The 278,587-nt window shown below is 43.4% G+C and overlaps 4 protein-coding genes and 1 pseudogene across 9 annotated transcripts in view; 4 read left to right on the forward strand and 1 right to left on the reverse strand.

The window, feature by feature from the left end:
• Positions 1–890: 890 nt before the first annotated feature.
• AK4 (adenylate kinase 4) lies at positions 891–90,061 on the forward strand. 2 transcript variants are annotated; one of them, XM_060231957.1, is made up of 6 exons: positions 891–924; positions 2,115–2,269; positions 59,238–59,357; positions 75,395–75,567; positions 77,602–77,720; positions 85,582–90,061. In XM_060231957.1, the coding sequence occupies exons 1-6, from the start codon at positions 917–919 to the stop codon at positions 85,694–85,696; spliced, it is 690 nt and encodes a 229-aa protein (XP_060087940.1). In that variant the 5' UTR covers positions 891–916; the 3' UTR covers positions 85,697–90,061. The 2 variants fall into 2 exon arrangements, with proteins under 2 accessions (XP_060087940.1, XP_060087941.1); XM_060231958.1 differs by lacking the exon at positions 891–924 and adding an exon at positions 1,136–1,282.
• LOC132567800 (cobalamin trafficking protein CblD-like) lies at positions 80,271–82,535 on the reverse strand (annotated as a pseudogene).
• An 11,508-nt stretch (positions 90,062–101,569) lies between the features above and the next one.
• Positions 101,570–197,940, forward strand: DNAJC6 (DnaJ heat shock protein family (Hsp40) member C6). 5 transcript variants are annotated; one of them, XM_060231963.1, is made up of 20 exons: positions 101,570–101,753; positions 133,033–133,204; positions 146,270–146,420; positions 149,456–149,505; positions 149,633–149,781; positions 164,610–164,732; positions 167,424–167,557; positions 168,026–168,220; positions 168,754–168,871; positions 170,240–170,319; positions 171,607–171,800; positions 171,915–171,995; positions 174,252–174,698; positions 176,481–176,633; positions 181,864–181,935; positions 182,680–182,814; positions 188,560–188,826; positions 191,142–191,287; positions 193,096–193,272; positions 195,556–197,940. In XM_060231963.1, exons 2-20 carry the CDS (start codon positions 133,192–133,194, stop codon positions 195,655–195,657), a joined length of 2,787 nt encoding a protein of 928 aa, XP_060087946.1. In that variant the 5' UTR covers positions 101,570–101,753; positions 133,033–133,191; the 3' UTR covers positions 195,658–197,940. The 5 variants fall into 5 exon arrangements, with proteins under 5 accessions (XP_060087946.1, XP_060087943.1, XP_060087944.1 ...); XM_060231960.1 differs by lacking the exon at positions 101,570–101,753 and having other exon boundaries at positions 132,794–133,204; positions 176,484–176,633; XM_060231959.1 differs by lacking the exon at positions 101,570–101,753 and having other exon boundaries at positions 132,795–133,204.
• Positions 197,941–199,441: 1,501 nt separating this feature from the next.
• LEPROT (leptin receptor overlapping transcript) lies at positions 199,442–207,572 on the forward strand. The gene is made up of 4 exons (XM_060231964.1): positions 199,442–199,745; positions 201,047–201,122; positions 201,739–201,925; positions 206,951–207,572. The coding sequence occupies exons 1-4, from the start codon at positions 199,574–199,576 to the stop codon at positions 207,065–207,067; spliced, it is 552 nt and encodes a 183-aa protein (XP_060087947.1). The 5' UTR covers positions 199,442–199,573; the 3' UTR covers positions 207,068–207,572.
• A 58,668-nt stretch (positions 207,573–266,240) lies between these two features.
• LEPR (leptin receptor) overlaps positions 266,241–278,587 on the forward strand; it is a 136,782-nt gene continuing 124,435 nt past the window's right edge. The window contains exon 1 of the mRNA XM_060231965.1: positions 266,241–266,350. The gene's annotated coding sequence lies outside the window, so the exon portion shown is untranslated. The remainder of the gene's footprint in view (positions 266,351–278,587) is intronic.

Consider the following 278,587-nt stretch of genomic DNA (forward strand, 5'->3'; position numbering starts at 1 on the left):
GTAGAGGCACCAAATTTTCAGGTATAGCTTCTAGTGCCTCTCCCCAAAATACCCTCCAAGTTTCAAAAGGATTGGACCAGGGGCTCCAATTCTATGAGTCCCCAAAGAAGGTGCTCCCATCCTTCATTGTTTCCAATGGAGGGAAGGCATTTTAAAGGTATGTAGTCCCTTTAAATGTGATGACCAGAACTTTATTTGGAGTTCAGTTATGCTTGTCACAACCTTGCTCCTGGCTCCACCCCCAAAGTCCCCAGATATTTCTTGAGTTGGAGTTAGTAGTCCCATACGTTATGGATTTCCTGGGAGCTTCCCTAAGTGGGGGGTGGCCAGTTTACTTGGAGGTGGGGGGGGGAATACCTTTTCCTTTTAATCGAAGCTTAATTGACCACTATTTATCAGGTGATAATAACTTCTTACCATGAAAAGATTCAATTGCCTATTCCTATACATTAAGCCTCTATTAAATAGGAGCAGGATATTTTTCGTCACGCCAGCGGGTAGCACTATTTCTTATAGATTCATACCTGGTATAAACTACTTGGTATTTTAGAAGCCAGTTATTTAACTCTACGGGACTAGCTTCTGATTAGCAATGGCTGCAAATCTTTGCCCTTTACTTTACTTTGACTCTCCTTAATTGCCAGTAGGTGGACCCACTTCCCACATGCTGTGATTTAGAACTGAGAGAAGCCCATGTTTATTACAAAAAAACAGTAAAGTTTAGATTAGTTAAAGAAGTCTGTCCGTCTATCTATCACCGTCAAAATAAATACATCCACCTCTATGCCGCCTGTTTGCTTGCTTTTGATTAAACATTCCCTTCCGCCTATGGAATAGCGCCTGCGTCTTAACATTCCGTTTAAAAAATCACCCGTTGCCCAGTTACACCTATATTCCACTCCATTCATCCCGTCCTATGGGAAGGTAGGTGGTGAAGGGCGGGCTAGCGTCTAACGTTTAATGGGCTGATGGGAAATGTAGTGTATTTATCTAACGGTGCAGGCAAAAAGGCTCTCGGAAAAGTAAATTTCAGGACTACAACTCCTAACGTCCCTTGCTTCATAGGGGGCGAGGTTCGCTTGGCTGTTCTCTGCCACTGGTATTTCTTTTCCCTGATGATGGACTGGGGCTATTACTGCGTGCGAACGGCTGAGTAATTGAGAACAGCAATTTGCGTTTGCAAAGCGACTAGGTCTTTTCTCTTAAAGGCGCAGGCGGAGCCGTGGGCTGGCGAAAGAGCAGCCGTATTATCTGTTATTTTTGACTGGGAGAGGATCGATAGGTACCATGTGAAAAATATTTTAAAACGCCATTTTGCAGACTTATTTTCCTTGGATTCCCCCTACCCTTTGTACCGCTCGAAAAAAGTGGTGAGTTGACTGCCCTACCCTCTTCAGCAGGGTAGTCGTTTAAAGCAGGGCGTATGCACTTGTGAACAGTTTTGAGTACGGAAAAGGAATGGGAAGTATTTCTCTACCCATCCACCCTCCCTTTAACAGTCGAAAAGTCTCGTAGGAGATTTCTAGACAACTCTTAAACCCAGTTAATGTTCTGGACTGCTTAGTATTTCGGTGTTTTTCGGCCGGTAGGTTTAGCGTTCTCATTGCGCCAAGTCCAGAAGAGGTTTTTTGTGTGCCGGATTTCTGTCAAATTGTATTCCATCATGCATGTTGAGAGGCATTTGGGAAGGCTTGCCCACGTGCAAAAAGTCGCAGGATGGTGGTGGTTTAAACTTCGCCAGTTTATTTTACTCAGTCTGACAGGAAGGCTCAGAGCATGCTAACCGGCCGCTCATGTTCCTTCTTCTCCCCCCCCCCCGGGGGTTGTGAGGAAGATTTGTTCTTGCCGTCCCCAGGTAAGGGGGTGGAAGAGAATAAACTTTTGATGAGTATGGTTGGGAGTAAGAAGCACAGCGGAATTTACTCTGTGGGTTTGGGACAGATTGAAAAACAAGGTATTTTTATGCTCTGTGGAGCTCTGATCCGGCATAAGAACAGCGGGAGAATTTCTTTTACGTACGGTTAGGACGGCCTTGAAAGACCGAGCGCGATGGATCTCCTGTGCTATTCGGTGGCCGCTATGGGTTTGATTGCTGTTTCTTTTTTTTCTGCCAGAGAGATCTCAATGGCTGCCAGGCTTTTGCGAGCGGTTGTCTTGGGACCTCCGGGCTCTGGTAAAGGGACAGTGTGCGAGAGGATCGCCAAGAGCTTTGGCCTCCAGCATCTTTCCAGCGGGCAGTTCTTAAGGGAGAACATCAAGGCAAACACTGGTAAGTGGATGAGGAAAACAGTGGTCCCCCCCTCCCATATCTGGTACGTGCTGTCTGGCATGCAAAGATATATCTGGGACATGACTTTTCCTGGTTTTGTTTGTTTGTTTTTAAGATTGTGCTTTGCATGGATTTATGGATGTTGATCATGGACCCTTACTGCAAAAGCTTGGATTGTTCTGGTCTTAGTGTGCACTGCAGAGGGGTTGATAAGTGTGGCATCTGTTGTGCATATTTTGGGTCTGGAGTCTGTAGACAGCATTGACTTAGTAGGAGTACTCTGGGGTTCAGTGTCCTTGTAGCTTGAGTTCCCAACTGTCTGTGAGCATGGTTCCAGTGCTACAGTAGCAGAGTTAAGGCAAAGATACCAATTGTTTGTAACATATCACACTCTGTGCGTTTGGGACAGATTGAAAAACAGTCCCTACTTATGCAAGGGACTGTGAGGCCACCCCCAATGCTTACTCTAATTAAACTTTCAAAAGATAAATGATAATTATATGCTTTTCATTTCCTTCTTTGGTACTGAGAAAATAATTCAGTAGATTATCCTATAACATTAGTCATAAAGCAAACTATGTGCAAAGCATACCAACTAAATTCATTTTGGGGCATGGTGAATTATTGTTCCCTGAAGCACTTTGCAGCTTGAAAGAAAGCTGGTTTTTTTTTTTTTTTTAAGAGAAAAATAGCTACAATTTGCATCCACACCTTTAGCAGCAGGGTGGTTAGGGTGTATTTCTGAAAATGTGCTTTATAATGAATTTTGTTAGACTATACTGAACTCTAATTTTTCTGGGTCCTGGGCTCTTGTAACTTTACAGGGTGGTTTGCATGAGCCAAGAGGAAAGGCATGGTGTAAATATTTAAATTAATTAATAAATAAATACAGTGAAGTCATGCTGCACTGATCAAATGAATGCTTAATTATTCTGTGATGGTCTGTTGATGCCATATGATAAGTTAGGAGCCAGTATAAAACTTAAGAGGACTTGGATTCAAACCCCAGTTTGGCATGAAACTTTCCTAACCTACTTCACAAGATTGCTGTGAGGATAAACCAGTGGTGGTGGGGAATATGCTCTGTGTTTTTTGGAGGGTGGGTGGGATAGAAATATCAAATAAGATAAAGTGGGTAAGATTAATTCATTTATGGGACATAGTGAAGGTGATGATTGTAATTATGACTTGCAGTTAAGTGTTTACAAAAAGGGATGTGTTTTTTCAAGGTCAAGTTTTCATTACAAATGAAGTATTGAAGCAGTATGTGTCTCTTATTCCTTGCTGATTTTGAAATAGAAATAGGCTGTACTGTGATGCACAGAACATAGACTAGGCACTGGCAATTGGCTCAACCCATATACTAAAATAGCAAAAGTCCTCATTGTTGCTGCTGTAGGAGAGAAGCCATAGGTGCACTCCTAATGGCATTTTTCTGGGAGTAAGACCCAGTGAATAATATGAGGCTTACTTTGGAGTAGTCCTACATAGGATTGCTGCATAATCTACTACAAGAGCCTCCTCAACATCAATTCGCTTTGACAGAGGGGGAATTGTTGGCTTCCAGTACTGTTGGAGCAGACCCATTTCCACCTAAAACTTCTGGCGGTATGAATTGCATCTGGGAACAAATCGGAATCTACTGAAGTTTCAAAATAGGCATAATGTACTCACAGCAACCTGAACTAGTTAACATATGGGCTACCGTGTGTAGAATGTAAAACAGTAGCCCGGCCTGGAGGTTGCAGAAGTGTGGATCTGAGTGGCTAGGTAATTAGATTTGAGAAAGGACGATGCTGTTCTATTCAGATGTAGTGGAGAGAATGCCTTCATTTTCTCCATTGCATTGTGCAACTGTTGACAATATGACATTAACTGGCTTATAAAAGACGTCCTCCTTGATCAGGAAGGGGTTTTCAGTGCAAGGCAAAGTACTGGCAGTCCAAATAGTTCTCGGAAACTGCTCATGTGTGCTACTTCTTGCCTCTGTTTTACATAGTATTCCTGCTGATTGGAGGTGACATGACTGTTCCTTCCAACTGATAATTTGTTGGTGGTTCAGTAAAATTGGTTTAAAGGATGTATGAGAATGTTACTGCATTTCATTTCTCTGTTATACATGCTTTGTCTTGGATGGGTTAATCTTTTTTCTTTTATAGAAGATACTGTATTGTATAATGTAGTAGAGGTTCAGTGACTGCATATTGTTAAGCTGAACTACAGAGAAATTGAATCCTGTAGATCAGGAGCCACATGTGGTTCTTTCACACATATTCTGTGGCTCTCAAAGCCCCCACTGCCCCATTGGCATGCTTGGAGAAAGCATTTCTCTCTTTAAATCACTTTGCCAAGTCAGCTGGTGGCTTGGAGAATGCATTTAAAGTTAAAGTTGCTTTCTTTCCACTTCTCTTTCACCATCTATTTGCCTCCCTCCCTCAAACATCTGATGTTCATGTCTGGTTGCTCTCAGACATCTGATGTTTATTCTATTTGGCCCTTACATTAAGCAAGGTTGGCTACCCCCTGCAAGAGAGCCAAGGGAAAGTAAAGACTTATTGGTTGATAGATGTGCTGTTGGCTTAAAGCTCTACAAAGATGTGCTTATTTGCTTTTTATTGGAGAGAAAATGGCACATAAGTTGAACTCTTCTAACTACTATTTTTCTCTTAAAGCAGGACAGATGTGTTTATTTTTAATGTTTAGGAAATGTGATGTACATATTAAAGTACTTTGAAATAGGAAAGGATTTCGGCAAATATGTCTGTGGCACAACAGGGTCAAAATTAGGCATTTTCATACCTACCGAATTTAATGGGAGAGTTGCTTGCTTTTAGAGACTTGAATGAAATCCTGCATGCAGTGTGTTATGAAATCTTGAAACTGTTTTATCGAGTTGTGATCCTTTTTAAAAATAATTTATTAAGTGTACATATATCAACATATTTAAACATCTAATATATATATATACTTCGGTTTTTGCTTGTTGTCTTCTACAAATCAAACTGAATACTAACAACATTTAAACTCCTTCCTCTTTATCTTATTTTCTTTCTTTACCGGATCTCACCCAGTCCCCGTACCACTTTTCCTAATTCTGTGACGCTCTTGATATATTTGCCTGTCTTTTTGTACTGCTTTTTTAAAAAATCTAGATGACATGATGGTAATTGAAAAATAAAGTATTATGGTAATTGTTTCATGGTCAAGTTTGAAATATTATAAAAACAAGACTTTGGTTGACTGTCATCTTTTATATTCTTACATAATGTAATGCTTATCTAATTACAAGTTAAATCAAACACATGTAGCACTAAACTGTAGCACCAAGTGAAAAGGTAGTCAATATAGTGTAGAGTTTAGATTGTGAGATTACGCCCGAGGAGACCCAGGTTCCAGTCCCCTCTCTGCCATGGAAGCTTGCTGGGTGACTTTGGGCTGCTCAGCCTAACATACTCAGGGGTTGTTTTGTAGAAAAATAGGTGGCAGAGCTCATTAGCATAACTCATTAGCATATGCTGCCCCCCCCCCCACCAAAAGCAGCCTGATGCAAGAAAGGAGAGGCCCAGGTGAGCGAGGCCTGCTTGGACTGGCTAGTGATCCAGCCAGCCCAAGCAGGTCTTGCTCGTCTGGGCTGCCCCCTCCCCGCCCCCCCCCCCCCGGTTCAAGAAGCCAGCAAGCTGCCCGCCGCCCAAAATCACATAAGAAGTGGAGGGCTGCTGGGGGCTTGGCAAAGCCCCTGGTGGCTGGTTGGCTACCTGCTCTCCTAATCCAGGGATTGTTATGCAGCTACACCTACTATTCAATGCACAAAGTAGGTGGGGAGGAAGAGGGGCAACCGTCCAAAAGGTTCAGGAGCTAGGTTCTACTGAATCTGAGGCCTGAACATACCTCATAGTTTTGTTTTAAGGGTAAAATGGATGAAAGGAGAATATTATGTGACTTTCTGTTCCCATTCTGGGAGAAATATACAGTATGAATATCTCAAAACAAAGTAGTGAACTCTGGTTACGTCTAGGTGGTCTGTTGTGAGCACAGTTGACTTCCAGACTGGTTTATTCCCTTGTCTCCCATCCTTTGAGCACTTAACTGAAGGGAAGATTTCCCAGTGTGATTCAAACACAAAAGACTTTGCAAGCTGGGTTTGTTTACTCTCTGCAGCCTAGGTTTGAACTAGATTTGAACAAGGGCTAAGAATCCCAGCTTGTCTGGAGGAAAGCAAATTCTTTTTTACCTAGGCGCTTGCATTTGGGTGTCATAGCAAATTGATGCTTGATCAAAATGGCAAGTTCAAGTTGAACCCCATGAATGCAATGAGAAGGGAGGTGGTGGGAGGGAAGAGTGAGCATGGCTACAAACTGCGTTTATTCCTGATAACTTGTAGCTTGTCCTGATACCCGTATATAGTTGATATGTAAATAGATTTTATGGGCCAACCTTGGCTTTGGGGATTGGCTGTGGCTCAGTGCATGTTTTTACATGCAGAAGGTAACCCTTGGCATTTCGAGTTTTAAATGGTTCAAAAGAAGCAGGTGCTGAAGAAATTCTCTTTCTGCTTGAGTCTACTCCACAGACATCTTCTGCCCGTTAGAGTGAACAGCACTAAGCCATGTGGATTCTGCATGAAGCAGCTTTGTAAGTTTATATGCTGCAGATGAGGCAATGGCTACTTGTTGGTATTAGCAAGTAAGGAAAGCGCTGCAGTCTTTGAAAAAGTAGCCAGGCATTTCTTTTCCTGCAAATTTTTAATAAAAATCTATTGGGTTGTGCAAGATATGGTGGTAGACTTGTGCCCCTTGTGAATGTTAATGTTTTGATACAGTCACGAAGGCATGGTGTGAAGGCAAGTGGCATTGATTTCAGTAGAACATATTTGTTAAGTAATACATTTAGAATTACATTATCATAAAACTGACCCCAATTATTATGTTCAGATAAGCTGCTGTTGTTAACAGTCATTCTGTTACCTGTTAAATCTCACTGATTAAAATGGAGCTCCATGGTGTGATTATCCATGGAATTTCAGCAAGCAAAACTTCTGTGGGTTAGAACTAATTGCAATGAAGAAATGTTAACTATGTCTTACTGCCTTTTTGAAGTCTTGCAGTCATATATGAGTATGGTCTGTTTTATGAGGGGGTTTTTTGGTAGAAAAAGCCCACTCATTTGCATATTAGTCCACACCCCTGACACCAAGCCAGCTGGTGTTCCTGTGTGTTCCTGCTAAAAAAACAAACAAACACTGTTCTTATGTTGGGTAGATTTGATATCAGTCAATGTAAAGTCACTGATCTTTAAATTCCCAAGCAAAAAGTCAGTTTTAAATTGTGCTTTTTATAAATAGCACTTCACACAAACAGCATGTAAATCTGATAATTAAAACATGTTGATTTACAACTAAATAGAGTATTTATACTATATGTTTCTACATGGCTGATTTTGCCCTGCATTTGGTCATAATGGTTTTCCTCCTGCTGCTTCCTTCCCGGTTTTCCTTGTCTTTTCTGCAGTCTTTTTCAAACCTATTTTACTATGGTGCTTTAGGAAGATTGCAGAAAAGCTGGGCTGGTTACTCTATAGGCAGGAAATTCTGGGTTTTTCTGCTCCTGCCCACCCAGCAACCAGTATCCCCATAGCAGCCATCTCTCCAGTCCTGCATAACACCAGAAGGCTTTTTGGAGTTATGTTTTAAAACCAAAAACCCTGCAGTTATCATATTAATATAATGGTACGTCCATTACCGTTTTTTTAAAAAAACGAATCTTGGACAAAGTTCCCTCATAGTACCAGGGGGCTGGGGCGGGGAAGGCTCCTATCTGGAACCAAATTGCTGCTGCATTGTAAGTGCAATGACAACTAGTTGGGCTTCCATAAGAAAGCACTGCCATGGAGAAAAGGCTGAAGACTATTTCATGTAATACTTAGATCAGGGGTGTCAAACTCATTTGTTACGAGGGCCGGATCTGACATAAATGGGACCTTGTTGGGCCTGGATGGGCCATGTCAGACCAGGCCATGTATATGCCTATTTAAGATTAGGTAGCAGAGATATAAACTTTTTAAAGAACACAGACAAACACAACGAAAGATATTTTTAAAAAACCTTTAAAAAACATACTTAAAACATTAGCACTTGTTGGTCTTAAAGGTGCTTTATTTGTATCTTCTCCCATGGGATCCAGGGAACTGGGCAAAGGAAGCTCAGGCTCTTTCCTTCCTTCCCCAGGGGACCAGGAGGGGGAGGGGGGAGTCTCAACCAATGAAGAAAATCGTTGTTTTGCTTTGTAGCTCCTGTGCGATTGAGCAAGCCTTGCCAAAGCAAGTTGAGATGCAGAAGGAAGCAAGAGGGAGAGAGAAGTTTACCTTGACTTCCAGAAAGCTTTTGATAAAGTTCCTCATCAAAGGCTCCTTAGAAAGCTTGAGAGTCATGGAGTAAAAGGACAGGTCCTCTTGTGGATCAAAAACTGGCTGAGTAATAGGAAGCAGAGAGTGAGTACAAATGGGCAGTCTTCGCAGTGGAGGACGGTAAGCAGTGGGGTGCCTCAGGGCTCGGTACTGGGTCCCATGCTCTTTAACTTGTTCATAAATGATTTAGAATTGAGAGTGAGCAGTGAAGTGGCCAAGTTTGCGGATGACACAAAATTGTTCAGGGTGGTGAGAACCAGAGAGGATTGTGAGGAACTCCAAAGGGATCTGTTGAGGCTGGGTGAGTGGGCGTCAACGTGGCAGATGCGGTTCAATGTGGCCAAGTGCAAAGTAATGCACATTGGGGCCAAGAATCCCAGCTACAAATACAAGTTGATGGGGTGTGAACTGGCAGAGACAGACCATGAGAAACATCTTGGAGTCGTGGTAGATAATTCACTGAAAATGTCAAGACAGTGTGCGTTTGCAATAAAAAAGGCCAACGCCATGCTGGGAATGATTAGGAAGGGAATTGAAAACAAATCAGCCAGTATCATAATGCCCCTGTATAAATCGATGGTGCGGTCTCATTTGGAGTACTGTGTGCAGTTCTGGTCGCCGCACCTCAAAAAGGATATTATAGCATTGGAGAAAGTCCAGAAAAGGGCAACTAGAATGATTAAAGGGCTGGAACACTTTCCCTATGAAGAAAGGTTGAAACGCTTAGGGCTCTTTAGCTTGGAGAAACGTCGACTGCGGGGTGAAATGATAGAGGTTTACAAGATAATGCATGGGATGGAGAAAGTAGAGAAAGAAATACTTTTCTCCCTTTCTCACAATACAAGAACTTGTGGGCATTCGATGAAATTGCTGAGCAGAAAGGTTAAAACGGATAAAAGGAAGTACTTCTTCACCCAAAGGGTGATTAACATGTGGAATTCACTGCCACAGGAGGTGGCAGCGGCCACAAGCATAGCCACCTTCAAGAGGAGGTTAGATAAAAATATGGAGCAGAGGTCCATCAGTGGCTATTAGCCACAGTGTGTGTGTGTGTATATATATATATTTGGCCACTGTGTGACACAGAATGTTGGACTGGATGGGCCATTGGCCTGATCTAACATGGCTTCTCTTATGTTCTTATGTTCTTATGAAGCAGACAAGAGCCAGATGCTTGGGGGCCTGATAGGAACCCTCTGGGGGCCTGATTTGGCCCCCAGGCCACATGTTTGACACCCTTGGTTTAAACAGTTAAAACAAATTTAAAATACACACAAAACCATTTAAGTGCATGGCATAACAACATACTCCCAGTTTAAGACTCTGCCACAATAGCCAATCCAATCCCCAGACTGGGGAAGTGGGAGGGAGAAGCCAAATGAAGACAGCCATCACCTCCTCAACCAAAGGCCCAGCGGAAGAACTCCGTTTTGCAGGCCCTACAGAACTGTAATAGATCACTACTGAGCCATGGCTCCTTTCCATAAACAGAGGCAAGAGGGAAAGAAATGACCTTATAACATGGCAAACCGAAGGAATTGGGTTTGCCAACTCTGGCTTGGAAAATTCTTGGAAATCTGGGGGTGGTCCCTGGGGAGGGACTTCAGCTTTTCCTAGATTCTATGGTATACCATAGAGTCCACCCTCTGAAGCTGCCATTTCCTCCAGGGGAAGTGATCTGTGCAGTCTGGGAATCAGGTGTAATTTCTGAACTCCAGACCACCTGGAGGTTGGTAACTCTAGTTGGACTGAACCACCAAGGAAACTGGGGAGTATGGAGAGATGAAAAATGGGTCAAAGGGGAGCCAAGCTGAACTTGTCTTAAGCAAATTTCCTAAAGGAGAAATGGAAGGGCCCTCTACTCTGTGGTTAGAGCAGGGGTGTTGAACTCATTATGAGGGACGGATCTGGCATAAATGAAACATTGTCGGGTCAGGCCATATGTGTCATAAAATAGAATGCCAGGTAGCAGAGATATAAACTTTATAAAGGACACAGACAAACATTTTTTAAAAGCTGAAAATAAAACATGCTTAAAACATTAGCACTCATTGGTCTTAAATGTGTTTTCTTTGTATCTTTTTAAATTTAATTTTATCATATTTATATCATATGTATATCCCACCGTGCCCTAATGGGCTCAGGGCATGATCCAGGGAACTGGGCGAAGGAAGCTCTGGCTCTTTCCTGCTTTCCCCAGGGGACCAGAAGGGGGTGGAGCCTCAGCCACGAGAAGGAAGAGAGGCTTGACTCAGTAGCTCTGCTGTGCGATTGAGAGAGCCTGACAAAGCAAGCTCTGCCTCCCCCAGGGAGGAGCCTCAGCCAATGGAGAAAATAGAAGCTTTGCTCTGTAGCTCCTGTGCGACTGAGCAATCCTGGCAGAGCAAGCTGTGATGCAGAAGGAAGCAAGAGAGAGGGAGAAGGAAGCAGATGACAGCCAGTTGCTTAGGGGCCTGATAAGAGCCCTCTGAGGGTTTGACATTCCTGGCTTAGATATTTTTGTTTTCCCTACTTTTAGAAAATAGTATGTAACTTGTTAAAAGGATAAATTTGATTATTGCCTGTGTCAGCCTGCAGTGGTTTAGGAATGTTAACTAGAAATTCAGTTATAAAGAAAATAGCCCATAATTTTATTAAAATGAGCCCTAGTTAAACATTACATATGTAATTGGTTCAAATATGCAGCAGTCTTCTGAGTTCCCAAGGTCAGTTTTCAGACACTATTAACTCTTACCCATGAAGTTATCCAAATAGTAAAGACTGCCAGTTTCATCCTCCATTTGTATTGCACAGAAATACAGTGTTACTGGTTTCTTACTCCCAGTTGATTTCTGAGCTTGAAATTAATGATACCAAGTGATGGGAAAATTCTCTCTGTGCCTGAAAAGCCATTTTTGCTGCAGAATATAAATAGTGACAACAGATTCCCCCCCCCCTCAGTTTTGAATCCTACTGGTATGAAAAGTAGACCAAGCTTTCAAATGGAATGTAACTTTCTTTTAATATACTAACCGTTTTAAAAAGTTTTTTGAAATGTTCAGTAATAAATTTTTCCTCATATTTAAACAGCTAATTTCTCATTGACTTCAGGAAGCCAGCACTCTCATGCCTTTATAATTAAAATAGGAGGTTGCAGAAGAATGAAGTACCACCTAGATCAGGGGCGTCAAACATGCGACCTGGGGGCCAAATCAGGCCCCCAGAGGGTTCCTATCAGGCCCCCAAGCAACTGGCTCTTGTCTGTTTCCTTCTCCCTCTCTTGCTTCCTTCTGCATCTCAACTTGCTTTGCAAGGCTTGCTCAATCGCACAGGAGCTACAGAGCAAAGCCTTGATTTTCTCCATTGGTTGAGGCTCCTCTCCCTCCTGGTTCCCTAGGGAAGAAGGGAAAGATCCAGAGCTTCCTTTGCCCAGTTCTCTGGATCCCACGGGAGAAATACAAAGAAAGCACCTCTAAGACCAACAAGTGCTAATGTTTTAAGTATGTTTTTTTAAAAATCTTTAGTTGTGTTTGTCTGTGTCCTTTAAAAAGTTTATATCTCTGCTACCTAACCTTAATTAGGTAGGCACATGGCCCAGCCCAACATGGCCTGACCGGACAAGGTCTCATTTATGTCAGATCTGGTCCTCATAACAAATGAGTTCAACACCCCTGACCTAGATGATGCCAGCTTGGAGAAACAAGAAGGAAATGTTGCAGCATAGTAATAAATTGAGAGTGTTTTTAAATTCTGAATACTCATGGTGAGTGGTATATAGAAATAAAAGTGAAGGCAGCTGATTGTCAGCCAGATCTTTTTGTTCAGGCCTGTACACTTATATCTTGCTATAGAAAAATGCAGTGTTGCTGCTTAAATGCTGAGATTGCAGTAAATGTTTGAACTGTGATCCTGTAGTTGTTCTCTCTTCCCTCCGCTCTGTGATGGGTAACAGGATATTTGACGTTTACTAGACAAGTTCGCATGCGTTGGATAAAAGCATTATCAGTCTTTGCCTTTCTGCCTACCAAGAAAAAATGATTGCCGTATGCCATCTTGCAATCATTAGCTTTCTTTTACACCTGAATATCAAGACACGCCAAGCAAAAATTGTGCCAAAATAAAATTGTCTTAACCAGTTTCATGGAAACTAAAGGATAGTTCAAAAAGTGGCTTGTAGAAAAGGGAATTCCATAATCTTGCCACTGCCTTTAAGAAAATCATGATTCCTTCCATGGGGAGACCATGGCTTACTGGTAGAGCATCTGCTTGGCATACAAAAGATCCCAAATTCAATCCCTGCCATTACCAGTAAAGCTAGTAGTAGGAGATAAGACAGAGACTCAGGAGAGCCACTTGTAGTCTGAGTAGACAATTTGATGGACCGATGATCTGATTCAGTATAAGGTAGCTTCATGTGTCCTTTTAACATCATATCATACTTCCTTATGGTGAGAGACCATAAAGTGTGGCCTCTTTCAGTAACCTAAGTGGACAGCTAGGTTTATCTGGTAGTGTTGCCTTTAGGGGCTATACATAATGTATTGTAGTTCAGGGGTCCCCAACCCCTGGGCCGTGGACCAGTACCAGTCTATAGCCTGTTAGCAACTGGGCTGCAGAGCGAGGCAGCGACCTTTGCCTACTTCTCATTTAAAGACCCCATGGGGAGGCAGGGACAGGGTGTGGGCATGGGGGCAGCAAAACCCCCAGCACCACCACCGGTCCATGGAAAAATTATCTTCCACAAAACCCGTCTCTGGTGCCAAAAAGGTTGGGGGCCACTGGTCTAGAGAGTCTGAGAAGCAGTCTCCTGTTTAGAATCCCATACTAGTGCTGTGAAAAGCATTAAGATTCTATAGAAGTACAATAAACTTTTTTTTAAAAAAAAGATTCTATAGAAGTAGAAATATTCAGATGGCATATTAGAGGATGGAGAGAGCCAAAACGTAATATTGTCAGAGTATTACATGAGTGTGAAAGACAGAAGCTGGCAGGTATTTGAGTTAGGAAAGAGAGGATTTGAGAGTGGGGAGCATGTGAAGTGAATGAATGTGACACCTCAGTTAGTAGTTATTAATTTCCACTGTTTTATCCACTGAAATTTTAAGTAGTTATACATCCTGAAACCAATACATTTCATGTACAAATAAAGTTTTATTTTGTTTTATTAACACCTGGATTCATCTATTGGAATAACATCAGAGTCTCCTCCTCAGGACTGCATAGTCCAACGAAGAAGCTTTAGAGCTTCGGTACAATTCTGTGGGGAATGTTAAATAAAGAGTTTGGAAGTAAATTCCTGGTGGCAACATTACATACATTAAGAGGGAACCTGTGACAGTGGGATATAAATAGAATAAAATAAATAAATGTGTGCTTTAGAAAGAATTAAGGCTAGCCTTGTAGCTGATTTTTTAGTTGTTTAAATATGGCTTACAGTTTGATTTGTTCCATACAGGCAATATCAAGGCACTCTAGAATTGACATTTTCTGAGAAGGGGCCTCTCTTTAGCTAGGAAGGACAACCACTGAAGTAAATTTTCATTTTCATAATTTAGTGTTTCGGATAAAAGGAGTGTTAGGCAATGTGCTGTGAGTTAGAATAATTTGATTATTCAGAGGCACATATATAAAGTTTGGTTCCCTGTTTACAAATCTTTTACAATGGGGAGCAATAGATGTATTTGCAGAGCATTATTCTGAACGCTAAAACTCTTAGAACTGGGCCAGGAAATAAATGATAATGTGTTTGAAGTTGCTGGCTGAATGTGTTATAGCACAAGGATAATCCTTCTTGGCTAAAGGGATATAATGACTCAGAAAAAGATTCCTCCCCCCCCCTTAAGTTAAACGACCTGATTATTCTATTGCATCGGACTTTATGGCGTGTTTTGATATGCGCTTTCTGCAGGGCACAAGTACTGACTGCAAAGTCAAATTCCAAATTAATTATTTAGAATATAGCATGTTATTTAAACTTTTTCCCCATAGGTAGGATAATATTGTGAAACAAGGTAGGCATCTTTCCAAATGGGTGATGCTGCTGCGCATAAACCACTCCCATGTTCTTTGATAGCATCTCATTCCCAACCTGATAAGCAAAGCAGGAAGTTCTCAGCCTGGCTGGAGCATGATCCTATGGGCACTCCACCAGTGAGACTTCCTGCCCACAGCCTCCATCTTCCTGACACTAGTTAAATACTTTAGTAACTTGAATTAGAATTTTAAATCTATAGCTTTCATTGATTTCCTATAACTCACTGTTTTGTATTGCAGTCAAATTGCTAATATCAAATTATAGGCAATAGAGATAGATTTAAGTTCATGCTGTGTATCTTCGATGTTAAATTTAAGAATGACCACATGCCAACTACTGAATCAACAAAAAGAACTAAGATAATGAGCTGAAATAACTGCTGTGTATCATGCCATAGAGATATTCACTCTTCTACAGACCAGTGGCCATACAGCACTTATGTAGCCTCTTAGGTATATCTTTATATTCCAAAAGACAACTGCTTGCAGTCTTGCAGAGATTACATGTTACTTTTTGCCAGCTCGTATAAATTAATCATAATATGCAATGCTTTCAAAGCATCTTTGATATATACAAACGGTGAATTAAAGAAATATATTCTGAACATAAATTAATCAATAATTAGGTTTGTTATCAATGCAAAATAATTCAGTTTTCTATGTTAAAAAGGTAAAGGTAAATGACCTGTGCAAGCACCAGTCATTTCCGACTCTGGGGTGACGTTGAATCATGTTGTTTTCATGGCAGACTTTATGGGGTGGTTTGCCATTGCCTTCCCCAGTCGTCTACACTTTACTCCCAGCAAACTGGGTACTCATTTTACTGACCTTGGAAGGATGGAAGGCTGAGTCAACCTTGAGCTGGCTACCTGAACCCAGCTTCCACTGGGATTGAACTCAGGTTGTGAGCAGAGCTTGGACTGCACTACTGCAGTTTACCACTCTGTGCAATGGGTCTCCTTTTTTCTATGTTATTATCCTTTAATAGATCATAATTGACTTGGTGCTTGACACTCTATGGGTCTTGACCAAACGAATTCAAAAATATTGCACTAGTCTACTGTTCTAGGTTTTTAAAATACATATTATACTTTTGTTTGCTGTCTTGATCCCTAAAGTTAGATGAACTTCCTGTTAACTTCTCCTTGTTCTTGATGTTTAATCTGTTATATTCTCAAATAGTCATAGTGTTTTTATTTATTCAATGGGATTTCTATCCTGCCCATCTCTTCAAGGATTAGAGATTGCGTCTGAAGCTGGAATCATATCTGCATGTACCCATGCCTCTTTTATCTTTCTCCTTTGTCAGAAGCACTTGAATTTTATGTTGTATCATCATAATCTCTGATATCATTTTAAGAGCCTCTGTCAGAAACAAATTACCTTTGAGAGTTTGATAATCCTTTTAAAAAAGGATCCTTCAGTGCCTTTTAACCACACATTCTGGACTTTTCAATAGGGTAATTGTATTGCTGTTAGTATTGACCTTCTTTCAAAATGGTGGAGAACAGGGGTAGAATTCTAGCAGAAGCTCCTTTGCGTATTAGGCCACACACCCCTGATGAAGCCAGTCCTCCCAAGAGCGTACAAAAAAGAGCCTTGTAAGCTCTTGGAGGATTGGCTACATCAAGGGTGTGTGGCCTAATATGCAAAGGAGCTCCTGCTAGAGAGTATCGGAAGATGGCTTAACAGCTGGTTGTGTGAACATACTTTGGGAGCAGCCTTTCCATTGTCACCGTTATCCATCCAGAAACTATTCTGATGCTATGTTTTTTTCCTGTGGAAAAATTTCTGTCCTGCATATGCCAATGTAGTATGTTTATGTACAGTTGTTAGAGCTGTTATTATGCATATTAATCATGTTAAATCATAGCTAAATATAGGATATGAAGCAGGGACAAACTGCTTGTACAGTGCCCAGCCTTGTACATGGTATATTTGCCTTTTTTTCCAACATGATTTAAATTATTTAAATTTGAATCAGAAAGTTTCTGTTTCAAATTTTCCCAAGGGGGAAAAAAACCACCATTGCTATATAAATTGATGCCCACCAAATGAGAAAGTTGATTTTGAAATTGCCTTTTCCGTGTAGTGGGGCAGTTTTCGAAGACTATAGATCAGGAAGGAAATAACAGCACAGAGATCAAGATGGGTAGATTTGTTAGTCTGTCCGTAGCAATAGAAAAGAAGAATCCAATAGCACCCTAAAGACTAACAAAAATGTGTGGTATGGTATGAGCTTTTGTGAATCACTGCTCACAAATTTTGCTAATATTTAAGGGGCTACTAGATTCCTTCTCTTAGGTGTTGCATTTATTGGGTAGGTAGGACATGTATCATGTCAGATCATGAAAGAATAGTTGTGTGATAGTCCATTATGCCTGACTGCTTCTTGAAAGTCATAGTGACTGGAGTATCAAAATGCCTGTAAGAAGAATTTGCTCCCTTTTGCCAGATCCAGGCAGCAAGGGCACGCAGAGACATGTACTCTGTGGCTGACTCTTCCTGTTCCCCTCAATGTATAACCTGTTTTTGGTGACATTTTATTTTGAGTAATGATTTGTTTAACTCCTCTTTAAAGCCTTTTGGCTGAAGTGTGCTGTAAATCTTAAAAATTATTTCATATGCTTAGTCTGAGCACTTAAAATGTCATTTTTGACACATTCTCTTAGTTCACAGGAGTCTGAAGACCTTCAGGGGAAAAAAAGGAAGTTGCTTGAGCTAATATGAAACATGAATGGCAGATTCTTTAAACAAGACATAGAAAAAAATATTGAAAGATAAAGAAAACCCCTGACTTTTTAACTTGCACATGTACACACGTATAGCCTTCAAGAAGATAGGTTTTTTGGTTTCTATCAATGGGCATCATCCCCTTTACGAGTCACTAAATGGCAATTTTGGCTCTTTATTTTGAAAATTTGATAGTAGTAGTGTTTGGTGCTTCATGTTCATGGCAGCAATTAAAGCGTTATGAATGGCACAGAAGTGCCCTTCAATATTAGGTTAATCATAAGTTTGTGATCCATCTAGGCAGTTTGTTAATGGCAGCTGCTGCACTGTGAAAGCTCGAAAACATTACAGTTTTATCTCCGTGAACTAATTCATTAAAAGTAAGAACTATTTCTGTCTGTCCGCCCCTTGTAAATCTGGGTGTAGATGTATTAAAAGCCCTTTGCTGTATCCCTGCAGGGATCTATGCAAATGTTCTTGATAGTTGTCAGCTTGCGCTGACTGGCTTTGCTTCTGTCGCCACTCCCCTTTCTTTGATGGTTTTGGATAAGTGCTTAGGCCTCTCAGTTAACCATGGTCGTAATATGCTTTACATCAATATGGTACGATAGCACAGATCTTGAGCAAGGTCACACTTGTATGGAGTGATATGTCTAGCTGGTCCCTGCTCTGTGCTTGCTGTTTTTTTCTTGGTTTTCAAAAAAGGAATTCAGACTTGTTGGGAATTATTTTGTAAGGAAGACATGTCATCAGGCCCGTAGCCAGAAATTTTGGGTGGAGGGGTCCAGGTGAAAAAAAAATTGGTGGGGGGGGGGCTGCAGAGCTTGGTTGCTTCTTCCCGGTTCTACTTTCAACCTCCACTTGCCCCCAGGTGAGGATCACTTCCCCCTACTACTCAAGAGAATGCCCATACCTGCCTAAGCAGCCTGCAACAGGCCAGAGTCCAACCGTGGGGGGGGGGATGCTAACAGGGAAGAAGCCCCCCCCCAACCTTGTCACACCTAGTATGCTCATTTGCAGCACTCCTACAAAACCAGTTACATTGAAGGATCATGTGACTAATTTTCATTCTGCTACGGCAGGCAGCTAAAATCCTTGTACTGAAAAATGATGCTTTCCCTCATGAATCACTTGGCAGTCAGCGGAACAGTCAGCCACTTACAGAAGTGGGATGGACCATTCATGGGCGGGGTTTAGGCTCCTAGCGACCCTCTTGGTCTCCGCCTCTGCTAAGGCAGTAACATTTGTTACCACTCTCAGCCCTCTAAGAAGGTCGGGTAGGAACATGCTATTATAGCAGAGAGGAGCAAGATATCGCGGTGTGTTTCAGTCCTTGGCAAAGTCGCTGTCATTTTAACTAAGCCGCCAGTGCTGAGTGACAGCCGCCATACAGTCATGCCATGCTGAGCAGACTTCATTTGTTGCTGAGGGCTTTGGGAAGGACATAACTCTTCCCTGCCTCTTTAGGATGCAAGTTGTTTGGCCCAACAGGCAACCACTTCCTCCTTCAGCTCACTTGCCTTTCCAGATCTTTGCTGCCGCTGCCTCAGAAGCAGAGGACAGTTTGAGAAAGGGCCTGTGGTAGCACGGAGCCCCTGTTCACGTGGGCCCCAAGATGTCTGTGGCGTTCGCAGCCCCCAGGTGTTGTTGCTCCCTCTCTCACTCTCCCCCTTGCTCTCTCTTGCTGTCCGCCTTTCTCTCGCTCCCCCCCCCCCCCCGTGCGCTGTTGCTCTCTCTCTCTTTCTTGCTCACTTGCTGTTTCCCACCCCCTTTTAACTTTCACCACCTCTGCTCAGCAGACCCTGCTCGGAAAGAAAGTGCGTCGGGTTCCTAGAGGGCGGCTCCAATGGAGGGGCCCTATAGAGGGAAGGGGGGTTTAAACAGAGGGGCTGTACCCCCCTGTGCCCCTAATGTAGCTACGGGCCTGCTTGTCACACTCTCATAAATCCCTCTTTTTGGGAATTGTAAAGTATATAAACTTTACTAAAACAACACAGCCAGGTTACCATCAAGTGTTTCAGTTATGAGGACCAGAATACCTAGGAAGTAAATTCCATTGAGATCAGTGGAGCTTAATCTCAGGTCAATGTGTGTTAGGAACTTAGCAACAACTGCATTCTAAAAGAAAAAAAAACATGTTCTTGGAATCATTTAACAAGAGGCTGCAAAACAGTGTTAGGCACTGTGTGTTGCAAGCTTGCAATCCTTCTCCTGTCATTCAATTTCTCTCAATTTATTGTCCTAGAGAGATTTCCTTTGATGCAGTAAAGTGTAAAATATTACAACAGAGCAATATGTGTTGCTTTTGCTGTACTGAAGTTCATATTATTTCAGAAAAGCACTGGGGTCCCTTGTCATGGATTTAGCTATCATGAAAGCTGTTCATGATGATTGAACTGTGTTGAATTCTTAACATATTGGTGCATAATTTACTGTGGTTGATGTTGGATTAACTACAGTAAATGTGTTTTTCCTTATTAAAGAAAGAGCCTGTGGTTAAATTGGCATTAAATTTTCTTATTAAAGTAAGAGTCTATGGTTAAATATATATTTGCTTCTCAAAAAAAAATCTATCCATCTATCCATCCATCTTCCAGCTATCACACAGGCCATGGCTGCAACTAGGCAAAGCCCTGCTGTTCTATAGCCAGCCATGCCCAGTATTTATTTCACTTTTGGAAAGCTACCAAAGGATTCCTTCAATGCAACAGCCCCCTTTCCAGCCCCCTTCTCAAATTGGGGCTGTTGCACTAAATCCTTTAATGGCTTTCCAAAATAGAAAGTAAGGGCAGGGCTGGCTATAGAACAGCAGGACCTTGCCTATTTGCAGCAGTTTTTACTCTGTACTATCCTCATCCAGGGCCGGGGCTTTTTCAGTCCTAGCCCCTAACTGTCTGCCAAATAACATCCTTGCCCTGCATGACCTGATGCAGTTCAGCAGGGCTTGGAAAGCAGAGATATTCCACCAGGCTTTTGGTTGAGGACAGAAGTATCATCTTGGCTTACATTCCCTCCTCTCCCTTCCCTCTCCTTCCCCCTTCCAGCTATGTTTTCGCTATTTATAGGAAGCGGGGAAGCAGTGACTCAGTTGAGAATCTGATAACACCATCTGTAAATCGTTTTTATTTAGATTATCTAATTGTTGGAATTGGTTTTATTTAAATTGTTTGATTATTTTAACTTGATGTATTGATGACTGTTGTGTATCATTCAGAGCTCTGGATATTGAAAGTAAGGGCAGGGCTGGCTATAGAACAGCAGGAGTGATCCACAGATTGAAATAATAAATAAATAGACAGGCCTTGGGCAAGCTTGGTTTAGAGCAGGGGGGTCGAACTCATTTGTTATGAGGGCTGGCTCTGACATAACTGAACCTTGTTGGGCCAGGCTGTGGCAGTCCGGGCCATGTGTGTACCTATTTAAGATTAGGTAGCAGAGATAGAAACTTTATAAAGGACACAGACAAACACTATTAAAGATTTTTTTTAAAAAACTCTTTAAATAAAAAACACGCTTATAACATTAGCACTTGTTGGACTTCAAGGTGCTTTCTTTGTATTTCTCCCATGGGATCCAGGGAACTGGACAAAGGAAGATCTGACACTTTCCCTCCTTCCCCAGGGGACCAGGAGCAGGAGGAGCCTCAACCAATGAAGAAAATAGAAGTTTTGCTCTGTAGCTCTGCTGTGTGATTGAGCAAGTCAAGCAAACTGCGATGCACAGAAGGAAGCAAGAGAGAGGGAGAAGGAAGCAGACAAAAGCCAGTTGCTTGGGGGCCTGATCTGGCCCCCAGGCTGCATCCTGGTTTAGAGGATGAGTAAATGTCAAAACCTGCTTATATTACTGACTGTGTTGGGAATGGCATTTCCTAGCAATGGGAACATTCAAGATGAGAGACAGTTTTGTGTTGTGGTTAAGTGCACAGACTCTTATCTGGGAGAACTGAGTTTGATTCCCCACTCCTCCACGTGCACCTGCTGATGTGAGTTAGCCACAAGTTCTCTGAGCTGTTCTACTCAAGAACAGTTCTGGGATAGCTCTCTCAGCTCCACCCTTACACACAGGGTGTCTGTTGTGGGAAGGGGAAGGAAATTGCAAGCTGCTCTGAGACTGCTACGGGTAGTAAAGGGCAGCGTATAAATCCAGTCTCCTCCTTGTAAGCTTTTGACTTGGCTGTTAAATTACATAAAGAAGGATGTTATTACAGGTCATCCCCAAAAGTCATAGGAACATTTTTGTTGCATAACACTTTCAGTTGTTATCTTTAGAGGCACTAGCCAAGGTCAGTGAGAAGGCTGCAATGAAGAGTAAGCATTCACTTCAGGAGACTAATATTGTACACTGTACACAGTAACTTTTAAAAGAAAGTCACTTTTATTATTATTTGTGTGCCCAAATCCATGTGTAATTAAACTGATTTCAAATGAAATAGTCCATGTTTTTTTAACCAGTGACTCATCTTTGCAGTTCACTGAGTTGAGCTGTCGCTTGCCTCCCAGCTTTCCTTGCTGTGTCATTTTCAACAGAAGTAAGATGGTTGGGAACGTGATGTGCATGACTGTGTAGCTTTCCTCCAGCTCTCTGGCAGGAAACCACCCCATTCCATGAAACAAAATATCCTTTAACAATTAAAAATGGAATTCCTAGCAATGAAGATATGGGTTGAGTGTGCTTCTGTCATTATGAAGTTAAATCATTTGTGTAGGTTCCCCCCCACCGCCTCATTGCTTGGCATAGTTAAGAACATAAGAAGAGCCCTGCTAGATCAGACCAGTGGTCCATCTAGTCCAGCATCCTGTCTCACACAGTAGCCAGTCAGTTACTATGGAAGTCCAAACAGGGCATAGAAGCCAAAGTCATCCTCTGATGTTTCTTCCTGGCATTCCTGGTATGCAGAGTTTATTGCCTCTGAATGTGGAGGTTCCCTTTAGTCACTATGACTTGTAGCCTCTGGTAGACCTGTCCTCCGTAAATCTCCAATCCTCCTTTAAAGCCATCTATGCCTGTGTCCATCACTACATCCTCTGGTGGCGAGTTTCAGATTTTAATCTCTTTTGTATAGAAAATATTTCTTCTGAAACACCTTGCTTTTAAGATTGGCTGTATTGTACTTTTAAAACTGTTCCAAGTGAACCCTTTATGTGTCAATAACAGGATATTAGCATTTATGTTGCATTAAAACAATTTACTTATCACTTATAAAATATAGTAGACAACTATAGGGACTCCTTTGTATGTCACAAATCCACCTGAAAGATCTGTTTATAATTTCTCTGGGAGTCTGGTAAGGAGAAAACAACTTTCAGAGCAAGTCTTTGTGTCTTGCATGGATCAGTTACTTAGCCCTGTATGTATACCTTACCACTTTCATTTGTTTTCATTTGTAGTCCGCCTTTCTTACTGGGACTAAAAGCACACCATTAAAGCACTACTGGTTATTTACAGGGCTTTTTTGTTGGAAAAGCCCAGCAAGAACTCATTTGCATATTAGGCCACACCCCTTGATACCAAGCCAGCCATGTTTTAGCCTACTTGACTGGAGATGGTGCTAAGAATGGCACAGTGCTGTAGTGGCTATGTGCGTGCTTTATTGTATCTTTCCTCATAATGGTAGAGTACTTTTTAGCCATAATGACTCCCAAGATTGTCTTCATTAAAAAATACATTAAAACAAAACATTATGAAAACAATTGAGCTCTACAAATTTAACCAAATAACAGAAGGGCAAACAAACTAGTCACATATTAAGAAAACCCCCAAAATAATTTTATCTGATCTCTGAAGACAACATGAAAAGAGTAAGCTTTCATTCCACTTGAAAAAAGGGGAGACTGTATGTGCCCAGCAGGAAAGGAGCTCCAAAGAATGAGTCATCTTCTCTCCCCTACCACCCAAGTTCTTTTCCTTGATTAAGGCAGCCTAGTGCATCCACAGATGATGAGATCTAGAGCAAAGCCTTGTTGTAAGGGTTCATATGGCAGAAGTTACTTACTATTTAATACCATTCCATGACCATTTGGGATTTTAAAGGTGAAAGGTAGCACCTTGATTTTCATATAGGAGCAACCTGTCAGTCAGGTTTAATTTAATTTAATTTTTTTAGATCTATATCCCGCTCCTGTTTTGTAATGGGCTCAGGGCAGCTTACAACAATAAAACAACAGAGTTAAAATAATATAATAAAAAACAGACATTACAAAACAGGAGCAGCACAGTAAACAATCTTACAGATATAGGCAGTTAAGATGATTTCCAAGCTGGATTTATGTTCATGATAGCATGCAGCTATATTCTCGTGTAACTGAACTTTCTGAATATTGAAGGCAGCCCCCACGTAATGCTTATGGATACTGATCTAGAATCTCCCAAAGCAGGAATGTCAGTTGCAAATGTATAATGCCAATTTTTCAACTAAGGTTGATAAAAAAGACTCTGGCACACAAATACTACCAAACATCCAGTAGGAAGCAGATTCTTAGAGTACTGGTGGTGATTAATGCTGTCAAGTTGCTTCCAACTTGTGGTGACCCATGGATTTTCAAGGCAAGAGATGTTCAGAGGTGGTTTTCCATGGACTTCCTTGCTTGTCTTCCATCCAAATACTAACCAGGGCTCACCCTGAGAGCTGATGAGATTGGGCTCGCCTGAGCCATCCAGGTAAGGTTTTCAGAGTACTACCAGACAGCAAACCTTACTCCTAAATAGCTGTGATCTAATCCAGAGCAGACATATTTCCATGTATCTGGGCAACTTAATTTTCCATTTGTTTTCTGATTATTCCCCTTCATTCATTCCTCTAATGACTTCAGGCACTGTCCAAGGGATGTCACAACCCCGTTCAGATTTGCTGAAAAGAAGAAATGCAGTGGACTATCATATGTGTGCTAATAGCATTAAACTTCAGAATGCTCCACCTGGTGTCTTCATTTGGCAGCTAAATGTTAAAAGACACAGAAGTAGTGTTGGACCCTGAGGAACACCATAGGATAATTCCATCAATGTTCCCTCTAAATTGTGGACTCTTGTGAACAGGAATTCTTTGTGAGCTACTAGCATTGAAGTTGTGAGTTACTAGCATTAAAGTTGTGAACTACTGCATAAATTAGTTTGCTCTGGGGCCATTTTTCATGAGCTAAGACAAAAATGTGTGAGCCAGAGGCTAAATGTAATGTAAAATTTTATTTATATCCCGCCCTCCCCCGCCGAAGCAGGCTCAGGGCGGCTAACAACACTTCAAGTAAACAATACAGTAATAAAAACATTAAATTCACATTAAAATCAGTCAATAATCAATAATTAATTAAAACATTCCTAAATCAACACTGGCGGTAAACGAACTGTGAGCTAGCTCACACAAACTCAGCTTAGAGGGAATTCTGATTCCCATATGGAGAAACAGTAGTCTCCCAATGTCTTTTGAATATCTTTATTAAATATATTTAACAGACTTTTTGCAACTATCGAAGCAATGTACAACAAGCAAATTATTGTGTAGACTTTAAAGTTAACAGCACTGAACAACGATACAAGTAATTAGTGACTGTTGCCAAGAGACATTGAAACTGAGTATTTTTAGATGTTTGTTGTATGTCCAAATAGGTATCTGGTCCTTGCTGCCTGATATCCAGTGGGCACAAATTAGACATCTGACATTTCAGCAATAACTATCAACACTTAAATTTAGACTGAAAACCTCTGAACATTAGATGTGCAACACTTGTAAAGAAATTGAACAGAAACAGTAGAATATTACATAATCATTCCTAGGGTTATTATAAAAGCGTCAGTCTTTCTGAACAGATTTTTCTTGCCTGCTGACTGGGTTCTTTGCTTTCTGAGGATTCTGGTGCGGTAAGTTACGGGACATTCCTATCATGTTAACTAAAACCAAAATCTTGCATACATAGATTCTTCTGCCACAGACATTTGGTGTGAAGATTTGAAGCTGCTCACTGTCATAGAGCAAGGAGACAGTACCAAAACAGAAGCAAGCAATTTTTGTAGGCAGTTTTCAACCCACGCAGAATATCAAGAATGATACCATGGTGCTGAAAGCTGTGGAGAGATCAACGAGAATTAGCAGAGAGTATAACCATATCTTTTCACACAATCCACCAGGATCCAAAATCTGTTTACAATCCAAAAACTGTTTACCTTTTATTAGCCAGGCTTGTATGTATCTAAATCAACTTATAGTTCATGAGAGCCTGGGTGTCATGGTGCAGATGGGGGTGCCACTGACACTGCCACCAATCTGGAATCAGCGTCCCTTGGGAAGGCCCAGAGTCCCCTCCCAAGGCCTTCCAATCCCTTGCTTTGATCAAGAAAATAGGCATGTAGACCAGGCAGAGTAACAAAGAATAACAAAAGTTTATTTTACATAGGAAAATCTATAAAGGGGAAGTGAACAGATAAGGTGCTTTAAAGCTATAGTATAGGGTTGCCAAATCCAATTTAAGAAATATCTGGGGACTTTGGGGGTGGATCCAGGAGACTTTGGGGGTGGAGCCAGGAGACATTGGGGGCGGAGCCAAGAGCAAGGGTGTGACAAGCATAATTGAACTTCAAAGGAGTTCTGGCCATCACATTTAAAGGGACCACACACCTTTTAAATGCCTTCCCTCCATTGGAAATAATGAAGGATAGGGGCACCTTCTTTGGGGGCTCATAGAATTGGACCCCCTGGTCCAATCTTTTTGGTAGGTATTTTGGGGAGAGGCACTAGATGCTATACTGAAAATTTGGCACCTCTATCTCAAAAAACAGCCCCCCCCCCAGAGCCCCCGATACCTGCGGTTCAATTCCCCATCATTCCCTATGGGAATCGTTCATGGAGGTGCATGATGGCTCTGGGGGTGGGGCTTCCACCACTGGCCAGCTGGCTGGAGGAGGGGGGAAGCCTGTAAAACCGGGGGATCCCCCTCTGGGACCTGGGGATTGGGAAGCCTACTATAGTAACATGTGTGAAGGAAAATAAACAAAGTCCCTAACACGAGTAAATTTACAGTTCCTAGTCTGTTAGGCTTCAGGCCTCGGCCTGCTCACACTCTCCCTCAGAATTCCTCCAAACAGCAGTTGTCCTGCTTGCTTGACTTCTCAGGAGGAAAGAACAGCATCTGTCTCCTGAAAGAGCTTTTAAACAGTTCTCCTCAGAGCCTACTTGGACGCTGATTGGCTTTATAAGCCATGTTCCAATTTGATTTGTCAAGAATATTATTCTTTACCAACTCATCAGAAAATCAAAGCAGTTCTTTTCTCCTTTTAGTCAGCCAGGAGGGTGGCTAGGAGTGATCACATCAGGGTCAATTAATCTCAAATGGTCCCACATTCCTGCAGATGTTACGAATACTAGTAGCTTCATATGATAATAATGATCAATCCATGTCTAAAACAGTAATCTGTGACTCCATTGGGTAGATGACCTCTTTAGTGTATTGAACCTGATTAACCAATGGGAGAACTGCATAATTACCATGGCAGCCTTGATGTCTTTAGTAATGCCATTCATCCCAAGACTAATATTCTTAGGGATCTTCAAACCTGTGCTTGAGTTCACCTCTGAGCTCAGCCAGAGGGTCCATTAAGCAGAAGATATAATTCATTGTAATACAACCTATAGTTTATTCCTACTGGCCAAAAGCAGGTATATATATATTTGCTGTCAAATGGGACTCCTTGTAAAAGTGATGAATCAGTGAGACCCTTCCTGTAATGCACTGCATTATAGAGATACTCTACCATTATTGCCATGGTTAATAATAATGGGACTAATAGCTGACTGTTGTACAGGTCCAGCCAATGAACTAGTGGCAAAGACATTCTATCATTGACCCTATGGGACTATTTGCCTTTAGCCTTATATTAATTTTATATTTGTTGTCAAAAGATGTCTGTTTCTTTGCTTGACTCCCATCAGTGTGGCCTAACACCAGAAATCTGCAGTTTACTTCTGGGATGCTGAATTTGGAGTTTCATCGAGCATACAAAGTCTGTTGTTTCTGATGGCCTTTAGCTAGGGATCCTGTTTACTGAAAGGAAGATTACTCTTACTGGAACTATTATGAAGAAACAAAAAGCTTTTCTTAGGTCTTAAGCTGGTCAAAGTTCTGTTTGGGGATATAGAGCATGAAACAGGACCATTCCCTTAAAACAAGTTTTTGAAGAAGCTAAATAGTTTACTGTTCACTGTGCTTTTTTGAGTTAATATGTAAAAAAAAACTCTGGGCATCTGAAAGCACTTCTTAGCCTTCTTGCTCAAGGACATGAAGGCATTCCAAGGGAAGGGTCTGCTGGGTGATATTTTAAATTGGGTTAAAGGGTAGTTCACCTTTAGACTTCTGGGCAGTGGTGGAGTATGCTGTGTACATTAGCTAGAAATAGTGTCTTGTCATGTGTTTAGTTTTAATATAACTTTTGTTATATTGGGGACTGGATCTATCCATAAGAAAAGGCTAATCTTTTACTTTATCTTTCTCTTCTCCAGAACAAAGTCCTCTGAATAAACTGGAAAAGTTTCAGTGCTGTGTAAAGTCTCTTATTGCTGTATATTTGTCTTCTATAAGGAGGGAATACTGTTTGTGTGAACTAGACAACTTGATCATAATAACAATTACCTGTAGTGGCCAATGAGCTTGATCTGCCTGGTTCTAGTCCCAGCAATTAGACATTTTAATGTAATGGAACATGAGGGTGTGGGGATAACGCTCCATTTGTTGTTGCATATTTTTTCTCACTCAGGGCTCCAGCCATGTTTTACTAGCAGGGCCAGTGCATGGGAGTCGGCAAACTAAGTGACGGCCTAGGGCGCCAACTCCCACAGGGGCGCCTCCCCCCTGCACGATCACCCCCCCCCCGCCGCCGCCCTCCTCCCCTTCTTGGCGCTGGAAGCCAGCGTTGGGCTCTGGTCTGCCCAACCATCCCCCGCCGCCACCCTCCTTCCAGCGCTGCGTTCCACCCCCCCCCAGCCTAGGCTGGTCCTTACCAGCTTCCATGAGGCTGCGTGCAGCTTCTAAGCCTTTGAAGGGCTTGGGATAGGAGAGTTCGCTCCCCCTCACTTCCAATTTCAGGAAGGAGGGGGAGCGAACTCTCCGATTGTGGGCCCTTCAAAGGCTTAGAATCCATGTGCAGCCTCATGGAAGCTGGTAAGGACCAGCCTAGGCTCGGGGTGGGGAGTGGAGTGCGGCGCTGGAAGCCAGTGCCGTGAAGAAAAAAGGGAGGAGGGCAGGGGGGGAGGCAAACATGCCGGGAGGGAGAAAGGCAACGGCGGTGGCAGCGGGGGGGGGGGAGTGCGGCGCTGGCTTGCAGGCTGCAACAGAGGGAGGGCGATGGGGGGGTAAGGATAAGGCGGGGGGATGAACAACGGAGTATGGCGCTGCTTTGCAGTGAAGGGAAGGGAGGGTGTGAAAGTTAGTTTTTTAAAAAAGGAGGGGTGGTGGGCAAATTTCAGCCTGAGGCGCTGAAAACCTCAGCATGGGGCCTGTTTACTAGCATCTACAGGTACTGTTATGATGAGCAAGCAGTAAGCAAGTAATAATGAAAAGCGCAATTAAAAAGATCAATAATGTTGGAATTAGGTCTGTTGGCTAAGGAATGAAGGCTCATTGCTTTTTTTCTGAAGGCTACATGATGAGCAAAATTCAGCAGAGGGTGTAGCAGGAAAACCTTAACCAAAAGAAACTCCTTTCACCTGGCAGAACAACTCCATCTTTAATAGCTCTATAGAGAAAGAAGTCATCAGGTAGAAGAGGGAAAGGAGAAATGAAACTGAAATATTCCATGAATAGATAAGGCAAGAGGGAAAGAGAATGTTTTCATTTTGTATGAAAATTTTGAGTGGTTTTTATGTTTGTTTGTTTTTAAATTCCCATCTTCAAGGACTTAGATAAAATGAAAGCTGGTAGGAATTGTGGTTGAAAATCTGCTGATTTTGATTCTCTCCCCATCCCTGCCCCGTGGGTACAGTTCCGTTTATTGAAGATCTTACTTTGGGGAGGGGGTAATCTGCAATTATTCTGCAAGGGGTGGGAGCTTCTTAATAGCGAAATACTGAAAGTGCAATCACAGACTATTCCTATGATAAGAAAAAATGGAAAAAACCTAAAGAAGCTGAGTTGGCTCCATAAACAGCTCTCTAAGGACTTGAGAAATAAAAAAGATTCCTTTAGGAGTTGGAAGGAGGGCCTTATAACCAAGGATGAATATAAACAGATCACCAGTGCTTGAGGAGAAAAAGTTAGGAAAGCTAAAGCTCAGTATGAGCTTAGGCTGGCCAAAGATGCTAAAAACAACAAAAAAGGCTTCTTTTCTTATGTTCAGAGTAAGAAAAAGAGCAAGGACATGGTAGGCCCATTGCGAGGGCAGGAAAGTGAAATTGTAACAGGTAATAAAGAGAGGGGGGAACTGCTCAATTCCTACTTTTCCTCAGTCTTCTCTTCTGAAGGAAATGGTGCTTAACATGGCAAAAACAGAACATATAATGAGGGTATGAAGTTCCAATCTAGGATCAGGGTAGGGGTAGTACATAAAAGCTAGTTTCTTTAAATGAAACTAAGTTCTCAGGGCCAGATGAACTGTATCCAGGGGTTCTAAAAGAGCCTGTGTATGTAATTTCTGAGCCCCTGGCTATTATTTTTGAGAATTTTTGGAGAACAGGAGAGGTGCTGGAAGATTGGAGGTGGGCGAATGTTGTCCCCATCTTCAAGAAGGGGAAAAAGGAGGATCCGGGTAAGTACCAACCCGTCAGCTTGACGTCTATACCTGGAAAAGTTTTAGAACAAATCATCAGTCAATCCTGGAACATCTAGAATGGATCATTGGACTTACCGTGAGGGGTCCTTCTCAGAGATCAAGAGGACATCTCTCTCTATGGGTTATTCCCTTCACTTCTTTCAGGGAGGCAGGAAACACTTTTTTGACCTTCCTATTGGCGCCTTCAGAATAACCCTTCACTTTCAGTTTGGGACTACAAAAGCTAGTCTCAACTATAACTGTAACGATATTGCTCTGAAAGAAGAGAACGAACTCAGAAAGATATAACAGATAACCAACTTTAAGGTAACATATATACATGTTAAGATAGAGTAGAGGAAAGCATATGCATCAGAGGACGATGATCAGGGAGTGGCGAGATATCCTCTTGATCTCTGAGGAGAAGAACCCCTCACAATAAGTCCAATGGTCTGTTCTCCCTCAGAGTCAGAGGACATCTCTATGGGACCTTCCAAAGATGGGACTTCATCGTCTGCAGATGTCACTATATGTTGTAGCACTTTCCTGCTGAATGTGGCATCGGCCGACACCATCGTGTGTAACTTACAATGGCGGATGAAGGTTAGAACTGAAGGCCAGGTGGCTGCCCAACACACTTCCTCCACTGAAGCTTAATTGAAGAATGCTGCGTTGGTAGAGGGGCTTCTTAAGGAATGTGCTGTCACTCCAGCAGTACACTGCAAACCGGATGCCTTGTAGGCTTCTGCGATGCATGATTTAAGAACCAAACTGATTGCACTCTTTGACATCTTATTCCCCATACGAGGGGGAGAGATGTTAACAAACATGCCGTCTGTTTTACGGATGGAGGCTGTTCTCAAGACGTAGATCTTCAAAGCCCTTCTGACGTCAAGGGTGTTCCAGGTGAACTCTTTGGAATGCCTGGGTTCGGGGCAGAACGTTGGTAAATAAATTCCCTGTGCTCTATGAAACCTAGACACTGACTTTGGAATGAAGGTGGGATCCACTCAAAGCACGACCTTGTCTCGGTGGAAAATGCATAGGTTTGACTTGATGGAAAGAGCACCTTGCCGATGTGATGGCCACCAGAAACAAAGTCTTCATTCTCACCCATTTGATGCCCACTTCACGGAGTGGTTCGAAGCAAGCCTTGGTGAGGGCTGATAGAACCGTCTGCAATTTCCACGTCAGGTATCGATGTACTTGTGGAGGAGATTTCAGTGATGCTCCCTGAAGAAACAGGTGACAGATCGCACTGAAAGAGTGCTTGTGAATGGTTTCTCATCCTCTTGGAGAGGAGTGACAAGTGAAGTGCCTCAAGGATCTGTCCTGGGGCCAGTATTGTTCAACAACTTTATAAATTATTTGGATGAAGGAATAGAGGGAATGCTTATTAAATTTGTAGATGAAACTGAATTGGGAGGGGTTGCAAATACAGTTGAAGACAGAAACAGGATACAGGATGACCTTGACAGACTGGAAAACCAATGAAGTGAATTTTAGCGGGGAGAAATGTAAAGTTCTGCATTTAGGTAGGAAAAATCTAATGCATGGTTATAGGATGGGGGAGACTTGTCTTAGCAGTAGTATGTGCAAAAAGGATTTAGGGGTCTTAGTGGATCATACACTGAACATGAGTCAACAGTGTGATGTGGTGGCTAAAAAGGCAAATGCAATTTTGGGCTGTATCAACAGAAGTTTAGTGTCCAGATCACATGAAGTGACGGTATCGCTTTGCTCACCTGGAGTATTGTGTTCAGTTTTGGGCACCACATTTTAAGAAGGATATAGGCAAGCTGGAACGGGACCAGAGGAGAGCGATGAAGATGGTGAGGGGTCTGGAGACCATCCTATGAAAAAAGGCTCAAGGAGCTGGGCATGTTTAGCCTAGAAGGGAGGCAGCTGAGAGGTGATATGATCACCATCTTCAAATACTTGAAGGGCTGTCATATAGAAGATGGTGCAGAATTGTTTTCTGTGGCCCCAGAAGGTTGGACCAGAAGTAATGTGTTGAAATTAAATCAAAAGAGTTTCCAGCTCAACATTAGAAAGTACTTCCTGACAGAACGGTTTCTCAGCAGAACAGGCTTCCTCGGGAGGTGGTGAGCGCTCTTTCTTTGGAGGTTTTTAAACAGAGGCTGGATGGCCATCTGACAGCAATGAAGATCCTGTGAATTTAGGGGGAGGTATTTGTGAGTTTCCTGCATTGTGCAGGGGGTTGGACTAGATGACACTGGAGGTTCCTTCCAACTCTATGATTTTATTCTTTACTTTATTAAAGAATTCTAAAAAAAGCTTGTTCTGTTAACTTCATGTGCCACCCCCAGGAAGCTGCCTTATACTGAGTCAAACCATAGGTCCATCTAGTTCAGTATTGTCTATTCAGACTGGCAGTAGCTGTCCAGTGTCTCAGTTAAAGATTTTTCACATAACCTACAGCCTTGTCTTTTACATTTAAAAAATCTTTTTGTTTTTTAAATGAACGTGGCAAAGTGACCGAAATTCAAAAACATCAGTAATGCAATGCTTCATAGGCTGGATGTAAAACAAAACAGTCAGGAAAAAAGATACTGCAGATAGGAAGGAAGAGATTATCAGGCAGCATGGAAAGTTCTTGTTTCAACAGGTGGAGACATGTTATGGAGATTTAATGTGAAGCTATTACAGATGCAAAATAAGATTACTGGTTGCACCAAGGGCTACTAGGAAAAAGAAGAAATAGCTGCTGTACATGTTGAAAATATAAACTACTGCTGTAGTTCAGATCTCTATATCTTACATTTTTGCTCAACATGCAACCTAATCAAGAGTCTAGGTAACTCAAAAGTTTGCTCAATAATTTGACATTGTGGATCAGACCTAATAAAAGATACTGCACTACTAGCATTTTCTAGAATAATTCTAATAAACCAATGTGGCTTTCTATGATCTTGCCTGTATTGGGATGGGAAATAACAAATTTAGTCATTTAAGGGAAGAGCATGACTGAATTATCTAACAAAGAGACTGAAACTACTGAGAAATGCTACTCAATTTAGTTTGTATTTGTGCTGCAACATCGCATTAAGATCCTGACTAGTGTGTTTTTATTGATTTAAATATAGATCATTTTCCTTGAAAGCACAGAATCTTTTTCATAGTATATCTGATTTTCCACATTTCTTGGTTCAGTGGAAAATGCTGTTCCAAACTCATTACAAAGATGATGTGGTTCCAAGAGAAAGAAATTTTACTACAAAAATAGAAGCACAATTTGCATGAGTCATGTAGGTACATTTAACTTTATTTATAATTTAGATTTGTGAATTGCTCAATTCCTGAGCACTCAGTGTGGATGGATTAACTTCAAAAAGGTTAATTTGCTACAGTTCCAAGCCCATGTAAGAGAGAGAGAGGTCCTATGAAAACAAGGCAAGCAATGGCCATAGGGGGTCAACATTTAACCAATGAGAAGGTGGAGCCGACTGCCAAGTGTATGGCCCTTTTCACACTTACCAGTGGAAACCGGAAGGGAGTCGGTATTGTGCCGCTTGCAGTAATCCGAGACAGGGATGGGAGTTTTCAGACACATTTTTTTTTTCCGGTAGGGTTCCGTGATTGAAACGAGCCATTTCACACTGTTCCGCTCTTATCTCGCTTCCACCAGCGCCAGCCGTTTTTGCCTGCCGGCTTGCGATCTCCAGCTTATTATTTTTTTTTGGAACGTCGGGCTAAGATCGCTATAGCGCTATAGCGACGTATCACAACAGCAACACCATAGAGATGGCTAGGCTCTATTGAGATGAGTTACCAGGTTTCAGCGGTGGCGATATCTGGCATCTTAATGGAGTCCAGGCATCCCTATGGTGATGTTGTTGTGATACATCGCTATAGCGCTATAGCGATCTTAGCCCGACGTTTCAAAAAAAAAAAAAGCCGAAGATCGCGCGCGCCGGCGGGCGAAAAAGGGCGCGAAAACTGCTCCCGGGTTAGATACTGGACATTTCACACAGCACCCCATAGCGATTTCAACCCGGAAGGAGAGGTTGAAAAGTGGAAGAAGCTGCTCTTTGTAACGACTCAGGCACGCCTCACTACCGGGACAGCCGCGGGAGTGTGTGAAAAGGTGAGAGTATTCCGGTAGCAGCCAGTTACTGAATCGGGTCTGTCTGAAATGCCAGCAGAAACCCGTTACTGTTCAGTAACTGACCAGCTTCCATACCAGAATACATAGACTGTGTGAAAAAGCCCTATGTGAGTGGGAGAATTCTCTTAACCCTTTCCCTCCCAGATCCTTCTGCATGCAGAGTTGCGATAGCCAACAGTTCTTTCTTCCTAACTTTTGGTTTCTGCCTTACAAGGAACCTGTGTATTACCTGGCTTTTATATTTTCAGAGGTGGAGATGGTAGTAACTCAACAAGCACACCTTGCCAGAACAATCTCAAGTTTTATTAGAACAAAGCAGGGCCGTTCCAGGTCTTTACCGGAATAACTATACAGATCAATAAGGGAATTTCAGCGAATTCACAACTTCCCACAATATAACATCCCTCTCCTTTTAAGACTCAATCTAGAGTGTTAATCTGTTTGGTTTTCTTCCGTAATCTCCCAGACCTCTGGGGACCAGTCATTTCAGAGTTGTTCTGCGGCAGCTCTTGATGCATATTACTGAGGGTGGGGGCTATTCCTCTGGTATTCCTGATATGTCAGGCTCCTCTGAGATTGCTGGTGATTGGTGACAATCCCCTGTGGTGAGATTATCCCCTTGATCCACTGCCTCTGAGGCATCCCCACCTGCCTCCAGTGGTAGCAAATTCTGCAATCCCTGAGCACTCGAAACGTTGACTGTGGGGTGACATGATAAAAGTTTACAAGATTATGCATGGGATAGAGAACATAGAGAAAGAAGTACTTTTCTCCCTTTCTCACAATACGAGAACTCGTGGACATTCAATGAAATTGCTGAGCAGTTGGGTTAGAACTGATAAAAGGAAGTACTTCACCCAAAGGGTGATTAACATGTGGAATTCACTGTCATAGGAGGTGGTGGCGGTTACAAGCATAGACAGCTTCAAGAGGGGATTGGATAAGCATATGGAGCAGAGGTCCATCAGCGTATTGTTGGCAATCTCTGTCTGGAGCAGTGATGCTTGGGGGGAGGGGGACAGTGTGAGGGCTTCTAGCTCCACTGGTGGACCTCCTGATGGGACTTGGGTTTTTTGCCAATGTGTGACACAGAGTGTTGGACTGGATGGGCTATTGGACTGATCCAACATGGCGTTTCTTGTATTCTTATACAATGCTACTGCCACCCCCTGGTGTTTCTGGTGCCCTGATGACATCCTGTGGATGTGATCGAGATGTCTTCTAAGTATCCATCCTGAAACCAGGTCTGCCTGGAAAGTCACTGTCCCCTTATCACCCTGGCTCCCATTAGTTCCCTCCCTGAAAAGCAGAAATCCAGACACGCTCTCCCAGTTGAAAGGCATGTGGTACTGGATGATGTGACTGATCTTCTTCGTGGTCTCTGTGCTTCACACTCATGGGATATAGCGCCTGTGCCAATCCCCGAATCGGTACCTAAAAAGCCCGGAATTTTTTCGCACTCCGCACCAGTGAGCACGCGCAGGCGTCCCAGTACGCATGCTCACCAGAGCCAGCGTGAGGATCCCGCCAGTTCCTTTTTGACCGCCGTGCTGAGAGGATCTCCTTTCTATTGCTCCGGTCGGTACTGTAATCCTTTGGCTTTTTCTTCTTGTTGTATAGCCCATTTGTTGTTTTCTTAGTAATAGTTGGATAGTTAAATAGTTATAGTTAGTTATTGTTTTAAAAAAAGACTGTTGTTGGACTTTGCCCCTCAGGGCTTTATTCCCCCCCCCCATTCCCTCAGATATAATTCTGTGTGGTTCCGGTGCCTATGGAAAGGTGTTGATTTTTTTTTTAAAGGTGCCGCAAGTGTGATAGCAAGATTGCACCTCCTGACGGTCACTCCCTCTGCTTACTGTGTCTGGGCGAGGGACACAGAGTCGATTCATGCCTGCATTGCTTAAGCTTCTCTAAGCAAACCCGCAAAAACTGGGTGGCAAGGCTACCGGCAGCACTTGTGGAATCGGCTCTTCATCCGCTGAAAATGGCAACGGGCCCGTCAGTATTGATGGGGGAAGCTACCCCGGCCCCAACAGTTACATCGGTCGATCCATCATCGCTGGTGCAGACCGATTTGCCGACCAAGCGAGGCCAACACATGAAATGACCCTTGGAAGGGTTAGTGGCGACTCCGGCCAAGAAACGTCGGGACGATTTGGGGACCCGATCGTCCCTCCTGAAGAAGTCTAAGGAAAGTGAAAGAATAGACTTTCCCACACTCCTTCTCCTTTTTGGGATACTTTGGCATCGACGCAAGCTGCTCCACCCCGGAAGATCCTGGCGTCTCCATGTCCAAGGAGTCCTTCGGTGTCGAGAAGCAGAGGTTCACAGCTGATCCGCCTGCCGGGATAGGATCAGGAGATAGACCTGACCCAACGAACCCACTCATCCAGATTGGGATCGCGTCATCGGAGTGACAGTAGTTCAGTATCGGAGATCGAGGCTTTGGTACCGAACGAACCCCTGGCACCTCTTGCACTGACTGTGGGACGGAGAGAGCTGGAACCAGCAGCCTTGGTTCGACGTTTCCCGCCACTTCTACCGTGGGATCAACGTCAGTGGCCTTGCTCTTACAGTTACCCGTACCCACCATACCAGTGGTACCCTCCACGAGACTTCCCTGAATGGGATCAGCAGTCGGAAGCTTCTCATCTCTCGAGAGTTTCGCATCACTCTAGGCAGCGAGCATCGGCATTGGTGTCGATCCCTCCCGAGAGACGCAAAGAGAGGGTGGAAGAAGTGCAGCTGCAATCATTGGTATCTCTGCGGTCACCAGTGTGAGCTTCGACTCCGATACTCTCCAAGCACTCTGTGAGAAGAGACTCCTCGTTATTGGACTCTGAGGTCGGTACTGATGACCCAGACAGAGCGGTGGAACCTTCGCCAGAGTCGCATATTGCTGAGGACCTTCCCATATCTCCATCGGAAGATCTGAAGTCTTATGGGGACCTGGTGAAGTGGATGGCACACGCCCTCTCCCTCACAGTGGCTCAACCGCAGCCAGTGGTCGATGACTACCGGTCCCAATAGAGGCCAGAACGGGGGGGGGGGGGTTCTACTCTTGTTATTTCCTGGTTCCCAAACGGGATGGGGGATTGAGACCAATTATGGACCTTCGGAATCTGAACAAGTTTATCGTGTACCAGAAATTCAGAATGTCCACTCTGCAAACAATCCTTCCCCTGATCAACCAAGGGGACTGGATGGCAACGTTGGATTTCAAGGATGCCTACTTCCACGTCAGCATCCACCCTGCGTACAGGCATTTCCTTCATTTTGCAATAGGTTCCAACCACTTCCAGTACACAGCCCTCCCATTCTGCCTTTGCACTGCACCACGGGTGTTCATCAAGATGATGAGTGTTGTAGCCGCACATCTCCGGCTTCAAGGTAGAGTCGTCTTTCCATATATTGACAACTGGCTCCTTGTGGCGGAGTCAGAAGAATGTCTATCCGGCCATATTGCAACTACTCTTCATCTTCTTCACACTTTAGGTCTGCAGGTCAAAATGACAAAGTCTCAGCTTTCACCATCACGGACAGTTCAGTTTATAGGGGCTTTGCTGGACATAAATCTTCACCGTGCTTTTCTACCTCAGCAGAGAGCGATGGACGTTATCAATCTTGTCAATCTTTTCTAGAGTCAGAAATGGGGCACAGCGCAGCAGCTGCAGTGGATGCTGGGGCTGATGGCGGCGACTACAAGCGTGCTGCTGTTTGCAAAATTGAGAATGAGAGGTCTTCAACTGTGGTTTCTCAGACAGTTTCGGCCTCTACGGGACTCACCTCGGAAGAGGTTTACAATTCCACCTTTGACCCTCCGGACCCTGCAGTGGTGGAAATCCAGAGGCAACATCTGTCAGGGAGCTCCCTTCCACCTACCTGTGACAACAGTGATCATCACCACAGATGCATCTTTGTGGGGCTGGGGTGCTCACATGGACTCTGTGTGGGGGGAGGGGCTTTGGCCTCAGCAATTGACTCGTTGCCACATAAACTATCTGGAACTGTTGGCAATTCATTTCGCCCTTTGCTCTTTCCATCCCATAGTGGCGGGGAAGGCAGTGGCCCTGTTGATGGACAATACTACAGCCCTCTGTTATGTCAACAGGCAAGGTGGGACAGTTTCTCGACGGCTCTGTGCGCTAGTGATAGAACTATGGATGGAGTGCCTGGAGCACAACATCTACGTAAAGGCTGCACACCTTCCAGGGGTGCTCAATCTGCAGGCAGACTCATTGAGCAGAGGAGCAGCATCTCTGCACGAGTGGGAGATACAGTGGCGCTTCCTTCAACCTGTGTTTCATCTCTGGGGTTACCCTCAGGTGGATGTATTTGCCACAGCCAGGAATCGGAAGTGTCCCCTGTTCTGCACCAGGGGGGGCACAAATCCAGAGTAATGGGGAGACGGCCTGATGGTCCAGTGGAACGATTGATTCCTATACCTGTTTCCGCCTCTGCCGCTGCTGGCGAAAGTTGTCAACAAAATAGCGAGAGAAAGGCCACACTGCATTCTAGTGACACCATGGTGGCCTCAGCAAAACTGGTTCCCGATCTTTCTTCATCTAGCGAGGGGGTGGGGGTTATCAGTTTCCGGCAGAACTGGACCTTCTGTTGACCCAGGATGGTCACATGTTCCATCACAACGTGCCTCACCTGAAGCTGACGGCGTGGTTCATAGACCCCATGAGTTCTCCAGCAGAGTCCAACATGTCTTTCTAAATAGTAGAAAGTTTTCTACCTGTGCTTCCAATGACAGGAAGTGGGGGAAGTTTCTTCAGTTTTTGACTGACCCTATAGTCTCACCTTAACGAGTGGGTCTTTCGGTGATTTTTGACTTTTTGTTATCTCTAGTGGATGCTGGACTTTCCTTTTCTTCTGTTAGTTTATTTATCAGCGATATCAGCTTACCACGAGCCTGCTGAGGGGCATTCAGTTTTTGCTCACCCTCATTCAAAGAGGTTTCTAAAGGGCCTGCTCAGGTTACATCCCACGTCAAGGTCACCCCCACAGCTGTGGGACTTGACTTTAGTGTTGGACAGGTTGACTTGGCATCCCTTCGAGCCAATGGCAACATGTTCTCTGCAGCTCCTGTCCTGGAAGACTGCTTTTTTGGTAGCAATCACATCGGCACGCCGTGTAGGGGAGCTCATGGCTATGCATTGACTACCCATACTTAGTTTTTCAGGAGTCCGGAGTGTCGTAAGCTCCTGATGTTTCTTTTCTTCCAAAGGTGGTTTCTCAGTTTCACCTTAAGTTAGATGTTTGGTTACCCACATTTTATCCCATGCATTCCTCGGATGAGCAACGTCGGTGGCACACTTTGGACATTAAGCGTGCGTTATTGTTTTATTTGGATCGTTCTAAGAGTTTTCGCCAGGACCAGCATCTTTTTGTTTCATATGCTGCTCCTAAGTTGGGCTCTAGAATCTCATCTCAGCAGCTAAGTGGCTCACTGAGACTATTAAACTGTGTTACTTGTTGGCAAAGAAGCCGTTGCCTGGGCCCATTCGTGGACATTCTACTAGAGCGATGGCGATGTCAGTGGCGTTCCTGAAAGGCGTTTTCCTGACGGACATGTGCAAGGCTGCCACCTGGTCCTCTCCGCATGCCTTCATGAAGCACTACGTTCTGGATGTGCGTGCTCAGCAGAAGACTCGTTTGGGAACTGCGGTGCTGCAAGCGGTCTCTTCTGGTTGACTGTCTTCCTGCCTCCAGGTATGTTTTGCTTGCTAATCTCCTATGAATGTGAAGCACAGAGACCATGAAGAAGATAGGTTGCTTACCTGTAACTGTAGATCTTCGAGTGGTCATCTGTGCATTCACACTACCCACCCTCCTTCCCCACTGCTGACGGTCTCCCTATGTTAGGGGCTTCCAGCAGTCAAGAAGAAACTGGCGGGATCCTCGCGCAGGCTCCAGTGAGCATGCATACTGGGACGCCTTGGCATGCTCACTGGTGCGGAGCGCAAAAAAATCCCGGGCTTTTTAGGTACCGATTCGGGGATTGGCTCAGGTGCTATATCCCATGAGTGTGAATGCACAGATGACCACTTGAAGATCTACAGTTACAGGTAAGCAACCTGTCTTTCATGTTGCATAGCCACTTGGCTCTGAGATGGTTTAGTGCTTACTGCTGGTTGCAGAAAATCTAAATGTGAGTAAACAACTAAACATAAATTGAGCAGGAGAGACCCCAGTGGTTGTGTGGAGAGTTACTAGGTATCCCAGCAGAAATCTGTTTACATGAGTTTCTAGGAGTACTGGCATGTGTTGTAACCCCAGTTTCACCTACTGCACTGCCTGTTCTGCCAGGCCACTAGAGGAGGGATGATAGGGTGTTACAGAAAGTGCTTTGGGTTTCCTATTTTTAAATGGGGAAATTAGCTCACCCAAGCGTGAGCTTTGAGGAGCTGAGATCTTTCACCAATGATATGGAGGTCAGATAGCTCAGAAAATAACTCCACACGAGAATGAAATTTGAAATGGTTTTAGTAAAAATAATGTAGGTGTTGCAATACAATCACTCTTTACACATAAATTTAAGCATACACACAAGACCTAAGAAATAAAAGGGTGCAAGATAGCGCAGAACAAGGGAAGACAGACAGGGTATACTACCTTTCTAGAAGATGGTATGGAGGTCCATGGAAAAATGGAGGTGGGAGCAGGCACAGCCAGCTTGACCTGCCCCAAAGGAACCCGATAACAGGGCATATCTGTGGGTACAAACTGTCACGGTACCTAACAGAATGCACACCCTATGACTCTGAACCTGGGTAGTTATAGGGTTGGGAGGAGAAGTCTCTCTGCAGGGGCTAGGTGGCTGGGCAAGGAATGTTGATGGCTTTATCGAGGGATTACAATAGAGGTCCGGAGATAGAACAAAAGGTGAAAATTAATTCTGTATGACCACTGAGGAAGGCCAGCTAGGTGACAATTTGGTTTCAACATTCCCAAGAAAGACTGAAATGATACTACAATGGGATAATGAAATAGTATATTGACAGAGATGGGGTAAAGATGGGTCACGGGAGGAGGAGAGACAGTGATGGGATTATCCATTCACACTGGCACATCCCAGTATTTTTCCATCTAGAGAAGATGTGTGTGTTGGGGGGGGGGGAGGAGGTTACTCAGAGGCATGCCTTGCCTATGCAGCCCAGCCTTCCAATATGGAGTTTTCCTGGTCTTCATCTTGGGGCCTTCTAGGGACACACAGGCTAGCTTGAGGGGGCCCCCATGTCTTTTAGGGCTACCCTCTTTATTCAGCAGTGCTCTGGTATCAAGGGGGCAGCATGGATGTGCCATACCATTATATTCCATAAACTCTTGAGATGTAGTCCTTGTGAAGGTTGGGGCATAGTCAGTGACTAAGATTTTTGGCGAACCAAAAGAAGCAACATTTGTTTGAATTGTCCCACCATGTCATTCATTGTGGTGGAAGACATGACCTGTATCTCCAACCATTTGGTATGGGTGCTTACTATAACTACTGTCAGCATTTTGCCCTTAATTGTGCCTACAAAGTTGACATGCAGCTGAGTCCAGGTTTGGGCTGGCCACTCGCAGGGTGGACTGCTGCAGCCAGTAGCTCTGGATGACTTTCCTGACAACAGGAGCAGCACCCACCAACTGCTAGATGTCATGGAGGAGGCCCAGCCATCAAACCAACCTAAGGGCCACCCGTTTTATCCTGGCAATCTGGATACATGTCATGAAGTTGTATCAAGACCAACACTGCTCCCCCACATGAGGCATCCTGCATGAAAACTGAGTTCCAATCATCTTTGAAAAAATGGCTGAAATATCTTCTCTTGGATGTGAGCAGGCCACCCATTCTAAGTTCACAATAGGTGCCAACTGCATATTTTATGGTTTTCATGGCTGATGCTCTCTGCTGTCACAGGTGTCCCACTGAGCAAATCTACAATAGGATCATGTCCCTGGGGTCTGGTACTTGAGTTCAGAAATCAGGTAATGGGAGCTGACTGTAGGCATCTGCATTGGAACGTCATCCACCTTGCTGGAAACAAATCTCATAGTGGTAGGCCAATAATGTTAGGGCCTACTGCTGCATCCTGCTAGAAGCCATTGGAGGGACTGGTTTCTCCCTCCCAAGAGTGTGAGCAATAGTTTATGGTTAGTAAGGACGGTGAATGGCTGGCCATACAAATAGTGATGGAACTTCTGGACTCCAAAAATAACTTCTAAAGCAGGAGTGTCAAACTCATTTATTAGAAGGGCCGGATCTGACACAAATGAGACTTTGTGGGGCTGGGCCATGTGTCTCATAAAATGTAATGTGAGGTAGCAGAGAGATATAAACTTTTAAAGGACGCAAACACAATAAAAGATATTGTTTTTTAACTTAAAATACAAATATGCTTTAAAATCTTACTGTTTTGTTTAAAATACCCTGGAGCTGTGATCAATGAAACGGCGATTAAGACAACTAGAGAGACAGTGGCGACATACTTGTGACGAAGCTACAAGAACATCCTATAGGTCATTTATGCGGACCTATGAGATGGCAGTCCAGGCCACAAAGAAGAATTACTTTGCATCCCGGATTTCATTTGCGACCTTGTGCCCAGCACAATTGTTTAGTATAATTCGGTCACTAACAATTTTACTGCATGGTAAACAAAATATTAGAGAACTGGAAATAGGCTGTGAGGCTTTTGCGAGTTTTTTCACAGATAAAGTCTCGTCACTCCGACACAACCTTCCTACCATACTTGATACAGTGAAAGAACTTGGGGCACCAAGCACGTCTTCTGGTCCAGTTCTGGATTCCTTCAGTCCACTCAGCCTGGAGGAAGTCGACAGGATCCTTTTAGCTGTATGCCCTATGACTTGTAGGTTGGATCCGTGCCCGTCCTGGTTTATAAAAGCTAGCCAGGCGATGCTACGTGAACCACTGCCAAGGTATCATCAATAGATCCCTGATAGAAGGGATCTTTCCCAAGCCCCTTAAAGAGACTGTGGTCCATCCCCTCTTGAAAAAACCATCTGCAGATCCGGCCGTATTGGCAAACTGTCAGCCGGTATCAAACTTTCCCTTTTTGGGTAAGGTTATAGAGCGGTGGCAATGCAGCTACAGGGATTCCTGGAGGACACTTCCGCACTGGATCCATTCCAGTCCAGCTTTTGACCAGGTCATGGGATGGAGACAGTTCTGGTCACTCTCATGGATGACCTCCTGAGACATCTGGATCGGGGCGGCTCAGCAGTGCTGCTATTATTGGACCTGTCAGCCGCTTTTGATATGGTTGATCATCAGCTACTGACTGGCCACCTTGCCGACCTGGGGATTCGGGGGTCCACCTTACAGTAGTTGACCTCCTTTCTCCAAGATCGGGGACAAAGGGTGGTGATGCAGAAGGAGTCATCCCAGAGGCACTCACTCACATGTGGTGTGCCTCAGGGTGCAGTTCTGTCCCCGATGTTATTTAACATCTTTATGTGCCCCCTTGCCCAGATTGTCAGGAGGTATGGACTGGGTTGTCACCAATACGCAGACGACACCCAGCTCTATCTATTGATGGGTGGCCAGTCCGACTGTACCCCGGAAAGTCTGGACCTGGCTCTTCAAGCCCTAGCATCCTGGCTCAGGCTGAGTCGGCTGAAATTGAATCCGACGAAGATGGAGGTTCTCTACCTGAGCCGGGGTGGTCCAAGGAGAGGGGTCCAGCTGCTGGCTCTAGACGGGGTGCCATTGATACTGGCTCCTAAGGTCAAGAGCTTGGGTGTGCTCCTTGTCCTCCCTTACAATGGAGGCCCAGGTAGCAGCCACTATTAGATCCGCCTTTTTTCATCTTCGGCGGGTGCGGCATCTGGCTCCTTTTCTGGAGCACAATGACTTAGCAATGGTGATCCTTACTACGGTCACCTCAAGAATAGATCACTGTAATGCTGTCTACATGGGGCTACCCTTGACCCTGACTCGGAAACTACAGTTAGTGCAGAACGCTGCGGCATGGCTGTTAATGAGGCTCCCTGGATGGGAGCACATTCAGCCAGTGCTGAAAGAGCTGCACTGGCTACCTATTGTGTTCTGAATCCGTTTCAAGGTGTTGGTATTGACCTTTAAAGCCCTTTATGGTCAGGGACCTGTTTATCTGTGGGACCACCGTACCCAAATATCCCCCAGAGAGCACTGCGTTCAGGGACAAAAAATCTGCTGTCCACCCCTGGACCAAAGAAGGCCAGGTTGCGTTTGACACGAGCCAGGGCCTTCTCGGTGGTAGCACCAGAGTTATGAAATGCTCTCCCGGAGGCCATAAGGGCCCTGCGGGACCTTCCTACATTCCGCAGGGCCTGTAAGATCGAATTGTTTCAACAGGCCTTCGATGCTTAAACTGAGAGAGAGCTGCCACCTGACATCAGCTAGAGTTCCCAGTGACCAACCGTCTGAAAAGCAGAACCACCAACATAGTAATGGTACTGCACCGTGGAATAGTTTTTAAATTTTAATTGTATTAATGTTTTATAGATTTTATTGACTTATTGTTTTTAATCGTGTAAACGACTGTTGTAAGCCGCCCTGAGTCCGCTTGCGGAGAGGGCAGGATAAAAGTCTAATGTAAATAAATAAATAAAATTGAAAGGGGGAATCGTGGGATTTGGCAATACAATTTCTAAAATAAAACAAGAAAAAGCACAAGGATCATAGCAGAAACTAAAAATACGAAATGCTCTGAGCCTGGGAAAACAATGAAATCGCCTTTCAAGCTACTCTTCTCCCCCCCCCCCCCGCCCCGTGTCTATTTAGATTGGCAGTGGTTCCCCAGTATAATATTCCCCTTTGACTGTGGGTTCCCAAATTAGAGTACTCACTAGGTCAGGTCCATTGAGCAGAGACAAGGTTGCTCAAAGCATCAACCTTTTATTTGAAAGGGCACAACTCCAGAAAGCCTGAACTTCAGCTGTCTGTTCAGGAATGCTGAAACTGATCTCCATTCCATTAAAGAACATTGTAGCACAGACAAAACTGCAAGGAAAACGTGGAATGGACCTTCCATCAAGGTCCCTGGGCCTTACCTGTCTGGGCACAGACACCTTAATGGAAAATCCACTCCACTTTCTCCCCACAGCTTTGATGAAGAGTCCATTCCACGTTTTCATTGCAGCTTTGTGCTGCAGCCTGCAAAGACAAGGCAGAAAAGGCAGGGAAGTGAAAGAGAAGGGAACTTCTGTCAGCCTTAGAGCTTCAAACCTTCAAACGGTGAGGGGGGGAGAGGGAAGAAAAGAGCCTTGGGGGCCTGATTAAAGCCTTGGGCAGGCTGGACATTTGACACACCTGTTCTACAGTCTCTTTGTCAAGCTGAGGTCAGTTCTTTTCTGCTGAAAACATGATGTGCCATCTGGCATACGTGTGACAAAACTGCCCCCACCCCATACAGGGAGGTGTTGCAAGCCAACACCATAGGTAATCTGGGGTCAAAATTTGTTAGCACCTTGGAGAATTGAAGCAAAGTCTTTGATGTTTAAAATGCTATTTCTTGAACCTGCTGCCGCATCCATGGAACATTCTTCTTCAGCAGCTCATACAAAGGGGTCAATACTGTTGATAAGTTGGGTGAAAATCTTTTATAATAATTTATGCCCCAAAGACTGTATGGAAGGGACCATAAAAACACTTAATTCTATGTAGTTTAAGTTCCACTTTTTGGAGCCTTTGAATTATCACTTGTAGTGTATATAAATGGGTTTCCTGATCTACCCCTGAGATCAGAATATCAGCCAAATAAACTTAAGACATTGGGGTGTTGGTGTTTGTGCAGATATGCTCTGGAGTTGTGAGACTTAATAAAAGAAAGCAGCTTTGGCACACTGACTTGTGCTTAACTATTTACATTTATTTACAAGTATGCAGTTATGCTAGTATACACTGACGAAGTGCTTCGCCAGACAACACGATTGAGAGCAGAGATGAACTGTACAGTCTATTCAGTTATATACATACAGCAATATAGAAGCACCAATCAACACTCAGTGCTGAGTCATTTTGCATAGGCACAAAACTCTGGATAGAACCAGTATAAACCAGATAAGGGAAGCTGCCAGGAGCTGTCACAGGTCACTGGCATCTGACTCCAGCCTGATGTCTTACCAAGCAGTAAGCATATGCTGACATGGGGATCCCCAGTAACACCCCATCCATTGCCCTTTGAAAAATCCCAGGAGCAGAGGATATACCAAACAGGAGGTGGGTGTACTAAAATAATCCCCGATGAGTGGTGATCATTAGTAAGTTCTTGTACTCCTAATTGAAAATCAGCTGCTGATAAGCATAACTAAGATCAAATTTGGAAACCCAGACCACCACCCCCAGCCAAAGATGCAAATAAATCTTCAATTTGAAGAAGTGGATATGGATCCCTTTTAGCAACCCTGTTTACAGTGACTTTATAATCCCCACAAATTCTCACAGACCCATCTGCCTTAACTACTAGTATGACTGGAGTGGCCAATAAGAAAACTGAACTGGTTCTAGGATACCTTCCTCCTGCAGATGTTGGAGTTCAGCTTCCACTTTACTGCACAAAGTATATGTCACTGAGCAGGGTCTGAAAAAAATGAGGCTGTGTATCTGGGTTCACATGAGTCTTTGTTGTCGTCCCTGTCAGCATTCCCAATGCTGGAACAAAAATCTCTCCAGGTTGCCTGGGAAGAGGGATATTAGGTCACTGGCAGACACAACTTGCCAGTCAGTGGAATGGCCTCTGCTCTATAGATTTGAAGCTTCACTGGCTGTACAAGCTGGCAAAAGTGTCCTTCCCTTTTATAGCTAATGCTGCCCCAGTGTCCACTTCCATGTCTAGAGGGCAACCTGCAATGGTTATTTGGGCATGTATTGGTGGTGACGGACAATCCCCCAAGATATACAGAGCATAACTGGCGTCGCCATCTTCCTCACCTTCTTCCGTGCATAGCTCCACAAAATTGGCATCCCATCACTAAAACTCCAGCTTCCCTGGTTGGTTATGGGATGGTGCACAGGTGCGCTAAATGCCCTCACAATAGCAGCACCAGCAAATTGTGTCTCGAAACCTACAATTGTCAGTGTGATGTAGGGCCTCACAACAGAAACAGTGCTCTGTAGTGTGTGTGTGTTCCATAAACATCCGAAGAAATGAACTCTGACAATCGAAAGCTCATACTGGAGAACCTTTTTTTGGTCTTCAAGTGCCACTGGACTTTGGTTTTATTTAACTTAATGGAGTCTGCCCATGTTCTCTCTGGAAACTAATGATCTGCAGACACAGGAACTTTTCTATCCTGTAGGCATCTATAGCAGCGCCCGCCTCACGGCCTCACTGGATCTCTATATTTTAGTCTCTTTGGGGTATTTTTACTTGTTCTGTTGATGGGACCACAGCAGCTTTGTTTATTCTTCCCACAAAATATATAGGCTCACGAGAACTTTAACTTAAACCACAGATTTATTGTAACAAAAAGTCTTAAACTGGGGATATGGGAGATATTTACATAGGCTAGTACGGTTGTTCTGTTGTTTCAGGCTTTACATTCACTTTTACTTTCTTGAGTCTTTCACAGTTCACAGTTTCCCTTTAACTCACTCTCCACCTCTAGCCAAGGTCTGGCCTCTTGGGATTGATGTGTCTAGTCACACCCCTCGACTGGAGTCTCTCGTCTCAGCCCTTCTTGGTGTCTCAGACCCACGTCCACTCCCTCAACCTCCTCACTAGATCTTCAGAGTGGTTCCTAGGTGTTTGTGACCGTTCCGGTCTTAACTGACTCACACACACACAGCCCTCTTGGCTGGTTTTGTCCAGCTGGCAGTCTCTGGAAGACTTCCCCGTCTCCAGCTTCTTCACAGGATCAGCTGCCCTCTCAGCCCTTCTGGCCGGCACTAACTGACCCTCTCAGTCTCTGTCAGGTCCCCACTGACAGACTTCTCTGACAGGCCTCCACTCTGTCAGACTCCAACTGACTGAACTCCTGCCTCAGCAGTTTCTCTCCCTCCACTACTTTCCCTCCCTGAGAGCTCTGAGCACTCTGCCCCCACCCTCAGGTCACCTGACGCAGCCCTGTGCGTCTTCAGTTTATGGTTAACCCATTGCTTTCCGTCACAGCATCATATCCCTGTCCCACAACATACATTTGCTTGCTTGCTTAACATCTAGCTCCATTTCTGGGGAAATTCCAAAAACTTGCTCACTAAGGTGTGACACCTGTGTTTGCGCTAATGAAGAGTATTGCTGTTCTGATATTGCAAAACTAGTTATAATCACTATTTTTAATTTAAAAAAAGGTGGTCACAGGCCTCTTATATACAGATGTGCTGATTTTCACCAATTCCACTCCAACCCCAGACTTGGCGGACTCTTCAAGAGGTGCCAGTACTTAGTATCTCTCTCTCTCTCTCTCTCTCTCTCTCTCTCTCTCGGCTTGACTTCGCGAACGAAGATTTAAGAAGGGTGCAGTAGTCCACATCTGCTGCAGGCTCGCTGGTGGCTGACAAGATAGTATCAGTACTGTCAAAAAGCCCTGCTTTTTTTTTTAAATCCTTTCAGGCATAACACTTGTTTTTGTTAAGAACAAAAATATAACAAAAATACATGTCGTTACAGGCTCAGACTGTTGAATGCTTGGGGAAAAAATTCTTTGTTACTACTACTCTCCCAGCTTATCTGGTGAGGCAGCTTACTGCCACTCATTGTTTCCTTTGACCTATCCCCCCCCCCCCCCCCGTTATTGTTATCTGGTCTAGAAGCATCTAATTTGAATCTTCCTTTGTCAGAACCATTGTGGTGGGGGAGACTGAATAAGCTAGTATCTGGCCTCCTGATCATGAAATAAACTAAGCTGTGCTAATAAGAAAAGAAAAAATAACACAGGAGGTATAGCTGAGGTATGCTTTGCAGTGGAAGGTGTGATCAAGGAAATGGAGCACTTAACAAGGTGTGTAAGAACATGTAGTTAAATATCTGTTCAGACTTACCTTCCTTGTTCCTAGCTATCTGTGTTTCACTTAATTCTTTTTTCCCTGTCATCTGCTCTCGATCTATTGCTGTCTCTAATTACCCTGGCCACAGAACAAAGTTTGAGTCTAGTGGCACCTTTAAGACCAACGAAGTTTTATTTAAGGTATGAGCTTTTGTGTGCATGCACTCTTCTTCAGACATAATAAAGAAGTGTGTGTGCTCAGAAAAGCTCATACCTTGAATAAAACTTCGTTGGTTGTAAAGGTGCCACTGGATTCAGACTTTATTCTATTGCTTCCAGGGCTGGCCCGAAAGCACGCGGCGGCCCAGGCAGACTTACTGCCCGCACGCCTCCAGGCCGACCCCCTCCCATTTTTTCGGCAGGGAGAGGTTTAAACATTCTGTCGGTTGAAGGGCTGGTGGATACCAGTAAGGGATGATTGGCCTGGGGATTCCGGTACTCCTGGGGAGGGGAAGGTATGACGGTGGGAACAGGCAGAAATGTAAGGGAAGGAGGCTGAGATGAGATAGTGCTCGACCACCCTCCAGCCTGTGTCCCATCCCGATGGTGACAGGTAGTGAGGCCAGGCGAAATTACTCGCCTCCGTCACTGGTGTTATGCAATGCCAGGTCCATTAATAATAAGACCTCCATCCTTCGGGAATTCCTGCTTGAGCAGGACATGGACCTGGCATGCGTGACCGAGACCTGGGTGCGCGATGGGGAGACGGTAGCTCTCTCCCAGGTGGCTCCCCCAGGATACTCAGTCTTTCACCAGTCACGGACTAGCGGGCGGGGGGGAGGGGTGGCATTGTTCATGTCAGATAGTGCGTGGAAGTTCCGCGGTTGAGTGTGCTGATAAGAGCAGCCTCGAGGAAAAAAGTCTACAAAGACACAGTCTTAGTAAGCCAGTTGAAACAGTTGTATTGGGTTGAGCATAAAGAGTGGTTAAAGGCAGTTCCAAAGTAGTCAGTTCACAGTTAGTCAGTCCAGCCAGTAGAGAAGTACAGAGTCACAAGTCCAAAAGATTAGTCTACACATACCAGGGTCATAGCCATCATCAATCAAACGGACAGAGTTTCAGTCTGTTACCAAATAGCTCTCCACGTCTCCAACACTCCTTCCTCTCCATTCACCCAAGGGTGGCCGAGGCAAAGTCTAAGGGCTAGGCTGCTGGTTCTTATGGCAGAGCTGGCCTATCAAGTTACACCCCACTTAACTAGCTTCACATGTCTCTCATTAGCTAGTATAGTTGGAGTTACATAATGTTGCATCAGCAGTTTTTCCTCTTAAAGTGCCTGATGCTGTCATTCTCCCCTTATGTAACGACATGTACTATACAGGTTAGCTCATCATAAAACATTTAGTTTCCTTAGTTACATTCATTTATACATACATGACTTCACTGTATCATTTTCTAAGCCCCAAAGATACACAACTTTCTTTGTGCTTTACATGGGTTTGCAGCTTGGTAAATACATCAGCGATGTTGGCATTTGTTTCACAGTATTCCAGTGCTATCAGTTTGTCATCTAAACATTGCTTAACATTATGAAAGCGCACATCTGTATGTTTAGACCTGTTCTTAACTCCATGAGAGGTTGCTAACTGGATAGCTGCCTGATTGTCTTCCCTTACAACAATGGGATTCATGTGACATATGCCAAAATCCAACAATAGTTGTTTAAACCAAATGATTTCTGTACACACTGCGCTCAACGCGGCGTATTCTGCCTCGCAGGTGGACAGGGACACATGTTTTTGTTTCAGTGATCTCCACCCAATTAGGGCGCCACCCAGAAAGATAGCCATTCCTGTTGTGGACTGTCTAGTTTTAGGATCATTAGCGAAACTAGCATCCGCATAGGCGTACATATTAAGATCACCAGTAGGTGTTAGGAATAAACTCCAGTCTATGGTCTGTTTCAAGTATCTCAATATGTGTTTGGCTGCTAGCCAATGCATTTGCCTAGGATCTTTAACAGCTCTAGCCAAAACATTAGTGGCCATGGCTATATCTGGTCTGGACCAGTTTGCGAGATATGTCAGACTTCCAATCAGGGATTGATATATACCTTGATCAAACAGTGGACTCTGTTCACATTCAGATTCATTACATGGTAGCATAGGATTTTGTACCCCTTTACACTGTTCCATTTTGAACTGTTTTAGTAATTGGGATATCTTAGCCCTCTGTGATACCTTGTACCCATCATTTACTTTGGCAATTTCCAATCCCACATACTGCCTGATCTCTCCTAGATCTCTTACAGTGAATTTTGCTTTCAGAGCATCAATTGTGTCATTCATTATTTTGGCAGTTTTGCATATCAGTGCCAGATCATCAACAAAGATTAAGATGATGGAACGTTGCTCCCCTGTTCCCTTCATGAACACACAGGGATCTGCAACTCCTTGTTTATAACCCATCATTTTAAGGTTATCCACCAAATGTTGGTTCCATTCGAACCCGGATTGCTTTAAGCCATACAGGGATTTCTTAAGCATCCAGCAAGTGTTAGCATTATCACCATCATCTGAGACACCTAGGGGTTTTCTCATATATATATTGTGCCTCAGTGGTGCATGTAAGTATGCTGTTTTCACATCAAGGTGCCTAACTAAACATTTCTGTTTGGCAGCAATAGTGAGTGCACAAAACAGTGATGTGGCCTTCAAAGTAGGCGCAAAAGTTTCGTCATAGTCTTGCCCCCCCTGTAAAAAACCTTGGGCTACAAGCCTGGCCTTGTACTGAGTAGTACCATCTATGCCAGCCTTCAGCTTATACACCCATTTACACCCTATGAGTCTCTGACCGCTAGGTAGAGTCGTTTCCTCATAGACGTGCTGGTTTTGCAGGGATTCTAGTTCAGACTTCATTGCAGCGCGCCATCCAGCCTGCTCTGCTGCTGATAGGTGCTGTATGCTGTCGTAACTCGAAGGTTCAGCAATCACAGCGCATGTCTGTCCTGGACTATAGCGATCAGGTGGCCTCGTTTCTCGAGCGGACCGCCGAAGAATGGGCTCCTCAGCTGCATCAGACTCAGTCTGTTGTGCTGCCGTCTCAGGTTGCAGAGAAACGCTGGCTCCTGGCGATGTAGGAGTTAACGGTTCTTCCTTGATGTCTCCGTTGCTAAGCGACGGGCTCCTCCTCCCCCTCTCAGGAACAGGTAGCAGGTCTTGTTTCACTCCGGCCGGAATGATTAGAGTTGAGGACGTTCGCTGCCAGCCAACTGTTTTTTCAAGGAAGCTAGCCGATGCGCTAGTCGTTATTTTCTTCTCCCCATCGTGGCAGAACCTGAAAGCTCGGTGATTGTTAGTGTAGCCAACAAACAATAATCTTACAGCTTTATTTTTCCCTTTCCTTCTGAGCTCCTTTGGGATGTGGACGTATGCTGGAATCCCAAAGATCCTTACATGCTCTAAGGAAGGTTTCTTGCCGTACCACGCCTCTGCAGGGATCATACCTGTGGCTGATGACCAAGACAAGTTTAGTATGTGAGAAGCACACATCATGCCTTCTCCCCAGTAACTCATAGGTAAATTACTGTCTTGTAACATGCAAAAGCACATATTGGTCAGGGTTTGATTTCTGCGTTCGCAGAAAGCATTATGCTGAGGTCGGTAGGGGGCGGTGCATTTCCTTTCAATGCCGTGCCTCCTGCACAGAGCAATCATCCGCTCATTACAGAATTCAGTACCGTTGTCACTAAAGATAGTCTTAGGGTACTTCCCTGTCTTGCGGTGCACAAACCGAAGCCAATTATGAAATGCTTGGAATGTTTCTGCCTTGGACCTAAGTAGGTAGCAGAATCCATACCTTGAAAAGTGGTCTTCGATGCATAATGCAAATTTGGCTCCGCCCAGACTCCTTGTAGGGAATGGACCTATCAGGTCGACAAACACCAGGTCGAGTATGGCATCGGACTGAAATTTGCTTGGTGATTTTGCAGCTGCTGCCTTGGATTTCACAGCTTTGCACACCTCACATTCAATATAACACCCACACGGCTTGGTCTTAATTCCAGCTGCCTGAAGCGTCTTCTTCACTGCCTGGAAATTAAGGTGCCCCAGCCTGCGGTGCCAAAGATGAATGCAGTTATCATGCAGGGGTTCATTAGTACTCACATGCTGTACTATTTGCTCCTTCTCGAGGAAGTAGAGGTCGCCTTTTCTCTTAGCTTTTGCAGTTATTGCACCTTTACATATATTGCAGTCAGTGGCTGTAAAACAAACTTTATAATTGTATTCAGTCAATGCAGAAACTGATAACAGATTATAATTTAAGCTTGGAACATTGAGCATTGGGAATTTCCTCCCCAGGCTCGGGATGTTTACAAGACCATTCCCAGCTACATTGGCAGTCAGCCCATTTGCAAGCTTCACACTCTGACCTTGCGTAGGAGTAAAAGTCTCGAAGAGCTTTCTGTCCTTGGCTATGTGCTCCGTAGCACCACTGTCAATCATGAATTGCTGGCTGCTGCTGGAGGAATTATTAGTGATTACATTGCACCCACCTCCTTTGGTAACAGCTGGAGAATGTTTCTTCTTGTTCAAAGAACACTGGCGTTGCAGGTGTTGCTTGCTCCCACATAAGTAGCACTTACGCACAGCTTTTGTTTTCGCTACTACTGCCTTGCACTCTGCCCCTTTAAGAGCCTCCCGGGCAGGAACATTCATTGTTGAATGAAAGTGAGCGGCGTCCTTCCGTCTCATAGCCTCATTCAACAGGCGTTGGGTGATACTGGACACGTTAATATCAGTTTGTGGAATAATATCAAGATTAGCCACAAATTGGTCATACGTACAGTCCAGAGAACATAGGATTATATAGGCCTGCTGCAGGGGAGTAAAAATTACCTGCTTGTCCTGCAGCTGGTGCAACATACGAGTCATGTGCTCCAAATGAGTCATCATATCACCACCGACCTCCAGACGTGTGGAGAAGAGCTTTTTCATTAAGAAAATGTGTGACCCAACACTTTCTCTCTCATATATCGCCTTTAGTGCATCCCAGCACGACTTGGCTGTGTCAGACCCTTTGATATGGATGAGTTGTGAATCTTCCAAGGTCAAGCCTAGCAATGCAAGCGCCTTCTCGTCATTGCTCTTATGCTTTGCAAGTACCTCGGCATCATCCTCCGCATGTAGTGTAGCTATATCTGGGGGGTGTGCCACGTACTCCCACAGCCCCTGGAACTTCAACAATAGGGTGACCTTCTCTGACCATGTCCCATAATTATCTCCATTAAGCCTCTGTATCAAGAAGCCAGAGATATGAACGCTGGACTCCATGGTTGCCTGTAACACAACAAAGTGCCACGCCCCAAACTGTTCGCTTACTCACGAGTAGACCTTCTGGCGAGTGCTGCAGCCGACAGTGCTTACTCTCATGCAGACCACGCTGGGCCCACAACCGATGTCAGATAGTGCGTGGAAGTTCCGCGGTTGAGTGTGCTGATAAGAGCAGCCTCGAGGAAAAAAGTCTACAAAGACACAGTCTTAGTAAGCCAGTTGAAACAGTTGTATTGGGTTGAGCATAAAGAGTGGTTAAAGGCAGTTCCAAAGTAGTCAGTTCACAGTTAGTCAGTCCAGCCAGTAGAGAAGTACAGAGTCACAAGTCCAAAAGATTAGTCTACACATACCAGGGTCATAGCCATCATCAATCAAACGGACAGAGTTTCAGTCTGTTACCAAATAGCTCTCCACGTCTCCAACACTCCTTCCTCTCCATTCACCCAAGGGTGGCCGAGGCAAAGTCTAAGGGCTAGGCTGCTGGTTCTTATGGCAGAGCTGGCCTATCAAGTTACACCCCACTTAACTAGCTTCACATGTCTCTCATTAGCTAGTATAGTTGGAGTTACATAATGTTGCATCAGCAGTTTTTCCTCTTAAAGTGCCTGATGCTGTCAGTTCATACGAGAGGCTTACTCCTTCCGGGCTCTCCCGGCCCTGGAGATCAAGGGCATTGAATGTGCCGATCTGGCGTGGGACGTTGGGGAGGGGTTGGCGATCTGGCTGGTGTACCGACTGCCTAACGCACCGGCTAGCACCCTACCATCCCTGATGGAGGCCGCAGCAGGATGGGCATTGGAGCACCCGAGGCTCTTGATCCTGGGTGACTTCAATGTCCATGCCGATGATGCGACCTCCAATCAGGCGATGGGCCTAGTGTCTTCCATGGCGACACTAGGACTCTCCCAAATAGTTACAATGCCCACCCACCAGGCGAGGCACATGTTAGACTTGGTCTTCGCGGCGGGAGTTTTAGTGAACGATCTTGCTTCTATAGCAGTGCCATGGTCGGATCACTATGCCCTCAAGGCTCATGTGGATGTCCCACCTCAAGCCCGTTTAGGCGGCGAGAGTATTTTAGCTCGCCCGCGGAGCCTGATGGACCCGGAACGGTTCCTGATGGCCCTGCGGGATCCCTGGCCCCCTGGCGATTCCTTGGATGACGTGGTGGAGTCCTGGAATGACAGGCTCTCCAGAGCCATCGATGAGATCGCACCTAGGCGTCCTCTGCGTCCTTGTTTAAAGCCGACACCTTGGTATAACCAGGAGTTGCGGCAATTAAAACGGGGACTCAGACGACTAGAGAGGCAATGGCGGCATACTCGAGACGAAGCGACTAGAACATCTTATAGAGTTTATGAAGTCCTATGAGATGGCAGTCAAGGCCGCAAAGAAAACATACTTTGCGGCTGAGATTGCGCCTGCAACTTCGTGCCCGGCACAATTGTTTAATATAATTCGGACTCTTACAACGTTGCCACAAGGCAGACTAAATTCTAATGAATTGGAGATAGGCTGTGAGGCATTTGCGAATTTCTTTGCGGATAAAATCGCGTCGCTTCGTTGCTACCTTCCCGCCATATTAGATACAGTTAGCGAACCCGAGGCTCCGCACCTGTCTTCGGATCACGTTCTGGACGGTTTCGGCACTCTCAGCCTGGAGGAAGTTGACAGGATCCTCTCATCTGCATGCCCAACAACTTGCAATCTGGACCCGTGCCCCTCCTGGCTTATTAAGACCTGCCAGAGGGAGCTTAGATATCCTGTACGGGATATCATAAATAGATCCCTGATGGAGGGGCTCTTTCCATCAGCGCTTAAAGAGGCGGTGGTCCGTCCCCTCTTGAAAAAAACAACGCTAGACCCGTTTGAATTGGTACATTACCGGCCGGTCTCGAATTTGCCCTTTTTGGGCAAACTTATCGAGAGGGCAGTGGCGTTGCAGTTACAGGGTTTCCTGGAGGACGCTTCTATCCTGGACCCCCACCAGTCTGGTTTTCGCCCGGGCCATGGGACGGAGACGGTGCTGGTTGCCCTGGTGGATGACCTTCAACGGCATCTGGATCAAGGCGGCTCGGCGGTGCTGATGTTGTTGGACCTATCGGCAGCGTTCGATACGGTCGACCATCAGTTACTAGCCTGCCGCCTTGCCGACGTGGGGATTCAGGGGTTGGCCTTACAATGGCTTTCCTCTTTCATTAACGGTCGGGGACAAAGGGTGGCGATCGGGGATGAACTGTCCCGGAGGCACACGCTTGATTGCGGAGTGCCTCAAGGGGCGGTGCTTTCCCCGATGTTGTTTAACATCTATATGCGCCCCCTTGCACAGATTGCCCGAAGGTATGGGTTGGGCTGTCATCAGTATGCTGATGACACCCAGCTCTATCTACTTATGGACGGCCAGCCTGCCTGCGCCCCAGATAATTTGGACTGGGCGTTACGGGCGGTGGCTGGGTGGCTTAGGCTGAGTGGGCTGAAACTGAATCTGGCAAAGACAGAGGTCCTTTGCTTGGGTTGCCATGGTCCGGGAAGGGAAATCCCCCTGCCAGCCTTTGACGGTGCGCCATTGATAGCGGCGCGCAGGGTCAAGAGCTTGGGGGTACTATTGGAGCCTTCACTGTCAATGGAGGCTCAGATAGCAGCCACTGCCAAGTTTGCATTTTTTCATCTTAGGCGGGCGAGGCAGTTGGCTCCTTTTCTGGAGCACGGCGATCTAGCAACGGTGATTCATGCTACGGTCACCTCGAGGCTGGACTACTGTAATGCCCTCTACATGGGGCTGCCCTTGTGCCGAATCCGGAAGTTGCAGTTAGTGCAGAATGCCGCTGCCCGGCTGTTATTGGGGCTTCCAAGATGGGAGCACATTCAGCCGGGGCTTCGGGGTCTGCACTGGCTGCCGATAATATACCGAGTCCGGTACAAGGTGCTGGTTATTACCTTTAAAGCCCTATATGGCCTAGGACCTGCCTACCTTAGGGACCGCCAAAGGAGGCCCGGTTGAAATCTACCAGGGATCGGGCCTTCTCAGTAATGGCACCTTACTGGTGGAACCAGCTGCCGGAGGAGGTGAGGGCCCTGCAGGACCTTGGGCAGTTCCGCAGGGCCTGCAAGACGGCCCTCTTCCGGCTGGCTTACAACTAACCGACACTGGGAATTTCGGATGGTGGTAGGGGCATTCTGATAGACCGCTGGGTTTATGTTTATGTTTTATTAACTTATTGTTTTAAAATGATGTTAATTGATGTTTTAAATGCTAAACCCTATGTTAAATTTTTACGTGTTGTGAGCCACCCTGAGCCACTTCGGTGGGAAGGGCGGGATATAAATCGAAATATAAATAAATAAATAAATAAACAAACAAACTCCTACCCCGGCATGCTCAGATACCAGCCTTGTGCTTACCGGCTTCAGGGCCGGGGGTGGGTGGGTGGGTGGGATCAGAATAGTGCACTCTCTCTTAATACAGAGCAGAACGAGGTTTTGCTCCTCCCTCCCTTTCTGTTCCGGAAGGGAGGGGTGAGAGTTAAGCCTCTTTCTGCTATATATTAAGAGACGGGTCTATTGCGATGCTGGCCAAAGTGGGTAAGCACGAGGCTGGCGTCGCTACTCTGAGCGTGCGGGGGGGTGGGTGGCCTACCCGATTCCCCCCCCCCCCCGCACACTCATAGTAGCAACGCCAGCCTCATGCTTACCCATTTCGGCCGGCATCACAATAGACCCTTAATTTAAAGCAGGAAGAGGCTTCGCTCTCATCCCCACCCCCCTGGAACAGGAAGGGGGGGGGGAGCGAAGCCTCATTCTACTCTGTATTAAGATAGCGTGCACTATTCTGATACTCCCCCTCTCCAAACCGGTAGCACAAGGCTGGCATCTGAGCACACCGGGGGCAGAGGTGGCCTGCCCGTGCCAGGGAGGAGGGAAGTGGCCTGCCCACTGCCACTGCTACCGCTGCTACCACCTAACTGCCCTGGGGCAATTAGGCATTTGTCTTGGGTGCCAGGAGGGGGGGGGAAGCCCAATTTGGCACCCCCTCTACCCGGCACCCTAGGAAAATGCCTAATTTGCCTAGTGGGCGAGCCGACCCTGACTACTTCAGATCAACACAGTTTATCCACCTAAATCTACTTTGACCATAGTTTCTGTTTCCTTATCTGTTCTCCAAGCTGTGCCAACTCCATCCTCCCCTTCCATATTTTATTCTCCTTTGGTAGATACTTTCTTCTTGTGTTTAGTGTTTTTTGTCCAATTTGGGCTACTTGTGTGTGTGTGTTTGTTTTCCTGTTTTTCTTTCTGAACATAGTATTGCTGTAGAACTGGCCTTGTGCTTTGCAGATGGTTAAGCTGAGGTACATGCCATTTGGTTGCTTAGCAACATTGATCTTCAACTGTAGTGTTGAAAGCTGGCATTATGATGGGATGATGGTTGTGAACTACAGATATCAACATAATGCTTGGGAGGAAAGGGGATAAAAGGCTGAGTTTACAATATTTATCCATCTCCAAGAAGTCTTCAAAAATGCCTATTGCTTTCACGGTACAGAAAAAGGAGAAAACCCACAAGAAGACTGACTGATTAGTCTTCAGTGCCTTATGACATCACCATCAAATACACCATTCCTGAGCATTTCTGGAGAAGAATCTGGGCAGATAGGGCTACTTGTTAGTCATATACTTGAAAAGCTTTTAACTAAAAGGTTTTGTTTTTTCCTAACAGATGTTGGTATATTGGCAAAGCAATATCTAGAGAGTGGCCTTTTGGTGCCAGACCATGTATTTGCACGTGTCATGATGACAGAACTGGACAAAATGCAGACCCAGCCTTGGTTACTGGATGGTAAGACTATTATTATTTAATGATATGTAAATTACAGCTAAATGCTAGGAGGAGTGAATAGGTCTCCTGTAACTTCAATAAATTTGTTCATCATTACTTTTCCACAAATAGCTTGTTTGTTTAACCTAAAACTGTGAAGATTATGTTGAGTCTTTCCAATATTTTTAGCAACTGGTGGTAGAGCTGGGAGACAAGGGAAAACATTGTGAGAGCTGTTAAGGAAAGGGCCATTCATAATTTAAACTTCTTTGACTACTTTTGTTAAATGCAGATGGAAAAATCTCTATACTCAAGATGCATTTATTTAGAGGCTGAAGAAAAGTGACGACAGTCTAGGTTCTCTGAGATTTCTCTTGGCTCAGCTCAGTTCAGTGATTTGCCTGAGTTACCTTGGCATACTCCTAACCTGCAAATATATCTGCTTCCACTTTCTATTCTGCTTTCATTTTCCATTCTACTTTGTAAACAACTGGTATTAAAGTTGTGCGCTACTGCATAAATTATTGTGCTCTGCAGCCATTTTTCCTGAGCTAAGACAAAAAGGTGTGAGCTGAAGGCTAAATATTTGTGAGCTAGCTCATGCTAACTCAGTTTAGAGGGAACACAGCTCCCATCATACTTTTAAAATTACTTTCTCCTATGTGGCCACAGTGGCATGAGGAAGATTTCCATCTGTTTGTTTTATAGGTTTGGGTTGTTTCCCCCATTTTTTTTTTTTGGTGGGGAAAAATATTAGAAAGTTTGTCAAATTGTAGAGTTCAGCAAAATTCTCACAGGGGGGTTTAACAATGGAGCCCAGAAGCAAGTATTTTTTGGATGGGAGGGGTAAGAAAGAAAAAGAGCACAATAAAATTTATGTGCTCCATTCCTGTGAGCTCCGGCCCCAAACAAGGCCTAGTAATACCTGTTAATTCTCATAAATGGAGGTGAATGGTTATCCACAATTATAAATATATCTGGTGCTTAAAATAGTATTTTTCCATGTGGGCTTTTTTAACCTGTGAGCATTTATGACTGTGGGTTTTTTCCAGTTACCATTTTAACTTGCAAGTATTGGAAGCATACCGTTAGCAGGAAAGGCCTGTGGCAAATCTTGGAACGTTTAGGATGTCCCCCAAGGTTCCTCAGCATGATCATCCAGCTACACGAAGACCAATGAGGCCAAGTCAGACACTGCAACGACCTCTCGGAGATCGACAACAGGCTGGCAAAGGCAAACCGTGCCTTTGGCCGACTGCACAAAAGAGTGTGGAGCAACAAGCATCTGAAAAAAGGCACAAAGATCAATGTTTACAAAGCGGTTGTGATGACAACCCTCATCTACGGCTCCGAATCGTGGGTTTTATACCGTCATCACCTGCGACTCTTTGAGCGCTTTCATCAGCGCTGCCTTCGCACCATCCTCAACATCCACTGGAGTGACTTTGTGACCAACACTGAAGTTCTCAAGCGGGCAGAGGTTACCAGCATCGAGGCACTGCTGTTGAAGACGCAGCTGCGCTGGGCAGGGCATATTTCTAGGATGGAAAACCACCGCCTTCCCAAGATTGCCCTGTATGGCGAACTCTCCACCGGCCATCGAAATAGAGGGGCACCAAAGAAGAGGTACACGGACTCCTTGAAGAAATCCCTTGGCACCTGTCGCATCAACCATCACCAGTGGTCTGACCTAGCCTCAGATCGCAAAGCATGGAGGCACACCATCCACCAGGCTGTCTCTTCTTTTGAGAACGCATGCATAGCTGGTCTTGAGGACAAAAGGAGATTGAGGAAGAATCGCACTGCTACAGCACCAACCCTAAATCAGATTTTCCCTGCAGCCACTGTGGCCGGACCTGCCTGTCCCGCATTGGTCTTGTCAGCCACCAGCGAGCCTGCAGCAGACGTGGACTATTGCACCCTTCTTAAATCTTCGTTCGCGAAGCCAAGCCGAGAAGAAGATTGGAAGCACTGAATCTCTAACCTGTATTGATGTTAAAGGGATTGTTTGTCCAATATTTTGCCCTTATTTATAAGATGTTCAACTCTTGTTATACTAACATCCTGCCAAGACTGAAAGGCCCCAGGGTCTTTTGCTGGAGGAAGCCAGAGATTAAGTTTATAGGTAGACATTGGGGAAGGATTAGCTGTTATATGTGTTATATGTGAATGTTTGAAATAGAAACAAAATTTTTGAAAGCATAAAACTTCTTAAGATCTGGGTCCTGTTCAACCATGAAAATGTGTTCTCTTTCCATATCGAGAACTGAGTAGTCATGAACTACTGCAAAGGTAAGTCGTTTACCTCATACAATTTTGAAAAATCTAAGGGAATGTGGACTCCTAGATAGCGCCAGTGAGAATTTATCCACTTGTATCATAAAATTAACTCAAATTTCTGCCTACATGTGTGTACAATATTAATTGGATAGATTTCAGAGTTAGATTTATTGACTTTGAGACCCAATACCAAACTAAAGCCTCAAGTATGCATTGAATTTCAGGAAGAGCATGGGCCATGCCTGTGATGAAGAGAGCAATGTTATCCGCATAAAGAGCAAAATCTCTTTAAATGCCTTTCCCTTGCCGAGTCATGATGTGGCAACACAGGTTGGAGAAGGCATTTAAAGATGGTCTTGAACCTCCAAAATACTCTTTTTTTCAGTTCCTTTCCTAACATTGACACTATCCAATGTTCCCTCTGGCCCCTTCCCCCCCCCAATGGAGCAGTTCACATCCTGAGCAGACTATAGCTGTAAGACCCTGCACAGCTCCATATTGTTGCTAAGCAGGGCTTCCTGTGTTAAGGAATGGTCAATCAAGTGCACAGTTTAGAGGGAGCACTGATTATGACCCCAAGATCTTTTCTCTCTTAGTTTCAGCAAGTTCAGTGCTCATTAGCCTATATTTGAAGTTGGGATTTTTTGTCACATTCATCATCTTACACTTACCAACACTGAACTTTATTTTCCACATTGTCACCTACTTACCCAGTTTATGGAGATTCCTGACAGTTAGAGTGGTTCCTCAGGGGAACAGGCTCCCTTGGGAGGTGGTGGCCTCTCCTTCTTTGGAGGTTTTTAAACAGAGGCTAGATGGCCATCTGACAGCAATGCTGATTCTGTGAATTAGGCTGATCATGAGAAGGAGGCAGAAAGTGTTGCATCAGTGCTTAGTGCTTGTGGCCTTTTCTTACACACCCAGGGAAATTCTGATCACCACTTTGGGGTTAGGCAGTAATCTTTTTGCAGTTTGGCCAGTGATCCTGGAGTTTTTGCCATCTTCTGGGCATGGAATATGAGTCACTGGGTATGTGTGTGGGGAGGTGGTTGTGAATTTCCTGCATATGGAAGGTGTTGGACTTAGATGACCTTGGAGGTCCCTTCCAACTCTTTGATTCTTGGAGCTCTTCATAGTCAGCCTTGATTTCCACTATCCTGAATAATTTTGTGTCATCTGCAAACCTGGCCACTACACTACTCACCCCTAGTTCTAGATCATTTATAGATTAAATAATACCAGCCCCAATACTGATCTTTGTGGGACCTCAGTACTTACTTTCCTCCATTGAGAGAACTGGCCATTTATTCTTACTATTTGTTTCCTGTTATTTAACCAATTTTTAATCCATAAGGGACTCTTATCCTATGACTGCTAAGTTTACTCAAGAGTCTTGGTGACGTACCTTGTTAAAAGCTTTTCAAGTGTGTAAGTCTACCAAGTTACTGTTGTCTACATGGTTGTTCTCTTTCTCAAAGAACTCCAAAAGGCTGGTGAGACAGGACTTTCCTTTACAGAAACTATGCTGATTTTCCCTTAGCAGGCTTTGATCCTTTATCAGCATAATAACTCTATCTTTGATAACAGTTTCTACTAATTCACCTGGGAGTGGGACAAACATTAGGCTGACTGGTGTGTAATTTCATGACTGTGTGTGGTCAATTATCTCAAAATCAAATAGTATTCCAGGGGTTGTTGCATACAAGTGCAGGGGAAATATGCCACTTTGCAATGCATGGTGGTAAAAGATGTGCATTGGAGGGGAAGGGCATGCCCTTAGTGTAGTGAGTTCAGTATAGAGGCCTATACATGTGGAGTTCAGAATGGAGGGCTGAATATATGGAGACACAATCTGTATGATCTCCTCTCAGAAAAATATGGGAAGGCAAGGACATGTCTCAAATTAGGACTGATGTGCACACAATGAGCAGGACTTGTGGGTCCCCAGGGATTTCCCTTTTGATCCGAATCAAAGGAAAATCTCCTTTGATCTGACTCAAGGGAGAAATTGCAGGCTAGCTGTGGACAGAGTGTTTGGACTTGCTGCCTGCAATGGATACAGAGAGTGGGATAAGGCTATGATCTTCTTCGTGGTCTCTGTGCTTCACACTCATGGGATAGACCGCCTGCGCTGATCCCCGAATCGGTATCTAAAAAGCCCGGTATTTTCCCGCGCTCGGCACCAATGGGCATGCGCAGGCATCCCAGTACGCATGCTCACCAGCGCGGGGATCCCGCCAGTTCCTTTCTGACTGCTGCGCGGAGAGGTTTTCCTTTCATGTCCCCGGTCGGTGAGATATTGGTCTTTTTGCCTTTATCGTTGTAAATAGCCCGTTTGTTGTTTTTTTCTTAGTATAGATAGTTAGTTTAGATAGGTAAAAAAAAAAAAAGAGTAGAGTTTGTGTGTGTGTCTGTCGGACTGCCCTCCGGGGCCTTTCCCCCCGTTTATTTTCCCCCAAAAAGTTTTTTCCCCTCAGAGGACTCTGAGTAGGTTTTTTGGTGACTGGAGTCTATGGAAAGTCTTTGGGGGTTTTTCAAACGCTGCCGCTCCTGTGGGAAGAAGATTGCCCCCCCAGACAGCCACTCTCTGTGTCTTCTCTGCTTGGGTGAAGCTCACCGTGTGGAGTCCTGCCCACATTGCCTCCGCTTCTCCAAGCAAACGAGGAAGAACTTGGCGGCGCGGCTTTCGGCTGCTCTAACCGAATCGGCACTCCACCCTCAGAAATCGGCATCGGGCTTGTCGGCATCGACCATGGCAGACACTCCGGCCCCGACGATCACATCAGCCGATGTGACCCCGATCGTGACCTAAATGCCGATCGAGCGAGGCTCCTTCACAAAACGATCCCATGACGGATCAGTGGACACGCCCGCCAAGAAGCATTGGGATGACTCGAGGACCCAAGCATCTGCCCCGAAGAAGGCCAAAGCCAAGGAGAAGCAAAAGAGGTCCTGCACTCCATCGCCCTTGCGCGACGTTTCGGCACCGACTGCTCCGCCGAGGAAGATCTTGGCATCCCCGTGCCACAGCCCATCGGCATCGAGAGGCAGTACTCAGCAGCTCCGTCTCTCAATGTCTGAGCAGGAGATCGACCTCACCCAGCGATCCTCATCATCCGGGTCGCGGCGTCGCAGTGGGAGCGGTTCGATCTCAGAAGTGGAGGCTTCGGCGCCGATGGACCCGTCTACCACGATGGAACCCAGAGGCAGACGAGAGCTAGAGCCCTCCATGGCACCATGCCATTTCCCACCGCTACCATCGAGGGAGCAGCGTCAGTGGCCGCCCACCTATCCGTATCCCTACCCTCCTTACCAGTGGTATCCACCGAGAGAGTTTGCGGAGTGGGATCAACAGTCAGGCATCCTGCATGTCGAGGCTGTCGCACCATTCCCGAAGGCCATCGGCATCGATCCCTCCGAAAAGGTGCACCACCCCAGCGGCTGAGACTCGTCGGCGACCATCGACGTCGATCTGCTCGCCGATCCGGGAATCAACGCCGATCCTCTCTGAGCACTCCGTCCACCGGGAGTCTTCTTCATCGGACTCAGAGAGCGGGACCGACGCCCAGGAAGGTGCTTTGGAGCCTTCGCCAGGTTCCCAAACGGCCGAAGATCTTCCTATTTCGCCATCGGATCTGAAGTCCTATGGCGACCTGGTGAAGAGGATGGCAACCTCCCCCTCCCTGCCTGTGACGCAACCACAACCTGTCGTGGATGATAATGTCTTTGGCATTATGCAAAGGGACACATGCACAGCAATCGCTTTGCCAATCACCAAATCACCAAAGTGATTCTGCAGGCAGTCAAGGAGCCCTGGAAGAAACCATCTTCGACTCCGGTGTCATCCAGAAGGCTGGACCACATGTACAGGGTCCAGGAGATGGGGGCTGAGTTCCTTTTCACCCATCCAAAACCGAACTCAGTGGTCGTCTCTTCTTCCTCCAAGGCACGAAAGGTCCACTCATCCCCACCCGACAAGGAGGGAAAAAAGCTGGACAATATGGGAAGAAAGGTCTACTCCGCAGGGGCCCTAGGAGTAAAGGTATCTAACTATGCGGCTTGCATGGCTAGATACCAGTACTCCGTATGGGAACAACTCACCCCTCTCCTTTCTTCCCTGAGCGAGGACAAAAAGGCTGCTGCTAGGAAGCTGCAGAAAGAAGGCTTTGCTGTGGCCAAGCAACAATTGGCTGCAGCATAGCACATGGTGGACGTGTCGGCAAAGGCCATCACGTCCGCTGTGTGCATTCGTCGGCACTCCTGGCTATGGTCAACAGCCCTGCAGCAGGACACTAGAGCTTTTGTTGAGGACTTGCCCTTTGAAGGGGATGGCTTTTTTAGCACTACCACAGACAGTGCACTGCAGGAAATAGACAAGAGCCTGAAGACCTCCAGGAACCTGGGCATGCAGGCCACCTCCAGGGCTCCCAAGGCGAAGCAGTGGCACAAACTATGGGCCAAGAAGCCTTACCAAAAGTTCTCACCCGAACAGCAATGGCGACCTCGCTCCACCCAGCCTGACAGACCATCGTACTCAGGCAACAACAGGAACTGCTATGGCTCTCAGGCCACTGGCAAATCCAAGGGTGCTCGCCCTCAGAAGCAGGGCCTTTGACTTTCTTGTGGTACGTGTCATCGCCCCTACTGGCTCAACAGCTATCCGCCTCCGCCCTTTCCTGCCTGCCTGGGAGTTGATCTCTACAGACAGGTGGGCTTTGTCCATCATACAAGAGGGTTACAAAATAGAGTTTGCTCAGATTACGAACCAATCCGTGGTGATCACCACTCCCCCTTCCCCACCTCTGCTGGCGGAGGTGAACAACCTCCTACAGAAACAAGCCATAGAGAGAGTTCCAATGGAGGCCAGGACGGGAGGTTTTTACTCTTGCTACTTCCTGGTCCCCAAGAGGGACGGGGGCTTAAGACCAATTATGGATCTTCGGAATCTGAACAAATTTATTCTGTACCAGAAGTTCAGAATGTCCACGCTGCAAACAGTCCTGCCCATCAAGGGGACTGGATGGCAACCCTGGACCTCAAGGATGCCTACTTCTATGTCAGCATCCATCCGGCGTTCAGGCGTTTCCTCCGGTTTGCAGTGGGTTCCCAACACTTCCAGTTCAAAGCCATTCCGTTTGGCCTGTCCACTGCACCTCGGGTGTTTACGAAGATGCTGAGCATTGTGGCTGCCCATCTCCGTCTCCAGGGAGTTGTCATTTTTCCATACATTGACTGGCTCCTTGTGGCGAAGTCGAGGGAAAGTTTGTCAACGCACATTGCCATCACTCTACGTCTTCTCGACACCTTGGGGTTGCAGGTCAATTTGGAGAAATCTCACCTTACTCCGTCAAGGACAGTGCAGTTCATAGGGGCTTTGCTGGATACGAACCAGCATCCTGCATACCTGCCTCCACAGAGAGCAAAGGACATTGTCGGTCTGGTACGACTGCTACAGAGGCGAAAGTGGGGCACAGCACAGCAGGTTCAACGGATGCTGGGGCTGATGGCAGCGACGACAAGTGTGCTACTTTTCGCGAAACTGAGGATGAGAGGCCTACAGTTGTGGTTTCTTCGCCAGTTTCGCCCACTCAGAGACTCACCTCAAAAGAGGTTCATCATCCCATCTGGGACTCTTCAGACGCTACAGTGGTGGGGGTCAGAGAACAACATCTGCCAGAGAGCTCCCTTCCATCTCCCACCTTCTACTGTGACTATCACCACAGATGCTTCCTTGTGGGGTTGGGGGGGGGCACATGGAAGGCCTGTGTGTGAGGGGCCAGTGGCTGCCAAAAGTGACTCAGTTCCATATAAACTACCTAGAACTGCTGGCAGTTCACTTTGTCCTACGCTCTTTTCGCCCCTTAGTGGCGGGGAAGACTGTAGCGCTACTTACGGACAATACCACTGTCCTATGCTACATCAACAGGCAGGGTGGGACAGTGTCTCGTCGGCTCTGCGCATTGGCGATGGATCTCTGGTTGGAGTGCCTCCAATACGACACCTTCCGGGGGTCCTCAACATTCAGGCAGACTCCCTCAGCAGGGGTGGGGCTTCCCCGCACGAGTGGGAACTGCAGTGGTGTTTTCTAAAGCCTGTATTCCAGCTTTGGGGGTACCCGCAGCTGGATGTCTTCGCCACAGCCGAGAACAAGAAATGCCCCATGTTCTGTTTCAGAGGGGGAGCGGATCCAGCCTCTCTGGGAGATGGGCTCCTGCTTCCTTGGGAGGGCCGGTTCCTCTACATGTTCCCGCCTCTACCGTTGTTGACGAAGGTGGTCAACAAAATAGCAAGGGAGAGACCATGCTGCATCCTGGTGACTCCCTGGTGGCCTCGCCAGAACTGGTTCTCGATCCTGCTCCAACTGTCGAGGGGGGTCTTCTACCAGTTCCCGGCAGAACCGGACCTTCTATCAGCTCAGGGCGGGCATGTATTCCATCACAACGTGCCCCATCTGAAGCTGACAGCGTGGTTCATCGACCAGTAGGGTTCTCTGACAGGGTCCAGCACGTCCTTATGAACAGCAGAAAACTGTCCACCCGCGCTTCCTATGACAGGAAGTGGCGGAGATTCACTAAGTTCTTAGTTGACCCTTCAGTCTCACCTAGCCGGGTGGGGTTGTCGGCAGTTTTTGATTTTTTGTTATCCCTAGTGGATGTGGGCCTGGTTTTCTCCTCCATCAAGGTGTTATTTGGCAGCAATATCTGCCTTCCATGATCAGGTGGAGGGGTACTCTGTTTTCGTACACCTTCAGTCCAAGAAGTTTTTGAAGGGGTTGTTTAGGCTGCATCCACCATCAAGATCGCCCCCACAGTTGTGGGACTTGATGTTAGTGCTGGACAAACTAACTCGTCGCCCTTTTGAACCGATGGCCACGTGCTCTTTGCAGCTCCTGTCATGGAAGACTGCAGTTTTGGTTGCCATCAGATCAGCGTGTCGTATTGGGGAGCTCACGGTGATGCGTTGTGATTATCCTTATCTTGTTTTTCGAGAGGCTGGGGTTTCCCTGGCTCCGGACATTAGTTTTCTTCCAAAGGTGGTCTCTCAGTTCCACCTCAATTTAGAAGTTTGGTTGCCCACTTTTTACCCTAGCCCTTCCTCGGACGAGGAACGTAGGTTGCATGCTTTGGACGTTAAGCGTGCTTTGCTGTTTTATTTGAACCGTTCAAAGAATTTTCCCAAGGACAAGCAGCTTTTTGTTTCGTATGCTGCTCCCAAGCTAGGTTCCAGGATTTCGTCTCAGAGGCTCTCAAAATGGCTCACTGAGATGATTAAACTCTGTTATTTGTTGGCAAAGAAGCCATTACCTGGACCTGTTCGTGGACACTCCACAAGAGCGATGGCCATGTCGGTGGCGTTCCTGAGAGGCGTGTTCCTTACTGATGTCTGCAAGGCTGCCACCTGGTCTTCTCCGCATGCCTTCATGAAGCACTACGCGCTGGACGTGCATGCTCAGCAGAGGACTCGGTTGGGAACTGCGGTGTTGCAAGCTGTTTCTTCCGGTTGACTGTCTTCCCGCCTCCAGGTATGCCTTGCTTGCTAGTCTCCCATGAGTGTGAAGCACAGAGACCACGAAGAAGATAGACAGGTTGCTTACCTGTAACTGTAGATCTTCGAGTGGTCATCTGTGCATTCACACTACCCACCCTCCTTCCCCACTGCTGATGGTCTCCCTTTAGTAGGAGCTTCCAGCGGTCAGGAAGGAACTGGCGGGATCCCCGCGCTGGCACCGGTGAGCATGCGTACTGGGACGCCTGCGCATGCCCATTGGCGCCGAGCGTGGAAAAATCCCGGGCTTTTCAGATACTGATTCGGGGATCGGTACAGGCGCTCTATCCCATGAGTGTGAATGCACAGATGACCACTCGAAGATCTACAGTTGCAGGTAAGCAACCTGTCTTTCTGTCTTCAGAACTGAACAATTAATAAGCAAGAGAATATATTTGTGATATATATCACTCTACATAGAACTAAAAAGAGAACATACCTGACAAAGTGTCTCAGAAGTCGGGGGGGTCCAAGAAGGTGGGAATTCAGTACATGATGGCCTGCTTCATAGCCTTCAGTTGCATGTTACACCAGACTGTCCCCCAGATATCGCACTGTTAATTCACTGCTCTCTTGCTGCAGCCTTGACTTTGCAAGCATATGTAGTGCTAAGCCTTGCATTTCCATTCCCTCCCATATTTTGGACTATTAAAAGGATTTGTTTATTGTTGCAGCTGCACTGCACAGCTCAGGTTGGAGGAGGGATTGCTGGGTCATTGGGTGTGTGTGTGTGTGTGTTATCTATAGCATTTGTGCACAGATGTTCTGGAGGGAAAGAGGGAGAGGATATAACTTGTATATATCTCAGAACATGCTAAACAAGATCGGTCACTATTTGCTTACGTGTACATGAATTCAGCTTTTCAGTTGCAGAGTTGTAGCTCATTAATATTGAGGAGGCTGTGAGGGAGGAAGGGAACAGGCACTCACTCAGATAAATATATCATTCTTGAAATACTGCAGTTTGTGGACTGGGAAATAAATTGTTGCCAAGATTCTAAAGTGTTCCTGCCCTGCTATATAAAGATGCCAGCCTTGGCTTGAGGCCCAGAGAGCAGATGGCACGTGGCTTGCAGTACGTCTGTAGATGATCATGTTGTTTTCTTATGAATGACAGACTACAGCTTTCTGTCTGATTTTCATTGTTGCAAGTGAAATGTATAGCTCTAATCAAGGATGAAGAGAAAGTATCTCCCCTACAATATACTTCTCCAGACAGACTGGTCACGGTTCACCTAATCTTCCATCGGCTAAGCTGCCTGTTGCTCAGTCACAATGGAGAGCCACCTCCACCCTCCAGCTTCAAAGAGAAGAGAAAGAAATTCTTCCCTCAATTGGCTGAGGGAGGGAGGAGGAGGGAAAAAGTCAGAGAAAGCCTTCCCTCGATTGACTGAGGGTCCTCCATCGTTTTTTCGGAAAGGAAAACAGACAGAAACGGGGGGAGGGAGGATTGATGTCTCAAGGCAGCATACCAGACACAGAGAGGGAGGGAGGGAAAGTGAGAGAGAGAGTGCTGGTCTGATAGTTATCACTAAAGGCCTTTGAGGGAGAACTCATTGGGGCCAGTCCTGACTAGGGCTGCCATTTCCAGGTTGATGGGAAATTCCTGGATTTTTTGTGGTAGAGTTTGAGGAAGGCAGGGTTTGGGGAGGGGAGAGACCTCAGCTGAATATGATTCCACACAGTCCACCCTCCAAAGCAGTTATGTTTTCCAGGGGGAAAGAGATATGTTATTTGGAGCTTACTTGTGATAGAGATCTTCAGGTTCTACCTGGAAGCTATACAAAACAACAAAATAGACCATGCAAATCCCTAGTATAAATAACATGTAGGTGTCTTATATCAACTATAAGACTATATCACAATATGGTCACTCACAGTCCATGAATGATGAAATGCAATTCTAGTACAGTGTAAAGTTCTAAAGATCCAGTCCCAAGGCCATAAAAAGTCCTATACAATTCCTATGAAGAACAATGAGCCCAATGATATTAATGAAGCACATTGCATATAGTCTTTGTTATTGCTGGAGACGATGATGTTCCACTGGAAGAAGTCTTCTGAGACACTAAGAGAAAGGATAGAGCTCTTAAAGAAGACACAAAACTGCTGATATTTGAATATCAAGTCGGGCTCAGGGGTAGTTTCCTTATGCAACATCTCTGCCTTACAGGCCCTGTGGAACTGTAAAAGATCCCACAGGGCCCTGATGTCTTCTGGCAGAGCATTCAGCCCTCGCTGAGGACAGCCAGACCTCTTTTGGTCTGGGGATCACCAGCAGATTTTGACTAGTGGAGCGTAATGCCCTTCCAGGGACATTGTGGAGGAGGTGGTCCTGTAGATACATTGGTTCCAGACCACTCGAGGCCTTAAAGGTCATAATCAAAACCTAGAATCTCATCCAATATTCAACCAGCAGCCAGTGTAGCTGCCGCAGCACAGGTAGAATATGTGCTATCCATGGTGTTCTCATCAGGACTCACACCGCCACATTCTGGACCTGTTGGAGCTTCCAGATCAGACTCAAGGATAGGCCAGCATAGAGTGAGTTACAGTAGTCTAATCTGGAGGTGACCATCGCATGGATTATTGTGACCAGGTCCAAGTGAGATAGGAGGGGAGCTAGCTGCCGAGCTTGATGGAGATGAAAAAATGCCGCCTTGGCAATATGCATGACCTGGGCCTCCATTGAAAGTGAGGTATGCAGTGCCACTCCTAAGCTCTTGACAGTAGGCGCTGGTGTTAGTAATGCCCCATCAAGAGTCGGCATTTGCACTCCAACCCTGCCCCCCCAACCACAGAACCGCCATCTTTGATGGGTTCAGCTTTTCCTTAGCCAGCCCACCACGGCCTCCAAACCCTCAGCCAAAGATGATAAAACTGTAGCCAACAGGTTGTCCAACAGCAAATATAGCCATTGTGGCATAGGAGTTAGGGCTTCAGAGTGGTGTCCACCAGACCCAGGTTCTTGATTTCGGACCAGTCACAGACTTTCAGCCTAACCTATCTCACAGGGTTGTTGTGCAGATCAAAGGGGAAGAGAAAAATAACATAAGCTGTTTTGGTCCTCCCCCCACTGTGGAGAAAGACTGTGTTTTTCCTGGGTAGAGGCTGCAGGGAAGAGGGAGGCAATGGAAAGCTGAAGTCAGAGGGAAAGAGATAGGGTTGCCAACTCCAGATTAGGAAATTCCTGGAGATTTAAGGGATGGAGCCTGGAGAGGGTGGGGTTTGAGGAGGGTGGAACCTCAGACAGGTACAATGCCATACGCTCCACTCTCCAAACCACCCATTTCCTCCTGGGTAACAATTGCTGCCAATCTCTAGGTGAGTGACAAGAGACAATCCTAAGGTTCCATGACAACCAGCCTCAGTAAAGGAAACAATGAAAAATAAAGTGAAAAAATTATATTGTTATTCTAAACACTCTCACAAAAAATTACTATATAAGTATACCCTAATGTACAGAACACCCATCGAAGATGCAAAGGAAGGACATAAATGAACCCATTTAAAGATACAGTCTTAAGTTTTATCTAGTAGTCCTTCAGCTTCAAAGGAATCCTTGGTTCTGCAGCTCCTGAGGAAATCACATAGTAGTTCAACTTTCAAAATAGTCCAATATGTTTTGTACACAGCAGTCTTGAACACAGTGACCAGATAGTACTTTAAATTCTTCGTAAATTCACACAGGCGCTACAGAGCAAAACCTCTTATTTTCTCCATTGGCTGAGGCTCCTCCTCCTCTTAGTCCCCTGGGGAAGGAAGGAGCCAGAGCTTCCTTTGCCCAGTTCCCTGGATTTCATGGGAGAGATACAAAGAAATCACTTTTAAGACCAATGAGTGCTAATGTTTTAAGCATGTTTTATTTTTATTTTTTTTTAAATATTTAATTCTGTTTGTGTTCTTTATAAAGTTTATATCTCTGCTACCTAATCTTAATTAGGAACACATTGACAAGGTCTCATTTATGTCAGATCCAGTCCTCATAACAAATGGGTTTGACACCCCTGATTTAGATGCTTGGCATTTATTACAACTTATTACTGAAGCTGTTGTACAATATCACAAGGATGGGACTATTCTAAATTTGTGGTACAGGATCACATTATTAGTTGTGATATATTCCTGTCAGCAAAATTTGTGATACAGGATCGCATTATTAGATGTGATATTTTTCTGTCATCTATGTAATATGTAAGAACCAGATGTATTTTTATTAACTAGAAAACATAGTAGCCATAAATCACAGTGATTGTTTTGGAGTAATCAAAAATGTGATCCTTGTTAGTTTTTCTTTACATTTTTAATTAAGCATGCACCTAATATTGTAATGTATAAAATAGCCAGGGGAAAATATCTGTATGGTGTGGGCCTTTGCTTTCCCTGTGAGCTTCACTTGGTGTGACTTGTCTCATGATGAAACAGACAAAAAAAAGAAAAGCCCCCAGATCCACTTGGTCCTTGACCTATTTGAACTATAGGTAACAGTTGTGAGCAACCAAACCCTACAAACAGACATCTTTTAAGGTATCAAACACTGCTCTGTTCCATTAATAAATAATTTCGTTGATGCAAGTGTAACTTAAGATTCTTGCATTGCATTAAAACAAACCACAGTGTCACGTTTGAGGGTGCAATATAGTAATAATTTCTTTTTGATATGTGACAGTTTTTTACTGAGGGGGCAAGTGGCCAAGTGCAGTAACTACACATTTGTATAATGCTGATCTTACTAATCTGTGTGCAGTGTTTCATTTATAAAGTATACATATTTCCCCACTTCAGATGTGAAAGAGCATTTTTGAATACTGCCTACATTTTTAAAAAAAATCCTTTGAAGGAGAAAGTTAGCACAGCCATTAGTGAAACTGGGCTGGAACTATATCTTCGTGCAAATTGTTTTATGTTTTAACAGCTTGCTAAAGGAATCTCATTTTCCCCAGATCTTTTCTTCCACTGCTCACCCCTTCCTTTCCCTGGCAGCCCACATAGTCTTTCCCCTTTTTTGCTTTCTTTTCTCCTTACTCAGCAGCCAGCCTTCCTGCCCCCACCTTCAGCTTTCCCTCCTTTCTGCTCCTTGGTGGCGTCTCCCCTGGAAAACTCTGGCTGAGCAGCGCTGTGGCCAGGCCAGGCCCAGTGACATGGTTGTAGCCAGTGGCACCAGAGCAAGCCTGCTTCACTCTTTTCTTCCCACCACCCAACCTAATTTTACTTGTCCCAGGTGTTCAGCTTTCTGTTCTTTCCTACTGGGCACCTTCTCCCAGCAGAAGTCTGGCCATGTTGCATGTTGGCCAGCTGCAGGCTGGGCTGCACAGTTCCTGGGCTCAGATGCATAGTGGCTGATGATGGGTTGGGTTGCACAGTGGCTGCTGCTGGGCCAGGCCAAGTTTTGGGGGTAGTCAGTTTCCAGTAGCCACTGTTGAGCCTTCTCCATCAGGGAACATGACAGTGAGGGGGAAGGGCCTTTTTCAGATAGGGCTGTTTGAGCCTCCTAGTCCACTTCTTCCCCACCATTCCGTTACCAAAATCAAGGCTTGGCAATGTTGTTGTGGTTGCCTAGCAACCTCCAACAGCATTATTTTCTTAAAGCTGTAGTTACTGGGGGAGGGGTTAATCCCCCAATACATTTTTTTTAGGTTTCAGAGGTTTTTGCAAGTTTGGAACATCATTCAGGTTTGTAGAGAAATCCCCCTCCATCTGTCCCTACTTCTGTTTTGTGGTTCTGTCTATTATATCTGCTATGGTGGTGTTCAGAAAGCATTTGACATTATATAGAAAGTCATTTATTTTCCTTCCTGTCTAGGAACTGAGTGCAGTAGCTGAGAGGCCATGTGGAAGTGATTATCCCTTGCCTGTGGTGTGAGGGTATGACAGATTCATATTGCAATCCATGTATTCCTTTCAACTGCATAGTAGATTGCTTCTCAGATGATTGTTTATCTGATTATAGATTGCAGAATTCCTGTAATAATGCAGATCCTAGTAGTGCTTGTATATTATCACATGTTTGCCTTCCTTCATAGAGGGCCATTCAGAGGTTGTATAGTAAAGTCCTTTCTGCAACCATTCAGAGGTAGTGCATTAGAGTTATTTTTTGCAAACTGCTGCACAGGGGTGCTAAGACAATTTAAAATCAGAAGTTGTAAAAATAGTTTCATAGGAGTTTAAAAAGTGGTCTTTTTTGTAAAAAAACCCTGCATATTTTAATGGGATATTTTCTCTCTCACATGTAGGTTTTCCTAGGACCCTGGGTCAAGCTGAAGCACTTGACAAAATATGTGAACTAGATCTGGTGATAAGCTTGAACATCCCCTTTGAGACACTAAAAGACCGCCTAAGTGCTCGTTGGATTCACCCAGCTAGTGGACGAGTATATAATATGGAATTTAACCCCCCTCGTGTGCACGTAAGTTAATTTATCTTGCTAGGGCTGTATAACTTGATGAATGATCTGTTAGTTGATACAGATGGTTTCAGAGGGTAGCTGTGTTCTGCAGTAGAATAACTAGAATTGAGTCCAATAGAACCTTAGAAACCAAGAAAGGTGGGTTTTTTTCATGCAGATGTACAATGCATATTGTAATCAGCTTGATTAGAGCAGAGGGGAAATGCTTGGAGGCAGAAAATTAGCATTTGTAGTGAGATAAGAATCCTACATCCCTATTCTTCTAGGAGAGATTACAGTGAGATTACTGAATTTGAGTTAATTCAGAACAATGGATTCGTTTACAAGTTCAGAAAAATGGATCCCCCCCCCATGCTGAATCTCACTAGAGATTCTAATTTTCTGCCCCCAGGCATTTCTCCTCTGCTCTGATTAGGGATGGGCACAGACCTTTAAAAGGTGGCTTGGTTTGGAGTTTGGAGTGGCTCATGACCCAAACCCCAAACTGAGCCAAGAGGGCCCCACATGAACCAAACCAATCTGGCAAGTTCGGTTTCTCCTTGCTGCAGTTCACTGTGGCCAAGAGAAAGGGGGAACCAAACTTTCTCCCTGCCACTTTGTGATGGGGGAAACAAAATAGAGTTTAGATTGCTGCCAGCCATTTAACCCTTCAGTTTTGCTCCCTGCCACTTTGGTTGCGGTGGGAGCAAAACTGAAGGGCTAAATGGCAAGTCCCAAACTGCTGAACTGAACCAGCCCAAACGTCTGGTAAACATACAGTGAATGCATTTTTCCTTAGCATTGCTTCTGGAGCTCTGAACCAGCCCAAGTTTGGCCTGAATTTTGGCTTGTAAGCTGGTTTGTGCCCATCCCAAGCTCTATCAAGCTGATTGCTATGTGTGTAAATTCAAAGGATCCGCATTCCTGTCAGATGGCCATCCAGCCTCTGTTTAAAAACCTCCGAGGAAAGAGAGCCCACTACCTCCCAAGGAAGCCTGTTCCACTGAGGAACCATTCTATCTGTCAAGAAGTGCTTCCTAATGTTGAGTTGGAAACTCTTTTGATTTAATTTTAACCTGTTGGTTCTGGTCCTACTTTCTGGGGCCACAGAAAACAATTCTGTACCATCCTCTATATGACAGCCCTTCAAGTACTTGAAGATGGTGATCATATCACCTCTCAGCCGCCTCCTCTCCAGGCTAAACATGCCCAACTCCTTCAACCTTTCCTCATAGGACTTGGTCTCCAGATCCCTCACCATCTTTGTCACCCTCCTCTGGACCCACTCCAGCTTGTCTATATCCTTCTTAAAATGTGGTGCCCAAAACTGAACACAATACTCCAGGTGAGGTCTTACCAGAGCAGAGTAAAGTGATACCATCATTTCACATGATCTGGACACTATACTTCTGTTAATACAGCCCAATATTGCATTTGCCTTCTTAGCCACTGTATCATGCTGTTGACTCATGTTCAAACTAAGCCAGTTTGGTGTAGAAGTTAAGTGTGCAGACTCTTATCTGGGAGAACTGGGTTTGATTCCCCACTCCTCCACTTATAGCTGCTGGAATGGCCTTGGGTTAGCCATAGCTTTCGCAGGAGTTGTCCTTGAAAGGGCAGCTGCTGTGAGAGCCCCACCCAACTCACAGGGTGTCTGTTGTGGGGGGAGAAGATATAGGAGATTGTAAGCCACTCTGAGTCTCTGATTCAGAGAGAAAGGCAGGGTATAAATCTGCAGTCTTCTTCTTCACTGTATGGTCCACTAAGACCCCTAGATCCTTTTCGCACATACTACTGCCCAGACAGGTCTCCTCTGTCCTGTAACCATGCATGGGATTTTTCTTACCTAAATGCAGAACTTTACATTTATCCCTGTTAAAATTCATTTTATTGGTTTGAGCCCAGTTTTCCAGCCTGTCAAGATAATCCTGGATCCTATTTCTGTCTTCTACTGTATTTGCAACCCCTTCCAATTTGGTATCATCTGCAGATTTAATAAGCATTCCCTCTATTCCTTTATGCTTTTGTTTTTTCTTATTACTTTCATCTAAACAGGGGATAGATGACATAACAGGTGAGCCTTTAATCCAGAGAGAAGATGATAAACCAGAGGCTGTTGCTGTCAGGCTAAGGAAATACAAAGATGCTGCAAAACCTGTAATGGAACTGTACAAGTGAGTTAGAAATTTGAAATTCTTATAAGCAGTTTGTGGAATTTTGTAAGCATTTTCACATGTTTCAGAAATTAGTGTTTTCATTCCATTGTGGTCATTTGAACTTTGAGTTACGGAGCTTTTTGATTTGTGACATTGGCTTGGATTCTCTGGAATGTTTCCACAAGTGGAAGAATTTACACCAGCAGAGTGGGCTTTCTCACCTGCCTCCTCCAAATGTCCCCTCAGTGTTATTCCTCAATGGACATTTTGGACTGCAGCAGACAGAGCAATGTGAGAAAGCTATGTTCCATAGGTGGAAATCCTTCTACCTGTGGAAACCCTCCAGTGAATCTAGATTACTATGTATTAATTGAAAGAAATAGTAGTTTGAGTGTGCAACAAGAAACCTGTCTGGCATTAGGAAGAGATTTCCTTTATAGCCCTTTGGTTTGGAAAGATTCAACAAAATTATTACCTTTTAAATTCATATATTGTTAGCAAGAGTGTGGAAGTTCTTAAACTTAAAGAGTGGAAGACTGGTGTTATATATTAAAACACACAGGTAAACCCCACACATCTCTCTCTAAGCTGTCACCAGTATGCTGATGACACCCAGCTCTATCTGTTGATGGATGGCAGACCGACTTCCGCTCCTGAACAGCTGTCCCAGGCATTAGGAGCCGTGGCTGGATGGTTACAGCAGAGTTGACTGAAGTTAAATCCAACTAAGACGGAGGTCCTGTACCTGAGTCGAGTCGTGCATCCAGCTCCCAGCCCTGGGCAGTGCTGTTCTGGTACCGGCCCAACAGATGAAGAGTCTGGGGGTAATTCTGGACGCCTCCCTCTCCATGGAGGCCCAGATCACAGCAGCTGCTGGGTCTGCCTTTTTCCGTCTATGGCAGATCAGGTAGCTAACACCATACCTGTCCCCCCAAAATGGAGCTGTTCTGCCAGGTCTTTGGATGAGGCAGCGGGCATCTATTTATTGATCGGTTGGCCTCTCCCCTACTCTGCTGCTCTACTGCACTACTGTACTGTGATGTTGTATTGCAGTATTATTTTGTGCTATACCACCTTGCTGTCATGTCATCTTGCTGAATCATCTTGCTGCACTTTGATGAATGTTGTAATTGGTTTTATTATGATTTTATTGTGATTTTATTTCTATTTGCTGTACTCCACTCTGAGCCCCTAATGGGGGAATGGGCGGAATATAAATAAACAAATAATAATAATAAGTTCCATTTTCAGATGTGACAGCCTGTGACAAAGAAGGTGTAAATGTATCCACACACCTACTTTGGTACCTAAACTTTCACAGAAAGACATTACATGTTTTTCCAACTCCCAAAAACACCAGTACTAGGGATTTTCATGCAGATTGTGGCAGTCACACACATTGATGGCCCTCTTCTTCTTTTGGCTGTGTGTTTGTTCATTTCCCTTTGTTTCGCCATACATCTTTCACTGCAGTACACTACAAAGTGCAACAATCACACATGGCCCTGTACACAGTGGATCACAAAGGGTTTTATGTCATAATTTTGTAATATACAAATGCCCTTTATGTATATTGCTAAAGAATAGTTGGATTATAGTACATCATCACAACTTGAAGTGTGAATATGACTGTGGTTAACTTTTTCCCTTGGTGGTATTGTGCTGCACATGTAGACACTTAAGGTGTATGCAAACATACTCTATTTCCAAGTGGGGAAAACAGTCCTCTTTGAAAGTCTTCTGGCAGATCTGTTTCCTTGGTAAACATAAATTCATTCTCTTCTGGATTCATTTGCACTGAGGCATGCTTTATCTTGCAGGGTGTGAGAAAGATCCAGAAGTGTCAGTAATACATATACAGTGATTGTGTGATTCTAATATTTGCTGACAGTTCTGTTAATACACTGGAAGCATTCTAAGAACTGGAAACACAAGGTACTCTTTTTTGAACTGAATTCATTCTCTGTCAGTTCAAAAGAGGTCTTACTGAAACATTTGATAATTCAGGTATTTCTACTGAAACATTCATAGGTAGTTCTATTCAAATAACTTTTTGAATAATATCTCTAAACTTGCAACCTGTGCAAGCTTTTTTTAGCAATAGAAAAGAGTAAGAGTTTAGTAGCACCTTTTTAAAAAAAAGGTTGTGATTATTTTTCTTTAATTCTAGCCAGTTGTACAACTGTGAATGTTCTTCTCTCAAAGCTGGTTTTGTTCAAACTTAGAAAGGAAAGGAAAGGTCCCCTGTGCAAGCAGCAGTCGTTTCCAACTCTGGGGTGATGTTGCTTTCACAACGTTTTCATGGCAGACTTTTTATGGGGTGGTTTGCCATTGCCTTCCCCAGTCATCTACACTTTCGCCCCAGCAAGCTGGGTACTCATTTTACTGACCTCGGAAGGATGGAAGGCTGAGTCAACTTTGAGCCGGCTACCTGAAAACCCAGCTTCTGCCAGGGATCGAACTCAGGTCGTGAGCAGAGCTTAGGACTGCAGTACTGCAGCTTTAACACTCTGCACCACGGGGCTCTTCATTAAACTTAAAAAACCTCTCAGTTAATTGTAATTATTAAAACTACTGTATCTGCAATTTATAAAATATTTTGCAACTTTACATAAATTACAGATTTGGTCAGGGGCATACAGATGGAAATGGCATTAGAAATCAAGGATTCGTGTTCCAAAGTATTAATTTCATTTATAACAGGAGAATACTACCTTAACCTTACATATAAACACTTCTTAAATAAAAAGGTAAACTACCGTTACGGATTGTGTAGAGAATACACACAACCCACTGCCTAAAATAAGTATATATTTTTTAAAAACTTCAAATCTGTGTAATTTAGCGCTTGATTTTTCCCAGCAGTGTTTATTGAACAGTGCTTAAGAAAGACAAGTGCATAGTGCCATGCAATTAATTCTCAGTTTTTTCATGATGGGGCTATCAGATGCAGTGTTGGTGAAAGTGCTTCCTACCACCACACGTGTTCCCCAGAGATTATGATGAATAACTTTGCAGCAGCCAAGGTCCTCAATGGAAAATCCTAAATGGGGATAACCAGGGCTTTTTTTTTTGTAGCAGGAACTCCTTTGCATTATTGGGCCACACACCCTGATGTAACCAATCCTCCAGGAGTTTACAGCAGGCCCTGCAATAAGAGCCCTGTAAGCTCTTGCAGGATTGGCTACATCAGGGGTGTGTGGTCCAATATGCAAAGGAGTTCCCGCTACAAAAAAAGCCCTAGAATGTTCATCTGTTTCAAAAAGGGTGGTGTTTGTATAAGGGCCAAAAAATGCCAATCCTGAAGTTGGGTCAATGAAATCTGCTGAATAGCCTTTGGCAGACAAAGCATAGCAAATTTCCTTGGCACCAATGATAAAATTTTCTATGAGAGTCTCTCACTGACTTTCAACTTCTTCACTCAGGAAGTTATATCATGTGCAGTTTTCTGAATTACTGTTAGTATGGTTAGATTATTGGAAGTCACTTCTGGAAACATGGACTTACAATCTTTGTGGAATAGTTCTGGACATTTTTGTGTCACACATTTTGCCTTGGCAGCTTCAAAGTATACTTTTGCAGTATTAACTTCTTGTTTATGAGAAACATCAGTACTCTGAAACTCACTGTTGTATTGAGCCATCACAGACTAATGCCTTTCACTTGCCAAAGGCTCTACTAAAATGTCAGGCAGTCTTTTGTGGACTTGCATTGTCTTCTGAGATGCCATAACATTTAGATCAGGGGTGTCGAATTCATTTGTTATGAGGGATGAATCTGACATAAATGAGACCTTGTTGGGCTGAGCCATGTTGGGCCGGGCCATATGTGTACCTATTTAAGATTAGGTAGCAGAGATATAAACTTTATAAAGGACACAAACAAACACAACTAAAGATTTTTTTTTGTTAAAACTTAAAATAAAACATGCTTAAAACATTAGCACTCATTGGTCTTAAAAGTGCTTTCTTTGTATCTCTCCCATGGGATCCAGGGAACTGGGCAAAGGAAGCTCTGGCTCTTCCCTTCCTTCCCCAGGAAGCCAGGAGTGGAAGGAGCCTCAGCCAACAGAAGGAAGAGTGACTTGGCTCAGTAGTTCTCTGCAAATGAGAGAGCCTGGCAAAGCAGGCTCTCCCTCCCCCCTTCCTCTCCAAGGGAGGAGCCTTAGCCAATGGAGAAAATATAGACTTTGCTCTGTAGCTCCTGTGTGATTGAGCAAGCCTTGCAAAGCAAGCTGTTATGCAGAAGGAAACAAGAGAGAGGGAGAAGGAAGCAGATGACATCCAATTGCTCTGGGGCCTGATAGGCGCCCTCTGAGGGTCTGATTCGCCCCCTAGGCTGAACATTTGACACCCCTGATTTAGATAGAGACTTTGCTCTGTAGCTCCTGTGTAATGGAGCAAGCCTTGTAAAGCAAGCTGTTATGCAGAAGAAAGCAAGAGAGAGGGAGAAGGAAGCAGATGACAAGCAATTGCTTGAGGGCCTGATAGGAACCCTCTGAGGGCCTGATTCAGCTCCTGGGCTGCATGTTTGACACCCCTGATTTAGATGATGGTCAAAGCCTATGTTATGCAGTAGCTGGATTATCTGGTCCTTCAGACCAAAAGGTCCCATTGCTTCATTTGGCCACACAGTTCTTAGACATGTATCAGGAGGTGCAGCAGCAACAGAAGGCTCATCTGAGCCAGATGATCTTGCTGTGGAAAAAGTATTTGGATTTACAACCCTTCTAACCAAATAATAAAATCCTGGCAGGTACGTCACCAGTCTATCTCTGTTACAAAGTACACTGGCCATTTCCATGGGCCTTTTTGTTTCAAGGACAATTCTCTCTGTTTTAAAGGGTTTTATAGCACATTTCTTATTGGCTGACCATAAATAACATTGAAAAGTTTCAGGGTCAAGTCTTTCTGGGTCCTGAGCTTCCATCCTTTTTGCAATAACCGAAATTTGAAAGTAGCAGTAGAGAACAGCAAAAGTCCAGTAGCACGTTAGAGACTAACAAAATTTGTGGCAGGGGTATGAACTTTCTTCAGGTATCTGAAGAGGTGAGCAGTGACACCTTGCCACAAATTTTGTTAGTCTTTAAGGTGCTACTGGACTTTTGCTCTTTTCTACTGCTACTGACAGGCTAACATGGTTACCAATTTTGGTCTTTTTTTAAATTTGCAAGTTATTGGTGAGGGTTTAAATTGTATGGGGGAGTTGACATAGTGAAGACACCACACATCTTTGTATGTTGGTGATTTAGTGCAGAAGTTTTTTTGTTGTCAAGTATGTGTTAACACTTTAATTTATCATAGCACATGCCAGTTGCTTGGCTCCACCATTTCTCCTACCATCCTTGAAATCATCATCTATAATGTCACCCCCATATCAGCTAGCACCTTGAAATTTTTGCTTAAGTTTACTATCTCATTATAATATGCAAGTAATAACTCATTGTCCAAGTCAACAGAAACAGTGGCTGTGTTTATGTTTTGTTAAATATTGGGCTTCCTTTACCCAGCAAGTGAATTTATGTGGACAGAATATATGTAAGCGGTTGACTTTAGGACTTTCAGAAATCAGAGCCATGTGTAAGGGATTGTTAACCATTCTAGAAAAAGTCAGCAAGACTCCATAAGCAAAATTTGGATACTGCATTTATGGGTTAAATAAAAAGAAGAAAGTTATGTATTTAATGTCTATAGTCTGCCTGTGATGATGGATATTATTTTGCTCACTTGTTCACTGCATTGTTGCATAGAAGAAAAGGTCCCAGTTCCAGTTAAAACCTCATTGTATCCAGGCCTTTGGCTTCCCTAAGGCGTTCTAAAACTCTAAGCCTGAATTAACATCTGTTGTTTATAAGGCATCATACTAACTTACCTACATTGTACTTCATTTGTTAGATGGTTACTCACTCACCCAATTTGTGGAGATTCTCCTGGAGCTCTTTACAGTCAACCTTGGTTTGCACCATCCTGAATACTTTGGTATCATCTGCAGATTTGGCCACTACATTGTTTACTCCAGTTTCAGATAATTTATGAATAAATTATAAAGCATCACCCCCAATACTGATCCTTCTAGGACCTCACTATTACTTCCTTCCATTGAGAGAGCTGTCTGTTGATTCCTACTCTCTGCTTCCTGGCGTTTTAACCAATTTTTAATTCATAACAGGACCTGTCCTCTTATCCCATTACTGCTAAGCTTACTCTGGAGTGTTTGGTGCAGTACCTTGTCAAAAGCCTTTTGAAAGTACAAGCATATGATGTCTGTCAGGTCATCATTATCTGCATTCTAGGCCATCTTCTATAAAGGATCTCTTTAAAAGCTGTTTCATTCCCATATAAATCATTGCCTGCCATTCCCTTCACATCCTGCTTATTTGAGCACCCCTCTTACAACTGTGATACAAAGACAAAATAGGAGTCAATTGCACCTTTAAGACCACTTATTTTTATTCAGAACGTAAGCTTTCGTGTGCATGCACACTTCTTCAGACGAGGAATGAGGTACAATAAGCAGAGCCACATATATCTGGTGGGGTTTGGAATGCAAAGTAGTACAAAGTTAAAAACCAATAGCAGAATAGTAAAATGAACAAATTCAGAAAACCTTTGATCTGGGTTGCATTAGCGTGGGAAACCATAAAACAGTAACATGTCAGAATGTGAGAATGCCTGTTAATTATTCTATTGCTAATAAACCTGGATCAAAAAGAAGGCATTTCTTTCCCATAAGTTTTTCCTGACCAACTAATTTACCTTTTAACATGTAACATAAATATATACATCATTCTCGTTTGCCATTAGGAAAAAATACATTACAGTATAGTAGAAGATGGGTTTAATATATGTAATGAGATAAACAGCCAATATCCCTTGTTTGAGTATGTCAATACAAAAGCATTATTCTGATACACTATCCTAAAAGAGAAATGCATTGAAATATTGTGGATATATCGCCGTACTTGGTGAAAGTGGGTTTAGCATATGTAATGAGATAAAAAAACAAAACAACATCTCTGTTCAGTCCTGGGGAGGCGTTTGTTCCAAGTTTAATAATAGTTTGTAATTCAGCAATTCCCCTTTCCATTCTGTTCTTGAAGTTCTGAGAATGAGTTTAGCATCTGTAATGAGATAAAAAACCAATATCCCTGTTCAATCCTGGGGAGGTGTTTGTTCCAAGTTTCATAATTTGTAATTCAGCAATTTCTCCATTCTGTTCTTGAAATTCCTTTGCAGTAAAACAGCTACTTTGAGGTCACCCATTGAATGCTTTGGAAGGTTAAAGTGTTCCCCCACAGGTTTCTCAGTTCTGTAATTTCTGATGTCAGATTTGTGTCCATTTATCCTTTGGCAGAGGGTTTATCCTGTTTGCCCTATGTAGAGAACAGGAAAAATAGCCCCAGAGCACACTAATTTATGCAGTAGCTCACAACTTGAATGCCAGTAGCTCACAAAGTAGGATTTTTGCTCACAAGACTCCATGGCTTAGAGGGAACACTGCCCCATTTTTAAAGTGTATTTGTTAAATTTGTATGGTTATAATGTTGGAAGACATGTTTATGAGCTTGCAGCATTATCTTTAGTAGTTTTCAAGGTTAGGTTTTAAATGTTTTGGTTCAGTAAACCAATCTAGCACAGTCAGTTTAATAAATTTCCATTTATGGTTTTGGGGCAGCTTCTCGTATTTTCTTTTTCTCTAAAGAAAACAGCATTTTTCTAAATACTGTTACTGGAGAAAGGTATACGGAGTAAATGTAATTGAACCAGCCTAGTTCTGTTATCTGTTTCTTTACCTTTTAATTGGACTGGTTTTGTGGAGTTGTATCACAAAATTTAAGAGAATTACATTCACTTACACAGACTTCTGTTCTGTATTTCAGGAACAGGGGGGTCCTACACTCATTCTCTGGGACAGAGACCAACAAAATTTGGCCTTATGTATATTCTCTGGTGTCCAGCAAGATTCCTCCAATCCAGGCAGAAGAAGTAAATTAACCATCTCTTGACCAGGAACAAGAGGGAACAACCGTTACATTTACAGAAATGTGTGCTGTGTCTGTGCTCTTCCCCCTCCCATTTTTTTCTTTAGGAAAATGGCTGTTCTTCCTGGAGAAATGGCTATGGGAGTACAGCTATAACATTTTCCTTGAAAGATGATGTATATGGATTGAGTTCTAAAGTATTTGTGCATTCCTCCATATTACCTTAGTTTGTTGTGCAGAGACAGATTTATCTTAAGCCAGTATATAGAACCTGTTGTTTCATTCCAGCCACTTAACAGTGGCTCTACATATTAAATGTGCCATTCCTTAAATTTTGAAAAATGGTTTTCTTTGATCTAAACACTCTGTGGCAATTTAAAATAACCAACCCTAGTACTTTAAGTATAGCTATAATGTGTTGAGCACTAAGGAAAATATATGCATTATACAGGTCAAATAAGTGTGCTTGAATATTAGTAAATGAGGAGTTTAAAATCATGATAGGTTTAAATGTGTTAGTTCTCAAAGAGAACCACCACTGAAGAATATCTGTTATAAAATGCTGCTGTAGAAAAGAAAGAACTAGTTTTAAATTTGATTATGTGACTTCAGGCTATCTTGTAGACTGGGGGGGGTGTTTGTGGCCTATTTTGGATTGAAGAAAAGTTGCACTACTTGAGATTTTGGTTCCTTATTGATACCTTTAATATTCTACAGTAGAGTCTGACTGGATAAAATCTGTCACTAAAGGCCAATTTGGTCTCTACTTTTTGGACATACAAGTTGTCCCAACTGTCTCCATGCAAGTGTTCTTATGAACAAATGAAACATATGGTTGAGGATGTAGTTAGCAATACATTCCCATAACTGCAAAAGGTATGATAAATGTGATTGTGAATACTGAGGCAGATTATATCCATGTTCTTCCTGTATGCATGTTTGTCCATGACATGGTCAGTCAGTATTGCTCATATATATGTACACACTAAAGTATTGCATGCATTGGACCAAAGCCTTGATTCAGTTGATAAATTGGTGTTACCACCTTGTAGAATATAGCTTATTTTATTGCCTTATTATTAGGCCCTTTCTGTTCTCTTTGACTAGGGCTTATTGTATGGCACTGTTCACCCCAGGATTAAAGAGACTACTTTATAAGTCTTCCTCCAAATAGTAATTGGTAAGGAAAGAGTAGACACCATTCAGATCTGATCCTGCAGTTCCAATGTCCACTCCATTTCCTTCTCTTCTTTCATTTATCCAGATCTTGTTGAAACAAAGGATAAGCGAGGACTTGCCATAGCATAGTAGTGAAACAAAACCATCTATTGTGCATGTATTTCTTGAAAGTTGATCAGTTCTTGAAGTGTTATTCTTGAGGCTTAATTATTTTAAGCAAGCACTTACCGTAATGAGCATATTGGCCAGATTCTTTTTGATCGATTTAGCTCAAATGCAAAAACAAAACCATTCCATCCTCTAGAGTATCAGATCTAGTTTTTATGCTGGTCTGTTGAACACCTTCAGGGTATGTGCTGCAGGTATCCTTGCATATTTCATAGGATTGGTGGTTGGTTGTTGTTTTGGCAGAATGTGCCAGTCTGAACCCATGTCTATTGGCTTTGGTGCAAACACAATTGAAGTTCAACCCAAAATATGCTCAGTTTTGCTCTGGGAGACGGCATTACAGGGGAGGATCAGTAGTTATGGAGTAATGTAAAATAGTAATGACTTCCAAGGAAACTCATTTTGGGACTGGTCTAGATGATATAATTTCTTGTATTCCAAGTGGTGATGCAATGTCTGGAATAAATACCTGTCATGAAGGACAATTGCTGCAAACATTAATCTCTTCTGTATTAAGGATTTCTTAAAAGCCTTTTATCCCAGAGCTCCAGAGGTTCCATGGCCTAGTCTGTGTAGCCTTCTTAAAGGGAACTGTGGTAGCTTGTACTTTCAAATGAGAGCTATAGAACATAGATGGCTGCACAGTCTCTGTTTTGTCAGATAGCTTGGAATCAGAATTCTGTGGTAAGAGATAATGCAAATGTTCAGAATGCCATGAACTAAAAATAGCACTTGAAACCATCATGGAATTGTTGAGATAAGTTCTTCAAGTGGTAAGGTAACAACTGAGTATGCTGAATGCAAGTGGTAACGCTTATATAAAACTCAAAAATATCACATGAAAATGGGAGCCTCCCCATGATGTCTATATCATCTAGATCACCTCCCAATCTGGAATCCATGGTAAGCTTCCAAGGAAATCCAGGATTTCCTAGAGCACAGTTTGAATGCCCTGGTTCCAAGGTAACAAATCCAAGTCAAGTGACTTTGAACCATAAGAAGGATAAATGTTTTCCCCTCCTACTGGTTCCTTCCACACTATTTCCTGTCTGTAATAAATCAAATGAATGTTTGCAATTTGTTAGGAATGAAAAAGTAATTTTATTTTTAAATGGTGAAGCTTAAATATTTGGGAGTAGCTTATACTTTTTAAAAAGGTTATGAAATCTATTTTAATGGTCTCTAATTTTTTATAGGCAGAGATAGTATAGTACCTTCCTGAACTGGAAATTAATATTACAACTGTGATTTTAGATTTGTAATATTTGGGTGGAGCAGTGACTCATCTGTCTCATTCTAAGCTGCCTTGTGTTGCCTTATTTTATACATTGTAGAAGGGGAGGGAAATATTTTGGAGAAAAATATCAATTTTATGGAATAAATTTTTCTCTGAAACCGTGCTGCTTTGATGACAAAATTATTTTGATTACGCTTTCTAAAATAACCAGTGTCATTGTTTGAAAGAGTGATACTACCCTTGGCAATGGGTAGGTTACATTAACTATCTTGCATAATAAAATAAAAGTCCTATTGCTGCAGAAACAAAGTTACAGGGAGACTTAGTCTGGCTAAGTCATTTATAGGCCACAGCACCTAGCAGAGCTATATAATGTGTATATAAAATGGGGACTTGGGGGTCCACACATTACTTCATTGTGTGCCTGTACTGCCTCCTTTTTTTCTTTTCCACACAACAGAGAAACAGCAGTGAAAGATTGAAGTGACCACTAGAGAGAGCAATACGTGCAGAAAAGGGAAAAAACCCTGATGCAGTAGGGGGTGCACAACTGACAGAAATAACACATATGACATAACTTTATGTTATGCTGGCCTAAAAAAAAAGCAAGGCTGAGAGGTGAGCCTTTCTTTTACATGCTTTTTGTCTTCAGTGGTTTGGACGTGCTTGGGTTTCATTTCATACTGTGGTCCACCATCCTATTTTGGATTGTGCGTTTTGATGCCATATAACCTAGCTATTGCTGTGCCCCAGGTTCCTACAGGTTAATAACTATCGGTCCATATGAATGGGAGACTTGAAGTTTGAGGATAACTGTATTATGCCATTCTGTGCCACAAGCTGAATGTGAATGTATTGAAGATGCTAAAGGTCCATTAATTCAGGGAGGGCAAGAGACAGAATTCTGCTCTGCATGGACTTTTCCTTGACCTTTGCTGTCTGGTTTGGTAATGCCATGAGACCATTTAGGCAGTTCAAAAATCCTTCTACATTTATTATGAATCTATATCAAAAAGAATGTTGTGTTTGTAGCTGTTTCCTTACTTTTCCTGTTTATTCCTTCTGCCTGTTTCTAATTTGTAATCTGTTTGGGCAGGGATATTTTTTGGTTTTTTAATCTTTCCAGAATATAGTAGTTTAGGTGCTATATAAACAAGTTGGGGAACCTTCCATCAAGATAACATGACAACCTGCAGTTCCAAGAATGGAAATGGAAAGCCCTCTTGCATACATCAAAGAACTTGGGAATATGTATAGATAACGTTCCTTCAACCAATCTACAACAGGTCTGAGAGAACTGATTTGTAAAAACTATACGGGGTTTTAGCTTGGAATTTATACTGCTAACAAGATGGAAAACCTCATCTAGAAAAGTACAACATTGCTTTGCGAATTTTTAGCAAGTCATACACATAGTTAAATATGTTAAAACTATTTTGGGGTTGAAATACCTTCTCTTTGCCACTCTGAGCAAAGGTGCTGTTTCTGAAGCTCCTCAGCTACTGCTGTTTGTTTTAGGTTAGCTTTTTTCTGGAATCACAATCTTCTGTAATGTATAACTTTCGTCTTGTAATTTTGGCACTTTACTATGAATCTGATGCATTTTCTAATGTTCTGATCCTGCTTTTATATTAATTTTACGTAGGATATAGGGGATTTCTCTAGTTGGTTGTTCTAGGAAATAGTTTGTATCTGTATGCAATGTAATTGATATAAGTTTTTTGTTTTGTCTACTACCCCTAATTCCTACAGCTGTTTGCCATTTGATACATTAATAAAGTTATTTTCAATTTACTGGCTTCTTGTATATGTGGTACACAGTCAGCCTTATTTGTGGGTGAACCCCATTTTGAAATGAATAACTTACATATTGTAAATAATAATCTTGATTTTAATTTTCTAAACTTTTCTTACAGACAGTACTGTGTGAAAAAATATAGTATTAACATGGGTCTGGTGCCAAAAATGGCAGTCTTGGGTTGGTGTGCCCTTCTGTACATGGTAAAGGGTGTGTTTGATCTAGTAATGAGCATTTCTACATCTTATGCTTCTCCCTTACCCCTCCACATAAATTAGAGATGCTTAATTAGTTCTGTACTAGAGTTTTGAAGGGCAGACCAAAGGAATACACTGGGGTTGTAATGCATGCCAGAGGCCTGAGAGAAAGCAGCTGAGATATTTTCTATCAATTTTCTCTGGAGATATGAAAAGTTTGTGTGCCCTGAGAGAGAGGCTTGAATCCCAAACCTGGCAACATGGAATCAGCTCCTGAGAAGACAACCAATAGCTTGAAAAAGTCTAAAGGTGATATCTCTTCATACATCTGCTACTGCTAGCAGGGGCGTAGACTTTCCTATTTCATGGGGGGGGGGCTGGACCAGAGGCATTGCTACGCTAGGCCCTTAAAAGAACCGGGGCCTAGTGATGTCATGGGGAGAGGCCTCCATTGTCACTATTAATTGAGGGGGCCATGGGGACGTAGGAAGGGGCTCCTCAGAAATTTAGGAGGGCCTGGGAACCCCTGGGCTACCACCCTAACAATGCCCCTGGACTGGGCCAAGCCTAGGAAAAGGTGGGAGTTGACCAGTGGTTATGGTGGTTATCTCAGTGGTCTCCTGTTGTGTCCTGTTTTTGAAATTCACTTTTAGAATAGTCATCTTAAGATCTGCAAATATACCGTGTGCATAGGACAAACTAATTGTCACAAATTTGATAGTAAAAAAGGCAACACAGAAAAGCCTGAAGGGGAACATTTTAAAAGTTTTCCTGGACATTTATTTACAGGAGTTTTGTTTCTGCCTTATTCATAAAGGTGACTTTGTACTGAAATTTACTAAATTATGGCATCACAGATGCCTTTGGTAAGTGCGTGGCTGAAGTCTCTGAGCTGAGGCAGAATACAAAACAGTTGCTATGCACTCAATTGCTGAGCAATATACGAAGTTCAGAGTAGTAGCAATCTCACTTCAAATAAATAAACTTCATCCTGTGAGTACAAGATGATTTTGATAGAATTCATAACAGTGCCCATAGCCATGACCTCAAAGAAAACTCAGTTATGCCACCTAGGATTTTATATACCTTGCCTGCACACTGCTTAGAAACTGCACCTTTAAAACACAGACATTCGGAACAAATTATTAATAAAAATCACGTAATTAAGTTTATTGGAAATGACTGCATTCCTGTGCATGGTTAATTTCTGCTGTTTAGGTTCAACTTACAAAACACATTTGACTTCAACAAATGATATTCAGACAGCTGAAATACAACTTTAACTTTTTAACAATGCATTTATATTTTTTAAAAAATGTAAATATTCTCCCAATCCCCTATGACCCCTTTTTCTGCTCCCACAAGCATCCTCTCCTGCTGCCATATTCCACCTATTCTTACCAGTTTCTCTTTACCTGCTGTGAGGAATCAGGGTCAGCTTGGGAGGGTGACCACTAAGAATTTTTCCCTGTCACCTTCCCTCAGTACCTCAGACACCCACACAGAAATCCTGTCAGAAGTATAAACAATAGGCACCAAACGTTTTTAAATTTCAAAAACCACAAAGAATATTTATTGGATCACAAAAGGCAAGGAAGGTGTTAGGGAAACTGCTCTCAAAATGAGATTGGGGAATTAGATTGAGAGACAGCTGGCCCAATAGGAATCTTTATCTGTGTATACCAGGCTCAACCATTCAGATAGTCAATGCTCAATAAACTGGACTCTAATTTAGTAAAATCAATTGTAATTTATTTGAAACAATAGTTCTCTCACACAAGGTACAAAAACAATCACACATTCACACAGGTCTAAAGAAATATAGAGAGATCGATAGGGGAACATAAAAGGATGGACATACAGGGTAATACTACCTCTCACAGACTCCAAGGAAGACTCCGATGGCGACGAATGAGGGAATGGGGGAATGGACCCGAAACTGATCAGGAATCGGGGATGGATCTATACAGCGAGATAAGGGGGTTGCTGAATAGAGAGCACACCTGTGGGTAGCTAGTCCACAGGTTATATAGAGTCACCTTAGTCCTGAGGGGATGGGAGGTGACTGGGAGTGGTAATGGGAGGTTCCGCTGATGACCAAGAAGGCTGGACATCGGCTGGACCAATGGTGAGTCCATGGCGACACCTGATTGGATGTATGCTTCAACCAATGAACATCACCTTTATCCTGGGCACCCTGGAAACTTCCAAGTTGCGACAGGGCCTGGGGCGGCTCCGGTGATATCAGTATGGGAATGGTCGGGTGATTGGGATGAGATGGGATTATCTGGGAAGGTGACAATAGGGAATCAGATATGGACCTAGGTATTCCGGTGTAGACAAAAGGGCTTGGAGGTATCAGGAGAGATCCTTCCTCTTTCTCATCATCTCCTGGGTGAAGACTGTTGTTCAGGATATTACTTAGCAATCATGATCAATAGTGGAGCCATCAATCCATTCATAAACTAGATAGGTTGCTTGTGGGCTAGAAATGACTCAAGGTGCGTACGTGAGGTTCCCACTAAGAAGGAATGAAGCCCAGCCAGGCAGGAAGATGGCTACATGTGGTGTTAGTGAAACACAGTGGCTTCCATGCTTAGCGCTCCAACACCGTTCGCCTGGACAGCTCCGTGGCGGCGTAGCCTCCTCCTCGCCATGGCAGACTCTACGCGGTAGCGGGGAAACGTCTGTGTGCGTCTGCAGACACTCCGTGCCTGTCTCAAGCACTTGTATAATTAGCAGTTGGTACACATGAGTCCTATGTAGTTCCTGGATAGTTTTACTCGCATTCACTGGCCAGGCGGATGCAAGCTCACTTCTCCAGGCGCCCTGGCAACCTTGTTTGTGAAAGAGGGGTCATTTTCTCACAAAGCGGAGGGGGGGTAAAATAATATTGCAGGCAGGCAATCCAAAATAAACAATCTCTAAACAGATTTATCAGGCTGAGATATCAAAACTATAAACAGGCAGGCTTAAGTGTGTGTGTCTTTTATATATTTATAAAACCTTTATAGAACAGGCAGGCAGTGCCTACTTGGCACTAGGAACACTAGCAGAGATGGAATAGCCCTAAGCTTGAGCTTCATAAATAAAAATAAAAATAAAAATCCACACACTCTTTGCCAAACACACTAAGGAAGTCTGACTTGTGCCAGATAAGTGTTCCCTCAGACTCACACACTAGCATTCAGGATTCACACCTTTTGAATGCTCTTCTAGGGATGTGCAAAGAAAAAAAAACTCGGTAGTACACGGATTCGGAAATATACGGGGGGAAAAATATGGAATCCCGTATATTTTTGAATTCCGTAGTCGGACTAGCCGCGTATATGGTAGATGCGCAGCTATTTCTGAATATACGGTCCCATTATACCCATTGAAATCAATGGCAAATAGGGTATATTTGAAGCCGCCTGGAGGGGAGGGGGTTTGAGGGAGAGCCCCCAAATTTGCAGGGGACCTGCAGGGGCCTCTCCCCTACAAACCCCCCAAGTCCCAAAAAGATTGGGCCAGGGGGTCCCATTCCAGGGGCACCCAAAGAGGGTGCCCCTATTCCACCATTATACCCTATGGGCCATTGAAATCAATGGCAACATAGGGCATAATTAGAGGCTACTGGAGGGCAGGGGGTTTGAGGGAGAGCCCCATAAACTGCAGGGAACCCACAGGGGACTCTCCCCTACAAAACCCCCAAGTTCCAAAAAGATTGGGCCAGGGGGTCTTTGTCTTTGGGCTCCCCAAAAGGCCCATTGCCAACAATGATGGGGAAAGCCCAATTAGCCACTTCCTCCACTATAATTGCTGTGGGGAAAGTGGCTCTGGCCAGAGGGGAGTATGAGGGAGAGGCCCCAAAACTGCAGGGCAGCTTCAGGGGACTCCCCAGCATGAAACCCCCCAGGCCCAAAAAGACTGCACCCATCTGTGGGCACCCCAAAAGGAACACTGCTCCCAATGGTGAGAAAAAACCAACTAGAGCCACTTCCTCACTGTAATTGTCGTGGGAAAAGTGGCTCTGGGGAGCAGGAGGTTTTGAGGAGAGCCCCCCAAACTGCTGTGCAGCTTCAGGGCACTGTCCCACAAAAAACCCACAAGGCCAAAAAAAAAAACATGGACCAGGGGGTCCAATTTCTGGGGCACCCAAAGCCAAACCTAACTTCACACCAGAGAATCTCTATAGGACCCAAATGCACTACATCCCTCTATCTACTCTATTAACCCTGCAGGCCTGGAACCAATATAAACCCAGTTGCCAACGTCACTGCCACACAAAACACAATCTGCCAGCTCTCCAGCCCTACCCCAAACAACACGGGGAGAGCTGGCCAAGCACAACAAGCATGCTGGCTCTGGGTCTCTCACCCAGGTGCCAGCTTCCCTGCCACAGAACACACAATCTGCAGATGCCAGCTCTCCAGCCCTGCCCCAAACAACACGGGGAGAGCTGGCCAAGCACAACAAGCATGCTGGCTCTGGGTCTCTCATCCAGGTGCCAGCTTCCCTGCCACAGAACACACAATCTACAGATGCCAGCTCTCCAGCCCTGCCCCAAATAACTCTCAAACAAGAGAAGTAGTGGACCACCACACCTAGCTCCACATCATTCTGTATCTGACACAAAGCAAGAAGCATTTTGACTTACCTTGAGTGATGGATGGTTGGCTGGTCCAGGCTCTTTTGCGTTACCCAGGGTGCACCACGAGGAGGCGAGCCAGAATTGCACCCCAAATGAGGAAGATCACTGGGAGGGCCTCAGATTGTGTGAGAGGAAGGCAACCATTCCTTCTCTTTCAGCTCAGCAACACACCAGCATCACTGTCCCATTAGAGGGACCTCAGCATTGGTATGGCTGCTGGCTGCCTGTCGTCATCACTGGCACCTCCCTCTTTCTTCCTTCTTCCCCTGAAAAAAAACCTGGGTTATCCGGGCTGGGCCTGTGGGTGCTGTTGGTTACAGTTGGGGGCTGCAATGGCCGTTTCAGTATTATTAGGCATGTGGGGATGGGGGACTGGGGAAATTTGGATCGCTTTGCAGATCTTCGTGGTCTCTGTGCTTCACACCCATGTGCGCCTGCGCCGATCCCCGAATCGGTACCTGAAAAGCCCGGGATTTTTCCACGCTCTGCGCCAATGGGCATGCACAGGCGTCCCAGTACGCATGCTCACCGGCGCCGGCATCCCGCCAGTTCCTTTCTGACTGCTGCGCTGAGAAGTTTACCTTTCGTGTTCCCCGGTCGGTGAGAATCTTTGACTTTGCCTTTCTCTTGTTATACTTAGCCCATTTATTATTTTCTTAGTGTAGATAGATAGATAAGTTAGTTAGTTAGTTAGTAAAAAAAAAAAGTTTTTCCGTGTGTGTTTGTCGGATTGCCCTTCGGGGTTCTCCTTCCCTTGTTTTCCCCCAGTTTTTTCCCCTCAGAGGTCTCTGAGTGGGTTTTTTGGTGACTACTGTCTATGGACAGTCGCTGGGGGTTTTTCAAGCGCTGTCGTGCTTGTGGAAAAAAGATCGCCCCCCCAGACGGCCGTTCCTTGTGTTTACTGTGTTTGGGAGAAGCGCATCGCATGGAGGCCTGCCCGCACTGTCTTTGCTTCTCCAAACAAACGAGAAAAAACCGAGCGGCCCGACTGTCGGCAGCGTTGACCGAATCGGCGCTTCGCCCGCAGGGATCGACGGCGACCTCGTCGGCACCGAAGACGGCGGACACCCCGGCACAGGAGCGCGCATCGGCCGATGCGGCTCTGACTCTGACTGAGTTGCCGGAAGAGCGCGGCTCCACAAAGCGTTCCCGTGAGGGTTCGGTGGACATGCCCCCTAAAAAGCGCCGAGACGACTCGGGGACCTGAGTTCCTAAGAAGGCAAAATCGAAGGAAAAGCGGAAGCGACCCCGCACTCCTTCGCCTTCGGTCGACGCTTCGGCCCCGGTGACCTCAGCACCACCGAGGAAGATCCTGGCTTCCCCGCGCCACAGCCCGCTGACTCAGCCACGTCAGTCGACCTTGGAGCATGAGCGTGAGATCGATTTGACTCAGCGATCTTCCTCTTCTGGATCGCGTCGACTCAGCGCGAGCGGGTCGGAGGTGGAGGTTTCGACACCAATAGTCCAGCCTATACCGATGAGGTCCTGAGAGAGACGAGAGGTGGAACCCCTCCCGGTACCTCGCTGCTTCCCGATACCACCGTGGGAACAGCGTAGGTGGCAACCTCCGTACGCTTATTACCCGCCATACCAGTGGTACCCAGAAGAATTCCCGGAGTGGGAACGGGAGTCAGAGTTTTCCTGCATGTCTCGGGTCTCGCACCGATCCCAGAAGGCGTCTGCATCGGTATCGATCCCCCCGGAAAGACGTATGGTCCCGCTCGAATCTCATCAAAGACCATCGCCGCCGATCCGGTCTCCCCCGAGGGAATCAACGCCGATGTTATCGGAGCACTCTGCCCACCAGGAATCCTCGTCATCGGCCTCAGACAGCGAAGCCCAGGACGTGGAGCCCTCACCGGTCTCCCAGACAGCTGAGGATCTTCCGATTTCGCCGTCGGAGGATCTGAAGTCATATGGGGACCTTGTGAGGAGAACTGCAGCCACTCTCAACCTGCCTGTGACTCAGCCAGAACCAATTGTGGACGATAATGTGTTCGATATAATGCAAAGGAACACATCCACAGCTATTGCATTGCCAGTCACCAAGGTGATCCTCCAGGCAGTCAAGGAGCCCTGGAAGAGACCATCATCCACGCCGGTCTCCTCCAAACGGTTGGACCACATGTATAGGGTCCAGGAGGCAGGAGCTGAGTTCCTCTTTACCCACCCGAGGCCAAACTCAGTGGTCGTCTCCTCCTCCTCTAAGGCATGTAAAGTCCATTCCTCTCCACCAGATAAGGAAGGGAAGAAGATCGACGGCATGGGCCGCAAAGTCTATCCAGCAGGGGCACTCGGAGTGAAGGTATCTAATTATGCAACTTGCATGGCTAGATACCAGTACTCCATGTGGGAACAACTCTCCCCTCTTCTCTCTTCCTTGAGTGAGGATAAAAAGGCTGCCACCAAGAAGTTACAGAAAGAGGGCCTTGCTGTAGCCAGGCAACAACTGGCTGCAGCAAAGTGCATGGTGGAGGCTTCGGCTAAGGCCATCACTTCCGCTGTCTGCATCTGGCGCCACTCCTGGCTTAGATCGACTGCTTTGCACCAGGATACTAAGACCTTTGTGGAGGACTTGCCGTTTGAGGGTGATGGTCTCTTCAGCACCACAACAGACACGGCGCTGCAGGAGTTTGACAAGAGTGTCAAAACCTCGAGGAACCTGGGCGTGCAGGCCACCAGGTCGAAACAATGGCATAAGCCTTGGGCCAAGAAGCCCTACCAGAAATTTTCCCCTGAGCAGCAATGGCGTCCTCGCCCCTCGCAAGCTGAGAGACCCTCCTATTCAGGCAACAACAGGAGCTGTTACGGGTCCCAACCAACGGGCAAGTCCATAGGTGCTCGCCCCCAGAAGCAGGGGCTTTGACTTTCCTCCAGCACGTGTTATCGCCCCCACTGGTGTAATATCCATCCGTCTATGCCCTTTCCTGCCTGCCTGGGAGTTGATCTCCACAGACAGGTGGGCTCTGTCCATCGTAAAAGAGGGCTACAAAATAGAGTTTGTTCAGACCCCGAATTAGTCCGTGGTAGTTACCACTCCCCCTTCCCCACCTCTGCTGGTGGAGGTGAGCAACCTCCTACAGAAACAAGCCATAGAGGAAGTTCCGTTGGAAGCCAGGATGGGAGGTTTTTACTCTCGCTACTTCCTGGTCCCCAAAAGGGACGGGGGCTTGAGGCCTATCATGGATCTTCGGAATCTGAACAAATTTATTCTGTACCAGAAGTTCAGAATGGCCACGCTGCAAACAGTCCTGCCCCTCATCAATCAAGGGGACTGGATGGTGACTCTGGACCTCAAGGATGCCTACTTCCACGTCAGCATCCATCCGGCGTTCAGGCGTTTCTTAAGGTTTGCAGTGGGTGCTCGGCACTTCCAGTTCAGAGCCCTTCCATTCGGCCTGTCTACTGCTCCTCGGGTGTTTACGAAACTGATGAGCGTTGTGGCTGCCCATCTTCGTCTTCAGGGAGTCTTCCCGTACATCGACGACTGGCTTCTTGTGGCGAAGTCGAGGGAGAGTTTATCGACGCACATTGTTATTACTCTGCGTCTTCTCGACACCCTGGGGTTACAGGTCAATCTGGAGAAATCCCATCTTACTCCATCAAGGACAGTGCAGTTCATAGGGGGTCTGCTGGATACAGACCAACACCGGGCATTTTTTCCTTCGCAGAGGACAAAAGACATTATCAGTCTGGTGCAGCTTCTCCAAAGGCAGCAGTGGGGCACAGCCCAACAGCTTCAGCGGATGCTGGGGTTGATGGCGGCGACGACAAGCGTGCTACGTTTTGCAAGACTGCGAATGAGAGGTCTTCAACTATGGTTCCTGCGCCATTTTCGTCCTCTTAGAGACTCACCTCGAAAGAGGTTCACCATCCCGCCTGCAGCCCTTCAATCACTGCAATGGTGGGAGTCGGAGAGCAACATCTGTCAGGGAGCTCCCTTCCATCTTCCGACCCCTACTGTGACTATCACTACCGATGCTTCCCTGTGGGGGGCCCACCTGGAAGATCTCTGTGTGGGAGGTCAGTGGCCACCAAGACTGGCTCGGTGTCATATAAATTATTTAGAACTGCTGGCGGTTCACTTTGCCCTTCGCTCCTTCCGCCCGCTGGTAGCGGGAAAGACGGTGGCGTTGCTTACGGACAATACCACTGCCCTGTGCTATATCAACAGGCAGGGGGGGACATTGTCTCGTCGTCTCTGTGCGTTGGCGATGGATCTCTGGATGGAGTGTCTCCAGTTCGGCATTTTTGTAAAGGCAACACATCTGCCGGGGGTCCTCAACATACAGGCGGACTCTCTCAGCAGGGGTGGGGCCTCTCCACATGAATGGGAGCTGCAGTGGCGTTTCCTGGAGCCTGTGTTCCAGCTTTGGGGGTACCCGCAGCTGGATGTCTTCGCCACAGCCGAAAACAAGAAGTGCCCTCTGTTCTGTACCAGAGGGGGAGCGGATCCAGCCTCTCTGAGAGACGGGCTCCTACTTCCTTGGGGGGGGTTGGTTCCTTTACATGGTCCCACCTCTGCCACTGCTGACGAGGGTGGTCAACAAGCTAGCACAGGAAAGGCCACGCTGCATTCTGGTGACTCCTTGGTGGCCCCGCCAGAACTGGTTCTCGATCCTGCTCCAGCTGTCAAGGGGGGGGGGTCTTCTACCGGTTCCCGGCAGAGCCGGACCTGCTGTTGGCTCAGGGCGGGCACGTGTTCCATCACAATGTACCGCATCTGAAGCTGACAGCGTGGTTCATCGACCAGTAGGTTTTTCTAACAGGGTCCAGCAAGTCCTCTTGAGCAGTGGGAAGCCATCCACACGTGCTTCTTATGGAAGGAAGTGGAGGAAGTTTAGTAAGTTTTTGGCTGACTCTCCTGTGCCGCCTGGCAGTGTGGGGCTCTCGGCAATTTTTGAATTTTTATTGGCCTTAGTGGATGAGGGTCTGGTTTTCTCCTCCATCAAGGTCTATCTGGCAGCTATTTCTGCTTTTCATGATTCGGTGGAGGGGTACTCTGTTTTTGCTCACCCTCAGCCTAAAAGGTTCCTGAAAGGGTTGTTCAGGCTACATCCACCCTCGAGGTCCCCCCCACAATTGTGGGACTTGACTCTAGTTTTGGACAAGCTGACTCGTCGTCCATTTGAACCTATGGCAACGTGTTCCCTACAACTTCTGTCATGGAAGACTGCATTTCTAGTTGCCATCACATCAGCACGTCGTGTGGGGGAGCTCACGGCGATGCGTTGTGACTATCCTTACCTCGCTTTTCGAGAAGCTGGGGTTTCCCTAGCTCCGGACATTACTTTTCTTCCCAAGGTGGTCTCTCAGTTCCACCTTAATTTAGAAGTTTGGTTACCTACGTTTCACCCTAGCCCTTCCTCGGACGTGGAACGTAGATTTCTAGGCCAACATACTGTTTAATTTCTCCTAGATTTCTTACAGTAAATTTGGACCTTAGAGTATCAATGGTAGCATTCATTACCTTGGCAGATTTGCATATCACCGCCAAATCATCCACAAAAATTAGGATGGTGCATTGTTGCTCCCCCTTCCCCTTGGTAAACACACAGGGGTCTGCAACTGAGACTCTGAGATGGAAAGCCAAAAGCTTGAAAACATTTATCCCTTTCATGCTTTAGTGAACAAAGATTTTTTGGGGGGGGGGGGGGCATTTTGTAAGTCTCCAGAAGCCTAACATTAAAATTATGCCCCATTTATGGTACAAGAACAAGAGTTAGTTTTCATATTAGTGCACATGGTTTTAACACAGAGGGATAATTGTGCTGCTGTTTGCTTTTTAACATTTTTTGTGGTCAGTCTTGTATATACCTCCCAATATAGATACTGGAACAAATCTGGCATTGGTGCAGTCATCCACACATTATGGAGTCCATGTATGTTCTTAAGGCTTAATAAGAATGAACAAAGGAAGGGTCCAGACCAAATGTACCTCCCACAAGCACACAAGTGAGTTCTAAAGGCTCTCCTGTTTATCCCTCAGCAGCTGGTATTCAGGGGCATACTGCTTCTGAACATGGAGGCTCTATTTAGTCATCTCAGCTAATAACTTTTGATAAGCATAGTATCCTCCACAGGTGTGCCTCAAAGTCAACACTGCAAGATCTGGGCAAATAACCTAAGTAATAAATGGAAGTTTCTTCTGGAAAGGCATGACCATCCCCTCCCCCCCACTGACATCTGCAGGAATACTCTAGACCACTTTCTAATAAAGCCACACTGATTTTATATTGCAAATGCTGGCAGAATAGTCTAAGATAAAATATGCTTTTTATATTGTTTTTCTTATGTTAGTGAATCTATTTCAAATACACTGGAGGGGCGGTGGCATTTTTTTATACTCCGGAAGGAGTAGTGTCATTCCTAAAAATGGAAATGAAATAGTTCTACACCACAGATTCTGGATTGCATGCTAGAAGCCAGCAAGATAGTCTTTCTGCAAATAATTTCTTCTAGCTTCCTTCCTTTATCCTATTTTCTTGAAATTAGCATATGTGTCTGGATTTGTTTTTTAAATACCCAGTAAATAAGTATGGTATTAATAGAAATGAACTGAGAGAAATCCTTTTGACTCCAGATCCTACTCCATGCCAGATTTTATTAAATATATTATGTCTACTTACATCTTCAGCCTTCCTCTGATTTTCTGTAATCTAAACTATAACGGAGTGCAGTGCCTTTCCTAAACATTATCACATACTAGTGTCCCGGTCTGAGGAAGGTGGCTTTGGTGACCTATGACAGGCTATGAATGACAAATCAAAAGTCAGCGTTTCAGAAATCAGCTGGTTTTTTTCCTGCTGAGCTGCAGCAAGGGGAGGAAGGGGAGAATGAAAGAATCTGAAAATAAAGGTAAGGAATTGATTCCTGGAAACATGTACAATGCTTACAAAGAGATGATGTCTAATAAATATCTGGGGCACTGTTTACAGTCTGTTTTGCTGAGTAACCATTTTAAAATTGTATCTTAGCATCCTGCATCTTGAAGGCAAAGAAGGCTTGTTTAAAAATAAATGCAGTTATATAATATGCTGAGGGATAGCTCTTGCACTAAAATCTTTTCTTGGCATCAAAATGTTTTGTGTTTGCTATTCAGTGCACAAATTAGAATGTTGAATTAACAAGTTCTTAGCTGTGAATTAAATATATGTTGCTATGTGACTGGTAAAACAGGGCTTTGCTGTGTGCCTATTAGCACAGCAAGACTTACTTCAAATGTGAAAATATATATTTAATGTTGTGTTATCTGGTGATATTAATGTCAACAAGAAATAATGAAATGAATCCAAGTTAAAATATTAACACTTGTGTGTGATCAGCAGTCACACACCTTCCTTTTGAAAGGGGAAGAAACATATTAAACCATCTGATCATTCAGGATATATGCATCAAGCTGACCTTCATTACTGTATCAAGATGATCAAATACCTTTTCATCTTTGGAGGGGAAACCCACTTCTAAATTCCAATGATGTGTCATTTCATATTTATGTTAAACTATTTGTGTTTTAATAACTAAACTAGCAAAGCCAATACTGTCCAAAGGAGTGAAGTAACAACACTTAAACTGTGTGCTTATCTCAATGTTGCTGATGTGGAGATGAGTTTTTACCTCCTTATTAGTCTCCATTGTAGATAGGATATTTTAAAGGAGTTTTTAAAAATGAAATATTTCCCTCCCCCACGTGCCTCTTGATTTCTACAAATTTTGTACACCTGGCAAAGGGGATGATTTGACCAGGGGGAAGCTGATGCTGAACTTGGGTTGAGGAAGGCCTCCATCTTCAGATGTATTTTAGAGGGAGGGAGCTGTATGTCTCTCAGGTATAGCTTCATTTGTGAGGAAAACCTTTTTCTATCAGTTTGTGTAATATAGATGCTACCGATAGGAGCTTCAAGACAATGCAGGGATACTCTATATTTAGATAGCTGTGACAGCATCTGTTTCTTTCTGAACCAGGAAATGCTAACAGTTGATATGTGCACCAGTTTCCAATCTCTTTAACCTTTAAGGAGGAATCATGTTTTGCCCTTGAAACTCTTTTTTGTTTTTTAACTGCATGCCAGTGGTAGTATAAGCACTCTCATTTAATTGCAGGCTGAACTAATCTGTAGCACATACAGCTTTACTTTGCTCCTGATTAATCCTCAAGAGTAGGAAAAAGGCCTAGGCCTGAAGCTTGTATGTGTGTGGCTTCATTCACTCTGATTTTTGGTCTTTTTTGAGCAGAGTTATTGTGGAGTTGGGCATTTTAAAATAAATGCATATATCCTAACAAAATCTATTATTAGACTCCAATCTAGTATTCCTTGAAAATTAAATAGCTGTATTTTATAGATGAGTGAATTGTGTGAAGAACTACTGTAGAAATGACTGGGGGTTAAAATACTCAGTATCTGAGCCTGTGCAGCTGGCATAACGTAACAGTAACCTGGCCAGTCTGTACATTCAGCAGAATCAAATGGTAAATTTTTTTCTAGACTGTACCGTCTCAGGTTGTGGCCAGAAGTTGCATGTTTGAATGGTGCTCTGCAAAACAAACTATCCTTGCAATGCTAGATTTTTGACCCTTTAGCCATGGCACATTAATTTTGTATACGCCATGACTTTTATCAGCTAGGGGAAGCACTCGTGTAATTTCCTGCCTGTAGTTCTAAGTGATAATCCAGGAATTATTTACAACTGCTTCTGCTGAATATATATTCTGGCCTTAATACTCTGATCGGAGTATTAGCAATTGTTCCTGACTAAGTCACACTAGATCACCCTGCTCCATTGCATATCACTCACTCACCTGTAGTGTTACCAACCTTGTCTTGGGAAATTCCTGATGGTTTCAGAGCAATGAGCAATAAGAGGGAGATCCACAGAACAGGCAACTACAAGAGCAACCATGAATAATTAACTAAACCTAAATGAATTAACCCTCAATCTTATACAATTTCAACCTGTGATGCCGAAAAAAGTTAAATGTCAAAGTTATAGAAGATTACCTCTAAGTATCATAGATTATAATTCCTCTATTGTGGTGGCCAAATGGAGTGCTCCCAACAAACCATTGACCCATCATGCGTCAGGCACCACCTCTGGGTTCCCATTTGTTGACTGCCGGCTTGGGAACACTGAACAAACTGACAAAACAGTTTTTTCTAAAAAGTCTCTTTCCTTTTGAACTGAATTCAACCTAAATCTCTGTTTCTTAAATGTAAAGATCACACTCTCTCATTGAAAGGCAATCTTTTTCTGTCTTAATTTTTCTGTCAGGAAGGTACAGTCTTTTATGTAACAATAGGAATAAGGCCCATTGTGAAGAAAAATACAATGGGCTCTAGAAAGAGGCTCTGGATGAGTGCCCCTGTGAGGAACCAATCAGGGTAACCACTATAAATTTTTCCTGCCACCTTCCCCCAGTACCTCAGGCACACACACATGAAGTCCTGTCAGAAATTAAACTAGGCACCAGACGTTTTAAAATGTAACACCAAAAAGTATATTTATTGATTTACAAAGCCAAGGAAGGGAGAAATAATGTTAATTAATTTGATTATAAACAAATCAATTGGTAGGCAGACTGTTTACTGAAAATACAATCTTTGCTCACCAGAATCTAGTCTCACACTTCCTGGGCTCTAGAAAGAGGCTCTGGGTGAGTGCCCCCCACCCTTGCTGTCTTCCCACCCACTCAAGTTAAGGCATTCACTCCTCCCCCCTGCAGGGGAGCTAGTGTCTGTCATCAGGAGAGCAGTTGTAATTCTGAGTGATCTCCAGCCCTCACCTGGAGATTGTCAACAGGGCTTCCTGGGAGGAAATGGCTGGTTTGGATGGTGGAGTCTATCACATTGTACATGTCTGCGGTCCCATCCCTCCTTAAACCCATCCTCTCCAGGCTCCACCCCTCAGGGATTTCCCAGCCTGGAGTTGGTAACTGCTAAGTCATAATGGCTGTCATAGGGGTATTGCTGCTGAACAGGAGCAAGAATCCAGGCTTAGTCAAGTCATGGCAGTCGGAAGAATAATTTGGGGAGGTGCAGGGGAGCATGATGACAGTCACATAGACACTGAAGCTCAGCATTCCTTTTGTTTGCAGTGCATTGCTGCCACTTTTTCCTGTCATATTCACCCTTGGGGCATTTAGCATTAACATGAGCTTGTGGCATGATCTGGTGGAGAGGTAGTTTGGTGTAGTGGTTAAGTGCGGACTCTTATCTGGGAGAACTGGGTTTGATTCCCCACTCCTCCACTTGCACCTGCTAGCATGGCCTTGGGTCAGCCATAGCTCTGGCAGAGGTTGTCCTTGAAAGGGCAGCTGCTGTGAGAGCCCTCTCCAGCCCCACCCACCTCACAGGGTGTCTGTTGTGGGGGAGGAAGGTAAAGGAGATTGTGAGCCACTCTGAGACTCTTCGGAGTGAAGGGCGGGATATAAATCCAATATCATCTTCTTCTTTTTTTTTGGCTTGGCATGGTTGTGTTATGGTATACCATAGAGTAGGGGAATTGCTCTGACTTCAACTTTTCATCTCTCTGCAGCCTCTACTTAGGAAAAGTACAGTCTGTCTCCATAGTGGGAGGAAGCAAGCAACCTCAGCAGGGTATAATGATACAGAATCCACCCTGCAAAGCAGCCATTTTCTCCAAGGGAGCCTACCATTGCCATCTGTAGAGGAGTTGTAATTCCAATGCCACTGGGTGGCATCAAATCACCCAGAAGGTGCTGCCAGGCATATGGTAGCCAACCTCCAGGTGGAGCCTGAAGATCTCCTGGGATTAAAACTAAACTCCAGATAATAGATCTCTCTCCCCATCCTGGAGACAATGACTGCTTTGGAGGGTGGACTGTATGCCATTCTATTTATCTGAAGCCTCTCCCTTTACTGACAAAAACAGCTTGGGTTGCCTAGCAACAGTCTCTGGCTAGCACTTCCCAGGCGGCATACATGGCCTCTTAGGAAACACTCCCAATGGGGCCTGGCCTCCCTAGCTATTTCTATGGCCTTTGGAGGCTGTGTGTGCTGGGAGGGTTTTTGTGAGGCCGCAGTAGCTTTGCAGCCCTTTCTGAGACCTCTTGACAGAGAGGACACAGAGAAGAGTTGAAGATGTGGCTGTTTCTGAGGTAAGACTGCTTTTGGCAGTTTGTTCAACATTCCTGGGCCTGCAGTAGGTGGGGACAGGGGAGTCAGCCATTGAGAGGCTAGAGATAGTGACCGATGTGTGATGGGCCAATAGTTTGTTCCTGCACATATTAGCCAATGGCTACACTTGATTTGGTCACAACCACAATAGAATTATTATTATAGATTTTCTTGACCTATTCAGACCTATAAATCTTTCTAATTTTTTAACTTTCTTTTTCATTTCCTCTTTAATCTTATGAAGTCTTTCATCCAGTCTTTTCTCAAAAGGTTCTGTTTACTTTCCAAGATTTTTCATTTTAGTTCTCATTTGTTCAAATAAATTTTGAATCATATCTGATGTAACCATTTTCTCCACAGGTAAATCTATAGAAGCAGCCCCATGGCACAGAGTGGTAAAGCTGCAGTACTGCAGTCTGAACTCTCTGTGCATGACCTGAGTTCTATCCCAGAGGAAGTTGGGTACAGGTAGCTGGCTCAAGGTTGACTCAGGCTTCCATCCTTCCGAGGTCGGTAAAATGAGTACCCAGCTTGCTGGGAGGGAAGTATAGATGACTGGGGAAGGCAATGGCAAAGCACCCCGTAAAAAGTCTGCCATGAAAACGTCATGATGCGACATCACCCCAGAGTCAGAAATGACTGGTGCTTGAACAAGGGACTGCCTTTACCATTTTTAAAAAAATCTATAGAACCTTCCCTGTCTGGATTTTTTCTGGTTCTCATGGAATACAATCCAAAAGTAAATAAATCTTACAAAGTCTTTACAGAACAGGAACTTTCACTTGTAACTTTCAACAGGTTTGTATCACATCCCATAGCAACTTGAATTGTAAGCTTGTCCTCTGTTATGTAAAAGCACTCCAACTCCACACAGTCTTTTAGAATGAACAAGAGAAATCAAGCACTTTAGCTTCTAGCTCAGCAGCTTTATATCACATCTCCATAGCAATGGAGGCTACAGTCTGAGTCATATGTTTATGTTCTGTTATGTAAAACTTTCCAATTGCACACAATTTTTTAATGTAAACAAAAAGCAACCCCACAGCAGTCTGATATTCTTAATTTAATTGCATATACAGGAGTATGTGCAGTTTATCTCCAGATCTCCCTTTGCCAGTTGGTCTCCCCTTCCTGGCTACTATGTATCTCCATATCTTTGGAGACATCAGCCCACCATGACACCTCATCAGAAACCCTCTAGCTTGGGTTATTTTGGAGTCCATAGGCAGCAAGTTAAGTACGAAGCATATGTGCCTCACTCAGGAGGAGGATGGAGCACAAATATTTAATACCTGAGACACTTCGGTGAGAAGGGCGGGATATAAGTCCACTAAATAAATAAATAAATACCTGAAGTAAGGCCCATTTCGAAGAAAAATACAATGGGCTCTAGAAGGAGGCTCTGGGCGAGTGCCCCCTCACCCTTTCTGTCTTCCCACCCACTCAAATGAAGGCATTCACTCCCCCCCACACACACCTCAAGGGAAGCTGATCTGTGCCATCTGGGGAGCAGTTGTAATTCTGAGTGATCGCCAGCCCTCACCTGGAGATTGGCAACAGTGGTCCCTTAGAAGGAAATGGTGTACCTGTCTGAGGTCCCATCCCTCCTCAAACCTCACCCTCTCCAGGCCCCACACCTTAAATCTCCCAAGAATTTCCCAAGCTGGCAACCTTATCTCCTTCCCTTTATCTGCCCCCTCTGACTTCAGGTTTCCATTGCCTTCCCCCTCCCTGCAGCCTCTACATAGGAAAAGGACGGTCTTTCTCCACAATGTGTGTGTGGGGGGATCTAAAACAGCTTACATCATTCCCCTCTCTCCCCTTTGATCTGCACAACAACCCTGTGAGGTAGGTTAGGCTAAATATCCGAAATCATCAAGTAAGCTTCCACAGCCAGAACATGCGTCTGGCAACCTGCCCTGAAGCCCCAACTTTTATGCCACACCTGCTGCCATGGGAGCAGTGCCAGCCCGTGGGTCCATGGTGCCCTAGGCAGGCGCCTCCCTCGCCACCCCCATGCTGCGCCATGCTCCATCCCACCCCTCCCCCGTGCTGCGCCAAGCTGAAGTGCCCACCCGCTACCTCCTCCCCTCTTCCCTTCCATTGCTGCCCGTTTAATCGCTGTGCTAGGGCCCTGCAAGCCCTGATGCAGCGTGTATCTTATCTTTAGAAGCTCGCAGGGCCCTGGCGCAGCACTGTGATTGCACACGTGGCAAAGGAAGGTGACGGGAAGGGAAGGGACAGGAAGGGGGGAGGGGACAGGTGCCGTGCCTCAGTGTGACATGGGGTGGGTGGGATGGAGTGCTGTGAGGCCCCTGTGCAGCATGATGTGATTGCACAGGCCGGCGAGCAGCAACGGGAAGGGAAGGGAGAAGGGGGGCGGGTGGGGTCACGCCTTGGCATGGCACAGAGGGGACAGGTTGGATGTAGCGTGGTGGAGAAGGGAAAGGAGAGACGGGGGCAGAGGAGGCAAACAAACTAGGTGCTTGCCTGGGGCACTGGGAGGGGGGAGCCCAATTTGGTGCCCCCACCCTCCCGGTGCCCTAGGCAGCTGTCTAGTTTGCCTAGTGGGTGAGCCGGCCCTGCATGAGGGGCTGCTGCTAAACAGTAGCAAGCAGCCAGGCTTAGGGTAGCCAACCCCCAAGTGAAGCCTAAAGATCTCCTGGGATCACAACTGAATTCCAGATAACAGATCTCTCTCCCCATCCTGGAGAAAATAACTGCTCTGGCTAGGACTTCCTGGGGGCAGCCATCAGCTCTAAAGAAATACTCCCAGCAGGGCCTGGCCTCCCTGGCTATTTCTGTGACCTTTGGAGGCTGTGTGTGCTGGGATGGCTTTTGTGAGACCGCAGTAGCTCTGCAGCCCTTTCTGAGGCTAGTTCACAGAGAGGGCACAGAGAAGAGTTGGAAATGTGGCTGTTTCTGAGTTAAGACAACTTTTGACAGTTTGTTCAACATTCCTGGGCCTGCAGTAGGTGGGGGCAGGGGAGTCAACCAATGGGAGAGGCCAAAGACGGTGACCGGCGTGTGATGGGCCAATAGTGTGCTTCCACAGTAACTGCCAGAACTAATGTTGGTTGTGTTTTACTGACAGAATCAGCTTCACTGGCTAGCAACAGTCACTCGGGCAGGAGAGAGGCGCTGACTCAACCAATAGCATGCAAGTACTCCTGATTGATAGTTTGACAGGCCAAAGGCTGATACCCCACAGTTCTACCGTGCCTCAACCAATCAGGATGGTCAGATTTGCCACTAGGACAGGAGAATTATTACTAAAAGATGCTATATGGTGAAATGCACAGCAACAATGATTAGGAAAAGAACAGGCCCATACTGCATTATCTTTTGCCCTCCCCAAAAGTGGCAGTGCATCATCCTGCATCTCAGTGCTCATGCAGTTTGTATTGAAGTGCAAAACATAAAAGTGAGATGGGGCCTCAGAAAAAAAGCATGACACAGTTTCACTTCAAAGCAAGGACGATGTTGCAACAGCTAGAGGGATAGGACCATGTCTGACACAGGGATGCTGCTGTGGTTTTACAGCCTAAAATGGGTGATTTAAAAATGCTTTGAGGGTCTGATCAGTCCACTGTTGTTTTCCCCCTGCACCTTTTCAAGCAGTAAAACAACTACAGGGAAATGTAGATGCTTCTTCACTTGAAAAGGTGCAGTTGGGACGGGGGGCGGGGGGGGAGTCCCACTATGGTGATTAGGCCCTCTTGGCATTTTTAAATCACCTGTTTTAGGCTTTGAAATGGTGGCAGTATCTTCATTCTTTTTAATAAACATATAATCTTTTTGTACATTACAATATTACAAGAAAGGTCCATCCAATGAGCACCCAGGTATAGGTTCATTTTGACAAACAACTGAAATAGAAGTATTCCTATTTCCTTCAGGGTTATCAGCCTCTTGTTATAATTAAATGTTAATGCTCTCTGCAAAATCTATTTTCTTCAAGATCTCCCATCCTAGAATGAACCATGGTAATTACAATGAGATACAACACAAAGCTGAATGGAAGTGGATAATTCTTAAATTTTTTAAATGACTGGCTTAAGCTCCTAATATAAATATAAACAAGTGGTACTGAGTGGTAATTTCTTAATAACAATTAACAATATCTTAAAAATTAGTCATTTAGAAATTTAAGAATTACCCACTTCCATTCAGCTTTGTGCTGTATCTTCTTGTAATTACCATGGTTCATTCCAGAATGAGAGATCTTGAAGGAAATACAGATGTTGCAGAGAGCATTAAGACTAAAATCATATGCACACTTACCAAGGAGAAAGCCTCTTTTTTTTGCCATCAAGTCACAGCTGACTAATGGCAACCCTGTGGGGTTTTCAAGGCCAAAGACTGAGCTGGTTTGCCATTGCCTGTCTCTGCATCACAGGCCTGGACTTCCTTGGAGTCATTCTATCCAAATACCAACCAGGGCTGACCCTGCTTACCTTCTGGGATCTGATTAAATCAGGCTAGTCTGGGCTATCCAGGTCAGGGATTTATTTACCAATAAATACATCCATGATCCATCCATGTGTCTGCAATTGTTCACATTTATTTGGGAGAAACACAATTGAATTTGAGGCTCTTACTTCTGAGTAACCACACACAGAATTGGCTTGCACGTGTACATTTGTGATGTGTTTTGTGCTGTGCTGCAAGCAATTCTAGAGTCAACTGTCATCAACACTGCTTCATTTGGTTCGTTTATTCTGCCCAAGTCACCTGCAGTCCATTTGTGTACTCAATATGCCTCAGCAAAAGTCTTGGAAACAAATCCTACAATACAATAAGCCAGTGTAGATACTCTAGCATACTGAAAAAACACTGTCTTGAAGAGTCACCTTAAAAGATTGCTGTAGGACATTTAAAAAAACAACAACCCAACCTTGAAATTCTGTCATGCACCAGATGGCAATGTTGCCCCTGATCCATCCAACTGTGTAGCTTTCAGTGCTATCCTATGCACAGTTCCACTCTTCCAAATCCACTAAAGTCAATGGTCTTAAAAGGCTGTAACTATCCAGGACCGCCTGCTAATCTGATAAAATCCCCGGAGTTTGTGCTCCTTAAGTATTTTCTGCAGGATATTTTAATTTGGCTTTAACTATTTGAATAGAAAAATGCCACTGTTTGAGATAATGTCTTTAAAATCATTTAATTAAATGTATCTTCCTACTGATTGCTAGAGATGGGGAAATCCCAGTATGGTTTAGAACGGCATCTGCAGGGAATTGTGCTCTGTGTTCACAGGCTACCCACTGCAGATAGAAGAAAAAAGGATGCTGTTACCATGTTTATTGTATCTTTTTTGTATAGAACACACTCCATTCATTTTCACTGGCTTTAAACAGAGGATGTAGAAAATGACCAGGTGGAATTTCTCTGAATGGAAGACATTCCTCCCTACCTCTTTGTTCAATCTGCAACAAAGAATGTAATCAAAATATTTCATTTTGGTTTTGCCTAACTGTTAAAAGTTGTGAAACAAGGCTCCATTCAACATGATTTTTTCTCTGTAACAAGATAAGAACAAAATATGACAGCCCAAGAGGAAAAATTGTAGAAAGTATATGGGTCAGGGTAATATGGGGAAATTTACCAAAGAAGCATGGTCATAAACTCTGCATATGCACCAGCTTCTAAAACATTAACTAGAGGGTCATATATATATGTCCACCCATGTGCATAAACATATCTCCTGTAGGATGTTCAGACTCCACCCAGAAGCTTTCCCAAGTTTGCAACATTATTTGGGGATTTGGCAGAAGTATTTTTTTTTAAGTTGCCATTTCTGCATACACAGTATTCCTGTTTGACTATCTGTTTAAAGAATTTTCACATTAAATCTTCATATAACTTCCAGAAGTCATTTCAAAGTTTGAATGAACCATGAGGGAATTTTGTGGGAGCAGCTAAGAGCCACTCTCTGAAAAGAGATTCAAGTGTTGTATATATGTGTGGGGGGGGTGGGGGGATGACTGCACCTGGCTCCTCTGGATTGCAGCTGCAATTTAAAGATGCAGTCCCCAGAATCAGGCTTTTTCCTCTGTTGTGTGTGTTATCAATGGTTATTTCCAACATGGTCTCCCCCTCCCTTTTAATTCCCCCCTGCTTTCTATTTTACTCCTTAAAATCAGAGAAAAACCATTTGGCTTTTGGGTGGATTTAATCATGCTTTAGAGATTTGTCTTTTCATCATAGTCAGCATTTCTTTTAAGTAGAGTTGCCAACCTCTAGGTGACGCATGGAGCTTGCCCATTATTACAGCTGTTCTCTAGATGACAGAGATCAGTTCCTCTGGAGAAAATGGCTGCTTTGGAGGGTTGACTCTATGGCATTGTATCCTAATGAGGTCTCTCCTTAGCTCTGCCCCCAGAATCTCCAGATATTTCCTAATCCAGAGCTGGCAACCACAATATTATAAGTATATCATGGGCATCACCCCATATTATGTTTTTAGACATATACTTAAGGTATTAGAAGGCTCTTAATTATTAAAATATTTTATATCCTGCCTTTTTCCAAAAACTCAAGATGGTTTACAAGAAGTCAACAAAATAATAAAATCACAGAACATATCAACCACTTATCCACAAATATATAGTCTGAATAAACTATTTTTATAATTTTTATCATTTTTAAAAAATAATTCTAATGATGTCCTCAGCATAATTCACTATACCAGCAACCTCAGCTAAAGACCCTCTGATCTTGTATACCTTCCTAATGGTAGGCAGTGATAGTAACTTCCAGATGTGTTCCTATTGGCTATTCTTTAACATAAGTCCAATGACCAACAAGACCACAGAGGAGAAATGTACAGAACTGTGAAAGGACACTGTAAGTAGAAGCTGACCAGAAAAACCTCATTGAAACTCAGATTTATAGAAATAGATGCAATTCATCAGATGCAGAAATACGTATATACTGTAAACACTGCAAATGTGTGCTTTCAAGTATGGGTATCATACTGGTATACTTATCAAGGCTGGCTGCAGTATCTTCTCAAGTAACATCATCAGCTGTGATCCAGTCCTGTGTAGTTTTTAGATGGTGGTTAATTGTCATGTAGCTGCACCTCTAAAATCTTTGATCAACAAGTTGTTAAACTGGCAATTAAATTAACAGAGAAAGGATTGTTTCATCTTCTGTGTAACTATTACACACACAAAGGCAGCCTGTGTTTTACTGTTTTCACTAAGGGCAACTTCTATACAATATTATGAGACCTGCTTGTTATGGGTAGTTCCATGAGGTAATTTTGAATGACTCATTGCTGCAAGAACTGAACAAAATTATACATAATTCAAAAGTGTAACAACTGATAATGTAAATCTAGGGTATCAATATGAATACCAGTTCAAGGCCTTCAACAATATGAATTCATCTGAGAATAGATTGAGATTATAGGAGCAGCAGAGTACCCACTCAAAACCTTAGGAGTTCAAACTGGCTACAGGAATGAAAGGTAAAGAACTGCAGTTGCCTGTAGTTCCAGGCAATGATGCAGCAAGCTTTTAATTACCACTTGGCTACTGTTGATTTGTATCCACTCTGTTTGGATACATGAGAAATCATCAAAGACTAGTATTCTCAGCCTGGCAGCAGTTCTTCAGAGTCTCAGGCAGAGATCTTCCACCTACTGCTAGATCTTTTAACTGGAGATGCCAAGGATTGAACCTGGAACCTTCTGCATTCCAAGCAGATGCTCTACTACTGAGCCACAACTCCTCCCTAAACTATGTCTGCCAAGACATTAAATATGTTAATACGCATACAGAGTGTACTGCCACAGTGAATCTATAGCAACACAACTATAGGAACATGTAGACATAATCAATATTATAGGAGAGCCAGTTTGGTGTAGTAGTTAAGTGTGCGGACTCTTATCTGGGAGAACCGGGATTGATTCCCCACTCCTCCACTTGCACTTGCTGGCATGGCCTTGGGTCAGCCATAGCTCTGGCAGAGGTTGTCCTTGAAAGGGCAGCTGCTGTGAGAGCCCTCTCCAGCCCCACCCACCTCACAGGGTGTCTGTTGTGGGGGAGGAAGATAAAGGAGATTGTGAGTCGCTCTGAGACTCTTCAGAGTGGAGGGTGGGATGTAAAGCCAATATCTTCTATCTTCTTCTTCTTCTAGAAACACATAGACATAGTCAATTGTAGGTGCTGAAAATGTTTTCATTCTTGCTATCTAGAAACCATATAAGTGATGAAAGAAGGAAGCAATAATGATGATTCTCCCAACAAAGTTTACTCCACAAACTGATACAAATGGAGCAATCAGTTATGAAAGATAATAACTTTACCAGATGTATTAAAAAGAAGAATTTTGACCAGCATGACTTTTCTTATTCATGAAAGAAAAGCTGTATCTGCTGAAGTTTCTGCTTTTGTGCCATCTATTAAAGATACCCCTACATTTAGTATCTGGTAACCAGTGTTCCCTCCTCCTGCTCACACATTTTTGTCTTGACTCAGGAAAGATGGCCCAGAGCAAACTAATTTATGCTGTAGCCAAATTGCTCACTTACAACTTTACTGCCAGTAGCTCACAAAGTAGCAAGACTCCACAGCTTAGAGGGAGCATTGCAGGCAACCCTACATTTGAAAAAGCAACCAGTTCCCTCTTCCCTTCCTCTTTCACCTGCAGTTGTGAAGAAAATGTGTAAAGGCAGATATGATCAGATTTCAGTCTTGTTATGAAATTATTCATACTTTCACACCTAGAACAGTCAAGAAGTTCTAAATGTGCATGCTGGGACAAATCTCTTAGGTAGCACTACAGAGATCCTTCAATGGTTGTATTATAGAGGCTGACCAGATATAAAAAAGGCTCCTGTACCTTTAAACAGTTGAGTAGAAGAAAGCTACTCATGGTTTAAAAAGGCTTACCTGCTTGAATTCTTCCTTCTAGCCAAGTATTACAGCTACAGGAACCCTGCTGCTCCTTGACATCTGGACATCCAGAAGTTAAAGGTTCTTTGAACTGCAGATATATAATATACTTAGATGCTGCAGTGTACTGGCTAAGAGAGTGTGGGAGGTCCCCAGTTCAGATCATGCAGCTGCCAAAACCTCACTAGGAAGCCTTAGGTGGGCCATTCTCTCTTGCAGTCTCACCTCTCCTTCTGCAATACAGGGATAATAAGACTGGTCTGCATTTACTGAGGAGTTGTAAGCAGTCATTGAAGAAATATATGAGAAGCAATTTGAACACTGAAAGTGCAGACTCATGCTAAATATTACTATTAATGGTTTTAGCCTACTGTGGCATCATTTGCATAGAACCTCCAGTCCATAAATTGTTTGTTCTTAGGATTGTGGCCAGCTGCCGCACAGGTGTGTTTCATGTCAAAGTTGTTTTTAGAGTGCTTTGGAAATGTGTACTTCAGTTATAATTCTCCTTACCTTGGGTCTTGGGGAAACTCAAATCCACAAAATACTTTTAAAAAATTCTTGGACTTGGGCCAGTAATCCATTCTACACTTTGAATCACTTTGAAGCCTTGATCCTAAATATTCAACCCCTTATGAACGGATGTAGAATGGTGGCAAAGAAGGTCTGAACCTTGCTTCTTTTGTGAACTCACTGGGTAGCATTAGGCAAGTCAATATCATTGGTTTATGGCAGGGGTGTCGAACTCATTTCTTATGAGGGCCAGATCTGACATAAAAGAGACCTTGTCGGGCTGAGCCATGTTGGGTTGGGCCAAGCCATGTTGGGCTGTGCCATGTGTGTACCTATTTAAGATTAGGTAGCAGAGATACAAATTTTATAAAGAACACAGACAAGCACAAATATATATATATTTGGATTTTAAACAATTTTATTAGTAACATATGGTAGTATATTCAGTTTCTTACATCATTAATAACTACTTTTTCCCTCTATCCCATATATTATTTTCTAACCACTCCTCCCCCCATTACTTGACCCCTGCCGGTGTACTATACTTAAAATATTAGTATTAAAGGTACCCTTAATTAATAAGAACCAAAATTCATATCCTCCTCCCTCTTATACTTAGTCATCATCAAAAATTGTCCAGGGTCCTTTTATTTTCCACTCTTTTTTTACGTATCTTCTGAACTTTTTCCACTCCATCTTAAATACTTCTAAATCATAGTCTCTTAAGGTTCTTGTTAACTTGTCCATTTCACTCCATGTCATAACTTTTACAATCCAATCCCATTTCTCTGGTATTTTTTCTTGCTTCCACAACTGCGCACACAGTGTCCTAGCAGATGAGAGCAAGTACCAGATCAAAGTCCTATCTTCTTTTGGAATTTTTTCTATTTGTAATCCCAACAGAAAAGTCTCTGCAACATTAAATTCATATCCCAAGATCTTAGAAATCTCTTGTTGAATCATCTGCCAATACTTTTTCGCTCTTTCACAAGTCCACCACATATGGTAGAAAGAACCTTCATGTTTTTTACATTTCCAACATCTGTCTGGCATCTTATTATTCATCTTTGCCAACTTTTTAGGAGTCATGTACCATCTATACATCATCTTAAAACAATTTTCTTTGATACTCTGACATGTTGAGAGTTTCATAGAATTCTTCCACAAATATTCCCATGTATCCATCTGTATTTCTTATTTACATAATTGCCCACTTAATCATTTGAGATTTCACTACTTCATCTTCCATAGACCATTTTAAAAGTAACATAAATTTTCAAAATTAATTTTTCATTATCTCCAAGCAGAACTTTTTCCGTTTGTTCTCGTCTTATTCCTTCAGTTTTAAGATCATTTTCCACCAAACTCTTTATTTGTTGCATTTGAAACCAATCATAATTCAGCTCCTCAGCAGTTTTCAACTCTATTTTACTGCTTTGTATTTTTAATAGTTGATTGTATGACATCCATTTTCCCTCTCCTAACTCAACTGTTATTTTTATTACTTCTGCAGGCATTATCCATAGTGGTTTTCTCTCATCACCATATTTCTTATACTTCATCCAGATATTTAGCAAGTTATTTCTTATATAATGGTGTGAGAAAAAACCATCCATCTTTTTCTTCCCATAGTACATATAAGCGTACCAGCTGAATTTATTTCCATGACCTTCCAATGTTAAAAGTTTTTTATTCAATAACGTCACCCAATCTTTTATCCACACCAAACAAACTGCTTCATGATATAGTCTTAAACCTGTTAATTGAAATCCTCCTCTTTCTTTAGCGTCTGTTAAAACTTTCATTTTAATCCTTGGTTTCTTTCCAGCCCATATAAATTCTGAAATCTTCCTTTGCCATTTATTAAATTGTTTGCTATCTTTCACAATCGGGATAGTTTGGAATAGATACATTATTCTCGGCAAAATGTTCATCTTAATTGCAGCTATTCTCCCAAGCAATGACAAATTAAGCTTGTTCCACTTTATCATATCTTCATCCATTTTACGCCATAACTTTTCATAATTATTTTTAAACAGATCAATGTTCTTCATTGTTATTTCCACACCTAAATATTTTACTTTAGAGGTAACCTCACATCCCATTAGCTTCTGCAATTCCTTTTGTTTATTTACTTGCATATTTTTACATATAAGTTTTGCTTTTTCTTTATTAACATAAAGTCCTGCCAATTCTCCAACATTTTGTATTTTAGCTAACAACAAAGATATTACTTGTATAGGATTTTCATTTATAAACATTATGTCATCTGCAAATGCTCTATATTTATAGGTAAATCCTTTAATTCTCATTCCTTCTATTTCTTCATCATCTTGTATTTGCATCAATAAGATTTCAAGAGTCATTATAAACAACAATGGCGAAAGCGGACAACCTTGTCTTGTGCCTTCCTTCCTTCCTTCCTTCCTTCCCTCCCTCCTTCCCTCCCTCCTTCCCTCCTTCCTTCCTTCCTTCCTTCCTTCCTTCCTTCCTTCCTTCCTTCCTTCCTTCCTTCCTTCCTTCCTTCCTTCCTTCCTTCCTTCCGTGGCTCTCAAATATCCGATGTTCATGTCTTGCGGCTCTCAAACATCTGACCTTTATTCTGTGTTGCTCTTTTGTTAAGCAACTCTGGCCACCCCTGGAGTAGACAATACTGACTTTGGTGGACCCAAGCACTGATTCAATGTAAGGGAGCTTTGTGTTTGTATCTTCTGGTGCAATTTTGTTCTCAAATCCTGTATTTACTTCATCAGTATATGGGATAAGGCACTTTCTCAACTGTGCTGCATAATGCAGCCTATTTATTTTGTCCTGTTTGCTCTGTTGGCTCTATCTGCGCCACCTTCATCACTTTCGGGGTGTGGATCCCCCAGTGGGGTGGTCTCCCGACACCCTCCGCCGGCTGTTTCTGATAGCCCTGCGCCCCCTCTTTCATTTGATATGTGTCCCGTGCGGGTGCCACCCTCCCGCCGGGAGATGCCGCAAAATGAGCCCCCTTGAGGCTTATGGCGGCAGGGCTCGGGGGAAGCGAGCTAGACTGCTGTTCTTTTGAGGGGTTATAGAGTGTTTCGAGCCCGTCCCTGTGGCATTGGTCCCATCATTGTGGGACCCAAGGGGCCGGCGCAGCGGCCCGCTGAAGCAGCCTGTCGGTCACTTCCGGGTTCCTGTCCTGCATCTCGACCTGTGTTATTAGTGACAGGCTGCTTCGGCGGGCCGCTGCGCCGGCCCCCTGGGTCCCACAACAATGGGACCGATGTCACAGGGATGGGCTCAAAACACTCTATAACCCCTCAAAAGAACAGCAGTCTAGCTCGCTTCCCCCGAGCCCTGCCACCATAAGCCTCAAGGGGGCTCATTTTGCGGCATCTCCCGGCGGGAGGGTGGCACCCGCACGGGACACATATCAAATGAAAGAGGGGGCGCAGGGCTATCAGAAACAGCTGGCGGAGGGAGTTGGGAGACCACCCCACTGGGGGATCCACACCCCGAAAGTGATGAAGGTGGCGCAGATAGAGCCAACAGAGCAAACAGGACAAAATAAATAGGCTGCATTATGCAGCACAGTCTCACTGGAATCTCACTGGAATCTGACTGGCTTCTCAGGGTGGAACCCGTTCTCTCTAGTCTTCTCACTTTGAAAAAAGTAAAAAAAGAGTTTTATTTAACTTTATTTCCCCCTTTCCCTCTCTATAAATAATCTTGGTGTTTCCGGCGGTGATATTTGGGGGATTTTTGGGGACGTCACAGGAAGTGCTGTGAAGTCACTTCCTGTTTCCGGCAGTGGCATTTGGGGGAAATGATGTCACAGGAAGTGATGTCACTTCCTGTTTCCGGCAGGTGGCGCAGGGGAAATGATGCCACAGGAAGTGTTGTCACTTCCTGTTTCCGGCGGTGGCATGACGTCACCGGAAGTGACGTCACTTCCTGTTTCCAGCGCCCCGCACACTCCGCGCACACACACATTCCTTCTCCCCTCAAGGTGTCTCTGGCTGGCCTGCAGATATTATGGCCACCCTACTGCTATGTATCTTCCATCTTTATCTTTAAAAACCAATTTTGGGTCTAATTCTTTTTTAATATAAAAAATTACTCCTCTCTTCTTCTTAAAATGTGCACTCATTAGTTTTAAAGATGCTTTCTTTGTATTTCTCCCATGGGAACCAAGGAACTGGGCAAAGGAAGCTCTGGCTCTTTCCTTCCTTCCCCAGAGGACTGGGGATGGGGGGAGAAGAGCTTCAGTCAATAGAAGGAAGAGAGGCTTGGCTCAGTAGCTCTATTGTGCAATTGAGAGAGCCTGGCAAAGCAAGCTATTCCTCCCCCCTTCCTCCCCAAGGGAGGAGCCTCAGCCAATTTGCTCTGTAGCTCCTGTGTAATTGAGAAAGCCTTGCAAAGCAAGCTGTTATGCATAAGCAAGCAAGATATAGGAAGAAGGAAGCAGATGACAACAAGTTCCTCAGGGGCTTGAAAGGAGCCCTCTGGGGGCCTAATTTGCCCCCCCAAATTGCATGTTTGACACCCCTGGTTTATGGGCATAACAATTTAAAGATTTGTTCTGATGATAGAAAACAGAACATGTGATGTGTTTTGCACATTTGAAGCTGCTACAAGACTACACTGGCAGCCCAGTCCAAGGCTTGAGATGCAAGGTGGCTCAAGGCAGCCCTGTGCATGCTGACTTGTGATAGACATTGGACTCAATAAATTTTACTTCTGAGCTGGAAGGCTGGTAAGACTGCAGTCCTAAGCTTTCTGGGGTATAAACCTCATGAAACTGAATTGTGGATATCAAATTGCCCTTTCATCACACCCCCTCCAGCCTATAAATAGCAGCTCTCCAGCAGCCCTGGCCCCACTCAATGCACAGCAGCCAAGAAGGTCAGAGTGCCTGCTCCAGCTGCAACGCCACTGAGGATGTTCTCCGCAGCTGAGAACGAAACGTCTGGAAGGAAAACTTTCTCCAGTAGAACACGGCACTTGAGCCCGAAAGATTCTACAAACCCTAATGAATTGTGGATGTTTACTCAAAAATTGTATAATGGTTTCAATGGAAGATGTTTAATTAAGTGCATTTAGGATTGCTACATACATAGCTATGCTGTTTTAATGATTTGTGGATTACTGTTTTCTTTCATCACCTACCCACTAAGCAATAATATCTGTAAAAGTGTTAAGGTTTGGTTTTTATAGTGGAATTCATAGGGGGGGGGGGTTCTCAATGACATTATTAGTGCAAGTTGTACTGTTGAAGCAGGACCTAACAGGATGCTCTAAGGATCAGAATCAAAAGCTTGCTTAGAGGAATGTTAATGATAAAGCAATCTCTCACTCTACAACAGGTGATATATAAGCAGTTTTGCTTGGGCAAGTATCTGTGAATGACTGAAATAATTCTTTAGCAATCCTGTTTGTTTTTGTGTACATGTGAGTCTGTTTGTTTTATAAGTGTTCACAAAAGAGGAAAATCATGTTTTATCCAGGAGATTTTCAGCTGGAAGAAAATGTTTCAGATGCTTTCTAAAGCCTTACAGCACTTATTTGAAGCAGAGTTACACCCTTCTAGATCCACTGAAGTCAGTTTGTTTAGGATTGCACTGTTAATCTGCTCTTATTCTTGTTTGTTGGCCAAAAATTGGAAAAAATATATTAACAAGGACAAAAAGTGAAATTTTAAATCTTAGTTTGCTTTATCATGGTCCTCTCTCCAAAGCTCTAATTTCCCATTACAAAAGCAGAAAGATGCTATTAATGTTTGTGTGGTAAAAAATGTTACAAGATGACATTGTGATGTTGGGTTTTTAAATAAATGTTGTGCTTTGATTTGGTTCCTCAAATGGCAAGGGCTGGCAATTGTAACACCAAAAACAAATGAGAGAGGTCTAAGGTTTGCTAGAGTGGTAAATACAAGCTCTCCTAATAGAAGAAAATTTTGGATTTATACCCCACCTTTCACTCTGAATCTCAGAGTCTCAGGGCAGGTCACAATCTCCTTTATCTTCCTCCCCCACAACAAACACATTGTGAGGTAGGTGGGGTTGAGAAAGCTCTCACAAAACCTGCCCTTTCAAGGACAGCTTTGCAAGAGATATGGCTGACCCAAGGCCATTCCAACAGCTGCAAGTGGAGGAGTGGGGAATCAAACCCGGTTCTCCCAGATAAGAGTCTGTGCACTTAACCACTACACCAAACTGGTGGATCACTACAGAAATCTGCTTGCCAAGTTTTCTAAAGCAGACAATTAGAGTGTCTCTTCCATACATTAGTCTTTGGAAATACTGTGGTGTTGTCAAATAGCTGTAGGTGTGCAGCTGCAGTCCTCAAGCACAGCATAGTCTAGAATAGTACAGCTGAAATCAAGGGGATGGTTTTAAGGTTTGAGGGCTGTTTCTTAAAGTGCTTGACTGAAAATATGTGCCTTTGCTACATAACAGGGACCAGTTCTCAGTTACCCGGTATACAGTGTGTTCTGTCTTGTACAAAGGCCTTGCATGAACCATGTCTTCTTTTGCACCTGATTACTGCAAAATTAGTGAATTCATAGCACTTTACAAATAATAAGGACAGCATTTTCTTATGATGAATTTGGAGATGTGGAAAGTGTGGCTAGAGGAATGCAAGAGTCACACAAATACTTTGGCAGGGCAAGGAAGATATATAAGATGATTTGTCACCTAGTCCTAAGTATAAAAACTATTTTTCTGACATCTGAATTGTAGCCCAGTCTGGTGCATCTTTTACCAAGAAGTATGTTCCAGAGAGCTATTCTAAGTAGGTCTACTTAGAATCATACTTAAGTGTGTTCAATGTGGAAAGTGTTTATTCACAGTGCAGTGGAAGTCTGTATTTAAACAGACTCAGCAGAAGTATGATTTTAGTAAGGGTGCAATGTTGTGTGCATTTGCTTGAATTTATTTATTTATTCGAGATTTATATCCCGCCCTTCCCTCAAGTGGCTCAGGGCGGCTTCCAAAATTGATCAAACATGAAAATTAAACAATTTTAAGTATAAAAACAATTAAATATTTAAGCAATTAAAAGCTTAAAAACCAATAACATTTCAATTACATATAAACAGATGGCTGGCCAAGTTACATCAAGTTTTCATCCTAGCTAGGTGTAAGCTAGCCGGAAGAGGGTCATCTTACAGGCCCTGCAGAACTGAACCAGGTCCCGCAGGGCCCTCACCTCCTCCGGCAGCTGATTCCACCATGTGGGGGCCATAACGGAGAAAGCCCTTTCTCTGGTGGATTTCAAGCGGGCTTCTTTTGGCCCGGGGATAGTGAAGAGATTTTGTGTTCCTGACCTCAGTGCTCTCTGGGGAACATGTGGGGAGAGACGGTCCTTCAGGTAGGCAGGTCCCAGGCCATATAGGGCTTTAAAGGTAATAACCAGCACCTTGTACCGGACTCGGTATATCACTGGAAGCCAGTGCAGAGTCCGAAGTCCCGGCCGAATGTGTCCCCACTTTGGGAGACCCAATAACAGCCGGGCCGCGGCATTCTGCACCAGCTGCAGTTTCCGAGTCCGGGACAGGGGCAGCCCCATGTAGAGGGCATTGCAGTAGTCCAACCTCGAGGTGACCGTAGCATGGATCACTGTTGCTAGATCGTCGCGCTCCAGGAAGGGGGCCAGCTGCCTTGCCCGCCTAAGATGAAAAAATGCGGACTTGGCAGCGGCTGCTATCTGAGCCTCCATCTTTAAGGAAGGCTCCAACAGCACCCCCAAGCTCCTGACCCTGTCCGCCGCCGTCAGCGGCGCACCATCAAAAGCTGGCAGGGGGATTCCCCCCCCCCGGGCCGCGGCGACCCAAGCAAAGGACCTCTGTCTTCGTAGGATTTAGCTTCAGCCCACTCAGTCTGAGCCACTCAGCCATGGCCCGTAATGCCCGGTCAAGATTTTCCGGGGCGCAGACCGGCCGGTCGTCCATCAGTAGATAGAGCTGGGTGTCATCAGCGTACTGGTGACACCCCAGCCCATACCTTCGGGCAATCTGGGCAAGAGGCCGCATGTAGATGTTAAATAACATCGGGGAGAGAACCACCCCTTGGGGCACACCACAATCGAGTGTGCGCCTCCGGGATAGCTCCCCCCCAATTGCGACCCTTTGTCCCCGACCTTCCAGGAAAGAGGAAAGCCACTGTAAGGCCAACCCCTGAATCCCCGCGTTGGCGAGGCGACCCGTCAGTAGCCGATAGTCGACCGTGTTGAACGCAGCCGACAGGTCTAACAACATCAGCACTGCTGAGCCACCCCAATCTAGATGCCGTTGAAGGTCATCCACTAGGGCAACCAACACTGTCTCCGTCCCGTGTCCCGGGCGAAAGCCGGACTGAAATGGGTCAAGGACGGAAGCGTCCTCCAGGAAAGTCTGTAACTGCATCGCCACTGCCCTCTCAATAAGTTTACCCAAAAAGGGCAAATTTGAAACCGGCCGATAGTGTGCCAATTGGGCCGGATCTAAAGATGGTTTTTTAAAGAGGGGACGGACCACAGCCTCTTTGAGTGGCGTTGGAAAGTGCCCTTCCGTTAGGGATCTATTTATGATATCCTGTACAGGATATCTAAGATCCCTCTGGCAAGATTTAATAAGCCAGGAAGGGCATGGGTCTAATTTACAAGTTGTTGGGCGAGCCGATAAGAGAATCCTGTCAACTTCCTCCAGGCTGAGGGGGCTAAAGCCATCCAGAATATAATCCGAAGACAGGCTCAGGGCCTCAGGTTCGATAACTGTCTCCAAACTGGCAGGGGGGTCGGGGCGGAGTGACGCAATTTTATCCGCAAAAAAATTCGCAAAAGCCTCACAGCCAATTTCCAATTCAATAGAATTTAACCTGCCTTGAGGCAGCGTTGTAAGTCCTCTAATTATGTCGAATAATTGTGCCGGGCGCGAAGTTGCGGACGCAATCTTAGCCGCAAAGAATACTCTCTTTGCGGATTTGATTGCCATCTCATAGGCCTTCAAACTCTCTCTATAAGATGTTCGGGTCGCTTCGTCTCGAATACGCCGCCATTGCCTCTCTAGACGTCTGAGCCCCCGCTTTTGTTGCCGCAGCTCCCGGTTAAACCAAGGCGACGGTTTCGGGCGGGGGCGCAGAGGGCGCCTGGGTGCGATCTCCTCGATGGCCCTGGAGAGCCCATCATTCCAGGGCTCTACCAGATCATCCAGGGAATCGCCAGCGGGCCAGGTGTCCCGTAGAGCCGTTAGGAACCGTTCCGGGTCCATCAGGCTCCGCGGGTGAGCTAAAATACGCTCTCCGCCTAAACAGGTTTTGGGTGACACCTCCATACGGGCCTTAAGGGCAAAGTGATCTGACCATGGCACTGCTTCCATTGCAATATCAGTCACTGATATTCCGGCCGCAAAGACCAGGTCTAACATGTGTCCCGCCTGATGAGTGGGTGTTGTAACAACCTGGGAGAGTCCTAGTGTCGCCATGGATGACACCAGGTCCATCGCCTGGCTGGATGCCGTGTCGTCGGCATGGACATTGAAGTCACCCAAGACCAAGAGCCTTGGGTGCTCCAGTGCCCAGCCCGCCGCGGCCTCCACCAGAGATGGTAAGGCGCTGGCCGGTGCGTTAGGCGGTTGGTACACCAGCCAGATCGCCAACCCCTCCCCAACATCCCACATCAGGCCAACACATTTGATGCCTGGGATCTCTGGAGCCGGAAGAGCCCTAAAGGAGTAAGCCTCTCGTATGAAAAGTGCCCCCGCCCCCCCGCCCGCTAGTCCGTGACTGGTGAAAGACCGAGTATCCTGGGGGAACGGTCTGGGACAGAGCTACCGTCTCCCCCTCGCGCACCCAGGTCTCGGTCACGCAAGCCAGGTCCATGTCCTGTTCGGTCAGAAACTCCTGCAGGACAGAGGTCTTATTATTAATGGACCTGGCATTACATAACACCAGTGACGGAGGCGAGTAATTCAACCTGGCCCCACTACCTGTCACCATCGGGATGGGACGAAGGCTGGAAGGGGGTCGAGCACTGTTATGTCTCGATCTCCTTCCCTTATAATTCTGCCTCGTCCCACCGTCATATCTTCCCCTCCCCAGGAGCACTGGAATCCCCAGGCCAGACATCTCCTGTTGGAGATACCTCCATTCTAAGTAAACACCAACATAGAAAAACTGTTACAGGTATGCTTAGGATCACAGTTGTGCAGACTTGATCATGGATCAAAAAAAGAGAAAAAACTTTCTGACTTTCTATAGAGAAGGAACAAATGCTTAAAGATAGAGTTCATTATTTGTGAATTTTCTTTCTTCTGGCAAAGGTATCCCTGTTTTATAAACAAACAATGAAGGTTTGAAGTGTTTTGTTAGGAAAACTAGCTGAACACTGATGCTTTCCTAATAAGGAAGTGAACACTTTTTGAACTTTATTCTTCAAGATTGTTTCTAGCAGCCATGTGTGCAGGCATGTGTTTATCTACTTTCTGTAATTTTATAAAATTCAAAATCTAAACATTAACCAGATATTTAGATCTGAGAAAATTCTCTTGGCTGTGGGATTTGGCTTTTTAATCCCATTAAACATATTTTAAAAGTCTTAATGACATTATGAAATTTCATAACAATAATCCATAATCCTGCTCCTTCCTCATTCATACTATTATATTGTGGTTCAGAACAGTAAGAAAGGCGTTAAAGTTGTACAGTTGTTGTAAAGTTGTTCAAGAGTGACTGAATCATGCATAATCAAGTCTTAATTTTTCAATACAAACCTTAAAATCATAATTCCAGGAGACAACGTTTTTTTTTACACTGGTAGTGTCTTTCTTGTAGGGCTAGAAACAAAACCACTTTGGCCATGTTTTTTCTGGTACTTCCTTTTGGCTTATTTTATCCCTGAATAATGCAAATCCCAATGAGAAGGCAAAGAAGAGGGAACGACAATAGAAATTATAAGAGTTCTAGGAAGTAAACCATATATTTTGTAATGGAGTTATGGATATCAGCCTCCAGGTGGGACCTGAGGATTCCCCCGAAATTGCAGCTCATCTCCCAACTATAGAGATGTTATTCTGGAGAAAATGGTTGCTTTGTTATTCTGGAGAAAATGGTTGCTTTGGAGGGTGTACTCTTCAGTGTTGTACCCTATTGAAGTCCCTGTCCTCCCCAGGCTCCATCCCCAAATCTCTAGGAGTTTCCCTTACCCACTGCATCCACCATCAGTGTTCAGGGGGGACCTGGCAACTCTAAATGGAGTCAATTTATTACTTAATTTATATACCATCATCTTGCATACAACCACTTTGGCCATTTGAATTGGTCATAGAACATCTGTTGGTGCTGCTGGACTTTTGTAGTTTTGGAGCACTACTAATGAGACTCCAATCAGATAGGATCTCATGATCTGAAAGTTTTAATCTTTAAAATTTTTGGATTTATAAGCCATGCTTGCTGACAAAAATTTACCGTATCTCTTTAGCTCAGGGGTGTCAAACATGCAGCCCGGGGGCCAAATCAGGCCTCTGGAAGGGCTCCTATCAGCCCCACCAAGCAACTGGCTGTTGTCTGCTTCCTCCTCCCTCTCTCTTGCATCCTTCTGCATCACAGCTTACTTTGCCAGGCTTGCATAAGAGCTACAGAGCAAAGCCTCTATTTTCTCCATTGACTGAGGCTCCTCCCTTTGGGAGGAAGCAGCAGGGAGGGATAGCTTGCTTCAGTGGAAGCTTTGGCTCTTTCCTTCCTTCCCCAGGGGACCAGGAGGGGGAGGAGCCTCAGTCAATAGAAGGAAGAGAGACTTGATTCAGTAGCTCTGCAGGGCAACTGAGAAAGCCTAGATTGCATGGGAGAGATACAAAGAAAACGCCTTTAAGACCAACAATTGCTATTGTTTTAAGCATGTTTTATTTTAAGGTTTTTTTTAAAAAAATGTGTTTGTGTCCTTTATAAAGCTCTTATGCAAGCCTGCTACCTGGCATTACATTTTATGACACACATGGCATGGCCTAGCCTAGCAAAGTCTCATTTATGTCAGATCCGGCCCTCATAATAAATGAGTTCAACACAACTGCTTTAGATGCTTCACTAGTCTTTGCTGTCACTACTCCATTGTTATAAAAGCAACTAATGAGCATCTTAAGAAGGAAACACTATATCTGTGCAATGTGCATGGAAGCTCAGCTTGCATTGTTACACTGGTGTCACTGGAATTTCCTGTTCTCTGTGAAGTAATTGAAGGATGACATAATTATATTTGTTCATTATGTAATAAAGCCTTCCACACTTTACTGATAGAATAGCCTTTCTCAGGACCCTTTTTTTTTGTAGCAGGAACTCCTTTGCATATTAGGCCACACACCCCTGATGTAGCCAATCCTCCAAGAGCTTACAGGGCTCTTAGTACAGGGCCTACTGTAAGCTCCAGGAGGATTGGCTACATTGGAGTGTGTGGCCTAATATGCAAAGGAGTTTCTGTTACAAAAAAAGGCCCTGTATTTTCTCCTGATTGATGTTATTTGGGTGCTATTTTATCTCAGTAGCTTCTCTTCTAGATAAATTATAATACCATTAACCTTACTATTAAATACATTCTGAGTTGTCAACCAGGACAGAAGAGAGGGAGTTGAGGATGAAAAATAAAGGATAAGGAGAAAAAAATAGAAATGGCAGATTATGAAAGGAAGACAGCAAAATGAAGGAGGAAAAAAGTATGGCAAAGACCTAAAGAAATGTAGGAAAAGATAGCAAAAGGGTTGTTTTTAAATTTTGCTTCTACACACTAATAAGGCTGCCCCTTTGCAAGATCTGATGGTGCAGGAGCTAGATGGAACTAAAGGAAGAAGGAAACCCAAACTGATGATGATAATGACCTTGTTAAGAGGCTGCATCCTCACAACTATTGTATCTTGTCCTGGCTGGTCTTGCCTTGCTCCAGTGCTGGCTTGGCTGATAGGTTTAGCAGGATCTGAGAAGCAAAGGTTTCCATCAGCATCCTAGTAAACTTTGCAGAAAGGCTAAGCCAACAGTCATAGATACTGCATTTTACTGTGCTCTGCTTTCTCTGCACGCATAGTGGCTGCAGTCAGAACAACAATAGAATTTTTTTAAAATGCATTCTTTGAATACAGCAGTTTCAGATTTTGCAAGTCCTTAAACCTGTCTAGGGAATTATCAAGTAGTAATTTAGCTTTGTATTTTTCAAGTTTATGGTCTTTTATTTCAATATTAGCAAATTATTGACTCTTCTTTTGAGATTAAGAAAGTAAATGAAATTTCTTGATAGTATGTCTCTTTGAAAAACTCTTAATTTATTTTGAAAGCTGAAAATTGAGTAAAATCAGAAAATTTTAGAGAAATGATTCAAAACAATAGGTGGTCCACCTGTGCCACAAAAAATGTCATTTATTTAATCCAATGTGGATGTGGGCTCCCCTACATTGGAAATACCACTCGTCCAGTGAGAGTGAGAATTTTGGAACACCGTAGAATTAAGAATTCAGTTATGGATGCACCTCTCGTGAGCCATTTCTGGGAAAAAAAATAATTCTTATGATAGTTTTAGATTCTTTGTATTGTATAAATACAAACTGTGGGGTTACTCTGATGATGTGACAACCCACTTACTTAGAGAAGAATGTTTCTGGATCCACAGATTAAATTCAGTTATACCATATGGCTTGAACAGTAGTCTTGATTATTCTTGTTTTTTGTAAAAACTACATTTGAAAAATGACTTTGTAACATGGCTGATTTTGTAATATTATGGTTTTGTAATATTATGAAATTGTAAAATGATTTTTTTGTATGAGCATTGTGATATTATTGTATAAGGGTATGTGTGTAAGTACGTTAGTGACCCCTCCTAAATAAGAACAGGTGTTGTTGATTACAGCTTTAAGAAGGTTTGGGTGGCGGCAGCAGTTTGCCTTGAGCCGCCTTAGAGCATTATGCCAATTTGGAATCCTCCTGGAGAAGTTAGATTCCCACACTATCTTAAAAAAACAGTAGGTATCATTCTGAGAAAGGGAGTAAAATTTTAGGTCTCTGTTGAAGTGGCTTATACCTTGTTTTATTATTGTTTCATTATCATAGTTTAGCAGTAAGCAACGCACTGGAAAGATCAACAGTGAGCAGTGTTGAATGGGGATGACTTGTGAGTATTGTGGTTAGATATAAGTGTTTTGGAGCTGAGATCACAACACCTTTTCTATAAGAGGATGTAATTTTCATATTTTGTATTATAGTCTTGAAAATTTATGGAGCACCCTTTGCTGGAAGAGTGACAATTGAAGCAGGACTTTTTAAAGTCGACAGCCTGTACATCGGGACTCCTTGTGGAAGAAATTTCATAAATTATGTTTTGTATTTTGCATATGCAGTTTATTACATAGTAATTTGTCACTATAATGATTGAGTTTATATTGTTGTTCCTGTAGTGACCTCTCCTGTTACATAGGATTTACAATGTGGCAAGAAACCATGTAAAACCATTAGAAGTAGAAAGTAATAAAGGAAAGGGAAAGGAAAGGAAAGACTGTAGCAGAATGATAGCCCATACCAATACACAGCATCAATTAGTGATCACTTGTTCCAAGTGCCCTCTGGAATAGTGGTTTTTACTTGAACTGAAACAATGATGGTAGAAACAAATATTCTTTAGGAAGGGTTTCCATAATGAATTCAGAAGAACCATTCTTGAATAACCACCCACTGCTGCTCAGATAGAGACCATGAGTAGCATAGTGGTTAGAGTTGTCAGACTAGGATCTGGAAGACCTGGATTTCAATCGCCCCCTCTGCTGGGTGACTTTGGGCTAGTCACCTATTCCCAGTTTATAGGGTTAGTATGTTGATAAAATGGAGAAGGGGACAATGTTGTAAGCCACTTTAGGTCTCCATTTAAAAGAAAAGTAGGGTATAATAAGAAAAACAATTATATAAGGTAGGGAATCAGGGACCCACGACCTGAATAAATAGTTTGTATGGAAGAAAGCAGTCATTAGCATATGTTGGTTTCAGACAGTTGGCATTTAAGATCAAAATCACCACTTTGAACTAGGTATGGAAGCATGAAAAAGAAACTTAGGCTGGGATCTAGAACATAAAAATGAAGTTACAAATTCAAATAGTTCACTTCAGTTACAACACTTGTCCAGCTAGAATCTAGATTACTAAAAGCTACCAAACAGCCTTTAAAAGCAAACCCATGTGAACCTGTTATAGTAATCTAATCTGATGTTAACCAGCACATGAAAGATAGTGACCACTTCTTGGGAGCAATCAGAGTGCCAAAGTAGATGTTATGGTGTCCACAGGTCTGACCCATGGATGCCAACAATATTTTAAATTGATTTTAAAATGCTACTAGGGCCTGATCATCACTGGGTCTGCAGCTTGTGGGGGCTGAGGCACTCTTGTCCCTCTCCTGCATCTTTTCAAATGTAGAAATGGCTGCACCTGCCCAGAGCTGTTTCAGCACTTGAAAAAGTGTGTGTGTGTGTGGGGGAAGAACACCTCATCCAGGGGTGGCCAGACTTGTTTAATGTAAAAGCCACATAAAGTAAACATCAGATGTCTGAGAGCTGCAAGACATGAATAAATATCACACATGTGTTTTCATTAAAATTCTTAATACCTTTTTGCACAGAAAGATTAAATACATATGTATGCACTTTACAATACAACCATGCTAGAAGGAGACTTTTTAAAAGCAAAAACTGGGAATAACAGTCCACATAAAACCAGCAAAGGGAAAGGTTAGGGAATTTTTTTTTGGCACCAGTAGAAGAAGGAAACACACACGTACCATATAAATCACTGACCAGAGTATGCATCATTGTGCATTTCTCTTTGCCTTGACACCAAGTTTGGTAAATACAACTCCTACAAGAGCTATGAAACTAAGGGGGAACTCTGCACCACCCTCTTTAATTCCTTCTCATGGCTCTCTCAGCTCTTGCACTCTCATTCCCCACTCTAGGTCTCCGGGTGAACTTTGTGGTGGAAAAAAGCTTGTAATCCTGCCTATTTCTTCCTCCTTCCCTGCTTCACACATGGGAGGAATAGTCACCTACCTATGAGTCAGCACTCAAAGGCTGACTGTGGTCCCAATGCTAAGCATGCTTACTTGAGAGGAAGCCTGCTTTAAGTTCTTCCTCAACCTCTGGGAGCCACACAATATGTGTGAAAGAGCAACGTATGGTTCCCAAGCCAAAGTTTGGCCACCCTGATCTCATCCCTCTGTGGTATGGCCTCATTACATTTTAAAACCACTTTAAAATGGAAATGGTGCTCATGGGTTAGACCTGTGGATGCTGTCATGTCTAGCTTTGCCCTTACACAGGTTTACTAACAAGTCCAATTGTATGCAATGTGGTTTACTCCAGGGAGAGTGTTCTTAGATTTGCAGCCACTTTGAATCTGAGCTGCAATTCTATTCAAAACGGGCTTTAGGTGTAGTCCTTTGTCCTCCTTTTTCCTGGACTAACAAGCACCCTTGTCTGGATTAAATCTGAGTTTACATGGGAACAAATCCAGTGCAATCCAATGGGACTTGCTTCTGTATAATGATGCGTGGGCTCAGACATTGTAATACTCAGTGCTTCCTTGATTTTGTTGCTTTACAGTCTTATTATTTGAATCTGGTTGGGGTACCTGATCAGTTTTGCTCTTGATTTAAATTTCAGTTTCCTGATTACAAATCTGAAGCATGGCATAAAGGTTCCCCTCCTTCCTTTCTCTCATTTTGTGTAAATGTTTTTTTTTTTGGTCTTAAGTCAGTGAAGAACTAGACAAAAACGTGGAAGATGCAAGATGTTAAAAAGGAGAGGGGGGTCAGAGGTAAGGCGCTCTAGAATGGGGAATGGAAATCGGTGTATGTGATGGGAGTTAGAAAAAGTTCAGCTTTTGTATTAGTATGATGTTTGCAGTTAAAATGACTAGCTTCCAATCTATTGAAAACTTAATGATGTTGGTGCGTATTCTGTTCACAATGCTGTAAGTGCCGCATTTCCTCTGTTGGGCTCTGGAATTTGAAGCACAAAAATCAAGTCCTTTCAAAACATGTTTTCAATAGGATTAGTTACGTTGGAAGTGGGGGGGGGGAGAGTCCTGTTATTGCATTCCCCTTTAATTGCCTCTTTTCTGCCTGGTGATGGTCTATTGTTCCCCTCCACCGCTCCTTTCTATGCTGGATCTGAAAGCCAAGTGACCAGGCAGGCACAGCCAAGCCGCCTCCTGGTTTGCTTCCGGGCACAGTCTCCAGAAACCAACGGGCTCCTAGCCGAAAGGACCCGGCTCCTGTCTGTAGTCGCGATCGGGGCGTAACTTGCCAAGGCTGTTCCAATCGCTGCCAGGCAGAGAGGCGGGGACGAAAAGAGAGGGGTGGAGTGAACACCGCACCCACCCAGCCAGCAAATAAGGCCCTGCTGGGGCTGGGGCCCCTCTCTGGGTGTGTGGCTGCCGCCGCCTCCGACTCTTGGGGAAGGTTATGCACTTGTGATTTCCCTTTCCCCCTCCTCTTCCTCCCCTCTCCCCTCTTTATGTCAAGTGGAGACTCTCTCTGTCTGAGTCGCCCATGAGCCTCCTCGGGAACTACCGGAAAAAGACCAACAATGATGGCTATGAATCTTTGCAGCTGGTGGACAGCAACGGTGACTTCTGCGGCAGCCGGGAGGGAACCGGCGGTGGCGGCGGCAGCATCAGCAAACAAGGGGTGATCCCGGCGGTGGTCGCGGCGGCAGCGGCGGCGAGAAGCCCAGTGCGACAGCAGCATCAGCCGCTCGACTGTAGCACCATGGACAGCTCAGGTAGCGGGTTGAACTTCTTTGGCTCTGCGCGGAGGAGCGAGGGAGGCGGCGGGTGATGGGAGATCATGTTACAGCCCCACCTTCCTCTCCCAGCAAGATCCTCCAGGCCCAGGAGTGGACTCTAGCTGGGGGTGGCGGAGCTGGATATGATCCAGGCGATCCTCCAATTTCGAAGGAGGAGAAACCTTAGACGGCCTAAGTGCTGCAATTTTAACAAGCTCTTAAGGCCACCTAATGAGAAAAACTATCCCAGCTGTCACTGTTTACTGTCAATTGATGGGGAAAGCGGGGATGAGAGACACGGAGGAACTGCTGAAGCCAGGGTATTGTTCTCAGGTTGTATGGAAGGGAGTGAGAAGGAGAGAGGATCCTTATCGCGCTTGCTGATAATCTTCTTCATTGATGCACCAGAAATAAGTGTTAATACTGAGGAAATTCTGAGAAGGACAATAGAAGTGTTTTCCAAAAGGTGGTTCTTGGCCAAGGAGTCTTATGAGTGATTATCCTTAGGATCCTTTGGAAAGAGTTATCTTAGTGGGAGAAAACATATAGTGGTAAAAACTATGTGTAAAAAAAACCGGAGTTACTTGACGGTATTGTTACCTTGTAAATGAAAGCTGCCAAGCTATCCTGGCCCCAGAGTATATTTGTGTTCATTAAAAACACATGCATCCTAGTCTTCTCTGCCCATATGGATCTGTGGAGTTGAAATATTAAGGTGCATAAAAAGAAGATATTTGAAAACTCTACTTCATTTGCACCAAGTGACCAGCAGTGTTGTCCTGCACAGAGTTATAACTCTTCTAAGTTCATTGAAGTCAGTGACCTTAGAAGAATATAACTCTGCTTAGGGGTTACACTGCAGAGCCTTCTTTAATTCCTAGAAAGCAATGTGTGTGTGCTCCACCACCCAGGGGTCATGATAAACATGACCAGTGGAATTAGACTGACATGCTGTATGCAATGGGTTTTGTTTTGTTTTTTGCTACATCACCCATTTGGAACCAGAGGTGCTTCAGAGGTACAGTTTCAGATTGGCCTGGATTGCAGAAAGTTGTTACTGGTAGATTCTCTGTTATTTTATGAAAGTGGTATATGGGCATGCTTTTTTAAAAATATGAACTTGTACAATGCCAATGATACTAGCACTGTTTCCCGGTGGGTTTTGTCAATATTATTATTATTATAATAAATGGTTTATTGAACATTTGGTGGGGAAGGGATTGGATATCTGCACAAAATAATCCAAACTCTAGAATGTGCATTTGGGAATCCTGCTTGAAATATAATGCTACTGAATTAATTGTGTCATCTTAAGCTTCAGACTGGAGAGTGAAAAAATGGTACTGCTTTTCAATCTGCATCTGTCTGTCAATGATAAGCATGAAAGTGTCTTGGACTTGTAGAGACCTAGATCTCATGCTGTGTGTATGTGTATAGCTGGTGGCCTAAGCCAGTGTTTCCCATTTGCAGGGTCATGACCTGGTACCGGGCCACAGAAGCCTCACTGCTGGGCCACAAGAGAAGCCAAAGTTAGCCCCTCCCCCAGCAAAGCTAGCCCCGCCCCGTCTCTGTGTTGTGCAGAGAGGAGCTGGGCTGCCTCTGCTTCCTTCTCCCCTGCTCCCAGTGTTTGAAAGAAAAGCTGGCATCCATTGGCAATTTAGACCCATGAAATGTTCTTCAAGGTATGAGCTTTCATGTGCCTTGCAGCATGTTCTTTTGGGGAGATTTCCCCAGGAGGCCTAGGTGGCAAAGAAGGGTGTGTGTGTTTTTTTCAGCTGGGAGGGGTGGGGAGAGGGCATTCCAGTAGCTGTTTTTTTTACCAAATGCTTGCTGGGGTCATCTGCTTTCAATAGATTTCAACAGGAGTAACTTTACATAGGATAGCAATGTCTTAGGACCTATACTAGGGAAAGAAATATAAGCCCTTTTCGTGCTATCTGTTTGTCTCTACCACAATCCTTGGGGAAATGAGGAGTGGATCTTGAATCATTTATTGATCCTCTGGCAGGCAGGAACAGAACCAGTGGATATAAACAGCAAGGGGATCTTTCAGTTGCCTCACTGTTATCCAGTGATCAATGGGTATTAAAGGGCTTTGGAAAATATGATGTAGTTAATCAGAAAATAATATACAATTACATAATTTTTATACTTCAAAGTAAGTATACACTCAAGTATTATTGAGTGTACTAGGGTAAGGAAAATATGGGATTTGCATAAAGCAAAGAGCAAAGCTTGCCCAGTGAATATTATGCAGCTACTTTGGTGGCTGAATTTTGCAGTGAATTAACTGGTCCAGCACTTGGCACATTTCTACATTTATTCAATTCCTGTCCTTGCTCAGTAACAAAGATTACTACACAAAATTTCATTCCATAGAGATAGATCAAACTTGAGGTCTATCAACATATCTTGTCCCAAGCATAAGCGAATGTGATGCCAGGAACATCTGCTCAAAAAGGAATTAGTGGAGAATCATTTCCAGGACTTGTAAACTGTTGAGCATTTGTTGCTTCCATAAATTTTAATGCAGGTCATGTGGGAATGCTTACACCTCTGCTTTAATTCATTTAGCCATTTTTATTTTAAAACTGCCATGAGTCATTCAACAAACTTTATGGAAACCATATTCTAGTTCCAGGCAAATGCATATTTCCTAAACACTGGTGTATTACTACAGGTAATAAATCTGTAGATTACATTGAAGAAGGAAGAAAAAACTAACAATTCAGATGTAACCACTAAACAATCAAGATACACAGTGCTTTTCACTAGTTTATTTTTGTTATTAGTCTCAGTGTCTATGTTGCTTTGAGACTCAGTGAGAAAGGTGGGCATTAAATGAAGGAAATAAATAAAAATTATAACTAGGCATAACACTGAATATTTCCACTCTTGCCAGCAAATGCACATAAACACTAATGCACATAAGCAGACATTTTAAATTTGTGGTAAACTACTTTAATGTAATTGCTAAACAAGGTCCAGATCCACTTGACTAGGAGAATAAAAGATCAGAGGGGTGTTGGTTATAACACCCACTTTATTGTTAATTTTGAAGCCTGATCCCATGCATGTTTGTTTGTTGGTTTCAATGGGACTTGCTCCCATGGAAGTGGGATTGGAGACTTGCTCACAACTGAGTACATCTAATTAAGGTTTCCAACTTAAAGTAAAATCTATGTTTAATGGAGTATTGATAGTATTGTTAGATATTTGAAACTAAACTCCTTGCAATGAAACATACCACTTTTTAGTTTATGGCTTCAGGGTGCAATACAGGAAAAACATCCTCAGTTTGATTGTAAGCTTCAAATTAAATGATACAGCACTGTGACTCTTCTGCTAAAGGGATGATGTGATTTCTGTGGGTATTTCTGCTGGATTCTGTAAAACCATGAATGGAGCAAGCTTGAGGAAGGGATTTTTTTTTCCTGCTGCCTCCTGCTTCACACTGCAGCCTGCTGTAGGACCTTAAAAGATGCTCCTGAGGATCGTGAGGGTGTGCGTGTGTGCTGCAGGCAGAAGGGTAAATGGCAGAATTCCATTCCCCAATCTTTTGTACAGGCTCTTCCATAACTGATGCAAGAAATTGTGTGTGTGCATGAGTAATGTAGTGCCCGCTTTGTTTTCTAGCTTCAGGCCTTCACATAGCATCTTATGCTATTCCTGAGGGTCTGGCAACCTTCAAAAGTAGCTTTTGGGATTGTGAAAGGGAAAGCTAGAAAAAGACTTCTTTCTGCAGACTTGCTTCATTGTGGTTCTATAGGAGCCAGCCATTTGTCTTAACCTCAAAATGTGATGTTCCTATAAGAAGCCTTGGCTTAATATTAGCTGATACTTTTAAGAGTAAATCTAGAAGTGCATTTTGAGAAAATTTAATGCAATGTTATAGCAGCATACTGAAAACCATCCAGTGTCCAAACTTAAGATATTGTTAAATGCCTGATGCTGTGCTGTATTGCTTTCTGTTGGATTACCTGAAAATTCTTCATAGCTCAGTTATGCTCCTGTACCACCTGTTGGCCTGGCCTCCAGCAATACACAGTCATTTTTTTCTCCCTCTCTCAGATACAATCCCTGGCAATAACCTGGCTTTCACATTTTGGATGAACTGGAATTTCTGATTCCAAAGGCAGATCTATGTAAAGCACCTTACAGTAATCTAACCTGGGTGTGATCAGAACATGGATCACTGTGTGCAAATCATGCTTTTCAAAGAAGGGCCATAACTGGCATACCAGCCACAATTGTTAAAAAGTGCTATGTTCCATATAGGGGACTTGAGCCTCCAGCTGTAGGCCAGAATTCAACAGCATCCTCTAGCTATGAAATTGATCCTTCAGGAAGAGTGCAACCCTCTCAAGGACAGACTGATTCCACAAAGCTTTGTTCGCATTGTCATGGAACAACAGCACCTAAGTCTTGTCCTTTGGCGAGTGAAGAGGAGTGAGGTGGAGAGTGCACTTTCACTCCACTGGTGCTCTTTGAGCTTTCTCCCTCTTTGAGAGGGTTTGGACTGGATGGCTTCACCATTTCAATTCTTTGTGAGAACGAGACTGTTTGAATTGAGACATTTATTCTGGAGCTTGTCTCCGTTTATCTTTCTGCACTTGCGGTTGTGTGTTGTGAGATATGGTTTAGCTGAAGAGCAGAAATAGAGCTGTGTGTTATCTGCGTATTGGTGGTGTAGCACAGCAGATTTATGAACAGTCTCTCCCAGTGGTTTCATGTAGATGTGGGAAAGCCACAATGGATCCCTGTGGAACTATATAGCATAAACCCTACAGAGCTGATCAGTAGTTCCTCCACATTACCTTCTAGATTTGGCCAGTCAAGTAAGAATGGAACCACCAAAGCCCTCCCAACTCAGCCAGCCTCTCCAAAAGGATATCATGGATGACAGTATTGAAAGATGTACAGGAGAATCAACAGGGGCACACTCCGTTTGTAGGTTTATACTGCCAGAAACCTAACAAAAATCTTAAGGCCACACAAAGCACAATGGGAGATGGATATTTTGTTTCACATATTCTAGTAACACAGCTGCATGTTTCCCTATGTTTTTGCCTGCTGAGTGCTTTTAGAAAGTTGGTGGGACATACCCAGCAGGGCTTCTGATTGGTTGTGCAGATTAAAAGGCATCCTGTTAAACATAACTTCTACCTGAACTGTTGAAGAGATACTATTAGAGTTAAATGTAACCTTGCTCCCTGACATTTTGTGGTTGGCTTTGCCTTCTGTGGCAGCTGTTTTTGTGATTGTGTCCACCAACCTGTGCCAGAATTCCAAAGGTGCCCACAAACTCAAAAAGGTTGGGGAACCCTTTCCTAGAGGATATAGGATTTAATTACTTTTTTAATAAAAGGGAGCACCAGAGAGCTAGAGTGTTTGTTTTATTCTCAAAGAGAGTGCCCTGAACCCCCAAATGGTTCACCTCCAGCTCCAAAACTCTTTCTTTGTTCCAATACAAACTGGTTCCAAATTGTTTACTTGCCTCTTCCCATAAGCTGGAGGATATCACCTTTTCATACTTTGCTGAATGTTAGGTTGTAAAGGCTGGAAAAACATTCCTGCCTGATAGAATGACTTGTTTTTTGTTTCCATTGGTAAAGTGTCTCTCTGATTTTTCTGGAATATTAAGAAGTCACATAAAATTGTCTATAAATGGTAGTGCTGATAGTAAAAGTCAGTAGAAAATAAGTGGAAAATAATGCATTTCTGAAAGATTTAGATTTCTGGAGCAATTTAGAGAATGAAAATTAAAGTCAACTGACTGAACCAAAAAGTTTTTAATGTTTTAATTTTCAAATGCTTCAGGTCCAAACATTAGTATCTGTTATTTTTATATTTACTTCTGAATGATCCAAGAGATATCTCTGCATTAGTGGAAACAAATCAATCTCTCAGACAATGTCTGTTCTGTCTTGCTCTTTTTGTCTTTTTAGAAGAAAGGTCCAATTCATAAGCCTTGTTGTGTCAGGAAATTGGATAGCATGACCAGATAATTCCCACATCTTTTGTTGCAGTAGCACTACTGGTTTGTTTTTAAAAATATATCTGATTTTCAGCACTGGAGCCATGAACAGATAAGACAGAACTTTCTACAAATGAAGCCTCCGATTTGCAGAAAAATATGTAATCTAAACACAAAATTAAATTTGTGGAGGTTAAAACTTTCCAATTATAGAAGCAGCGCCTGTACTTCTAAGAAACAAATGCCCTCAGTGGCTGTCACTGTTGCCAGAAATGATGGGGGTCTCCTCTTTTTATAGGGGAATTCAGCAGAGGCAGACCCAGGTAGAGTTCTTATGGAGCAGAATCTTCACAAAGTGTATACCAGAAATAACTTCAGAGAGAGAACTTGAAATGACCAAGCCAGTTTTAATAAAGAAAATGATTTTATTAAAGGGAGAATAATATTTTAACACACACTCAAGCAGAATTTAAACTACTGTGCATACAAGAACACCAGAAAATAGGGATTAGTGTATATAGGGGGTAAAGTTGGTGGAGGAAGATCATATCTACCTGTCCCAGAGAGCTGAAGTCCATGGAGAAGGGGCAGCAAAACAACCAGCATCCTACTGTGGAAGGACCTCAAACAGAGTTTGGGGATGCAAGTCTGAAGGTGCCAAGACAAGACATACAGAGTATATTCAGAATGCCTCATTAAATAGGAAAAATGTAACCTTGGGGCATAGGTGATCAGGATGTTCTTTGGGACAATATGAATTAAGGAGTTGTGAGACAGTGTGTGCAGGAGTGAGCTGATGGGTTTTGCTGAGACAAACAAAGGTTCTCAGGAAGCCTGGGTGATGGGTTTTGGGTGTGACTATTAAGTGCTGGTAGCCCATTGCTGGAAAGGTGAGAGAAGAACTGAAAAGCAGGAGGTTGATTAAAGTATTTGAATGGAGGCAGGAAAGCAATTAATTTCTGGTTGAAGCAAGAGAATCAGGAGTTGGAGCCAAGATATTAACAAAAAACATTGATATTGACACACCCAGAGTTGTTATTGACAGAGACAAAGCAAAAGACAGAAACTCTAGTGAAAAAGCCTTTTTTAAGTCTGTGCATTCCATGGAAACTGAAGAAAATGAAGAGATTACCTAGGTGTCTGGTTGCTCTGAGCCCAGGGCTGCACCTTAGCTAGAGACAAAGATATTTTATGCATACTCATCTTCACTTGCTCAATGCTTGTATGTGCTGAGCCTTGGGGTCACGTCATGTTTGGAGCTTGTATGTGCTGAGCCTTGGGGTCACAGCATGTTCGAAGCTGCTGCCACACTCCATTTTGTGTGCCAAGCCTGGCACAGTGTCCAGGGTACAACAGTGTGACAGGTACCAAGTGTTATTGGGGGGTGATTGTGCTGCAGTGCAGTCTGGCTTGCCCTCCACAAGGCATATGTGTGAATAGGGCATACAGGTGGGGTATCATTACTAGGAAACCATGACAGTATTGCCAGCTTTTAAGCCTTCATTTTTGTCAGTAAGAAGCAGGGCCTTTCCAGTGCTGTTTTAGCATTTGAGCATCAGGGTCAGACCTAGCACCAACCACTGGGTGACTCATCTGCTTGCTACAGTTCTACAGCAGCCAGTGTGGAGTAGTGGTTATTGTTTCAGAATAGGAAAGGCCCAGATTTGAATCCCCACTCTGCCATGCAAGATCATTGGGTGGCTTTGGGACTGTCACATGTTCTCACAAATGAACAAATCGGGACCATCTGATTCTGTCACTGGTAATGTAGAGACCAAGTTGGAACAGATGGGAGAGATTTTATCTGCAAAGGACTTAGCAAAATGATCACAGTAGGCTGCAGAACACCTCCTCATGTAAGCTAGAACTTGGCAAGCCCCTGAGCACCCAGAAGAATTCCACAAGTGTACACTGTGTGGATACAATGGTTGCACGGAAATACTGATTCTTTGCTACCATCACTGCCATGGAATATGCTTTAAAGTGAACTCTAGGCTGTGTGTTGTCAGATTCATCCCAAGTCTTTCTCCACTGTCACTCTAGCCATCTCCTTTGTCTTTTGATTATCCATGACTGTTCAGTAGTAGATATGGGCACAAACCTAAAAGAGGTGAACTGAACTGGTCCTACATGAACTGAACAGGTCTGTCAAGTTCAGGCCCCTTTCTTCCAGCTGTGGCTTGCTGTGGACAGGAGAAAAGGGGCAGGAATTGTGCAAGAAGGGGCATCATTTAACCCTTTGGTTTTGCTCCTCCCCCTTTGAAGCAATGGGGAGCAAAGTCTAAAGGCTTTGGTTACACCAGCCATTTAACACTTCGGTTTTGTTCCCTGCTGCTTTTTTTTGAGGGGGGGGGAGCAAAACCAGAGGGTTAAATATGGGGGTGAAGTGCCTCCCAGGGGGCATTTTACCTCCTTTCTGCTGGCCAAGCTGTCTCGGGTTCCCTCACACAGCCCCCTTGAGCAGGAATGCACCTTTCCTGAACATCAGTTCCCAAGCTCTGAACCAGCTCAAGTTCAACACAAATTTTGGCTTGTGAGCTGGTTTGTGCCCTTGCTCAGTAGACCAAAGGACTCCCCAGGCTCTTAGACCTGAGAGAGGGTGCCTAGGAGCAAGTATGTCAATTGCTTGGGTAATTTTCTCATTCCCAAAGTTCACCAAGGCATCAATAGGAATGGTGTCCTTTCAGCAGAAAAATCCCTTAATCTGGGAGTGATACTCTGCCTATGTCCGTGGAGGGACGGTGGCTCAGTGGTAGAGCATCTGCTTGGGAAGCAGAAGGACCCAGGTTCAATCCGTGGCATCTCCAAAAAATGGTCCAGGCAAATAGGTGTGAAAAACCTCAACTTGAGACCCTGGAGAGCCGCTGCCAGTCTGAGAAGACAATACTGACTTTGATGGACCAAGGGTCTGATTCAGTATAAGGCAGCTTCATATGTTCATATGTATGTTATATTTATTGAACCAGTTGGAACTATGGGCTACTGAACCATGGGAGAGGATCATCTTACTCAATTCCCCCATCTTTGCATAGTCTTGGTATCAGGCATCCAACTCCCCACCCTGGATGGTGCACCTCTTGTGACAGCTCAGAAGGCAAGGAGTCTGGGAGTGATACTGGATGCCTCCCTTTCCATGGATGCCCAGGTCACAGCAGTTGCATGATCTGCCTTTTACTATCTTTGGCAGGTCAAACAACTAGTGCCCTATCTGACCCCCTAGGACTTAGCTACAGTGATCCATGCAATGGTCACTTCTAGGCTGGATTATTGTAACTTGCTCTGTGCAGGCTTGCCCTTGGGGGTGATCTAGAAACTCTAGCTGGTGCAAAATGCAGCAGCATGGCTGTAAACTGGATTGCCTTTACAGGCAAGCAGTCGGTCGATGCTATGCAAATTGCACTGGTTACCAACTGAGTACTGGATCCATGTCAAGGTTCTAGTACTGACATTCAAAGCCTTTAATGGCCTGAGACCAACATACCTGTGGGACCGTCTCTCCCCATATGAGCCCCAAAGATGCAGTCTGCAAACCAACATCTTTTGGCCATCCCTGGCTTAAGGATGTCTGATTTGCCTTGACCATGTGGAATCAGCTCCCCATGGAGGTTCGGGCCCTACCGGATTTACTACCATTCCATAGGGCCTGCAAGACGGAGCTATTCCACCAGGCTTTCGGTTGAGGCAAGTGGGCGTCCTTCCTCTACTGCCTCTATACCATCTATTGTCCTCCCCTACAATGACTCACCATCTGGACTATTATATTCGGGTTGATATTTATGTTTTAATCTGCAAAATATGCCTGCTCTGCCTATGTTATATTTATTGAGCTGTGCTGTTTTGATTGTATATTATTATTTTATTGTTGAATTTTAATTGTTTTTATTATGTCTGTAATCTGCCCAGAGCCCATTGTGGCAGAGGGTGGAATATAAATCTACCAAAATAAATAAATAAATAAATCATTGTAAATCTAATCTCAGAATGTAGTGATCTGTCCATGACAAGGAGACCATCTCCAATCTCCCACCTTCAAATTACCTTGTTCCTATATAGACCAGAACACTAGATCAGGAATGTGGGGCCTGTTATTACCTGAGACATGCCCATGGTTGTTGTAGAGACCACAAAATCCTGAGCTGTTCTTGACAAGGTAGCATTGGCATGGGTGTTGAAGTCCCTTGAAACAACCAGCCTAGGAGTCTTCAGCACCACCTCTGAGATCAATTCACTAGTTCAGGCAGGGTGATGGTTGGGCAGCAGGGTGGATGGTACACCAACAGAAACCCATCCCTGGCTCACACTTCTAGCACTAGATACACAAAACTAGGGAAGTTCATGGCATTGTGCCATAGGGATAGAATTGTGATAGACATCCCCAATAGGCATGTCCAGGCTTTTGGATGTGCTTTGGATGACTTTTTGGATCTTGACCTTTTTTGTTCTTGGCTAATAATAAAGCAGTCTTGGAGCCTCAATCTGCTTTGTGTTGGTGGAATGCATTAAGTAAATACAGGCACTGGTAGTTTCCCCCCTGCCTGTGGATTATGCTCACTGTGCCATATACATATGTTCATTCCAAGGCTGCCACCAAGCCCTTACCAGTTTATTATCTCCCCAGATCCCTGGCTATTTCTAGGTAAAGCAGGAGTGGATTTGTATATGAGGATCTGGTGGGGGAAGAACTGGCTGCTAGTAGGAGAGGTGCAGCAAAAGCCATACCTTGGAATGAAAGTGCTAGTGGCAGTGCTGAGCAGCCAGAAGTACAGAGGTGGACTGGTGCTGTGTGTGTAAGAGGAAAAAAAATTGAACAGATGGACTTTACTGACTCCTATGGGGTGACTGCATATCAGTCTGCATTCTTCATCTGTCTTGGAAAGAGTGAGAATGCTACTTGTGTGGACTAGCATAATTCTACAAAATAGTGCTTGGAAAATAATTTCTGGAGAGTGGAATATTAGCAAAAAGGTGTTTCCTAGTTAACTGATAATGGAGGATGTTAGAAAAGAAATAGCTCTTGGTGTTTTTTGAGGGGGAGCTGGGGATGTGTACAGAGTGTTCTATAAGTGCTGGCCTACCACTGTGTTATAGAAGTAAAGAATCAAGTGACTGTATATGTGTCTGGGTGTGAATGTCACAATGACTTCTATTAGACTTGTACCACTGATTCTGTAAACAACCTGCCTTTTCAAATATGGAAAAAATGTTATGCTGCAGGCTTTGTCTGCCCAGGGGATCTGTCTGGAGAAATCTTCTTTTTAAAAACATAGTATGGCCCAACTAACACTTGAGGTGAGCTCGGATCATCTTTAATAGATGGTAAAGCAAACTGTGGATAAAAAGACAAGGAGTAGCTTTGATTTCTTAGGCAAGTTGGCAGAAAGTGTTATCTCTACGTCTTGCTTTTGTGAGGTATGGCTGGCAATTAAGGTGATTACCCCACCAATAAATGCTAATGATTGTTGCCTGCATACAATTTAGAACCATTCAATACACAGTACGTAGCTCCAATCTACAGTGATATCTCTTTACATAGCTTGCAACCTGAGATACTTCAATAGTAGAGCCTCCATTAAGGATACAATTAGAGCAGAGCAGACATTTGGAGATTCTTGACAAGATCTTTGCTGCATATTTTAAATCAAAGTTACAGATTAGTTCCTTTGTTGTTTGTCTTTTAAAGAAAAAAGTCAGGAAAAGAATGGGGGAGTGCCTCCTTAAATAACTCCAATCCACATCAGGGTTCCATGGCTATAATATTGCTTTAAGAGATCTCAGAGATCTGTGATCACCATTTAATTAGTTTGACCCTAAGATAAACTTTAGTTGTAGGTTAACCTTTGGTACCTGACTGACATGGAGCCTGTAAACTGGTTCATCGCTATCAAAGGTTTACTCCTTATATAGTTTCCTGTAGCGGATCATCCTTTGTGCCAGGTTGGGTTGTGTCATACCTATGGTAAGGTGCTTTGAAGCACATCAGAGAGCACCTGGAATCCTGACAGCTGTTGATTTTCCCAGATAAAAGAGCATAAAATGCACCAAGAGGTAAAAGAGCAGAGATGAATTTCTGCTGAGAGGTAACCATTTGCCTGCTGCCAGACAGGGCAAGATGGATAGCTGTTTACAACATGATCTGGGTATTAAGAGGTGTGAGACATACATTCTAACTTGATTGGGAGATTGTAGTTCACTTCCCCACATGGGGCAAGTTCCCAAAAACTAGACTGAGGCTTCCCACCAACAAAGACAGGAAGGGTTAAAAGGCTGAATTATCCATTAGACTTTGTTCAAAAGCTAGAGGTCAGATTACCCTGCATGGAGCAGGTGAGGTCAGGATGTGCATTTGTTCCACAGCCATGGTGTGTGTCAGAGGTAAACCTTCTGTATTGTTAAGTTTATCTTAGTGTTATATTTTCCTGGTCTTTTCATTAGATTGTAGCCTGAAGACATGATAGTATATTCCCTGCCTTGTGCTCTAGTGTAATCTAGAGCAATAAAGGGTTTTCCTGTTTAAGAGAGCAGACTGTGATTCACTTATGCTTGGACACACTTAAACATGCATGCACAGGAGAAGAGCTGAAGTAATTGGGAAACTCTACCCTTTATCTTTGCTCAGAGACAGTTTTTACTAGTGTTTTCCAAGTCATTGGTAATGTGGGAGGGTGGGTTCATAACTTGGGGTAGTGGCACAATGAAGAGAAATTCATTTTACATGCACATAAACATGCAACATGCAAGTAAGCATACATAGACCCAGGGCAGGTCTATGACAGTATTTTGCCCAGTAACCTTACTATAGCAGCAAACACACACTCAGCAGTGTTTCTTGACACATTTTTACTGCTGCTCTCTCTGCCAAAAACTTGTTCCCTTTCTCTTCTACAGTTCTCAGTTTTCAAAACTACTCATTCAGCAAAAATTCTTACCCAACTACTTACTGGAGATTGTGTCTAATGCTAGCTAGAATTTATATCTCTGTTTTCTTATTTCTAATTAGCAACTGAAAAATTAGTTTTCTATGTTTACTGTCTTGATTTCTTGTAAAGAAGTGTGTGTGTGTTCATGTGTGGTTTTCTTCTTTCAAGGTGCCTCCTCCCCTGACATGGAGTCTAGCTATGGGGGTGGCCTATTAGACATGGTCAAAGGAGGAGCAGGGAGACTCTTCAGCAACTTGAAGGATAACTTGAAGGACACTCTAAAAGACACATCTACTAAAGTTATGCAATCTGTTGCCAGGTACTGCAGATATTAAAGCACCTACTGACTTTTGTTTTCAAAACCATACCTTTGCAATGCTCATTGAGCAGAAATGAGGTTTTACCAGCCTCCAGGCAAAAGGAAACGTAATGATCAGCACCTTTTGTTACAAATGAATTTATATCATACACTCATACATCAAATGCTCTATCTCTGAATTGTGCTGAAATTTTATAAAGAAATTACATTTTGAAAAACGATGGGAGAGGACTGACTTGCTTCATAATTTCCCCTTCATATAAAACTATTTTATTTGTGTAGGTTTTACTTGCAATAAACTTGCAGGTTTACATGAAATTGTATTGATGTTGCCATTTAAAAAATATACTGTCTGGCTGAGGACAGAAATGGACTAAATTCAGCAGAACTGAAGCTGAATTAGGACTGCAAGTGAACAAATTGTGTTGAGTAAACTATAGTGTAGGAACCTAGACACACTGGGGCATCAATTGCTGCCTTTGTCCAACAAGGCAGTGTGTATATCTTGGTCCTTCATAATGCATTTTTTAAAAAGTCTTGTAAGATGGAATGTGACTTATTTTCCACTAGACAAGGAATACTTGCCACACCCTCAGCCTGCGTGAATGTGGGATGAAAGAAAAGTAGTATGGCATATCCCTAACATCTAGACCAGGGATGCTTTACTCATTTATTATAAGGGCCAGATTTAATATAAATGATGTCTTATCAGGCTGGGCTAGGGTTGCCAATCCCCAAGTGGTTAGGCAAACCAGAAGCCACAGTGTACAGATTGATAAGAAAACAACAAACATTGTAAATTACACACTTTAAATAAATGCTTTACATTCTTTACTCATGCATCACTTCTAATGGCTAGATCAAATGCTCTTAACCCAATACTTAACCCGTGCTAAGGCAACTGCTCATATCAACTTGCTTAGTATTTCTTAGTTTGCACGAATGGTTCTCTCTTAGAGAACCATTTGTGCAAACTAAGAAATACTAAGCAAGTTGATATGAGCAGTTACCTTAGCACGGGTTCCTGATTCATGAACACGCAGCCAGTGGAAGTGGCAAATGAAACACGAATTAAACCTGGAACTCGTGTAGTCACACCTGTTGAATAGAGGATTGCTACCTCAGGATTGATTCAAGGATATACAGTACCATCTGTGTCTACCAGCAAGAGAGATATAAAGACAGCAGGATCTGGTACCCGTTGTTTGCAGCATCCATTTTGGATCCTATTTGCAATAGAGCCTTTGTTTGAGGACTGTGGACCCTTTAAGTTTCAGTATTGGATTAAGAGCATTTGATGCTAGCTATAATAAGTGATGCATGAGTTAAGAATGTAAAGCATTTATTTGAAGCGTGTAATTTACACAGTGTTTTGTTGTTTTCTTATCAATCCCCAGGTGGTGGCAAGGGATCCCCCAGTTTGGAGGCCCTCCTCCTGCTTCAGGGTCATCAGAAAGCGGGGGTGGGGGGAATGTCTGCTGGGGACTCCATTATTCCATGTGGAGACTGATTCCCATAGGGTATAATGGAAAATTGACCCATGGGTATCTGGGGCTCTAGGGGACCTGTTTTTTGAGATAGAGGCACCAGATTTTCAGCATAGCATCCAGTGCCTCTCCCCAAAATACCCTCCAAGTTTCAAAAATATTGGACTGAGGGGCCAATTCTATGAGCCCCCAAAGAAGGTGCCCCTATTCTTCATTATTTCCAATGGAGAGAAGGCATTTAAAAGGCATGCAGTCCCTTTAAATGTGATGGTCAGAACTCCCTTTAGAGTTCAATTATGCTTGTCAACCTTGCTCCTGGCTCCACCCCAAAGTCTCCTAGTTCCATCCGCAAAGTCCCCAGCTATTTCTTGAATTGGACTTGGCAACCCTAGGCCAGGCCATGTGCGTCATAAAATATAATGCCATGTAGCAGAGATATAAACTTTATAAAGGACACAAACAAACACAATTAGAGATTTTGTATTGCTCCTGTGTGATCAAGGAAACTGGGCAAAGGAAACTCCGGTTCTTTTCCTCCCTCTCCAGGGGATGAGGAGGGGGCAGAGCCTCAGCCAACAGAAGGAAAAGAGACTTGGCTCAGCAGCTCTGCTGTGCAATTGAGATAGCCTGGCAAAGTAAGCTCTCCCTCCTCCCCTTCTTCCCCAAGGGAGGAGCCACAGCCAGTGGAGAAAATAGAGGCTTTGCTGTGTAGCTCCTGTGCAATTTAGCAAACCTGGCAAAGTAAGCTGTGACACAGAAGGAAGCAAGAGAGAGGGAAAAGAAAGCAGACTTGCCCGCAGGCCTGATAGGAACCCTCTGGAGGTCTGATCTGGCCCCCAGGGCTGCATGTTTGACTCCCCTGATCTAGACTCTAAACTGAAGGACCAAAATTCTCTAAGTGTAAACACCTTGAAATAGGATACACAAGAAATGATGTCATATTTTTATGAGTCTTTTATTTACGCATGTAACTTTTAAGAGTTGGTGTTTGTCAGCTATTCTTTTAAAAATTATATATGAGGGCTTTGTCGTTATTTCAGTGTTTACTAGTAGTATCTAGCAGCCGTGTTACACAGCTGACTGTAGGTAACTACTAAATGTCCTTTATAATGTTAGAATTTAGGTTGAGACTATAGATAACTATGTAATGTTCAGGTACTTCAGATTTGTGTGTAATATGTTCTGAGCCCGAATATATGTTGCTTTGTATTCTTGAAAGGGACCAGACTAAAAAAACAGTGGCTCATTGCCTTGAAGTCTGGGCTACACCAAGCAATGCAAAAACACTGTAAAGCCCAAAAACATGATTAAAAGTGAAATCCAGAAGGGGGGGGGGAACTGTGAGCACTTAATGGACAGTGTTCTAGGCTACATACCCTAGGAGTCTCCCCTACTAAGAAAATTTTACAGGAATTCACAGATGTGGGGAATTCTATGCACACACCCAAGGGAGCAGATTGTGTAAATATGCTGCTAAATTTTCTTAAGAGTTAACTTTTATCATACTTTTTCTTTACGAAAAACTGGTATTTCTTGTTCTCTTTATAGCTACACCAAGGGAGAGCTAGATATTTCTTACATTACCTCAAGAATTATTGGTAAGTGCATCAGTTTCTTGGAATAAGACAATACTATATTCAGCAGTGCAGTAATCTCCAGTTTTTTGAATGTAAAGTTTCCCTTTTCTTGTTTAAGACATTAACTTGGCATTTCTCCCCCCCCCAGTGATGTCTTTTCCTGCTGAAGGGGTTGAACTGGGATTTAGGAACCATATTGAGGATGTACGGACATTCTTGGACTCAAGACATCCTGACCATTACACAGTTTTCAATTTGTCACCGAAGTCTTACCGTAGTGCCCGGTTTCATAATAGGGTAAGTGATTTCTGTCTGGCATGATAAGCAATAATATTCCTGTTATATTTTTGGGATTTTTGCATGGTGCATAGCTGTATGGCATATAGCAAAAATATGAGTGAAGTAGTTTATATCATGCAATTAAATGGGTAATGTTAGCAAATAGGGCAAGAACATACATATAAGGCAGAGCTGGATATGAGCTCCCACTTGTAGGCTAATGTTCTAGCTAGTTTGCTTTTATAATATCTGTACTGTTAGATAGGTGAGAAGGATGGGGAGGGAAGAGCCAAACCACTCATCACCAGGTTAGAATGTGAGAACCTTCTTGCAGAGAAATTGGAAACCTCCCTATTTAGCTCACTTCTACTGTCATTTCCTGACTCCTCCTACGTGAAGAAACTGAGATCCTTGCATAGTTCTTGTTTTTTTTTTCAGCCATTGATTCAGGCCTGGTTCTGACTTTTAGGCCATAAGCTGAGTTGAAGAGTTTAAGTGGAAAACAGCTGTGTTGCTGGGAAGAGTCAGCTGCCTGACCTCATGACTAGATAACAATCAGGTGTGGAGAGGGTGGTGTCTCTCTCTAACTGGAGAGCCAGTTTGGTGTAGTGGTTAAGTGCGTCGACTCTTATCTGGGAGAACCTGGTTTGATTCCCCACTCCTCCACTTGCAGCTGCTGGAATGGCCTTGGGTCATCCATAGCTCTTGCAGAGTTGTCCTTGAAAGGGCAGCTTCTGTGAGAGCTCTCTCAGCCCCACCTACCTCACAGGGTGTTCATTGTGGGGAAGGAAGATAAAGGAGATTGTGAACCAATCTGAGACTCTGAGATTCAGAGTATAGGAAAAAGGAAAGGTCCCCTGTGCAAGCACCAGTCGTTTCCGACTCTGGGGTGATGTTGCTTTCAGTGTTTTCACGGCAGACTTTTTACGGGGTGGTTTGCCATTGACTTCCCCAGTCATCTACACTTTCTCCCCCAGCAAGCTAGGTACTCATTTTACCAACCTCGGAAGGATGGAAGGCTGAGTCAACCTCGAGCCAGCTACCTGAAAACCCAGCTTCTGCTGGGGATTGAACTCAGGTCGTGAGCAGAGTTTAGGACTGCAGTACTGCAGCTTTAACACTCTGTGCCACGGGGCTCTTCAGAGTATAGGGCAAGATATAAATCCAATATCATTATCATTTAACACCCTTCCAAGATTGAAACCATGACACTATGATAACCAATTAGCCCTATTCCATTCAATTAGAGGTCATGATTTGCACCTGAGGAAAATGATCAGCCTAATCTGGAGAGCCAGTTTGGTGTAGTGGTTAAGTGTGTGGACTCTTATCTGGGAGAACAGAGTTTGATTACCCACTCCTCTACTTGCACCTGCTAGCATGGCCTTGGGTCAGTCATAGCTGTGGCAGAGGTTGTCCTTGAAAGGGCAGCTGCTGTGAGAGCCCTCTCCAGCCCCACCCACCTCACAGGGTGTCTGTTGTGGGGGAGGAAGGTAAAGGAGATTGTGAGCCGCTCTGAGACTCTTCGAAGTGAAGGGCGGGATATAAATCCAATATCTTCATCTTCAGATAGCTTCCCCCATTTCACCCTTAGGTCACATGCTTAGTAACAGTTTACACCAGCACTGACATCATGAACCAAGCTTCTGATTGGTCTAGGGCCTAGACCACAATGGATCTTTTGGCCTTAAGTGTTAGCTTTTGCAATTAGCAACTGGCATGGGTAGCCTCTTGCTCACTAACTTTGATGTTACTATGGTTCCTTGAAACCTGCTTGACATGGTCCTGGTACCTTGTTGGCACATACTAATTCTGGAGAGAGCTGGAATTTGCTTGCTGAACATCTTTTGAATGGTAGAATCTTACAACTTTGCATTCTTGATGTAAACCAGCATCTTACTGTGTTGCTAGTATCTTATAATTAGCTTTATATTTTTTTATTTCTCACTGCTTGTTCTGTTTGAAATATCCTTGCACACTTTTAATAAATTTATTTTAATTATATTTGTGGTGTTTTGTGCTCAACTTGCTTCAATCCTAATTCCAGTTCCTAGACCAAGTGCTCGCCTACCAGGTTAATTGTTTCTTGGAAACTCATTTCTGCAAGAGTCCTACCTTGCAGGGCTGACTTTCTTGTTTAGTCCCAGGAAGGTTAGAAGCTTGCCTCTTAGCTTCTGACAGTTGGGATAGTCAAAAGGGGCTAGTGGCAGTTTACCATATTGTTGTGTGAGGATTCACATTGCCATAGTTTCGTAATTTTGTGTTCTGTAGCCCTATAAGGCAAACATCCTTGGACCTATGGGTTTGTGACATTCTAGACTGGGCAACCATGCTCCACTCAGTAGTATTGCCAAGGATGTGGTTGCTGTCATTAGCAAGAGTGTCTCTTCAATGCCCCAAACACTTGGCTATTGTACAGGAATTCTGTCTACCATGCATGATATATTAGGCTACATAACTGCTAACCTAGTGATGGCAGCGTTATAGCCAAGACCTAGGTGAGATTGTAGCAAAGAATGGCATTGCTTCCACCCTAAGGTATTATGGATATGAAAGTAAATCATTTATTAATGCAGTGCTATCTGTGTACATAGTACCTTTTACACAGTTATCGAGATAGGTCCCTGCGCCCAAAGAACACTTGATTGGAAGAAAATTCCATTGACATTAATAAGATGCACACTTACTGCTCGCCGCCAACAGTGAGGGATGGGGATGGTGTGGCCAGCCCCAATGGTCTCTGCAATGGCGGGGGGGAGGGGGAGAAGGAGTGACACCCAGGCCTGAGCGACTGAAGCAGTAGCAGCCCTGACATCCCCAGGAGCCTGCACCCAGCTGGAGTGAAGCAGAAGGATAGTAGTAGGAGGGCCGACCCAGGGGTGGGGCAAAGGCTGAGGGGGAGAGGGATGCAGCAACAGGATGGAGGGAGGGTGTGGGCAGTGCGGCTTTCTCTATGGGAGGCATCCATGGCCTGGTATAGAGGCGGCCATGGCCCAGTACCGGGTCGGGACCCAGTAAATGGGAAACACTGCTCTATACTATATGATAGCTCTTCAAGAACTTGAAGATGGTGATCATATCACTTCTCAGTCATCACCTCTCCTGGCTAAAAATACCCAGCTCCTTCAACCTTTCTTCATAGGACTTGGTCTCTAGGCCCCTCACTATCTTTGTCAACCTCCTCTGGACCTGTTCCAGCTTGTCTATATCCTTCTTAAATTGTGGTGTCCCAAACTGAACACAATACTCTAGGTTGTCAAGTCTGCTATAATTTCTGTGTGTAGCTAAGTTACTTCTTTGGTTCAGGAAAAGGATCCTGGGTGAAACCACACTGTACGCCAATGCTGCTAGCTTGAACTCTCCTCTCCCCCCTCCCACCCTTTGTTATGTAGCAGTGCTTTGAAATGGGAATATGGGAACAAGATTGTAGAGCCTTCTCAGAGGAGCGTGGGGGAAGCTGGTGCCAAGAAGACGCTCAAGGCCGACTCAGGCCTGAGAATGAAACAGTAACATCAATGTGTGAATGTGCCCTGCATAGAGTGCTCCTCCCTTAAGAATCCCTTTGATGTATACCTTATATGATTGCTTTGTTTGTATACTCGCCAGCCTTTCAACTTCGTTCTATAGTCCAACAACATGTTACAATAAACTAGAAACTTTTATCAAGAAGGTCTCGTTATTGAAACATCAGACTTGACATTTTGAAAGACTCCCTTTTCGGAGCTCAACCTTTCCGGCAACTTGAAAGCCCGATGGCTGACCAGATTCTGGACAACGGAGAACTCCCACCCGATGCGGGACTGGAGGGGGCTGCTGCACCGTGGCATGTCTTAAACCTGAGGAGAGCAGCGGAGTCGCCCCCAGAGTTCCAGCTGGTACTATCACCCCAGCAGTATCAACCGAGGACCTCGACCACCACCATGGATCAGGCCCCACTCCGCCGGGACGCCATCCTGAACCGCCACATCAGGCCGATCCATATGGCAGGAGTAGAAGCCGCTAACCCGGGCTCTGTGGAGACGGGGGAGGCAGACAGCATCATCGTCGTCCAAGTCAGGGAGGACGAGGGCGAAGGCGCTGGGCGCAAGGGGACCGAGAGTGGAGAACCGAAATCCCGGGACACTTATGATGAGGACTACCAGATGTTCCGCTCGATGGTCCGCCGAGAAATTGACAGAGCGATCAGGGGCTTGCGAGATGAGGTCCATACCCTGACGGCTCAACTGGGGAACGCGTTAGGAGGGGCGGTATCCCGGAGACCGCCGACCTCCCAACCAGGGGCCCACGGCCGCCTGAGTCAACCGGTCCCGACGACAGCCCCACCGAGAGCAGGCGCCACCCCGGCACCAGCACCGGCTCCCCAACCCCCCGCTCCCCCGGTGGCACCGCGAAACGTGGGAAGGGAGCTAGATGCCACCTTTGATGGGGACCCGGAGGAAGTGAATTACTTCGGGATCCAGGAGAACAGCTTCATGCACTATTGGGGGCATTCCTTCCCAGACGAATTCAGCCAAGTCGACTACCTAGGCTCGAAGCTGAGGGGGGCCGCTAAGAGATGGTATTTGAGCCTGTGCGAGACCAGGAGCCCGGTCCTGGACGACGTACATGCCTTCCTACAAGCCCTGCTGACCCAGTACGAAGATCCGTTGCAGGAGTCTCGGGCACTGGCGGCCCTACGCAACATGCAGAAAGGGGCCCGACCCATCCGCGAGTACGCTGCCGACTTCCAAGCCAACGTGGCCAGGGTCCGAGGATGGAACGAGGTGATGAAGGTCGAGCAGTTCACCAATGGGCTGAACACGAGCATTCTGGATTGGGCCCTCACCCAAGCCCGCCCGACCACCCTGGTGGGGTGGATCCAACTGGCGGGGGAGGTGGAAAACAACCTAAAACGAGTGGCCATGCTACGCCAACACCAGTCAGGCAAGTCCCAGGTGAAGGCTGGGCCTGGGAAGGCTGAGCCCCCTAAGGGGAAGAAGCAAGCCGTGGCAGTGCCGGTGGGGTCCCGCCGGTGCTTCAGATGAGGGGACCCGAACCACCTCGCATCCAACTGCCCACACCCCCCGCCTCCTCACGCCCTACCGGCTCCCCCGAAGCCAGTCACCCCCGAGCCCAAGAAGACGCCCAGCTGCCCTAAGGATGCAGCAAAGAGCAGCGCGGTGGCCATGCAAGAGGAGCTGCTGGAAGAAGAGGTGCTCCTGTCCGCGGAGCTGGCAGACCTCGCCTGGGTGGAAGAGCCGGCGGGAAACGAGCCCGACCTGCTCTGAAGGGTGCCCACCAGCAGGTCGATTGAGACGAGGCGCCGCTGACAGTGAGAGTGACGGGGACGTTGTATTTTGTGACTGTGAAACTGCTGAACCCCAAGCTACGGAGGTTCTTGCAGATATGGGCCCTAGTAGACTCGGGGTGTAACCGAGAACTAATCTCCCCCAAAGTGGTGGAGGCCTTGGGGCTGGAGAGCTCGCAGCTTCCCCACCCCATGCTGTTTCAGCAAATGGACGGGTCCGTGATGTGTGGAGAGCCCTGCACGCACGAGATGCAGCCCTGCCCCATGGGGATCGAGGAACACTGGGACCAGGAGTTTTTCGTAATTGCCCCTTCCTGCTCGTACCCGGTGGTGCTGGGGGTGGGTTGGCTAGAGAAGCACGAACCCCTAATCTGCTGGAGAGCACAAACCATCAGATTTCTGGCCCCCGGGTGCAAAGGACACTTGTGGAGCACGGCGTGGGGCCCGAAGGCTCCCATCGCCAAGGAGCGGGCGGGCGTGTCGGTAGAAGAGGTGCACCCAGTCCCCAGTGCTTACAGCGATCTGATGGAAGTGTTTAGCGAAAAGGAGGCCAATCAGTTACCCCCCCACCGGAGCACGGACTGTGCCATAGAACTGATCCTGGGGGAAACCCTGCCCCGAGCTAAACTATACCAGATGGGATGGGCAGAGAAGAAGGAACTCTGTAAGTTCCTGGACCAAAACCTGGCGAGGGGGTTCATCAGACCCGCCACGGCCCCCCACGCCGCCCCCGTGCTTTTCCGAAAGAAGGATGGCTTGCTTAGACTTTGCACAGATTTTCGCGGGATAAACGCGATTTCCATGTTGAACGCCTACCCCATCCCCCTCATCCGAGACTTGCTAAGCACGGTGGCGGGAGGGAAGATCTTCACCAAATTGGACTTGCGGGATGCTTACTTCCAAGTACGCATCAAGGAGGGGGATGAGTGGAAGACGGCGTTCAGTACCCCGATGGGGCAATTTGAATACTTAGTCATGCCTTTTTGGTTGCAGGGAGCACCAGGGGTTTTTATGAACTTTATCAATGACGTGTTAAGAAAATACTTGTACAAGGGGGTGGTGGTGTACCGGATGACATCATTATTTACTCTCAGGACGAACAATCGCATGTAAAATTGGTGAGGGAGGTGCTCAGCACATTGTTGAAGCACCAATTGTATGCCAAACTGTCCAAGTGTGAATTCCACTGAACGGAGCTAGATTACCTAGGCTTCTGAGTGTCTGGGCGGGGATTGGCCATGGACCCAGCAAAAGTCCAAGCAGTGCTAGAGTGGGCTCCCCCGAGGACACGTAGACAGCTCCAATCTTTTCTCGGGTTCGCAAATTTTTACAGGCAATTAATAGAGGGGTTCGCCCGGATTGCCCTACCTCTGACCGACCTTTTAAAAACCAAGGGAAAAGGTCCGGAGGCCAAGCGGCCGGGGGCCGGTCTAAACTGGACACTCGAATGTCAAAGCGCATTTGACCACCTGAAGCACCTGTTCACTAGCGAACTGGTCCTAAGTCACCCGGACGAACAAAGGGCCTTCGTGGTCCAATGTGACGCCTCTGATGTGGCCGTAGGAGCCATTCTCATGCAGAGGGATGGGGAGGGGAAGCTGCGACCCTGCGCCTACATCTCCCAGAAATTTTCAGACGAACAACGAAATTGGTCAGTCTGGGACAAAGAGACGTTCGCTGTCATGTTCGCTCTGAAAATCTGGAGATCCTGGTTAGAGGGGGCCAAGGTGCCGTTCGAAGTGTGGACTGACCACAAAAACTTAGAGGCATTGACAGGGAAGCGCAAGCTCAGTGAAAAGCAGATTAGGTGGGCCGGGTTCTTCTCCAAATTCGACTTCACCCTGAGGCACATCCTGGGGACAAGAAATTTCTTGGCAGATGCGCTCTCGCGACTCCTGCAACACGAGAGTCAGAAAGAGGAAGTGGTGGACTCCCTGATCCCGCCGTCCCAAGTGGCGGCCATGGTCACCACCCGTTCCCAAAAGAAAAGAGAGCTGGAGGGAATCAGCCGGGAGCGCATCGCCCTAGAAACTGAGAGGGAGGGAAGTGGGCGCCCCGAAGGGGTGCAGAAGGGGAAGGACGGGCTGTGGTACAAAGGAGAAAAGCTTTACATCCCGGAGTGCTTGAGGAGGGAGATATTACAACTCTGTCATTCTTCCAAACTGGCAGGGCACTTTGGCTATGTAAAAACTCTGCACCTGGTAAACCGACAATTCTGGTGGCCGTCCCTACGGAAGGACGTGTCAGGGTTCGTCACGGGCTTCCCTGTGTGCATAATGGCCAAACGGAGGGGGGGAAAGCCGCCCGGACTCCTACAACCGCTAGAAACGGCAAAACGACCCTGGGCGGTGGTGTCCATGGACTTCATAGTGGAACTTCCCCCCTCCCGGGGGAAGACAGTCATCCTAGTAGTAGTGGACACCTTTTCTAAACAAGCGCACTTCATCCCCTGCCCCCAATTGCCCACGGCAAAGAAACTAGCGGCCCTGTTTTTTGATCACGTGATAAAATTACACTCATTTCCCGACAAGGTCATTAGCGACCGCGGGCCACAGTTCGTTGCCACCTTCTGGTGGGAGTTCTGCAAATTAGTAGGAATTGAGCAAGGGTTGAGTTCAGCTTACCACCCCCAGATGGACGGACAGACGGAAAGGGTGAACGGGGTGCTGGAGCAATACCTAAGATGTTTTGTGAACCAACGCCAGTCTGATTGGGTAGATTTGCTCCCCTCTGCCGAATATTGCTATAACAACAGTGTGCAGAGCTCCACCAAAGCCTCCCCCTTCTCCACAGTGTTCGGCTATGAGGGGAAGCCGATCCCTCTGCTGCCTGGAGGGAACAGCCAGGGGGCCCCCTCGGCTTTTGAACAATGGTGGCAGGGGCCGAGTAACAGTTGGCCAACCATCAAGGAAAACTTAGAGGCAGCGAAAGAATCTTACAAAAAGCAGTACGACAAATCGCACGCCCCAGCTGGGGAGTTCAAAGTAGGGGATTCCGTGTTCCTGTCGACCAAAAATCTGCCCCTCATCCAGCCCTCCAGGAAGCTGGCTTACAAATTCCTGGGGCCCTTCCGAATTAAAAGAGTGATCAATCCAGTAACTGTGGAACTAGACTTGCTGCCCGCTTTGGGTAAAATCCACCCTGTGTTTCATTGCAGCTTGCTCCGCCGGGACCCCGGGCCGTCGAGTTGGCATCCTCCCCCATCAGGGGCCCTCACTGCCCTGCCGGTCGACCGCTGCCTCACCAGCCAAGAAGCCGGGGATTGTAAAACAACCCAGCCTCCTCCGCAGCCACGCGCCGTGGAGGGGGCTTAGGGGGGGCAGTATGTCAAGTCTGCTATAATTTCTGTGTGTAGCTAAGTTACTTCTTTGGTTCAGGAAAAGGATCCTGGGTGAAACCACACTGTATGCCAATGCTGCTAGCTCGAACTCTCCTCTCCCCCCTCCCACCCTTTGTTATGTAGCAGTGCTTTGAAATGGGAATATGGGAACAAGATTGTATAGCCTTCTCAGAGGAATGTGGGGGAAGCTGGTGCCAAGAAGACCCTCAAGGCCGACTCAGAGAACAAAACAGTAACATCAATGTGTGAATGTGCCCTGCATAGAGTGCCCCTCCCTTAAGAATCCTTTTGATGTATACCTTATATGATTGCTTTGTTTGTATACTCGCCAGCCTTTCAACTTCGTTCTATAGTCCAACAACATGTTACAATAAACTAGAAACTTTTATCAAGAAGGTCTCGTTATTGAAACATCAGACTTGACATTGGTGAGGCCTAACCAGAACAGAGTAAAGCAAGACTATCACTTCATGTTATCTGAACACTATGCTTCTGTTGATACAGCCCCAAATTGAATTTGCCTTTTTAGCTCCTGCATCACTCTGCTGACTCATGTTCAGTGTAGGGTCCATTAAGACCTCTAGATCCTTTTCTCACATACTACTGCCAAGACAAGCCTCTCCCATCCTACAATTATGCATTTGATTTTTCTTACCTAAATGCAGAACTTTACATTTATCCCCATTAAAATTCATTTATTTGTTTTAGCCTAGTTTTCTAGCCTGTGAAGATAATCTGGTATCCTAACTCTGTCTTCTACTGTATTTGCTACCCATCCCAATTTAGTATCACCTGCAAATTTAATAAGCATTCCCTCTATTCCTTCATCCAAACCATTTATGAAGCTATTAAACAAGCCTCCAAAGGTGGGATACCTGTTAGGGTTCTGAAATGGGAGAAGTCAGTCACAGTATGGAATTTGTTCTCCTCCTTGAGTGTTAGTACTAAGTGCCCTCTCTGTGCTTTTCTTCCCACCCAAGTGCCTTGCTGTTTGTATGAGAGCTCAAGGGAGAGGCAGAGGGGAAAAGAAGCTGGGAAACAAAAGGAGTCCCATGCTGTGTGTCCTAACTACTGAATTGCTGACTTTTTGTGTGTGTGTGTGGGGGGGGAGCTTGAGTTTTAAGTTCAATTGGTGACTATAGGTCATGCCTTGTTTTTTATTGGTGTAACTTTCAGCCTCTGGCAGGGGACATTCCCAAGCTGAAAAGACTCAGGAAGTCAATTAACTCTGGCCATGTGCCCCAAACCCCCCACAACTATGCCAGCACAGGGGCCCAAGCCTCAGTTGTGCCAACAAGCCTCTGCCAGCACCTGAGAGTGATGGAGTGGTGCTGGGGGCCTGCACCATCACAACTGGCCTTTATACTGGTGTATCTTGGACATCCCCGTAGCACAGAGTGGTAAGCTGCAGTACTGCAGTCCAAGCTCTGCTCACAACCTGAGTTCAATCTCAGCAGAAGCTGGGTTCAGGTATCCAGCTCAAGTTTGACTCAACCTTCCATCCTTCTGAGGTTGGTAAAATGAGTACTCAGCTTGCTGGGGGGAAAGTATAGACGACTGGGGAAGGCAATGGCAAACCACCCCATAAAAAGTCTGCCAAGAAAATGTAATGATGTGGCATCATCCCATGGGTTGGTAATGGCTTGGTGCTTGTACCGGAGACTACCTTTACCTTTTTTTCTTGGACATACACTGACACATAGGTCAGTTGGGTCCCTAGGTGCTTTCTCTCCCCTCCCCTTAGAATTGTGCTGTTATAGATAGTTTCAAATGTAGTGATTTGTTTAGCAATAGTTTCCAGTTAGCTGCTTTGAGAACCAGTTAAAAAATATTTAGTCATATTGACAGTCACTGCTGGTTTTAGGATTGCACAGTACACTATTTAGACTAGGGGTTCCCAGATTTTTTGAACCTGTGAAAAAACCAACCAACAACTGTGTACAACAACCAATAAAAGAAAAAATATGAAGTCTCTTCTCTATTGTCTCTGTTTGTTTTACAACACTAACAAATACATTGTGTACTGAAATATCTCACAAAGGAAAAGGATCCACCAAGCTCCAAATGTCCAGAGGATGCTCAATCCTTTACCTTTCTTATTCAGTTCACTGTGGTATCCAAATTCCATAGGTGGTGCCTAATGAAGATGTGATTAAGTGGTCTTCGTTGACATCAAAAGGAAAAGTGTAGCAGATTGGCGCTTTGAGGAAGCATTCTAATGCAAAATGTGATCTAAAAGTCAACGGACACGTAAAGGAAATTTATCTTTGGAGCCTGGATTTGTATGGAATTTGGATACCACAGCAAACTGAATAAGAAAGGTAAAGGACTGAGCATCCTCTGGACATTTGGAGCTTGGTGGATCCTTTTCCTTTGTGAGATATTTGTATACTGTGTATTTGGTATTGTTGTGAAACAAACAGAGACAACAGAGAAAAGACTTCATATTTTTCTTTTATTAGTTGTACACAGTTGTTCATTTTTTCCCCTGTTATATACTGTGTTGCCACTTTGTTGGATACTTTTTGAACCTGTGGGAATCTCTGGAATTCTGAGGGCATCTCTGGAATGCCACCCCATAATGGCTTGTGCAAAAAGGTAGAGCCAAGTACCTGCCTCTTGACTTTACAGAAGAATTACAGATGGGGAATAAAAAGAAATACAGGAAAACTCAAGGGAGAAGCAGAGGGGAAAAGAAGCTGGGGAACAAAAAGCCTGAAGGGTGAATGCAACCACAATCCCCAGTGTTTACTAGTCCCTTTGATCCTCCAGTGGCTGTGGCTGCTATTTCAGCCATGGAAATCCTTTTCATTAGTATGAGGGCAGCCAATAATACCCTGCCTTACAATTAGGGTTGCCAAGTCCAATTCAAGAAATATCTGGGGACTTTGGGGGTGGAGCCAGGAGACATTGGGGGTGGAGCCAGGAGCAAGGTTGAGACAAGCATAATTGAACTCCAAAGGGAGTTCTGGCCATCACATTTAAAGGGACCGCATACCTATTAAATGCCTTCCTTCTATTGGAAATAATGGATAGGAGCACCTACTTTGGGGGCTCATAGAATTAGACTCCCTGGTCCAATCGTTTTGAAACTTGGAGGGCATTTTGGAGAGAGGTACTGGACATTATGCTGACAATTTGGTGCCTCTATCTCAAAATACAGCCCCCCCCAGAGCTTCAGATACCCATGGATCAATTCTCCATTTTACTCTATGGAAATTGGCCTTCATAGTAGATAATGGAGTGTCCAGCAGACTCCCCCCCCCCCACTTTTTGATGACCCTGAAGTAGGGGGAGGGCCTCCAAAGTGGGAGATCCCCTGCCAACACCTGGGGATTGGCAACCCTATTTACAATGACCCCATCCATTTTCTGAAAAGCTCAGTGGGGAACTGGGGGAAGTAGTGGGAAATCCTGATCTAGACTAATTATATATGTTGGAGGGCAACAGTGGGAGGACTTCTGGTGGCACCTGGTTTTGGCCACTGCGTGACACAGAGTGTTGGACTGGATGGGCCATTGACCTGATCCAACATAGCTTCTTTTATGTTCTTATGTACATGCAATCTCATTAATTTTAAAGCTAGGAAGAGAAAAAACCAGAAACTGTTCCATGGACTCTGCCTTTTTACATCCTATACCGCTATGACAGAAAAAAGTTCAATTTTTTTAATACAGTGTTCTCTACAAGTCCATTCTGTACCCCTGGTCACTGTCAGGATAAGCTGGCACCTAAACAGTGTTTTCATTTTATAAACTAGCCATGTTCCAGTGGCAATTCTGGGAATGTGGATTTCAAAGAAATTATCTGCCTTTTTGTTTGATTTGGCTATTATTTGTTTAAATCTGTTGCTGTTGGTTTTAATGTCTGGTCTGATTTGTACAATTGGGAACTGTTGTGAGTGCTTGTCAGAAAAAAAGGGGGGGAGTATTTAAAAACCATTTGTTTCATCTAGTTTGGATGCAACAAATTGCAGTTTCTTACAAAACAACCTTGGCTCATAGTCTGAAGGCTACTTCTAAGATCGAGTTGCCAGCTCTGGGTTGGGAAATGCCTGGAAATTTAGGGGGTGGATCCTGGGGAGGGCGGGGTTTGGAGGAGGAACCTCAGAGTTCCCACTGAAGCTGCCATCTCTCCAAGGGAGCTCTTATCTATTATCTGGAGATCTGTTGTAATCCTGGGAGATCTCCAGACCAATGTTCCCTCTAAGCTGCAGAGCAAAAATTCTACTTTGCAAAAATTCTACTTTGTGAATTACTGGTATTAAAGTTGTGAGCTACTGCATAAATTATTGTGCTCTGGGGTTATCCTTCCTGAGCTAAGACAGGAATGGTGAAAATCTGTGAGCTAGCTCACACTAACTCAGCTTGGAGGGAACATTGCTTCAGACTCCACCTGGAGGCTGGCAACCATGTTCTCAGACTGAACAAACCCTGGAATGTCTAAATGCAGTCATGCTGTGATTAAAGTTTAGAACCAGATCAGCACTTCAATGTATTTCACTTCAACTTTTATCTTCTTGTCTGTAATTACCTGTGTGTTTTGATGCAGTATCTCCATCTTTATTTAATATAAATTCTTTTAATGTTTTGTACAAGCTTGGGACTGTACATATTGCAAGACTCAGACCTATGAATGCCCTGTAGTGTTACTGACCTATCAGGAGTAAGATCCAAATAGGCAGCCGTGTTGGTCTGAAGTAGTCGAACAAAACAGGAGTCAATTGCACCTTTAAGACCAACTTAGTTTTATTCAGAACGTAAGCTTTTGTGTGCATGCATACTTCTTTGGACGAGGAATGAGGTACAGTAAGCAGAGTCACATATAGCTGGTGGGGTTTGGAATGCCAAGTAGTAAAAAGTTAAAAACCAATAGCAGAATAGTGAAATTAACAAATTCAGAAAACCTTTTGGTGGTTGAGGAGGCAGGCCATTTTGAGAAGAGAAAAACTGCACCTTAATCAACAAATTTGGATTTGGAAGGCTATTGGAAAAAGGATTTTGGGATTTTTGCTTCTGCTTTGGTGCATGGCTGAACAAGGAATTCTGACTAAGAAGTGTAAGGTGACACCAAAAGATAAATTGTGGACAAAAGGGCTGCCTCGAATACAATTTGGAAGCAGAAATTAAAGGAACTTAAAAGTTTTTAATCCTTGGGAAGAAGGACTCTGGAATCTGGGTTTTTTGTTTTCTTTTTTCTTCTCCTGGTGAATAAGTAAACATGTAACTATAAACAATGAACAGATGTTAAACGTTAAAAGAATAAGAGAGATCTCGAAAAAGTGACGTTACTGAGTCTAACTAACATAACTCTGTGTAGTAGATGTACTGACAGTTTGCCTATTTAGTGAGATTGCTTCTAATGATGTGAAAATAGGATCAATGGTGAAAAGGCAGATAGCATAACTGCTGCAGAATTTGATAGACTTGGTAGTTTAGCAGATTTGCTTTTAATACATTAGCAGGAGAAATGATTTAGACATGTTCTGACATGTTACTGTCTTATGGTTTCCCACACTAATTCAACCCAGATCAAAGGTTTTCAGAATTTGTTAATTTTACTATTTTGCTATTGGTTTTTAATTTTGTACCACTTGGCATTCCAAACCCCACCAGCTATATGTGACTCTGCTTACTGTACCTCATTCCTCATCCAAAGAAGTGTGCATGCACACGAAAGCTTACGTTCTGAATAAAACTAAGTTGGTCGTAAAGGTACAAGTGACTCCTGTTTTGTTCTACTATCAGGAGTAAGTTTAAGGAATGCTCCAGATACCTTTATGCCAACAGAAATTGGAGAGGTCAGAAACTATGTCTGAGAACATGCACTGCATAATATAATATAAAGAAACTGGTGGCAGCTAAAGACTTTAAGGTGTGGTCTGGAAAACAGATTTGCACAGAATATGGAATAACCCATGTGGTAACAGCAGGAGTGGTTCCATGAACAGTAACAGACATTCTAGTCTGGATGGGAATATATTTGGAGCTCTTTTGTCTTCGGTATTTCTTCACAAATATTTACAAAAGTGATGTTTGGGCCACTGTAAATCTTGTACAAAGCTGTGTTTCTGCACCTCTTAATTTTGGAAGGTTCAGTTTATATTAATTTGAGGAGAGGTGGAATATAAACGAGAAAATAAATAAAAATACATTAAAAAGACAACTGAAATGCTATGTGAAATTTCAGATCTGCCTATGTTTGCATTATCATTTTTAGGTATCTGAATGTAGTTGGCCTATTAGACAAGCACCAAGCCTCCATAACCTCTATGCTGTGTGTAAGAACATGCACAACTGGTTGCAACAGAACCCCAAAAATGTTTGTGTCATCCACTGCATGGTAAGTCAGCCAGTAAGGATTTTTGATAAATGGTTGGTTAAAAAAAAAGGGCAAACCCCCCCCCCCCCCCAGTCTTGCTCTGGAAGAATAGAGAATTAAAAACATGCATTTAAAAATCCTCAAAATAACTTCATAAAGAAGAAGTTGCTAAAAATCTATTGATGTGCAACACCAATAATATGAAGAATAAAAATGTAGTTCTTCAGACTATGTACTATTACTCTGTATTATGATAATAATGTTACCTACATTGCAATTTCAATGATGATGATGATAACTTCTGGTCGTACTCTGGATGATGTGTGCCCTGTTGACTTCAGGTGTTGGCAGTGATAGAAAGGGGAAGGAAGATACCTTGAACTATGGAATGGGACTGCAGTTGATTTCCCGGTATCTGGCTAATGTTTAAACCCTACTATTTGGGGATCACATTTTTGGGATCCAAGATCACTGCAGATAGTGACTGTAGCCATGAAATTAAAAGACGTTTGCTCCTTGGGAGGACAGCTATGGCGAACCTGGGCAGTATAATAAAAAGTAGACATCACCTTGCCAACAAAAGTCTGTATAGTCAAAATGATGGTATTCCGAGTAGTAATGTATGGCTGTGAGAGCTGGACCATAAGGAAGGCCAAGCGCAGAAGAATAGATACTTTTGAGCTGTGGTGCTGGAGAAGAATCTTGAGAGTCCCTTGGACTGCAAGAAGGTCAAATCAGTCAGTCCTAAGGGAAATCAACCCCGATTGCTCCCTGGAAGGCCAGATGCTGAAGCTCAAATACTTTGGCCACCAAATGCAAAAGGAGCACTCACTGCAGAAGATCCTGATCTGGGAAAGACAGAAGGTAAAAGAAGAAGGGGATGGCAAAAGATGAAATGGCTGGACAGCATTACTGATGTAACTAACACAAATTTGAGCAGAGTTCGGATTATGATGGAAGGCAGGAGGGCCTGGCATGACTTTGTCCATGGGGTCGCAAAGAGTTGGACTTGACTGTGCGACTGAACAACAAAAAATTTGGGGATCAAAGAAATGTTAAATGAGTTCTGGTTGATATGCATAAATGTGCATATGCATTCCAACAGTTGTAGAGAATGTAGCATATGTTGCTTGAGAATGAGAAATGATTCTCTGTTAGCTCCAATGAGGTATTCACTTTTGCAAATACTTGGATTAAATATGGGCTGCTTGAGTCATTTGAAGACCTTTTTAAAAAAATGATTGATTTTATATATTTTGGCTGTGATCACACATACTAAATAATGCATTTTCAATCCACTATCAATGCACTTTCCAACTGGATTTTGCCATTTCACACCGTAAAATCCAGTTGGAAAGTGCATTATTTAGTGTGTGATTGCAGTCTTTATTAACTAAATTTTCAAGCTCTGTAAATAACTTGATAGTATCATACTTCTATATGCTCTGATGTCAAAAGCAAGTAGGGCAAAGCAAGTGAAGACCAATAGCAGCCTTGTCTTTTAATGACATAACTCAGTTCACTGACTTCAAGGTACATCTAATGAAATTGAATGCTGCTTTATAGACTACAGCCTCCATATGGAGAGTCTTTAAAAACTGCTTATGTGAGGCAGTGCTACATGCTGGAGCTGCAGTGTTGATAAACTTCATAAGCTTAATCTGCCCATTCAGCTGCATGGAAAGTCTCCACAGTACTTCCAACAATCACCAGGGTGATACAATTGTCAGTGTGTGGGTTCTTCCTTCTGATTGGACTGGAACATGAAGTAGTAGGCTTAAAAATGTTATAGCTTCCATGTGGAATGTTGGCATCCAGAATTTGTTGTTAATTACCTTCAGGGCTTTTTTGTAGAAAAAGCCCAGCAGGAACTTATTTGCATATTAGACCACACCACCTGACACCAAGCCGGCCAGAATTGCGTTCCTGTGCATTCCTGCTAAAAAAAAAGCCCTGATTATCTTCATACTGAAGCTGAAGCATACAAAGTGAACCTAAGAAGAAATGAGTGCAAGATGTTATGTTACATGCCAGATGGGGACACTACTGGGTTTTGCAATCAATTGTCCTTGTGTGGATTAGCTTCTTTTGGTCTTTAAATATGGAACAGAACATTTTTTGAAGCATCTGGTCAATTAATCTACCATGTGAAAACTTCAGGGAAGTGTTAGTCTGTTGCAGCAAAAATAAACAGACGTCTTGTGGCACCTTAAGGATTCTGAGTCTAGTGTTAGTTTTCATGAACTTTGTCAGATTCATTTATTAAATCCACACTAGGCTGGAATGCATATGTACGTATATACACACTCTCTTTCTGAAGAAAAAAAATAATGAATAGCAGAATCAAAGGTCATGAAATAGTTTGAAATACCATAAGACTCTGTCTTGTGAAACTGCATAACCTTTCTTTTCCACCTCTCATTTTAGAGAATGTTTAAACTACCAGCATTCAGCCAGTTATTTACTGCTGATTTAAGAGTCCAATTTTGTTTATATTTTCTTGGAAGAAAGCAACCTAAGAGCTTCAGATGTTGCTTAGGGAAGCTTCCCCACTTCCGCACCATACTTAATCTAGCTCAATACAGAAAAACTAGAAGTAGTTTAACCTTTTTATCTTCTTCCTCAAATCATACTATAAGCTTAAGGGAGGAAAAAAGCCCATTAGATGGCAAGAATTCTTCCTGATGGATGCTCTTGTGCTTTGTTTGACAGGATGGTCGTGTAGCATCAGCAATCCTGGTCAGTGCAATGTTCTGTTTCTGTCATCTCTTCTCTAATCCAGTCCCTGCCATTCAGTTGCTAAATTCAAAACGACCTGGAATAATACTTTGGCCATCTCACAGAAGGTATGGCATACACATTTCTTCTACTAATTATTACTTTGATCCCAATTTTAGCCAACTCTTCCCTTCCCTTTTCAGTATCAAAATTAAGATAATAAAATGGGTCATGTTGTTCAGATATGTAAATGATTGAGGGCAGATGTGCAGGATAAATAAAAGGATGGGGCTTTTATAAGTGCTTTCAGCTCAGGTGTCAACTGTCCCATTTTACCATGTGCTTTAAGGGTTTGGATTCCTAAAGCTGTGTTCCAGCACTCAGATCCTATGGAATTAGACTGGGAAAAATGTATAAATTCAGCTGTAGGGCTATTGTAGGCATGCTCCCTATGTTTGTGACATATGTAGAGGGGAAACTTAATCTGTTTGAGAACAATTGATTTGCTCAACTCTGATTAGCTAGCAGAGCAGGAAGAGTGGAAAGCAGTTCTGCAAACTGTCTTTTTGATAATTCTGATTTTTTTTTCATTGCAGATACATAGGATATGTTTGTGATTTAATAGCAGACAAGCCCTTTCAGCCTCATTGTAAGCCTCTAATCATTAAATCAGTGATTCTCAGCCCAGTGCCCTGTTTCAACAAACAAAGAAATGGCTGCCGGCCTTTCTGTGATATTCTGATTGGAGAAACCAGAATATTCACAACTTCTCAAGAATATGAAAGAATGAAGTAAGTTTCTATTATGTTGAGCTTAGAGCATTTTGTATGAACAGAATTTTGCTGTCAAGTGTGATCTTCATTATGGGCTATTTCAAACACAATACATTCTAGACTGATTGTATGAGATTTTGCTCAAACTGTATGGCTCACAGAATTTGTGAGTACCATCGGATATCTGTGCAGCAGTAGAACAGATGTATGTTGCACAGGAGAGTATACATTGTTTGCAAAGAACTGTCTAAACAAAGTGCTCTTTGTGGAATATGCAGTCCCTAGTAGTGGATTAAGCAAGAGAAAGGCCATTTAAACACAAAACTGAGAAAAGATACAGATTTGCATTTGTATTGTAATGTCTAGGTTAACCTTCAGATTGCAACAGCTCCCTGAATGGTAGAACTGTAAAATATATGAAGATACCAGTGTTTAAGTGGGTTCCTAAAGTAAGGAATAAAACTTCTGGAGTGGCACTTTTGTTCTATGTGGACTGTGTGTTAATTTTTCCCATGAATGTAACATGGTTTTTTTATTTTATTTTTCTTTAGGGAGTACCGTGTTCAAGAAGGGAAAGTTGTAATTCCGCTAGGAGTCACTGTCCATGGTGACGTAGTAATTTCTGTTCACCACATGCGATCAACCATTGGGGGACGACTTCAAGCTAAAGTATGACTTGGTCTATGTTTTGAAATGCACAAGCAAAATATGGTTGGATGGAATTGTTAGATGGTTTAAAAATACACTCATATTATAAGGGTTAGACTGTCATTCTTAATCAGAAGTAGGATCATTCTGTAATATTTATTTTATTTATTTAATTTCATTTGTATCCTATCTTTCTCCCTAATGGTGACTCAAAGTGGTTTATGTAATTCTCCTCTTCACTGTGTTATCCTCACAACAACCCTGTGAGGTAGGTTAGGCTGAAAGAGTGACTAGCCCAAGGTCATCCATTGAGCTTCCAGGACACAAGTGAGGATTTGAACCTGGGTCTTCCAGACACTAGTCGAACACTCTTAACCAGTACACCACACTGGCTGGAATTGATATGAGATTTTTCTGCTCTGTCACAAAATTTTAGAGAGTAGTAGTCATGATTTTGTGTGAAAGCTTCTAGTTAGATAAAGAAGCATCACCTGTTATCAGCTAGCTTGGAGCAAGGTTTGCTAGTTAGCTGAAAAAATATTCACAAAACTAGCTTGGTACCATCTGAGGCTGCAGCTTGGTTCAGATGTTTGGGCCACAGCAATAACAGGCATTGAAAGAGCATCTGCACATGACAGTGTACAGATGTGATCTGTCCCTTTGAAAAAAAATATGACCAATTTAATTTTGTGCTGATGCTGCAAGAAGAAAAAAGACCAGATTTTCTGTGTACATCTAGGTAATGAGATTTGTTATTTATTTGTGTTTGGGTCTTACTTGATTACAGACAGATCTAGCCAAAAGTGTCATAATCTTTTTGACTGTATTGAGATTATTTGTACAATAACTGTTATATGTGATTATGACAAACTATGGCTTGCATCCACCAGCTATTTCTGTGGATAGAAGGAATGGTCACCCACAGGGTAGGACTTTCCTGTAGCTCTAAATCCCCTCTGAAATGCTGCTTCTAGGGAAAAGAAACTTCATGAGGGGAGAAGTTGAAGGTCTGTAGCAGCAAGGGAAGATAGCAAAATTCTCCTGCCTTCCCGCCATAGAAATCTTTCTGAATCCAATCAATATTCACAAGTTTCCTGTTCCAGTTCTGGTCAAAAATATTTTATGATCTGATAAAGGCATGACATCTCTTAATTGATTCTAGACATTTTTAATCACAAGGTTAATAAAAGAGGCTGGCATAAAACTGTTAAAAAACACAAAAGTACAATTCAAAGGTGCAGCAACATTTGGACAAAAGTAAAAATTCCAGAAGTCACAATTAACTCAAGCCACCTTGTCTATAGACCAAGTTAAAATGAAGAAAAACTGTCTGGCTAATTCTTTACACATCTGAGCTTTTTAAAATCCTAATTTTGCTTTTGCTTCCAGATGTCAAACACACAAATATTCCAGATTCAGTTTCACACTGGATTCATAGCTCTGGGAACAACAGTTTTAAAATTTAATAAGTAAGTATCCTGCAAATGAGAGTAACAATGAAGTCAAGTGAGACATACTTAACTCCATGTAGTTGAATATCTTCACTGAATGATGCGGCTAACTTATCCAGGAATACCAATAGACATCACTACACTTTGGATGTATTTGTATTGTAAAGTTACTGAAATGTGTTTAAACCAAGATTAGCAGAAAATTTAGCATCCTCCAAATACTGAATTGTATTGGTATTCTTGTGGCTTGTTATGAAACATTGGTTCAGTCTATACACCTTCTTCTGAAGATGCAGGAAGAAAAACCTGCAAAGAACTGATTGTTTTGGATTTCTGGAGAAACTACCTAATAATGCTATAAAAAAAGTAATTAATGAATATTCTAAAATAAGTTATTGCTTTTAAAACATTAGGCATACCTCCCAGCCCCTCAAAACTGAAAGCTATCACTTGCTATTCCTGTCAGTAATCAAACAGAATGCCTCTTAAATTAGAGCTAAACACAGAGCTCATGGTGGGATGCTTGAATATTCCTTTTCCCATTCAGATTTGCTTTTGTTAAGGCTGAATTGCAAAGGGGAGGGAACATGATGTTTAAAGTGCAAGGAAGGACTATGGCTTAGTGGTAGAGCACATGCTTTTCATGAAGAAGGTTCCAGGTTCAATCTTTGGCATCCTGAGTTAAAGGAACTCTAGTAGAAGAGCTTAGGGAAGACATTTCTCTCCCTAAGAGCTGCTGGAAGGCATGGTAGTTGGTATTGATTGAGATAAATCAATTGACTTATATGGCAGCTTAATATATCCATATAAATCCCTTGGCCCTAAAATTAAATATTCACACAGGTTCAGCTGACTTGCTTCAGAAATTAGTAAGCAAGGTGCTTGCAAAATACTAGAAGAACAGGTAAAGGAGCCAAGTCAAGGAGTATGCACTCTGCCTTTCTGGATCAGATGGCTAGCATGAATCAGCCTCTGTATGTACAAAAGCCTTGTACATACTTTCATAGAGACTTTCAGCTAACTGAAGAGTTCCTTTCGTGTTCTCCCAGAAGTCATGCCATAGCAGTTGCATTGTTTTTCTCCTTTGCTACTAGAAGAATAATCCAGGAATTGCCAAGAGGGTGAATAGTTAGATGATGGTGGGTGCAGCAGCAAGGCTACGGAGTCTCTGAATAGCTGAAGCAGTTGTTGGAGCACTTGTCAGTAGAAGGCACATGGGCTGGTTCATAAGATTTGATTTCAATAGTTCATCAAATTGTTTAGTTTAATTAATTTTAACTTGGAGAACTTTTTGTTGGTGTTTAGACCTGAACTGGATGCATGTGACTCTCCAGAGAAATATCCCCAGCTGTTTCATGTGATAGTGGAGATAGAAATAGAATCTGCTGATAGACAGACTGACCTTACTCCTCCATGGGAGAACTTCACAACAAAAGACATCAACCCAAGCATACTTTTCTCTTCTCACCAGGAACAGCAAGATACCCTTGTCATGGCAGGTACAAATTATGCTGCTGTTCTGTATAATTTTGGGTTTTCATGCCAGTATAAAATGTGATTGCTTTGCATCTTTTCTTACCTGTTAGTATGTTTTGACTCTTTGTAATTTATAGGTAGAAGTCCTGGAGATGCATCACAAGATAACCTAAAGACTGCTGGACAAGGTGCATTCTTGTCATCTCTCAGTTGGCAAGGTACATAGAATTTCAAGCTACGAGTAACTCATTTTTCACAGCAGACAAATCCTATTGTTGTTATGCTTTACCTCTGACATCTCATTGCTTGTCTACATTCTATGAATTGGCAATGATTTATTCAGAGACACATAAATCATACATTTCATTGTAGGAAGGAACTGACCAGCACCTGCACAAGCCTGGCTTTTATCATGGCCACTTCACTCCAAAAAACTTTGGAGATCTGGCCAACCTCTGAGGCTAGGCAGATTTTGTTCTAATCCTTGTTGCAGTCAGGGCTTTTTTTGAGCCAGAACTCACAGGAACAGAGTTCGTGCTAGGGTGAAGAGTGTTTCAGCTGGCTCAAAGAGCATTCCGGCAGGCTTGGAGAGAAGTCAAGCACTTAGGGGACTGCCCTCTCCAAGCCTGCTTTCGCCAATAATTTAGCTTGGAGAAAGCAGGCACTTAGGAAGACTGCTAAATGCCTGCCTTCTAGGCTTGCCAATCCCCAGGTTCCAGTTTTGGAGACCCCTCCCCTCCTCCAGCCAGCTGGCCTGCAGGGAAAGCCCCAGCCCCAACAGCCTCCATGAGCCTTCCATGCTAGAAGCAGCCTGGGAAGCACTTCGTTTTTAGAAGGTGTGTGTGCCTTTAAGCATGTGTGTGCCTTTAAACTCCTGCCTGGCTGAACAGGGGCAGGGGAAGCTGGCAGAACAACATGTCTGCTCCCAGTGAACTCTGAAGCTGTGAGTAAGAAAGAGCAACTAGCCCAATCCTTCCATTTGTTTTATATTCTTTTTCAGAAGGTGTTTGCACTGTAAAATAGAGTAAATAGTAAACTGGAACCTTTGGTTTCCCTGTGTTAGTCTGAAGAATTTGTTTGAAACTTGGTTACATTCAACAACTCTCCTGTGTGCGTGTTGTATTTATTTGGCTGCTCTCTGTGTTGTGGCTTAATTCCTTGAGCTATCCTCAAGTTTCTTCTATATGGTTTATTTTTGATATTATTAGTATTTTTATTGTCTTCCCTCTTCAGAGTTCTTTCCACAGACCTTTGTGTCACTCTGCTTTAAATGGTTCTTAATACTTAAGATGATTTCATTTGAATTGAACATGTTTATTTCCACCTTTGTCACAGTCATTACTCTATGTTTCTTTCATTTGCTTTGGGGAGGGAGGAGTCAAACAACCATTTGGATGATTTGTAGTCTGCTTGTGAACGTTCTCTCTTTTAAATGTTATATTTAGATATCTCCTTTAGAACCCTTTTACTTACTGAGTGAGCTTCCTATTAGTAGTCAGCCTTTGAAAACAGTTTCAAATATTTAAATAACTGTTCTAGAAATATTAATTTCTCCCCTCAGGTTTCTTTTTTTCATATACATTTGTGTTTTCCACCGGTATGAGTGCCTTATGATTTCTTTTCCTTTTGCACCCTTAGAAGCTCTTTGATCCCAAAAGCTCACTGATTCCAGAATCTTGAGCAGCAGAAGACACTTATTTTATTTTTTTTATGCAAGTGCTAAAAGGACTGAGACAGATTCCACAATTGCTAGAGTGTTCTTAGGATCCCTATCACTTAGCCAAAGAACCAGGTTTTCTGGAATAGTGGGGGTGGGGGGAGGTTCTGATTTTAAATGAAACATTTTCCCCTTTGTATACTTTTGCTTTGTAATTAATTTCCCATCTTTTGAAGGTATATGAAAAACCCTTCTATGTTAGCTTCCTTTATTCCTCAGAGCATGTTCAGAAATTTAAACGCATACAGTCCTGAGTTTCCTCTGTTTAAAAAATCATCAGCATGGCAACCTCTGGTAACTTGTGTTGGAAAATGTTTTAAAGCTAAGGTATGTGTGGTGTTTGTCTGCTGGAGTGACTATAGTGTCTTTACTCTCTCTAGAACTTCCAGTATCAATCACCAGAAACTCTATGGGGTGGGTGTGGCTGAATGAGACCCTTCTGGTGATGTCAGGGGTATGTGGCCTAATATGCTAATGAGTTCCTGTTGGGCTTTTTCTACAAAAAAAGCCCTAGTTGCAGTCTTATAAAAACAGTCTTTGGGAAATTGCTGACTATCAGTCCCCAGTCCCATATTTTGAGAATTTCATTTTCTGTTACACATTAAAAAATACACTTTTGATGAAAATGTATTAAGTATTGTCTCTACCTGATTTATGTTGATTCCACATATGACTTGTAAAAAGGGTTTATTTCCTTTCTATGTACTATCAGAAAATCAAAGGAACTATTAGCTAATTTTAAGATTTGACCACTTAGATCAAAAATTGGAAAGAAGCAGTTCTCATCCCAGCTCTGAAGATCGGGCAGCCCTGGTACATGAAGAAAGTGAGCAGTCTGATGATGAACTCTTATCCCTTTCCAGTCAGCACAGTAACACAAGCACGGACAAACTCCATGGGCCACCAAAGCACAGCAAAAAGCAACAAGAGCCACCAGGTCCACCACCTCCTGAAGATGTTGACCTTTTGGGTTTGGATGGTAGCCCTATGAACAAAAACTTCCCAGCAGCTTCCACTGCACCCCCTACCAACTCAGACTTGTTGAATGATCTGTTTGGAGCTACTCATTCTGGAGGCACAAGTCAAGGAGGTCAGTCAGCTGTTGAAGATGTCTTTCAGATGGGTGGGACTGGATCTGCACACTCCACTCCACGGCGGTCTGCAACATCTGCATCCCCATCTTTGTCCCCAAGAATAGGAGAAGGTAAAAATTTCCATCTGTGGTACCTGATTTTCTTCTCTCTTAAATCTTAATCATTTCTATGTTATGGCTGCTAGAACTGGGATCCAGATCAAAAGGGAGACAGAGTGGTAAAGCTGCAGTACTGCAGTCCGAACTCTCCGCTCACAACCTGAGTTTGATCCTGGTGGAAGCTGGGTTCAAGTAGCTGGCTCAAGGTTGACTCAGCCTTCCATCCTTCCAAAGTTGGTAAAATGAGTACCCAGCTTGCTGGGGGGAAAGTGTAGATGACTGGGGAAGGCACTGGCAAACCACCCCGTAATGTGTCTGCTGTGAAAATGTTGTGAAAGCAACATCACCCCAGAGTCAGAAATGACTGGTACTTGCACAGGGGACTACCATTACCTTTTTTTATACAACCAAAATTTCTAAAACTGGTGCTGGAAGTGTTGTTATTCTGTGGCTATTAACATTTAACTATTTGTATGAATAAGCAACTTCAGGGCTGAAATAAACCATAAACTCATGATGTCTTGAATGATTCTGATAACTCTGTTTCTGTAAGAACTGTGACCAGAAAGAAAATCCCTAGTGCTATTCAAATGGCTGCACACGCTCTTCAGAACATAGCTACTAGTTAAAATACTTAGCTGAGCTCCAGCCCAGTAATGTTTGCTGAGGAGCCAGTGCATGTTAAAACTGCCATGGGTGCATGCTAATGTCCCTGCTTTTTAGGGTCTGCTCAGCATTCCTGCTCAGCATTCAACAGCAGAGTGCCCTTCCTGTCCTTTAGCCTGCCAGATGCTTTTCTCCTAACCATACCAATACTTCATTAAATTTGTGATAAATCTGTATTACTGATACATGCACCCTCAGCTGCTGGAGTATTAGAACATGATACCACTACACCTTCGCCAGAGATTAGGCAGTGGCTTTTTTCAGGGCAATCCTACACAGATTACTTAGAAGCAAGTCCTTCAGTGTGCTTCCTCCAAGGTAGATATGCATAGGGCTGTAGCCTTAGCTTCTCTGTCTTTCAATATGATTTCCCCGTCGTCTTCTAGCTTTTTTACAACCAGGGTGTTTCTAAGCTTGTGACTTCTTCACAACTAGGCTGTTGTGTTGCCTTCTAAAAAGTTATTTAATGTAAAAAAGAAGAAATGCTAATTGAAGGAGATTCTCCAGGTTATTGTACTAATGTCATTTATGTACATAACCAATCAAGAAAACTGAATAAACAAGGAAGGTGCTCATAAAAAGAAACAAAACCTACTAATGTAAGTATGAAGGAGATTTTTTTAGTATCTCAGTACCATTTTAAGAGGTATACTCTTGTAATCTCATTGACTAATATAATTCTCTTTGGCAGTGCATAGTAATAGTTGCATAATCTTGGTGAGTTTGTCAGGCTTTTCTAGTGAGGATGAAAGGAAGGTATTTCCTCTGTTGATTTCTTGTTTGGTCCTCCTAGTGGATGAGTCAGAATGTAAACATAGTCTTATAAACTTCCAGCTCCAAAGTACTCTGGAGAAGGTTGTCATTTTGTTTTCAGCCACTTTTGCGTTTCCTTTCTGAAGATGAAAGTAAAATGTGAAAAAACCTGCATGTGACTCTCTCTTCCATAATATTTGTCTTGGCATAACTGTAAATGCTGCTTAAGCAGATTATGTTATATTATATGTACAAGGAGACATAAAACTATTAGCAATAATATAGGATCATTCTAGAACAAAAAAATGTAGCCTAATACTGCAATTCTGACTATAAACAAACAGGATGCATTTTTTTAAAAAACTATTCTTTTAGCAGCTGCTTTTGACCCATTTGGAGGAAGCCCTAAGCAACCTGCCCCTGATCTTCTAGGGTCTTTCCTTGGTTCATCAAATGCTGCTGCTGATCCTTTTCTTCAGACAGCCAGAAGTCCTTCACCCACAGTGCAAGGGGATCCTTTTAACCTGGGTAAGCAAGATCTAAACTATGTCCTTGAACAGGTCTGGTGCTAGGGGTTCTGCAGCCCCAGGCAGAACTCTGCACCTAGGGTTGCCAAGTCCAATTCAAGAAATATCAGGGGACTTTGGGGGTGGAACCAGGAGACTTTGGGGGTGGAGCCAGGAGACATTGGGGGAGGAGCCAGGAACAAGGGTGTGACAAGCATAATTGAACTCCAGGGGAGTTCTGGCCATCACATTGAAAGGGACAGCACACCTTTTTAAAATGTCTTCCTTCCATAGGAAATAATGAAGGATAGGGGCGCCTTCTTTTGGGGCTCATAGAATTGGACCCCCTGGTCCAATCATTTTGAAACTTGGGGGGTACTTTGGGGAGAGGCACTAGATACTATACTGAAAATTTGGTGCCTCTACCTCAAAACACAGCTCCCCCAGAGCCCCTGAAACCTCAAGATCAATTTCCCATTATACCCTATGAGAATCGATCTCCACATAGGGAATAATGAAGTGCTCAGCAGATGTTTCCCTCCCCCCCCCCGCCCTCCCCATTTTCTGGCGACTCTGAAGTGAGGGATTGGCCTCTCTACTCATGAGTTGCAGTCAACTTCTTCCAAGTAACACAGACACCCTATCCCAAGAGGAAGCTTTTCCAATTGGAGACTAAAGCCTCTGGAGGGGGAAAGTCACATGGTGGCTTTGGGGGCAGGGCTTCCCCCGCCGGCCAGCTGACTGGGGGCAGGAAGAAGCCTGGGAAAGTGGAAAACCCCCGCTGGGACCTGGGGATTGGCAAGCCTTACCTGAACCCCCGCCCCCAGACTCTAATTGTGACATCATCGCTCTAAAGGTGCCGTCATTGTAATGGCACGCTTTTCCCAGCCATCTCCCTCTGAAGCGGGGGAGAGGGCAGGGCAGCTCCCTCTTAAGCAGGGGTGAGGGCTGTGCAGCGGCTGTGTCCTTCTTCCTTCTCACCAAATTGAGGTAAAGGAAGAAGGACACAGGAAGCTGCTACCTAGCCAGCTCCCTCTGAAGTGGGGGAGAGGGCTGGGCAAAGGGCGGGCCAAGCGTTCTTGCTCGGCCTGCCCCTTGCCCAGATCTCTCCCTTGTCTTGCCCAGCCCTCTCCTTCCTTCTTCCTTCACCCATGGCTGCTCTCCCCCACTTCAGAAAGAGCTGGCTGGGCAGCGGCTGCTTATCTGAAGCGGCATGAGTGGAGATGGGGAAGGGTCAGGCAGGTGGAAGGGGAGATTCTTGAAATTAGAAGTTAGATGCAACAAGCCACACCTTCCTGATTGTAAGTTTAAGAATGCACAACTGTTCCTTGGTTAGCTCTTTCCTTGTCATGGTAGGCTTCACCTCACATTTCTCTAGCAGTCACTACAGCCATCTCCCTCCCTCCTCTCCACAGGGCTGGTGCGTGGGAGTCTGCCAACTAGGCGGCTGCTTAGGGCTCCACCTGACCATGGGGTGCTAGGAGGCGCCCCCTCTCCTCACGTGCTGTGCCCCGAAGTTGCCCCGCTGCCTTCCGGACATCACTGAGGCTTCCCAAGGCTCAGGAAGCCTCAGCAAAGTCAGGGACATGGCAGTGAGTGCACTCAGAGCCTTTCTTGCCCCAAAGTCGCCCTGCTGCCTTCCGGACATCACTGAGGCTTCCCGAGGCTCAGGAAGTCTCAGCGAAGTCAGGGGCAGGGCAGCGAGAGCGCTCAGAGCCCAGCTCTGAGCACGCCTGCTGCCTTCCGACCTTGCCGAGGCTTCCTGAGGCTCAGGAAGCCTTGGCAAAGCAGGGGTGGGCATGGTAGCAAGTGCGCCCGCAGCCCCTGTTCAGCTCTTTCCAAAGTGGAAGAGGGTAGCTGGGCAGAGTGCCTGCCAGGCATTGTTTCTTTATCCGAGCGATCAGAGTGAAGCAACAACATGCCCCCTGCCCAGCAGCCCTGTCCTGCTTTGTAGGGAGCTCAGAAGATGCCACAGCAGGTGTTGTTTCTTCGCTTCAAGCAAAAAACAATGTCCTCCTCAGTCCCTGCTTAGCTCCCTATAAAGTGGGACAGGGCTGCTGGGCAGGGGGGGCACTGCACGCCATCATGATGATGTCACTTATGTGCGATTAGACACTGCGGGGGCACTGGTGCAGGGTTCTGCCTTGGGCGGCAGAAACCCTAGCACCTCTCTACTACCTTATCCCCCTTCCCATCTCTTCTTCTGGCAGCTTCTGGTTTCCCCCCACCTCTCTGATACACCCTTCCCTCCTCTACCTTGCTTTTTTTGCCTTACCTTTTTATTTTTAAAAAAATATTTTATTTCAATAGAAAAACATACAACCAAACTATAAAACATAGTAGCCAAGAATGCCATCAACACTGTTATAAACCCTAAATTCACAGTTACTAACCATCTAGCTTTAGTTGCATCAAGGGAATTATATCCTTATCGCACAAAAACTCTAAAACTGGTTTCCATGTTTCATCATACTCTGATAAGGGAACTACCACACAAGAGTCCCCCAAAAATGGATTATGCATAATCCTGCCCATCAAAAATTGTTCCCAGAGTTTCTGGTACCATTGTCAAAGTAAGGAACTTGTGGGGGATTTCCGATTCCTGGCAATAACCAAGTGAGCAGAAGCAACCAATGTTGAGACAGAAATTTTGATGGTTTTATCTATCAGTGAATCAGCCCAAAAATCCAATAATAATTCCGGGGAACAGGGCAATGGAAGACCCACCATGTTGGAAATCTCTTTATGAACCTCCCTCCAAAAATTCTGAACAATATGGCATTCGCATCACATATGTAAGGTATCACCTTCCTGCTTACAAGAACAGGCCTTACCTGTTCCTCCCTCTCCAGCTTCACTCTTCTAATCCCATCCCATTTTATACCTTTCAGTTTATTTCCCCCTCCCCCAGTATAGGTACTAACCGAGGCTGAGAATTCTTAGCAAAGTTGGAAAGTAAGATCTGCACTGTTTAAACTTTAAACAAATATGTCTTTACTTGTAAGCATGTTTCAACAAATATTATTTCCTTGTCTGTTTTCACTGATGGGCAATAATCAAACGGAGTGGGATGGGTTCATCCGTTTAGGGAAGAAACAAAGTATTGACAGGATCTTTTTTAGTCTGTTCTTGATTCTATACTAAATTTAGATGTTTATAGTTTTAAATGACATTTTTAAAAATAATACAATCATATTGCCTCCTACTTCCTATTATCTGGATTCTTATGAACTAATGCCTAATAAAGGTATCAGTGAAGTAATTACATACACTTCTGAGTCAATGTCCGTAGGACTATGCTGCAGAATGGCCTACACCCAACCACACATTCTGAAGACTCAAGGGCTGTTCAGTTTCTGTTAGAAGATGCAGTTTCTGCTGATCCCCTCCCCACTTCCCACTGCAGGCCCTACTTTGCTGTTCATGATCTTCTTTCCTGGAACAAAAATGGGGGAATTGACAGAAATCACATACCCTCTCTCAAAAACTTGTGCCCTTAAGTCTTTGAAAATACATGGTTGGAAGCAGGCCAGTATTTTAAATTATAGTGCTTATCTTATAAAATTTCAGTGTGCTTTAAAAAAGGTTATTCCACTTCAGATCTCTAAATATTTCATTAAAATTTCCTCATTTTAAAAATACATATTAAATTTACTAATTTTGGCAGATAACTTCAATATATTTGCTTTCTGGATGACAGGCCAAGAATATTCAGGCCAAGAAGAGTGTGCATAACTTATCTAACCAAGGTACACAATGTTTTAATACACAAGGTACACAATTATTTTAATATAATACGCAGGGCTTTTTTGTAGCAAGAACTCCTTTGCATATTAGGCTACACACTCCTGATGTAGCCAATCCTCCAAGAGCTTACAGAGCTCATAGTACAGGGCCTACTGTAAGGTCCAGGAGGATTGGCTACATCAGGGGTGTATGGCCTAATATGCAAAGGAGTCCCTTGCTACAAAAGAAGCCCTGATAATACGTATACATTTGCTTGCACATGTGAGATTCCTGCCTCTGCTAAGGAAAACAGAGGGAAACAACCAGGGCTTTCTTTGAGCAGGAATGCAGTTCTGGCTGGCATGGGGTGTGTGGCCTAATATACAAATGAGTTTTTCCTGGGCGGCCAAAAAAGTGCTGGAAACAACTCTTCAACCCCTGCAGTGTTTCTTAGTGGTTAGAGTGGTAGGCTAGGACAAATAGGTTTGAATCCCAGCTCTGCCAAGGAAGATTCCCAAGTAGGGTTGCCAATCCCCAGGTGGGGGCAGGGGATCCCCCGGTTTGGAGGCCTTCCCCCCGCTTCAGAGTTGTCAGAAAGCGGGGGGAGGGGAGGGAAATGTCTGCTGGGAACTCTGTTATACCCTATGGAGATTTATTCCCATAGAAAATCATGGAGAATTGATCTGCGGGTATCTGGGGCTCTGGCGGGGAGCTGTTTTTTGGGGTAGAGGCACCAAATTTTCAGTATAGCATCTAGTGCCTCTCCCCAAAATACCCCCCAAGTTTCAAAACGATTGGACGAGGGGGTCCAATTCTATGAGCCCCAAAAGAAGGTGCCCCTATCCATTATTTCCTATGGAAGGAATTGAAAAGATGTGCTGTCCCTTTAAATGTGATGGCCAGAACTCTCTTTGGAGTTCAATGATGCTTGTCACAGCCTTGATCTTGGCTCCACCCCTAATATCTCCTGGCTCCACCCCCAAAGTCCCCAGATATTTCTTGAATTGGACTTGGCAACCCTATTCCCAAAGGACCTTGCCAGTCACATAGCCTATGTAAGAAGAAGAAGACTGCAGATTTATATCCTGCCCTTCTCTCTGAATCAGAGACTCAAAGCGGCTTACAATCTCCTATATCTTCTCCCCCCACAACAGACACCCTGTGAGGTAGGTGGGACTGAGAGGGCTCTTACAGCAGCTGCTCTTTCAAGGACAACTCCTGCAATAGCTATGGCTAACCCAAGGCCATTCCAGCAGCTGTAAGTGGAGGAGTGGGGAGTCAAACACAGTTCTCCCAGATAAGAGTCCGTACACTTAACCACTACACCAAACTGGGTCTTTGGCTACATCAAACTGCCTTTGGCTTCCTGTTTTGGAGAAAGGTGGGGTAGAAATGAAGTAAATAAGAGAAAAGAAAAAAAATCCATGATTTCATTTCAAGACCCAAATTATTTTCTAATAATTGTTAATGGTTTTCACTTGGGGGGGAAAACCCCTCCTGTTATTAAGCAATGGCCTTTTGTTTAGCTCCTTCTAGTACACCAGCTGTTTCCATTCAACCAGATGTTTCAAGTGACTGGGACTGGCCAGGAAAATCAGGTTTGTCTAAAATATTGTTTTTATCTTGTACGCTTTCTTTTTCAAAAGCAGTTTTGCTAGGGGAGTGTATACTAATTATCTTGGATATTGACTGAGTTATTTCATTTGTCAAAGTGACTTTATAAGGGACATGTGTGATGAGGTGATAAAAACACTATATACAGCAAAAAATGGTCTAAAGTTGGTTTTTTAAAAAAATTGAATATACGTTAGCACCAAGTAGCTTGTACCTTGAAAACAAAACACTATGGGGGGGGGGGGGGACTGCTCAGATGTTGCAAAAATCCTAATGAACTGTAAAACACTTTCACAGGGATTTCCATGTACTTCTTTGAGTATGCCTAAGTACGTCTAATGGTTTCTCTGCTACTAAATTGGCACACAGCCCAGTGTGGCTAGCTACATTTACACAAGTGTAGAAAGCCGCTTCATAGAACATGTGGAAAGCATGGTATATGAGCAAAGTTAGTGTCTTTTAGTGCTTGTTCACTTTATGGCAAGATCTAATGAGAAGCTTAAGGGATTACCGTCCCAATGTGTTTTTTGCCAACAATTGCTTAAGTGGGTACTGGAAAATGGTCAACGCTCCTTGTTAAACGCATTTCCAGTGTGAGCATGTCAAGTGGTTTCTCTCAAAATTACAACTTTGAGCTATTTTGTGTATATGTTGAATTCATTCATGCAAAAAACAATTATGCCAGTTTTATTTCTGTAAGTTATTCTCCCCCCCCCTTTTTTTCTTAGGAAGCCTAGGTAGGGGGAGCAAATCAGCTGCTACAAGCCCCACAGGATCAGTACATGGCACTCCAACACATCAAACCAAACCACAAACGCTTGATCCTTTTGCTGACTTGGGAGCACTGGGAGCAAACTTAGCAGGTGAGGATAAACATAGTACATATGCTTACTAGATCCTGAGTGGAACAAGTAGCCAAAAACTTGGTTAATCAGAAATGCATTTCATGCAGAACAGTAAAGAGTGACTAGTGAATTGCACAATGGTACAACTAACTACTCATCTGCTTCCACAATCTACAAATGCACATAATTATTCTCTAGAATTTATGGCCACACTCAGGGCTTCTTTTCTGGAAAAAGAGATGCTAGAACTCTCAAGAGGAAAACGAAGGAGAAAAACATGGGTGCCTCTCATGAACTTTTAAACATTTTTTTGAGAATTTTATTTCCATGAAAAGGTGCCAGAATTCATTCCACTGTGTTCCTCCAGAAAAAAGCCCTGGCCACACTACAAATATTTAACAATGGAAGGAAGGAAGACTCTGGTCAGAGATGGATGGGAGCATGTGGTTAGAAAAATGGGTGAAGACTTCAAGGCTACGAATTCAGAAATTTAGGCAAGGCTCAAGTAATAATTATACTAGTGATTGATAAACCTCTTAGAAAAATGTGCATTTACTGTGTTATTTTGATGTTTGCTTCTGGATCTAGACAATGTTTTGCTCCTAAAATTATTAGTTAAAAATGCTGTGTACTAAACTGCTACAATAAGTTTCAGGAGACTTTTAATATCAGAATAGGAATTACCTTGATTCCTCATTTATTTCCAATAAGATTAACTGTATGCTTTTGTCACAGATTCATTAACTTTTGACTCATTGCGATTAACTATATATTTTGTCCCTGGATTAAATACTGATTGTCTGATCACATTTGAAGACACTGAATTTGCCTAAAAGGACTCTTTTTAGGATTTGCAATAAAGGCTCAGATGACAGAAAGCAAGAAGAAATGATGAGAAATGGTGCTGTCGCAGAGAACTGGAGAGCTAAGCAAACAACAAAATCCATAAGGCTTTAATGCAGAATGCCTTGCCCCAAACTGTTGAATGTTTCTACCCTTAGTATAAGTCTCCATGGTGCTTCATACTCTTTCCCCATCAAAATGAAAGCTGAAGTTTAGAGGAAGCAAAATTTTAAACTCCTTGTTCCTCAGTGTAAAACCTTCAGACTCTGTTCCTTCTTGCCCTCTGAGAAATCTGGGCACCAGCAGCTGTCCAAAGTCTCTGCCTGACACATGCTACTGACCTGGCTTTCCCAACCCTTGGAGGGGTGTTTCTGCTACCACCTGGCCTTTGTAGAAATTAGCCACTGAGATAGCCAGGACCCCCAGCTTCCCTTTTGTGCATTGCCATTTCCCATTACCCAGCATCTGGTTATCATGGGGCAGTTCACTGCACTTGTGCACCACTGGGGGAGTGGCAATAGACTGCCCCCTTCTCCTGATGTTCAGTTTAAAATAGTGTATCTGAAATGGTGGTCTATGTGCCAGAGAACAGCTACCAGCATTAAAAGTTGTGTCCTGACCTGGATAGTCCAGGCAAGCCCCATCTTGTCAGATCTTGGAAGCTAAGCAGGGTCGACTCCAGCAAGTACTTGGATGGGAAACCTCCTTGGAATACCAGAACTGGAGTCAGGGGCAAGTTTTATTCAGCCACCTTCCTGAATATCCTCCAGGCCCCCAGAGATCACCATGACTTCCAGATGCGTGCGCATACACACACACACAAATTACATCCCTCCCCCCCCAAAAAAGTAAGAAAATGCCCATATGCAATGGATTGAGCAAGGGATCCAAAATAAAAGTGTAAACATACAGTTCCCCTGTTCCTCACACTGCCTTGGCTCATTATTCTAAGACAGGTGCCTTAACATAAAAGTTACAGTGCTTCTGAAAGGCTGTTATTGCCCTGGAGTCTTTGCTCAGGCCTCTAGTTTTCTAAGTGGCAGTGGCTGCCTTCAGCCGGCCCCAGGTGAGAGCTCCATCTGTCTCAATGGAACCAGAACAAAAAAGACCTTTCTCTCTGTCATCTCTGTTTCCCACCCCCTGGGCAGGTAAAAGTAGCTTTTCCTGAAATCTTCAAGAAAAGACTTCTCTAGTATTTTCATTCTCTAAAACATTGCTGTCTGCTAGATGTCACTTTTATAGCTTTCTAGCTGTAATGGGATTGGGGCGTGACCATCCCATTGTCTCTGGCCAGAGAGCTATTAGCATGTCTAAAGGGTGGCTGAGATGGAGTTTGAGAGCAACTGAACTGATTTTTCTCCTCTTGCCTGTTCTCTGCCAAGAATTAGAAAACCTTTTTAAAACTAAACTTGAAGGTTTTGTTTGGTCCACACCTCCCAAGAGGTGATATGGCCCAGCTCTGAAATTGACTAGGCAGTTGTTGCAGTTGGCAAAATAACTTTGTTTGTCTGACTGACTGTTTTAAGGCTTTGGTTCCATTGTTGAATTACATGATCCTGATGGAACCACTGCCGCTCCAGAACAGGGAGTTGATCATTTGGATTCATCTTGAGCCTACAAGGGACTTTTGAGAAAGTGCTATACCATCATGGAACTGTTTTCTCTTTGTATTTTTTTGAAAGAATTCTATATATAGGGTGATAGCACTTATTATTTGTTACAGTGTGTCGTCCATATATATTGTATTCAAATTGTAGCATCTTTACACTGAATTAAGTCTATATTATGTAGTGAGCGATCCATAAGGCAACAGGATTGTACTATTGTTCTTGTTTTGCGTTAGCTTCTTCAAGCTGCATAAAAAAAATCATATACATATCAATTAAAAATATTCACAAAATCACAAAATTACATAATTACACCAATTTAATTTGTGTACATCAGCTTGAAACATACCTTCTCACAATTAATATTCACATACCGGGTAAGAACGCCATGAATTTCAAACACAGAATAACACTCCAACAGTGATAAGATTACAATCTGGTCACAAGCTATATATACACAGGTGTAGATAATTAACATTCCTTAAAGATACACAACTTCTAGCTACAGAAATGTCCCACACAAATTACAGTAAACAATCACCCGGACACTAGCGCACATACCAGTGCAAAGTCCTTCAAAGGAAGCAAGGTATGTTTCAAGCTGACTGCATAATATTGTACCATTAATTTTCTTGTATCTGGCATTTATTTGCTTGAGAAGGAATTGGATTCCTGATGATATATCGTTCCTTAGAGGGATTGAAAGTGATTGCCTTCACTGACTGTAAAACAATTATATTTGATACTTTTGTATAATTTTGAACTCTTGGTTTAATTTTTTGGAGGTTGAATATCACGGCAGCTTTATACTTTGTTTCCCCTGCCTCACCTGGAGATTGGCAACAGTGCTTCCCCAGGAGGAAAGGCCTCTCCCTCAGAGGTCTATAGTGATACCTTAGGAATTTCCCACCAACCTGTAACTGGCTTCTCCCTACTGTGAATGAACCTTACTTTTGTGCCAGTTGAAGAGAAGGAACTACTACTGTTGTCTCATGAACATGCCTCTCACAATTTACTGTTTGCTTTGCGGCAGCGTTGTTGGGGGGGGGGGGGGGGGAGAGACGGGCTGTCTTCGACTTACTACAGCGGGCCCTGAGGAGAGGCAGTAGTGATCAGTAGGCCCCAGGAGAACCTGTCAGCAGAGAACTGTCTCCCTCTAAGGTCAGTGGCCTTCTGGTGGGGTTCTTGCCTCACAGGGCTGGTGGTGGGTGGGGGAGAGCAGAATCAGCCAATGGCACGCCAGAGACAGTGTGCGGGCCAATCCTGTGTAGGCCACATCTGACCAATGAAAATCCTCAGATTTGCCAGCATGGCTGGGCTTTTATTTATTACTGATAGCATGGTGTTTTTTTCCTTGTATTTCTCTAGTTCACCATGATTCTCTAGGTTTATCTCACAGTCTTTTTGTGGCATGGAGGTAAATAGCATCACTTGGTAAATAACACTCCATTAAACCTCCATGAAAGGGACAGATCATTTTTTTCTGCAGGCCTGTTGGGAACCTTAACTATAAAAACATAAAGAGAAATGTATCACCTTAGAGCCTTTTTCTGAGTAGGTGTGCATATTAATGTAGAAGGAGCTATTCTTCAATTTATGTATACAGGTGAGTGCAGATTTTAAAATGTTCAGATTTCATGTATGAAAATAGCAGGCGCTCCTCCAATAAAAGCCTGTTGGAATTAATGATAAAAGACAATAAGCTATCCTGATAAGTCATTTGATACCCTGTGATAACAGTTTTCCTCATTCAGGTTATAAAGTAACTCACAATGTATGAACTTGTACACTCTGCTACCAGATTGGGCAACCTGAACTTCCTTGTTATTGCTAACATTGCAATTGTGACTAAGCAAAAAGTTGTCTATAAAATAACTGAATAAAGCAGATGATACAAAAGAAAAGTAGCTGAACTGAGAATAAAATAAGACTAGTTTGTTTGGGAGGGGAGGCAGCATGGTACAGCCCAAGGATGGCCAAACTTGCTTAATGCAAGAGCCACAAGACATGAACATCTGATGTTTGGGAGCCGGGAGGGAGGGAGGAAGGCAGGCAGGCAAATGGATGGGGGAGAGAGGCATGGAAAGAAAGCAACTTTAATGTTAAATATATTTTTCAAGCTGCCAGCTGGCTTGGAGAAATGATTTAAAGAGAAATGTCTTCAAGCTGGCCAACGGGGCAGTGGGGACTTAAAGAGCCACATGATATGTGTGAAAGGGCCACATGTGGCACCTGAGCTGCAGTTTGGCCACCCCAATATAGCCCAATTTTGCCAGAACTCAGAAGCTAAGCAGGGTTGGTATTTGAATGGGAGACCACCAAGGAAGACTCTCCAAAGGGATGCAATGGCAAGCCCCCTCTGCTTCTCACTTGCAGAGATCACCAAGAGTCAGTTGTGACTTGACTGCACATACAAACATACGTACCTAGATGGTTTAGAACCTCATTAGCCTAGGAATATATTTTCTTTCGTATTCTCCCTCTTCCCTTTTTGTAAATAGATTACTTCCCCACCTTTCAGCTTTCTTGTCTACAATGCCAGTAACATTCTCCCTCCTGCTATTTATCGTTCCTCTGCTTAAATGTCACATTGGTTCTAGAATCAGATATCCTGCTTCCCTCTGCTGGCTTGCTGCTTCTCTGCAGGATAAAAACAAAAAAAAATTGTCTGATGACACATTGCTCTACTTCTGGTTATTTCTCTATCTATTCTGTAATATAGAGGAAGTCTTGCATGACTGAAGGGGGGGGGGAAGTAGAATATGCAAAGTCTTAACCAGCCTTCCAGAGTACAGTAAAATTTAAAGAGCAAAACAATCCGGGCAATATTTAATAATATAAATTCCATACTATAGTCATATGATTTGTGATGCTATGCTGATAAGACTTTCAAGTTAACTAATAGTATACGATCAAAGGGGATTCTTTCATAAACGCAGTTGAGCAACAAAGTAGACAATACCAAAGAAAAGTATAGTCTTATTGAAAACTAAACTGAGGAAAAACATTGGATGACTTCTTTAGGCTCATGTCTTCAAGATTAGGAGAGCAATCCTAAACAGAGTTGCACCTGTTAAGCCCACTGAAGTCAGTAGGTTTTAAAATGCGCAGCTCTGTTTAGGGGATTGTGGCCCATTATGGAAAGAGGGGAAACAGGAAATGTGTACGCCACTGATGAAGTGTCTTTTGTTCATGGAAAACAATCTAGATCCCCCTCACCATGTAAATGAAATTAGCGGAAGACTCAAGATAAAACTGTTATATACCCCATTTACAATATCCAATATCTAATTTCCTATTTTATTTGTTTTAGGTTGTCCTTCCTTTGCCAGCAAACCCAGCACACCAACAGGAATAGGAGGAGGTTTTCCTCCTATGAGTTCACCACAGAAGCCATCACCACAGTCAATGGGAGGTAGCAGCTGGCAACAGGGTTCAGGTTATTCATGGCCGCAATCACAGTCCAAACCCCAGCAAAGCATGCCACATTCCTCTCCCCAAAATAGGCCTAACTACAATGTGAGCTTTTCTGCAGTGCCTGGTGGACAAAATGACCGTGGGAAGGGAACCGGAAGTTCTGGTAAATTGAATTTTTTAATTAAATGAAACTTGGTTTTGGGGGGGTATTTAAGTAAATCCTGTAAATTATTACAGGAATTCAGTTTTTCCTTGTTTTCTAGACATGGGCACAGCTCACACATGAACATTTGCATGAACTTGGGCTGGTTCAGAGCCCCCGAACTGCTTTAGGGAAGGCCTATCAGCTTTTAGGTTTAAATGGCTGTGAGCCATTAAAATGTCAGTTTCACTTTCCCCCCCTTGGAAGCAGAGGCAAGCGAAGCAAAATTACTACCAGTCATTTAACCCTTCCTGGGTGATCCTACCTTCTCCTGGCCATGGCTCCTTACAGCGAGAAATGGAACCAAATTCACCAGTTCAGTTCGGAGCATTTTGTCAACCCTCAGACCCAACCAGATTTTTGGGGCTCCTGCTCATCCCTGTTGTTTTCAAATATAATATTGACAGCTTGAACTGGTGAACAAGCTCAAGCTCAAAATGAGCCCATATTTTCTGAAATTTGCTTGTACACCTGTATACAGTTAGGAATGGATAGGCAACCCCTGACAGACTAAACAACAGCAGACTTTTGCTTGGCATAGGAGCTCCAACTACTCCATCCTAAAAGCAGTGGAACAGATGGACTGGGGTGGCTCAAGTAATGGCTGGGTAGCAGTGTTAGCCGAATTGCTGGGGTCTCCTTTTTTTGATGGAGGAATTAGCAAGAGGTAGAACTAGGTAGAGCTATTTTTAGAGCAGGGAATTTTCCACCAATAATACAAAGGTCCAGTATCAGAAGGAAGACTCAAGTTAAAATATTTTAAAATGTTTATTAGAAAAATATGTAGAAAATACAATCACACACACAAGCAATACAATACAATCAAGAGACTAAGAAAATAGTGGTGATGAATAGAGACTTTTAGGAATTACAGAGGTATTATCTACCTAAAACAGATGTGCAGAGATCCATGCAGAAAGTAAAGATGGAGATGTGCACAGCCATCATGCCATGTCTAAGAGGCCCTTTACTCAGAGTAATGGAGGAACAACCTGTATATGTATCCACAGACTGAACAGGGAGGTGTGGCTTGCTCTCATATAGTAATTGGAGGGGTGGAGACCACTGTTCCCTCTAAGCTGAGTTAGTATGAGCTAGCTCACAGTTCTTTAGCCTCTGGCTCACACATTTTTGTCTTAGCTCAGGAAAAATAGCCCCAGAGCAAACTAATTGATGCAGTAGCTAACAACTTTAATACCAATAGTTCACGAAGTAGAATTTTTGCTCACAAAACTCTACCGCTTAGAGGGAGTACTGGTGGAGACCCACTCCTGGGCTATGATCGATCTTAATGATCATTGATGGGGCAGCCATATAAGCCTAGACATGTTTCTCTGGCTCATGCAGAAACTGTTTTCACTTGGCCTGTTTTTGACAAGGAACTTCAAGTTCATGTCAGGGAAAATGGGGACCTGAAAGCATGTAGGGGTGCTTCCCATATGGCAGGCTGTGCCTCCTGGCTACAGCAGAATGGTCAGTTACAAGAGAGCCAGTTTGGTGTAGTGGTTAAGTGTGTGGACTCTTATCTGGGAGAACCAGGTTTGATTCCCCACTCCTCCACTTGCACCTGCTGGCATGGCCTTGGGTCAGCCATAGCTCTGGCAGAGGTTGTCCTTGAAAGGGCAGCTGCTGTGAGAATCCTCTCGACCCCACCCACCTCACAGGGTGTCTGTTGTGGGGGAGGGAGATTAAGGAGATTGTGAGCTGCTATGAAACTCTTGAGTGGAGGGCGGAATATAAATTCAATGTCGTCGTCGTCTTCTACAAGTCAGCAGGGTTTTGAATGATGTCACTCCTCCAGAACAGCAATTGTTTACAATTAGAATTTGGAGTGTGGTGATTCTGAAAACAAAATTTTGAGTGTCCATCTAGGACTGTGCTCACAAAGTATCTTTTAGGACCACCTATTATGCCGATGGTATTTTTCTTCCATTATAATCACAGTGTGTACATCGAGAGCAAAATCACTAACGTTTCATATATACTTTTCTAAGACAGACTAACTTTATCCTTTACTCCCATGCTAAAAGATCTATATTTAACATATGCAGTGTGAGGTGGAGCACAACTCTTCTCTGCCCAACACCTTTATAGGCAGATGTTGCACTCTATACAGCATCTGAGCCAAAAGAATTTCCTGCCCTTGGGATAAACATTAGCTTTAGGCAGCTATATGCTTTGTATTATGTAATAATACATTCTGGTAATGGATTTGGAATAATATGGCATTTATATCTTCCCAAGTAATTTACTTAAATCCTTTTATTATCTTTAAGACTCAAAGCCTAAAGGAGCTGCTGACTTTGAGGATCTCTTATCTGGTCAAGGTTTTAATGCCCACAAGGACAAAAAGGGCCCTAGGACAATAGCAGAAATGAGGAAGGAAGAAATGGCCAAGGAGATGGATCCAGAGAAGTTAAAAGTATGCTGCGTGTTTGTAATCTGAAAACTATTTATTGAGGACTTTGTTTTTGGCTTAAGAAACAGCTTTAGACATTTCACACTGTGGAGATGGGGTGAGGAAGAGGTCAGATGAACAGTTCATCTTGCCTCTGTGGTTAGGGGTTTCGTGTGAATGCTTCACTCATGCCTCTACAAACCACGAAGAAGCATACAATAATAAAGTACAATCTAATTTTGTATTTATTCTGGGATTTAACACTTGTATACTATCAAAGGCCTTCCAGAATAGCTATGTTTCCTATGTTTTTTCTGGAGGGTCTGCAGAGAAACATACATACACTTCCTTGGAGAGGAAATTACATAATTTAGGGTTAGCAGCCAAGAAAGCCCTCCCATGAGTTCCCACCGCTGAAGCTCTGAACAACTAGTTCCTGCAGCAGGGCTCTTCCAGATGATTTTAACATCTGAACTATTTCATAATGGAGGAAGCAGTCCAGGGTGGATTCAGACTTCCAACAAACTGCCCATTCCAGCTGCAGGTGGCCTCTTACATCATTCCTCAAGGTCCCCTATGCTCCAGGAGAAGCATATCAGTGGGCTGCATTGGGGGACAAGAAAGCATCAGGAGACAAGCAAAAGTCAGTTTGGTGTAGTGGTTAGAATAGCAGACTAATCTGGTAGAACCAGGTTTGATTTCCCACTCCTCCACATGCACTTGCTAAGTCACCTTGGGTCAGTCACAGTTCTCTCAGCCCCACCCACCTCACAGGGTGCCTATTGTGGGGGAGGAAGGGAAAGGAAATTGTGCACTTCCAAGTGAAAGGCAGAGTATAAATCCAATCTCCTCCTCCTCTATTCTGCTGATGGAAAATTTAGTCTGGGCCCAACCCAATCCTTCAGGTATTTGAGAATGAAACAACAGGAAAGGGGGGACTCCCTGGATATGTTTGAACTTTAAAAACTCAAAACCAGCATCATTATATGGGCCTGGAAAATTATCTGAGAGCACAAACTGATACTAAAACACTATACCTTAGTCTGCATTATTCGATTATATTATTATTATGTACACACTTTATTGATGCCAACAAAACTGCATCAGAGAATAGCATTGGAAGGGACCACACATGTAATCTAGTCCAACCCCCTGCTCAATGAAGGATCAACCTCAAGCATTCCTGACAAGGGCTTTTTTTCTGGAAAAAGGTGCCAGAATTCTCAAGAGGGAAATAAAGGAGAAACACACAGGTGCCCCTCATGAACTTTTATAGATTTTTTTGAAAATTTTGTTTCCATAAAGAGGTTCCAGAACACCATTCCACCGTGTTCCCCCAGGGAGAAAAAGCTCTGCTGACAAGTGTTCATCCAGTTGCTTTTTCAAAACTGCTAGTGGGAGGGGAACTCACCACCTTTAGCTAGCTAATTTCATTGCTAAACTATCCTCACTCCCTGTTCTTTTCTAAGTGACAGCCTTTCACATACTTAATATTCCCCCCTCAATCTCCTCTTCTCCAGGCTGAACATTCCCAAGTCCCTCAACCTTTCCTTGTAGGGCCTGGTCTCCATGCCCCTGATCATCTTCATCTTCTGTACCCACTGCATTCTGTCCACATCCTTTTTGAAGTGACTTCATTGTCTTTCATGTTGAATCCCAGAAAAAATGTTATATATTTGTTTTTGGAGATAGTTTATCTTTGTTCTTGCTTTCTTCTAATATTGGAAGAAGTTCTGGAGAGGCATCCAGCAAGCGTTTGGAAACTTGCATTTGCTAGTTAATATAGCTATTGTCTGGTTCTGAACTATATATATATATATACACACACACAGATCCTTGAATGGATTGAAGGAAAGGAGAGAAATATAAGAGCCTTGTTGTCCACAATGCACACGGTGCTATGGGAAGGTGAAACAAAATGGAAACCAGTCGGCATGGCAGATCTTGTGACTCCAGAGCAAGTGAAGAAGGTCTACCGGAAAGCAGTGCTTGTTGTTCATCCTGACAAAGTAAGTAGCCATATTTGCAGATAAATAATTTAATTCACAATTATATTTGCCCAAAGATTACTTTGAGGTCTAGCCACATAATTTCTCCTCACTATTTACTGTTCACTATTTTAAAATGATATGTGATAAAACAGCCACTATATCTTGTGGTGAATATTAGCATAGCATTATTTATATTCATATAGCACAATGCAGCTTACAGGTCATAATTAAAACCATATAGAGTACAGTAACAAAATAAAACCCCATATAACCATCCTTCCCTGTAAAGGATAAATGTAGTGTTTATTATTACTAGTTATAGAATAGGAAAAAAAATATGGCATAGGAATGTTTACTTTGACTGCCCATTTATTCACAAGACTGAAGTTGTCCTTCAACAGAAATTATTTAGAAATTGATTAAAATTGGGAAGAGAAAGAAAAACTATGTATGAGACATCTAAATAAGAGGGGGCTGACTAAAGAGTCTCAGAATGACACATCTCATATATTAAAAATAATTATTCTGATTAAAAATCCAATAAATATTAGTAAATGTGAAAGATGAATCTGAAGTTTTTGATCCCAAGATTTTAATCCTAGTGATGCCCTAGGCCTGGCAGCACCCTCTGGGTGCCTTGATGGTTACAGCCATTTTTTCCCAGGGAACCACTGTTGCCAGTCTCCAGGTGAGTCACCTTAGAGCAGGGGTGGCCAACAGTAGCTCTCCAGATGTTTTTTTGCCTACAACTCCCATCAGCCCCAGCCATTGGTCATTGGTCAGCAAGGAGCAAGGACATATAAAACAACTGTGGAATATTAACAAAATACCATTCTATGAAAAATTAACACTATAAAATCCAGTACAAAATCCCTCTTAAAGGAGAAACAGCCTACAAAATGAATTCTTATCCAAACTTACATATATTTCAACATTATCACAATTTCATATACAATTTTTCAAACAATCAATCACAAGTTATATCAACAAAATTCTCAGTTCAGTCATTTCCATGTGTGCATGTTAATTTCCAACTTCAAAAGCTTTGCCCACCTGCTCCTGCGGAATGAGTTAAAGTGCTAGTGCTTTTAATGATTCCATCAAGAATAATTCAAAATTCAAAAAAGTGGGTGCAAGAGAAGCCTCTGATGGGAACAGTAGCAATGTATAGTGCATAGCGCTCTGTGAGTGATCCATTTTGGAGTGATGAGTAGAAATGCTTCTTCGAAGGGTCAATCTGAAACGGTAATACATGCTAGTGTTCCTGTCAGAGGCTTCTTCTGTATTCACTTTTTTGAATTTCATCTTAGTGATTGTTTGAAGCTATTATATATGCTGTATGAAAATGGGAAGAGAACTGACAGAAACTGCAAAGCACTTTGTTTCGAAGGAATTATTAAAAGCACTAGCACTTTAACCCATCTGACAAGAGTGGGCAGGCGAAGCTTTTGAAGTCAGAAATTGCCATGCACACAAGGAAATGACTGAACTGGGAATTTTGTTGATATAACTTGTGATTGATTGTTTGAAAAACTGTATATGAAATTGTGATCATGTTGAAATATATGTAATTTTGGATAAGAATTCATTTTGTAGGCTGCTTTTCCTTTAAGGGAGATTTTGTGCTGGATTTTATAGTGTTAATTTTTCATTGAACAGTATTTTATTCATGTTCCAGTTTTTTTGTTTGTCCAGTTTCCAAGCGAGGGCTGTAGATCACTCAGAACTGCTCTCCAGATGACAAACATCAGCTCCCTTGGAGGTGGGGCTGGAGAGAGTGAATGCCTTCACTTGGGTGCGTGGGAAGGGTGGGGGAGCACTTGCCCAGAGCCTCTTTCTAGAGCCCGTTGTATTTTTCCCCACAACAGGGCTTATTCCTAGTATAAAATAACCTTATTCCTGTTTGACCCCGAAGTCTGTTAAACATTTTCATTATGCTGTATATTTTACTGCTCATCCTTCATCTATATGTATAGACAGGTAATTCCCATTTGCTTCTGTTCTGTCTTAACTCTAATTGACTAAACAACCCTCCCCTTCCTATATATAACAGCTGAGGAAATTCTGTTTCGCTGTATCTGAAGAAGTGTGCTTGCACACCAAGGCTTATACCTTGAATAAAACTTTGTGGGTCTTAAAGGTGCCACTGAAATCAAGCTTTGTTCTAACTTTATATGGATTTGCAAGGCCGACTCAAATCTTTGCGCAGTCCTGCTCTTTCCAGTAAATCCAAACTTGATTAGCTTATGTGAATGGCATTTAATATGGTATGTGATGTTTTCTTACTCCATTTCCTTCTAGGCTACAGGACAGCCATATGAACAATATGCAAAGATGATTTTTATGGAGCTCAACGATGCCTGGTCAGAATTTGAAAACCAAGGCCAAAAGCCCTTGTATTAGCAGACTTCCTCAGACATTGCTGTAGATCTGTGCTAGTGCTCGTATAGTTTCTTGCCACAAGATTTTCACAGCTGAACTGAATATCTGGCTGGAAATTTGGAAATAATAAAACTAGCCCTGATACTAAAATTGTCATCATGAAAAGAGGGAAAAAAATATAGAATGTGCTCCTTACTTATGCCATGAGTTACAAATGCAAAGAGGGAAATTCTAGGAATCTTGCAGTGTTCTTTCAGGTTTAAACAGGGTAGGTAAGAATGCATTCTAGAAAACTGGGATTTAGTCTTGGAACTAGGAGATGAAACGGATTTCCCTCCCCACTCTTGTTAAGAAACTTAAAATTTTATCGGTAAGGGTGTGACTCAGACTTGAAAATATGTATCTGGACAGACTTTCTCAAAACTTAAGAATGTTCATAGGCTTTGTGTTGTTTGCTTTACACTGTTACTCTTAATTTGGCATTTCAATTATTTCTTGTAGTATATTTCTGAATCTGACAGACAACAGATTACATGTCTGGCAAGTTGCTGCCTTAAGCACAGTGTACTGTATTTCAGGTTTCAGACAAACTGTTAACCCACTTGGGGAAGTGTCTTTAAATTATTTAATCTGCAACATGTTGAAGATAATGTCCAAGTCAATGAAGCACTGAGTTCAGAGTGTTGTGCGTTTATGAACAGTGAGGATGAGTTAAACAGCCTTTGCAAGGGATGATTAAAAAGAAATGTCTTAAACTCTTGTATCAAAACCAAAAGTTGAAGCCTTGCATTTTCTATTGATGTTATGAGTTTAAGTTCAACCTTCTTTATTGTGTTGTTGCTCATGTCCAGTCAGCTGTTCAAAGATGCTCTGGAGAGTAGCTGATCATGAGCTGATGGTGACATAGCTTTGCATTCTAAGACTCAGTTGGCAAGTTACCACATTGCTTATGCAGTTTTGCCAGATAAAAAGTAAATAGTGACTCCTATTTACCTACAGAAGATGTATTGGCCCAGTAAGCAATAATGTTCATATAGTCACATGGTGGTATCTCTGAAGATAAAACTAACATGTTGTCATATCTTCTTGCAAAACTAGTTTTTACATAAAACTTTGAAATGTTTCTCCTTTTGCATAAAAACTTGTAATAGCAGTTTTGTGCTCTGGTATTCCGTTAATGAAATCTGGTTTCTGCAAGGCATGGGGTAGTCAATATTATGTTGCTCTTCCCCCTCCCCCAGGACAGTTGATGGACTGTTGCCTTGCAGCAATAGCCATGCAGAACTGTGAAGTTTCGAGAGGTCAACTGTGTTTATAGATTCTGATGGCACTGGACACTATCAGACCTTGGACCTCATTATACACTCCATTTCTTGCTGGCATTATTGCTCAGTACTGGGGGGGGGGGGGGAAATACGGTCTCTGCACCTTCTTTTTGGATAGATAGCAGATAGGCTGAAAAACTTCCACATGCATAAAGGGGGGGAAATCCCTAGCAGATGTGAAAATCTTACTCAATTTGGTGTTTTAAGGACAATCTATTTCTTTGGTTTTCTGTTATCATTTTCAAGTGGCACCCTTTTCTGCATATACAGTATGTAAACGAGCTTACCATTATTTTTATATAAAATGCCATCTTTTTGTTGTACTGATCCATTATTTATTGCCATTTACTGCCAATGTGAAACAAACACCGTCTTCTTTTTTTATATATACAAGGCATTAAGATGTTTAAACAGCTATAACAAACTGGATGTTATTTATTAACATATTATGAAATGTTTTGATCAAGTATGTGCTTGTCTTATTAAAAAAATCTGGAATGTGATTCATGTTCCTGTGACTTGTTTTCCTCTGTTCCATTCACATCTGTAGATACTGTATGAACTATGCTTATGAGTGTACAAATGGATTTAATTCATGTAGCATACATTTTTGAAATTACAAGAATGGCATTACCTTTGTATCCCTGTTCAAAAGAAAGGCCCTGGATAAAAATACAGTATATCATTTTAGCTTTATTTAGTTCAGTAAAAAATACTATAAAAACTTACCCAACTCAAAACACCTCTTCTGACTGCAGTGTTTTTATGGTGCATGAAATTGAGACCTGCTGTATGTCAAAAATACAGAAGTTTAACAAATGGTGTGGGGGGTGTCATATCTTGATAATTACAGAGCTTGTCAATTGTTCAAGTTTACTGTTTAACTAAAAACTCTGTTGTATTTTTTTTAAAATATACAGTGTTCTCAATTAAATGTGACTGGTCTAAAATATTTGTACATATTAAAAAGTTTGAAGAATCCAATCATTTTTTATTTTATAGAGGTAAAACAATAGCAACGAAACATTATCACTGTTAGGTACAGTGAAATTTCTAGTCAGATATATAGATGACTTTGTATTCAGGAATGCACCCTTACTTGCTAATCAAATCTATTACACTGTGAAAACCAGATTGTGCTGAACCTGTTTCTGCATATTTCTGATTATATGTATTCTTTTTAATTTTTATTTTTTTAAAAAATTCAACCCCATTTTATATAATTCAAGCAGTAATGGATTCATCTACAATTTCCTGGCTCCATTTTCTTTGGAAGAGCTTGATTTCTAGAATAAAGAGATTAAAGCACAATACTATGCAGACACCCAGTGGAGTAATTCTGCCTAGGACTGTACTATGTAAACTACCTTGAAAGCAAGGTGGCCAGTTGTTTTTTTTCTTTGTGCAAGCACACTCACATAACAGATGTCCCCATGAAAGAATTGAAGAAATATAATAATGGAAAGTGTACAGATATTTAAAAGTGCAGCTAGTCACATTACATGCAAACAACACCTAAACCAATAGTCAGGTATCTATTCAATTACCATCAAAATTAGCACCACGGCTCTTCCTTAAAAAGGGAATACTGCTTTGTGAAGTCACCTTAACAATGCATGATTAGAAACTCATCACAAAAAACCTGAAACACGTGCCATTCAAATTTATGTGAGACTTTCAAAAGTAAAAAATTAGCAGACACCTCAAAAGGGTTCTTAAAAGCAGACACCTTAAAAGGGTTCTTACCTAGTGTTTGAACATTAGTGTTTGAACACTATGTAAGTTTCTCATTTTATGAAGAAGGGAAAAACACTAACAAAAGTGTTAACAGCAGTCACTCTAAACGCAGGAGGCGGTCAGAAGTCCAATCGTGGAACATAGATGGACAGTTAGGAGGGATGGTGGCTCAGCGGTAGAGCATCTGCTTGGTAAGCAGAAGGTCCCAGGTTCAATCCCCAGCATCTCCAACTAAAAAGGGTCCAGGCAAATAGGCATGAAAAATCTCAGCTGGAGAACCCTGGAGAGCCGCTGCCAGTCTGAGTAGACAATACTGACTTTGATGGACAGAGGGTCTGATTCAGTATAAGGCAGCTTCATATGTTCAGTTGATACAGAATTGATACTAGCATGATAGCTTACTTGTAACGCATGAGCTCCAGCCACATTAATACACGCTGATCCATGCTCGCTCCCCACTGGTTTTGAACAGGAACTTGGCTTTTCTCACGCACTATAGGTGCAAACAGCTATCCATTACTTACCCTTTTACGAATGTTAATTTTTTTCTGCTTATTACTTCTCACACGGCATCTTTTTTTGACAGATTATTCTTTTTATCCTACCATATTGTTATCTACTCTAAATGACAATATTCCAGATTTTTAAATTGTTACTCACTAGCCTGTGTAACATCTCCCCATCCTCCCTTGCCGCTGCATGTAACTTTACGTTTAAATATAAGCTCTGTGGATGTACAGTTTATGCATCGCAGGAAACCAACTCCAACCCGCAGGAGCGGATGCTGAAATACTGTTTAAAGTGCTGGGGGACATCCGTTTGACTTGTCCACAGACCACGCCTCTTCATAATCACGTGTCCTTGAACGTGGGGAGATGCTTTCTCTACCTCATCGGGGAAACTCGCTTTTTCCGGCGGGAGGGGCAGGCCGAGAATGGCACGTGACAGGAAGGCGGAAGAAATTAGCCAGGTTTTTGCTGCCGTCGACAGAACCCGGAGGAGCGATAATAGCCCCCTCAAGGGACTACGACATGGCGGGTGTTAAAGGTACTGGTTCTTTTTCTTCCTCCGCCGGACTTTTTCGAGGCCGGTTGTTGCCATGGGAACCTTCCTTAGGTTCAGCGCGCAATCTTAGGCATGTTTTGCTAACACGTAACTCTCACCGTCTTCGGTGGGGAAGAACTTGCATCGAGACTGGCAAGCGAGAACGTATACATAGGCCTATTTCGGCAGATATGTCGGGCGTCTCTCACGCACGCGTGTAGCCCCTCTACAGGTTAGTCTTTCGGTATTCCTGAGCAGGCAGCCTTTGGCGTTGAAACTTGATGTTGAATACCTCTCGGTTAGAAATGGTACGCTCTTAAGTTTTCCTACCCTCGTTTTGTTCTACATTTTTGCGGGGATATTTCATTGGAAGCGCGCGAGGAGGCGAAGCTCCCACGAAAGTGCCTTTGCGTGTAAAAGCCCCGCGGCAGAGGCTGCCCTTTATGGCTTTCTCTGTACTCCTCCTTTTGAAGTGAGATATGGGGGTTGGTGGAACTGCCCTTTTCTGTAATGGCGCCTTGACTCAAGAGGAAAGGTGAAGTATAAACATTTTAGTGCACAAACAGTATTTGGTGTCTTCCCTATAGCTGCTTACCCGGCGTTTATAAATCATCATGACGGTTTGGGCTTTTTAAAATTGGGCTTAATGTGTGCCTTATGCCTCCTTTTATAGGAAATTGAATTTAGTTTCACTTAATGTTTCCCTCATTTTATGCCTTATGACCATTGTTCTTGGGTATTTTTTAATGTTACATTTTCTGCATAAACCATTTTGTGAGCGTTCATTAGAAGAACCGAACAGAGAATTTTGCAGGTGCAGCTGGTTATATATGGAGTGGGGCGGGTACTTCGCCTTCCTGAAATTTCCTTTTGTGGACAAGTTAAAATACAGCAGCTCCTGGCCTATTTCGCATGCCACAAATTGCATTTTGTTGGTGGTCTTTTAATGGAAGTTAGAATTCCACAGGCCTTAAGGAAATTATGGATTTTAATAGTGTTTCCCACTGCTTATGTGCAGATTGCAACATTAACAGTTTCACTACTAAAAGTAGTGAAAATGAGTGTGGGTGAGTGTCTTTATAATGTAAGCAGCTAACCAGAAAGTATGATTGTTGAAAACCACAAGAAAATACTCCTCTTGTAACATTTACATACAGGTCTCATTATGTAGTAATAGAATATTGGATCATGTTATTTTGTAAGTAGTGAATTTAAATTGTACAGAATGCATTGTTTGGCTTTAATTATTCAGTTAACTTATGAACAGACTTCTAACATAATCCTTTTAATTTCTGCTTGTGTAGCCCTGGTTGGATTATCATTCACAGGAGTCATTGGCCTGACGTTTCTTATGTTGGGATGTGCCCTAGAAAATTATGGGTAAGAATATATTAATCTGGGGTGTGTGCTAATGCTTTGTTATCTAGTTTAACAGATTTAAACACTAATTTAAAATGCCAGGCTCAAGCTAGATGTGACAGTTGGATATCCTTGAATTGATAATCCCCATGAGGGTGCTTTGATGCGTAAATAGAAGCAGCAGAATAGACAAGGGATTTTAGACCTAGGGAAATGGGAAAGATGTAGGGGAAAGCATTGTTTCCTTGGAGCTGCTGTAAAGTGAAGCTAGAGTAGTTTCTTTCAAAAATTAAAGAAATGGGTTTTGGATTGGGAACTGACTTTGTCAAGTAAAGAAACAAGATGGTAAAATGACAGGAAACTCAAAAAAGAATTATGTGGACACAAGAGAGCGATAATATTTTCAGGTATGTAGAAAACAAAGGGTGAAAAGGCAAGAGGATGCAGTTGGGCTGAAGGGATAGAATCTCGAAGAAGGCTTGAAAATATATGGCCCTGTTTGTTTTCTATGATAATATGTTGCTCCCATGGGAGGAGAAGAGTTCCGCTATTCTGGTTTCTGAGGAAGAAAGTTGCACATAAGATTTGTTTTGAGCTTCCTTATTTTTTCTTATTCTTTGTATTTGTCTTTCCACAGTATATATTGGCCCCTATTTGTTTTGATATTTTATGCCATATCCCCTATACCTCACCTCATTGCAAAGAGATTAAGTGATGATACAGATGCTGCAAGCAGTGCCTGCAGGGAGCTAGCATATTTCGTCACAACTGGAATTGTGGTTTCTGCCTTTGGATTTCCTATCATCCTTGCACGAGTTAAAGTGGTAAGATCTTAAAGGAAGATCCTGAATGTGACTGTTTTTGGAATCTGGAAATTTCTAGTGCAGATGCATAACTTACAGATGTGTTTCATGCTACTGAAAAGTAGTTGTGTACCTGCATTTTGGGGCTTGTGTGTGTGTGTGTAAATAAATAGCAAAAACAACAATAAGCAAACAAATCAAAAGGTGCTGAAAGTTCCATATCCTTCTCTAGAGGGAAGGAGACAGGGAGGCTAGACTTGATGGTAAACCACTGCTATCGCCTGGCAGAACATCTTTGTTTCACAAACTGCATTAGATCTTGTATGGCCCAGATGTCATTAGGCAGAGAGTTCCACCAGGTCCTCTAGTTGAGGACAGATGGATATTCTTTGGGCCAGGGATCCCCATGAGGTTTTTCCAGGATGTAATACTCTTCTGGGGGGGTATATAGGAAGAGGCAATCCTGAAGATACACTGTTCCCAGACCATTTAGGGCCTTGAAAGTCAGAACAAAAACCTTGAACCTGAGCTGGTACTCGACTTGGAGCTGGAGCAGCTGGTGATGCAGTGATTTAATATGTGCCATTTATGAGGTCCTAGTAAGGACCTGTACTGCTGCGTTCTGAATAAATTTCCAGGTCTATTTCAAGGGCAGTCCTGTGTAGATAACAGCTCTCCACTAGTGACTCATAGTAGTTTACAGTGTAGAGGAACAATAGAAATGGCTTAACAAAACAAAGATATTATAATTTTAGCTTAATAAACTTTTAGCAATAAACATATATACGTGGTGATGGATAGTTGGAGTAGATTCTGCGTAATTTTACTTAAATGGTTTTTGTAAAAAGAAGCATATTACATCTTGGTGTAATACACCATGTATAATAGGAATGTCCTTAATTAATGTAAATACTTTAACATAATTATCTTATTTTTTATTCCCCAACATCCCTTTTTCTTTTCTTTACCCTCGTTAATCTTTAAAATAAAACTATCAAAACCCAAAATAAAACGCAGAATTAAGCATATACAGTGCAGCAGATCAAAAATTAAACCTGCATGCACTTATATTGCAAGACTTCATACCATCTTTTAATTATCTCATGGGCAACTTGTTTTCTAAATTCAAATTGGGTTGAAGTGGCAACTGAAGTTTCTGTGTTTTGATGACTGGTCTTAATGACTCAGTTTTTCTTTGGTTGAGAAGAGTATTAGCTCTTCTGAATTATTTTAATTGAAGGATTTTTGCCCTTTTTGCTCTTCTTGTCGCAGAATTAATTGAATGTTACCCTGACAAGGTATGTTCCTGGCACCATTCTGGTTGTGTATAGTCAATGAAAATGGAATAGTGCACCAGTTCTAAGCAGAAGACAGCTGTACTGGTGCATTCTTCTTTCTTAAAAATGTGGCTGTCCTCCTTTCTACCTCCCATGAAAAATTGTTAGACTAATTGCTGTCTATGCTCAAAACATCTTTCCTAATAAATGAAGTCATGCCTCTTCCAGTTCCTCCACATTTCTGTTTGACTATTGTGCTGACAATTATAAGCAGCTTCCAGCACCCCATAGGGCTGGTGAAGTTAAGTGTAACTCTTTTTGTCTATAAAGCTTTCTCTCCCAAGATCTTAATTAATGTCTGTTCAAGTAGTAGTTCTTTATACTTTTTTTCTTCTATCCAAATGCATTTCTCTGTGTAAAGGTCAAAGTGTAATACAGAGAGACCACTAGAGAGAATTCTAATTCCTTCTTTTTCTTACCATAATGACCTTGCTGAAAGTTAGAATTGTGTCTGGAAATTTTGGAGCTATGTTCTTCTCAGTTTTAAAGGGAAAACAGAAACTTCAGGAAAACTTGAGATACATGCAGAGTTTGTTACTTTAAAAACATGAAATTTATTGTGTGCAATTTAGTACCTAAAACTGTACTGTTTGTATGGAACAAAGTATAAATGCTATATAACTTGGTCCTTTGTATATTTACTTGGGAGTAAGTTCTGCTGATTTAAATGTGGAATCTTAGCAACATTCAATTTACTTAAATATAATCCTCGAAAGAGAGAAAGCTAGAGAAGGGCAACTAGAATGATTAAAGGGCTGGAGCACTTTCCCTATGAAGAAAGGTTGAAACGCTTGGGACTCTTTAGCTTGGAGAAACGTCGACTGCGGGGTGACATGATAGAGGTTTACAAGATAATGCATGGAATGGAGAAAGTAGAGAAAGAAGTACTTTTCTCCCTTTCTCACAATACAAGAACTCGTGGGCATTCGATGAAATTGCTGAGCAGACAGGTTAAGACGGATAAAAGGAAGTACTTCTTCACCCAAAGGGTGATTAACATGTGGAATTCACTGCCACAGGAGGTGGTGGCGGCCACAAGTATAGCCACCTTCAAGAGGGGTTTAGATAAAAATATGGAGCACAGGTCCATCAGTGGCTATTAGCCACAGTGTATGGAGCACAGGTCCATCAGTGGCTATTAGCCACAGTGTATGGAGCACAGGTCCATCAGTGGCTATTAGCCACAGTGTATGTGTGTATATAACATTTTTTGCCACTGTGTGACACAGAGTGTTGGACTTGATGGGCCGTTGGCCTGATCCAACATGGCTTCTCTTATGTTCTTATGTTCTTATGTTCTTACAATCCTTGAAAGAGAGAAAGCTACAAGCTGCTGCTCCTGAAAGATATTGAAGATTGGTAGAATTAAGTAGAATGGTAGAATTTATTGCATAATAATTTAATAATAGCAGCCTGAGCAGTAACAAATACTATAGCAAAATACAGCAACATTAAAAGAATCAGGACATAATGTAGAGTACAGCATCTTTATTCGAATTTAAAATTAAAACATTAGAATTACAATAAAATTAGTCAGCTTGATCAGATGGTGGTCAACACTACTAGTTGTGCCACTGCTTTGCAGGGGGAAGGCAAGGGGTAAGAGTGCCAGCCAGATGGATGCTGTCATCAACCTCAACCAAATGCCTAGTGGAACATCTCTGCCTTACAAGCCCTGTGGAATTGCATTATGTCCCATAGGGCATGCATATTCCTTGGCAGACAGTTCTACCAGATTGGGGCCAGGGTGATAAAAACCCTGGCCCTGGTTGAGGACAGCTGGATATCTCTTGGGCTGGGGACCGCAAGTAAGTTCTTATTTTTATTTATTTATTTATTTAGGATTTATATCCCGCCCTTCCCACGAAGTGGCTCAGGGCGGCTTACAACAGAGAGTCAAACATAAAATTAATAACATTTAGATGTATAAATATTTAAAACATTTAAAACCTTAAAACATTACAGAGTGTAATGCTCTTAGGGGGTATACCAGGAGAGGGGGTCCCAAAGAAATGTGGGTTCCAGACTGTTAAGGACATTAAAGGTATGCACCAAAGCCTTTAATCTGATCTGTCACTCAACTGGTAGCCAGTGCAGCTCGTGCAGCACAGGTTGAATATGTGCAGTTGCAAGGTCTCTGTAAACTTTATAGTAACATTTGGGTCTTTAAGAGTATATAATTAATCACACTAATATGTCTGTGTGCATTTATCTGAGAGGGAGCTTTTTTGAATTTAGTGAGACTTGTGTCTGAGTAAAAATATGGTTGCAAGTATTTTAGTAATTGAAGATACAATTAGCTAACTTGAAGATGTGTGTGTTCCTTTTCAGTAAATAATGTATCTGTGTAAATACTGACATAAGTTTAGCTATGAACGGAATAGTGTCTATGTAATAGTAATGGATGGCTGTTTCATGTGAATCAAAAAGACACAATAGGACCAATTTGCGCTAGAGCAAGGGTGCCCAAACCATGGCTTGGGAGCCACATGTGGCTCTTGAAGCCTCTACTGCCGTGTTGGTTGGCTTAGAGAAGACATTTCTCTCTTTCCACCTCTCCCTCCCTCCCAATATGTCTTGTGACTCTCAAACATGGCCACATGACGTTTATTCTATGTGGCTCTTACATTAAGCAATGTTGGCCACCCCTGGGCTAGGGTATAGGATTCTGCAAACCTGGGTTGTATTAGGGGCCCTAAATAAAACCCTAATGGTAACATCTGCACATGCATAGGAAAAATACCAATCTTTGGGTGGCATTTTGGGTTGCCAGATCAATTCAAAATGGCCAAGAAATGATGGTGTAGGTGGAGATAAGGAAAATATGTCTGGGGATGGAGAGCAGAAATGGTGAGGAGAGAACAGAGCTGGGGATAGGTAGAGTGGGAGAGAAAAGAGTGAACAGGTGGGTGAATGACTGGGCGGGAGGGATGACTGACAGGTAGTTGAGGGAGGGGTGATGCAGGAAGAAAGATTGGGTGCATAAGTGCCCAGGAGACTGAAAAGAGTGAGCACATGTGAAAAGGAATGAGGCACAGACAGAGTGAACTTTTCTTGCGTCAGGTTCTAATAACCCAGTCAGTCAATCATCATTTGTGCCATCACCTTTTCATTCTTGGCTCTTAAGATGTATTTCAGTGTGGATTGAATCTAACAGTGTAATTCTGTAGTGGTGCTTTTAAAAGCATCTATTTCTGAAAGAAAATATTTCATATGAGATTCAGAAAATACATTGCCCCCCCCCCCCCCCCCCCAAATTTCTGACTTTTCTATTCAGGTTGTAAAAATTCCAGCTTTTCTGTTTATTTGGTCTTTACATCCCTACTGAAGGCTGAACTTTTACATTCTGAGAAGACCATGACGAAATTATGCTTCATGATTTTCCCTGCTGTTTATGTTTGAGCTGGGGGGAAAAATCTCAACTTTTCTGTAAGTGCTTTCTTGCACAATTTTATTATATATCCAGCATAAGTAATTGTCCTGTATATCAGTGTATTTTAGCAACTCTGTATTACTTCTGAAGTATATCACTAGTTCTGTAATGATGACTAATTGGCTTGCTTAGTACTCATAATTAATTCACTGTTTGATCATTACTGCTTTTAGCATCATGATGTTGTATTTCATTGTATATCTCTAATGGTCTAAATAACCATATTTCCTGCCAGTGACTGAAAGTTTAATTTTTATATATTTTTTTGTATTTCAGATCCAGTGGGGAGCTTGTGGCCTTGTGCTAGCTGGAAATGCAGTAATTTTTCTTACCGTTTTAGGATTTTTCCTTCTGTTTGGCGGAGGAGATGATTTTAGCTGGGAACAGTGGTAGCTTGTGCTTCAACATGAAGCTTATGCTTACACAGATCTTCATTACTTATGAAGCTTTACTATGAAACAGAGCTTATATTATATTGGTCTTATGTTTGTATGTATACTATGTATATATGTGCATATATTGACTGCATATGCCTTGCTTTACAGTCTTGGTAGTTTTTATATGTGAGTATTGGCTAACATAGGGAAGCTTATGGGATTTTAAATCACTGCCTAAAATTGTGCCCTAAAGAGCAGGTTGTATACAAAGTGAAAGATTGTATCCAGTTTTTCAGCTCCTTGTTAAATTACTAGTTCTTATTCTACTGATTTTATCCTTAACACTAAGTAATCTCTGATGATTTAACTTTATCAATGAAATTGTCCATATTCTATATATAAATGCATTCCCTTCCCGCTGTTGTTCGAAATATCCTGCTGCCTGCTAAGTTGTCCAGCTACAGTGGTTTTATTATAAATTACTTTATATTCTGTGTTATTAAATTACTGATTTTATGCTACTAGTTTTATCGTTAACACTAAGCATCAGACAGTTTTCTTAATTAATGGAATTGTCCATATTCTATACTTCAGTGTATTCACACTGTTGTTCTGCTCTGACCTGGATAGCCCAGACTTGTCTAATCTTGTCAAATTTCAGAAGGAAAGCAATGACAGCCCTGGTTAGTACTTGGATGGGAGATCACTAAGGAAGACTATGGTTGCTGGGCAGAGGCAGGCAATGGCAGACCACCCCTGAATATCTCTTGCCTTGAAAACCCTGTAGGGTTGCTGTAAGTTAGCTGTGATAAAACAGCAGCAAAACCCCCTATTGGTCTAAATATCCTATTGCTTTCCAAGTTTTCTGACTAAGATGGTTTTGCTGTAGGATCTGTTTTAAAGACATCCAAATTCTTCACTGGAGTAATAAGGCAAAATAAGCAAACATGCTAATTTGCATAACTTATTTTGGGATAAGGTAATGAATTTTACAAAGCACTGAAACATTCACCTGCTAATGACTAGAAATTCTGTTTGGCTGCTTCTGTTTTCTGAAGTCCACCAAGCATTACACTTATGTTTTCAAGTGTACTTTTGCAGCCTATTTTTAAAGTTACAAACGTCTAAAATGGTGACAGATTCACAGGAGGTTCTGCACATACCAAATTCTCTGCTATACAGAGGATATTTGGTGCTAGTGACATGTTCCAGAGTCTTCTATTTAAAAATAAATGACAGTAATTCTTAAAAATAAAATTCATTAATGAATATTCTTTAGTAATAATCAATTTTTTTCATCCTAACTCCTCCAGTAAACCACAGTGTTTACATGTACAAGGGCAACAAGCATTTGATAAACCTGTAGGATTATACAGAAGAGAGTGTCTTACTATTTCATGGTTCTCTCATGGTTTATGAACAGTATAGCTTCACTTTTTGCCCTTAAGAAGTAATCTATTTTGAGAAGTGTGCATCGTTGCCAGAATAATAGGTATGGACACCCTAGGGATGTATGTTATACTAACATTTTTCACAAACAGGCAGTAGATGGAGGGACCACAATTCCTGTTCTCGCTTACCTCTAATATTTTAAGAAATCGTTTAAATGGAAAAAAATTGTTGTTGTACATGAATCTGGCTATTGCTCAACAGAATGCATTGGCTTTATTTCTACTCATGTATCTATTAAGTTAAAATGAGTGGTCAAAAATGGCTGACAGTAATCTTGCCAAGAGTCTTTTTAAAAAACTCATACTGTCTACAGCTGTAAAATTTCCAGAAATTTTGACGCTATGGGGGTAGTAGGTTCCCCCCCCCCTATTTTTAGGGTAAAACATTAAATGTGTACAATGCTTTATCACACCTAAACATATTTTGTTGCTTTGACAACATAATGTGCATAATTTATACCATATGAAGTATGAAGCATAGTGATAGAAGTTAAAAGTATACATGCCTTATCTTTCTACAAGTGAAACTGCCAAAGTACACATAATTGAGAGAGCTGCAGACTGCTGTGTCCTGTGCTACCTTAGCACATGTTTTTTGGCGTATAAGAGGTAGGAAAAATAAAAATGGAACCGTCATGGGGGACATGAGTGGGCTGAATCCAGGCTCTCCATAGGTGATCAGTGCTGTTGGCTGACAGCACCAGTTTGATGTAGTGGTTAAGTGTGCAGACTCTTAACTGGGAGAACTGGATTTGATTCCCCACTCTGGACCACATGCGCCTGCTGATGTGACCATAGGTCAGCCACAAGCTCTCTCAGAGCCATTCTGTTCAAAGAGCAATTTCTGGAAGAGCTCTCTCAGCCCCACCTACTTCACAGGGTAGAGGAGGAAAAGGGAAAGGAGATTGCAAACTGTTCTGTGACTCCTTCAAGTAGTGAAGGGTGGGGTATAAATCCAATCTCGTCTTTTAATTTAGTAGGTTCATGCTGTCTGCTGCTGCATGCAAGGATCTTTGGGCTATAGCAGACAATTCTGAATTGCAGTATCTTACAAATTGGGACCAAACTGGAGTGATACGTGTTTCTGTTTTATAATAGAATTGTACCAAAAGGTAGATTGAAATACACAGTTGTTGCAGGTTTCATGGCTGCCTTATGTTGGATATTTACTTTGCTCCTTATGCCAAAGTGCTGATATAACTTCTGTAATAAGCTTTCATTGAGAGCCAGTTTGGTGTAGTGGTTAAATGCGCAGACTGTTAGCTGGGAGAACCGGGTTTGATTTCCCACTTCTCCACTTGCAGCTGCTGGAATGGCCTTGGGTCAGCCGTAGCTATCGCAGGAGTTGTCCTTGCAAGGGCAGCTGCTGTGAGAGACCTTTCAGTCCCACCCACCTCACAGGGTGTCTGTTGTGGGGGAGGAAGATAAAGAAGATTGTGAGCCGCTCTAAGCCTCAGAATTTCGGAGTGGAGGGCAGGATATAAATCCAATATCATCTTCTTCATTCATGGCCGTGATGCAAAATCATTTTAAAGACAGTTTGTAAAGTATTCAGAGTGTTAGAATTTTAAATCACTCAGGGTTTACAATTATGCAAAAGTATGGATAGACTTTAAAAGGCAGAGCTACCCAATTTTATTAAGTAATTTTCTAATTGCTATTGCCCCCCCCCCTTCGGAATAACGAGACAGAAACAAGTATGGATTAAAGGGCCACTTTTATTTAAAATTCAACGGCAGGGGAAAAACAGTGGGGCCAGGTCAAGCCAGGGGTCAGAACCAGACCACCTCCTTGACCCGAAACTGAGCGAGCCCCAGGCCCCGGGTGTGAGCCGACCCAATGGCTCAGACCCGGCCGGCCAGGCACACGATCCCATTCACAGAGTTCCATCCGCCCCCAAGCTGTACAGCCTGGGATGTGGACAACTCAACTGACGGGATCACAAGGCTCCCTGGAGCCAACCTTGGGCCGTACATCTTGTCGGTCACCCCAGGGACGCCATTCACCCTAATGGTACGGTGCCATGGGAGCTCACCAATACCCAAACAACATGTTCCCAACAGTAAGCAGCCAGTGACCAACCTATTTAACAGCACTGCCCTAGCCAATTGTCAGCGCCCATACGAACAATGCAAGGTAGGCGAAAACACTCCCAAACCGGCCAATATGTTTGGAAGCAAAAAAGTCCTACCTGGCCCTTAATAAAGCGACCAGCCTGTGCCTGCACTGCATGACGGGCGGGTGGGCCGAAAAAGTCTTTCGGAACTGTGACACGGGCGGGGTCGGCCTTATAAGGCCACCCATGCCCCCTTGCAGTTCTGGAACATTCCATTGTCTTGCTCCTTCAGGGGAGGCAATGGACAGCCCTCAGCCTAAAGCGGTCGATTGGCCAGGTGGGAACCGAATTGCCCCCCCATTTGGAATAATGAGACAGGCACAAGTATGGAATAAAGGACCACTTTTATTTAAAATTCAACGGCAGGGGAAAAACAGTGGGGCCAGGTCAAGCCAGGGATCAGAACCAGACCAGCTCCTTGACCCGAAACTTTGGCGAGCCCCGGGTGTGAGCCGACCCAATGGGTCAGACCCGGCCGGCCAGGCACGAGATCCCATTCACAGAGCTCCACCCTCCCCCAAGCCATACAGCCTGGGATGTGGACAACTCAACAGTGACGGGATCACAAGGCTCCTTGGAGCCAACCTTGACGGTCACCCCAGGGACGCCATTCACCCCAATAGTACAGTGCCATGGGAGCTCACCAATACCCCAAACAACATGTTCCCAACAGTAAACAGCCACAGACAGAACCAAGCCTCAGCTTAGGCCGCTTTACCCACCTAAACCAGAACATGTTCCAGCCCGTGCCGTAACTCGGCCAAAAAGGCCTCATTGCCCTTTACCGAAAGATGAACCCCATCCGGCCTATACAAATCCTCACAAGAGGCTTTAATGGATGGGTGTGGCACATAAACTCCCAGCCCCGACTCCAGGGCTATGCGCAAGGCCCTATTGGCCTTCCTCTTGGCCCGCTCCAAACCTGCTGGGTCCAAGGCTGCCTGCCACTCTTGGCGCGGCAACATGGCCGACCACAGGATAAGGACATCCGGCCATCTCTCCCTGATCAAGGTGATATCATCCCAGGCCTGAAGTGAGAGGGCCTTACCCTTCTTTAAGCCCAAATCATTCTCCCCCAGGTGAATCGCCAATAAATGCGGCGGTGGGCCCCTCCTTTCCTTGAGCAGCAGCGAAAGAAGTCCCGCCCACCTCATGCCCCGTTGGCCTTGCCACTCAATGTCAGCCCGCTCGCTCAGGCCCAACTGAGATCCAACTGACATCCGTCGGGCCTGATGTGCCGCCCAGAAAACAATACTGTGGTCGCAAATCAGGATCCTCCTTTCCACGCCAGCCGCAGCACCTACAAAAGAGAAACCATTAGAACTTACACTTGCATAACAGAACAAACAGTTAAACATCTTGGAGGGAAAGCCGGCAACCGTATAACTAACTTAAGTCTGAAAAGGCTGTATGTAAGTCCGAAAAGCCCCGGACTTCCAACGACCCACACAGCGAATAGCCTCGCACTCGTAACCCATGGCTGCAGCTGTAGATGCAGCTCCTATCCTAAAAGAATGAGTGCCGAATTTTACTCCCCCAAGTCCCAATTTTTGTAATGCCTGACTAGTAACTGTCCAAAATTGAAATTTAGTCAACGGGGATGCGTCTTTATGGCAAAACAAAGGACCCTGCGCCGGCCCCCGCATTTCCAAATAATGAGCAAGAGCAGTCACCGGACACCACTCCTTATCAGACCAGGGTCCCAAAGTAATTGTGCAACCCCTCTGACCTTGATCCGTCTTAGACCGGCGGACCCGTACAACCTCTTGACCCTTGACAATCTTGACATCCCCAACCTGGAGAGCCCTAGATGAAGCGTCCTTATGGGAGAGCACCACCAACTCGGACACCTGCAAAGCCCCAAAAAAGTCGTCAGTGCGGCTGCATGAACTAGCGCCTGTTCAAAAATGGAGGCGCAAACCATGGCCCAGGTGGTGTGAAGCCCTCGGAGAATGGAAGGGGAAATTGGTTGCCTACCGTCAATCTGCCGACCAGCCTCCTGAGACCATTTCTCCAACATCTTTGAAATGCGGAAATCCCTAGTTACCTCTGAATACCCTCGCGACTTACTAATGAAGGACAGCCCTGCCAGCTGGCCTTTAAGAGATTTAACGGAGAGGCCTCTACACTTCTGCCAAACACAAAACTGCAGCAGGTGCTCTACTGGAACCGGCCAAGCCTTTTCAAGCCCGGCCCCCACCCGGAAAACAAAACTGACTAGCTGCCTGGTCATACGACCTTTTCGTGCTAGGTGCTATGGCGAGTTGAATTGCCCAGCTAACTTCATCCCTCCAATCCACCACAGTTCTACTGGTATGCGAACGGGAAAAGGGTTGGCCTCTGGAGCTAGCTGACGAAAGCGCACCATCTGTTGGTGAGACAGGGTGTCCGCCACGCCATTACTGATGCCTGGTACATGCCTTGCCAAAAATAGAACATTTAACTCAAGGCAACACAACGTGAACACCCTAACCAGCCTCATAACCAGCTGAGACCGGGAGGTAAGGTTATTGACAACGTGAACAACCGCCATGTTGTCACACCAGAAGTGCACCGTGTGATTGGCAAGGGAATGCCCCCAAAGAAAGACAGCAACCACAATGGGAAAAAACTCCAGAAAAGTCAAATTGCGGCATAACTCAGAGCCCAACTACTCCCTCGGCCAAGGTTTGGCACACCAATGCCCCCGGAAGTACACGCCAAAACCAGTGGTGCCAGCAGCATCTGACACGATCTGAAGCTCCGCCTCCAACTGCATTGCACCCCGCCTAAAAGATGTGCCGTTAAAGTCTTTAAAAAAAAGACTCCCAAACCTCAGGGTCACTGCGCATACCTCTAGTGATGTGGTAAACGCAGGGCAGCCATGCCATCGCAAAACTGACGCAGAAACGCCTGGCCTGGATCCACCACTTTGCACGCAAAGTTCAGATGGCCCACCATCTGCTGGAGCTCCAAAAGAGTGATCTTCCGCTTGCACTTTATGGCCGCCACTTTATGGCATGGAGGTTCTCCAACTTATCCTGCAGCAGCTGAGACAGCTGATGCACGATATTGAGCTCTATCCCCAAAAAATCAAAACTGCCGTTGAGCCCTCTGTCTTTTCCCTTGCCAAAGGAACGCCCAGCTCAGCGGCCAACCGCTCAAATGCCAACAAGCGTGCACATTGCCCTGAGCCCTCTGGGCCAACAAAGAGAAAATCATCCAGGTAATGCGCCGTGTCGTGCACCCCCATCCTGAACCGCAATGCCCATTCCAAAAAAGCGCTGAACCGCTAGAAAGCAGCGCACGACATGGAACAGCCCATTGGAAGAGCTCTGTCTAGGTAAAAACAACCTTCAAAATCAAAACCCAACAATTCAAAATCATTCTTAATGTCTCATTTCGCCAGCTCCACGCCCACCCCGCAACGACGCATAATCCGCACTGCCCGATCAAAAGATGTATACTTAACAGAACACAACTCAACAGGGATGGCATCATTTACCGACCGGCCCCTCAGGTAGGATAGGTGATGAATCAAACGAAACTCCCCCGCTGCTTTTTTGGGTACCACACCCAAGGGGGAGACCCACAAATTGGGCACCGGGGGAACCGCTAAAGGCCCCTCTGCGCATTCCTTCCTTATTTTTTCCCTCACGACATGCTCCAAGCCACGCACAGACCTTAAATTCGAGCACAAAAACGAGGTCCGAAGACCCTGATAAGGTATCCTAAACCCCAGGGAAAACCCCTTCAACAAGTAACGCCTCTCATCTAAACATGGATAAACCTGCAACAACTCTCTAAGAGCCCTCTAAGAGCCTGTTGATTAGGCCCTCCCTCTGGCTGCTTGTTGCCTCCTTTTGGCTTAGACCTGTTGCAGGCCATGAAGGCATGGGGGCCGCCACACAGTGGACATTCATGTTTATATCTGCAGGCTTTCCCGGCACACGCGCCTTGGGAGGTAAACTCCCAGCAAAGCAGCCGTGGCTGAACTGACTACCCCGCCGTTGTGCAGGTGCCAGCAGAATGAACTGTCTTTTGGACTAGATGACCGCTGTCCGACCTATCCCCCATATTCGGTTTTGCAGGTACCATAAGCTGCAGCCAAAGCTGCTGATTGATTTGGTCCCAAGGAAGCCTGGGGTTAATGTAAGTAAGTAAAGTAAAGTAAAATTTTATTTATATCCCGCCCTCCCCCGCCACGCAGGCTCAGGGCGGCTAACAACAGCAAAACAACAATACATTTAACAAAACATTAAATTAACCCCAAACCGATTAATACATTAGTTAAAACAGTTACTAAATCTAAAAACATTAAGTTAGATCTGACAGTACCGTTATTAATCGACGCTATGCCTGTCAGTTTGTGAATGATGGCGGATCTCCAGACTGGACCATTTTGATGTTTCTCTGTGGACTTGGTCAGCCGTTCATGAATGCCTGTTTGAAAAGGGTGGTCTTGCAGGCCCTGCGGAACTGATCAATGGCTGCTTGCATGCGAAATTCTTCGTCATATTGAAGCCACGCCCCCCGCAAAGTCGTTGTGCGTGCAGTAAATAATATTGCAGTACTGGAAGAGTGGGGTGGCCCTCCAAGGCTGGGCCCTGGCGATAACCCCGGCATATATTAGGAACCCAGGCAACCAATTTGACCACGACCTATCCACCTTTCTCTTCCTCAGTTTCTTCTTATCCTTCTCATCTAGCTCATCCTTAGACTTCTTTTCCAGCTCCCTGTATAAAAGGCTGAAAACGTCTACATATTCGCCTTTTAAAATCTCCTTAGTTGCCGCAGTAAGATGATCCCCTAATGGCATAGCTGGATCCCCAAAGGGTAGCGCATGAAATGCTACTGAACTGTACGGAACCGGGGGATGCGATGGGAGCCCCCAACTCCCCCATTGCTGTGGGGACCAGGTTGTGGGCGAGGAAGCGGCCTGCTGGCATCCCCAAGGAAGCACTCCCCCGGCCGGAGAAGTCACCGCCCCTCCCGAATTACCCGTCTGTGCTATTACCGATGAAGACGAAGGCCAAGGCGACCAGACCCCACCATGACCTGGAAAGGTAGACGGATTAGGTGGCCAGCCCGACGGCACCTGGTGACTTGTGGACGGGCCCCCACCCCCGTAGGGGGACCCTGCAGCATGAGGCAGCCCTGCTGCGCCTGAACCGGGTGCTACTATTGGGCCCCATGGCCACACCATCCCCTGCTGCTATGCCAGTGACCTACCTTCCACGTCTTGTGGCATGACCGCAACCTCTTCCGGCTCATCCCGCTGCCCCTCCTCACTCATACTGCTGTCCTCACCACCCTGTAAGGTGGAAAGATGCGCGAGCACCTCTTTTTGGAAAGCAATAGTGGCGGCCCTACCGGAACCCTTGAGCACTGTGACTCTCCTTGATGGACCAGCCACCCCTTTTCCCCCTTCCAGGGTGGCCGAGCGGTCCAAAATGGCTTGACGAGTTCTCGCATCCTCACTATCCTCAGCAGGAGGCTCAACAGGGATGGGCCTCTTAAGGGGCTTCTTAGCTGGCATCTTCCCTTTGGAAGGGCCTTGTCCTTTTTTAGGCCCCATGACACAATGATTATAGTCCCAACTTAACTTGCTTGCAAGGCATCACAGCACTGTAAATCCTACAAGGGAACACCACACCTGTTACAAAGGGAAAGCACTGACAAGCCTCATACCCCCTGATCAGGCCCTCCCAACGTTCTCCCTAGCCCGACTGGGCCCAACCGGTGTCCAACAGTAGCCTCCCATTTGTAGGGGAACACATGCAGCTCAACCAAGCTAAACTGAAAGAGTTGAGGGGGGGGGGGTGGAAGCCACCCACACTGAGCTGTAGCAAACCCGACCGCCGTGGCCAAAAGGACATCCTCGGCTCCTGAGGCCGCTGCTCGCCCAAACGCACAGCTGATGTGCATCGCTCACAGCCGACCAACTACTCCAGCACCGCCCCAGAAGCCGCGCAGCTCGCCGCCGCCAGCAAGACAGATGATCTGCAGCAGAGCTGCTTCTCCTCCGAAAGTCTTTCGGAACTGCGACACAGGGGGCGGGGTCAGCCTTATAAGGCCGCCCACGCCCCCTAGCAGTTCCGGAACATTCCATTGTCTCGCTCCTTCAGGGGAGGCAATGGACAGCCCCCAGCCTAAAGCGGCCGCTCGGCCAGGTGGGGGCCGAATTCTTGAAGTGTGCAAATTTCATTTTTCTCCTTTGCACATGAGTTCAAGAATAGCAACTATGGAAGATTATTACATAAATCTGACCTAATCTTACTTTTCTTTTAAAAAACTCCTACCTTTTTGGGGACAGGAGATGGTTCTCCCCCCCCCCTCTCATTTTATCCTTGGAATTGTCCTGTCAAGTATGTTAGACTGAAACATCGTGACTGGCCCACACTTAATCCACTAAGCTTCATCATAGAGTGAGAACTTGCACCTTGGTCCCCTTAGTCCTAGTCTGACACACTAACCTCCGTAATGTGTTCAACCAAATGCCTTTCAAAAACTGTTGGGTTCACTAGTCTTTCAGACATCTTGAACTCTATTATTAAAATAGGTTTTAATATTGTGATAGGTAAAAAAGTTAACTTTCATTGTAAACGGGTGGAATTCTAGCAGGAGCTCCTTTGCATATTAGGCCAAAAAGGCTCTTTTTGTAAGCTCTTGGACGACTGGCTACATCAGGGGTGTGTGGCCTAATATGCAATGAAGCTCCTGCTAGAATTCCACCCCGATTGTAAATATTGCTACACTTAGAAGTAACAGAACAGAAATTTGATTTTGCTGTTGGCTTCAGTGTTGTGAGAACCAATATCGTTTCATTACATGGTAACACACTACATCATTGGATCTTTTCAAATTGGTATATAATGCTGGGATTATTGTTTTAGGATTATTTTTTTCTAGTGAATATCAGACCACTGCTTCATTCTTTAAAGTGGAAGTATATATGTCACATCAACTTAAAAGGTATGTGGCATGTTTTAGCTAATAGACACATTACTAGTTTTGTAAAATTTGAAAGAGGTATAATGTTGCTCAGCTTACAATTAGTCATTATGCCACTAGTTGTGAACTGTCATGTACATGTAGTTGCTTTCGTAACAAGTCTATAAGCTTACTTGGAAGTGCCTTTACCTCGAAGATACACCTAAAGTGACTGTGCTTTGGAGAATGCTTGTGCATGTACTTCTACAATCTGATTTTTAAAACGCTTTGTATCCTCTTCATTGACTAGCCTTTTATATGTTCCAGAGTGTACATAGCAACTTGTAATAACTTTTGTAAACAATATTATTGAAGTGTTTACTGAAATAACTAAATTTTGCAGTTTGTAAATTGAACCATTTTTTGGTTTTTTAAAGTTCTGCAATAAAATTGTACTTTGAAGTTTATATATTGCATTTTATTGTTTTGTCCTTTTGTCCTTTGCCACTTTGTGACAAATGAAATATAAGGATTACTCTGACCTTATATGTGGTTCCCAAAAGTTCAAAACTTTTTAGAGTTGGCCGTTGTTGCTTTACAGACATGGACAGTAATTGTTGTAAATTAACATCACTCCAGAATTGGAAATGACTGGTGCTTGCACAGGGGACTACCTTTACCTTTTAAAAACCCTTAAAGGGGTTCACGTTTTCATTTTAAGCTAGGCACTTTTCAGTACTGGCAAGAAAAATGTGTTTCAGCTGTTCAAAAAACATGATTTTAATATCTTTTCATTGGAGTGCTTAATGGAAGGAAGTCAGCTGCTTGCCACATTTTCCTCACCACAACAATCCCTTCTACTCTTAGGAAGGTTGATTCCTAGGGTCACACAAACTGTGTGGATTAACCGCCATGCCTTATGTTTTAAACAAGTGAATTACTGTTAGCCAGATTTTAAGAATTATGAAAATGAGCTCTGCTTATGGAACTCACTTTTGATCCAACTGAATGAAATTTGATGGGGACGTTTTTGACTATGTGAATTTTCTCCCTTTTTATGCTATTCAACCTGGCAATAGGCTCTCAGATAGCTGAAAATTCAGCTCTGGCACCGGGATACAAGGGCAGTCTTCCTTCCCCAGTCCGGTGTGGGCTCAGCAGTCTAGGTAGAAGTTCGGGCCCAAAAGTATAATCTCGGTGAAACCTCCAACTGTAGCAAATGGATGAAACCTCCTCCTTCCCAATCAAGGGGCTTTCCAAACAACATAGGCACAGAAGAGTTGATTTGCAGATTCCTTTTATTGTTTTTTTCACATTGAATGTGGGAAGGAGAAACAAACCCTTCACCCCGTTCTCCGTTCTGCTTCAAAATTCTTCCCCATAGCCACAACATCTTATACCTTTCTGTAAACAAAGGCCAACTCACAGATAGGCTACACCGGTCTTCACCTTTGACATTCTGATTACATTCATTGGTCAAATAAATCTCATCTCCCAACTTAGAAGCGAGAGATGAATAGATATCACCCGGGGGCCGCTAATCTGGACCCCCATGCCCCACTTCCTCATACTTCATATCTGCAGTTTCTCCCCCTTCCCTGTTCGACTCCAGTGTAGGCCTTCTGGCCCAATTCCAGGATGAGTAAGCGCAGAGCTTCTGCTGTAGCAGGGAGATTTGACCTTCTCCAAGAGATAGGCTCCCGGGGACTTCCAGAGGTAGAAGATAGCTTACTTTCCACCGAAAGATGTTTACAGAACAAAATGAAGATAATAAGTCTCTGCTAAAGAAGAGACTTCCTCTCATATCTTACTATCCTTAGCAAAGATTCTAACAGTAGCCCATTGTTTATTAGGACTTTGGAACCAAGATCATAGAAAAGGCCCTATTTTACTTTTAAGATGAGCAATTCATGGGAATCCACAGGGGATGGGAGGAAGACCCCGAGGGAACCAGAGGCAACCAGGAGGAAGACCCCAGACCCCTGTAGGGCCCAATCAGTGTCTGTAGTGTGGCGCCGAAGGCCATTGGAGGAGATCCTGCCCACAACGGAGAACCATGATTGGGGGGCAGTCTTTCCCCTGGTAGCTTTCCCTCCACCTCTTCCTCCTTTGCTTCCTTCTGGCCAAATGTCATCCATGGTTCTGAATCATGGGAATATAGCTTAGGGATGTCAGGGTCAAGGTTTATCAGAATCCCCACTGACCGAACCCTTGATAAAGCTCACAGTGGGGGAAAAGATTTTTACAGCTTTGGTTGATTCTGGGGCTATGTATTCTCTTCCAACTGCACCCCCAAACTTGCCAATTACAGAGAAAAGCACTCAAATAGTGGGAGTTTTGGGGGGTCCCAGTATTCAGAGATTCCTCCAAGAATGTGAAATGTCTGTAGATGGGCATCACTTATTTCATTCATTCCTTTTAACCCCTGATTGCCCAATAGCCCTCTTGGGAAGAGACCTTTTGTGTAAGCTTGGTGCAACCTTGCACTTTGGTGACATGGGAGTCACCTTAAGTATCTCAATGCAGCAAGCCCCTCATTATTTAGCAGCCTTGAGAGCAGTCACAGACCCAGAGAACGAGCAACAACAAGAAGAGGGAAAGTCAGAGACTTTGGAGGGGGTGGATCCTACGGTATGGGCAGAGGACGATTCTCCAGCCTTGGCAAAGGAAATCGTTATATTAACCCTTTAGTCGAAAGTTTACACCCAGTGGTTCCCAGCCCTTACACCCTTCTGCCAACTATTCCAGGGGAGCATTGATGGTTCTCTGTCTTAGATCTCAAAGATGCCTTCTTCAATATTACTGTGGACCTGGGTTCAAGAGATCTGTTTGCCTTTGAGTGGACTGACTCAAGTACAGGACTAAAGTCACATTTAAGGTGGTGTGTTTTACCACAAGGGTTTGTAAACTCTCCCGCAATTTTTATAAATTGCTTAGCACAAAGCCTAAAGGCCTGGACTGGAGATGAGAAACTGGCATCAATATTTAGATGATTTGTTGTTATCAGGCACGGATCAGCACTCAGTCAGAGAAGCAACAATATCACTCCTGAACTTCCTGGGAAAGCAGGGATACAGGGTGTTCAAGACCAAGGCACAACTGGTAAAAAGGTCAGTAAAATATCTTGATTCTGCATATCTCAGGGACAGAAGGAACTCCTGAGAGAAAGAACGGAGGCAATCTGCCAATTACCCCTCCCTTCTCCAATTAAAATGCCCTACACATTTTCCTGGGAATGGCTGGGTATGTAAGAAACTATAGTGCAATCACAAGCCCCCTAGTGGAGAAATGTCACTCAGACCAACCAGAAATTTTGGTTTGGACACCAGAAGAGGTTCATATATGGACAGAGATTAAGAAAGCACTCATGACAGCCACTGCCCTGGGTTTACCAGACCTTAGAAAACCATTCCAACCATTCATACATGAGAGAAAAGGCCAGATGAGTGGGGTGCTGACCCAGAAATTAGGGCAACAACTTCAGCCAGTTGCATATCTGTCAAAACATCTAGACACGTCGGCTCAAGGTTGACCATCCTGCATGTGAACAGTGGCTGCTACAGCCATGGGGGTAGAGGAGGCAAGGAAGCTGACATTGGATCATGGAATCCATGTTTATTTGTCCCCATTATGTAGTGCCTCTTTTACAGCAAAGGGGAGCCAAGTGGCTAACCAACTCACGCCTAGCAAAGTATGAGGCGCTTCTTCTAGGACCAGATGACATCACCTTTGAGGCCTGTAACTGACTGCATCCTGCAATCCTAATGCCCCTACCAGAAGGAGACCTGACCCACAATTGTCTGGAGGTAACGGATCAGGTTACTATGAGTTGTCCGGATTTGAGAGATTTCCCCGTCCAGAATGCAGACCTGGAGCTCTACACTGATGGGAGCAGTTTCATCAGAGAAGGTATCGGTTATGCGATAGTGACAGCATGAAACACTGGAGTCAGGTCCGCTTCCCCCAACGTTCTCTCCACAGGTTGCAGAACTCTTTGCTTTGAATCAGGCTCTTCAGAGAGCTAAGGGACAAAGGGTAAACATTTACACAGACTCTAAGTATGCCTTTGGGGTGGTACATGCCTTTGGGTCACTCTGGAAAGAGGAATTTTCTAAATGCAAATGGGAAACCAGTAACTCATGAAAAACAGATTTTGGCTGTTTTAGAGAATGTTATGTTGCCAAAGGAGGTTGCAGTGATTCATGTGAAGGCCCACCAGCACCTAACAACACCCGAAGCAAGAGGGAACCACCAGGCTGATGCAGCAGCTAAGGAAGGAGCGCTGAAGCCGAGACCAGCACCCCATCCAAAGCAAATGGCCTTGATTCCATTACTCAAGTTACCTGACAAGCCAATGTATACCAAAGAGCAGAGAGAGGCTGCCCAGAAAGAAGATGCAGAAGAGAACCAAGAAGGATGGTTCCTGGGACAAGACAGTAGGATTTGGCTACCACGTTCTCTCCTAAGAAAGGTAATACATGACTTTCATGCCTCTACACACCTGGGGGAACTAGTATGGGAAAAACATTGGCATGGTCTTTTGTCACCACAGGACTGTACAAGGAAGCAGAAAGAGAAGCTAGAACTTGCCTCACATGCCAATTTACAAACCCAAAGAAGGGGAAAGTAGTAGTGCCAGGTGCTAGGCCCTGGGCTAGCAGACCCTTTGAGGCTCTACAGGTGGATTACACAGAATTACCAAGAGCTGGAAGATACAAGTACCTGCTAGTATTTGTGGACCAACTATCAGGATGGTCAGAAGCATTTCCTTGTACAGCACCCACAGCAAGAAATGTAGTCAAACACCTTTTGAATGACCTCATACCTAGGTTTTCATTACCTGGGGCTTTGAACAGTGACAGGGGATCACATTTTGCCTTACGACAGTCCAGTGCACGAGTTCCAGCCAGGAGATTGGGTCCTGATAAAGAAGTGGCCTGAGAGGAACAGAACAGAGCAGAGCAGCTCTGATAAGCTGAGACAGCTGGAGAAGTTGCTAAGAATTTCTGCGTTTTGAAAGACTTCATTCTGAGGCTTGGGTGACTGCTGAAAAGGCTGAGTTGTGATAGCTGGGGAACTGCTGTACGTTTGGGTGAGTGGGCTAAAGGTGAAAGTGATTGATTGATTGATTGAGAGTAATTGTTGATGATTGCTTAGGAGTGGTCTGCTCCACCCTCTTTGCATTTTAAGCTGCGCCTTGCCAAAGGCGCGAGCCTTTGGCGCGAGCCGAAGGGCGAGAGCTAAAGGGCTCTTGGCCTGTGGCTCTTTGCCTGGGGGCTTCCTAAGGACCAGGAACCCAGATCCCTGATTTCCTTGTTCTCCCAATAAGGTAAGTTGACCTTCCAGAAGGGGAGCCACGTAAACAACAGCATTTAAAGAGGACTGTATATTTAATATATATATCATGAAGGTAGAATGCCAGCAGGGGGGTGGGGGCTTTCCAGTGTTTTGCACTGAGTGTCACATGTATGACTATCTGCCCACAGGACAGAAGTCTTGGGTGTGTGCTCGATGCAAGGAGCTCCTGGTCCTCAGGGAACGAGTTCGTACCCTTGAGGCCGAGGTGACTGCCCTGGAGAAGCAGAGACGGTCAGTTAGGCAATTGGGGAAGACTCTTGGGGGCGTATTAGATGAGCCCCACTCTGAATGTGGCAGCCCCATTGCTGCCAGAGAGCGTGAGGGTCTAGAGGGAACAGGGCACCTTGCTGAGGATAAGGGGAATGCGCCCTCAGAAGGGACCTCTTCTTCGGTTGGTGAGCGGGTATCCTTTCGCGCCAAGGAACCATCCCTGGGCAGGGAGAGAGGGGGGGTCTTGGTAGTTGGTGATTCGATCCTTAGGCAAGTAGACAGCTGGGTGGCGAAACCGCGTATTGACCGTATGGTGACTTGCCTGCCTGGTGCGAAGGTAGCGGACATTACGCGTGTAGTAGATAGGCTGATAGACAGTGCTGGGGAGGAGCCTGTGGTCATGGTGCATGTTGGCACCAACGATGTGGGGAAATGCAGTCGTGAGGTCCTGGAGGAGAAATTTAGGCTGCTAGGTGGGAGACTTAAGGCCAGGACCTCCAAGGTGGCCTTCTCGGAAGTGCTACCTGTTCCACGTGCAGGGCAGGAGAGACAGGCGCAAATTAGAAGTCTCAATGTGTGGATGAGACGATGGTGTAAGGAGGAAGGGTTTAAGTTTGTTAGGCACTGGGATGCTTTCTGGAACAAGCCGGAGCTGTACAAAAGAGACGGTCTCCACCTGTCTCCGGATGGAACCAGGCTGCTGGCCCTTAAAATCAAAAAGGTGGCAGAGCAGTTTTTAAACTAAATCTTGGGGGAAAGCCGACAGGAGATGGAATGTCTCTGGTTCGGGAGGACTCGTCTCAAAGAGATGAAGGGTTGGCTTCTATTTTTCTACCGAGTAACGGATCAGAGTTGTCCACTGTGATGGTGACAAACAGTATGGACTGTCTGCTAGAGTCTCGAGGCGGCAGGAGAGAGGTGGCGGGCCTAGCTTGCTTGGGAAATTATAAATGTTTGTATGCAAATGCTAGAAGTGTCCGAAGTAAAATTGGTGAATTGGAATGTTTAGTGTTGGGAGAAAACATAGACATTGTGGGAATTTCAGAAACTTGGTGGAATGAGGAGAATCAGTGGGACACGGTGATTCCTGGATATAAGTTATATCGGAAGGATAGGGAGGGAAGGGTTGGAGGTGGGGTGGCTCTGTATGTCAGAGAGGATATACGGTCCAGTAAGACTGAGGTCAGAGAATTAGATTCCCTTTTAGAAATGCTTTGGGTTGAAATAGAGGGCCCAAAAGGAAATTTAACTATGGGAGTTTGTTATCGCCCACCAAATCAAAAGAGAGAGGACGATTATAATATGATGGAGGGATTAAAGATAGCGGCTAAACGTAAAAACTGTGTCGTAATAGGTGATTTTAACTACCCGCAGATTGATTGGGTCAATATGTGTTCTGGTCGAGAGAAAGAGATTGAGTTTCTTGATGCTCTCAATGACTGTGCTATGGAGCAGATGGTCTCAGAACCTACCAGGGGTGGGGCGATCCTGGATCTGGTCCTAAGTAATGCCCAAGACTTGGTGAGAGACGTAAAAGTGATTGCGCCGCTTGGGAACAGTGACCATAATGTTATTGATTTCACCATTTGTATAAATAGGGAGTTGCCCAAAAAGACCGCCACAACCACATTTAACTTTAAAAGGGGTAAATTCTCTGAGATGAGGAGGCATGTGAGGAGGAAACTGAAAGGAAAGGTAAATACGGTCAAAACCCTTGGGGAAGCTTGGAGACTATTTAAAACTATAATCCTAGAAGCTCAGATAAAATACATACCACAAGTTAGGAAAGGCACAAACAGGTATAAGAAGAGGCCAGCATGGTTAACAAACAAAGTAATGGAAGCTGTAAAAGGTAAGAAGGACTCCTTTAAGCAGTGGAAAACCAGTCCAAGTGAGATTAATAAAAGGGAACACAGGCAGTGGCAAATCAAATGCAAGACTGTGATCAGGCAGGCAAAAAGGGACTATGAGGAGCATATTGCAAAAAACATAAAGACCAACAATAAAAATTTCTTCAAATATATTAGAAGTAGGAAACCAGCCAGGGAAGCAGTGGGGCCCTTGGATGACCATGGGGTAAAAGGATTACTGAAGGAGGATGGGGAAATGGCTGAGAAGCTGAATGCATTTTTTGCCTCCGTCTTCACCGTGGAAGATGAGAAGTGTTTGCCCGCCCCAGAACCACTAATATTGGAAGGGGTGTTGAAAGACCTGAGTCAGATTGAGGTGACAAAAGAGGAGGTCCTACAACTGATAGACAAATTAAAAACTAATAAGTCACCGGGTCCGGATGGCATACATCCGAGAGTTCTGAAAGAACTCAAAGTTGAACTTGTGGATCTTCTAACAAAAATCTGTAATCTTTCATTGAAATCTGCCTCCGTTCCTGAGGACTGGAAGGTAGCAAATGTCACCCCCATCTTTAAAAAGGGTTCCAGAGGAGATCCGGGAAATTACAGGCCAGTCAGTCTGACTTCAATACCGGGAAAGTTGGTAGAAACCATTATCAAGGACAGAATGAGTAGGCACATTGATGAACACGGGTTATTGAGGAAGACTCAGCATGGGTTCTGCAAGGGAAGATCTTGCCTCACTAACCTGTTACATTTCTTTGAGGGGGTGAACAAACATGTGGACAAAGGAGACCCGATAGATGTTGTTTACCTTGACTTCCAGAAAGCTTTTGATAAAGTTCCTCATCAAAGGCTCCTTAGAAAGCTTGAGAGTCATGGAGTAAAAGGACAGGTCCTCTTGTGGATCAAAAACTGGCTGAGTAATAGGAAGCAGAGAGTGAGTATAAATGGGCAGTCTTCGCAGTGGAGGACGGTAAGCAGTGGGGTGCCGCAGGGCTCGGTACTGGGTCCCATCCTCTTTAACTTGTTCATAAATGATTTAGAGTTGGGAGTGAGCAGTGAAGTGGCCAAATTTGCGGATGACACTAAATTGTTCAGGGTGGTGAGAACCAGAGAGGATTGTGAGGAACTCCAAAGGGATCTGTTGAGGCTGGGTGAGTGGGCGTCAACGTGGCAGATGCGGTTCAATGTGGCCAAGTGCAAAGTAATGCACATTGGGGCCAAGAATCCCAGCTACAAATACAAGTTGATGGGGTGTGAACTGGCAGAGACAGACCAAGAGAGAGATCTTGGGGTCATGGTAGATAATTCACTGAAAATGTCAAGACAGTGTGCATTTGCAATAAAAAAGGCCAACGCCATGCTGGGAATTATTAGGAAGGGAATTGAAAACAAATCAGCCAGTATCATAATGCCTCTGTATAAATCGATGGTGCGGTCTCATTTGGAGTACTGTGTGCAGTTCTGGTCGCCGCACCTCAAAAAGGATATTATAGCATTGGAGAAAGTTCAGAAAAGGGCAACTAAAATGATTAAAGGGCTGGAACACCTTCCCTATGAAGAAAGGTTGAAACGCTTAGGGCTCTTTAGCTTGGAGAAACGTCGACTGAGGGGTGACATGATAGAAGTTTACAAGATAATGCATGGGATGGAGAAAGTAGAGAAAGAAGTACTTTTCTCCCTTTCTCACAATACAAGAACTCGTGGGCATTCGATGAAATTGCTGAGCAGTCAGGTTAAAACGGATAAAAGGAAGTACTTCTTCACCCAAAGGGTGATTAACATGTGGAATTCACTGCCACAGGAGGTGGTGGCGTCCACAAGCATAGCCACCTTCAAGAAGGGGTTAGATAAAAATATGGAGCAGAGGTCCATCAGTGGCTATTAGCCACAGTGTGTGTGTGTGTGTGTGTGTATATATATATATATATATATATATATATATTTGGCCGCTGTGTGACACAGAATGTTGGACTGGATGGGCCATTGGCCTGATCTAACATGGCTTCTCTTATGTTCTTATGTTCTTAAGTGGAAGAAAGAGCCTCTCCAGCTGACTTGGAAAGGTCCTGTCCAGGTGCTCCTGATCTCTGACAGTGCAGTAAAGACAGCAGCTGATGGGTGGATTCATCACACCAGGATTAAGAGAACTATCACTCCAGAAGACATCGAGGATCAGGGAGACAAACTGGGATGAGAAGTAGACAACATCACTCCTGTGCCCCTGCCAGCGGACGGGGACAAAGCAGACGAGGACAAAAGCAAGTCTACGTGCCAAGGGCAACCAGCAGAAGGAGGTAGAGCCTCTTATAATCTGAGGCCTAGACCACAACAGCAGAAAACATAATAGACACAAAGTGGAGGGAACAGCAATAAAACTGGAACAGCGGAAGAAAGGTAGTTGTAAACACCAAAAGCAGCTACCCAAGCAGCTCCCTCCCCAGGTAAAATTGCAGTCTATCATAGAACTGTATTATCCTGCTCTAGGAATAGGAGTGTTCATCCCATTTTGGGAAAAGACTATTTGTCAGCATCTGGATGTTAAGTATAAAGCCTACCATAATAGTCTGCCAGAGTTCTCTCTGCCACTTTGGGTTGTTTATCGTTTTACCATTAACCAGAGGCGGCGCAGTGTGCATGCATTCCCAGGTGGCAGGAAGCAGCTCTCATACCTCTGAGGCAAGTGGATAAGAACCCCTCTTTCACCCAGCCTGCCCACATAATCTATGCCAGAAGCAGACATAGACCTGCCTACGGGTTGGTTTCTGCTATGTGGACTGGTAGCATTCTCTTACATGTCAGGAGGTGCTCATGGGTGTCCTTGCACATTTGGTAGACTCACCATGTTGATTGTCCCCTGGATAGGGAACACAGTATGCAAAGCGATAGGCCTCGAAGGAGCCTGATCCTGCATGAGAATTGTGTTCCAGGGGTTGATTTGCTTACAGATACTGAGTATATGGCCTTAGCTGGTTCATTGTTTGGGTTGCCAGGCTTGGCAGCTGTGAATGGAATAAACATAAATGGGCTGGCTTGCCTAGTGGTTAAAGGGATAAATGAGACATCAAAAGCTATAAGTGGTATGTTGCTAGACCTCAAAGCCACAGAACGGGCTACACTTCAAAATTGAATGGCCATAGATTTCTTACTCTTCAGAGCAAATCATGTCTGTGAGTTTTCTGGAATGTGTTGTTTGAATTTGAGTGATCACTCACGAGCTATAGTAGAAGCACATGTGAAGAAGTTACAAGAGTTAACAGAAAAAGTCACCATCAGTGATGGAATATTTGGGGACCTACTGGGAGGTGTTGGGGAATGGTTCCAGAGCCTGGGGTCAAAGGTAAAACTTGTCCTCATGTATGCTTGCCTATCTTGTTTGTATGCTTTCGCACCTGTATCCAATGCATACCTTTGCTTATATCATGCTTGAAAACAATGACCAAAGGCCTCCCCCACGGGGGAAGAGAACGAAGGAGAGAAAGAAGTGTACATGGAGAGAGACCTGGAGTTGATGAAAGTGGCCTCTGGGAGTCTCCGGGAGCCTATCTCTTGGAGAAGGTCAAATCTCCCTGCTACAGCAGAAGCTCTGCGCTTACTCATCCTGGAATTGGGCCAGAAGGCCTACACTGGAGTCGAACAGGGAAGGGGGAGAAACTGCAGATATGAAGTATGAGGAAGTGGGGCATGGGGGTCCAGATTAGCGGCCCCCGGGTGATATCTATTCATCTCTCGCTTCTAAGTTGGGAGATGAGATTTATTTGACCAATGAATGTAATCAGAATGTCAAAGGTGAAGACCGGTGTAGCCTATCTGTGAGTTGGCCTTTGTTTACAGAAAGGTATAAGATGTTGTGGCTATGGGGAAGAATTTTGAAGCAGAACGGAGAATGGGGTGAAGGGTTTGTTTCTCCTTCCCACATTCAATGTGAAGAAAACAATAAAAGGAATCTGCAAATCAACTCTTCTGTGCCTCTGTTATTTGGAAAGCCCCTTGATTGGGAAGGAGGGGGTTTTGTCCATTTGCTGCAGGTGCCACTGGGCTCCTCCAACTTTTCTTAGCCAACACAGAGACGGGAGGAAGGAAGAAACAGTCCCCTTTTCTGGCTTGAAGAATACCCAGTCTTAAGTAGGACTGGGCTCCCACTTTTCTTTGCAAGGGGGGGGGGAGGGGGCGCGAGAAAGGGAAGAAGGAAAAAGACCCGGCTCCTGGCTTGAAGAATACCTGCAAATCTTTCACTACCCTCACCATTCTTCTGCCCCCCCATCCCTGCCGCCAGACAATACATGCTGGCCTCACCTGACTTGATTGAGGCAGCCTTTGATTATTTTATCTGGCCCAAGCAAAACGAGCAGGCCAGAAGAAGGGGGCAGTGCAAGGCAATCTTCAGCCAGAACGTGCTCTGCTCGCTGCTGCCTGTGCGCACAAGAAGGATTGGGGGGAGGGGGTACGCGCTGCTTCCTTGTCGCCTCTCCGCCTTTCGGAAAGGGGGGTGAAAGCAGCCGATCTGCCCCCCTCCCCATTAAATGAGAGGGGAGGCAGATCAGAGGTGCAGGCACAGAGCTGTTTTCACCTCCTCCCAGCAAGCAGCAAAAGCAGCCAATCTGCAGGGCTGCTTTCTTGCTCCCTCCACCCCTCCGGGGAGTGCCCAATTTGGCGCCCCCCCCGGGTGGTGCCCAGGGCAAGCCATCCCTTCTGCCCTTCTCTAGATCTGGTCGTGCAGCTATAGTTGACCTAATATTGACCAAACAGGCAAGAGATAGTAGATTGGGTGAAGGTGGTGGGGACCTTAGGGGGAAGTGACCATGTCCTGCTAGAATTCCTTTTGCTGTGGGGTGCCAAGAAGTTCATAGCCACACATGTATGTTAGTTTTCAGTAGGGTAGACTTTAACAAACTTGGAAGTATGATGAGAATCATCCCATGGGCAAGTCTGCTGGAAGGGAAAGAAGCAGGTGAGGGATGGGCTCTTCTAAAACAAGAGCTCTTGTAAGCTCAAGCCATCACTATTCCAACAAGAAGAAAACATGGTAGGGAATCCAAGAAGCCCATGTAGATGAACAGAGTATTCCATGATGTGCTAAGGGAGAAAAAGGAGATGATCAAGAAATGGAGGCAAGGACATATCTCTAAAGAAGAGTATCTGTGGATTGCTAGGCACTGTAGGTCAGTTATCAGAGAGGCCAAAGCTCACAATGAGCTAAAGCTGGCCAGGAAGGCTCACTACAACAAGAAAATCTTCAGATATGTTAGGGGCAAGTACAGAATAAGAGATTATGGGCCCACTGTTGGGTGAAAATGGAGAAATAGGCATTAAGCCTTTCAGCTTCTGACAGAAGATAGAAAGTTGAAAGGCTTATTTTCTCAGTTTTTCCCTTGAAGAAGAGAACAGGCTCATCTAGAGATGGTAGTAGGCAAGGCAAGGCATCTGGGCTGCTGGTTGACATGGACAGAAAGGTAGCTGAGAAGCACCTGAGTGCACTGAATAAGGTCGACTCTACTAAGACAGATGGTATGCACCTAAGAGTGCTCAAAGAACTTTCTAGTCTTTGTCCATCATTTTCCAGACTTCCTGAAGGATGGGAGACATGCCACAAGACTGGAGGAGGGCTGGTATTATTCAAATTTTTCAAAAAAAGGGAGGAGGTATGACCCAGGAAACTACAGGCCAATCAGCCTGATCTCTGTCCCAGGGAAGATGCTGGAGCAGATTTTAAAGGGATCAATCTGCAAGCACCTAAAGGACCACTTGGTGATCTGGGGATTTTAGCATAGATTCATCACTAATACGTCCAACCAGACCAACTTCATTTCTTTCATTGAGTGATGAGCTTACTGGATCAATGGAATTCTGTTGATGTTGTTCACCTGGATTTCAGTAAAATTTTTGACAGGGTTCCCCCTGGTGTTCTGATGGGTAAACTAGAGGACTGTGGACTGGACTCTAGGATAGTTAGGTGGATAGGGAACTGACTGGATATCCACACACAGAGCAGTTGTCAATGGGATTTCAGCTGAATGGAGGGAGGTGTCCAGTGGACTGCCACAGGGTTCAGTTCTGGGCCTGGTACTTTTCAATATTTTTTTTATCAATGATCTGGATGAGGGTGTGGAGGGGCTCCTGATTAAATTTGCAGATGACACCAGATTGGGAGGAACACACCAGAAGATAGAGATAGAATTCAATGAGATCTGAACATGCTGGAAAAGTGGGCAGATGTGAACAAGATGTACTTTAACGAGGATAAGTGCCGAGTTCTTAATCTGAGTAATAAAAACACATCTGAGTAACACCACATACTGGATGGGGGATACAGTTCTGGGTAGCAGTGTGTCTGAACAAGATTTTGGTGTAAAGGTGGACTGTAAGTTAAATATGAGCAGCCAAGTGTGATGCAGCAACAAAAAAGGCTAATGCAATCTTGGGGTGTATCAACAGAGGCATAACATCCCAATCACAAGATGTCATAGTCTGCTGTACACTGCATTGGTCAGGCTGTACCTGGAATATTGTGTGCAGTTCTAAAGGCCTCACTTCAAAAAGGATATGGACAGAATGGAGTAGGTGCAAAGCACTGAGGATGATCGGGAGCCTGAAAACCAAGCCCTGCAAGGAAAGGCTGAGAGACTTGGGAATGTTCAGTCTGGAGAAGAGGAGGTTGAAGAGGGGCATGATTGCTCTCTTTAAGTTTTTGAAGGACTGTCACTTAGGGAGCTGTTCCTGATGGCAGCAGAGAATAGTACTGGCAATAATGGGTTTCAATTATGGGCGGGAAGGTACTGGCTGGATATTAGGAAATTTTTTTTAACATTGTTCAACAGTGGAATCGGCTACCTAGGGAGTGGAATCAGCTACCTAGGGCGCTCCCCCTCACTGGCAATCTTTAAGCAGTAGCTGGACAAACACTTGTCAGGCATGCTCTAGGTCAGTGTTTCCCATTTGCAGGGTCATGACCCGGTACCGGACCACAGAAGCCTCACTACCGGGTCACAGGAAAAGCCAAAGCTAGCCCCGCCCCCAGTAAAGCTAGCCCTGCCCCGTCTCTGTGTTGTGCAGAGAGGAGCTGGGCTGCCTCTCCTTCCTTCTCCCGTGCTCCAAGTGTTTGAGAGAAAAGCTGGCATCCATTGGCACTTTAGACTCATGAAGTCTTCTTCAAGGTATGAGCTTTCATGTGCCTTGCAGTATGTTCTTTTGGGGAGATTTCCCCAGGAGGCCTGGGACGAAAAGAAGGGTGTGTGTGTTTTTTTCAGCTGGGAGGGGTGGGGAGTGGGCATTCTAGTAGCTGTTTTTTTTACCAAACAACCCCTGGGCAGAATTTTTGCTGTCTGGGGTCATCTGATGGTAAGGAAGGCCTTTCTTTCTTTCTTTCTTTCTTTCTTTCTTTCTTTCTTTCTTTCTTTCTTTCTTTCTTTCTTTCTTTCTTTCTTTCTTTCTTTCTTTCTTTCTTTCTTTCTTTCTTTCTTTCTTTCTTCCTTCCTTCCTTCCTTCCTTCCTTCCTTCCTTCCTTCCTTCCTTCCTTCCTTCCTTCCTTCCTTCCTTCCTGCAAGTGATGCTGTGTCTGTATTCTTGGTGCTGAGTGAGAAGCAACAGTGGGAGGGCTTCTAGTGCCCTGGCCCCACTGGTGGACATTCTGGTGCTTTTTTGGCATTGTATGAGGGAATTTTGGACTGGATAGTCCACTGGCCTGATCCAACATGGCTCCTCTTATGTTTATGTTCTTTCTTTCCATGTCTTTCTTTTCTTTTCCTTCCATTTCATTCCATCCCTTTCTCTTTCTTTCCTTCCATTTTTGCTGGATGAAACTTTTCTGTTCATCATACTGTTGTTCCAGATATAGGAGCTCTGCCAATGAAAAGTTGGCACCCCCAGTTGTAGACAGGTGGCCTTCTATGAGATTTCTGTGTGAGTGAGTGAGAGTAAGAGGTGTGGGGCAGAAAGAGATTATTGGAAATTACTGCAGTATATCTCAACAGCACTGGAAGAGATGGCACTATGAACTTGGCACCATTTTACTGGTCCTGCTTTTAACAGCTGCCTGACAACAAAATTAAACTCCTCCTGTAGATATTAAAAAGGATGAAAGTAGTTCACTGGCTAAATATCTACACAACAGGTTGCTTTTAAAGGCATGGAAAACACAGCCAGTAAAAAGCTGCAAGCCCCTCATAAATATCCTTTTTGGGATAACTGCAGAAAAGCTTGTATAAACTTCATATAATTTGAAATCAATTCATTAATTGCAGTACAATTCTCTGCTACCTTTCACAGCAGTTTCCCAGTGTTTCAACCAAAGAAAAGTATGAAAAATAGCTGTCAAATGATTTTCTTGAAACCAAGCAAGCTTGGTTGTAGCTTGAGGCAGGGTTCCAGTAGTAGCAGCTGAAGGAAGGGCCTACTAAATATGTCAGCATATTTTGAGACAGAGCAACTGCCAGGGCCCAGTGTGAGTGGTACACAGTGCTGGCATTCCTGTTGGCAATGGCAACAGCACTCCCAACTGCATACACTGGCCAGTGCTGTTGAGGAAGGGATGTGTAGGGGGTGCAGGCAATTGAACATGGGCATTAGGAGTGCTTGCAAGCTGGAGAAGAATACACAAAGAGATAGGTGCATGCAGGTGTGGGGTGAAAAGAGAGGACCGCCCACTTTCCACCCCCATTTTGGCTCAGCATGAGTTTCAGAGAGATTTTTCTGAAAATGAATCTACTTCCAAAGAAGAGGCAGGTTTGGGAGAGTGCCCTGGAAGTGACATCGCAGGAAAAGGTGGAGTTTTGGTTCATTGTGCCCCAGAAGTGACATCACTTGGTCCTTGACACCACAGGAAATGACATAATTCCTGTCTCCCGGCTCCACCCCCAAGTTTTAGTGGGCCACGAAGGAGAAGTGTAAAAATAACCGGGCCACGGGAAAGAAAAGTCTGGGAAACCCTGCTCTAGGTTGATCCTGCATTGAGCAGGGGATTGGACTAGATGGCCTGTATGGCCCTTTCCAACTCTGTAGCCCTTCCCTCAGGATGGATGGAAGGTTAGGGCAAAGGAAGGGATATTAAGCGTCCCTCAATCTGAGTCATTCTACCCAGTGTGAATGATAGATTATTTATAAATCCACGAGCAAATATTTTACTTGATTTATCATCATTTGGCATTACTATCTGCATGTCATTTAAGAATGATGAGCTATGTCCCTCCTGTGCCTCTGCCAGGTTTATGCACATCTTCTGCACAACCATATATTAAGAAAATGGAGAGGAAAATGCAAAGTAGAGTGATCAGATTTATTTATCTGGAGTTGATACCATTCATTCTGTGTCAGTGAGTTACATTCTTCACTCCCTTAAATTGTTCAGCAACTTGTTCATGTCAGGATCTAGATTTTTTAAAAGCAGCAAACTAAAGCATGAGTATTTTTTCATATTATTCATGAAAAAAACTGCATCATCTTCACCACAGTCCTCTTCCACTTTTTTTTGCAAGCGTTCAGTTTAACACATACATTGTACTAATGATCAAGCATGTTTTGTGAACAAAATGGATATATTGCAGTGGTTTTTTAAAAATCAAATGAACATGATCTTCAGTGTTGTGGGATATGACCTGCGATCTTTTCTTGAAAAAGTATTACTGTTCATAACAGCATAGGTGTTTCTATATCATGGTTTCAACACAAGTTAGGGAAATATTTGAAGACCAGACTAAGTGTGTCATTATGACCAGCTGAAGATTTTTGTTTGTTTGTTTCATTATGACAGACAGACTGGACAGAACCTGACCTGCAGGGAGGAAAATTGCAGAGATCTTAGTGGGCTGCAGCAGCAAGAGGGAAAGTTTTGCTGTATCATCTTTGCCATATCCACAGTGATTTAGATCCAACCCCCAATGTTTTAGTTGTCCTTCAGTAATGGAAGTCATCCATTAGTGTACCCATAATGCTATTAATGGCACTGTGAAATGGGGAGGGACGGTGGCTCAGTGGTAGAGCATCTGCTTGGGAAGCAGAAGGTCCCAGGTTCAATCCCCGACATCTCCAAAAAAGGATCCAGGCAAATAGGTGTGAACAACCTCAGCTTGAGACCCTGAGGAGCCGCTGCCAGTCTGAGAAGACAATACTGACTTTGATGGACCAAGGGTCTGATTCAGTATAAGGCAGCTTCATATGTTCACATACATAAATCTGTAATAAGTGTAGGCTTGGATCCTAAAAGCCCTTTTGGCCCACAGTAGGCACTTCCACCCATGGAAGATGGGGTGAATTTTGCTGATTTCCCTGTCTCTCTAACAGTCCCTACTGTGACCCCCATGATATTCCTAGGAGCATAGTGACCTAAGGAGGCACAATTTCAAAGGTCAAAGTAGAGTGCAGCAGGGGTGGGGGTAAGGAGACAGGAAAGCCATTATGCAGACAAATCCACTTGTGCTTTGTAGAATCCAAGCCATAGTCCTGCAGGTTATGAACACTGAATATTAAGGCTTCACTCAGACAAAGGAGAATAGAAAACCCAGCAGGCAGTAGGTGGATAGTCTACACATCTTCCAGCAAATCTTTCTAGTGTAAGCCAAAATGACCTCAAACGAGGTTGGGGAATTGACAGGCGGGCAACTCTGGCTCGAAAGGATCTAGAATTTATGTATACAGGATTTGACTTCCAGAAATTCTTGCTAAATTTATTATGGACACTAATTAGGTAAAACAATTATATCTTTATTATAGAAAATTATAGAACACACATACATACAAGATAATGGATACATACAACACACATACAGACCTAAAAAAATAGAATTATACAAAGGTAACACAAGGATGGACAAACAGGGTGATAATTACCAATTGTAGTCTTTGAGGAAGGCTCCAATGGCGACGAATAAGGGAGTTGGGGAAGGGACCCTCAACTGATCAGGTATTGGGGGAGTATCTAAACAGCATGACTGGGGTACTGTCAGATGTACACCGACAGAATGTTGGGTCAGAGGTTATAAAATATCTTGACCCCTAAGGGGCTAGGAGGTTCAGGAGCGGATGACAAGTGGCCAGGTGGTGCATTACCTCAGAAAAGGGGAGGCTCCGAAGTGACCATTGGGACTGGACTTGTGTGGTGGGCAGTGGCCAGTTTATTCTGGGTACTTGATTGGATGCCCATCTCCAGCCAATGAGCGGACCTGGCCCTGGTTATCTGATCGGGTTTCCAGGTGGCAATGGGCAAGGGGGAGGCTCCGGTGTGGCAGTAAAGGGAATTAACACAAGTTATGCAAACTTATCTAAAGGGACAATAGGTAGCCAAATTGATACCTAAGATGACACCAGATCTATACAATAGCTATGGTTCAGAGTGAAGCTGTCCTTCCTCTCCTTTTCTCTTCTGCAGGCACCATCCTTTTGTCATGGGCTCCGCTGAACAAAAGGGTTAGGCAGTCTGGCACGATTCATGTCTGACATAAGCTTGATTGCCTTATGCATACGTTGAAGCGGTTGTTGGATACGTACGTCTCTTGCTCTGCTGTAATGGAGTCTGGAAAACAAGATGGATTTTGGTGGTGTTAGCCTTTAGTACTCTGAACCATACTGAGAGGTGCTCTCCTCGACGGCGCGGCTTTTTCCACTGCAATGACCGAAGCGGCGTCCACACAGAGCGGCTGGAAGCATGTTTGTAGTTCCGGCTACCATCCATCCAGAAACGTAGAGTGCTGCTGAAAAGCTGAGACTTGTAGTATCCACATAAGGCTTAAAACACATGGGCAAAGTCCACTTCTTAGAGCAGATGTGTGTGAGTAAAAACTCCAGGCATCCTGGCAACCAAGCTAGTGATCACAATGTTCGTGTATATAAAAAGTAGGGAGCTTTTTCTTACACTAGATGTACAGTTTGATTATTTGGGGGCAAAAGAAGGAATGGTAGTCAAGTTTCAGTTAATGGTATAAAGGGTAGAAATTATATTTGTATTGATTTCTATACAGAAAAATATCAAAAGTCCATCATTTTGAAACCATATGGTCGCTAGCTACCTGGCTATCTGTCTTTGCTGGGTTATGGTTTATGGTCCCCAGTCTTACAGCTTCAGTGGTTCTAATATAAAGCACTTGAAGAAATGGTGGGTTTGTTGAAATGAGTAACTAGTAGTTAACATTATGGTGTTAAACAAAGCCAGGAGAATGAAGTAATGGTCTTTCATTATTTTGTTATTCTTAACCTATTGTTATTGATTTTCCTAGAAATAATAACCTGTCCCTTTCCCCTCCCGTCAACATAATTTATTTAAAATTATTAAAATTATATCAAATGTATATTAACTGATAATCTGATAAACCATGAGTGAGGGATGCCTATTTATTGGGAAGCAGACTTCTTTATAACACTCAAAAAATACAAAGGTTCACATGTCAGACTGGCTTTCTGCATTAATGGCAACACAAGTACAAACTGTGATGCAAATGTTACTATAGAAACTAACTGTTTTTATTCAGAACTTCGTAAACAAGCCTGTCAAATACACATATGTTGAAGATTGTTAAGGTGCTCCTGACTAGTTTAAGGTTTTTGTGCATAGTATGGATGTCTTCTCTCAGTATACTTGCACCTACAGCTTTTCTCAGTTATCATTTTCAGTGTTATATTGCAACTAATTAGGCAAGATTCTTCTGAAAGGATAGTGGAGAAAACAGCAATATCTGAGTTATCAAAGAATTCAGGTTTTCACGGCTGGTAACATCATTAGGGTTTGTAGAATCTTTTGGGATCAAGTGCCGTGTTCTACTGGAGAAAGTTTTCCTTCCAGACGTTTCGTTCTCAGCTGCGGAGAACATCCTCAGTGGCATTGCAGCCGGAGCAGGCGCTCAGACCTTCTTGGCTGCTGTGCATTGAGTGGGGCCAGGGCTGCTGGAGAGCTGCTATTTGTAGGCTGGAGGGGGTTATAGCAGCTCTCCAGCAGCCCTGGCCCCACTCAATGCACAGCAGCCAAGAAGGTCTGAGCGCCTGCTCCGGCTGCAATGCCACTGAGGATGTTCTCCGCAGCTGAGAACGAAACGTCTGGAAGGAAAACTTTCTCCAGTAGAACATGGCACTTGATCCCAAAAGATTCTACAAACCCTAATATCTGAGTTTATTATTACCCTTTAACACAAGAATGTGCCCTCTATTTATCTCCCACGTGTGAACAGAAGTGTTCTTTTCTCTCTTTTTAAAAATCTGGCAGATGTTCAAATACAGAAATGTAAAAGGAAGCATATTCACTGTTTGAAATGCTTCTCTAAGTATCCACCTCACTGGCTGGATCTTTAGAGAAGCTCACTGCTACATCTAGAAAGTTTATTTTTGTCTTCTTACAGAATGATTGCAAAGTACTCTATACCAGAAAACCTGGAGAAGTGGAATTTATTTGTTCCAGACAAGGAGGTAACTTTTAAAATTTCATATGATTAAATTTCATATATTGTTGTCTAGTATGGGGAAGTCAATTCTCAAGCACACAGTGAGCTGATTAGGATTGGGACCATGGCATGCAGTGAGGGGGTACTTAGGCCTTCTCCCCTAACCATCTGCCTGACCTGAAATGTTCATACTATTTGACCAATTGGGGTCTCTCAAGTTGTCTTAGCAGTAGTATGTGTGAAAAGGATCTAGGAGTCTTAGTGGATCATACACTGAACATGAGTCAACAGTGTGATGTAGTGGCTAAAAAAGCAAATGCAATTTTGGGCTGTATCAACAGAAGTATAGTGTCCAGATCATGTGAAGTGATGGTATCACTTCATTCTGCTCTGGCAAGACCTTACCTGGAGTATTGTGTTCAGTTTTGGGCACCGCATTTTAAGAAGGATATAGACAAGCTGGAACGGGTCCAGAGGAGGGTGACGAAGATGGTGAGGGGTCTGGAGACCAAGTCCTATGAAGAAAGGTTTAAGGAGCTGGGCATGTTTAGCCTGAGGAGGTGTCTGAGAGGTGATATGATCACCATCTTCAAGTACTTGAAGGGCTGTCATCAGGGGCGCCCAACGCCCCATGGCGCCCTAGGCAGACTCGCTGCCTGGCACCCCCCAAAAGCACCCCCCGTGGCTCCCCACTCCCCGCTGAGCTGCCTCCTCCTCCTCCCTCCTGACCCTTCTCCACGCCACCTGATTTTCAATGCCGGAACTGGCTCTACCACCGCGTTCCGGCTCTCTAAAGCCCCTCTCCTCTCGCCTGGTCACTGGTTTTGCCTGCTGACCCATGGCGAGGAGGGGGGAAGGCGCGAAGCCGTGAGGGGGAGGTGAAGGGAAGAAAATGGAGCGGCGGCGGGCAGCGGTAGCGGCTGGTGGGGGAGGAGGCATGCAAACTAGGTGCATGCCAGGGGCACTAGGAGGGGGTGGGGAGCCCAATTTGGCGCCCCCACCCTCCCGATGCCCTAGGCAATTGCCTAGTTTGCCTAGTGGGAGAGCCGGTCCTGGCTGTCATATAGAGAAGGGTGTGGAATCAGAGCTTAATGTTTTTCACTATTACATGCTCTTGTTGATTTTTTCCTGTGTTTGGATTAATTATAATGGAGGCTATGGATGGTGATTGGCACAAGGGAACTAGAAAAGAAAACTGAAATAGACACACCTTCAGGAAACAGGACAATGCATGTGGGTTCAAAAAATGGCAACTTCTATTTTAATAGAAGGTAAGAGGTTGTATGGGATTAAGTGAAGTTCCAAATAATTAAAAGAATACATTATTGGGATCACTCATGCCCCATGCCAAGGCCTTAAGGAATATGCCTTCCTATGCAGTAAATTTCAGCATCTCCAAAATTATATTATATTGCTGTATCTAAAGTAACAAAAATATGGTTTTATTTCTGTCAAAAGGTTTTTTAAAAAGGTTATTTTGTTCATAGAAAAAAAACAAATCTACATATATTTATTTATACATTAAGAATGAACTACATCTGATTACAACCATCAAAGCATTCAAAATTTAAATGTGGTTTGTCTAGCCTTATACACACAATTACAACAATGGAACAAACATTGCTATGTCAAGTATTATTCTCCATTTAAAAGATCAAAAATGGGTCTGTTGTTTACCTAGTATGGAGGTGGGAAATTTTTCTTGTTTTGTTTGGAACGTATATTTTGAGTTTTGCTGCAGAAAGTCAATGACATTTCCTCTATTTTAAGAACATAAGAAGAGCCCTGCTGAATCAGACCAGTGGTCCATTTAGTCCAGCTGCTGTCTCACACAATGGCCAGCCAGTTCCTCTGGAGGTCTAAGAATAGAGAGTCCAAGGCCTTCCTCTGATGTTGCCTCCTGGCACTGGTATTCAGAGGTTCACTGCCTCTGAATGTGGAGGTTCCCTTTAATTACCAGATTCCTTTCAGTCTAGTAGCCACTAATAGACACATCCTCAATGAATCTGTCTAATCCTATTTTAAAGTTCTCTCTGTGGTCATCACGATATACTCTGGCAGTTTCCACATTTTAATCACTCTCTGCATAAATATGTATTTCCTTTTGTCCATCCTCAGTCTACTCCCCATCAGTTTCATTGGATGACCTTGAGTTCTAGTATTTGGGAGAGGGGAAAAATTCTGTTTGTCAATTCACTCTGTCCTATTCATCTTATATTCTAATAGTGAAGTCTGGATATCTTTGGATACTTAAATTTGGTGACTGGAACTCTGAACAGGTAAGACAGATCCTTTTATAAACCTGAAAAGGTTTGCAGAAAAATGTGAAATCTTTAAAAAAAACCCCAACCCACTGGGCAGCTTTAAAACACCCTAAAATGATAAAAGGAACACCTATAGCTTTAAGCAAAGGATTTCTTCAGTGGCTGTTGGTAGGCAACAACAGCATTCCAAGTTTTGCTATGCCAGTGAAAGGCAGGGGGAGTGGGAAGGGTTTTTTTCAGCCCTATTTTGGCCTTTGAGGGCCAGGCCTGGATACAGTTGCCAGCTCCAGGTTGGGAAATTCCTGGAGATTTTGTGATGAAGTCTAAGGAGTGCAGGGTTTGGGGAGGAGAGAGGCATCAGCATTGTATAATGCCACAGAGTCCACCTTCCAAGTAGCCATTTTCTCCAGAGGGACATATGTCTGGATTTCAGTTGTAATTCTGCAGGATCTCCAGGTCCTACCTGGATGTTGCCAACCCTAGGCCTAGGAGCAACCTCTGGGTGACTTGATGCCACCTGACTTGCATGACTCAAGTAGGCCTGGCTGCTTGCTATTGTTCAACAGCAGCCACCCAGTGACAGTCCATGTGGTGTAGCGGTTAGAGTTTCAGTTCGTTTCCCCATTTTGCTGTGGAAGCTGACTGGGTGGTTTTGGACCAGTCACATACTTTCAGCCTAACCTACTTTATAGGGTTGTTATGTGGATAAAAGGGAGGAAAAGAAAATAATGTACACTGCTTTGGTCCCCACTGTGGAGAATGGTGGGGTATAAATGAAGTAAATAAAGAATAAATATAGCTGAAGATGGGAAGCAGATAAAAGGCAGGTTGGTGAATGGCTGAGGAGAGAATGAGGCAGGGTGAGGATATGGCAGTCAGAACTGCACTAGGATTTTTTAAAAAAACACATTCTGTGTGAATGTAGCATGTAGAGATGCCAGCTTCCAGAAAGTACCTGGAGGCTAGATGGCCATCTGACAGCAAGGAAGATCCTGTGAATTTGGGGTAGGTATTTGTGGATTTCCTGCATTGTGCAGGGGGTTGGACTAGATGACCCTGGGGTACCTTCCAACTCTTATGATTCTATGATCCCCTGTAGGGTTGCCAAGTCCAATTTAAGAAATATCTGGGGACTTTGGGGGTGGAGCCAGGAGACTTTGGGGGTGGAGCCAGGAGCAAGGAAGTGACATCACTTCCAAGTCAAAGGTCAAGTGATGTCACTTCCTGAACTTCCTGAACTTCACTATATCACTTCCAGCACACTGCATCAAACCCCACCTCTAAAACCCTTCATGGGGGTTTAGGAATCCTAATTTCTACATCACTTAAATTGAATGTGTCCATCTAAAAAATTCAAACCCATGGGCAATGGCTATCCTCCTACACTTCAAAATGGGGTCTCTTCTAATACTAAATGTATATATCCCTCCCCAGCAAAAATGATCAGATATAGCAAGGTGCTGTAATTAATCTGAATTTTTTATTGAAGAACTTTTATAAGATACTCCAGCACACCTGATTCTAAAGGGGGGGGGGAGAGAGACTTTAGTGCTAGACTCAATTCAAATGATAAGATTCTAATTGACAAATTTGGATGAAAGCTTGCTAAATAATGTCACTTAATTCAAAACAGATATGGGCTTCCCTCTTAAACAGTGGAAGCCACTCCCAACCTAGTAAGACTTAGTTACTGCTGTCTTCTCAGGTCAAACACAATTACAAGCCTAAGTAGCTCTATCATACCTCTGGTAATTCTGTGGTCAGGTATTTCTCAGTTGCATTCCCTTTGCCACAAAAAAGAATTTGTAGCTCTTTATGCTTCAGGAACTTGGCAATTTGGAAGCTTAAGATAATTCACACCAGAGAAAATTCTTATATGCACACTAGAGCATATTATGTCCTCCTCTATGTCTAGCAATTGGGAGTGGAGGTTTGCATATATCACCCCTACCAAAAATCCTAATAAGCAGCTCTGGTTACCATCATGTAATAGAATAGCTCTAGGATTGCCAGGACCTGTCACTGACCAGAGGCAGGAGTAGGGTTGCCAGCTCCAGGTTGGGGTATTCCTGGAGACTTGGAGGTGGAGCCTGGGGAGGACACGGAACTCAGTGGATTACAATGCTCCCGAAGTCCACCCTCCAAAGCATCCATTTTCTCCAGCAGAAATTGACTTTGTAATCTGGAGATATGCCATAATTCCAGGAAATACTTTCAAGTATCAGTTATTCATCTTTTCATTTAGTGGGATTAGAAAAGAACACAATATCAAAACAATATCTGCAGTACTGCATTTAGAACACCTGAGACTCAGAAGCAATGTTCCCTCTAAGCTGTGGGGTCATGTGAGCAAAAAATCTACTTTGTGAGCTATTGGCATTGAAGTCATGAGCTCCTGCATAAATTAGTTTCATGTGGGGCCATTTTTCCTGAGCTAAGACTAAAATGTGTGAGCTGGAGACTAAAAACTGAACTAGCTCACACTAACTCAGCTTAGAGGAAACATTGCTCAAAAATATGTTTAAAAGTCATCTAGAACCAACATATTCATAATGCAATAAACTATATTGCTTCCTTTTCACAAAAAATACAATTCCTGTCAAACTATCTGATCTTTACCTGGAAAATCCCTCCCCCCAGTCGTTATAGGATTGGTTTGTTTGGTGTGTTTGTTGTGATAAAAAACCTGCTATATCTTAAGGGGGGGGGGGAAGGAGAGCAGGATAATTAACTCAGCAAAACAATGCTAGCAAATAAAAATAGGTTAGTTTTAACACCCATTTTCTCAAGTGAAAATGACTTCTGTAATCTGCAAATCAGTTGAATAAATATGCTTGCATATGAAAAAATATACCTTGAATTAAACTTTGTTGGTCTTAAAGGTGTCACTGGGTTCAAAGTTTTAGCAAGGTTTTAAAAATTAAGACAAATTTCTTCAGAATGTTCCAGACACCCGGGCCAGCATATACCAAAGTTAAGCTGAACATGGGGTAGCCAAAGGCAATAAAAGCAGAGGAGGCAATAAATCAGATAAGACAATGAAAAAATAAACAGTCTCCACAAGAACACAAGGCTGGGACTGCGCTTAGCCCAGCCCGGCTGAGAAGCACATAAAATGAAAACTTAAGCACTCTAAACCGATACCTTAAATCATTTAAAATCAAGCTTTAGAAAGCACCTTAGTCGCAGAGCAAAACAGCGTCAGAAGACTACTCCTTGCCTGCACTTCCTGTTCTGGAAGAGAGGCTTTTCTTCTTAAAGGCAAAACAACCCCAAAAGTTCTCAATAAGTATTCTACTGCAAAGTTCTGCAGAAGTTGCTGCTGACAGGTTGAGGGCAAGGCAGTTTATCAGTTCATGCATCATTCAAAATCTCATCAAGAACACCTCATGCCTTTCTGTTCTGCAGTGAAGGCACAGAGCAGGTTTGTGTGACGAGAAAATGTTTGCTAGATCTCCCTCTCTCTGTGCCTGGAAGGAATGTTTATTTACACACCAACCACCTCTACAAATCTTCTTTACTAACAGGACAGCACACACACACACACACACCCTCCCTTCCCTTCTTTTTCGGCTCTTGCTTAGCATGCCTGGGTGAGGACTGGACTCCAGTGCCGAGCCTTCGGTGGGTGCAGGGAATCAGGCAGGCTCTCTCCGGAGAGTGGCATGAAGTTCCCCCCCTCCCCCCGCTTCTGGACTTTTGGAGACTGGGGGAGGAGGCTATAAATTCTGGAGTCCCCCGCCAGGGCGGGGGGGTTGGGAAGCCTAATCCCCTGGAATTACACTTTATCCCAGAAGATAAAGATCAGTTTCCCTGGAGAAAATGGATGCTTTGGAGAGTAGACTTTGTGACATTGTACCCCACTGAGTTCGCTGTCCTCCTCAGACTCCATTCCCAGATCTCCAGGAGTTTCCCAATCTGGATTTGGCAACCCTACCCCGCCAATGCTGTAGCATGTCATGGGCCTTCAGGGTCCTTCTAGCTGACTTGGGCTCTCCAAATTTTGTCCCCCCAGTCCCCCTCTGTCAGTGGCTCTGGCTTCACCTTCCACTTATCAACACTGAACATTGTTTTTCTTTACAGAGTCGCTTATTGGAATCCTACTTTCTTAAAATAAAACTGTAACTTGAATAAATCATAAACCAGGTCAATGCTCATCAATTTATACAAAAAGCATAACACACACCTTGAAAGGTACTGCAATTAATGAGTCAACATTTTTATGCTGAGTCACATACAATTGTCTCATTCCTTGTTAGCCTTGGAAATTTCTAATGTTTTTATATCACTTTTGTGAAACTCAGTGAGTGAGTTCATTTTCTAAATACATTTTGAAGTATTTTCATGGCCTGTATTAGATTTTTTAAATTTTGTGTACATACCCAGAGCACAATTTTTGGTTACTGTCCTGCTGAGAGCAATGTGTTTGGCTGTACACAATCTTGCCCTGTAAACATCAAATTCACTGTTGGTTCTGATGGCTCATCAGTATCCTGGGGACATTTCTTATTTACCATGCCTGAAGTTATAGATTCCTTGTTGTTTTCTGTCTGGTTTCTATTAGCACATTGCTGAGTAAATCAATTGAAACATCACCTCTGAATGTGTTAGTGGCTGGATCCAATACTGCATGGTAAGTTAGACTTAGGACTTTCAGTGGAGCTAAGAATATGGATGTTGGGTAATAAGAAATTATCCAATGAAAAATGTGCCAATGGAAGTTCAAAGCAAAACACAGATGGAAGTAAGCATTTTTATTTATTTATTCTTTTAATTTCTATTCTGCTTTCCGGCACTATCGTGGGCTCAGAGCAGATCACTACATATAATAAACAGTATCAAACTTTTGGAATAAAGTGGTAGAGCAAATAAAACTTATATTTGATCTAACCATTCCAGTAGATTTTAAACTTCTTTTATTTGATATGTTGCCTGATAAATTGGTAAATAAAGATCAAAAATCTTCAATCTCAACCATGTTGGCGATAGCTCGTATGACGATTCTAAAAATTGGAAACCCCTACATACTCCCACAATTGAAATGTGGTATGATAAGTTATGGAGCCAGTACGTAATGGGTAAGACAATGGATAACCCTTTTTTCAAAAGTGATACTGATTTGGCTATGCAGTATGATTTGCTTTGGGCCCCGGTTTTGGAATTTTTTAGAAATATTTCTTTTTTTGCAAAATAGAATAAACGGTAGGCTTCCACTTAATTCTTTTTTTTCATTTTAACTTTTTATTAGTCTTAAGTATAAGAAAGGGGATACAGAAGAAAAAAAGAAGGGTCAAAACAGGAGAACAAAAGAGAAACACAAAATATATCAGTTACCTTTGTACAATAAAACAAGATACCAGATTTCTTCTACCTGCAAGCCAAATATTACCATTAAATTCTACAGTCCTTTTATAGCTTTTTAAACTGTTATACAATTCTAATATTTATAGTATAGATCTGAACTATTTATCTTTGATGCAAAACATTTATCTAAAATAGAAAACACAGATGAACATGAGAACAAAATTAACTGAATGGTTTTGAAAATATTAAAAATAAGCCTAGATGGGTAAGATGAATCTACATTCTACATCTGTAATAATAACTTGTTTGTTTCCAACAAGAGCTAAAAACAAAAGCACATTACTTTATATATGTCAATATAAACAGGTTCCAAAGTTAGAAATCAAGAGCAGATCTTAGACATTATGTAATATCTGTATTCTCTAAATTAATATAAATTGAGCATAACCAACTATTTGTCTAGGTTAATTATTCATTAATTATTTAAGTGTTATTTAAGAGCGTTTGGAGACTCTATTTCCAACTATCATATTACTTTAAAAAGAAGAGAATTGGTAAGCTATAATAGCCTCATCCCCCATGCATATTTATTTTTATCTAAAGAGAAGATTATACAATTGCTACAACGCAATCTCTACTAGGTTACTCTACTTAGATTATAAAATATAAAGCTTCCAAATTATAAAGTTCCAGCTTCCACTTCAGAATAGCATATCAGCTCCATTATGTTGTACTGTTAGTGACCAAATATGCAAGCACAGTTTATAATCCCTTCTTTTTAAAGACTTTCCAAGTTTTAATCTTTTTGGCGCAATGTCCATCTCCTCCCCTTGGCATGCTCATATGTTCTGCTAGAAAGGGTAAGGCCCACATACAGTCACTTCCTCTTATGACAGCTTTAATAAGTTGTGATTTCTGCACCACCTTTGAAACTGCGTATGTCGTCTACATTTTGATTTCATTCAGCACATTTCCAGACTGTTGTTTATTCACTTTCCAATATAAAGTTTTAACACAACTGCTCTATGGTATTAACCTGGGCATCTCGGCTAAAAAATTACAGGCTCTTGAGAAAGTGCAATCTAAATTTCTCCGTAACATCTTGCAGCTCCCGCCAGGTGTGCCAAATGCCCTTTTGTGACTAGAAACTGGGCAAATGAGAATTGAGGCCAGAATTATGTTGTCTTCGGCATACCAATGGCTAAGAATCTATATAAACAAAAAAGGCCTCTTTCCTCTAATAATTCAAGACCTCTTTAGGCCAAGGTGGCTGCAATTGGTGGAAAGCAATTTGGAAAGTATAGGTTTCTCACTTGAAAACCTCTTGACGCAGAGTAATGCCAAAGCAAAAAGTATTATCAAACAAAGAATCTGTGATATAGAGAGACAAAGGGATCTAGAACTGGCCCCTTCTTTCTTGGCGTCTACCGAGACCAAATATGTTATGAGGATGGCCAAGTACTTTTCTTATTTGGAAGAAGAGAAGAGCCTTTACATTGGCTCGATGCGCAGCCATGTCCCCAAAAGTGTTAGAAGGGAAATATAGAAAAGTTCCGTATGAAGATCGACGCTGTTCTTGTGCTATGGGAGAGGTGGAGTTGATGATTCATATGTTTTTTCGATGCCCATTCCACCAAGCATATAGGGACAGGTTTGTTTCCCCGTTTGTAGTCAAATCAATAGCAGATGCCGACGGGGCGTGTTTGGAGAAACTTTTGGTGGATGCAAGTCCATCTATCTCCAGACAGATAGCTAAATTCTGCCATTATCTGGTGAAGTTCCATACTAAGAAACAAGAAATGGTAGATTTTGTATGATCTGTTTGAATTTTAGGTTATAAACGATTTTATATATTCGGATTTAAAGGATTTTATATTAATTTGAACTGATTCTGGATTTTAAAATTGGTTAAATTATATTTTAGTTATCCCCGACCCGTATAGGTGCGGAAAAGTTTTAAGTATTTTATTGTATTTTAGGAGGGGTTTTACATGATGTGTTATAATTTTTATATTGGTCTATGACCGTAATAAAAAGTTCATTCATTCATTCATTCACTTTCCCCAGCTCATTAGACAACTCTGAGATCTCTCGACATTTCTGCTCATGTAGATTTTTAATTTTCAATTTCACTATACTTCAGAAGAAAACTTTCCACTTGCTTTATCAACTCTGCTAGCAAACTGATGCCATGCTGTACAGAAGATATGGTAGCACAAAAATCTTTTTTATCATCCGCTTTTTTATCATCTTCCCACAGTATTACTCAGTCCGATAACAAAAGTTAATGAATAGCTCAGAGACCCAGTTAGTTTGTCCTCCAGCTCTCCTCTTGACGTGTGTTTTCTCTTACATTCCAGTTCAAGCCACATCCGTTCCACTCCCCATCAGATGGATTTCTCTTAAAAACATATTCAACTTCTATTCAGACTGTATTATAATACGCTAGTATTCCAATTGTAGCTTATTTAATTATAAACCAGATCATTTCACATGTCCATATTCAGACTAATTAAGAAAAACGAAACAAAAGTGCCAATTTTCAGCAGTTTCTTCTTCTTCTTTTGGAAGCCTCTTTTGGAAACATTCTCCCTCCCCTCTTTTTTGAACAGTCCCATTTGGTTTTACGATAATAATTCCATTAGTCGGTTAGATTTTTAAGTAGACTTACTTGCATGGTAGAATTTCAGCAACTGCAGTAGAAAATAAGAAGCTTAGAAAGCTGTTGAAACAAAGAAGAAGTCGGGCATTCACCTCTTGTTGCTGTCATGATGATCATTGCGGTGGAGTATCGGAGCAACAGGAAGCTCAGGGGCTGGCTACCTCCATTTCCCGTGGCTCCTGTCAAGCTCCTTACTGTCAGGGGACCTTTGCCTGGGTTCCACTTGGGGTACCACAACTGTGGCACCTCTCCAACTGCCTGATTCGGGGGGTTCGCTGGAGACAAGCTCCATGGACCCCGCTGAAGACGAAGCGCCAAAACCCGGAAGTCGGCTTCCTCTTAATTCTTAATACCTAGGATATTATGTATTGTTTTTGTAAATCATTTGCTATATGCATTCAATGATCTAAATTGTATTCTTGTATGTTGGATTTGTATTTCTGTTATTTGTTTTCCTATGTTCCCTATGTTTTCTATGTTCCCTGTGTTCCCCTTGTGTTGGTTTGGATTTAATATAATAATAATAAAATTAAAAAACAACAACAACGCAAAACATAGATGGAAGTCAGTTATTTTATTTATTTATTCTTTTGATTTCTATTCTGTTCTTCACCACTATTGTGGGCTCAGAGCAGATCACTACATATAATAAACAGTAACAGTTTAAAGTACAGTTAAAACATATAATATAGCAATGCAGGCAGGGGTTTTTTTGAGCAGGAATGCAGTTCCTGCTGGCTTGGTGGCAGGGGTGTGTGGCCTAATATGCAAATGAGTTCCTGATGGGCTTTCCCCACAAAAAGCCCTGTGCAAAACAATGGTGACATCAAGGGGTGTGGCCTAATAAGCAAATGAGTTCCCGCTGGGCTTTTTCCACTGCAAATTTAGGATCTCACCAATGTCAGCAATTACCATGCTTTATCTTCAGGGCCTTTTTTGAGCAGGAATGCACAGGAACACAGTTCCAGCTGGCTTGGTGCTGGGGTGTGAGGTGTAATATGCGAATGAGTCCCTGCTGGACTTTTTCTACAAAAATCAGATGGTGTGTAACATCATTATCATTATCTCAGGGGAAGAGAAAAGGAGGGAGGAGAGGTAGAAAGAACTATATATGGACTCACCTGCAGACTTAGCAGTACATTTCCATTTTACAGGCCCTGTGGAATTCGAACTAAGTCTGTTAGGGCCTGGATCTAACTTGGAAGTGCATTCCACCAACTGGGGCTACTGCCAAAAAGGCTCTAGCTCTTGTTGAAGCCAGGCAAATATTTCTCAGCCCCGGGACCATAAGTGAGTTGTTATCTGAAGAGCATAGTGCTCTTTGCGGGGTATGTCAGGAGAGGCAGTTCCAAAGATCTGTTGGTTCCAGACCATGAAGTTTTGTAAATCAAATTTACAAAGCAAAGTATTACACAAAATAACAGTTGATGGAACAGTAAATCAGCTTGTAGCTATTTGGTAGAGCTTTCAATATAGTTGAGATTAAGTCACTTTTTGCAATAGCCTCACCAAGCTCCTGTAGTCTGGACTGCATGCACATAAGTTCCTTCAGACGTTTAGACATATTCTCCCCTTCTTGCACTTGACAACCAAATATTTTGCCCTTTAAATCATGAACAGTGCTTATGGGAGTTTTGTTATATTTATCTTTAAGGCATGCAAGCATTTCTTTTGCAGTTTTAAGAGTGTGTAATTCAGAAATTTCATATGCCTCAATAGATTCTAAAATGAGAATTTTTGCAAAACCATCTAGTCTTTTAAAATTTGATTTTTCTTGCTCATTCTCGGGGGGATTTTCAGACAAAACTCTTTCAGCTTTATAATCTCAAGTCTTTGCATTAGGAGTGAGAGCCAAAATGAGAAATTATTCTTAGTTAACTTCAGGGTATTAAATCCTATCACTGGTAGGTTACTCACAGTACCAAAACCAAGATCTGCATTGGCTGTTCCTGAAGATGTGGAAATGGAAGATCCAGTGGCTCCTCTCTCTGGGTTCGACATTTTTCACAGCAATCAGGCAGGGCAGGGTTAAAGATTCTTCCTTCCTCACTGGATAGAAAAGGCAGCTGAATGTGTGCAGGTGGTTGCAGCAAGGCTTTTCCAAGGTCTCCGATGTAATCCACAGAAAAAGGGTTAAATAGCTCCAAAAATTCTAGCACATTTCAGGCTTTTAGACAAAAGTAGCAGTGTTTCCAGATCGAGACAATCTGAACTCAAAGCTCATTTAAGTCAGAACACTCTCAGTAATGGCAAGAGGGAAAAAAGGCATGTTAAAATTGAGGCTTGTCTGCACAGCATAGCAGCTTTTTGCCTATTGCTTTCTAAATGCTCTCAAAGGCGATCCAGATTTAAAAAAAGAAACATTTAGAGTTCAAAAAACAGACCATGCTATAAGCTACCAGCTTGATGGCAAAAACCATGTTTCCTGCTACCAATTTTGTTAGGGCATTCTGTTTGAAATTCTATTTCTTTATCTCAAACAGTGCGATGGATCACTGAATCAAATAATCATTGAGAGGCATATGAAAAAGCAAAAACATATTTATTACTACAGGGAAATGGTACTGGGAGATGAAAATAACAAACACTAAAGACCTACATCCTCACACAAGAAGACCACATGCTTAATGGAAGGCGATTTCCTCCTCCTTCTTGAACTCTCTGCCTGAACAAAGGAAGTCACCTGACTAACTGACCAAACAGACAAAACAGGTTTTCCTGCTTCTAGACCTTGATTGACAGCAGTCAGTATCTTCCCAAGTCATGCAGACAATAGGGAATCAGGCACATTGTTAACCCTATAATGACTGGAACTTCAGAACATTGCAAAGAACATACAGAACAGATACATATTTCCAACATTGTGTTCCCTATAGCAACCTACAGCTGTGAAAGTTGGACCATGAAGAAGCAAGAGAGGAGGAAAATTGACTCATTTAAGCTGTGGTGCTGGAGAAGGCTCCTGCACATTCCTTGGACAGCAAAGACAACAAACAAGCAAGTACTGCACTGCATTAAACCAGTCATGCCATTGGAAAGAAAAATCACAAAATTGCAATTGACTTATTTCAGCCATGTCAGGTGGAAGAACTCACTAGAAAAAGCAATTATGCTTGAATTGGTTAGCGGCAAAAAGAAACCAGGCTGCCAAAGAACATGGTGGCTAGACTCCATAAAAATTGATACCAACCTGAACATAGAACAACTCAAAGAAACAGTACAAGAGTGGAAAACATGGAGAGAACTGGCCCATAAAATCTCCAAGAGTCGGACATGACTGAATAGTTAAAAACAACATCATATAATATAGCTTTAATTATATTCTTGAATCAATAAGAGGAATCAAGAAAGTTATTAATTCATATGGGTCAATGTTCGATATAATACTAGATCTAGTATTTATGTCTTGTTTGTTATAAATTTATAAATTAAATGAGAACAAAACAGAAATACTTAATATAGGAATGTCATAGTAAAAATCAGATTGAAGAAATACACTCATACAATATATGATAATGACAATGCAGTGTCAGTTTAAGGATGATTTTATATAAAATCTAGCAATTATTAGTCATGTGTTAAAATAAAACTATATGAGAAGATAGAATTCCATATCTTTTAATTTAGAGTTGCCAACCTCCAGGTGGCTCCTGAAGATCCCCCTTCATTCCATCCCAGTGCTATAAGACTTGCTGAACCTGGACAACAGGCAATGTCTGTGAGGCAGAATTTGCCACTTTAGTACCTATTGTTACTCTGTAATTTTAGATTTGATATATTTTAAATTGTTTTTTTCTGTTGATTGTTTTTATGATGTAACTTGCCCTGAGCCTGTTCTACAGGAAGGGCAGCTAAAAATCGAATTCAATAAATAAATGAATAAATAATACAACTGATATCCAGATAACAGAGATTGGTTTCCCTGAACAAAATGGCTGCTTGGTATGGTAGCAGCATCATATCCTGCTGAGGTCCCATCTTGAGTCAAACAGGAGCAAACAAATATTCTAGGAAAATATCTGAAATCACCACAGTGATAGTGTCCTGCTATTTGCAACTAGCTGAAAAGCAAACTTATTTGCAGCTTAAAAATCACCCATTCCTGTGCTCGTAATTGTTTATTAGTGTTTCTTTGTCTGAATGCGATCAGCTTGGAAGATCATCAGTCTGCTTCCACTATTGCTGTTATAACTGATTCATTTCCCTGTAACTCGGAGTGAATCACTGTCAACAAAGGCTACACGGTTTACAGTGGGTGATTCTGTCCCAGACAGCAAATGATTGTGCACTTAGATATGAGCAATTATTTCAGGAGTTCAAAATGACATTTTTTCATCCCTCCCTGATTATGACTCAATATGAAGTTCTTGAGATTTGATAGAGAACTAACATTTATGCTCTGAATCAAAAGGCAAATGTATTGATTAAATGCACTGTTGTCACAGAGGCCCAGACAATCCCTCTCTGTGTGTGTTCGGGTGCGTGAAAGCAAAGATCGGAGCTGGAACAGCCTCTTCTCCCCACTGTTTCGGAGCGGAGGGAGGGGGCGATCTCTCAGTGGTTGATGGACGGGGCAGGCGGCGGCAGGTGAGCCCTCAGCCCATGGTCCCTGACTTCAGCAGCTGCAGCTTTGGGACTACTGGTGGATTCACTGATGGCAACCCAAAGAACCAGATAGTAACTTCAGATTTAGTAGTGGAGTTTTAGAGACACCCCCCCAACCCCCCCCCCTGCTTCCTGCACCCTCTGGCAAGCAACCTTTAAAACTTGGAATTTCAAAAGGAGTTTCAGAGGAACTGCATTATATGTGTGTGTATGGTGATGATGGGAAATGCATGTCTGCAATGCAGAAGATGCATTCTAGCTCATAGCTGTTTAAAAACAGTGAAGATTAAAGCTATTAATTGTCTAAACTAAACCAAACTGTTAAAAAAGCTATTTTCCTATAAAAAAAGACAAGTTTGGTTTGGCTATGAAAAATACATTACTGTGCTGAGATCAAAATATGAGAATTGTCACATGGAAAATATATTCTTGAGTGACCCACAGAAAAGCACAAGGAAAAATCAGGAGAATCTGACAATTTCTCACTGTGGAGGCAGCACTTTGAAACTTTTTTTAAAAAAAGTCCATGTACTAAGAAAAGAAGAAATTTGGTTAGAGGGTTTTTTTTTTTTATGTGTGTGTGTGTGGGTCTGCCTCTGGTGACTGACCCCTATTGGGGGCCTGGAGGATATTCAGAGAGGTGGCTGAATAAAGTCTGCCCCTGTCTCCTGACCGGGTATTTCAAAGATAGTCTCTCATCCAAGTACTAACCACAGTCAACCATGCATAGCTTCCAAGATCTGATGAGATCAGGCTTGTCTGGGCTATCAAGGTCAGGACAACTTTGGTTAGGTTTGACATAATCCAGAAATTAAACTATATATTTCACAAAGATCTCTTTTAGAGAGGTAATATAACTTATTACTACTTACTTAGAGAACTATGGCTTTTTACACAACACATTTTAAATGTATTGTACAGTTTGGTTACAACTAGGTAATAATAATAAAAAAATCCAAATTGCTATTTTTTTGTGATGAAAGCACCTTCTTGGCTTTGCTGTTAGGAAAGTGGAAATCCTGTTGCAGGTTACAGAAATGTGAACTAATATTTCTTTTGGAACAAAATCAGTTTTTCCAGATTTCTAAAAGTATTTAAAGAGATGTTTTCCATTAGGGAAGCCGAAATCGTTCTCCATACTTCTAGCTGTATTTGGGACTCAGTACCTCATGTGAAGTTTACTGAAAATTCACTGAATATTTAGAAATGTTTTGAAGGGATCCTTTCACTTCCTTCAAAGTTAAAAAAAAATCTAGACGTTATCTGCTTCTCGCACATTTTGGGCAAGTTTGCATGGATGCAGACAGACATTCTGGTATCTTGGTCCCATAGGGTTGCCAACCTCCAGGTGAGGCCTGAATACGCTCCAAATTACAACTTATCCCCAGACAACAGAGATCAGTTCTGCTGTGAAAAGCAGCTGCTTTGGAGGGTGGTTTTCATGACATTGAAGCATGCTGAAGTCCCTACCCTCCCTAAACCCCACTGTCCCCAGGCTCCACCCACAAATCTCCAGGAATTTCCCAACCCTGAAGCTGGCAACTATTACCACATACATTCTCTTTTACATGTATCCTTAGACTTGTGTGGGCAATTTAACTTGTATTCAGGACACTCACCAAGAACTGCAACCAATTTGGTAAAATTAAGCTCAGTGCCACGGGGAAACCTCTTCCTGCTTCTACATCCTGGGTAGCTTGGAAAACTGACACACTTGGTGGTAGAAAATGCTGTCAAGTTGCAGTCAATTTATGGCAATGGGACAATTTTTTTCAAGGCAAGAGACATTCAGAAGTGGTTTGCCATTGCTTGGCTCCACATAGCAATGCTGGCACTCCATGGTTGGCAGGGCTTTTTTTGTAGCAGACACTCCTTTGCATATTAGGCCACACACCCCTGATATAGCCAATTCTCCAAGAGCTTGCAGGGCCTACTGTAAGCTCCAGGAGGATTGGCTACATCGGGGTGTGTGGCCTAATATGCAAAGGAGTTTCTGCCACAAAAAAAGCCCTGGGTGTCTCATTCTAAGTACTGACTATGGGTTGATCCTACTAAGCTTCCAAGAGCTGATGAGATCAGGCTAGCCTCAGCCACCCAGGACAGGGCACTTGCCAATCAGGGAGAGGAAAGCATGTGATTTAGGGATCTTTACCTAGTTTGTGTGCAAGCAAGCTTAAAGTGCCTCTATTGGGCTACCAGTAAAGCACAAAACAATCAGATCTTTTTCAAAGTTTAGAATGTATTGATAGTTTAATTCATATCTTTATGAAGATTTATTTTGACATTGTATTCAAGGAATACTGAATGTGTTGTAAAAAAACACTGTGAAATGAATGTTTTAAATCAACATATGCAATCAATTGCAAAACTCTTACAAAGCTCCACTTGTTTTGTTGAGTAAAGTCTAGGTTCAATGACTGCAAAGCTTTTCTCCACACTAGAAACATCTGTGGGCTGAAACTGGAGCAGAAGATCTGACTCCTTCATTCTGTGGAACTGTATTTACTCATCATCTTCAGTTCTGAGTCACAGGAAAAACTTTGCAACCTTGTTGAGACAATAACCTTTACTTAGAGCCAGGTATTTATAGTGTTCAGAATGTTATAAACCATGAAGTCTATTGAAGCTTTTTCAAATGCTTTTGCACCGATGCTTGATCCTGTTAGTTATGACTGGTTGGAGCAGTGCTTGAGCTGAACAATTCTGAGTTCTTATGTGAGAACAAGATCATGATTTAATGTTGAGGATACATGATCAAAATGACAATTTTGGAAAGGAATTGTCAAACTTCCTGAGGACTATTCTGCTCCAACTCAACAGAGGACTATTCTGCAACATATCAAGCCCCTTTTACGGTTATAGTTACAGCATTATTATATATTTAAGTTTGGTGGAAATAGTATATCTTCCACCACTTTCTTTTTGACACTCCTTTCTCACAGCCACTGTAAAAAAAAAAGCCTGTTTCCTAAAGCTGCTATTACCTCCAGTATGGAGATTGACGGTAATTCCAGACCTCTAGACTCTCCATCTGGGAGGGGGTAACCCATTAGTGCTTTCATAACCTCAAAGCTCTGCAACTGAAATTTACAGGATTTGGAGCTCCCCTCAAGAACAGTTTGGAATCAGGAAATGCAGAATACAAGGTGGATTGACATAAAAACACCCATCTGTCAAATCAACATAGGATTATCTGAGTACTGCTACTAATGGGATTGTGTTTACCATCAGCCCTGTTGCTTAGTTTCACATGTGGATATGTGGTTACTTACTAGGGTTGCCTGTTCCCTCCTGGCAACTGGTGGGGAATGTGGGGGACTTACCAGGAGCATGAGTGTGGCCCAGGCGATGTTGCTCGTGCCATGTGGCTACATCACTTCTGGCACTTCTCTACAAAAAAACACCCACCATGAGCACAATAACATACTTTTTTCACGTATAAACATTGCCTACAAGTTACAGAGAATTAGGTCCTGCTGCTGCAATAATTTGTGAACTAGGTTTAGGCAGCTGTAGCCTAGCCTATACCCACATATTTGGAATTGGTGTAAATTCTAAATTCTAGACATCTCCTTTTAGAAGTAATCATTGAGCCCAGTAATGTATGGCAACTGTTCTACCATACATGGACACGGAAATGTGGCAAAATCCTACTTTGCACTAAACACTTATGGTTGCCAGCCTCAAGGTGGGACCTGGAGATTTCTTGCTTTTTCAGCTATCTCCAGTTGACAGATACCAGATTCCCTGTAGAAAATGGCTGTTTTGAAGAGTGGACTCTATGGCATTGTGCCATGCTAAGGTCCCTCCCCTCCCCAAACACCACCCTCTCCCGGCTCTATCTTCAAAATCTCCCCTTATTTTCCAACACAGATTTGGCAATCCTTTCCTAGGATTAAGACCCACTGTACAGACCTGAATAGGATTTTGAGTAGACATGTTTAGGATTGTTTTCTTGGTTATTTGCAGGGGTTCACCAAACTAGGTCAGTATCGTTTATAATATGAATTGTGGAAAATGCTATGTAGATGCATTTTAGCATGAATAGAGGTAACAAACTGCCCTTTCTTTCCATTACATTTTACAGATACTTCTCTAAATGCTTTTCCAGTAAGTATAATCCTGTTGAAATAAATAAGAATTGCACTGGAACAGTTCCACTGGACTGCATCCCCCCTGAAGTATAATTAAAATGCCTTTCCAAGTTGGATATAAAAATCCATATAATTTCTATTTGTCTCCTTTTGTATAATATAAAATCATAAAATATATTGTTGTGTTGCAAGAAAAGTATAGATAGTCATCACATCATTAACATATGTAGTTTTGAATGTGGCAGAGGTGATTTCTTAATGCTTTAGATTTAGGAATGTTAGGCATTCAGGAATGTTACACTATAAGCTATAACCTAAAATGCTAGAACTAAATACCATTTTAATTCTTCTTCTTCTTAATTCTAAGCCAGCACTGCTATGGATTCAACTTATATTTATTGTTCCACTAGACAGATATAGTCTAAAAAGGGGGAAGGGAGGAATCCAAAATGTATTCACAAGAGAGAAAACCTGCTGTGCATTTTCTGCCATTGCCCTGTTCTGCAAAACCTACACTGTGGATTTAAGTGAAGATGGCTTTTTTCACTGCTGATGAGTTCTATATGAATTCTTCAAACAAAAAAATGTAAATAAAATTGAATTAATTAATGTTCTTTTCTTTTTCTTTTAAAAATTAATCTGATGAGTGTTTTGAGGTAACTTCGCAGGGCTGTTTTTGTAGCAGGAATCCCTTTGCATATTAGGTCACACACCCCTGATGCAGCCAATCCTCCAAGAGTTTACAGGGCTCTTTGTACAGGGCCTACTGTAAACTCCAGGAGGATTGGCTACATCAGGGGTGTGTGGCCTAATATGCAAAGGAGTTCCTACTACAAAAAAAAAAGCCCTGGGTAAAAGGATTTTCAAAAGTGAGTATCTATGCACCATGCAATCTGATTTCCCATTACTAAGCATTTATGCTTCCCTTGGTGCATATAAATTCCGAACAGAAATACCATATGACTTAACTGAGTTGCCATATTTATAATATCAAATATTTAATATCAATTATTTGCTCTGAGCCTTTAAGTTTGCCTCTGAAGGAAACTGCAGCCACAACAAATAAATTTACTTCAGTTTATTTTATTGGAATATGAATGCAGATTAATTTATTCAGGGCTCTTAAGTCTCTGATAAATTAATCTTCTTAAACAATAACCTTCACTAATAACAAAAAGGTAAAGGTAGTCCCCTGAGCAAGCACCAGTCGTTTCCAACTCTGGGGTGATGTTGCTTTCACGTTTTCATGGCAGACTTTTTATGGGGTGGTTTGCCATTTCCTTCCCCAGTCATCTACATTTCCCCCCCAGCAAGCTGGGTATTCATCTTACCAACCTTTGAAGAATGGAAGGCTGAGTCAACCTGGAGCTGGCTACCTGAACCCAGTCACTAATAATAATTATTGGTATTAAAAAGTTGAGGCAACGTATTCTCCATTATTACCAATAAATATATAATTATTGTGTATGTCATCTTCTTTCTCTTACCATAACTGATAATTTGTATCTTCTGGAATTATTTTTATAGGATTGAGGTTAGAGTTGCTTGCTGGGGAGAAATAAGACTTAAGCCCAATTGGGTGTGCACAAATATTTTCTAGATACCTCAAGTGCTAAGCCTGGTCCTATCTTTAGACAATGTGATGAATTATTATTCTCCATCTTTGTGGAATACATTTAAGCAAGTGAAACTTGGCAATATAGATCTCCTTAATTCCTGCTTTCAGCTAAATTTACACAATTTGTCAGCACTTGCCTCATGTAATTTGCATTTGTTCTTTGTACAGCCTCAAATTGTAGATGTCTTCTGTTAACATACTTCTGTGGTGCACAGCACACATACTTCTATGGTGCACAGACAGAAAATGAATTATTTAAGTTACAGAAAACCCGCAGCTATAAAAATGTCAATTAAGAAGTAAAGGAAATCAGAAAGTTCTGAAACTGTTGGTTCTGTAAAATTACACAGTGGTCTGCCTGACACAGAAGGTACTGGTGATATAATAGAACATGCCATGTTGCTGAGGTGCCATTTATACAAATACCATTTAACAACCAATTTAAAGAAGCGCATCCTGGGCTAATCATATCTACAAGGCTGACTTATTTATTTATTTTAGTAGATTTATATTTTGCCCTTTCTCATAGTGGGCTCAGGGTGGATTACAGACATAACAAATAGCAGTTAAAACCCAGCAATAAAATAATAATAAAACAATAAAAACAAGCACAACAAGATAAAATGCAACATAGGTGGTACAGGCACATTTCACAGATTAAAACATAGATACCAGTCCAAAATATAATAGTCAAGATGGTAAATTGATGTCATTATAGTGGAGGGCAAATAGATGGTATACGGAGTGGAGTAAGGATGCCCGCTTGCCTCAACCAAAAGTCTGGCGGAATAGCTCTGTCTTGCAGGCCCTACGGAATGGTGGTAAATCAGGTAGGGCCCGAATCTCCATGGGAAGCTAATTCCACCAGATTGTCGAGGCAAGCCAGACATCCTCTGGGTCAGGGATGGCCAAAAGATGTTGATTAGCTGATCATAATAATCTTGATGTTGATTAGCTGATCATAATAATCTGGGCAAGGGGGTGCATATAGATGTTAAACATCACTGGTGAGAGAATAGCTCCCTGCGATACACCACATTCTAGTGGATGCTGCAGGGACATCTGCTTCCCAGTCACCACCCTTTGTCTCCAACCATGGAGAAAGGAGGAAAACCATTGTAAGGCTACCCCCTGAACTCCAATGTTGGCAAGCTGGTGGGTCATTAGGTCATAACTGACCATGTCAAACACTGCCGAGAGATCTAAAAGCAGCAGCAGCGCTGACCCACCTTGATCCAGATGTCTTCTACGGTCATCTGTGAGGGCAACCAGAACAGTCTGCATCCCATGACCAGGGTAAAAGTCGGACTGGAAGGGGTCAAGGGTACAGCCCAAGGCTGTAATGTAAGCCCAAGGCTGTGGCCCCATCCAGTCTACAAACAGAGGAGAAACAAGCTGAGCCAAGATCTTACTTCACCACTGCTAGCAAGCTAGCAAGATTGCCCTCTTGCTTGAACTGTCCATTATGCAAGGATCTTCCTGTGGTGCACCAAACTCTCGGCAGAATATTGTGGTTGGTCTATGGAGAGTTGGTATGAATGGTTCAGCCTTATGACACATTGTTAATGGATAGCTTTTTAATTCTTTCCAGTTCTTTTAATTCATATGGCCATTTTACTCACTGAATCAGAGTTTAAGATGCTCTTGTGTGCAAATGGAACACACTTCAGCTCATGCAAGAGAGATCTGAATTTTTTTACAGCTATTCCACTCGAGTGCAGCCCCCACAGTACTGTAACCCACAGGGTTACCAACAATCCCCAGACCCTCAACAGCAGTTTTTCTTTTGACAGCACATGAGTCTGCAGAAGATGAGGCAGAAATGACTTTGACTGGTTCCTTGAACTTAACTCATTATGTTTCTAGTGATGTACCCACATGAATCCTACCCTGACTTGGATAACCCAAGCTATCTCAATTTTGTTCAGATCTCAGAAGATAAGCAGGATCAGCCCTAGTCAGTATTTCGATGGGAGCTCACCAAGGAAAGGAAAAGTTGTTATGCAGAGGCAGGCAATGGCAATCCTTTTCTGTTGTTAGCAGTGTAATTGTACAGTTTTGAAACACCACTTGCATTACATTGTTATTCTTTGTTTTTCACTGTTATTCTTTGTACTCCGACTCCATCATCCCAGCAGCTGCTAGCAGAAGGAGATATAGGGAGGATGGGGCAGGGAATATCATATTGATGTCAGTATAAGAGAAAATGGCTTGAAATTATTGTAAAGACGATACCACATTCCAGATCCAATGGAAGAGATTTCCATCTCACTGGATCACAAAGGGCTCTCCAAAATGTTGCCCTTGTGGGACAGGGAACCATCAGGAACAGCATGAGGAGATGCTGCAGTGGAAATCTACCACTGGATTTAACTCAAGGTCTTTAATATGACAAAAACTTGTACCAGTTAATGCATACCTATACCAGAAAGTGGTGCCAGAGGGATTGCTCTTTTTTGTGGAACTTGGTTCTGCAAGATTATACCCATGCTATTTAAAATCATTGGGAAAGGTTGTCCCAAGAGTTGAGTGAAGTGTTTTTATATGCGGACAACATAAAACTTTACATCTCCAACTCAGCTAAATCAGATGAGACATTTTATATCCTGAATGAGTGTTTGAAGCTAGTAGTGGGCTGGATGAAGGCTAATAAATGGAAGCCCAGACCGATTTCGTGCTAGGCTTGTTCTGGGTGGAGAGCCCTTTTGCTTCCGGTTCTTCTCTCTGTTTTTGCACAAGCTGCTGCAGAGCTGCAAGTTGGCGCACCACTTTCCTGCAGCAAGCAAGATCCTCTTACAAGCAGTTTCTGCTTGCTGTGGGAGAGCGGTGCACCAACTCACAGCTCCACGGCAGCTCGTGTGAAAACGGAAAGAAGCGCTGGGGGCAAAAGGGCTCTCCACAAGGAACAAGCCCTAGTGCGAAATCGATACCAGTCTAGATGATTGAAGTTTTGTTGGTTGATATGTAGTCAATCAAGGATTAAGAAGTCAACCTGTTGCTCTTTCCATGAAGAATCAGATTCATAACTTGTGGGTTGCTATTATATCTGCAGCTGGAGTTTCAAGTCTCTTCAGTAATATATAGGAGCTTTAATCAACTTTGGTAGATTTGTCAGCCATGGCCTTTCCTGTTTTGACCACCATTATCCATAGATTTATCACATCTCTGAATTAGATTATTGCAGTATGCTCTGCATGAGGTTACCTTTGAAGATTGGTTAAAAGCTTCAGTTGTTGCAAAACGTGACAGTAAGATGGCTAACTGGTGTACATTATAAGAAATACATTATGTCATAATTGAAATATTTTACACTGGCTATTTTTCCATAGGCACAATTCAAAACTCTGGTCATTATCTTTACAGCTATAATCCGATCCTATTTATAGGATTACTTGTCTCATAAGACCTTGCCCAGCTATGAAGGTGTTCCTTATACAGAAAGATCCAGGTGGGCAGCCATGTTGTAGAGGCATCTGTTTCTATATATGAACTTTTAACTTCCATTTCAATGCATCTGAGGAAGTGTGTGTGCACATGAAAGCTCATACCTTGAATAAAATGTTATTAGTCTTAAATGAGCCACTGGAGTCTAACTTTGTCCTTATGTAGCAAGTTAGGAAATAATTTTGTAAAAGAACCCAAAAATCTTCCAGGCTCCTCTGTGTGTTCATACTTTTGAAGAAGAGGAAGAGGAGAGTGAATTAATATCCCGCCCTTCTCTTGGAGTTTCAGAGCAGTTTACAATGTCCATTCCCTTCCCCTCCCCACAACAGACACCCTGTGAGGTTGGTGGAGTTGAGAGAGCTCTTCAAGAACTGTGACTGACCCAAGATCACTCAGCAGGTGTATGTAGAGGAGAGGGGAATCAAACCTGGTTTTCCCAGATTAGAGTCTGTCCACTTTAACCACTACACCAAACTGGCTATCACTAGTTAAGGTAGCTACCAGAACAGGGCTTTTCACCAAGCAAAGTGCTCATTTTAAGAATCAGATGAAAACTCAGATTTTCTTCATGGCCTTTTTCTCGTTCTTTTTTTTTTTACCTAAAATGGGTTTTTATTGCTTTAGTACATTGTGCTGGCTTCGAAAGAAAGCATTGTAGTGTTTTGAATCTTTTTTTTGTGCTTATGATTGTTGATCAATTATTTTACCACTGATTATTATATTAGATAGTTAGCATTTTTGTTATTAATTCTGTTATTAAAAAAAACTGCCTCAAGGGCTGTTTTGTGCTGGGAGATGCAGGTTGTACATTGTTTAAATAAATAAACATTCAAGGACTTTTCTGAATATGACAGTACAAAAATAATGTGCATTACATTTTTTTCAAGGTTAACTTTATAAAGCAGGTACACATGATGTACTTGTGGGATCCTTACTGCTTCTAAATTTTCCATCCCCATCTGAAATGGTATAATAACTTACTAGTATTGAATCAGGCCACTCGTATTATTCTTGTGTCTTGGAAAACTTCCCAAATATCTAAGGATTTTTGTGCTCACAGCATCATATTAATTAGTGTTTATCCTGTTATTATCTATAATAATAATTCCCCTATGGTGGTGGCCAAATGGAGTTCTCCCATTGGCTTATGGGTGCATTCCATGCACTCAACAAATAATCGGTCCATCATGGCTCACTCTGACCTCCCATTGGCTGACTCCCCTGTCCCCGCCTACTGCAGGCCCAGAAATGTTGAACAAACCACCAAAATGGTCTTAACTTACAGACAGATCTTCAACTCTTCTCTGTCAACTGGTCTCACGAAAGGTGTTACCAGCAACAGACCTGCCACCCCATCAACAGCCCACACAGATGGCCTTCCAGCACACACAGCCTCCAAAGGCCACAGAAATAGCCAGGTAACCACAGCCACCATAATGCAACTAGGTGGCAAGGATTAGCCCTGCTGGGAACATTTCCTCACAGGCCATGGCTCTTTCCTCTCACTCCCTCCTCCCCTCAGCCTTGCCCTTAGCCAAAGGCTGTTGCTAGGCAACCAACTTCTGTCAGTAAAGGGAGAGGTCTCAGGTAAATAGAATGGCATACAGTCCACCCTACAAAGCAGTTATTTTCTCCAGGATGGGGAGAGAGATCTGTTGTCTGGAGTTCAGTTGTGATTCCAGGAGATCTTCAGGCTCCATCTGGAGGTTGGCTACCTTAGGCTTGGCAGCACCCTGTGGGTGACTTGATCCCACCTGACTGGCTTGACATATTTAGGCCTGGCTGCTTGCTCCTATTAAGCAGCAGCCACCCTATGATAGCCAGTGTGACTTAACAACTCCAGGTTGAAAAATTCCTAGAGCTTTGAGGGGTGGAGCCTGAAGAAGGTGGGTTTGAGGAGGGTTGGGACTCCAGACAGGAACAACACCGTAGACTCCACCCTCCAAATCAGCCATTTCCTCCTGGGGAACCGCTGTTGTCAATCTGCAGGTGAAAGCTGAAGACCACTTAGAATTACAGCTGCTTTCCAGATGGCAGAGATCAGCTCCCCTGGAGGTGTGGGTGGGGAAGTGAATGCCTTCACTTGGGTGGGTGGGAAGACAGCAAAGCTGGGGGGAGGCACTTTCCCAGAGCCTCTTTCTAGAGCCCATTGTATTTTCCTTCACAATGGGCCTTATACCTAGTCTATTATAACTCCTGAACCATTGTCTCAAGCGCTATCACTAAGCGAGTTGCATCTTTCATTTTTATTTACACATTTGGTCCCTCTTTCTGGTATATAAGACTTCACAAATCTTGTTTTTTTTGTTTTTTGTTTGCCACCTGCTCCAGATAGAATCTGAAGTGTTTGCAATTGCTTCTTGTTTTGTATAGATCTGTAGATTTTGTTTAAGGGTGTACATCCTCTTTTATCACACATTTTGAACAGCCCTAGGCCATGATGCTGGATTTCTCTGTCCAGTCCCATGTTTTTGGCCATTAGCAGTTTTCTCATGATACTATCACACTGGGTGAAGGAGTTGGGAGACATGTTTTGTCTTGATATATCTGGGGTATGCCTTTCCCCATGAAACCATAAAACTTTGTTTTATTTCCAAAGGTACATTATCCTGATTGAAGAGTAATATATACTCTGGACTAGTGCCCTCCTATGTAAAGTAGAAAAGTCAGAAAGTAATTCCACTCTGCCGCTATCATCTCGGCTATTCCAGATGTAGGAACAATGTAAGAAGCTGCCTTTGCATGTGTATTTTGCAGGGTTACAAATGGATATTTGTTTATATTCCTGCAAACCTTTTCCCAGAACTTCACATCAACAATGAATGACTGTAAGGTGGGACAGTAGCTTGCATCATCTTGTGGTATTCTGACAATTACTCTGGGGCAACTTTCTAGGAAGAACTTCAGCAGCTCTGCAGACAAATCACAAAGCGGATGAATTCTAGGAATAAAAGTACCAGTATTCCAGTAGGCCCAAATGAACTTTTGACATGCTCAGAAGCATTGTAACTTTGCGAGCGTTTGCATGAACAAAGCTGGGTGGCGACAAATGCTGGAGAATGTCAAACTGCGCTTAAGTGTCAGGTGTAGGGGGGTGGGCAGGAGTTGCTTGCAATTGCCCGGATTCCGGGCCTTTGGTACCCGGTTGTGCCTCCAAATCACGGGATAGTCTCGGAGTCGGCACTAAGCGACTCCAGAGCCACGTGATGCTCACTCCAGCCTTTGGTCGGCTGCCTGAGTCCCCAGCACAGCTGCAGCCGCACAGGTAGGCAGAGCGAGAGGTGCTGCACTTCTCGCCTGCTTTGCCTGGCCGCTGTCGCTTGCCAGCCCGGCTGAAGGCTCTCTGCGGACCGCGGCGACGCCGAGGAAGGCCGAAGAGTGGGCGAAGGAGTAATGGCTCCCCGGCCAGCCGGCTGACAACATGGGGATTGAGGGGAAAGGACTGGTCACGGAGTAGCTGCAGCCGGAGGAGGGGTCATTTCCCTCTTCCCCCCTTTTCCATCCGCACCGTGAAAAGAGCAACCAGGAGGCCAAGTGATTACCACAGCCAAGGTACGTCTCCTCCTCGGCTCATTTCGGCCTGCAGGCTTGAGTCCCGGCCGCTTGGTTGGCGCAGCTCTTTTGACAGAGATCGCTTTGGGGAGCGGAAGCGTTCGGAGGTACGTGTACGCCGGGCACAGGAGCTCTGGCTGGCTGACAGGACCTTCTTTTGGCTGGGTGGGCGGGTCGCTTTTCGCTAACTTTGTAGCTAATTTTCAGGATGATCCCCCAGCCCAGGTTGAAGTTGTCCGCCTGCAGAAGCGCATAAGTGGAGAGAAACTCGAGTTGGTCGTGGTGGCTGCATGATGGGACGGGAGTTGTGCGTGTGTGTGAAAAAGAGAGCGAGCGAAAGAGAGAGCGCGCGCGCGCAGGAGTGATCTAGTTGCCTCCACCACACACAGAGAAACGTCCCCGTCATTCCCATCTATCAAACGGAACGTGCTGTGGTTTAGGACAGTCACCAAGAAGAACTCGCTCCCAGGGACATTGGCGCTTGCAAGTATAATCGAGGTAGCTCTTCCCTAAATTATGTTTTAAATCTCTTCATTGTGCGTTGGATAAATTCCTTTTGTTGTTTTGAGAGAGTGGATATGTTTCTTTCACGTGTTTCATAGCGTGGGCAACTGAAATGACTCCTTATGTAAAAAGTTTGAGGGTAATGAAGGCAAAGTGAATGATGGAGAAATAAATTGGAGGAGATTCTGCGGCAACCAGCATTCGCAGGTGTCTCTCTTTTGCTCTTGTGCGAATATCATTAGAGCTATAATCCAGGACCCTCCTAACCTAGCTAGTGATGTGGAATTTATGGCATTTTTAACACATGTGGCTTGATTTATGTTACCATTTCTTGTATTTATAACGCTGATGGAAGACCTATGCGGGCTATTCACTTGTCTGCCTGTCTCTTTCTGTCTAACATTAAACCACCTTTCATCTAATGGAGATTATTAGGAAGGGGGTTGAAAAATGAGACAGCCAGTATTGCAGTCCTATTAGTCTGTCTCATTTAGAGTACAGTGTACAGTTCTAGTTGCCATATCTAAAAATGATATTGTAGAGCTGGGAAAAAATGCAGAAAAGGAAGCAGCTTTCTTATGAGGTAAGGCTGAAAAAAGGCTGAGACTTTTCAGTTTAGAAAAAAGGCAACTAAAGGGAGGTGCCTGGGATGAAAAAAAGTTGATAAGACATATTTACCCCTATCCCATAATATTAGAACTCAGGGCACCCAATGAAATAGATTCTGGAGTGACAAAAGGAAGTGCTTCTTTATTTATTGAGTAATTGAACTGTGGAATTCATTGCCATAATGAATAGTGCAAACATTTCTTTAGACTCTCTCTCTCTCTCTCTCTCTCTCTCTCTCGGCTTGACTTCGCGAACGAAGATTTAAGAAGGGTGACTAATTCATGGAAGATAGGTCATTAGCTACCTGCCATAGTGACTAAAGAGAACCTCCATGGTCAGAAGCAGTTGCCCTCTGGGACAACTGGCTGGCCATTGCATAAAACAGGAGCTGGACTAGATGCTGGACTAAATCCTTTTAGAATTTCTTGGTACCCCATAGGAGAGTTTGATCCAGTAGGCTGGACATAGAATGATTTGCCCATCTGTGTCTCAGCTTCATGGACAGGTATTATTTGAACCCAAGAACTGCTTGACCAAGTCCACATTGGCTTTGACTACAATGTACATACAATACCTTTTTGTTGCATAAAATTAACAGTATTCACATGAAGGCACAAAGCGTGTGTGAAAGATGTTGTACATAACTTTGTGCCATGTGTGGTAGTGTTCTTAAACTGTTTTATCTTAATTAAGCAAGTACATGAGTTCAAATGATTTATGGATTGTATATTATGTTTTCTGTTTGTAAGTGAAGTATACCTCGAATGGCTCTCACTAACTTAGGTGGTTGAATAGTTTTTAAAGAGAGATTTTATGTGTTTATATACAACTCAATACGTTTCACTTGAGCTACTGTATGAGAATGGTTTCCTTTACTCCTGTGCCCTTTTCTACATAGAACCTGGTATAATAAAAGTGCCTTTCTTTTTTTGCCTTTATGAGTGGTCTAACAGCATCTCAAAGGTCTCAATTTTTATTAGGAAAAATGGAGTGTGGGGAAAGCTTCTCCCCCCCCCCCCCCACTCCCCAGAATCCTTGACACAGATAGGGCCTCTTTGCTGCTTTTTAACCATAGTAAATAAATTGGTAAAATGCAGTTTGAACTTCATAGGCTTCTAGCTTATTTCTGCATGATCCACAAATCTGTGTTCCTCTCCATCTCATTAGCTCTCACTATAGTTGGATCATTTAGTCAGTTCCAGTTCACAGAGCAGCAAAATTTGAAGACAGAATTAAACTTTCTGTCTCCATATTGAGTCACAGTTCTGGGTTTGCCTCCTTCCAATGAAGAGGCATAGCAGGATAAGAGTAACTCATGCAGAAACCCAAGCATATGGGCTTCTTACTCTTTCACACTCTAAAATATACAAAGTTTATAGGCAACTATGTTCATTAAGTTCCCCAAACAGTACCTAATCAATTTGGCTAAATGTTTATAATAAGATCAGTCAATATATGTTCATTAGTAAAAGTAGGAAAGATTAATCAATATTTGGCTTACTGTGGTGTTTGTATGGTGCTGACATGCACAAGGTTGCTTTAGCTAAGTGAAATTTGGGTCTTTCTATTCCAGTCTCATCTAGTCAGTCTCTCTAATTTATTTTTGATAGTTTTGTGAAGGAAAAAACAGCAAACCATTTTGGTGCTTGAGGTGAGTACTACAATGTGTGGAAGAAATTTATCAATGAAATATATTTAAACCAGTTGGAATTAGTCCCTGAAACAAGAGGAGTGTTGAACAGTAGTGGGGGGAAAAGTTGGAGTCCAGTAGCACCTTTAAGACCAACAAAGTTTTATTGAAAATGTAAACTTTTGTGTGCTAAAAGCACACTTCGTAAGACAATAGTATGGAATGGAATTAGTAATCCTACATATAGAGAGAGTGGGCAGTGAATAAGTATGCAAAATAATGAAAATGTTTTTAGCAGATTGAAAGAATCACAAGTTGGGGTCTGGTAATTGTCAGTTTGGGTTGACTGGGCAGAAAAAACAGCAAAGACAATAAACATCAGAAGTGGAGATTGATGTCTATGTCTTAATTGTGAAGAGTAATAAATTAGAGTCTGTTGTAAAGTTCCATTGGTCTCCTCTAAAGCATGGGATAAAATAACATTTTTCTGTAGAATGGAGTCTACTCTGTTCAAATACTAATACAAAAATACACTAGTATACAGTGGATGTATAATTCTCAAATATGGGTTGAACTAACAATATCCTTTTTCTAAGAGTAGTTCTGTCCAAGAGATTTCTACTCTATTATATTGCATAATATCACAGATGTTATTGTGGAATACAGTAGATGTATAGTTCTATTTGGTGAGAATCGGTTTAGCATATATAATGAGATAAGAAACCAATATCCAGTTTGGTGTAGTGGTTAAGTGTGCAGACTCTTATCTGGGAGAACCAGGTTTAATTTCCCACTCCTCCACTTGCAGCTGCTGGAATGGCTTTGAGTAAGCCATAGCTCTTGTAGGAGTTGTCCTTGAAAGGGCAGCTTCTGGGAGAGCTCTCTCAGCCCCACCCACCTCACAGGGTGTCTGTTGTGGGGGGAGAAGATATAGAAGATTGTGAGCCACTCTGAGATTCAGAGTGGAGGGCGGGATATAAATCCAATATCATCATCATCATCGCCATCCATCATCATCATCATCCCTGTACAGTTACATAATAACTTGTAATTCAGCAGTTTCCCTTTCCATTCTGTTCTTGAAGTTCCTTTGCAGTAAAACAGCTACTTTGAGGTCACTCATTGAATGTCCTGGAAGGCTGAAGTGTTCTCCTACAGGCAGGGATTTTTTTTTTGAGCAGAAATGCACAGGAACACAGTTCCAGCTGGCTTGGTGTCAAGGTGTGTGGCCTAATATGCAAATGAGTTCCTGCTGATGAAACAATAGTTACATGAGGAGGTGTGGCCTAATATTCAAATGAGTCCCTGCCTACAGGTTTCTCAGTTTTGTAATTCCTTATGTCAGATTTGTGTCCATTTTCCCTTTGGCATAGGGTTTGTCCTGTTTGTCCTATGTACAGTACTGAAGGGCATTGTTGGCATTTTATGACATATGTAATGTTGGAAGATGAGTGAGTGAATGAGCCTGAGATGGCATAGTTAATGCTGTTAGGTCCGGTGATTGTGTTGTCTGGGTGTATGTGGCAACAAATTTGGCATTTGGGTTTATTGAAAGCTCTGGTACCAGTGTCCATGCTCAAATGAGATGTTGTGTTATTGTGGTTGAGGACTGGGAGGTTGTCTGTGTGCAAGAAAAGTTTTGCCCTCCAGTACTTGTGAAAGAGAGCTGTCACTGTCCAATAGTGGTTGCAAGTCACTGATGATACGTTGAACTGTTTTGAGTTGATAGTTGTGTGTGACCATAGCGGTGTTCTATTATTTTCTCTTTTGGGCCTGTCTTGCAACAGGTTTTCTCTGGATATCATTCTGGCTTTGTTAATCTGTTTCCTGACTTCATCAGGTGGATAGTTTAGTTCCAAAAAGGTTTGTTTTAGATCTCTCAGGTGAGAATCTCTGTCAATAGGATTGGAGCAAATGTGGCTATAGCGTTGAGCCTGGCTGTATACAGTGGATCATTTAGTATGCTTGGGATGGTAGCTGGGGGCATGCAGGTATGTGTGTTGGTCAGTAAGTTTCAGATATAAGGTGGTGTCTATGCATCCATTGTGTATTTACAGTAGTGTCAATAAAATGAATTTCTTTCATAGAGTCATTCGCTGTCAGGTTGATGGTACGGTGAAAGTCATTGAATGCCTGATGGAATGTATCCAGGGCTTCTTCACCATGTGTCCAGACAATAAAAATGTCATCAATGTAACACAGGTATAAGAGGGGTACGAGTGGGTAGGAGTCTAGGAAGCATTGCTCCAAGTCAGCCATAAAGATGTTAGCATATTGTGGGGCCATGTGGGTGCAGTTGGCTGTACCATTGATCTGGAGGAACAGTTCATCACCAAATCTGAAGTGGTTATGGGTGAGAACAAAATGGCAAAGTTTGATGGCTAAGTCAGAGGTGTTTCTGTCAGAAATAATATTCCTTAAGGCTTGTCATCTATCTTGGTGTGGGATGTTGGTATACAGAGATTCCACATCCATGGTGGCTAAGATAGTATTCTCTGGAAGGTTGTTCAAAGATTGTGTTTTCCTGAGGAAATCTATGGTATCACGAACATAACTAGGAGCACTGGTGGCATAGGGTCTTAGAGTCCATATATCTGGATACCCTCTTTGGTGATGGTGCCTATCTCTAAGACAATTGGGTGTCTCGGGTTGCCAAGTTTGTGTATTTTGGGTAGAAGATAAAAGGTACCTGGTCAAAGTTCCTGTGATGTGTCTGAAAGGATCTGTTCCTGAATGCTCAGTGGTAATTCCTTTGTAATCTTGTTTAGTTCATTTTTGTATTCCTGTGTGGGGTCTGAGTCCAGTGGGTTGTAAAAAAAAAAGTATTTGAGAGTTGTCTTTGAGCCTTCTGGATGTAATCTGATGTATTCATGATGACAACAGCTCCTCTTTTGTCTTCTTTATTTGTAATATCCATATTGCTCCTGAGACTAGCCTTCCTTTTGGCATGGCTGAAATTCTGCTTTGTATGGTGTTGTTTGTTGATCACATTTGTTTGAACTCCATGGTGAAAGCAATCAATGTAGCGATCCAGTGTGGCATTGTGACCCTCAGAAGGAGTATGTAGAGGGTTTTTTTTTATAGTGTTGTTTTGATGGTATGTGGAGGTGAGTGTCCTGTTGGAAGTGTGGTAAATGTTCTCCAGTGGAATGTGTGATGGTATGTTGTGAAGATGTTGCATGTTTTTCCTTGTTCTGTTCATGTATGTGTTGGAAATAGGTGAAGGCAGCATAAAAAGGTTTCCAGGTCCCCACAGAGCTGAATAATCTGTGTGTATTTGGTGGGGCAGAATGAAACTCCACATGAAAGAACTGACTCCTCTGAAGTATATATGAATTCAGACTGCATCTACTCTGAGGATTCTCCATTTTGTATTCATGCAGAGAATTCTGTAAGAGCCAGTAGCACCTTAAAAACTAACATCATTTGTGGTAGGGTATGAGCTTTTGTGAGTCACTGCTCACTTCAGAGAATTCTGATAATGATTCCTTTGAAAGATTTCTCATTTCAAAAACTGTTTGCCATGAGGATAGAGGGAAGAGACTACTGTTAAAGAAAAATAGTAAAGCCCTCTTTTATTTGTAACACAAAACTACAAATAAAAGACTATACAAAGTGTCTTTTGCAGATTTATGGTCTAGCAGGCAAAGGATACATGGAAGAGGGTCAGTATTTCCACAAAAATGAATTAATTTGATAATACTTGGAGGAGGAAAATTAGTTTTACCAGGAAGAGATTTAAGGCAAAAAGAGGGTGTTAAGAGAGAAAAATCACGAATGATGGCCAAAACCAAGAGATATGGTCAGAGATTCAAATGATAACATCACTAGTTCTGCACATCTAAGGAGGCTTTGGACTTGTGTTAATTACACAGCAGTCCTCTGTACTATATGACAAATCACCTCTGAAGTTTAGTGGCATTTCCAAAGAAACTTGTAATCTGATATGTTGAGGGTCTGTCCCTTAAGAGGGAAAAGTCTGGTGAAGTATACCTAAACTATTGGAGTCAGTTAAAATAGCTCTTTAGATTCTGCCCTTGAACCAGAAGAATTAAGAAAATGAAACAGTAAGATGTAGAGAAGGAAGATAAAGTGGATAAAAATACTGCACACATTTTCATATAGCTAAAAATCCATAAACAAATCCATATTTTTTTGAGGGCCATGATGTTTGCTATATTTAAATGGATGAAAACTAAGGATACATTGAAAAATATTTTACATGAATATAGTTTATCACAATATGTAAGCTCTTTAAAAAGTAAAAATCTATATTCTTTCTTATTCATTGCTTCAGAATGGTAATGTAGTTATGTGAAGATGCAGTAAGATAGTGAAGTTTGTTTTGTTTAATCCCTAAACCAGATAAGGTACTTCTTAAGCAATAAATGAACTGAAAGAGCTTTTTCATAGTTGTTCTTAATTCATGCCAAAATTGAATCTTTACATGTACCACTGGGTTGTATCACTGCGTTGTCCTAAGACGGCTGAGAAATGTCTATGAGAATAGTCAATCAATGCTACTTTTTCAGTCTGTTTAATTACATGAACCATTTTTCAAAGGATTTATCTTTCACAGCCACTTCAGATGATCTGGTATGTTTGTCCAGTACATTTTAATTTTACTGTTCTTCTTCCAAGTATCTACAACAGGGGAACCTTTTTTCTGCCAAGACCATTTGGATATTTATAACATCATTAACGGGCCATACAAAATTATCAACAAAAAACAGTGCTCTGCTGAGGGAGAATGGTTGAGGCTGGGGAAAACAATGCAAATCATTGTTTTTTCTATTTGAAGTCACATGGGGAGAGCCTAATTTGGCACACACACACACACACACATACCCCAGCCTGTTGCCTTAGGCAAATGCCTAGGTCCAGGCATATTAGACCACATCCCCTAATATTAGCATATTAGGTCACACACTCATTAGCATATTAGGCCACACCATCTGGGATAATTGAGTGCAAATTGAACTGGTGGTAGCTGGCTCCACCTCTGCCAGCCCTCCCTTTCTCCCTTCAGCTGCTCCCTACAAACCTTTAAAGGCACCCACATACCCCAGCAGCAGTCCTTCACAATGCCGATGAGAGAGAGAGAGGGGGGGGACTTGGCCCAGCAATCCCCAAGGGCCAGACCAAGTGATCTTGAGGGAGCCTGACATTCTCTACCTCAGTTCTGGCCGGCTTGGCACCAGGGGGTGTGGCCTAAAATGCAAATGAGTTCCTGCTCAGCTTTTTCTACTAAAAGAGCCCTGAAGAAGGCATTATGAGCAAGGTGATTAAATAATTAATTCCAAAATGATTTGAATAACCAAGGGGGAAAGATCCATTAAAACCAGAGATTTTAATCTAATTTCCCATTTTGAAATTCATGTTTTCCAACTATCTTGTGTGTTGCTGTAGCAATGAAAGCACATTTGTTTGAAACTAAACAGAGTCTTTGTACAACCTAGAACAAAATCCAAAATACCTAGTTTCTAATTTACATGCACTGTAGAATAATATATGCTTAAAGGCAACCTGGTACTGGTCAAGTTGTATTTTTTTCCTACATAGTCATTGTTATGACAACTCTCCTAACGTTGCAGCCTCCAGTTGGTGGCTGGAGATCTTCTTGAATTATGACTGATCTCCAGGCAACAGATCAGTTCACTTTGAAAAAGTGGTCAATTTGGAAGGTAGACTCTATGGCATTGTACCTCATTGAAGTCCCTCCCCTTCCCAAACTTCACTGTCCTCAGGCTCTGCCCCTCAAATCTCTAGATATTGCCAAACCCAGAGCTGGCAACTCTAGTGGTAATTGTGCAAACAGATGCAAGTGAAACATCTGGGGAAAATATGTGTTTATTCCAGTCCAAATGGTGCAGTCCTTTCTTATTTTATTCATCTTTCAGAGCCCTCCAACATAGGACAGATATTGTGACATGTTCTTGGTGCTGTAAAACCTTTACATCTAAGGTTTTATTTAATTAGTAAATAAATACCCTATCCATTTGCCCTCAAGGATGACCAAGGCGGATAACAAATCAAACACTTAATAATAAAAACACATCTTAAAAGTCATTAAAACCAAACAAAAAAACAGAATTAAAACAATTAAATCCTAGTTAATCTACATATACTGTACAATAAAATACATGTAACAACTCCCCCTGCAAACAATTAGAACATGGGACGGAAGAAGGGATCACTGAGGGAACACCAAACAAAACAATGTAGTCTTCATCTAGTGGTGGAAGATGGAAACAGAAGGGGACAGGATTTTGGTGCCATGACCAAAAAGGCTGTCTCCTGGGTTGTTAAGCACCTAATGTCAAAAGGGCTTGGAAGATGACCTTAGTGATCAGGTAGGCAGTCCTTTAGGCATGTTGGTCCCAGACCATATAGGGCTTTAAAGGTTAACACCAGCATCTTGAATTGTTCATGGAACTTGGTTGAGAGCCATTGTGAACAGGACAAGACTGCACTGACCCACTCCAGTCAACATCCTGCACCAGTTTAAGTTTCTGAATACTTCTCACACATAAAGCACATTGCAGTAACCTAATCTAGATATAACTAAGGCATTTACCCCAGTGGTCAGATCTTTTGTGTGCAGAGAAAAACCACAGTTTACTTACCAGTCAAAGCTGGTAAAAGGCAGTCCTGGTCACAGCTGCCACTTGCTTAGCCAGCATTAGTCTGGTTCCAAGACCACCCCCAGATTAAGGACCTGTTCCTTTTAAGGGAAGGGCAACTCCATCCAGAATGGGTGACACCTTACATCCCAAGTCAGGTCTTCTGCCCACCAGTAGCATGTCTTGTTGGGATTAAGCTTCAATTTATTAGCCAGCATCCACTCCAAAACTGTCTCCAAGCGTCTATTCAAGGTTTCTGCAGTCGCCCTGAGATCAGCTGGAAGCATGATTTTGCTTTGCTTTTCCCTTCCAGATACGGTTGCCAAGTCCCCTGTGTCCTCTGGTGAGGGACTTTTGCACATGTGATGTCATCACACAAATGACGTCATCACGCAGGAGATGTTGTGCGTAGCTGCTCTAGGCATTTCAGAGTTTTCTCAGAAATGCCTAGAGCAGCTGCACACGACATTGCCACCACAATGACATCACCTGCACGTGATGTCACCACGCCAGCAACATCGGGGGAGGTTCCCCCCCACCGGCCCAATATGGGCTGATGGGTTGGGAACCTCCAGGGCAAGAGAACTCCCGCCTGGCCCAGGGGCTTGGCAGCTCTACTTCCAGAAATTGTTTGTTAGTAGAGGCCAGTGTTACTTGTGATGATACTTGCCCTGTTTCATCCTAGTACTAATTGAAAATGGAAAAATTAAAATATTCTTGTTTTAAATGTCTGTAACAACAGCCATATAGCCATACTTACCTGTTAACAGGTTCCACTGAATATAATGGACTTAGAAATAAGCATGCATAGGTCCAAGTTGCATAAGTGTTCAGAAGATTTGCTATTTTTATAAGATCTTTCATTCATTCAGAACATTTTGTGTAATGTTCTTCTGCATATCAAAGAAAGGCTGAAAAGCAGAAAATACTAACAGCCTAATTCATGAGAGTTTGGAGTGACTCCCAGTTCCCAAAGAAATCAATGGGAGCTGCATATAGTTAGCAGTTATGAAAATCAGGACACATTTCTGCTTTATATATATGCATCATTGGCAGGATTTTATGCTTCAGAGCTGTCTATTTAATATTCAAAAGCAGCTGTGGCATAGTATTTATTTTTAAAAACAAAGTTTGTATTCTAACAGTACTAAGTCCCTGTTTCATTTTAACTAACAGCTGTTGATGTTTTTATTTTATAAGCTTTTTCTAGAGGTAGAAGACAAGTACAGAAGAGCTGGAACTACTGATCAGTTGCAGCTAGGCAATTAGAAAGCAGCTAAGCAGGTCTACTCAGAATTTTATTCAGTGGACTTACTCCCAGGAAGGAGTTTTTGAGGACTATAGACTATTGTTGAAAGGTCCGCTTCCAATTTAATACTGTTTTCTCTCCCAGAGGTAGTTCTGAATGTTGTTTAGTATACTGTGTGAATCAGTACTTCTTCATGCTCTCTTAAAATTACAAATTTAAAGAGACCACACACCATTTCAATGCCTTCCCTCCATTGGAAATAATGAAGGATAGGAGTACCTTATTTGGAGCTCATAGAATTGGACCTCCTGGTCCAATCTTTTTGAAACTTGGGGAGTGCTTTGAAGAGAGGCATCATATGTTATGCTGAAAATTTGGTGCCTCTATCTCAAAACACAGCCCCACACCCCAGAGCCCCAGATCCACAAGGATCAATTTTCTATTATACCCTATGGGAATCGGTCTTCAGAGGGAATAATGGAGTGCCCAGCAGATATTTTCTTCCCCCTCCCTTTCTGATGACCCTGAAGAGGGGGGAGGGCCTCCAAACCAGGGGATCCCCTGCCCCCACCTGGGGATTTGCAACCCTGTTTGTGACAAACCTTGGTTTAAAGCAAATAAAGTAAATTGAAATTGCACAAAAGCTCTTGAACTATAATATCATTGGAGTTCTTGTTTGTTTGTACAGTACTTAAGAAATTGTCTGTTCTGCTGAATTTTCTGAATATTGTAAATGTCTACTTTTGCTGTAATGGTAGCCTGTTTCTTTTTCTTTGATTATAGCATGAAATTAACAGAAATAGGGACATAGCTGCTTTTTCAGTTTGAAGAGAGACACTTTTCACTTAGTTGTATTACATTTAATATTGTGCACATTTTGCAGTTTACCTTTTTCTTTCCGGTTGAATATTATAACAGGAAGATATTTCAAATTTTGCAAATGCCAGATATGCAGACAACATGTTTGGGTATAGTTATGTCCTGTGCCATCCAGGATTCCAAGGGAAATTGTACACATTGTACTTGTAGACCAGTGTGATTAGGCCTCTGTGTATTTTACCTGTTTTCTTTTTCCAGTTGCACAACTGATCCTATAAAATGCTTTCAGTGAACCCATCTCTTTAAATTCTGAAATGGGTTCAGTAAGCAAACAGTGTTCTGGATTTTTTCCCCCTGAATACAAAGAACACACACTCCTTTGGCTTATGTCTTTGCTTTCTGTTGGATTTTTTTTATTTTTTATTTTTTTTTAATATGCCAGTGACAGCATGATTGATGAAATTTTTGTGAAACTCCAGAGAATTGAGACAAACTTTTCTCTTTAAAAGTTTTATTACTTCAAGGAATCTTTCAACAGTATAAAGGGCACATTATTATTTTTTTCAAATATGCCTATTCATACTGAATCTGAAGTGTTCAAAGTGATGAACTGAGGCTACCTCAGATTAACCCTAATTTCTTCATAATGAACTGTAGCTCCCCAGTGCCGGCAGCACTCATGCAGCCCCAGACCATGACATTCCCACCACCATGCTTGACTGTAGGCAAGACCAGGCCTCAGATTCATTAGGAGCTCACAGGAGTACAGCTCCTGAACCTTTCTGAGAGTTCCACCTCCTCCTTCAGAGAGTTCCACCAACTTGTCCATTGAATAGTGTGTGCAGCCGCATAACAATCCCTGGATGAGCTCTGCCACCTATTTTTCTACAAAATGACCCCTGGGCAAGACACACTTGTCTTTGTACTCCTCACCTGGTTGCCACCACACATGCTTGACAACATCTGAACCAAATAAGTTTATCTTGGTCTCATCGGGCCACAGGACATGGTTCCAGAAATCCATGTCCTTAGTCTGCTTGTCTGCAGCAAACAGTTTGTGGGTTTTCTTGTGCCTCATCTTTAGAAGAGGCTTCCTTCTGGGATGACAGCTCTGCAGCCCAATTTGATGCAGCGTGCGGCGTATGGTCTGAGCACTGACAGGCTGACCCCCCACCCTTTCAACCTCTGTAGCAATGTCATGGTCTGGGGCTGCATGAGTGCTGCCAGCACTGGGGAGCTACAGTTCACTGAGGGAACCATGAATGCCAACATGTACTATGACATACTGAAGCAGAGCATGA

The sequence above is a fragment of the Heteronotia binoei genome, chromosome 2, assembly GCF_032191835.1.
Source record: "Heteronotia binoei isolate CCM8104 ecotype False Entrance Well chromosome 2, APGP_CSIRO_Hbin_v1, whole genome shotgun sequence".
NCBI lineage: Eukaryota > Metazoa > Chordata > Lepidosauria > Squamata > Gekkonidae > Heteronotia > Heteronotia binoei.

Coding starts and splice junctions, on each gene's coding strand:
- AK4 (XM_060231957.1), top strand. Junction 59,358..75,394: donor CCAGCCTTGGTTACTGGATG/GTAAGACTATTA, acceptor TCTCACATGTAG/GTTTTCCTAGGACCCTGGGT. Junction 75,568..77,601: donor TTAACCCCCCTCGTGTGCAC/GTAAGTTAATTT, acceptor TCATCTAAACAG/GGGATAGATGACATAACAGG.
- DNAJC6 (XM_060231959.1), top strand. CDS start 132,973: ATGAGCCTCCTCGGGAACTACCGGAAAAAGACCAACAATGATGGCTAT. Junction 176,634..181,863: donor AGGGGATCCTTTTAACCTGG/GTAAGCAAGATC, acceptor CCTTTTGTTTAG/CTCCTTCTAGTACACCAGCT. Junction 191,288..193,095: donor TGGATCCAGAGAAGTTAAAA/GTATGCTGCGTG, acceptor ACACACACACAG/ATCCTTGAATGGATTGAAGG.
- LEPROT (XM_060231964.1), top strand. CDS start 199,574: ATGCTTTCTCTACCTCATCGGGGAAACTCGCTTTTTCCGGCGGGAGGG. Junction 199,746..201,046: donor CGACATGGCGGGTGTTAAAG/GTACTGGTTCTT, acceptor CTGCTTGTGTAG/CCCTGGTTGGATTATCATTC. Junction 201,926..206,950: donor TCCTTGCACGAGTTAAAGTG/GTAAGATCTTAA, acceptor TTTGTATTTCAG/ATCCAGTGGGGAGCTTGTGG.